Source organism: Cygnus olor, chromosome 8, assembly GCF_009769625.2.
Source record: "Cygnus olor isolate bCygOlo1 chromosome 8, bCygOlo1.pri.v2, whole genome shotgun sequence".
NCBI lineage: Eukaryota > Metazoa > Chordata > Aves > Anseriformes > Anatidae > Cygnus > Cygnus olor.
This window is the reverse complement of record NC_049176.1, coordinates 4,345,644-4,634,001: the sequence shown is the minus strand read 5'-3', so window position 1 is coordinate 4,634,001 and position 288,358 is coordinate 4,345,644. Positions and strand designations below refer to the sequence as shown.

Below are 288,358 nucleotides of genomic sequence, written 5' to 3'. Positions count from 1 at the left end.
CTCCCCACGCCTGCTACCATTCGAGGAGGAACCTCTCTAGCTGTAGGTGGGATTGCACATATGGCATGTGAATCACATTTCTTAAGGAGTTTATGGGTTCTTCTCTGCACAATTTAGATATGAGTAAATTTTAGTTGGTATTGACTCTTGACTTTACAACTGGGAGAATGTACGGAAAGGCCCTGACTAATGTAACAGAAAATGAGTAGCAAAGACTAAGATGAGAAAAACAAATGTTTCATCTGACACAAAGAATAGTGAATCACAGAATCACAGAATCGTCTAGGTTGGAAGAGACCTCCAAGATCACCTAGTCCAACCTCTGTCCTAACACTAACAAGTCCTCCACTAAACCATATCACTAAGGACTACATCTAAACGTCTTTTAAAGACCTCCAGGGATGGTGACTCAACCACTTCCCTGGGCAGCCCATTCCAATGCCTAACAACCCTTTCAGTAAAGAAGTTCTTCCTAATATCCAACCTAAACCTCCCCTGGCGCAACTTTAGCCCATTCCCCCTCGTCCTGCCACCAGGCACGTGGGAGAATAGACCAACCCCCACCTCTCTACAGCCTCCTTTAAGGTACCTATAGAGAGCGATGAGGTCGCCCCTGAGCCTCCTCTTCTCCAGGCTGAACAATCCCAGCTTCCTCAGCCGCTCCTCGTAAGACTTGTTCTCCAGACCCCTCACCAGCTTTGTCGCCCTTCTCTGGAGTCTCTCAAGCACCTCCATGTCCTTCTTGTAGCGAGGGGCCCAAAACTGAACACAGTACTCGAGGTGCGGCCTCACCAGAGCCGAGTACAGGGGGACAATCACCTCCCTAGACCTGCTGGCCATGCTGCTTCTTATACAAGCCAGGATGCTGTTGGCCTTCTTGGCCACCTGAGCACACTGCTGGCTCATATTCAGCCGACTATCAACCAGTACTCCCAGGTCCTTCTCTGCCAGGCAGCTTTCCAACCACTCATCTCCCAGCCTGTAGCGCTGCTTGGGGTTGTTGCGCCCCAGGTGCAGGACCCGGCACTTGGCCTTGTTGAACTTCATACAGTTGACCTCAGCCCATCGGTCCAGCCTATCCAGATCCTCCTGCAGAGCCTTCCTACCCTCGAGCAGATCGACACACGCACCTAACTTGGTGTCATCTGCAAACTTACTGAGGGTGCACTCGATCCCCTCATCCAGATCATCGATAAAGATATTAAAGAGGACCGGCCCCAGTACTGAGCCCTGGGGGACTCCACTAGTGACTGGCCTCCAACTGGATTTGACTCCATTCACCACAACTCTTTGGGCCCGGCCATTCAGCCAGTTTTTAACCCAACAAAGCGTACGCCAATCCAAGCCACGAGCAGCCAGTTTCTCGAGGAGAATGTTGTGGGAAACGGTGTCAAAAGCCTTACTGAAGTCAAGGTAGACCACATCCACAGCCTTTCCCTCATCCACCAAGCGCGTCACTTGGTCATAGAAGGAGATCAGGTTCGTCAAGCAGGACCTGCCTTTCATAAACCCATGCTGACTGGGCCTGATCGCCTGGTTGCCCTTCAAGTGCCGCGTGATGACATTCAAGATAATCTGCTCCATGAGCTTCCCTGGCACTGAGGTCAAACTAACAGGCCTATAGTTCCCTGGGTCTACCCTCCGGCCCTTCTTGTAGATGGGCGTCATGTTTGCTAGCCGCCAGTCGACTGGGACCTCCCCTGATAGCCAGGACTGCTGATAAATGATGGAAAGCGGCTTGGCCAGCTCCTCCGCCAGTTCTCTCAGTACCCTCGGGTGGATCCCATCCGGCCCCATTGACTTGCGTACATCCAAGTGCTGTAGCAGGTCGCCAACCATTTCCTCGTGGATAGTGAGGGCCACATCCTGCTCCCCATCCCCTTCCACCACCTCAGGGTACTGGGTATCCAGAGACCAACTGGTCTTGCCGCTAAAGACTGAGGCAAAGAAGGCATTGAGTACCTCAGCCTTTTCCTCATCTTTTGTAACTAAGTTTCCCCCCGCGTCCAGTAAAGGATGGAGATTCTCCTTAGTCCTCCTTTTTGTGTTGATGTATTTGTAAAAACTTTTTTTGTTATCTTTAACGGCAGTAGCCAGATTGAGCTCCAGATGAGCTTTGGCCTTTCTAATTTTGTCCGCGCACAGCCTTGCAACATCCTTATAGTCCTCCTGAGTGGCCCGCCCTCTTTTCCAAAGATTATCAACCCTCTTTTTTCTCCTAAGATCGAGCCACAACTCTCTGTTCAGCCAGGCCGGTCTAGTTCCGCACCGGCTCGTCTTTGGGCACGTGGGGACAGACCGCTCCTGAGCCATTAAGATTTCCTTCTTGAAGAGTGCCCAGCCTTCCTGGACTCCTCTGCCCTTCAGAACCTCCTCCCAAGGGACTCTGCCAACCAGTGTCCTGAAGAGCTCAAAGTCAGCCCTCCGGAAGTCCAAGACAGCAGTTTTACTGGTCCCCTTCCTGACTTCGCCGAGAATAGAGAGCTGAACCATTTCGTGGTCACTCTGCCCAAGACAGCTCTCGATCACCACATCTCCCACCAGTCCGTCACTGTTTGTGAACAGAAGGTCTAGCGGGGCACCTCCCCTGGTAGGCTCTCTAATGAGCTGCGTCAGGAAGCTATCTTCCACGCTCTCCAGAAACCTCTTAGACTGCTTTCTCTGGGCTGTGTTGTGCTTCCAGGATGTGTCTGGGAAGTTGAAGTCCCCCATAAGAACAAGTGCTGATGATTTCGCGGCTTCTGCCAGCTGCCTGTAGAACTCCTCATCCGTCTCCTCATCCTGGTTCGGCGGTCTATAACAGACCCCCCCACCAGGATGCTTGCCTTGTTGGCCTTCCCTCTGATCCTAACCCATAGAGCCTCAACCTTATCATTCCCAGCCTCAAGTTCCTCAACATCAAAACACTCTCTAATATAGAGAGCCACACCACCACCCCTTCTGTGCTGCCTGTCCCTTCTGAAGAGCCTATAGCCAGGCATTGCAGCACTCCAGTCATGAGAGCGGTCCCACCACGTTTCCGTGATGGCAACCAAGTCATAGCCTTCCTGCTGCACGATGGCTTCCAGCTCCTCTTGTTTGTTGCCCATGCTGCGTGCATTAGTGTAGGTGCACTTCAGTCGGGTCATTGCCTTCTCCCCCGGCCTTGCCATTGTTCCCCCTGGTACAGCTCCAACAAGACTTATTTCAGCCCCATCCCCCTTCTTTCCTAGTTTAAAGCCCTCTCAAGGAGCCCTGCCAGCTCCTGGGCTAGGATCCGTTTTCCCCTTAGAGATAGGGACCCGTCTGCAGCCATCAGGCCGGGTGCCAAGTAGAGCGCCCCATGGTCAAAAAAAACAAAATTTCTATGTTGGCACCAGCCTCTGAGCCATGTGTTAATCAGGTGGGCTTTCCGCGTCCTCTCGGTACCCCTCCCTGCCACTGCAGGGATAAACGAAAACACCACCTGTACTCCCACTCCATCCACTAACCGTCCTAGTCCCCTAAAGTCCCGTTTGATAGCCTTCAGGCTTCTCTCTTTAATATCATCACTGCCAGCCTGGACTATCAAAAGAGGATAGTAGTCAGAGGGGCGAACCAGGTTGGGAAGCTTTCTGGCAACATCCCTGACCCTGGCCCCAGGGAGGCAGCAGACTTCCCTACGGGTAGGGTCAGGCCGACAAATAGGGCCCTCTGTTCCCCTGAGAAGGGAGTTGCCTACAACGATCACCCTTCTGTCTTTCTTGGTGGAGGCTGTCTTGAGGCATGGAGTCGGCTTCCTCGCCCTAGGCATCCTCCTGGGTAGACTTTCTACCTCGTCCTCACCCACCAGCCTCTCAAGCTCCAGGGCCTCAAATCTGTTATGTAAGGGCACCTGGGAAGTAGGGGCTGGTGGGGGGGTGCGTTGCCTGCGAGGTCGAGCAGGGACCTGTCTCCATTCCTCCTCAACTCGTAGGTCTCCTCCCTCTGCCCAACAGCAATAGGGCAGGGGGTCCACCCCCATTTGGGGTGTCTCGCCCCAGTACCTCTCCTTCAAGCCCTGCAGGGAGTCGCTCCACCAGTCTATCTCCCGCTCACACTCCCTGATAGCCCTCAACCTCTCCATCTCCTCCTTGAGTTCTGCCACCAGGCGGACCAGGTCATCCACCTGCTCGCACCTCACACACACAGTCTCTCTGCCTCCCTCAGATGGCAGCAACAGGCTCAGACACTCCCTGCACCCAGAGACCTGACCTGCCGCATTTTTGAGCGGGCAGTCAGTCTGGGTGGTTACAGACTTTCTAGAGAGAGCTCTCTGCCTGGTGTAGACCATTGCAGCCTAGCTAGCAGTCGACAGCCATTAGAGGAGTTGTTCGTATGGGCGGGGGGAAACTCTGTCCTCTCCGCCCTCCCTGCGCGAACTGCCGCGCCACGCCCCGTTTGCCCGCCCTGGTCACCCACGCTCCTGGTCGCCCGCGCTACCTAGGGGCTGCTTTTGAACAGCCGGGGAGGGGACGCTGCTGGCTCCGCCTACGCCTCGTCAGCCTCCCTCGCGAGGGCTGCCGGGTCCTGGCGGCTCCCTCGAGCAGCCTCGATGTCGGAAAAAAAAAAAGCCCTGCCTGTCCCGATCCCCTGCTCCGCTGCAGAACGCGTCTGCCCCAGAGCCGATCGCCTCGGCAAGTGAAGAAGCAGGAGGTGCTGCAGTGATGAATGAGAAAAAATGTATCTTAAGATTATAATGAATTTATAATTTAGAATGAAATGATATGAAGGTGAAAGACAGTCAAAGGACAGATCTATGCATTTGGAGTATTCTTTCATTCTTTAGCAGCTAAGCTTTGTAATCTATTTAAAATCTCCTGTTCTTCATATTGTGAAGAACCTGGATATGATACCTCATCCTTCTCGTATCCTTTCTGATCTGTGATGAAGAGCAGATAGGAACTGTTAGGACAGACAGAGCATGTAACAATTATATGCAGTTTCATCCAGTGATTTGATTCAATGATTTTCTGTAGCTGTTCTTGAAGTATCTGCTGGGAGTCACTGGGTAAGCAAGCCATGAATAATTAGTGAAAACTGATGCAAGTGTTCCGCTTGGAGTGTAGTGGTATGCAACACTATGTTTTTATAAACAGAAAGTGGTTTCAGAAGTTATTTTAAGCTACACATAATTAAACAGGAACTAGCATTAAAACAGGGATTAATATTGTTTACAGTGGGGAAATTCATTGTGAAATTTGAATACCTGATGATTACATATAAGATTGAACTTCTATAGGTATATAATAAGTAAAATTGCTTTCCCGCAGGCAACTTTAGACTATTCCCTGTCTAGAGGGAAAATGACAGATCAGAGATCTCTGCCAGTAGACATTCTGGGGAAAACCCTGTAGCAGGAAAACCCTGTGAGAACACCAGTATAATGAATGTCGGTATAATATAAACAATAAACATTCAGTTTTCAATTGGCACTTCTGAAATCACCCAGAGTAAAAGCCGTACCCAGTTATGTTGCCTCTAGAAGTGCTGCTTAGACCTATAGGGGACACACAGGATTCTGCCGGTTTGAGCCATACGCTGGGAGGCTGAAATCATGACTTCAAGTGTCGCTTCTACCAACCTGTTCCCTGTGTGCACACTTTTCTGGGAGTGAGAGGATGCCATGGCACACTAGTGATGGCTCTCGCATATGAACAGGTTTTTAAAATAAAGAATGGAGGGAATTGAGATCCTCCTCAGGCCTCTGCACAGATGGGTGTTGCAAATTGTTGTGTGTTCATATCCCCTTCAGTGCCAATCAGCTACAGCTACATCGTGTTGTATTTAATGCTTTAGTGCAGCTTTTGGCTTTGTCTTCTCCGCTGTATCCCAGTCTTGGCTCAGATGGTGGTTACTGCAAGTGGGAAAGCCACTACATGCATATATTGGGTTTTGAATTAAATTAAAACTTCAAGACATTCCAGCAAGTAAAATGGTAAAAGATGGTAAATGATGATGGTTAAAAATAAATTTAAATGGATGGATTTAAATGGAGTTGAAGTTCAGAGAAGAAATAAGTTATCAGAAAAGAGCACATCTATTACAGTCAGAGAAATTTTTGTTTTCGTTTTCCTTTTCCCCACTGTTGAGTTGTGGTTCTTCCACAAGAAGAGTGGAGTTCTCCCACAACTCAACTTCCTTTTATATGTGGCCCATATAAATGTGCCAGTCAAATGCAAAGCCAATCAGAAGCCAAATTTCTGATGCCTTTCTCTGTATATATTTTATAATTTAAAATGAAAATATGTAAACTACTGCCAGGTAACTGAAATGTTTGGCTGAGGGATTTGTAATGCCTTCCTAAGCAGCAATAAATCTTTATTCTTTCATGCATACCTCACAATTATCACAAATCCATATGCAACATTTTTATACTATTCTGAAGTACTCAAGAAATTCTTGTGTACTGTTATCACATTCTGTAATTTTACACTCAGTTTTATCACATAATTTATGTTTTAACTCTGGTACCTTTTTTCACCGATAAGCTTAACATTAATTCGAGCTCATTTCTTTTTTTCTCTGACAAAGTACTACTACGTGCATCACCATTAGTCACATATATCTGAAAAATCCATTGCTCCAAACATTAATTCTTATTTCACATCTCTCTACACATTACAGAAAGAAGTGTAATCAGTTTCCTAGCAGTACTTCTGAGGCACTGTCCTGGTTTCAGTTAGGACAGAGTTAATTTTCCTCCTAGTAGCTGGCAGGGTGCTATGTTTTGGATTAGAATGAGAAGAGCGCTGATAACATGCTGATGTTTTAATTGTTGTAGAGCAGTGCTTACACCAAGCCAAGGACTTTTCAGCTTCTCGCTCTGTCCTGCTAGCGAGCAGGCTAGGGATGCAGCAGGAGCTGGGAGGGGACAGACCCAGGACAGCTGACCCAAACTGGCCAAAGGAGTATTCCATACCATCTGACGTCATGCTGAACAATATATAGGGGTGGCTAGCCGGGGTGGAGGGGGGGCCGGCTGCTCGGGGATAGACTGGGCATCGGTCAACGGGTGGTGAGCAATTGCATTGTGCATCACTTATTTCGTACACATTATTACTATTAATACTATTATTATTATTATTATTGTTATTATTTTTCCTGTCTTAATAAACTGTCTTTATCTCAACTCACAGGCTTCACTTTCCCGTTTCTCTCCCCCATCCCGGAGAGGGAGGGGGGAGGGTGAGCGAACGGCTGTGTGGTGTTTAGCTGCCAGCCGGGCTAAACCACAACAGTCCATTTGGCGCCCAAAGTGGGGCACGAAGGGTTGAGATATCGACAGATTTGACCAGAGTGTGTTAAACTAAAATTGGTATAAGTATTCGACCTGCTTAATAGTTGCTAGTCACAATGTTGATTGCCTTAATCTCAAGTCTGCTGTGCCTGTTTCCCAAATTGAGTTTTATAGCAAGTTACTTTCTGTATGTGCTCCCTGTCGTGCTGTTTATCCTTTCCGGGCCCTGGTTTAAGATTGTTATGGTACTGTGTGGTGCAACGATGGCTTATGAAATGATGAGATTTCTGGTCATGACTCTAACCTGGTATTTGTACTCAGCACTGTCGTCGACTCTATACTTCAGAAACCATATCTCAGAAACTATTAGCAATTACACCTATTGCCTTTTTTCATCAGGGAGTCAATCTGTGGAGGGGACGGGGAAGATATTTTTTCCTACCTGTTCACTCTTCCTTCCTCCTTCACCACCCTCTTATCCCCGAGCTAGTTACGGTAGCTCTCCAAGATGTTGAATATCCTTGGGATACTCAGACCAGCATGTTCTTGTTGTTATGTCTCCTGAATGCGCTTCAGGTTTTGTTTAAGGTTAAACAACTACTTAGGAATCTCATCCGGAGATCTGTCTTGAGGCGGGATAGTTGCGAGTGGCAGGGAGTGTGGGAGGATATGGGCAGGTTTCTAGGGCAGTGGGCACCTCCAGTGTTTTGGACATTCACCCCTGAACAACTGCAAAATCCTAAAAAACTGGTAAAATGCTTGAAAAAAAAGGTGTCATGACTCTGGCAGTTCCAAAGTGACACAAATCACTGTGGCGTGCTGGGGTCTGGCTTGTGCCTATCGAGCTGCAATTGATGCTACTATCAACCTAGTGACAGACCCTGCGGCCGTTCCAGTCCCGGCTCCTGCAGCCACTCCAGCTCCAGCTCCCGCAGCTGTTCCAGCTCCAGCTCCTGCAGCCGCTCCAGTTCCAGCTCCTGTAGCCGTTCCAGCTCCAGCTTCCGCAGCCATTCCAGCTCCAGCTCCTGCAGCTGTTCCAGTTCCAGCTCCCGTAGCCATTCCAGCTCCAACTCCCGCAGCCGTTCCAGTTCCAGCTCCCGCAGCCGTTCCAGTTCCAGCTCCCACAGCCGTTCCAGCCCCTGCAGCTGCTCCAGCTCCTGCAGCCGCTCCCACTCCTGTGGCTGTGTCAGAGAAACGAACTGTAGCAGTGCAAGTTGTCCCTGCAGAGGGTATTCCAACCCCTGTGGCAGACCCTGTAGCTGGGTCAGAGAAGCGAGCTGTAGCAGTGCAAGTTGCCCCTGTAGAAAAGGTGAAAAAATGGTATAGAAACTCAGGTCGTTTAGAACGCAGACAGTCTTCTGCTAAGTCTGGGTATGGAGAAGACAGGGCTGGGCCATCAAATGTGCAGGAGGATGAAGATGAGGATGAGGATATCGAAAAATCAGCGGTAACTACCCGAACCCTATACCAACATGAGCTACGAGATGTGCGAAAAGATTTTGGTCGCTGTATAGGTGAACAGCTTGTCACCTGGCTGCTCCAGTGCTGGGACACTGGAGCCAATGGTGTGGAATTAGAGGGCAGGGAAGCCAGGCGGTTGGGATCCCTTGCTAGAGATGCAAGCACTGACAAAGCAATTGGAGATGGAGCACGATCTCACAGCCTCTGGAGGCGTCTCCTGTTAGCTGTGAAGGGAAGGTATCCCTACAAGGAAGAACTTGTATGTCTACCAGTCAAGTGGACCACCATGGAGAAGGGAATTCAGTACCTGAGGGAATTAGCCGTACGGGAAGTAATTTATAAGGACCTAGATGACGCACAAATATCCACAGATCCAGATGAAGTCCAGTGTACTCGACCCATGTGGCGGAAGTTTGTACGGAATGCACCATCATCATGGGCCAGCTCATTGTCAATAATAACCTGGAAAGACGGTGAAGACCCCACAGGGGTGAAATGGCTAAACAACTCCGGGAGTACGAAGGAAATCTCTCCTCTTCCCTACAGGCCTGCGTCTCGGCTGTGGAGAAACTCTCTGAAGAGTTCCACCAACTTAAAGAGAATTTATCTTCCCCCCCACCTGAACAAACCAGTGGCCACCAACTAAAAGAGAATACTTGGAAAAACTTTTTGAAGAGGTCCACCAACTTAAAGAGAATTTATCTTCCCCCCCACCTGAACAAACCAGTGGCCACCAACTAAAGGAGAATACTTTGGAAAAACTTTTGAAGAGGTCCACCAACTTAAAGAGAGTTTATTTTCTTCCCCACCTGTACAAACCAGTGTCTCGGCTATTAGCGGTAAACGTGCATCCGTGCAAAGAAGACAATATGGTGGGTACACACCCCGCGCCACCCTGTGGTTTTACCTACGTGACCATGGAGAGGACATGAGAAAATGGGATGGAAAATCTACTGAGACCCTAGAGGCATGGGTACGTGAGTTGCAAAAGAAAACAATCGGGAGAAAGGGGTTCTCTGAAAAGTTTGCTGCTCCAACTTCCAGCAGGCAGTCCTTTAAACACAGAAACGAAGATTCTGACCAGGACTAGAGGGGCCCTGCCTCCAGCCAGGGGGAGGAAAGGGACAATCGAGTTTATTGGACTGTGTGGATTCGATGGCCTGGCACGTCTGACGCACAGAAGTATAAGGCTTTAGTAGACACCGGTGCACAATGTACTCTAATGCCATCAAGCTGTAAAGGGCCAGAGCCCATCTGTATTATGGCGTGACAGGGGGATCCCAGCAGTTAACTGTATTGGAAGCTGAAGTGAGTCTAACCGGAAATGAGTGGCAAAAGCACCGTATTGTGACTGGCCCGGATGCTCCGTGCATCCTTGGCATAGACTATCTTAGAAGAGGATATTTCAAGGACCCAAAAGGGTTCCGCTGGGCTTTTGGCATAGCTGCCTTAGAGACAGAGGACATTAAACAGTTGTCTACCTTGCCCGGTCTCTCAGAGGACCCTTCTGTTGTGGGGTTGCTGAGGGTTGAAGAACAGCAAGTGCCAATCGCTACCACAACTGTGCACCGGCGGCAATATCGCACCAACCGAGACTCCCTGATTCCCATCCACGAGCTAATTCGTCAACTGGAGAGCCAAGGAGTGATCAGCAAGACCCATTCACCTTTTAATAGTCCCATATGGCCAGTGCGAAAGTCTAATGGTGAGTGGAGACTAACAGTGGACTATCGTGGCCTGAACGAAGTCACGCCAAACTGAGTGCTGCAGTGCCGGACATGCTAGAACTCCAGTACGAACTGGAATCAAAGGCAGCCAAGTGTATGCCACAATTGATATTGCTAATGCATTTTTTCTCCATCCCTCTAGCAGCAGAGTGCAGGCCACAGTTTGCTTTCACTTGGAGGGGAGTCCAATATACTTGGAATCGGCTGCCCCAGGGGTGGAAACATAGCCCCTACCATTTGCCATGGTCTGATCCAGTCTGCGCTGGAGCAGGGGGAGGCTCCTGAACACCTGCAGTACATCGATGACATCATTGTGTGGGGTGACACTGCAGAGGAAGTTTTCGAGAAAGGGGAAGAAAATAGTCCAAATCCTTCTGTAAGGCCGGTTTTGCCATAAAACAAAATAAAGTTAAAGGACCTGAAACGAGAGATCCAGTTTTTAGGAATAAAATGGCAAGATGGACGTCGTCAAATCCCAATGGATGTGATCAACAAAATAACAGCTATGTCTCCACCAACTAGCAAGAAGGAAACACAAACTTTCCTAGGTGTCGTGGGGTTTTGGAGAATGCATATTCCAAATTACAGTCTGATTGTAAACCCGCTCTACCAAGTAACTCGTAAGAAGAATGCTTTTGAATGGGGGCCCTGAGCAACGACAGCCTTTGAACAAATTAAGCAGGAAATAGTTCATGCAGTAGCCCTTGGGCCAGTCCGAACAGGACCAGATGTAAGAATGTGCTCTACACCGCAGCTGGGGAGAATGGTCCCACCTGGAGCCTCTGGCAGAAAGAACCTGGGGAAACTCGAGGTCGACCCCTGGGGTTTTGGAGTCGGGGATACGGAGGATCTGAGGCCCGCTATACTCCAACCGAAAAGGAGATATTGGCAGCATATGAAGGAGTTCGATCTGCTTCGGAAGTGGTCCGGTACCGAAGCGCAGCTCCTCTGGCACCCCGACTGCCGGTACTGGGTTGGATGTTCAAAGGAAGGGTCCCCTCTACACATCATGCAACTGATTGCTACATGGAGCCAGTGGGTTGCACTGATTACTCAGCGGGCTCGAATAGGAAACCCCAGTCGCCCAGGAATCTTGGAAGTGATTATGGACTGCCAGAAGGCAAGTACTTTGGGATATCATCAGAGGAGGAGGTGGTCCGTGCTGAAGAAGCCCCACTGTACAACAAGCTACCAGAAAATGAGAAGAAATATGCCCTGTTCACTGATGGGTCCTGTCGTATTGTGGGAAAGCATCGGAGATGGAAAGCTGCTGTATGGAGTCCTACACAACGAGTTGCAGAAGCTGCTGAGGGAGAAGGTGAATCGAGTCAGTTTGCAGAAGTGAAAGCCATTCAGCTGGCCTTAGATATTGCTGAACGAGAAAAGTGGCCAGTTCTCTATCTCTATACTGATTCATGGATGGTAGCAAATGCCCTGTGGGGGGTGGTTACAGCAATGGAAGCAGACACAACTGGGAACGCCGGGGCAAACCCATCTGGGCTGCTGCATTGTGGCAAGATATTGCTGCCCGGGTAGAGAACCTGGTTGTAAAGGTACGCCATGTAGATGCTCATGTGCCCAAGAATCGGGCTACTGAAGAACATCAAAACAACCAGCAGGTGGATCAGGCTGCTAAGATTGAAGTGGCTCAGGTGGACCTGGACTGGCAACATAAAGGTGATTATTTATAGCCCGATGGGCCCATGACACCTCAGGCCATCAAGGTAGAGATGCAACATACAGATGGGCTCGTGACCGAGGGGTGGGACCTGACCATGGACACTATAGCACAGGTTATTCATGATTGTGAAACGTGCTGCAATTAAGCAAGCCAAACGGTCAAAGCCTCTTTGGTATGGAGGACGATGGCTGAAATACAATATGGAGAGGCTGGCAGATTGATTACATCACACTCCCTCAAACCGCAACGGCAAGCGCCACGTACTTACAATGGTGGAAAGCAACCACCAGATGGCTGGACAATATCCTGTGCCCATGCCACCGCCCGGAACACTATCCTGGCCTTGAAAAGCAAGTCCTATGGCGACATGGCACCCCAGAAAGAATTGAGTCAGACAATGGGACTCATTTCCGAAACAACCTTATCGACACTTGGGCCAAAGCACATGTTATTGAGTGGGTGTATCACTCCTTATCATGCACCCAGCTCCGGGAAAGTTGAACGTACAATGGACTGTTAAAGGCTACACTGAAGCAATGGGTGCCTGGGACATTCAAAAAATTGGGATACACATTTGGCAAAGGCCACCTGGTTAGTCAATACTAGAGGATCTGCAACCGAGCTGGACTCTGCCCAATCAACCTGTTACGCACTGTAGAAGGGGATAAACTTCCTGTAGTGCACGTAAGAAACATGTTGGGTAAGACAGTCTGGGCTACTCCTGCCTCAGGAAAAGGCAAACCCATTCGTGGGATTGCTTTTGCTCAGGGACCTGGATGCACTTGGTGGGTAATGCAAAAGAATGGGGAGGTCCGGTGTGTACCTCAAGGGGACCTAATACTGGGTGAGAATAGCCCATGAGTTGAATTGTAGTATGTTAATTATCATATAATACTGTATGTCATCGCTACCATGATTGCTATATATCATAGATGAAAATGGTGATTAATTAGAAGGTATTGGAAAGAGTGTAACCTGAGCATGACATAAATGGTATGGAATAAGGGGTGGATATCTGTCCTGGTTTCAGTTAGGATACAGTTAATTTTCCTCCTAGTAGCTGGCAGGGTGCTATGTTTGGATTAGGATGAGAAGAGCACTGATAACATGCTGATGTTTTAATTGTTGTAGAGCAGTGCTTACACCAAGCAAGGACTTTTCAGCTTCTCGCTCTGTCCTGCTAGCAAGCAGGCTAGGGATGCAGCAGGAGCTGGGAGGGGACAGACCCAGGACAGCTGACCCAACAGTGGCCAAAGGGGTATTCCCTACCATCTGACGTCATGCTGAACAATATATAGGGGGTGCTAGCGGGGTGGAGGGGGGGCCGGACTGCTCGGGGTATAGACCTGGGCATCGGTCAACGGGTGGTGAGCAATTGCATGGTGCATCCTTATTTCGTTACACATTATCTTACTATTATACTATTATTATTATTCTTTATTAATTATTATATTATTATTATTATTATTATTATTATTGTTATTATTTTTCCTGTCTTAATAAACTGTCTTTATCTCAACTCACAGGCTTCACTCTTCCCGTTTCTCTCCCCCATCCCGGAGAGGGAGGGGGGAGGGTGAGCGAACGGCTGTTGTGTGTTTAGCTGCCAGCCGGGCTAACCACAACAGGCCCTCACAGAGTTCCCCAAATTATTTTTAGTATCAATAGTATTAAAAAAAAAAATGCAGATTTCTGAGTGGTATAAACTTTGAACAGTATATAACATAGTGTACTTTCCCCCATGAGCTTTTGTATGTATTCAGTCTGGATACTGGCTTTTGCAAGTCTGTTTTAAACAGATCAGAATTGAAAACCCTCCATGTGGCATTCTAGGTTCCCTTTTTTGGTGGAACTTGTAGCATGTCATATGGCAGAATTTGACTGTAACTAAATATCAGTAGGGCCTGTTACTGACAACACAGTTTTGAGTGGGATTCCACCTAGAAATGACAAGCTAGGATATCTATTTATCTACTCTGCTGTAACAATTATTACATTGGACTCTTCTTTCTTCTGAAGAGAGAAAGGTGATCTGAAATAGAGCAAATAGAATTGATAATAAGGCTTCTTACCTTGGTTATATTTGTGAGTATATGCTTAAAGGCAAAGAACTGGCCAAAGTGAAGTAATCCTTCATTGCTGCATGATAGACCCTTGCTCACTGATTTAAGAGTGGTGGGTTTGGGGTTCTCAGTAATTCCTTCATCTTGACTACACCTTACAAATATCTGGTAGATGTCTCCCTAAATAATTTTGAAGACTGTACTTTGCACATTTTTAGTACCCAATTCCTCTTATCATAATGCTGACATGACTTTTCAGAAGTTCTAGTGACATTTTGGTTTTCCTTTCTGCAAAAAGAAGTAGAAAGTGTAAACACAATAATGGCACAATAATGAATAGAAATGTGACAAGAGTGTTAATACACTTAGACTAGTATTCCAACACAGCTCAGGGCCAATCCTTTATTGTCTATAATGTATTGACATATCTTTCATGGGCTCAGAGACTGCAGCAGGCTTTTGGTGGGGTGCTTACTACTTCTCAGAGCAATGTAATCATTTCTTTTTCTCTTGCCAGTTCCTTGCTTTTATTTGGTGCTAAAGAAGCTTTGTTACCAGAGCAAGAGATCAGACTGTTTTAAAAAATATTTCAAGTAGATCTGTATTTGTCAATTATGCTAATGGGAAAGGCAGAACTCGCCACAGACATCTTTAAGTCAATGAGTTGGATGAACAAAATAATGGGAGAAATAAATGAAATTTGGAGCTGTGAACACCTTCTATAATTTTCAGGTAGTTCAGTTATATTCATAGTCTTTGCTGCAGTCCATTTTGGATGATACATTTTAGGAGGGCAATGAGGGGGAAACAAACAAAACCCCCTAATTATGTTGTCAGACAATCCAGAGGGGGGAAGAAAAGTGTGGTTAGAAGTTTAAAAACAACAACAAACCTTCAAACTCCTCCTCTGTGTCTTCAGGGTTCTTTCAGAAAAAGATTTTCTTTTATTCTAATGGTCCCTTGGGAGCTTATAGCCTTGCAGAAAGTAGTAAATGCCAGAGGTGTCAGCAGCCAGCAAGGCTGTCAGATATATTTTACTCATGTTCCAACCTGTAAAATGTCTAATATGACACATCCCTTGACAGTTCTGAATGTCCAGACTTTTCCCACCCTGTGATTCTGCTTGCTAGGCTTGCTGTACATGCTATTAACACATGCAGCAAAAATGAAATGGCTTTTGTGGAGTGATGAAAGCAGCTGCCTGTGATAACATGGGAATGAAATTGATGATCCAAGAGATCCCTTTCATTTCCTGTGTTTTCTCTGTGGGTGGGATTCTGATTTCAGTTAGTACATTCTGAATACTGAACTAACAACTTAGAAGATAAAATACAGACCGGTTAAATTAGAGTCTGTGCAAAGACTAGCCAACCCAGAAACCACATTTCAGATGACCAAAAACCGAATCCTCCCTTTCTCTACTACATTGCTCCTCCCTACATGAATGGAGTCAGTGACCCTGTACCCATATCTACCCCACTTTAGTGTTTTCTTCTTTCTTCCACCACCTAAGCTTGTCCTCCCTTGACCCTGACCACACAACCTGCAACCATTTCTAGAATTGCAGCTCTTTGGTTCTTGTAGTCCTACATCTGTTAGCAGAACTGGCAAGCACGTATGGCAGCCCTTGCAGCTGCCTCTCCTCTCCCCGTTTAATGAGTCTTTGTCCTCTCAGTACTTTCAGAGCGTGAGTGTCTCAAATGCCATAGCTTCTGGTTCTCAACAGGAGGGACCAGACCCTTCTTTCTATGGGCAGCATCACTTCTTGCACATTTGAAATAATTTCTTTCTCTGTTTTTAAACTCTATGTCCTGGATTTAAGAATTTGTCCTAATCTGTGGTAGAGATACCACAGAACATGAGGGAAGCTTTGGTACTGCAGTGCAATTGCAAGTCAGCCTCCATATTCAGAGAGAGTTTGTTGAAAGGCACATGCCACGGTCTGGTTGTCAGTACTCTTTCTCAAAGTGGTAAGTATTTTGGTCTCTTCAGACAGATGCATAAAAATCAGGCACAAAACAGATGACAGTGCTGCTGGTCCTCTAAGTACCCTTCCCTTCATCTGCTTTAGAGCTGCTGTTTTTCACTCCAACTTTTTTTGTTTTGAGCTTTGGCAAATTGTACTCCTGTTCCTTTTGTCTTTGTGCACTGCTCTCTTGCACTTGCCTTAGGCTTGTCTTAGATGCTGCTGCATACATCAAAACTGTTCTTAAGTTTTGCCAAGACAGCATTCTCTTTTCTAAGTTTCTCTTCAAAATATTCCTCTTCCAGGAGATGTATAGAAAATGCTTTGTTGCACTGAGCTGGCAATCACTTGGACAACTGCAAGGTACAAATACAGAAGCTCTGTGGTGGTTTGACCCCAGCCAACAGCTAAGCCCCCTCCCTGTCACTCACTGACCTCCACCCCCCAAAAGGGTAGGAGGGAGGATCAGTAGGGTGAATATGGACAAGGTAAAGACAAGCTCATAAGTGAAGGGAAAAAAAAAACAAAAAAAAACACCACCAAAACCAAGCAAAGGCAATCACTCACCACCTTGCACCAGCAGACATGTTGACACATCATACAATGCATAAACATAAAAATTACAAAAATGGCATTCCCAGCTCCAGACTCACTGATCTCTATTGCTTGTGTGTTTATAGAATACCTCTTAGGCAGAATAGAGTTTTCTGTACCATGCTAATCCTGATATGTGAGCTATTGTTCACAGAAAATGTGAACCTGCACCATTAGTCCTATCTCATTCTCTATCGATGTAACTGCTTGGTAATGGGGCAGCTAGTGGCTGAACTTTCAGGGAAACTTGTTTAAATATTGTGACTTGGCCATGTATGAGTCCAAGAACATAGGTGTGATTCCACACGTCCCTGAGGTTACTGCTTTGTAATACTAGGCTATTACAAGACTTCTAAGGGGCTTCAGCACTGCTTACCACCAAGTTTCATCAATGGGACTTAGGTAACAATTTATTTGTGTTTTACATGATATATAGGGATACACTGAAAACTGAAAACATTTCAATCCATTATCTTATAATTAATTATTTAAAAGTCAATTAAATAGACTTAAAAAAAAAATCTTCTGAAATCAAGCTTCTTCTATTAGGTAGTTAACTTTGGGCATTAATATTTGCATAATTTGGCCTAATGACTTGGTCACAGTTAAACAGTAATCACCCCAAAATTAAATTTAGGGTCTCTGCCCATGAGAAGTCAGTCTTTTTTTTTTTTTTTAAATCTAATTCTAATAAAACTCTAGTAGAGAGGATTAGTTTCAGCAAGTGTTAATGTCTATGCACTTCAGTTTGCTTTGAGGTATTGTTCAGAACTCTACAGTTTTCAATTAATATAGATTGCCTTTGCTGTGGTAGCTTGGAGATCTTTGGAGAATACAGATTCTTTTTTTCCCTTCAAAATAATAATAAAGATCTTCAGCTGTGTGGTTCTTCAGTTACTTTTGTGGAGAGGGAAATGGTATATCTGATAACCAATAATATTGGCTTCCTAGGGCAGGTGATTAATTAATGCTTTTTTAAAGCTCAGATTTAATAGTAATTTTTATTTTGCCTCACAACACCATTGTAAAATCCCCAAAGCCCTTTACTGAAACAGGAATGAAACAAGTTAACAGGTGTTATTAAGAGAACATGTCTGTTGCTTTTGCAAAATGCCAGAAATTGATTGCAGACCAACTGGGGAAGACCTATGAGATTCTTCCAGTGTACAAAAGGAATGAACCTATAATTAAATTACAGTTAAACACAGATGGTTATTTTACAGCAGGTGCTCAACTTTGAAAGTGTATCTCTGGACTATTTTTGTTCCAACATGGTGTTCAGTCCCTGTTGGGCTTCTGGCATCATTTTACGGTTAAATAAACAATATTTCTTTGTATACATTTAGGATTGGTGTGTGTGTGTACGTGTGTGGTTTGGGCTTTTGTTTGTCTGGTTTTGTTTTATTTTTTGCCAGGACACAAAGCTATGAGGCATTGCTATGTTTTAAAGGATAGTTAGAAGGAAAACATGAAGCAGAGATTAAGCACAGCACAGAGGAAAATAAACATAAGAGTATAAATAGAAGGATATCTGCATACCATTTATGGGAGCTAGTTAAATAATGTGTACAATTAAACCTAGATCTCAGGATATGTAGTTATTCAAGAAGAAATAATCGCTATGCAAATGTTATCGCTAAATGTATCTTTTACTTGATAGAAAAGATTACACGAGTTTTATACCATTCCAAGGTCAGTGTTATATGATTTATTTAAGTGTAATATAAATATTTCAAGGACTACATAGTCTTTGTATGTGATCTAAGTCAGCAGTATGTGAAAAATGCTACTTAGACGTACCTCAGTACTTATTAGAACTACTTCTTTAAGTACCACATACTGAGAAAGGTAAACATAATTTACATGAAAGTCAAATTTGATTGTATATCTGATTCTAAATGTCACTCAGATTTATCTCAGATAGCGATGTGTTGTACAATCATTGGAAAATATAAAAGCTAGCATTGCAGTAATCTTGCCTTTCCACAAGTGTTCAGTGTGGATGTATGTTGACGCTGAGTGAAGTTTTAGTGAAATTTGTGGATCAATTATTACTATAACACTGTATATTGGACAAACTTTAGAAGTTTGGTTTGTCAAGAGATTGTCAAATAACTCAGGTTAATAGTTCAGCTTGAGCATATTGATGAATGTCCAGAGGGTATTTGACTTGCTGTAACCAGTCAGGTCAGCTCGTATAAAACCAATAACAGAGTTGCAGAGTTACAGAATAGTTTTAATAGCAGCTTAGGTAAGCTTTCCATTTCTCTTACTGTTCATCTCATGTTTTTAATGTGCACCACCACCTTCAGGCACAGAGTTAGTTTCTGCAGCCCTGAGGCTGGCGAAACCTCATGAGATGGCCATAGAGTGAGAGGAATTTTGATGCCTTTACCAGCTCCAGTGCTGCTGAATGAAAGGAGTCCTTGTTTATGCTTATTTGGACAATAAAGATGCTCCTTTCTATAGCTGGTTGCTATTTCTGGATCTTTAAGTATCTCTTTTGTAGGAGGAGCCTGTCTAAATATCTTATTTTCTAAGCTATTGAAATTCACAAAGGGTGTTTTCTGATAATATCTCTCTTGACTTATTTGTTTAGCTAGGTAATGAAGATGCTTGTATAAGAAAAAGCAATTTGTTTATAGGGGACAGCTCATCATTTATAAATAGCCAACCTGTCTCTTCTTTCAAGAAAAATAAAAGGGGGGAGGGGGGATTTTTAGTATGATCAGTTGTGCAAGATGAGGAAAAGCATTCTACTCTGAATCACTGTAATAATTGCCTGAATGTGTCCCAGTAATATCTTCTGGAATTGCTCTTCCTTTACCTTGTTGATAACAGTCCTATCTCCATTTACTACTCTCACTATTTTTCCTCTCTCCCTTCCTTCACATCTCTGATATGAGTGCAAACCACTCTGCTCTCTAGCGGTGCAGACATGTCCTTTTTTGTACAGACATGTCGATTAGTCCCATTCATTGTTTGCTGTTGTGTTTGTTTGTTTGTTTGTCTGACATCCACCATTCTTTTTCTTACTCTTGCCCTCTCTTCTGCAATGACATTCCCAGTATGTCTGAAACATATCTGACATCATTTCTGGAATATTCTCCACAGACTTTGATGCTTTGCAGCTGTGTTGCCTTCCTTTTTCTGCTACTTCTTTTGAAGTAACGTTTGCAGTATCCTAACATACAGTTATTGGTTTGAACAAGTCCGTTCCAGGATGAGTACTGCATATACATGGTAAGAAATCTGGAGACTCTGAAATGGAGACTCACTGCAGTGCTGGCACTGGCTTTGCTCAAACCCCAGTCTGAGTTTTAGGCAAGAGTTTTAGGCAAGGCACCACTGCTCTTTCCTAGACCAAACATTGCTCAGTGGGGACCATCCTTAGCCCCCTTTAGGCCCCATACTAACTGCAGGTCTGGGCTTTCAACCCTAATCATCTAAGATATGCCTTTAAATTTCTGAAAATATAGAAGTTATCTACATCTTTTACATGCAACTGCAGTGTTTAAAAAATCTTATTTTGCAATATCAGAAGAAATTCTGAAAGAAGTTTTGAATATTTGTCATTGCAGTTTCTCCCTTTAATCAGTTTCTTCAGTGACTCGTCATGTTCTTTTAGTTATAACTTGGAATGCTTTCTCTTTTCCCCACTATCAGAAGATGATGTTACTAATAAAACCAAATATGTTTCCAATTTGAAGTAGGAACATTAAAAGACCCTCCTTACTGAGGTTTAAAACCCATAAGGGACTTCTTATAATTTTGAAAAATATCAACAACCCAGAAATATCAACTGCATTTTTATGCATCTGTGTTCAGGGAAGATTTTTTTTAATTGTTTATCAACATTTCCTAGTTGCTATATCCAGTTTGTCCTTAAAAACTTTTTTGTTTCATTGAACCATAATATCGAGACAATGAGATAGAGCGAGATTTCAGTGTTACACTTGAAAAATGACCATTTTGCCTGAACATAAATCACATGAAATTCAGCGCTTATTTTTGGTATTTAGGATGTATTGCAGGGTTTATTCTGTTCCATTTATGTGAAAAGACTATAGTATTTTGAATTAGTATTACACAGTGTTGGCTAGCTGTGCATTGTTTCTTCTTGAGATTCACCTTTATGGATTTTAAATTAAAATTTGCTTAACCTTATTGAGGCAAACATTTTAGTTTTATCATAGGTCAATACAATAAAAAGGAAAATGTAATGGTAGCACGGCAGGAAATATATAGCATAATAAAATACAAGCTTATTTTTTCCTCTTTTAAGATCAATTCACATTCTTTGCTAATATTAATCAGTCATACTGACACAGTGATTTACTTGGTGTTACCTCTGATGCATTCCACTGAGGCTCGGATTCTTAAATTATTTGTCTTTGAACTCACCATGACCTATATTCAGTCTTCTGTGGCTGACGAAAATTACTCCTTTACCTTTCAGTACTGGTGACTGAATGACGAAGAAAGGAAATTTGCATTGATATTCTTAAAAGCCACATTAAGTAGTCTTAAAGTATTAGTATATGAGAACGTCTTCATCTTGTATACATAATGTTGCTGTCTTGTTGTGAAAAGCAGCAATCCAAGTCACACAGATATATATGACTTCTGAATGTTGTTGCGAGTGTAGCCTCCTGTATGTGTTTCAGCTATGGTAGCAAGCAGAAGAGAGATGCTGGAGTTTGAAAAAGTGATCTCCGTCTAACAGTGGTCTCTGTGGGAAACTGTCAGGAGCAAAGAGAGCAAACCAACTGTGTCACAACAGCAGCATGATAGACACAATCCAATTACTGTAATATTATGCAAGATAAATTGAACCGTTAACACTAATTTGGATTCTTGAACTTTCTAGTCTGTTATTTCCCCTTTGTCATCTTGTTTTTCCCTTTATCTAATGGACATTCTTCCTATTACTCAGGAGGGCTTTTTGCCTTTCTCTATTTTCATTTGCTGCCAACTGCTGCATCTCACAGCTGGAAGAGAACAGGTGTGTGAAAAATTCTGAATTTGGCAAATACTTATTTTAATATATAATCATAATTTTTAATTAATTACCGTATTTATGGAATCTCAGACAATTCCCACAGATTATAAAAAAAAAAAATAAATCAGAAAGGAAGGCACAATTTATATCCTGAAGCTGCTTTCCTCTAATGTTGTTATCATGGTGATCAGTGGCATAGTGGTAGTGATTGAGGTAATGTCTGATGAACTTTTGGTGTGAGAGTGCATCTTATACAGAAAAAGGCAGCAACCTGTAATGAGAAATAAAAGGCAGGGAAATACAGTAACTTTTTTGTCATCTTACTATTAACAGTGTAAAACATAGCTGTTGTAGAAATGCTCAGTCTTGAAATGGATGTCTTGTCTCCAAATCTTGGCTCTGCAAATCCCATGGATGTGTGCCTCCAAATCCACACAGTCAAGTTTAGGACTGGGTTTCCTGTCGGAGTTTGGGTCTGGGCAGTCCTGTGTCCTGTTTGCTACCTCCCATGCAGCACCACGTAGCTCAGCAATGGCAGCAAGTGTGTCAGAGGGGCTTCTCACAAAAGCATCTGGTAAACAGTAGGGCAGAAACAAGCCTCCAGCAGCCCAGGGAACTGGTTCTTAACGACAGGAAGTGGAGGGCCCCACTCTGTCTTCACTCACCTGTCGGGAAGAGCTGTATAGTAAGATCATCCAGATTGGAAGGAGACTTTGAACTTCTTCCCTCTAAAAGGAGAAAAAAAAAAAAGTTTTTTTTGTTTTGGTTTGCTTTTGTGTTTGTTTGTTGTTGTTACAATTTATTTTGTCTCCAAGACCAACAGATTTATATAAAGATTTGGCTCAAAGGTAGCAATAGATCATCAGGAGATAGAAGAGGAATAACTGAAAATCAGCCAGCCTTTTACGGATTAAATTTATTGTGCTAGAGTTCTCAATCAAGTTGTGGCTGTTGGGTCTGTACCTGTGTGGACAAGGAACTAGGAAAGGTAACTGCCTGGGAAATGAGCACACCACCTGCTTACCTTTCAGAAAGCCCACAGTACAGCCTCCTCCTCTACCCTGCACTCATTTGTTTTATTTAAAATGCCTTTACTGTGATAACTGTGTTTCAGGACAGAGCTACCTTCACCTGTAAAATGCCTTAGCCTAAATTGTCGATTATCCTTAAAGTCTGTTCTTTCTTTTTGTGTATTGTTGCTGAGCCTTGCACTTAGAGATTGGACCTGTCTCAGAGAAATGGTTTCCTGAGTTATTTTTAAAAGAACAGTAGGCATATGCTTGTGTCTCTCAGCTGTAGTTAAGCAGAAAGCATATAAATGTTAAAGACCAAGCACCTCTTGTTATCACCAAAATTTTGTCTTTTGGCTGGCATTGCAGCCAAAATTCAAAAATCCTCAGCAGATATAAGTTCTCGAAACTTCTTATATTAAGTTTTTGTCATATCACTAATGCTTATCTACCAACAGAACGAATGTTATGCACCTTTTTAGATGTAAAGGCATTATGTTTGTCTCCTTTTCCTCTATATATACAGTACAAAAGTGTGAAGACACCCACATGGCCTCCAAGCTTAGCATTTCAGCATGAACCTCTGGCAATGCTGCTCTAGAGTATTTTGTGTCCAAAATGTATAAAATTGTTTCAGTGCATTATCAATGAGATGCTCAATAATCTCTACCTTTGTGTCTGACTCTCGTGAAATCTTAAACTCACTTTATTATATTTTCTCTGTTGTTGCCTTTAATTAAATTGTAAAGCCGTTTTCTTTGTGTACTTGGCTCCCAAAGGGGGAATTATAGCTAGACAAACTATTACTGACAATATTGTCAGAAGAGAGATGTGGAGATATTATGTTCATGGTAATAATAGAAAAGGAATTCCCTAAGCTCACTTTTAATGTGTATGCCATTCCCATTCAGACTGCAGGCCCCATAGCTCTGTTCTTCTTTCGGGTAAAGAGAAAGACAAGTTAATTTTGTCTGATGTCTTAGCAGCACCAAGCCTTCTCTCTAAGCTGTATGGAAAACACAGGTTGTCTGCAACCTTCAGTTCAGGAGCAATACTGTGTGCTAGGCAGGCACATCTACAACCGCTTCTGGTAACCACTTGTTACCAGAAGCAATGTACATTTTTTTCATAAAAGAAGAAAGAAAAGTTAGTTATTGATGTGAGCCTTTCCATGGAAAAACTTTCTTTTTTTTTTTTTTTTTTTTTATATTACCTTGGTTGTTGTATTCCTTATTTTGGGAAAATCAGACTAAGCTTTAATAGAGGTTTTCTTGCTTACTGGAGATACTGTTATTTCCAGGTGCATTTGGGAACTGGATGACCACTGCCTGATTAAGATGCTTGTAGCAAATAGTTTGAGTGTAACAAGCTGTTAAGGAAGCAGTAATCTTCAAATGAATTCTGGGCACATAAAAAATTGTTTAAAATAAAGACTAAACACAAGCCAATATATCTTTTAGTATACTACCTGATACCCTATCAAATAAGAAATTTGTGAGTTATCCACGTGTAATTCAGTTAGTGGCTTTTTCAGCAAAAGAAGTATTGTATTGTATATATTGCATATATTTATAATTGAGTAGTTTTATGAATAGAAAGAAAATGCATTAATTTTCTTCTTTTAAGATGTATTTCTGAAGGACATTTGCTAACAGATTTTTTTTCTTCAAGTGAATTTCTGCAGAGTTAGTTAAAGTTTTTGTTGTGTGAAAATGTAATTACCTTTAATCAAGACTTTTCATATATAAGAAAAATAAGGCACAGATAAGAGCCAATATACTGGATTTCCAAATCATTTCCTCTTAATCTAAATTAAGTACCTAAATGAATGCCTGAATAGTTACTTAGAAGCCAGTTTCTAGTTGTATTTCATCACTTGATGCACAACTGCATAATAAGCATAGGTTATGAAAAGTGTGATTTTGTAGAATATAGTATATCAATTTCAATTTGCTTTAATTCAGTATTGTAAATCGCTCCTCTTATGTAGCTTAAGTAACAAGGTTAATACTAGAGACTTTTTAAAATATGTTTACAACAATAGTAATATTTTAGTAATATTATAATTTACAGCAGCTTTTAATTATTGTGCTTAGGGATGTGTTTGCCTGAATAAAATAGAAACCTGTAATATCCATAGTAAGTTGTTTAATACTTGGACTGTTGGTTGAATCACTGATGAGGGGCATAGCATGTTCACTAAGGTAATTGGCTGATGAATCTGCAGTCTAAATTTATTCAATTTGATTAGTTCCACTGGCAGATAATTAGTAATTAGATGGTACACAAAATGTCATTTTCTTCCATGCTTCATCTTTCAATCTTATTTCCCAAATAGCATTTGTTGGAATATAAAATCACAGGCTAACATGAAAACAGCTTTATATCCTAGATAATGCCATGGAATAGAGAATCTGGATTGATTGATACAATTTTTTATACTGATGGTAACAATTAATTTATTCCTTTAAAAGAAAATGTGATTTAGGTTTATTTTTCACCATAACATTTTAAAGACAAATCATCTAAATTGCAAACCTTTTATCTTGCAAGAATAAAGCATGCAATTATATTGCCTGTGTTGTTTGTCATGTTCAATTTTTTATTTATTTTTTATTAAAAAACATTCTCTTTTAAAGGTTTTCACATTGGATTATTTTGATATATATGAAGATCTCACTGAAAGTTTGAGATATCCATTGCTGGTTATTTATAGGACAAATGACTGTAAAATTTGCTTATTAGCATAGCAGAGCACTGGTGCATATCCTATTATTTCAAAAGGATAAGGCAGCAGTTTCCTTAATTTGGAGACTAACAGTAACTAGGCAATCCAAAAGTTGTCTTTAGTCTGTTTAACAGCTTTATTTCTTACCGAATTCTATTATAAGCTATGTTATCCATTCAAGGGTGAAAAACAAGAAAGGGAAATATTGCTTACACTAAGGGAGACTGCATAATCCTACACTGTGAACCTGGCTTCAGAAGGCATTCAGCAAGCATTTCCTTCGTAGGAAGAAAAAAAAAAAAGGCAAAATTACAATATTGAAAGGAAATGATCTAATAATGAAAAGAGTAGAGTTAAAATGACTGTCTACAAGGTTACATGATTTGGGATGTACTCAAATTTAAAAAGTAACAAAGCCCAAGTACAGGGAAAGTTTTACTAAGTTCTTGAATTCCCTAGTGCTCTTTGGCAATGTATACTTGATTAGGTTTATTTAAACTCTTTGCCTCCACTTCACTCATAATTGAATAGTAGCAAAGGGAAAGAAAGGGTCTAAATCTGCAACTTCTTGCAGTACATATATTCGCCTGTGTGCTAACGCTTCATAAATCAGTACCCCATGAGGACGGTATATTCTGAACCCATTTGGAGCAGGCATAAATTACTTCACAAAATTAGTCAGTGGAGAAGCAGTCTATATTAAACTTATATAATTTTTCTAGTTCAATTATTGTTTGTAAAGTACAAATTCTGTAGAGCTAAGGAAAAGCTCCAGTGAGGATCTGCAGTTCTTTATATTGATTGTATTTAAACCCATTTGTGAAGCATAGTTACTGCCATGAAGCACTCAAGGCATCCTGTTCTTCTGTGGCTTTTGCAGGGACAGATCAGAAGTAGCTCTCAGTTACTCCAAGTAATTCTGTGTAAAAGAAATAGAAAGCTGGGTAAAGTGAGAAGCAAGTCTGCAGCCTAACCTGAAGTCATAAACGAGTGCAAAAATAAACCAAAAGCAGGTTCTGTTAGCTCTGAAATGAGTATGTGATTCAAAGCAATACCATTTAGATTTAAATCTTTGCACTTTAATGCATAACCTCAATGGATTTTAAATAGCACTAGTCCCTGTTGGGTGCTTGACTAAGCAGAGAGGCTTTCAGCCTCAGGGTGTATCCCCTCCTCCCATAGGCATCCTCTTCTTTGCACCATTTCTGGCGCACATCAGGCCTCTTGTTGAGTCCATTTAGTTCACTAACCTGTCAAGTGGTTTTCTGCGTGCTCACTGACGCAAAGAGAGGTAAAATGAGTGTCAACACAGGGAAGGGGGCAGGAATACACAGCCAGGAGCAGGAGATAGAAGAAAGGAGAATAATACAGCCATTTTAATTGACAGGCTTCTGTTAGACCAGCATAGTTCTCACATCATTGCATTTAGGCAGCATGAGGTGAAAGCGTTGCTGCAGAACACCTCATGCTGCCTCTTTGCCCAAAGGGAAGCTGTTGCACACAGAATGAAGGAGAGGGTCCTCAACAGGGAATGGATCTCTTAGGGAAGCAGAGAGAGGGAAACAAAGAATAAACTCTTCCGAGCCTTTCTTTGAGTGGAAAACTGTGGAAAGATCTTGGCTTGCTGCTTGGTGCTGCCTGCTGTCTGAATACAAGTGAAAGCTGACTCCATTGCTACCTCTCCAAAACAAGCTTTACGACCTGACCTGGCAGACTTGCTCCAAAGGGTTGGTATACGCCCTCCTGTGTGTTTGCAAGGAGCTACTGCATTGCAGCTCAGAGCACAACCAGAGGCACCTACCGTGTGGTTTCCTGCTTTACACTGTCTTAAATCTGTTTGGGGAGTTAAAGTGCTTTAGGAGCAGGAAACTTGTGCAGAACATACAGATGGAGCTTGTGCCATCTTTGTGTATAGGGATACAAAAGCCAGGCAATATCAGGTATGAATGGTTAGACGCTGGCACAGGCTGCCCAGAGAAGCTGTTAATGTCCCATCCCTGGAAGTGTTCAAGGCCAGGTTGGACGGCGCTGTGAGCAACCTGGTCTGGTGGGAGGGGTAGGGACACAACCCCTGTCCATGGCAGGGGTTTGGAGTTAGATGGGCTTTAAGGCCACTTCCAACCCAAACCATTCTATGATCTTGTTGAATACCCTAAAAATCTTTAGAAAATGTCGGTGATTTCAACTTTTTAATAGTGGTTGTATTTTGTAGTATTCTAATTAAAACCGTCAATTCTGGTGATAGTGTTCACAATCCGCACAAAATTTGGCAGTCTTCTGAGCTTTGTCAGTCTGTCTTGCATGAGCTTGGGGCTGAAATGAATGGTGTCTACATGATAGCCACATACCTAGCAAACAACTTTGTTAAATTTAAATGCAATATATATCAGTTTGGGTTATCTTTGTCATCAGAGTTGGAAGGTTTCTTGAGTTCTTGTAGTGAACTGCAAAATGGTGGAGTTTGTCTAGTGGGCCTTTGAATGTGCTTTCTTATCTGTCTTTTAAAATTGTTTGTGGGCATAATTACATTGTGTTCATGGTTAGTAGCTGTTTTTACAAGATGTTCAGCAACATACACCCACGTATTTGAAAAAGAGAATCAAGCCTTAAGCCACTTTTCGCTAACCTAATTGCTGTGATGTCAGGGCATTGTTTAAATGGATAGAATCTTTTATATCCTATGTCTAGCTACTGATCTAATAATTACTGAGATTTGTCAATGCTTCATGCATAAGCATTGACCATGAATTATACTTAGACCGAGTATCTTTGGAAGATAGAAGCAGGGCGTCTGACAGTTTTAATCTGCCGCACCGCAGCCTTTCGGTGTGAGTGACACCTGCCGGCACCACAAGCAGCCGCTGATGCTGTGGTGCTTGCTGGTTTCCAACAGCTGAGCTCACCTTGCTCTACAGCTGCTGAAGCAAGTGGGTGATGAATTAAGAGTCACCGCACAAAGCAGCACAGGAGATGCTGCTTAACGCTTTTTCTGTCATTATCAAACTGCAATGTGCCTCTGTATGTGTGGACTGCTCTCATGGTGAGAGGGCTCTGTGACAAAGTAGTAGGAGCATGCAGATGTCTGACCTGTGCAGGTCAGCCCAGCTTCTTTCATCTTAATCTCTTCTTTTGAGTACTCAGCACCTTAAAAATCTGTCTATTGCTATGTTTGGCTTCATTTAGTAGTCTAAATTAAGGCACTAATTTTTGTTTTAAAAATTGTCTTTATAGCAAAGATTAAAAATAAGTTGCTGCTAAGTGGTATGAGAGTGTATCCATGAGCTCAAATATGCTGTCTATGGAGTTGAAGATGCCCTGATTTTATAAGGTGGGATTTTCACTTGAAAGAAAATAAAGGGTTATTTCTGCTCCTTCGAGGAAATAACTGTTTTCATACAGTTCAAGGGTATTATAATCTCTGTTGTACTGCATCAGTACTTTCAACATAATGCATTCAGTCTTCACGTCATTGTCTTGCTTTGGGGAATTAAAGTTTAAATATTGTGTTACAGCATTCACGCATTGTCTTTTCTTATATTACAGAAGCTTGTATTAATTTTTGAGCCTGCACAATTGTCTGCTAATTGTCTATTAAAAGCAGCTTTATATATAAAGCTGTTTAAGGGAGGACTTGTTCAAATCAACAAATCCACTCATGTTTTACAGCAGTAATGTTGTATTTGTTTGATTTTTAACCAGTGTGTTGACCTTTGTCTTGAACTATTCCTTTTTCTGTAGTAATTTTTGGTTTTCATGGTTAAAACCTCCCAAATACATAAATTTACAATTGATTGTTATATTTAAATGACACAGCTTTTTTTTTTTGCCTTTTTTTTTCCTTGCATAAAAGACTGCACTACTTCTGTTTTCATTCCTTAAGCAATTCTGCCTTTATGTATGTGTTTTTAATTTTTCTGCAGTTCTGCAGTTTGCTGTTGGTGAAAGTCTTCTGTAATTACCTTTTTACTGGAATTTGAAAGAAAATTAAGATGGACTGAAGGAATTACTTTGTGCTTTGTTTCATAGTTACAAAAGTTTACATACATACCATACATACATAGAATTAAATATAATAAAACTTAACCAAATTTCTGCAAGACTGATTTGCTGTGCAGGAGTTATATTACACAGTTAAAATGCTGAATTGTTCATGTCTGGGCTAGCAGATCTGATCCTCTGTACCTATTTTTTTTCAATTGAATGATTAGAAATTAGAAAAACAACTTGTCAGACTTGTTCTTTGACTCGCTTTTTTTCCCATTTGAATAAACTATTAATTGAGTCAGCTAAACCTTCTGTACCTTCCGGAGGGACAGTGATTTTGATTCAAAACTTCCAGGTGTTAAGTTGTTTGCAAGTTTCCTGTTCTCACGTAATGTTGCTGAATTTAGATGTTTTTGAATGCTAGAACATGATTGTAAAAGTACATCAGTTTTCTGGTGTATGATGAATACATTTCTGTATAAATATTTTGGGTAGAAAAAAAAAAGGAAAAAGAGAGAATTCCATATATTCTCAGAAACCAAAAGTTTCTTGTTATGCATAGAAACAAAAAGAAACCTAGATACCTAGAGGGTAGACATAGATACCTAGATACCTAGAGGGTATTGTCTGATTTGTATTGTTCTTATAGGTTTTTGTTGCTGTTGTGTTTTTATTTTTGCATGCTTGGCAGAACCACGCTGTAACAAAAGTCTGGAAAGAAGCACTCATAATATGCTCAGGGTTTTGGCAACAAACTACCATATCTGTACTGACCAAAGCCTAAGAAAGAAATGTCTCACAGAGGAGCAGATCTTCTAACACAGATTTAGTCCCTGCTCCTGCTTTTCATTTCTCTGTCCTGCCTCCTATACTAAGCAAACCCATTACTAATCATAAAAACTCCAGAGGTATGAGGTGTTGCCTCTTTATAAAACATGATAGAGTTCTCACAATGGAGAATAAGAACAATATGATAGATGGAAGGTGGACGTTCAGTTTCAGTAGATGATGTGCTTTTTTCCTTTTTATTGTTATATGAAGTTATATAAAATGCAAACAATGTGTTTATGTATGTTATCTTTCTTACATTTGGGTATGTTGTTTGTAATAAGTTCATGGTTTAGGAAGGGTCAATTTATTTTTGCAAAATAGAATTTTTTTATCTAATATTCATTAGACTTGCTGATAGTATTGGTAGAAAGACTAAAGTTTTGAATTCTTGGTGTAGCAGCTCCGAATTTGCTTCTTTTCATTGTTGACGTTATCACTGTCAGGTTGACCTTATCAACCCAGTCTTGTTGGGCTGGGTGAGTTTGTCTCAATGGTTAATGGGATATGCTTCAGAATGATTTCAAAATGCTTGGGGTTGCACATTCCTATTCAGGGAAAAGTTGTTGACCTTGTTACTTCTATAATTGTACATTCTGCCTAGTGTCTGCTTCCTGGATGGTGTGTATCTGGTAATTGATTTCCAGTGTGCCACTACCACTCTTCACTTAAAAGAGCATTATATATTTTTATGTTTTTTGCTCTAAGCAACAAAAAGCATACTCTTCTATAAGAAGATGGGGAACAACTTAAATATGGAAATTAATAGTAACACGTATTTGGTCTAAACATGCACGCTAGACATCACAAGGAAAATATATTTAACAAAAGCCAGTTCTCTTTGGAAATTAAGGAATTTTCTTGGCTTCTTTGTTAGGGATGGATGCACAACATGGATAAGGTTCAGTGTCAGAAAGTTAGATCCTATTGCATTTGGCTATTCAGATCCTCCTTCAAGCGTACGCCAATGTGAGTGTGGTACAATGAGTGAAAATTGAAGAAGGGAACGTGCCTCTTTTGCTTGGTTCTCAGCCAGAGCATGGAGTCATCTTGTGCACAAGTGAAGCAAGGAACCACAAGAAAAGGATGAACTATGGGATTCTGGTAGGGCCAATTAATTCTTAGGACACCTTTATTTCCTTCTTTTCTAATGAGAAACTTTGGTCATGGAGCCTGAAACATTTTGCATGAATAGCTTTGCCAAGAGCCTTCCCCTGTTATTCATTTGTGGGTATGTTAATCTTGTTCTGCTGTACCCTGGTCCCTGGTTTTCATTCTAGCAGTTGACCTGATATTGTTATTGTCTTAGACTTAAAAGTTTCAAATAAATCAATAGGTTATGGAAAGCTGATACAATGTGAAATGTTAATTTTGCATGTAGTTTGTCATACTTTAAAGATCTTCTGGTTACTCTCACTCAAATTTTGGGACAAACTTCATTTGTACTGAGTTTAGTTTTTCAGCATGTGAGTTCTTCAGCTGCAGTCTTCAGAGCTGCTTATTAGTGTAAGGTAGCAGTCTTAGTAATTCACTGATTACGGTGTCAATATTACTAGAGACAAATTTAGGTCTGAACCACAGAAACAGACATATTTAATATTTCTAGAATTTTAGTTGTCACTTTTATAATTTGTTGTGGGTACACCAGAAATAGTAGGCTGAAATATCTGGGGTGTGTCTTGTGATGAAACAGATAATGGCTACTATGAGTACCTTACTGAAATCCTGTAAGGAATATTTCAGTATAGTAGCATGAATTTGGAATGAGAAGATCATGAAGTAATGCAGGTATCATATGTCTAAAGATGAGAACATATTTGTCTCTGAGATAGTAAGTATCTGTGCATAGTTTGCTTGTATCTGGAACCATATGAAACAATACATTGAATCTGTATCAAGAAAGTACATAGAATGTGCCTGTATAAATTATCTGAAGGGACTTTGTCATGATATCTGTAGCATAATGTGTTTTTCCACCTATTAAGAAAAGCAATTTTTTCTTGAGGAGGTTAGACTTCTGATTTTCCCATACAGTCAGCATGGTGAGGGACCCTCATGTTCACTGTGCAAATCCTGGCTATTCAGTGATATGCCTACACTTTCTAGCATGATACCAGGGTCATTCAGAGTCCTAATAGGTCTGAATTCAAGAATGTTCCCAGGATTCTTCCACGAATTATCCATATGATGTTTGACCAGTCTCTGAATGACCTGGTGACACTGCAGAGATGGCTTTTACCAGTGTAGCGTAATCTGTAAAAAATAGATGGGCCAACTGAAGGTCAGGGACCAGTCACCTGTGAACAGTGTGTCCTGAAAAACATTTGAAACCCACGAGATGTACCAGAGATTTTCTTCTGAAGATGCCGGCAGGATTCATCCCGAGGCTGGAGGATTTTCTTTCAATGCAGAATTGAATGCTCTGGTCCAAGTGCACCCAGGGCATTCATAGCAACATAAAAGCAGCAGTTTTGCCCATATCATAGGTCAGAGTTCTTGTCTGTACTTCAAGTCTAGTCTTCTAAGTATTGACGTTCCTGAGATGGAGAGTTTTATGTTTGAATACACAGAAAAGGAATATTTGGGGAATGTTTAAAGATGTCTGTACGTTCATAGTCACTGGCATTTCCCAACCCTTTGGACCTCACAAGCTACCTCTCTCCAAACTGTAGAAGGGAATCTATTTCTAAGTAAGCGGATATTGTTGGAAAGCCACTAACTCGAGTTTCCAAAATTTTAGGCTGGAATCATGATAATATGTTTGTATATATATTTATCCAGTTCTTTATCATCAAGCAATTTTCTGTGGCACAGCCCAGTCAGTGGAATGTAGTTTTTAAAATAGCTGCACTGCTTGTCTCAGTCGCTGCAATAGCATCTCTCATTCCCAAGATTGCACAGGGCACAATAAGTAATCATTGCAGGATTTATGTAACTTAGAAGTTTAACATCTAGATAAACAAACATGGCAGAGTTCTCTATTTTAAGAAAAGCTTACAGAAGCTTATGAAATAGCTTACGATGATGTAGCATAAGTGAGAACTGGGACAGGAGTGACTTGGGAGATTCAGTTTGATGTAAATGTATATCAGATTTTAATTTTTAGGATAGGGATGTCTGTCTCTAATACAGTGAATGCCCTATTACCTTTTCATTCTCTCAGTTGTACAACTGGCTACTTTCATTCTGCCTTGCCTATGGTCCAGCTAAAGGAGGAGGAGAGCGTGGCTTGTCACTTCTCTGCTCATGGATTAAATAAACCAAGCCGGCAACCTGGCCAGGCTCTTACATTTATGGTGCTCACAGTTTTTATATGCAACTCCCTCATATGTGAAAATATCTTAGCATCTCACAGAAAATGAGAACTACAGAGCAGTCAGAGATTTGTATTGCTCTCCTTGGATTCATGGGTTAATATATCTACTTTGCAAGATAAAGAGTAGGCAGCCCTATGTTTAGAATTTTATCCCATTTCTAATCTACTTCAGCATGATCTATAAAGCTTAGGAACATCTTTCCTGTTCAATTCATGTAAGAACATAACCACTCTGTCCTGTTTGCCAGTAATCTTTATTGGCAAGCTCTTCTCCCATGATTATCATAGTAGTCCTCCTCATCTTCATAAACCTGTTTGTTTCCTGGGTAATGCATTTTCTTGTAATCTATATAAAGATTTTTTTTCTCCTCCACTGAAATTTTTATTACCTAATAAATGTATGCTTAAAGGTTGCCTTCAATAGATCTCTGGCTTAGCTCACTACAAACACACTTTTGCCTACTCTTCTCAGGCTCTGGTTAAAATCCCGAATGAAACCATGCATCATGAATGCACTGTGGAAATAAGGCAATAAGCCATATTTGGAAAACACCCTTGTCTAAGTGCCTGAATTTGAAATCTTTAAATGAAACAGAGCCTACCTGGTTCCTTCCTTCCTAAGCATAATGAGTTTGGTTATGCAAAATAGTTTTTGTCTTTATGGTCACTATTGCAAATAAAAAGGTAAGAGGAGATGCTGGGCTGTCTGACTTTTGCTCTTCTTCATGTAGGCAAATATAGTATTTTAATTCACGCAGACAGAAGTATCCTCTAAGAGACAGCACAAACCAATGTTCTAACAGAATCTGATGTTTCAGGTGACAAAGTCAATGTGAAGTACACCACATGGAACAACTGAAAAATGCAGGTTATGCTTTCTTCTGTTTGGGAGGATGGAAGAGAGTGAATGGGGGGGGGGGGGCGGGGGGGGGTGCGGTGAGGAGATGGTGCCTAATTCTAGTTCGGCGTCTGAAAACCAGGCCAACTTCTGAAGACTCAAGCCTGCTTGCAGTCAATGACTTGTGGTGCGTATCAGGGCTGGCTTGATTTTATTGTCCCCTCAGAGCCACGTGGAAACGTTTACTTTGCATTGCATAAAAATGTTTGAAATAACACTGAAACACAGATAAAGTACAACAGCCATTACAAAGTGCGACCAATGTATTAACATACTAATGTAGAGCGCCAGAATCAGGAAACTGTTAGGCAGAATATTAAGGGAAAATGTCAGTGAAAGACTTTTTTTAATCATACTGTATTTTTGTAATAGATAATTAGAGTTTATCTCATTTTTGTATTTTTTTTCCACTTTTGTCTCTTAGCTCTTTGAGTTTTTATCCTTTAAATTATTCTTTAATTTTGTGCATGTAAAAGTTTGTGTGTCCTTAAGCCAAACAGTAATGGTTTTTGTTGGAATGAATCATGGATCCTTTAGATTTCAGGAAGGTCAGTAATTATAAATGGTTTTGCTTAGCCTGGCCTGTCAGGAGTCACATCAAAAGCATGTGACTTGTGTTTCAGTATGCACTTCATATCCACATTGCCTGCTACTCTGATTGCAATAGCATGTCCATCCATAGTAGTTTACTATGATGCATCATATGGTTTGTAGTCACCCTTACTGTCACTTCCATTGCCTTAAGCATTTGGAAGCAGTCAAATTTGTGGCAGCACACAGATGTTACTCAGTAACAGTATCTTGCTTGTAAAATGAGTTGACTTTTTTTTTTGTGTATTCTCTTTGAATGCATAAAATGCAATAGCATGTGATACAGACCTCCCTTTAGTTTAGATATCCTACTGAATGTTTTACTATTTTATGTTGGCAGTTTTCTTATTCAGTCAGTTGTAACATCAGGAAAAGAAATGGTGTGTCATTTGGACAAATGGGTACAGCTCGTGTGACATCAACTGTATTTCATTGTAACATATTCCTTATTAGGAGTTTAGAATATCTCATCTATATAATACCTCGTAGGTCTACTAGGCTTTGCCCAAATACATCCTCCATTGAGCGGAGGGTGTGCTAATGTCCTGGGTCAGTAGGGAGCTGCACTCACCATTAATGTTCTTCAGACAGCTTGAGTCAATTCGGTATACTGTACTGGTAGGAGATTTTAATTTTTTTTTCTAAATGCTTCTGCATATTCCACCAAGTAAAAATATTTATTTATTGTTTGTTTGTGTGTTTTTTTAAAGACCCCTTCTATTCAACTATTTTTAGAGCATGAGAAGATTGCTAGTTTTCTGTCTTGACCCAAAAGAGTTATTTTAAACAACTGAGCTGAACCTTACATACCTTCTCTTCAAATCAAAATTAGGTAGGGAGTCACTCCTCAGGGTCCTCAATGTTTGTGCTTCTGATTCTTTGAGTATCTTATGCTCAGGACTTTCCTAGAAAAACTGTTCCTGTGCTGAGTAGCATCAAAACCAATACTGCAAAATGTAATTGGTGTATGGTGGCTGGAGACTGTGGGGCAAAAAAATGAAATCTTCTGTTCCAGAACTACCAACCTGTATTTCTTAAGCCAAATGAAATTAGCTCTCAGTAGGATTTTTCTTCCCAGCAGTTTGAGAAGTCTGGTTTCAGAAAACCTCTTAGCAATTATCTGTCCTGATGTAGTGTTAAGCTTTTTAAAGTCATTTTATAATAATTCTAATGTATAGTAGAGATTTTCATTCCCTATGTTTCCCTCTTCTGAGTGCAGAAAATGAGGAATGTAATTCTCAGGTGTGGTCACGGCCCTGAAGTCATATGAAGATTATAACAGGGAAATCCGAGACCCACAACTAGTTATCCTTTGTTACAGATCTTTCCTAACTTCCTCATGAGTTCTCTCTCTATGTCCTGCCTCATCTTATCTTTCGTCTGATGAAAAAAATATATATATAAAAATGCTGGCAGACCACTGGTTTTGCAGATGTAGTACCTGCATCCATGAGGAGCTCTTGAATGGCAAGAGCGTGCTGTCTGTTTTTTTTGAGGGGAGACCTGTCTGTGTGTTGTGTTGCTGAACCTGGTTAGAGCCACAACTCCAATAACTGATGAATCTGTAACTTGAAAAAAATACAGGGCTTTTATTTCACTGTTTTCTACTAGGAAGCATACACCAGGTGAGGCTCACCTTGAGTTATATACTTGCTGCATGCGTCTACCTCTCTATCCCTTCTTTTTGAAGGTATAATTTGTGCCATCCTATTCTTTAAATTAGGCTTCATTGTAAAATGAAAGCATCTGCTTGGTCTCAAGTGCAGAATGTTCAGGTGACTTGTTTCAACACGCGTAGAGGGGTAAGATGATGCAGGGTAAATACTTTCTATGGTAAAGGTGCTACAGCACTGTTACCTTGTGAAAATTTTAGCAGCCAGTATTGACTGCATTTCTTGTATTTTTATAAAAGACTGCCAGATAGCAAATGACGTGATAAAGTCACGTCTCTGCTATCTGACTCTGCTGTTTCAGCAGTTCAGGCTGCTGGGATTAGTTTTCTAGGGCAGCTTTCAGAGGGACGTCCCAGGATATTGTCTCTGTAACAGCTTCTCTTATTAATTTAGTGCTTTAGAAGTGAGGAAGTGATAGGATTTCTTCCCTCAGCCCAGAGTAAACCTCATATAAACAAGCTCACAAGTGTCCCTTCTCAGGGATGTCTTTGGTATGCCACCGTTGCTTGCATTTCTTATGGTGACTCTTGATTTAAACAGACTGCTTGTAGAGCTGTGGCATAGTGGACAGTGAGGATCATCAGTACACAAATGCGAAAATGGAATTCTGCAAACCAGAAAAAAAAAAAAAAGAGAAAAAAAAAATCACCTTCTGGTAAGGTTATGTTAAAATAGGTTATGTTCTCCTGTCACTGTTTTCAGATGTTTGAGTTGTCCCATCAGTTAAGACTGTAGTGGCAAATGACAGGAGGACACGCTGTATGGAAAAGACCAGTTCTATGGAGCCAGGTGATAGAGAAAAAGACCCATTCTTCCATTGCTAATATCAGTTTCATCCGGATGGAGTTCACAGTGTTTCTTTCTTACAGAGTATACAATCAGATCTCAGTGAAGAAAATGATGCAGCTGGCCCTTACATGCATACTCAGAACAGGGCCTGGCCTAAGGAGTAAGAGTATACCATCTCTAAGACATGGATTTTGTCTAACACCCTTTGGAACTTCTGTTGTCAGATTTTTAAGATAGTGTGTCTTTTATTTTGCTAGATAGAAGTGGCATAAAACTGAAGAAAGATATTTCTGGGAATCTAATTCATTTACTTTTTTTGTCTTTCCATCTTTCTATTCTCATGACTAGAATCCAAAGGATGTAGGAAATGGTTCAGCTTGAGATAAAATTGGAATGTGAGGCAGAATAAATACTTAAATGTGAGTGTATTTGTATTTTGTTCTTTAGAGTATCATTATAAAAGGAGATGGTGATAGTCAAGTTCATAGAGGAAAATCTATTGAGAGACAAAAAGAGACCACCTCTGCCTCAAGATTTTCCTGAGAACTGTATTGCTAAAGGATTAAATAATTTGAACAAAATATCACTACATACTTTCCTGTCCTGATAATCCATTTTTGGCTACTGTCAGAAAAAGAATATAGGCTATATGGAGCTTTGTTCTGACCCAGCACAGCTGGTCTTATGTTCTTATTTTATTTCATTTCATTTCATTCCATATGCTGTCAGTAAGATTGTGGACCTTTTTGGAATATTATCTTTGAAGAGCTCCTCACAAGTAGGTTTTTGTGTTTAAAAGCTATTATTATATACAGATAGAATACTGTATTCATTTCCAAGCCTTTGAAAATGTTAGTTTTTAAGAATTTTAATCAGAGTAGCTTATGATGACTTTTTTAAAATTCCTGAATAATGTTAATGTATCTTTGTAATGGACTGTATTAGTTAATTGCATAGAGGAAGAATCAGATCATGCTGTATATAGGAGCTAATTGGCTGTGTAATTCCATAGTCTACTGTTACAGGTGGGATTTGGGATTAGCACTGTGTCTAAGGCAGTTTACGTAATAAAAGTTGGAGGAAGTAATATGGTGCACGATAGAAGACATTTATTCTCAGATGGATGAACCAGAACCTGAATTAGGTGTTACATAGCTCACTGTGATGGCATTTTCAAACAGTACTATGTGATTTGCCATACCTTTAGATTTTTTCTCACATAATAATTGCATCAATAAGGAAACATCAAAATACCATCACACAAATTTAGAGTTTAGGATGAACTTGTCTCATCATTTTTATTACCACCCTGAAAGTAAGTCATTCTTACTGAATATGTGAAGTATCTTCTTAAACCTGACTGAATTTGATCAGAGCTCTTCCTTTCAAATATAGCCTGTCTTTGTGGGGGAAAAAAAATATTATATATATATTATATATATATATATATATATATAAAGAATTTGCATCACACAGATATTTTAAGTGCTCAATATTATTATTAACATCTTTGAAGGCATAGAGAATTGCTTACTGAATTTTCAGACAGTACCAGAATGGCAGGGGAACCCAAGCACTTTGTAGGACAGGATTACAATGCAAAGCATTCTTGACAAATTGAAGAAATGCTCTAATATGAAAAGCTACAGTTGATTAAGGACTATTCAAAGTATTACTCTCAGGGGAAAAAAATAATGTATAAAAGAGAATGACCTGCTAGGTAGCAGTATTGCTGTCATAAATCTGAAGGTTTACAAATTCCCCTTTGTGAGTCACGAACTGAACATGAATCAGTTACGTTCTGGCTTTGTGCAAACAGGCGTCCTCGTCCTGATAAGAAAGCAGTAGTTTATTCAGAAATAGGAAATAATCCTTCTGCTCCACTCAGCACTAATAAGGCCTCTGTTGGAGTCCTTTTGCCACTTTTGGACATATACTTCAAGAAATGTAGGCACCAACTGCAGAGAATCAAGTGACATACAGAAGGAAGGATCCAAAGTCTGGAAAATATAACTTGCAAAAAAAAAAAAAAATCTGAAGATTATTGTGAGTGTTAAGAATAGAGAAGGGAGGACTTTGAGACATGATAGGTCTTCAAAGCTTAAAAGAAGCTGTGAAGATAAAGGCAAGAAACTTCTACCCACTCCAAGGACAGTTGTACTTCTGTTGTAGAATGTGAGGTCTATATAAAGCATTTAATAAAAACTTCCCAAAGGTGAGGACAGTGAGAGATACTGTCTAGTATAAGTTGCATAGAATTCAGCAAAATCTCCATCACTGGGAGCTTTTATGAACAAGATATACAATCATCTTTCAAAAACAGGTTAGATATTTTTAATCCTTTCTTGTGATAGAGTCTGAGAGTAGAGGACTGCTTGAAGTCTCTTTCAACTACGTTTTCTATTATTTTCTATGACTATTACACCTACAATAAAAAAATGCTTAGGGCTAAACATTTTTCATTTCTCTGAAAACATATGGATTTCCTTTTATAAACTTTTTAGGCAATCTTCAAAACAAAAAAAAAAACTAACAACAACAACAAACACATGGGTTCAACTATCAGGTTTGACGTATAGTTTGCAAAAGTGCATGTACCTTGTTGAATTACAGCACAGTTTAGGCTTCTGTCATGAATGGGTTTTTGGGAATTCTCCTCTTAATGATATATATTAAAAACTATGCAAAGTTAATATGTTTAAACGGTATTCATAGAATCTTTCCACAAGGGATTGGTACTATTAGGTGCTACAAGTGCTAACTATGAGTTGGATGAAGATCAATAAAACACGTTTAAAAGTTTTATAAAGCAAGTGGAAGGAATGCATTAGCATTTGAACTGACGTAAGTATTCTTGAAGCTAGGAACTTTGGTGCTTAAAAAATATGCCCCTGTAAATCCACAGCAACTGTTAAGACAGCAAATTCTTGAACATCTGAGTTAGCAGCATGATCTGCATCTTCACATATAACGGATGGGGGGGACATAGCACTGCTCAAGGGCTGAAATTCAGTGCGAGTGTAGACTTAGGCAATATTGCAACATATGCTCTACAAGAACTAGAGACAGTATTAAAATGGCAATTACAAATGTTAACATTCTTGTCATGGAATGATTGTGTGGAAGGTCAGTTTGTCTGACATTCTTGCAAATGACTCACTGGGTATAAATATGAGAGATTACGGTCATGGTACACCATTGCAAGCCATTTAGAAGTTTGTTGAAAGGAGAAGAAAAGCCAAGTAGAAAATATTACCAAATACTTTATGCATCCCCTCCAGCTGTTTACTAGGGTCCAAAGGAAGCTATCCAGTTGGAAAATATGCTTACCAAATTACTGAGTATAAGATTGTCTGTTCAATCATTGTTTTAATGTGTATCACAAAGGCCATGGAAAACATGGTCCCTCTTTTTGACATCTGTCATTTTTTGTGGCTTTCAAGTTGGCATAAAGGTTGTGATATATTTGCATACTAGTCTGTGTGTGTCTATATGCACATACAGAGGGGTAAGAGCCTGTTGGTACAATGTTTGCTACAGAGCATTCACCTGAATCTTCAATAGTTAAAGCATTTTGTTCATTGAGCTGTTGCCAGTGTTGGCAGAAGTTATTCTTGAGGGAAAAATCTAAGCATCAACAAAATGTGTTTCTGGTTAGATAATAAAACCTTGGTGGAGTTGATCAGCTGGCAGTCTTCCAAATGAGAATCTGACATGCACCTGCTTCATTTATTTGTTTTATGCAGCTTCTCATTTAACATACTGTAATATTCAGGGAAAGCAATCAGGTTCTACTAATCAAATTGCTAATGCTTTCTTTATTTAGTTCAAGAAGCCCCAGACAGTAATGCCAGTCTGCAGTTACAATACAGGGATTCTCTCCATAGGATTGAAATATAATTAGAAATATGCCAAATTTTTCAACAGAACTTCTCTAAAAGAGAAGCCTGTAGGCATTTATGCTTGCAGTGGCTAAAATTGATCTGTGGGGATGGACAAATATTAAAATGCAGCAGAGTTGAGATAGTAAAAGACAAACAGACCCAGTACAACTTCAGTTTGATCTATCTTATTATTCACATGGATAAATATTAAAAATATAAAAATAAAACAAAGCATTTGGAAAGAGAATTCAGGCTTAAAAAAGAAATGTATTGTTTACAGCAGCTTAAAAGACAGTCAAAAATTTTAATGAAATCTTATATCACAAAATCTTCTCTGCCTACAGGGAAAGTTCTGTTTTTTTTTTTTTTGAAATACAGAAGTCCTTCTAGTCCTTCCGTTCATACCCATTGTGTGTGTTATTTGGAATGACTAGAATCAACAGAATTTTATTAAAGGGAAAATACAAAATCTAAGAAATAATAAAACTGTGATTGTACTCAGTGAAATAATGTAAGGTATTCAAAATAATCACGGAACAGAACTTGATAGGATGACTGATGAATCTATGCAGCATTTATTTCTACTTTTTTGACTCTTCTCAGACTTCTCAGATTATCTGCCTAGTGTAATGACGATGAAAATCATGGTTGAAATTCAGTTTGTTAACAGGGCTTTGAGGTAATAATTTTTATGTATGTAGGCAGGTATGGATAACATATATGCAAGTACTTCTTTATCTATTATATTTCTAACTGTTGTGATAATCTGGGTATACTGCTGAAGATATTCCTTGCTTAAACTTGTGATTTTTACATTTGATTTAATTATCTTTGAAGGTAGCTGAAAAAGTACTCTGTCCTGCTTCAAAATGCAGTTGATTTTCTTGTTCTAATTAACCTTTGTTCACTGCTTAATAGCCATAACTTTTAATTGATTAATTGCTTGTAAGAAGTGACATTTTTGACTTAGCATTCAACTGTGTCCCAAAGTACATTGTTGAGTTTTTTGCTCAGGGTGGGAATTAGGAAGTGCTTTTCTCTGCAGCACTGTTTGAACTGCAGCTGACTGCCCACTGACAGGTATGGAAGTCACTGTCAACAAGATTTAAAGTTGCCGTCATGTTTACACAGCCACGTAGAAAAGGTTGAGAGAGGATTGTGATTTTGTTGAAATTAAGTACCAACAGTTACTCGACCATAGCAGTATGTATTGGTTATGATTAATGTTTGACATCTGCATCTTTCTGAGATATTTTAACCACTTTTCTTGTCAGATGAAAAGTGCACCACAATATGTTTCTAATCATTTTTTTCTTCCAGTATGCTGAAGTTTGTAGTTTTGAGACTGAGCTATTAAAGCTGTCCAAGTATTTAGTTCTGGACCCGTGGAAGGATTTTCAAATGCATTTGGACAACTGGGAATTATATGTTTCAGTGTTGAAAAATCCCACTAGACTAAATACAATTTTAAAGTATTCAATACTTTTAAAAGTCTACCCTTTGTTCTCTCTATGGTTCAGAAGCATTTATTTCTATTTTGTCCCCCTGGCAACTGGTGTTGAATACTACCAATAAGGATATGTTAAAGAATCTTTCAAAATGTAACCCTACCATTGCCATCGATTTTTTTTTCACATTTTTTTTTCTGGTACATCTCTCCAGTAATGCCAACTTACATATGAAAATTAATGAGAATATTATTTTTTCAATGAAGCTAAACGGGAAGTATAAAAACACTCAAAAAACACTTTGCAAGCCACCTCAAAAAAGTAAGAGAAATGGGACTGAGAGCTCAGATTCAAAGCTATGGCTGTGTATCTGGGCTCTTTCACACCATAATGTGAGTCAGAGTAGCATGTCCAGAGGGAGGACCAACAGTGCTGTCCTGTGCTCCACCATGCTGTGTAGGTATAGCTATTGCTAAGAAACCAACTTAAGCAATACTTCTTTATAAATAATAATAATTATTGTTGTTATTATTGTTATTATTATGGAGAAGGGTTGATGGATGTTGTGAATGCTTTTCCCATGGTAATTAGTGAGCAGGAGAATAAGGTTAGGTGGAGGCATGTAAGTGGGTCAAAATCTTTAACTGAAAGTTCCAACAGTCTTTACCCCAAAAAAAGAATTTGAAAGTTCATCATATCAAGTTTTCTGTAATAATGTATACACTGCAATGACCATAGTGGTAAGACGTATTTTCACTGTTTTGTTAGGGAAGCAAAACAACACCAACCCAAACTTATCACAACTCTCAAGTGCATCTCTACTTTTGAGACTAGCAACAATGATGTACATGATGTACTAATTATATGAACATCGAACTTGCAACATTTTGTTTCTGGACACCTCACCAGATACCAAGAAAAATGAAAAAAGCATACAAAATTAAAGAAAATGTAATCCGCACAAAATACCATTTTTTAACTTCCTGTAAACGGCTTAGGATATAAAACAGGAGAATTCACGTACAGCAAGTATATATGAAAGTAAGAAAATGCAATTACCAGTGCCTAATGAAAGAAGTAATTGCTCAATACTTTTGGTTAAATCATCTTTTTAAGGACTGCCTGAAGCCTGTAAAAGGTTAAGATTCTGTCATGTAGAACTATAAGCACAGAGTTTAGAATAGAATGAAATAGATTAGTCCAATTGGAAGAGACCTACAAAGATTGAGTCCGACTGCCTGACTACTTCAGGGCTAACCAAAATTTAAAGCATGTTATTGAGGGCATTATCTAAATGCCTCTTGAATGTTCACAGGCATGGGTTATCAAACACCTCACTATGAAATTCGTTAAATTTAAATTTAAACAAATATATCACAGGCCGATCTTAAATTGCATGGAATGACTAATTTACCACCATTAATTTAATTGTTTTAATGCCTATTAGCAAATAGCAGACATTCCTTAAAGTATTTGCCAAAAATCTTCCTTTGGTGCTATTTAAATCTTCCTCCTTCAGCTAAGCTATTAATAACAGTATGAAATTAGGACCTCAACCCTTCGTTATAAATCATTGGGAACCAGGTAAGTTTTACACTCTACTTTAGAGATTTCTTATACAAACAAAGAACACTGGACCTCCATGAGATGATGATTATACTCTTTTGCCAAGATTTTACAAATATCTAAAAATGTAAGTCAGAATTTGCATAAGAATCCACCCAAATATGCTCTAGAAGGTTCATAGCACAGTCTGTTCAGGTAGAGTTTATTATATTGTCCAATTTGAAGACATTAATAGAAGGAGTTTTGGTTTTTTCTCAGATTCTTCAGGAAGATGGATGGGGCCATCAGAAGGCAAGCAGAGGCTTGACAGTCACCATCATTCTGACTTTTTTTGTACTGAAAATTTGAGACTTGTCTGTTGTTATTTATGTCTTTTTAGCTCCTTGATTATACCCCCTTCTCTCAAGAAAAGAACATGAGCAGGGGAGTTCACTAAGCTGCATGTGAATTGCATGGAATATTTTAAAATCTGTCCCTTTCAAACAACAATGAAAATCTTTCTTCTGAGGAGGAGAAACTACAATGTGGTAGTGACCGTCACTCCCGATGTAGTAGTGCCAGTACCTAGCTTTCATGGTAAAAAGAGATTAAGAAAAAGACATTTTACGTATACATTTGTGACTTTCTTTTTTTGTGGTCAATTTTGTTTTTCTTTCACTCGTAGAGAAAAATATCTAGAAATCTGTGCATAGGTCCTATGTAGGCGGCCCTATGTTACAGAGCCAGAGTCCAATGTGATCAATTGCTGCTGTGACACCTTCTGCTTTTGTTATTGTGTTTTAAACAGTGCTGCCATTGTAACAGCTTTGTGTTGTTTCCTGCTTTTAAGAAGTTTATTTGCTATTTACATAATTATGTAATGCTAATTGTGTTTGATGATTGCTGTCACATTCACTAAGGGGGGTTGAACTTGCCTCACAACGGTAGCAAGAATACACATACTCATTTTGCTGTCCTTTGACTTTGTCAGAAATTTGTAGAATGTCTTATAGCTCTTTTGAAATTACCGTGATTTTTTTTGACTTTGACACCTAATCCTGCCTTGAGTTATGATCCTGTATACATGGACACTGCCGTACTGATGGCCATTTCAAAATACGACCAGGTGTTGTAAGTTGTGTACAGCAAGTCACAACACCTCACAGCTCTGTATGCACCAGACCACACACTTTAAACATCATGTTTTGTTCCCCGGGTTTTCAATCTGCACTGAGATGACTGTTACTGCTAAACCCCTCTGATATTTTGACTACTTTGAATCCAGGTCCAGATTTTGGAGTTATTGACTGAACGTGAGATTTTGATCCTGAGCCCTGAGAGATATCAATTTGCATATAATTTGAATGTACCTCTCTGCCAGGACTATCCTGTTACTTTCTTGAGGGTTTTCTACTATGGTAAAAATAGGACAAAATTAATAGTAAGCCAGAAAGTGCTCTCTATATACATTCTACTGTTCTCATTTTAGTGAAGCATCCTGATGTATACTGTTTTCTACTGTGTTTTTGAACAGCATCCATAAATATTCTATTTTAGTCACCTAGTAAATTTGAAATTTACCTCTATACCTTACTAGGTGTCATAATCAGTTAGCAGGTTAATCATCTCTAGTGACATCAGTGCCAATGAATATTACTTCAAGGTTATATCTGAAGTTGATGACCTTGCAGTCAAGGCATATTCAGGAGAGGCATTCTGGCAGGGGAAAATTTGTCTCCTTTACTGTTTTGTGATTTTACTACTGCTTTGTCTACTTTGCATTCCTACTGATTTATATTCATTCCCCTATATGTTATATGATGTTGATGCTGGAAGACCAAACTTGACTGTTCTTATAGGTCATAAAGGATTGTCTCTTACATGATTAGAAAAACAGAAAATATTTACAATCCTTATTTTCACAGTGAAGTAATTATAATCCATCCTTCATTTATCTGTTAATGAAAACAGTGCACATTAGTTACAATAGCATTAACACTGCTTTGCTTACAGTTTTTTTTTTTCCTTGCAGTGTAATTTGTGTGTTTGATATGTCCAGGGAGGTGTAATCAGAAGCTATGATATTTGCATATTAAGGTTATGCAAAGCATTAAAAATTAAATTAATAATCTGTTTTAGCATTATTGTTCATAACCTCATGACTAAGATAAAAAAGTCTTAGCATGAAAAGTAGTTAGAAGGGCTATTGGATGCACAAGTAGGTAAAATGTGATAAGATAGTTGTGAACCTGCCATGTGTCTAGGGATACAGACATCAGGGAGCAATGTTAAGCACTTCATCATTCCTGCCCTCCAGTGTCCGATGTTTCTGATTTCTTCTTTATTGATTTCAACTAAAGAAAATATAGAAGAGTATAGAGGTGACCCATTTTGTGACAGATACACGTTAGTCTTGTACTTGCAGCAATAGGTTCGACATCGGGAATAATGGCTCATAGGGAAGAGAGAAATACAATTTCCTGTGATTTCTAAACATAGTGAATCAGCAGGCAGGACTTAAAGACACGGTCTGCTTTCATAGTTTCCACTGTTTATCTATTATTGAACAGAATGAAAAAATTAACAGGGCATTGGGAAATAAAAAATAAATTACCGAGTTCTCATTGCTTTGGAGCATATGTTTAGGGGATATACTGTTAACAAAATCCTATGTCAAACTACAGTCTTCACCATTGTGTGATTTCTGTAGGCCTGATCAGCTCATGGTGAGTGATGCAACTGATGTCCCGCACAATATGCGATTATTTTATAAAAAGGAAAACTGGGTATAAAACATTGCTATTTAGATGTGCTGGTGCATTACATCTACCTTTCCTTGGGCTGGATGCTTCCAGGATTATGATGAATTCAGCGTAGGGCGCTAGTAGAGGATTTTTCTATTGCATTCCTTCTGGAGTCAGTACCACGTTTTTCCAGACTGAACTTAAAAAATGTCAGTGGCAGTTACTTTGAATCTATGCATGATACCATCCATCAGGGAAATAATTCTTACATTTGTTTCACATGGTGAAAAAGAAGGCCAAAACACTGAAGTAAAAACACAGCATCTGGAAGAGTGAAGAACAGTTGCACAGTTACATTGGTATCATTCAGTCTGATTCATAAAAAAATCATGCCCTACTTTCCATGTGGCTTCCATTGTTTGCTTAGAAAAATGCTCTTTTCAGGCTGACTTACCACAGAATCACAGAATTGTCTAGGTTGGAAGAGACCTCCAAGATCACCTAGTCCAACCTCTGTCCTAACACTAACAAGTCCTCCACTAAACCATATCATTAAGCTCTACATCTAAACGTCTCTTAAAGACCTCCAGGGATGGTGACTCAACCACTTCCCTGGGCAGCCCATTCCAATGCCTAACAACCCTTTCAGTAAAAAAGTTCTTCCTAATATCCAACCTAAACCTCCCCTGGCGCAACTTTAGCCCATTCCCCCTCGTCCTGCCACCAGGCATGTGGGAGAATAGACCAACCCCCACCTCGCTACAGCCTCCTATAAGGTACCTATAGAGAGCGATGAGGTCTCCCCTGAGCCTCCTCTTCTCCAGGCTGAACAGTCCCAGCTCCCTCAGCCGCTCCTCATAAGACTTGTTCTCCAGACCCCTCACCAGCTTCGTCGCCCTTCTCTGGACTCTCTCGAGCACCTCGATGCCCTTCTTGTAGCGAGGGGCCCAAAACTGAACACAGTACTCGAGGTGCGGCCTCACCAGAGCCGAGTACAGGGGGACAATCACTTCCTAGACCTGCTGGCCATGCTGCTTCTTATACAAGCCAGGATGCTGTTGGCCTTCTTGGCCACCTGAGCACACAGCTGACTATCAACCAGTACTCCCAGGTCCTTCTCTGCCAGGCAGCTTTCCAACCACTCATTTCCCAGCCTGTAGCGCTGCTTGGGGTTGTTGCGCCCCAGGTGCAGGACCCAGCACTTGGCCTTGTTGAACTGCATACAGTTGACCTCAGCCCATCGGTCCAGCCTATCCAGATCCTCCTGCAGAGTCTTCCTACCCTCGAGCAGATCGACACACGCACCTAACTTGGTGTCATCTGCAAACTTACTGAGGGTGCACTCGATCCCCTCATCCAGATCATCGATAAAGATATTAAAGAGGACTGGCCCCAGTACTGAGCCCTGGGGGACTCCACTAGTGACCGGCCTCCAACTGGATTTGACTCCATTCACCACAACTCTTTGGGCCCAGCTATCCAGCCAGTTTTTAACCCAACAAAGCGTATGCCAGTCCAAGCCACAAGCAGCCAGTTTTTTGAGGAGAATGTTGTGGGAAACAGTGTCAAAAGCCTTACTGAAGTCGAGGTAGACCACATCCACAGCCTTTCCCTCATCCACTAAGCGTGTCACTTGGTCATAGAAGGAGATCAGGTTCGTCAAGCAGGACCTGCCCTTCATAAACCCATGCTGACTGGGCCTCATCGCCTGGTTGCCCTTCAAGTGCCGTGTGATGACATTCAAGATAATCTGCTCCATGAGCTTCCCTGGCACTGAGGTCAAACTAACAGGCCTATAGTTCCCTGGGTCTACCCTCCGGCCCTTCTTGTAGATGGGCGTCACGTTTGCTAGCCGCCAGTCGACTGGGACCTCTCCTGATAGCCAGGACTGCCGATAAATGATGGAAAGCGGCTTGGCCAGCTCCTCCGCCAGTTCTCTCAGTACCCTCGGGTGGATCCCATCCGGCCCCATCGACTTGTGTACATCCAAGTGCTGTAGCAGGTCGCCAACCATTTCCTCGTGGATAGTGAGGGCCACATCCTGCTCCCCATCCCCTTCCACCACCTCAAGGTACTGGGTATCCAGAGAACAACTGGTTTTGCCGCTAAAGACTGAGGCAAAGAAGGCATTAAGCACCTCAGCTTTTTCCTCATCCCTTGTAACTAAGTTTCCCCCCGCATCCAGTAAAGGATGGAGATTCTCCTTAGTCCTCCTTTTGGTGTCTAAGCCAATGTTACATAAAAATAAATAAATAAATAAAGGTAAAATTAAAAATGGAAAGATTAGAAATGCAAAGCTATTCAAATAACAGGGACCCCATTCCCATGTTATTCTTTGATAATTGTCACATCCTTGAGGTAAAGATTTTAAGAAACAGGGATTTGTGAGCACACGCACCTTTATTTACTTTATTTTAAATAAAAACTAAGCATTTTCCATGTTATAGTTCTCAAACTAAAAAGAAGAGAAGCTCAATTTTGTTATATATAAATAGATCTTGTAATTATTTTTAGCATGGATAAGTTATTTGATTAGTGGTATATTTTAACTATGGAACATGGACTGGAAGGCCACATTAAAGTAGGGAATAACGTAGGTTAAAATAACATCCTTTTCTGGAGGTCTTTAAATGACCCTGCAAGAAGCCAAATGCTTTTTGCTATTCAACTTCAATATGTGGGTGCAGGGTAATGACAGGATATTTTTAAATATTCTATTAGTCTTTAGTTAATTTTAGTGAACCAGTTAATGAGTGAACCACAGTGGTGTCTACACAAGGAAACTAGCCAATTAAAACTACAGAAAAAAATACATGGAGCTAAAGGAAACATCTTCTAGGACCTGAAAAGTTTTCTTTAAGCTTTCTAATCAGGGATAAAAGGTCATTTATACCTCTTGGTACCTTTTGTCCTTAGTTTTACAATTTCTGGTGTCAAATTCTCACTGAAAAACATAACTCTATTGTAGTTCTTAAGGTACTAACCCCAGGAAGATTGCTGATGGGAATATTAGTTATTTGTAGACTGTGAAGTCTAAAAGCCCTGATAAATAAGAACTAGAATGGTGTTTCAATACCTTTATATCACACTCCTACCATCAAACCCTGGTGTTATTTTTCTTTCCAGATATGATTTTTTCTCCTGAAACAGAACTGATACTACCTTTTATTATGTATTTCAGTTGCCACTAGGTTTCTGTCTACACAGAGAAGCCAGTGACACATTTTTCAGAATTCTACACTGAATCTGGTCTTGGGATTGTAGACAGCGAAACTTAAATGACGTTAGTTATTTGTTAAATAAGAGTAGCCTTTAAAGCATTTAATGTCATTTTAATTATTATCATTTGTATTACTGTAGCTTAACTAGACCTGAGAGCACAAACATAAATATGTGACACATTTTGACTCCCTAAAATGTGCTAGATCTTTCATAGTAAGTAGTAATACTTGCAATGAGAACATTAAGTGACTGGCGGTTAAATGTACTAGGCATGTTGGAGCAGTCTTAAAGACTAGGCCTTTCTTACAAGCTCAAAAGTAGTTGCTTGTGGTAATCTCATTCACGGGACTTGAGCACTTGCCCTGCCAAGTAGTGTTGAAGAATAAAAATGCATTAATTAAAAACTTGACTGAAAAGGCACTCACATGATGGTAGAGATGGAAGCGCTGTGCTGTGAAAACTATGGAGTACAGTTGTCCTGTGCTGCTGCAAGTTTACCCTTCTATTTGCATACTGGAGAAAATATGTTGACAATATAGGAATGAACACAATGCCATGGGTCCATATTCAAGCCTGGAGTTAAATTTAATTGGGGACCATGTTGCATCTAACAATAAACTGTCAGAAGTTACAAAAATAAGTACTATGTAGAATAGGGGTATCTATGTCTTAGTATGTTCAGGAAATCACCATTGGACAATCCAATTACATGCTACACTTTCAGTAGCTCTGCAAATAAAATAAAAATTCCAGATCTTAGAGAATAAAGTTGATTACTTTCTCATAATTATTTGCATTAGTGTCAGTTTCTAAATCTCTCTGATCAAGTTGTTTCTCATAATTGGTGTATGCAAAGTGTACCATGCCACTTACCCAGCAAGGTCATAGTTGTAATAGCCTTGTCTTGACTGGTGAAAATTCTACCCAGTGAATACAATATTCCAATTATTGACATGCTTTTTTTTTTTTTCCTCAGTTTGCTTCAGAAGTTATTTCTAGAATTAATATGATTGCTGTTCTTTGAGTACTATCAGTATTCTGCTGGAAAATACGTGTGTTCTCTCAATAAGTGATCATAATGCATCTCTATGTTCAGATGCTCTTTTCTATATTTTATCTACCTCTGTAATTTTATCTTTGAAGTTTGAGGAATGTCGTTCATTATATTTTGGGTGCCACTGTAGATCAAAGTAGTTTCTATATGAACAAGCTTTTAATTTGGCAGTGACTGACAGAGAACAGAAGATTGTCTGTAATTTATTTATTTATTTTTACAAAAGAGTCGTGAATAATATAATCCAGAAAATATCAACTTATCAGTTACAAAAGTATTAAAGTACTCTATGCCTATCTCCTAGATTTTAGCATATGCTTAGCTTACATTTTTAGCTAAGATTTTAGCATATGCTATTAGGTCTTGAAAGTGTGAATGAGAATTTCATGAGTACTCACCATTGCTGTCCTTGTTTCTCCTTACAAACACTTTAAGGACTCCTGTACAGTGATTTATAACAGTAAGGAGAACATTTACTTTTTATTTATTTAAGATATAGCTACTAAGTTACATCAGGTACTTCTTTGGGCTAGGTACAGACGTTATAAGGCATACCAGAAACAAGAACTTTCTCGCTTCTTTGTTAGCCTACATGTGATTAAAGTAGAACCTCACGGTTCCCTTTAAAAAAAGGGAAAAGATGAATATCTTACAGATACCTAAGCTGAGCTCTCCGTACTTGGCAACAGAGGTTAGCAAGTTGCTCTTAGTGTTTGAGCTTCATAACTCAAAATAGAACAGCAGCATACAGATGCTGCAGGTTTGAGATCATGCAAACAACACTGTCATTCAGGTAGAATGCTCCCTCACAGAATGCCAACATAAATCTGTTGTTCATGCCTACATGCCACGATCAAGGCTTCTGTGATCATAGGAAGAGCCTTCAAATACTCCTGATGTATTCATGTACTCCACTCCCGACTCACAGAAACTCAGAAAATATGACAGGTCACTTGATTCTTCACTTCGTTCTGAGGCAGGGTCAGTTATAGCTATTCTAGGGAGAACTGGATGTAATAATTGGTTGTGACCTTGGTTACAGCTGTCATGAAATAGTGGAGCTCAAGATCCTTAGTACAGACCCTGCACTTCAGGCAGGCAGGCTTTGGCTTGCTTACTCAGGGAATTAGTAAGTGGGATCTCATGAGAGGCACCTCTGAAAGGTTAAGGAGCTTACGAAAGCAGGCAGGTCTTTAAGGACAAGCTCTGCCAAACACAAGAATGATCCATCAGGATCATTCCATGATATTCAGGAGAGGCTGACCTGCCTGGAGACTGACCTAGATGCACAGGAAACCACGATTGAGCTCCAGTGCAAAAGACAGTACATAGGAAGGGAAAAAAAGTTCTAAGGCTTGGGATTGCCATTCCCTCTCCCACCCTTAACTTTCAGGGTTCCTACTTCTTTTACTATTATTTATATGTTGTGTTTTCTACTTCTTCAGTCATTTGTATTCTCATCTTTCTGCCTAGGCTTCTTTCTTGAAGGGCTGTGCTCATACTAGACTGAGAGATGTTTTTGAGACCAGAAAAGCACTTTTATGGCTTTTTTTTTTCATTCATATCAGCATGTGATAAATTCCAATTCCTCTCCTTTTTTTTTTTTTTTTTTTTTTTTTTTAGGAGAAGTGGTCTGAATAGTCACTCCTCATCTTGGATTAGTGCAGCTGATGTTCCTCTTCATATATTATATTTCACACTTATTCTATTTTTTTTTCCCCCCCAAATTTACACAAATCTTCAGTTTGTAAAGATAATTTGGAATTCTGCTGCATACCTGCAATCCTTCCCATTTCATGCCATCCTCAGCTTTGGCAAGAACACTCTTGTCTAAGTCATTATTATTATTAATGAAAATGCTGGACAAATCCAAAGCCAGGTGAATTTCTGCCAGGTCAGCCTCCTTTGTCTTTGGTTAACAAACTATGAAAAACTCGTTTCAGAGTATGGTTATTCAGCCAATTTTTGTACCTGATTTTTTGCTGTTTTACCTGTTTTACCAGTGTGCTCATAAAGTGTTTATGCTAATGTCAAGTGAGATGCTGTCAAAACTTTCATAAAATCAGGATGTAAGAAGGTTCATTTCCTATCTTTTAAATGTAGAATCTCCACAACCATGTTGCAGAAGGAAATTAAATTTGGTTTGAATTCTTAGGTGTTTACAGACCTATATGTATGTCTTTTTTTTTTTTTTTTTTGTGCTATTTTCTAAATGGTTACAAATAGGTGGATAATATTTTGCAGAAATTTTAGGAGAACTAAAGTTAGCTTTCTGGCCCATAATTTCTCTTTCTTTTTTTTTTTTTTCTTTCTCCTTCTCTGTCTTTTTTAATACAGACGCTTTGTTCACCCACTTTCCATCTTCTGGCAACTTTGCAAGTCCTCAGAGATAACTATAAACAACTCAGAAATTGCTTTGTCCAATTCTTTCAGTATCCTAGAATAAAACTGAACATATTCCAGTAATCTGGAAACATGCTACTTTTCAGACAGCCTCCCACATAGTTTGCTTTTAAGGAAGTACACCATACTTCAAATTTCATTTCAGCTAACTTTTTACTGAAGCACAACATCCAAAAAAAGCTACAGCTTTTCATATTGTGAAAATCTGACACTTTCCTTATAGATCCAGTTTTACAGCTACATTTGTATGATCATTAAAATGACCCATAAGAATGAAGGCATAAAAAAAAATCATTCAAGAACTTAGGAAAAAAAATGAGACTGAGAAGTCAGTATTGCAATTTATATGGCTGCAGGAGATTACTTAAAATAGGTAAATTTATACTCTATTTCTAGATTCTTATTGATTATTGTTTTTATTTACTATTTAAATGGAATTATTACTACTTATAAAGTTTATCCAGCCATTAATGTGTACCTCGACATCTGTGGTGCGGTTTAATGGAAAGCATCATTGATGTAACTGTTTCCTCAAGGTGTAAAATCTAGAGAAGGAAGAAAATGATTAGTCACAGTGACAGAGTGAACATTTGGGAATTACTTTTCTGTGCATATCATTAAAAGATCAATAAGATGAATATATAGAGGCCAATACTATTTACTGTAGAAGTACAAGAGAAAATAGAACAGCCATACTTGGCATGACTTAGATTTTGCTCTTTGATCTAGTGCTCTTCTGTGATGGAATTTTGAAGGGCTGTGATAAAGGTCACCTTTGCTGTTCGGCATTTGTTCTCATCATAGTCCTAGTGCACATTTGTGCCTCGTGCAGACTAAGAGTCAGATGGCTTAGTTTTAAAATGTAAAATTTACCTTCATAGATTGTATTCATAAAATGAAAATATTTTTCTGCGCACTCTATATCAACCTCCCTTCTACATCTAAAAATAAAACTGTGTTTGTTGTGCTTTACTTTGGTTGACTCTAAGAATATAATTTTTTTCTGTTTGAGGTTGATGTATGCCTTAGTGTATAGAAAAATCAGGGAAAAAAAAAAAAGGAAATAAAGAAAGAAAATTGATATGAAATCTATTGGATATGGGAGATTATGTTTCAGTGGTTCATCTGTGAAGGACTACCAGAGAATACAATATATCTATGGCTAGTGTTACACTTAATTAATACAGACACATTACAAAGATTTAATATATTTAATATGCTACATATATCCAGGTATTTCTGTTTTGACTACTGTTTCTGATGCACCCAGTTGGCCATATGCTTAAGGAAAAACCTGATACCTGCATGCTTCAAGACAGACATGTTATCTTCAGCCATGCAAACCTGCATGCACATTTGCATGTAATTTAACAAGTAGTTTTAGTAGAGTTTGATGGAACATTTGAACAGGATACCTTTAAGTCTACTAATAATAGTAACTAGGCCTGTAAACCAATTGTGCAATGCTTTAGGTTAATCTGGTAATAATAATAACCACAGATACTGCTTTTTGGAGGAAATGTCTTCATTTAACACCAGAATACAGACACTGGTATTGGCACTGCAATAGGTAGTGAAACAGCATAGCATGTTAATATCAGAAAATAGCTAATGTGCATGATAAGACCAGGATATGGTAAAGAGAGTCAGCAGTTTGGTAAAGACAGTCATTTGTTTCTTAAGTCCAATTTAAATGGTGAAGATTTTTACTGAATAATAATAATAAAGTGTTTTCACAATACGTCTCTTTAAAACTTTTCTAGTTTTTTTTACTGCTTTACAATATCTTTTATCTTTGTAGAAAAATAAGCTGGATATACCATTGTGCAGAGTGCTGAGATCTATTGATATTCTCACTACCTATGCTGTGACTTCAAAGCCAAGTCCGTAACAGTACTACAGATGTTGCAGGAATAGGCCCAAGTTAATTGGCAAATGTTATTTTTCTATCTGATTTAGCATGTATATTTACATATATATATTACATGTTACATGAATTACCTACATTGTAAATCCCATTATGCATCTCTCTTCAGAATGTTAACGTAATGTTTTCTGTTTTCTGTTTTTCCCTCCTGCAGTCTATTTCCTACTGCAATATGTGAAGAAAGCTCTGTCCAGGCCCTTCTCCATCCCTACTGAGGAGGTGAGCTACAAATGGATTCCAAAGGCATAATTTCTCATGTATCATTCTGCACTGCTGTGAGTACTGATATACACTGATAACTGCTGTTTGCCTGTCCAGCTCTAGGGTTGGGGGGGAGGCAGATGAATGTTGTGTTATGACACCTTGTTGTGGTTTAGCCCGGCTGGCAGCCAAACACCACACAGCCGTTCGCTCACCCTCCCCCCTCCCTCTCCGGGATGGGGGAGAGAAACGGGAAAGTGAAGTCTGTGAGTTGAGATAAAGACAGTTTATTAAGACAGGGAAAAGAATAACAATAACAATAACAATAACAATAACAATAATAATAATAATAATAATAATAGTATTAATAGTAACAATGTGTACGAAATAAGTGATGCACAATGCAATTGCTCACCACCCGTTGACCGATGCCCAGCCTATCCCTGAGCAGCCGGCCCCCCCCCTCCACCCCGGCTAGCCACCCCTATATATTGTTCAGCATGACGTCAGATGGTATGGAATACCCCTTTGGCCAGTTTGGGTCAGCTGTCCTGGGTCTGTCCCCTCCCAGCTCCTGCTGCATCCCTAGCCTGCTCGCTAGCAGGACAGAAGGAGAAGCTGAAAAGTCCTTGGCTTGGTGTAAGCACTGCTCTACAACAATTAAAACATCAGCATGTTATCAGTGCTCTTCTCATTCTAATCCAAAACATAGCACCCTGCCAGCTACTAGGAGGAAAATTAACTCTGTCCTACCTGAAACCAGGACACACCTTCTATGCATAGTGCTAGTCTTTGGCCACCCACTTTCAGCACAGTCATATTCTGACCACCAAGATTTTATGTTGCTTGCTCCTTTCTCACTATAGTAATGGTTATTGCCTTGTCTAAATTTGAGAGTATGTAGCAGGATTTTTTTTTTTGTCAATAATCTCTTTTATTCCTTGGGTTGTGTTTGTTTGTTCTGCTTCTGATTTTCTTGTATATTTCTTACTTGTTTGTTGGAGGATGCATAATGGGAACTAATGTTTTGTTGATGAGGTCTTCAGCTTCCAGAATGGGAAGCTATAGCTTTTTTTTGTTTTCATATTTGACATATTTCCTAAAAAAATGACTAGGAGGAGTTACCGTTTCTCATCCACATCCAGTTACGTCACTTTGGCTGAGCCACAATAACTGACTGTATGTGTGCATTACGAATTGAAGGATTAAGTAAAAAAAGCTGGGAACAGGAAAACGTGCTTACAGTTTACTGAAGCTCAGCTCCATCTTAACTTCTTCAGCTATAGCAATTTTATTGAACATGTGTACTCTTATTTGCCATAGTTCTGTATGCAGAGGAGAGATTCAGACTCTTTTGGTAGGTACGAGCACTGACTGTGGTGGTAGGTTAATAGTACTGGAAATGACAGTTTCCAGCTCTGTGATGGATCATGCAGCATTTTTGAAGCGGCTTGCAGACCATTGCCTGGCACAGGACACTCTTCTGTAATAAAGAAACGGTGCCAACAAGATTGTACTTAAATTCCTATTCCTCACAGACTCAGAGGCCTGAGTCTAGGCATCAGGAAGGTGTATACAGTAGATTTGCATTTCGCAACATTGAATACCCTCTTGAAAGAGATGCCTTTCAGACACGGAGCAGTGAACACTGTTTTTGGTTGTTTGCTTTTTAAAATGCTCAAATTCCTTGTGGATCTGGGTCAGCAAAATAGCGGCATTGTTGTAGATGTCTGAAAACTTTTACTGTCCAAATAAATTATACAGAAATAAGTATCTACATCTTTAAGAAGTAAAATTCTCTTCATGCAGGCATCAGTGATTAACAGAAGTCAAGAGGGAATGTCTTACCTTTTGTTGACTATTTTGCAAACTTACAGAGCCTGCAGACCTCCTTAAAATTACAAAAAAAAAAAAAAAAGGTTTTATAAAAGTGACACAGGTACAGACCAAATTCTGAAACCTTCATAAATGAAATGTAAAACTTTAAAAGTCTGGATTTCTTTTCAGTCTCTAATGAGAGCTCATCTCATTAAAAATTAACACCTTTTTATGATACCTAATTTACTTATAAATCTTATTGCCACTCATTATCAACTTTCACGGACATCTCAATCAACCTTATGATTAAATCTATTTTATTCAGGCTATTCTTTTCCCACTGATTTTAATTCTACCTTAATGACTTTCTTTTTCTCTCTGAAAATTATTTCAATATATTTTAATATTTTCTCACTGTTCAATATTTTCATACCTTTAAACTTGACTTTTTTTTTTTACAAGTATGCTGTGTTTGTTTATAACTGTATGAACTCCTAACTGTATAAACACATTAGCATCCAGGAATATTTTTTGTTAGAGGTTTCTTCTTACTTCCCAAAAGAGTTTAAATGCAAATAACAGGTGCCGCATTTTGCATTTCACTTTAATGTATTTGTGAGCAAAGGCAGCCTTAACTGTGACTGAGTAACCACTGAAGGTCAACCCTGCCATGTGACAAGGTATTAAATTCGATAATCCTGACCAGGTGAAATGACCACAGGCAAGCAATAAAGTCTATCTATTCCCTAGAGTTCTGGTATGCCAGAAAATTATTAGACATACATTCTAGGAAGGTTTCCTATAGAATCTGAAAATGAACTCATTATTTTACCTGATTATCTACTGCTTGAAGGGATGATGTTACTCTCTGACACATCATGCACTAATAACTAAGAGTATATAAAAAATAAAAAGACAGGTCTTTTAATAAATGTTAAGTCATCTTGCAGATAGTATTCATCTTTATTCTCCACTGGTTCATGTGGCGTACTATGTTTCAGAACCTCCTAAGATAAGTTGTTTCTTACCATGAGACAAATAAATGGACAGGGGCTTCCCTTTTGTCCTCTTTATACATTACACTCTATTTTGTCAGGTTCTTAAAAGTGCAAATTAGTCTGTTTAAACTGAGTCAAGCACCATTTCTTACAACATTTCATAACAACAACATATTTCAAAAGATTGTGATGATTCTTTCTCTTTGTTGCAGTGATAGAAAACAAAAGCATTTCAGTGCATTTTCTCTTAGCGAATGAGGGTTCAATGAGGAATTTGCCCCCAGTGAATTTATTGGTAGGAATATGGAGCAATACTTCTATTTGCAAGACAAAATCTCAGTATAAGAAAACAACTTGTTTTTTTCCAATGATGTGTGTTCTAAGAAAGTAATGACAATTGTTCCACTAAACTTCAAGAAAAATAAAGCATATTTGGGATTGTGTTTGTGAATGGGTTGAGGAAACAGTATCAAAACGTGCTCTTCTTAATTTATTTCAACAAATGCGTGCTTAATGATATTTTTGTCTTAATTTGCCATGGGTTAGTTTAGTCTTAGGAGCACTTTAGGTAAATACTTTTAAGAATAGGTAGGCATTTAACATATATATTTGTTTAAGTACTCTCCAGAATACTGGAACATTGAAGTGTAGCCAGCATCTTTTATCCAGTAATGGTTTGTTTTAGCATCTGGGTACTCCAAACTCCTGTCAGTCATGACAAATGGTAGTTTCTTGTTTGTTTAATTTTGTACTGTTTTTGTCTGTACGGTAGAGAACTAGCTATAAAGAACTGTTTTAAGGGAATATTATGCAGTCAGTCAGTCATTCACACTGCTCCCATGGCATAATATTGTTCCTTTATGCTCTGTTGTTGATATTGTTCCAACTTGGATGGCTTAATAATCAGATAATAATCATAATACAAGCTTTCTTTAAAAAGCCTTCAAACCTTAAAGTCCCCATTGTATGTTATTTGGAGAAATAGTTTTAATATTTGCGTCTCAGCTTGCACAGGCAATATCATATTATTTGAAATTGTGTTCTCCTATGATGATTCCCTCAGGTAAGGACTCCACAGCTTCAAAATGTTTTTGTCCCATTTGGCACAGGTAGATTTTTCTGCAGGAGCTAGTCAAACATGAAATAATGGAAAGTTTTGTTTGGTCTTATCTCCAAAATTTTCCTCAGTTCTGTCTCTCTAGCTCCTGCTTCTGACTTCTTTTCAGACAGCAGGTGGCAGAGTCCTGAGCCTATGGATTCCCCTGATTAAATAAAAGAGAGATGTCTAGATATATTTCCTACCTAAGTGACATGAAAGGATGTATTTCTATTACCATTTTTACTTGGAAGTGAAGTAAAATTCAAATGCTTTGAATTTAACAAATATCCCTGCTTAAAATACTTACCATTTGCATTGGTCATTGCTGTCTATACTGCTTCAGGCACCATGCTCTCTGAAGGCATCCCTGGTGGCTGCTGACATTTAAACTGTAGACTTTTTAAAGCGTTGCCTCATTTTTTTCTAATAAAGGAATTTTGTTATTTTTAGGGAGGAACTGAAATAGTTCTATCCCCTGTTTTTAGATAAATGCTTTCTATTTAATTATCCCATTTCTCTTTAGCTGAGTCTTTCATTCAGAGGAAGTTTAAAAAATTTCCAGTAGCTTTCTTGAGCATTATTTTTTTATCAATGTGAATAAAATAAAATACAGTAGAACATCCACTTTTTTTTTTCCTAGGAGGCTAATCTCTTTTGTAGTGTATTTTGAGAGTTATGCAAGAGAAAACCTGAACAGGACAATGCCAAAATACTGCACGTTTAGAAACATTATAAAGTTATACCTGTGATAGCTTGTTGCAGTCAAATGCACTTGAATATTAGTGATCTCAGATTGAGAGCTCTGGTTGCCAACAAAACAAACTATTAGGCCACTGTGTCAGGATGCATTGATTGATTGGATACAATGCCACCAGTCTGCATTTAAAAGCCACACAAGCTCAGCAATAGCAAACTGAAGCCCTTAGAAATCGTTTCTAATTGCCTAACAAAGCAAGCACTGCAGTATTTGCAAATTATATTCTATTGAGACTGCACATTACGAAACATTTAAAATACTGTTCAAATATATAAAGTTTTTTAAGCAAAATGAGGTGTCATAATTTAAGTATCTTATCCCGAGGAAATTATTTGATTCTTAATTTGATAGTGGCATACTGTCTGTAAAGTATGTGTAGCAGTTACATAAAAAGTAATGAAAACTTAGTTGTATTCATAATAAAGTAGTGACATTGACATTAAATAAGTAAGTTCACCATGATGTTCTAATCATGTAATTGGCATTTATTCAGAAACATAATTCTCTGAGATAGCTTGATTGCATTCGTTATTACCAGTTGGAGCCTCCTTAATGTTTTTATCAGCCTGATTCAGAATGCTAAATCAGAGTACTGATGCTGGAATTTACTCCTAACTCAGGCTGCAGGTTAATGTTTTCGTATTTTAAATATTTCTGAACATAAGTCCTCTCTTGAGTGTCAGCAAAACTAGACAAGCTTATTCATTACAATTAAAATAAACTAATCTGAAGCTAGTTTATTTAAAGTAAGTTTGTTCTCAAGTCATCTCAGGTTGGTTTGACTATGAATGTCTTTACTGCCCTGCATACTCAGCCAGAGACAGCACCTACCTCTTGACTTCAGGTATTGGCCCATAAAAAAAAAAAAAAAAAAAAAAAAGGCAGAATTTAAAATTAACTGTTATTAAGTAACAGAAAATCAGCAGTAAATGATGCCTTCTGGTGGTCATACAAAGGACAATGAAAATAAACGCTTTACTGTGGATGAAAAAAAGCTGACTGAAAAGTTCTTGCTGTTCTTCCAATCAGAGCATCTCTGTACTGCTAGATAAATATCCATTTACTTTTTGAACTGATAAGGACGTGCATGCTGATAGTGTTTATTTTCATGAGTGAAGCACATAAATTCCTATACCTTAGAAAATGAATAAATTTCATCTGTGAATAGGAAACACTAATATTGCAAAATAATAACAATATATATATATTTATATACATATACATCTATACACACAAACAAGGTACCTTTAAAGTTAAGTGCTTGGGCAGAAGGTGTCCCCAGCATTATTGATCTCATTCCTCTGCTGAGTTTTTTCTTCTCTGCTTATAAAAGAAAAATCTAGTAGTGAAATTCCCCAGTGGTAACTTCATTTAATGTGTTCTCATGCATTTATTTCTCCCCAGTTGAACTCAAGTAGAGTTAAACAGGAAAGGGTGGTTAATTTGCTTGCATTCATTTTGAAAGAGGATGCTTTTGCTGCACTCTGCTGAGTCTTTGTATGAGTCTCTTTGGCAGATATTAGTGTTTCTGTTACTAAACTGAACAGAATGTTGGTAATAAGCTGTATTGCAACCCATTGAGGTTCTGTGGAAATGTAAAACAGATAGTAAATCATATAATTTAAGAAAAATTTCCTAAGTGTAATATAGGTGGGATAGCAGTTCTGTGTCTTATTAAGATGTCAGAATGGAGCCATTATCTGAGACAGCACAGTATGCCAAACTGTTGTTATTTGTAGGGACATTTGCTGGTAGACTGATTTATTTATTTATTTATTTTTAAGGAAACAAGTAAAGCTATCACATTAACCTTCTTAAGGCATTTTGGTGAAGTATTCTTTGAGGAGTCCTAAATATGGAGACTTAAAATTCATCCTATGTGCCTGTGATATGTGCCTTTCACCATTTCTCTAAAAGAATATCTGAATTTTGCCAGGCTTGGAGTGTTTGAAAATATGTGAGTACTCTAAGACTAGGAGGAATAATCAGATTTGGAAACTGAGTTCCTTGAATATTCTCTGCATTGAGCATGTTCCAGCTTTGAGAAGTACTTTCCCTCCCATTAGACCCTTTACTTATGGAGGTCTGAACCTCCAGATCCGTGAACACAGGGATTTACTTTCCTCGGTACCGTATGATGGTGGTGTCAGTTTCCAGATACCAGAGGAAGAACTTGTATGATACAATTACTGTGGAAACAAGGCTTGATGTCTGTGAGAAGGAGAGCTGTAGGATAGAGTGGGATTACATTTGCCCAGAGAGCAGACTGCAATATTGGATTGGCAAGGAATGGGGAGCTGGGGAGAAGGAGAAAGTGAAGACTAAGTCAACAGTGAAGGGGAGATTGCAACTGGATGTTACAAGTGGCAGGTTTGCCCTGTTCTTGTTGCTGAAAACTGATTCATAATACGTTTGTGCAATGAAGCTGAGCAAGGTCTCATTCTCAGCTTTAATGTGCCTAATTTCTCACAGTTTAGCACTGTAACCTTAATAATCATCTTTTAATTACAAATCAGTGTAATGTGTGCCAATATGTATATGGGTGCTAAATACGAATTTCTGGAAGTAATGTTGTAAAGCAAATGAACTGCTATACACTGATGTTGTTCTTTTGAAAGTTAATTTATGTATCTAGTGATTCCCTTATAGAGTCCCTGTCTGGAGATTAAACCCAAGGGTTTAAGGTATTAATTAATTTTAAGTATTTGACCTCATCTGTTTAATTAGAGGGTAATCTGGTACCTGCCTGCTTTTCTTGCTAGAGCTTGGGTATTATTCTTGATTAAAGTCTGTCAAAGGTAAATCATTTCTATGCACAGAGATGCTCTGTCAGGGCTGTGGGTGTTTTGAGACTCAATGCATCCAGAGCAGATATGTCTCGATGTACCCCAATCTTGTTTCACCTTCTTGTTAGGAGTATTGCCTCTCTAAATCAGTATTCTAAGAAACATAGCAACATAGTTTTAATAAATCGCTTTAATAATTTTAATAATACTTTTTACAAACAATTTTGATGGCTGTAATTCACTAATGGAGCTGCAGCACCAGCATACGGTCCTTTTTCAGAATTGCTAGCTGAAGTATTATGATGAAATTGTTGGGTGAAATCATGTCTGTATTGACATTGATAAGAATTTTAGAATTCACTTAAGCAGGAACTGAATCTCACCCAGTAGCAAAAGCGCCAGGGCCAGGACCTTTGAGCTTTCCCTGCAAAGGACAGAAATAAGCAACTGACTTTCTTATCTGTTGGGAGGAGGGGAGGCCAGGACAAACATTCAGAGGCTACACACAGCCACCTGTAACCATACGCCATGAGCCTGCTTGCTATTGCTTTTTGATGCACTTTTTCAATCCATGGGTTATTATCTTAGGAAATAATTGAATTGCAGAGAATTTGGGGCTGGTTTCTTGAGAGTTACACTTGTCTTTACCGGCATGCCCATATTAAACTTGATTCTAAATAAAACATTACAGATAAAAACTTTGTTGTATCACTGTTCAAAATAAATTGAATAATTTCCTAAAACATAGAAAGAAAATTCCCAAACTATGCAGGCAGGGAGCAAGAACATTACTGATTTTGTCTACATCTGCGAGTAACTTGGACCAGTATCTGCACAGTGAAACTAGTTTCCATACTGTACCCGTTTCAAGGAAGATTATGTCAGACTCCATCTAGTGCTGTCCTGTAATTTGAATGCTGATCAGTGTTTGGGGAGAATCAAATGTTCTCTGGTCCACATCTTCTGGCTTAGTTTCAAGTGAAAGGCAGTGATTCATTTCCTTTCTGCTTCCTCTAAGAGCACTTTGTGATGCAAAAGCATGTGCTTAAAAGAGCTACTGCTATTTTTCCCTCAGGAAGAATGTTGCTGTTTTCTATACACTATGTGTTACTTTTGCTCTGCTTCCAGCTTTGTCTTTTTTTTTTCTTTCATTTGTTTGTTTGTTTGTTTTTGTTTTAATGGAAATAGCTTATTGAGGTAAAATATTTAGGTTGATTCCTCCCATTTTTTTTCCGGGAGAGAGGGTAGTATGGACAGATGACAAGTCACTGAACTGCAACTACTGATGTCATACAATAATATCAAATGTTTTTTGATCTTTCTTTCCATTCTCTTTTCTTGATTACAAATTTTCAAGGGGTGAGCATTGATTCACATGTGGTTGCTATAGTATAGTTTATGACAGTCAAAGACAGAAAGATCCACAAGTCCAACTTTACAATTTATAAAAGCATGGGGTTTGTGGTTTGGATTTTATGTTATTAGGGAACATTCTGCTTCACTTTTTAAAAAATAAATATGTGCCCTTCTAGTAAAATATGGTAGAATATAAAAGAGCATTCAGTTAAAAAGAATATAAATATCCAAAATAAGCATAAGAATTTACCCTTTTATTTTTGGAATAGTGATTATATGCTCACTGGGGGCTTATTCATTAAAATAGTAATAGCCATCACTTACTCTCTTTGCACAGTGAGAGCAAAGTGACTGTGCAAAAAGGAACTGCCAAAGTGATAATCCAGCTGTTTCTTTCTGCTTTTACCTTCAACATTGCAGAATTCATAGCTACATTAAAGAGTTGGAAAATATTTAGAAAGATGGGATTGTTTCTTGGGGGATAGAGAGAAGCATGGGTAAAGCCATAAATGAGTAACTTTGTGAGGCCAGGGAAAACGAAACAGTCCTAATAAAGCAGAATGTCATTTGAGAAGGTCCTAGCATGGTTCAGAAATGTGATTTTCACCACTGATGGTGAATACCGGGCTTTCTTTTACTCTGGCAGAGCAGGGGCCTGGGAGCTGGCTGGGCTGGTGCGGGCCTGCACTGCCTGGGCCTGGTTTCCCCATGTCCAGCGGCCTCGTGCCTGTGGGCTCCCCAGATGCAGCTTCAGCTCGGTGACTGCCGGGCATGGGAAAGGGCTGGTGGCCCTTGGGGTAGGGGCATCGCAGCCCATGGCTGGGAGCCACCGTGCACAGCCCTGGGCCCCAGCAGAAGAGAGCGGGCAGGGCCCTGTGCAGCTACGTGGGTGAGGGCCCATCCCCACCTCTGCCCCAGCAGGCTGGCCTCCTGCAGGACCCAGGGGACACTGGGGGGCAAGCGTAGCACCAGAGAAGGGTGTAGATACTAGGAAGATTTCATAAAGCTGTTTTATCTGTTTTATGAATGAGAGTTTTCCATATTAAATAGTTTTGACTCTTAGGCTGTTAAAATGAAACAAACAAACAGAGAGAAATAAAAAAGATTGGATTAACAGTAAATTCTTGGTTCCATATATACATAGTGTTTTCTTTTGACTATGGCAAGCTGTTGAATGCAACATTGCATGGGGCAAAAGGAGATGGAAATTAGATATGTCAAACACATGTGAATTGCTAACTCTAATGGTCAGATTTAAAAACTAGAATAAAAGGGTTGAACAGTTGAGGTAGAGGATTGACAGTAGGTAGCGTATTGGATTAAATGGGTGTGGAATAGAAGCAACATTACAATGTGAAATGGAACTCAGACTTTTTGTTTTCTAGTTAGGAGATTGAAGTTCTTCCTGGGATATTAGAAGTTAGGAAATGATGCAGGACCTGAAAGTTAAGAAAGTAAATGGGAATCAACTGAACTTCCTGGTTACAACACATGACTGTGCCCAAGGTAGCACAGGGTTGCAACTACGGGTTAGTCATAAGAGGAGAGAAGAGAGGTGAGAAAAATGGAGCAGATCCTAGCCCGCAGAATACAGCGTAGCTCCAAGTAGCTGCCTTTTTCATTGACAAGAAATGGAGCCTATCAATATAAAACAGATATAGGGAAGGACCTTCTGCAGAATCCTTATTTCTGAAAATTAGTTTCTTTTAGAAAAAATAACATCTGTGCTGAGTCTATCCCCCATGTGTCACTGTAGGAGCACCTTTTATTCCTGAGTTAACATTACCATTCACAAGCAGGAAAAGAGGCTGGGCTACATGCAGAGTTTCTGGGCTTTTTGAAAATCAACTTCATGGTATATACTGTGTGCTGTACGTTAAAAGTTGATCTTTTTAAATGTAAGCTGTTATTTTTCTAACTATCTGACAACCCACATAAATTCACAACTGCTTTTATGGTGCTTTTCCATTATTTTTTGTTGCTTGCTAATTACTTTTCTTGCCCAATTTCATTTGCAGTTTGAATAAATAAACTGTTTGGTTCTGCCTTCAGGTTATTGTAGGAATAGTCAATATGCAGCTATAATAAAATCATAAATTTCTTTGAACAGGCAATTTCAAACATATCCTTCCACAGGGTTTTAAAGTTCTATTATTGTGGAAGTAACTTGCTTAGGAGCTAGAAAGTTTTAGTGCTAATTTCTGAAGTTTGGAAGAAATTGAAATAGAATCATACATAGCTCTACGTACTGCACAGGTTGTTGAAATATTTGCCTGGTAAGTTAGGTAAATATATGTATATTGGAATGCAGAACACTGAACAATTTTATTCCTTTTTATCTAAATTCAGGGAAGTTTTGGGCTGCAATCAATAAGCTGGGAGGAATCATTAGTAACAGAATTACAGCAAAACTACATATTTGCTGCATTTCGCCATTCTTAACCTGGGTAAAATTTTGTAAACTAAATACGCACATCCTTTTCTATGATCCTACCTTTGGTAGCTGATCATATGAAATGCCATCATTCCTTTTTATCCTTCTCACCTTCATACTACATGGGATTATCTTTATTACTTGGATGGAATTTTGTCCTGAGGCATGCTTAAAATTTTTTAAAGAAAATGAGATCCACTAACTTCCAGTAAAGTGTCACAGAAGTTGCATGTTAACATTAAGGACAGGAGGGTTCTTAAGAAGCAGGACTCATTTTCCCACTTCTGTCAGTGTGGTAGCAAAGTTAGGTCCTGCTGGGTGTGGAGACAGCAAAGGGAGTGCAGTGGTGGCACATTGATTTCACTTTCATGGTTATTCTGTTAACATGCATAAAATAACCTTGTTTCCTACACAGGTTCAGTTACATGGCATTTACAGTGGTCTCCTGGGTCGTTTTTCCATTTGTAGTTAGATGTTTATTGTTCTTGCTGTGCTCTCTAGTGATTGTTAACCCGAGTGTTGTAGGCTTGGTGAGCTTTGCTGTTGCAGCCAGGTAAAATCATGACTAACCTAAGAGCATGTATATCCCATTTTCTCAAATACTTAGCTCACTTGTCATATCCCTCAAGGCTTTGTAATTAGATAATAGAAAAGAAAATGCCAGCTCCAAGTAGCTTTGCATGTATAAGCTTGAAAATAATAAGGTATTAATTTCATTTTGTCTAGTATTTATATCAACACAAACACACTTGCATTTGTAACACAGAGCAGTGGGCATAGATTAACCGTGATTTGGTATATCAAAGCAACAAGAGGGATCATTAACAGCACCATAAATGGTAAAAAATTACTTAGGTATATCTAAATAGTCACAGAGATAATTGCTTTTTAGCTGCCACACAGCTATTTAATATTCTTTAGAGGTCAGTTGCTTAAGCTGTACGTATTACTGCATTGTGCAAAGGCAGTTTGTAGGAGCTGTGAATAACAGAAATGTATGAAAGACCTTATGGTATATAATTGCTAATAGGCCACTAGTGGCTACTGCCTCAAGAATAAAAATTAGGTTGTTTCATGAAGAGTAATACACATCTGGTCGGTGTTCTGCTGATGTAATATGACCTTGATCTCTGGACTAGAAAAAGAGATCATGGTGGCAAAGAAATTAATTCAGCTTGGTTAGCCTACATTAGCGGCAATGGATGAAGTAATTTGTCAGGCCACAGCTAAGTTTGCTGACTAAAATTTCCTTTCTTCCTTCTCTTTCCTCCAAATAACGGACGGCCAGGAGGATCTTTAGCTGTTGCATCTAGAGGAGATTTATAATCATTGTTGTGTGCTGCTTGCATAATATATAAGCCTTGGGAATAGTCCAGTTACGTACTTTCATACCTGCCATAAGTACAATATTTTAGCAAACACTGAATTAATTGATGTTTAATCAGCTTGGAAGGGGTTTTTGAGGTCAGGGTCACATCTAAACCTTGTATCAACCAGAAATTTATTTATTTTTGCTCTTTATTTTAAAGCCAACACTTAACTGTGTGTTTCTGTTAGATCAACAGAAGGTGTGTAACCAGCCCCGTACAATATGTCGGGCCAAAACTCTTGAAGGTTGAAAGCTTGAACTCGTTGTGAACCCAATGACTGGTTCTACAGTGCTACAGTCTGCAATATTTTACAAGTCCTAAAAATCAGAATGCTGCTGCTTTCTGTGCTGCAAGGATGTAAAATGTATACCAGCCTTTTAAGCCTCTGTAATGTTAAGGAGAGAAGCTATCAGATGCCTTACAGCATGCTTGTAAGTTTTATACAGAAATGGCTTCTCTGATGCTGTTACGTGCATCTGAGACTGCAAATCCTTGTGCTTGTCCGTGTGATTGCAAAACATAGTATTTATCCCAAATAATGTGTGTCAATGTGTTTCATGGCTAGTTTTCCATGAAGGGATTATCTAGGCACTGAAGGATGCAGCCAGATTTCTGACCTCATTTACTCTGTTACAACATGTAATTGTTTTTGACGGCAAATCTGCAGTACTTGGCTTAAGCATTGTCACATACAGGATATTCTCCAAAGAGTGCTTTCCTTCCCTTCTTTTCAGATAACATTTTTTTTTTTAAAGACTAGGTAAAAATGAGATAACAAACGAAGAAGTGGTGATACTTTGTTTCCATCCTAAGGTGTATTGTACAGTTGGTCCACCAATGTATTATAACATGTGCAAAGGATGCAGAACACATAGAATATGGAAGAAGGGATGAATTACTGGAATAAAATGAATCAGGATAAGGAGGTCACTCATATAACTAATGGCTCTAGCAAACAAGCTCTGGTATATCTGGTTGGAGCAGATAGAAAAAGTACAGCCTTCACCAGTCTGTCCTTGTCCTCTTGTATCCCCTGTAGCAAAACCGGCAGAAATAAATACTTGTTTCCATGCTAGCTGCTGCAGTGCGGCCCTAAACATTATTGCAAAACTTTTTTAGTTGTACTTTTAAGCTAATAAACTAAAGGTGTAAGCATTGGTGGCTAAAGGGCGGGGATATTTTTTTTGAGTGGTGGGACCTTCAGCAAAAGTAAATCAGATAGTTGAGGGCACTAACAACTGAAACTACTGGTGCTGTGCAGTGCTTACAATGAGTCACGTCAATACATAGCCATCTAGATATTATGTGTTATGACTGCTAGAAGGGGGAATTAACCTGTAAAGAAATTAGGACAAGGGGAAAATTATGTGAAATCAGTTTGAATTTTATGGAAAACAGGCTTTATCATGCATCATTCTGGAGAAAAAAAAAAAAGAGAAAAAAAAAAAAAAAAAAAAAGGTGAAACTAGCCATTTGTGAAAACTGTGTGAATAGTTATTGGTCTGCTTCAGTTTGTGCTGAACTAAAGAACAGTAAATTTTGGATAATGATGGGAGAACAAATTTTAATCAATTCTAGAAACTATACTCAGTACTCTAGTACTACCACAATACTTCAGTGACATTGTACCTTTTAACTTGAATATTCTTCCTTAAAAGCCTCTCTTCATAGCTACATCCATCCTTGAGAAACAGTGAGTGTCTTTTTAGCATATTAAACCATTTAAACAACAAACAAGCAACGGAAGTTGTAAGAACAATATTCCTTATATTTAAAAAAATCTTAATTTCACCCTGTATGATGATACTTGGTTGGTTTATTAATTATCACTATTTTTTGTTGTCGTTATTTAAAGTCAGCCTGCGTTATTAACCTTGCTGTTTGCTTTTAATAGCCCATCTAAATATTTTCTTCCTGCTCTTGTCTTTGCTTGTATGATCAGTCCTGTTATGTACTGCTACAACTTAAAGTAAACATTGGAACTCAGCATTTATTTTATCGATAGCCATAGATTTAGTTTTCTTTAAATATGAAGGTTTTCCTTATGTCATACTTTCTTTAGTGATTAATACATGAGTTGATTCACCTTCCCACAGGAACATTTTCATTCCTGATAGACTTTGACATTTAAAGTGTAAGTCTTCTAGCAACAACATAGTACAAAAAACTCTAGGAGCCAGGTTAAAAAAAAAAAAATTAAAAGAGGATGTCACTGAAAGTTTAAAATTGCAAAATTGCTCCTACTTGTGAACTGTGACTAACCCAAGTGGAGACAGTTTTTTTCAGTAGTTGGACTTGAAAATTATTTTGTAATTTATCACTCTCAGGTGTCACTGTTAGATAAAGAATTCCATTCAGCATGCTGTAGCATGTCACTTGCCAGTGTGAAAACCTGAGCCTGATGTAATTCTGATAGGTTAAAGTCCAAGTGCTGAAGTCCAATTCTAATTTTTTTTCCCTTTGGCTACAGGTTTTAATAATAATTTAAGATTTTACGTCTTCTACCTTAGAGGCATATACATTTAAAAATAGTGAAGTCAGGTATAAACTCATTTACAGGTAAAAGTTTTCTATCAGAACCAAGCAGTTCTGATAGAAGTTATTTTCTCCAAAACAACGTAGCTGCCAATATAAAAAATTAGAACGTTTTAGAGATTTCTGAAATTACATGTTTCCTTTACTGTCTACTTCTAAAGTGAGGAAACGAAGCCTGAGTATATCCATTTACTTCCTGGGGAAGCCCATTATACCTTCTGTGACTGACAGAAGATCCTGGAAAACGTTGACAGGTATAAGCTTCTTTTGCACCACCCTGACAGGAGTAGGCATATGTTCTAGGAGGCTATGAAAAAGTTTAGCATAATTAAGAATCAGCATGTTTGCACCTTCCTCTTTTGTTGAGGTAACTCCAGCAGTACCTGTTCACTCTCCCTGTTTAGTGTGTGTGGGGAGAGGGAGGGGGGAACATAGAAGAAAAAAAAAATGAGAAAATTGCTGTAAATCAAAGAGAGCATGGCAATTTCCACAATTACAGGTTTCTACCTAAGAGCTGATGGTTAAAATGGTGAAGCCTCCCAGCAGTCACCTCTATAGGCAGGGAAATGTTGGTACCTAGAAAGGAGCAGTGCTCACAACCTCAATATATCAGCACTTTCCGTTTGCAGGGGCACAAGTACCAATGCCACAGCTGCCTCTGGTCAGGGGCCAGAAAAACAGTCTCATGTTTTATTGAAATTGGCTAAATCCAACATAAAAATGAGAGATGGCAAACTGTGGAATAAAGCTAAACTTACCATAAAACAAGAGAGCTATAACAAGCTCATTGTTTCTATATATATTTTTCTTTTTCTCTGATTTCTTTTCCCTTCCTCTTTCATGTCTTTTAGTCAATCTTTTATAGCAGTTATGTTTTCCTCCTGGCTGTTTCCTTCTGTAATTTTTAATCTTCTTTAATTGTTTTCAAATTTTTCCTCTAGAGCACTCTCCTAATCTTTAAGGCATTTTCTTTTTTGCTTATTCAGCTTTTCTTTATCAATCCATCTATTTAGCTTTTTGTAATGATACCCCTCTCTTTGGCATTCAAGTACCATTCCCCCGGATCAAGCATAATATCCCCTCCTAACAAGAAAATTTTAAAATTATTGCTAACTTTCTTATAACTGTTATTTAGGCAAATATATAAAATGAGAGTGCTGCTCTGATCATAATGGTTATTTCAGGAAATCTAAATTAGTCTTAGGTTTTGAATTAGCTTCCTAGCCCTGCACTTAGCCTTCTGTATTTAGCCAGTAGACAAACTTCTGTCTTTCTCTGGGATTCAATGGAAAAGAACATCTTTACCCATCCATCAGAGACTTCTCAGTATGGCAGATCAAGAGGTAATTCTTGCCTCTAATTCCATCATCAGTATGTGTTTGTTCAATACTTTTACATTCTCTTCTGCCTTTTTTTGTTTGTTTGTTTGTTTCTTTTTCTCATGTCCTCTTTATATTTTATGGGGATGGTATCTCTGGTTAGCAAGACAAAAATAAAAAGTATTTCTAGATTTATACCATAACACCTGTGAGTGGGCTTGGTCCTCTGTCCTTGGTGTCTGTCTAAAAGGAAAATTGCTAGGGAACAGTAGTAAATGAAAAAAAAGTTTTCTGTAGTTATTTATGTCGATAATAATTACTAGCTAAATGATAAGAAGAAGTACTTATGAAATTTAAAAATATAAAAATAACATTTTTTTCATATACAAAGCTCTCATCTATCTAGGGTATGAAAAAGCAAAACAAAATCCTACCAACAATATAGATAGTTACACTATAACTGAAAGCCAGCCAGGGCGCATACCAGGTAGTGTTATGTGCTGTATACATACATTATAAATGACATCTCTGCATTGATTTGCAAGCTAAAATCTGGCATAAAATCTGCTGAGACAGATGAGAAGCCAGCTGGGATAGAAAGACATATTAATGGTGGAAACTGGATGTGTTCAGTTCTTGGCTATCCAGTAGCAGCAGTCATAATTCTCTCATTGGTGAATCAGATTTCTGTTGGTATTACGGAAGAGGTAAGTTTTGTGAAGTGACATAAAAAAAAAAAAAAAAGATGAAGTGAATAAAGACTCCTCCTTTGTAAAGCTATTAACTATTAGGCACAACAGAATATTGAAGATATTTCTTAGAGAAGATGAAAACCACAGATCATGCATCTTTAGTATCACTACATTCAGAATTCTCTAGAAAAAAACACAATAAGCTGCAAGGAGATCAGCTTTGAGAGGCATTGTAATAAGGACCAGAAACATTTATTTCATGCAGTGGTAAACAAAGATTGAAGAGGATATAAACTGTGTTATCTAGTTCAATAAGCAAGCAAGATTATGATCTTCAGAATAGTGTTTAGAGTAGGCTTTAAAGGATGAGGTTGCAGATGTCATGACCACAGATGAGGAGATAACAATGATTCTGGTTTGAGAGGAGAAGGGATGTTTATGTTAGTTTGTGGAGGGTAGGAAGGTTAATTCCAGAGGACTTTGCAGGAAGAAGCCTCATGACTTCTATTCAGTCTATGTAGATGAGTGAAAAGCAACAAAATGTTAAAGTTGAAGCTAAAATTAGAAATAGAAGCAGCAGAAAGCCATTGGTGATGTTGACTATAATAATTCGTGGGGGAGCTAGCTGCAAGGACATAGAGTAGTATTTGACAGCAAAAAGTCGATGAACATAAGGCGAGAGTATTCTAAATGCCAGGCAACAGCTATATTTATGTATATAACTGTAATTGAGCCATAGTCTGATGATACAGTAGCATTCAAATAAAATTAGCCAGCAGTTGTAGCGATAGACTGGTATAAACTAGAATCTGCAATATTGATATATTCCTTGGCATAATATTTATTCAAAAAAAGTAGAGGTAACATAGATATACAGACATAAATATTTCATTTTATTTTATACCAAAATTTTAAGTAAAATATATATATATATATATTTATATATTTATGCTTCTGACATCTCCTTCTGCTGTGGGCAAATTAAATTTCTTTCTTCTTCATCTGTAACATATGTAAGTAATATTAAGAATGTCTGTGCATGATAAAATTTTCAATATGAATTGCTAATGGCTCTATGTGTATAAGCTCAGAAATCAGCATATAGATTTTTCTCATTTTAGCTGTTTTTCCTCTTTGCTGCTTGTCAGCTGTTTTCTAGATTGATATCACTGTGAACAGATAGAAGTTCTAACGTAATATTCAGCCACTGCTCCAGGGCTAATTACTAGAAAACAAAGTCACAGTCCAAGCTCCTGACAGCGCAAGCCTCTCCCTCTCCTTATGTCTTTGTTGCCATACATTCACTCGCTGGGATTTAAATCAAACTCTAAAGTCCAGCCAAAAAAAAAAAGTATCAAATCAAAAAAATTTATGAAATATTTTTAAAATGACATAAACATAATTGAACATGACACACATTATTTTTTAGCAGAATATATAACCAAGCAGAATTTATTCTGCTGTAGCATAAATATTTTGGTGTAGCATTGCTCAAGAATTGTGCTGCTCTTTGGGTGGAACAACTGTTATGTAATAAAAGCCTAAAGCATAATGTCTAACATGATGCAGTCCATCACTAAACACAGCAAATTTTGTGATCAAAATCACAAAGCATCATTGAAAAAAAAGGATTTAAAGAACTGACAAAAGCCAAAAGGTTACAGTATCCCCATTTTCCTTTTAAGGATGGTGATTTTGCATTTCAGTTCCAGATAGCTGACTTGTCTTAAGAATGGAACCAGACGAACCAGACAAATGAAATATCATTCTCATGAATGAAAGTACACATAAAATTTGTAAATGCTTAATTCCTGTTAACAAAAAAAAAAAAGGGGGGGTGGGGGGGGGTGGAATTGTCAGCTGTCTAAAACTGTATATAGGCACTGTAACAGGCTTCCCAGAGAATCTGTGGATTCCCCATCCCTGGTAGCGTTCAAGGCCAGGTTGGACGGGGCTTTGGGCAACCTGGTCTGGTGGGAGGTGTCCCTGTCCATGGCAGGGTGGGTTGGAACTAGATGATCTTTAAGGTTCCTTCCAATACAAGCCATTCTATGATATCGAGCTTGCATGCATTGCTGGACTGAAGCACGAATGAAAGGGAAATCAAACTGATAATTCTTTCTTGAAAGTCTACCATTTCAGTGCAGAAAAGGGATGATAAGGAGCCTATGCACAGTGAAATTTGCTTTGTTTTTGAGTTAACATTCCACAAAGCTTCCACTTCTATTATAAAAAGCACCTGATGTTTCGTGCTAGAGCCTCTTTGCAGGGAAAAGATAAGTATTGCTGGCAATCTGCTCCTTCACTGTTGTTTTCACTCTTCTCTTTCTATCCTTTTTTTGTGGGCCCAGGTGTTTCCTTTTCTGACATAGCTCAACTTTACCAATGCATGTGAGTCTCATAATATTCAAAAAAGTAAGTAATGCTGTTTTGTGCAGAATATCTATAGCCTCTGATACTTCTGATGACTCAGGTTCTTCACCAATGCACGAAAAAGTGGGAGATGAGAAAACAGAAAGAAAGTGGAAATTGGTGAAAATAGAAAAGAAAGTGAATATCAGGAACAGAAGTTTTGCACAGTTGTGCAATTGTGAGTAGGAAAGAAAAGAAAAAAGATTGCCAAGCAGAAAGCATGACACAGAGAGAATCTTCCATGGGAAAGTCACTGTTGTGGTTTAGCCCGGCTGGCAGTCAAACACCACACAGCCGTTCGCTCACCCTCCCCCCTCCCTCTCCGGGATGGGGGAGAGAAACGGGAAAGTGAAGCCTGTGAGTTGAGATAAAGACAGTTTATTAAGACAGGGAAAAGAATAACAACAACAACAATAATAATAATAGTATTAATAGTAATAATGTGTACGAAATAAGTGATGCACAATGCAATTGCTCACCACCCGTTGACCGATGCCCAGCCTATCCCCGAGCAGCCGGCCACCCCTCCACCCCGGCTAGCCACCCCTATATATTGTTCAGCATGACGTCAGATGGTATGGAATACCCCTTTGGCCAGTTTGGGTCAGCTGTCCTGGGTCTGTCCCCTCCCAGCTTCTGCTGCATCCCTAGCCTGCTCGCTAGCAGGACAGAGAGAGGCTGAAAAGTCCTTGGCTTGGTGTAAGCACTGCTCTACAACAATTAAAACATCAGCATGTTATCAGCGCTCTTCTCATTCTAATCCAAAACATAGCACCCTGCCAGCTACTAGGAGGAAAATTAACTCTGTCCTAACTGAAACCAGGACAGATATCCACCCCTTATTCCATACCATTTATGTCATGCTCAGGTTACACTCTTTCCAATACCTTCTAATTAATCACCATTTTCATCTATGATATATAGCAACCATGGTAGCGATGACATACAGTGTTATATGATAATTAACATATTATAATTCAACTCATGGGCTATTCTCACCCAGTATTAGGTCCCCTTGAGGTACACACCGGACCTCCCCAGTCTCTTGCATTACCCACCAAGTGCATCCAGGTCCCCGAGCAAAAGCAATCCCACGAATGGGCTTGCCTTTTCCTGAGGCGGGAGTAGCCCAGACTGTCTTACCCAGCATGTTTCTTACGTGCACTACAGGAACTTTATCCCCTTCTACAGTGCGTAACAGGTTTGATTGGGCAGGTCCAGCTCGGTTGGCAGATCCTCTAGTATTGACTAACCAGGTGGCCTTTGCCAGATGTGTTTCCCAATTTTTGAATGTCCCAGCACCCATTGCTTTCAGTGTAGTCTTTAACAGTCCATTGTATCGTTCAACTTTCCCGGAGGCTGGTGCATGATAAGGGATGTGATACACCCACTCAATACCATGTTCTTTGGCCCAAGTGTCTATAAGGTTGTTTCGGAAATGAGTCCCATTGTCTGACTCAATTCTTTCTGGGGTGCCATGTCGCCATAGGACTTGCTTTCAAGGCCCAGGATAGTGTTCCAGGCGGTGGCATGGGGCACAGGATATGTTTCCAGCCATCCGGTGGTTGCTTCCACCATTGTAAGTACGTGGCGCTTGCCGTTGCGGGTTTGGGGGAGTGTGATGTAATCAATCTGCCAGGCCTCTCCATATTTGTATTTCAGCCATCGTCCTCCATACCAGAGAGGCTTTGACCGTTTGGCTTGTTTAATTGCAGCACATGTTTCACAATCATGAATAACCTGTGCTATAGTGTCCATGGTCAGGTCCACCCCTCGGTCACGAGCCCATCTGTATGTTGCATCTCTACCTTGATGGCCTGAGGTGTCATGGGCCCATCGGGCTATAAATAATTCACCTTTATGTTGCCAGTCCAGGTCCACCTGAGCCACTTCAATCTTAGCAGCCTGATCCACCTGCTGGTTGTTTTGATGTTCTTCAGTAGCCCAATTCTTGGGCACATGAGCATCTACATGGCGTACCTTTACAACCAGGTTCTCTACCCGGGCAGCAATATCTTGCCACAATGCAGCAGCCCAGATGGGTTTGCCCCGGCGTTCCCAGTTGTTCTGCTTCCATTGTTGTAGCCACCCCCACAGGGCATTTGCTACCATCCATGAATCAGTATAGAGATAGAGAACTGGCCACTTTTCTCGTTCAGCAATATCTAAGGCCAGCTGAATGGCTTTCACTTCTGCAAACTGACTCGATTCACCTTCTCCCTCAGCAGCTTCTGCAACTCGTCGTGTAGGACTCCATACAGCAGCTTTCCATCTCCGATGCTTTCCCACAATACGACAGGACCCATCAGTGAACAGGGCATATTTCTTCTCATTTTCTGGTAGCTTGTTGTACAGTGGGGCTTCTTCAGCACGGACCACCTCCTCCTCTGACGATATCCCAAAGTACTTGCCTTCTGGCCAGTCCATAATCACTTCCAGGATTCCTGGGCGACTGGGGTTTCCTATTCGAGCCCGCTGAGTAATCAGTGCAACCCACTTGCTCCATGTAGCATCAGTTGCATGATGTGTAGAGGGGACCCTTCCTCTGAACATCCAACCCAGTACCGGCAGTCGGGGTGCCAGGAGGAGCTGCGCTTCAGTACCGACCACTTCCGAAGCAGATCGAACTCCCTCATATGCTGCCAATATCTCCTTTTCGGTTGGAGTATAGCGGGCCTCAGATCCTCCGTATCCCCGACTCCAAAACCCCAGGGGTCGACCTCGAGTTTCCCCAGGTTCTTTCTGCCAGAGGCTCCAGGTGGGGCCATTCTCCCCGGCTGCGGTGTAGAGCACATTCTTTACATCTGGTCCTGTTCGGACTGGCCCAAGGGCTACTGCATGAACTATTTCCTGTTTAATTTGTTCAAAGGCTTGTCGTTGCTCAGGGCCCCATTCAAAAGCATTCTTCTTACGAGTTACTTGGTAGAGCGGGTTTACAATCAGACTGTAATTTGGAATATGCATTCTCCAAAACCCCACGACACCTAGGAAAGTTTGTGTTTCCTTCTTGCTAGTTGGTGGAGACATAGCTGTTATTTTGTTGATCACATCCATTGGGATTTGACGACGTCCATCTTGCCATTTTATTCCTAAAAACTGGATCTCTCGTGCAGGTCCTTTAACTTTATTTTGTTTTATGGCAAAACCGGCCTTCAGAAGGATTTGGACTATTTTCTTCCCTTTCTCGAAAACTTCCTCTGCAGTGTCACCCCACACAATGATGTCATCGATGTACTGCAGGTGTTCAGGAGCCTCCCCCTGCTCCAGCGCAGACTGGATCAGACCATGGCAAATGGTAGGGCTATGTTTCCACCCCTGGGGCAGCCGATTCCAAGTATATTGGACTCCCCTCCAAGTGAAAGCAAACTGTGGCCTGCACTCTGCTGCTAGAGGGATGGAGAAAAATGCATTAGCAATATCAATTGTGGCATACCACTTGGCTGCCTTTGATTCCAGTTCGTACTGGAGTTCTAGCATGTCCGGCACTGCAGCACTCAGTGGTGGCGTGACTTCGTTCAGGCCACGATAGTCCACTGTTAGTCTCCACTCACCATTAGACTTTCGCACTGGCCATATGGGACTATTAAAAGGTGAATGGGTCTTGCTGATCACTCCTTGGCTCTCCAGTTGACGAATTAGCTCGTGGATGGGAATCAGGGAGTCTCGGTTGGTGCGATATTGCCGCCGGTGCACAGTTGTGGTAGCGATTGGCACTTGCTGTTCTTCAACCCTCAGCAACCCCACAACAGAAGGGTCCTCTGAGAGACCGGGCAAGGTAGACAACTGTTTAATGTCCTCTGTCTCTAAGGCAGCTATGCCAAAAGCCCAGCGGAACCCTTTTGGGTCCTTGAAATATCCTCTTCTAAGATAGTCTATGCCAAGGATGCACGGAGCATCCGGGCCAGTCACAATACGGTGCTTTTGCCACTCATTTCCGGTTAGACTCACTTCAGCTTCCAATACAGTTAACTGCTGGGATCCCCCTGTCACGCCATAAATACAGATGGGCTCTGGCCCTTTACAGCTTGATGGCATTAGAGTACATTGTGCACCGGTGTCTACTAAAGCCTTATACTTCTGTGCGTCAGACGTGCCAGGCCATCGAATCCACACAGTCCAATAAACTCGGTTGTCCCTTTCCTCCCCCTGGCTGGAGGCAGGGCCCCTCTAGTCCTGGTCAGAATCTTCATTTCTGTGTTTAAAAGACTGCCTGCTAGAAGTTGGAGCAGCAAACTTTTCAGAGAACCCCTTTCTCCCGATTGTTTTCTTTTGCAACTCACGTACCCGTGCCTCTAGGGTCTCAGTAGATTTTCCATCCCATTTTCTCATGTCCTCTCCATGGTCACGTAGGTAAAACCACAGGGTGGTGCGGGGTGTGTACCCACCATATTGTCTTCTTTGCATGGATGCACGTTTACCGCTAATAGCTGAGACGCTGGTTTGTACAGGTGGGGAAGAAAATACACTCTCTTTAAGTTGCTGGACCTCTTCAAAAAGTTTCTACAAAGTATTCTCTTTTAGTTGGTGGCCACTGGTTCGTTCAGGTGGGGGGGAACATAAATTCTCTTTAAGTTGGTGGACCTCTTCAATAAGTTTCTCCAAAGTATTCTCTTTTAGTTGGTGGCCACTGGTTTGTTCAGGTGGGGGGGAAGATAAATTCTCTTTAAGTTGGTGGAACTCTTCAGAGAGTTTCTCCACAGCCGAGACGCAGGCCTGTAGGGAAGAGGAGAGATTTCCTTCGTACTCCCGGAGTTGTTTAGCCATGTCACCCACTGTGGGATCTTCACCGTTTTTCCAGGTTATTATTGCCAATGTGCTGGCCCATGTTGATGGTGCATTCCGTACAAACTTCCGCCATATGGGTCGAGTACACTGGACTTCATCTGGATCTGTGGATGTTTGTGCATCGTCTAAGTCCTTATAAATTACTTCCCGTACGGCTAATTCCCTCAGGTACTGAATTCCCTTCTCCATGGTGGTCCACTTGACTGGTACACATACAAGTTCTTCCTTGTAGGGATACCTTCCCTTCACAGCTAACAGGAGACGCCTCCAGAGGCTGTGAGATCGTGCTCCATCTCCAATTGCTTTGTCAATGCTTGCATCTCTAGCAAGGGATCCCAACTGCTTGGCTTCCCTGCCCTCTAATTTCACACCATTGGCTCCAGTGTCCCAGCACCGGAGCAGCCAGGTGACAAGCTGTTCACCTATACAGCGACCAAAATCTTTTCGCACATCTCGTAGCTCACGCTGGTATAGGGTTCGGGTAGTTGCTGTTGACTTACTGACATCCTCATCCTCATCTTCATCCTCCTGCACACTTGATGGCCCAGCCTCGTCTTCTCCAGACCCAGACTTAGCAGAAGACTTTCTGCGTTCTAAACGACCTGCGTCTCTATACCACTTTTTCACCTTTTCTACAGGGGCAACTTGCACTGCTACAACTCGCCTCTCCGACCCAGCCACAGGGTCTGCCACAGGGATTGGAATACCCTCTGCAGGGTCAACTTGCACTGCTACAGTTCGTTTCTCCGACCCAGCCACAGGGTCTGCCACAGGGGTTGGAGTACCCTCTGCAGGGGCAACTTGCACTGCTACAGTTCGTTTCTCTGACCCAGCCACAGGGTCTGCCACAGGGGTTGGAGTACCCTCTGCAGGGGCAACTTGCACTGCTACAGTTCGTTTCTCTGACCCAGCCACAGGAGTGGGAATGGCTGCGGGAGCTGGAGCCGGGACGGCTGCGGGAGCTGGAGCCGGAATGGCTGCGGGAGCTGGAGCCGGGACGGCTGCGGGAGCTGGAACGGCTGCGGGAGCTGGAGCCGGGACAGCTGCGGGAGCTGGAGCCGGAACGGCTGCGGGAGCTGGAACGGCTGCGGGAGCTGGAACGGCTGCGGGAGCTGGAGCCGGGACAGCTGCGGGAGCTGGAGCCGGAACGGCTGCGGGAGCTGGAGCCGGGACGGCTGCGGGAGCTGGAACGGCTGCGGGAGCTGGAGCCGGGACAGCTGCGGGAGCTGGAGCTGGGACGGCTGCGGGAGCTGGAGCTGGAGTGGCTGCAGGAGCCGGGACTGGAACGGCCACAGGGTCTGTCACTAGGTTGATAGTAGCATCAATTGCAGCTCGATAGGCACAAGCCAGACCCCAGCACGCCACAGTGATTTGTGTCACTTTGGAACTGCCAGAGTCATGACACCTTTTTTTCAAGCATTCTACCAGTTTTTTAGGATTTTGCAGTTGTTCAGGGGTGAATGTCCAAAACACTGGAGGTGCCCACTGCCCTAGAAACCTGCCCATATCCTCCCACACTCCCTGCCACTCGCAAATATCCCGCCTCAAGACAGATCTCCGGATGAGATTCCTAAGTAGTTGTTTAACCTTAAACAAAACCTGAAGCGCATTCAGGAGACATAACAACAAGAACATGCTGGTCTGAGTATCCCAAGGATATTCAACATCTTGGAGAGCTACCGTAACTAGCTCGGGGGATAAGAGGGTGGTGAAGGAGGAAGGGAGAGTGAACAGGTAGGAAAAAATATCTTCCCCTGTCCCCTCCAGAGACTGACTCCCTGATGGAAAAAGGCAATAGGTGTAATTGCTAATAGTTTCTGAGATATGGTTTCCGAAGTATAGAGTCGACGACAGTGCTGAGTACAAATACCAGGTTAGAGTCATAACCAGATACTTCATCATTTCATAAGCCATCGTTACACCACACAGTACCATAACAATCTTAAACCAGGGCCCGGAAAGGGTAAACAGCACGACAGGGAGCACATACAGAAAGTAACTTGCTATAAAACTCAATTTGGGAAACAGGCACAGCAGACTTGAGATTAAGGCAATCAACATTGTGACTAGCAACTATTAAGCAGGTCGAATACTTATACCAATTTTAGTTTAACACACTCTGGTCAAATCTGTCGATATCTCAACCCTTCGAGCCCCACGTTGGGCGCCAAATGGGCTGTTGTGGTTTAGCCCGGCTGGCAGTCAAACACCACACAGCCGTTCGCTCACCCTCCCCCCTCCCTCTCCGGGATGGGGGAGAGAAACGGGAAAGTGAAGCCTGTGAGTTGAGATAAAGACAGTTTATTAAGACAGGGAAAAGAATAACAACAACAACAATAATAATAATAGTATTAATAGTAATAATGTGTACGAAATAAGTGATGCACAATGCAATTGCTCACCACCCGTTGACCGATGCCCAGCCTATCCCCGAGCAGCCGGCCACCCCTCCACCCCGGCTAGCCACCCCTATATATTGTTCAGCATGACGTCAGATGGTATGGAATACCCCTTTGGCCAGTTTGGGTCAGCTGTCCTGGGTCTGTCCCCTCCCAGCTTCTGCTGCATCCCTAGCCTGCTCGCTAGCAGGACAGAGAGAGGCTGAAAAGTCCTTGGCTTGGTGTAAGCACTGCTCTACAACAATTAAAACATCAGCATGTTATCAGTGCTCTTCTCATTCTAATCCAAAACATAGCACCCTGCCAGCTACTAGGAGGAAAATTAACTCTGTCCTAACTGAAACCAGGACAGTCGCATAGCAGAATGCACAGTATTTTGACTCATGGAGGCTCATTTGTTAACTTAGATTCAAAATTTGTATTTGTTGTTTAAGTAGAAGAGAAGAGAAAGTAGAGGCAAACCATTACTCTCAGCACCTAGGGTTGATTCCACTCCACCATTTCTATATGGGCTTAAAGAAGGCAGTATCAATTCTTTCACTTAGTAATCTGGCAGTAAGGCTCCATAATGAGACTCGTTGACTGCTGACAGTCTGCTGAATCATGATCTACTACATGCAGAGGTGCATATTCCCTCTTTTCAATGACCTTGCCACTCTTTTATCTGCTGCCTTTTCTAAGTCTCCTTTGCCAGTAGGGTGGATCCTATCACTAGCAGAGCAAACTTCTTTCAGTCCAAAGGCTTTTGTTTGTTTCAGGGATTGGTATATCCTTCTCAGGTTGTCTTCTATCAAAATACACATTGGAAGTGTTCTGTGTTCTTTTCATTTCCAAACTCTTTCAGCAAAAAACTTTTTTTCTTTTCTAGCAATTCTTGTCGTCTTGCCCTTTTTGAGCTAACCCTTTCATTAGCTACTCACGATAACATTGAGATTTCTTTTCTGAGTACTGGCTAATTTAGAAGACATCAGTCTACGCATATGATTAAAATTCTTTTTCCTCTATGTACATTTTTTAGAATCATAGAGTCATAGGATATCCCAAGTTTGAAGGGATCCACAAGGATCAAGGAGTCCAACTCCTAGCTCCACACAGAACCACCCCAAAATCAAAGCATCTGTCTGATAGCATTGTGCAAATGCTTCTTGAATTCCAGAAGGTTTGGGGGCTGTGACCATTTCTTGGGGAGCTTGTTCCAGTCCCTAACTACCCACTCAGTGAAAAACCTTTTCCTAATATCCAGCCTGAACCTTCCCTGATGCAGCACCATGCCATTCCCTCAGGTCTTATCTCATAGAAAGAAGAGATCTGTGCCCGCCCCTCTGCTCCCCTCATGAGGACGCTGCAGGCTGCCGTGAGGCCTCCCCTCAGTCTTCTCTAAGCTGAACAATCCAAGTGACCTCAGCCACTCCTCTGGACCTTTCACCATTTTGTTACCCTCTTTTGGACCCTCCCTAATAGTTTTATGTCCTTCTTATATTGTGGTTTCCAGAACTGCACACAATACTCAAGGTGAGGCCGCACCAGAGCAGAGCAGGACAGTCACTTCCCTTGACTGTCTAGCAGTGCCATGATTGATGCATCCCAGGATACAGTTGGCCCTCCCGGCTGCCAGGGCACACTGCTGGCTCATGTTCAACCTGCCATTGGCCAGAACCCCCAGATCCCTTTCTGTGAGGCTGCTCTCCAGCCTCTCGTCCCCCAGCCTGTACATACATCCAGGGTTGGCCTGTCCCAGAAGCAGAATCCAGCACTTGCTTTTGTTAATTTTTATGTGGTTGGTGATTGCCCAGCACTCCAATCTGTCCAGATCTCTCTGCAAGGAAGGCCTCTGTATCCTCCAGGGAGTCAACAGCTCCTTCTAATTTAGTGATGTTTGAAAACTTATTTAGTGTACATTTAAGTCCTACATGCAAATCATTTGTAAAAATATTAAAGAGAACTGGCCCTAACATGGAGTCCTGGGAACCTCACTAATGACTTGCTGCCAGCATGATGTAACCCCATTTATAATAACCCTTTGAGTTCAACCCATCAGCCAGTTGTTCACCCACTGTACTATGTATTTAATCTATCTGTGTACCAGACATCTTGTCCGGCATGATACTGTGAGAAACAGTATCAAAAGCTTTGCTGAATCCGTAAAGATTATATCAAATGGCTTCCCTTGGTCAACCAGGTGGGTAACCTTGTCATAAAGGAAATTAATTACATTAAACAGGACTTTCCCCTCATGAACCTGTGTTGACTGTGACCAATGAATGTTTTGGCTTTGGATGTATCTTTGGATTTATGAAAGCTGAATTTTATCTGCCACTTTATCTTTCAGTCACTCTATTATATAAGATGCTTTGTAGCTCTTTACACATATTGTCTTTAGTACCCTCAATAAAGTTTCCTATCAGAAAACTTTATCGTTCCACTGCTTAGGCCCTTCCTGAATCATTAATAAATATATTGAAGGAAACCGATTCTCTTAAACATATTTGTAGATATCCCTTGCTAACACCCTCCCACATGGTATGGAAAGTGATCTTTTGTTATCACTTAGATATTAATTTGTGGATTTCTCCTCTCACCCTAGAATTTACTTGCTCTTAAATCTTCAGTGGTCAACATTGATAAAACAGCTTTTCAAAATCCCTTTAGATTAGATCAACAAGTTTTTCCTTCACATGCTTGTGGATTCCTTAAAAAAATTGTAATTCACTGGTATAATACAATTTTTCACTAAAAAAAAAAATACATAAATACCATCTCTTCTGCATTGTATCGTATATATCAAGGCATCTTCTAACTCAACATTTTAGTAAAATTTCTGCCTGTCATTACACTAAGGGTGCTGGTATTGATGCTACTGAGAGCACAGCTGAGCCATAAATGTATATTTAGGATTCTGCTGTCAGTTTGTTCTACACTGCCTTGAGGTATGTTGGTGTTCACATGCTCAGCACCTGAAAGTTGTTATGTGAGAAATTTAAATATTTTACCATAGATTGCGGAGAACAGGTCCATTAGTTTTAAAAGATAGCTTATATTTAAACCTGACATTGATTACACTAGAAAGGTATCTCTGCCCTTAAAATATCTAATTAAGATTAGTGAAGTAGAGATTAGAGATTATTTTGCAGATGATAAAGATAAATCAAAAAGTAGGCAAGTCAGAAAATGAAAATCACTCCCCACTTTCTAGCATTATTTTTAATTTGATCTAAATGTAGTATATCCAGTCAAGTTTTGTTGATCCAGCCTAGTTGAAAAATTAAGGAACTTGAGTTATCAGTAACTTTTCCTCAGTTGATTTCAGACATAACAGGATAATCCCAAAAACTAGCAATAAGCAAGAACAGAGAACACCACTGAGCTCAGGAAACATGTTAACTCATTCATGGTCCAAAGGCTATGCCTAATACTATCTAAGACTTTTTATAGTTATTTTATTTAAAATTACTTCATCTGTCAGTGATAGCCGTTGCTTTGAGGTGATTCTCATTCCATGGACAAGAAAGGTTGCAGTTTATAGGAATGCATAGAAGAAATTGAAATAAGACGTGTTTATTCAGAATATACATACGCGTGCACACTCAGATACAGAATATATGTTTATGCTAGCAAAAACATATGAACTACAAATGTCTCCAAAGCAGAAATAAAGTTGAAATGATGAAAGGCAATGTGACTGTAATTTGGCAATACATAACTCTATAATCACTATAAAATGTAAGAAGTAAAACTATCAAATATTCTCTAGAGTTTATCTAAAAAACAGAAAGTTGAGTTTATTGTCTTATTTATTTTCATCTTCTAACCTGTCAGGATAGCATGATGGCCTTTTGAAGATGTAGTTATTGAGTAAGAGTCAATATAAACAAAACTGTGTAGGATTATATATCTTTAGCTAAATGGGTGCAATATGATACAGATCATTAACTCTAAGCACCTCAACCATTCATCTTTACAATATACATATAGAGGTTGCTGGATGAGAAATGTTATTGAGTGTATAGACCATTTTTAACAATGATAGAAGAGTGAAATAAGTATGAAAAAAATGAAGTTCCTGTGAATTCTCTGTGAATAATAGTTTAAATAACATTTGCTACATACCCCTTCCCATAAATAGTATGGACCACCCTGAAATATGGAATGGGGTACATTTATTTTGAAGTGCTGAAAAAATTAGAATGTTGTAGGTTTCTTTTTTTCCGATATGTTATATATAATATGTATATGTATATTATTATTATCTTTCCACAAAGAGGACTCATGTAATACAAGGAAGCAGTTCTTTGGCATATTGCAAACTTCACCTAATCGTGGTAAGTTACAGTATGTCATTGCTGCTAACCTACAATTCATATTAAGATAAATCTCATAACCTTCCAAGGCAAGGAAAGCCCATATTTATAGGCTTCTAAAGCAGTATTTCTATTTCACAGATAAAAATTTATTTGGTAGCAGAAAACATCCCAGAACTTTAAAATATAGATTTGCAACTGTGTAGTACTGTTAAAATTTAGTACAGCTTTTACGTGTAAGTACTTCATAGTTGTATTTTATAATAGAAAGCATAATCTACACTTACAGATTACCCTGTGGACTTTATACTTGCTGTACCAATTTATTCAGACTTCTTGTCTGGACTGTAAAAGCATTTCTTTCTCTCAAGCTAAGGTTAAATAAATGCAGCATTAAATAAATGAAGGGGAAAAGGCTGCTATTAAGGTCAATAGATACAAAATATTAGATGAAAACAAGAAGGAAAGAAGCTGTAAGATGTGTTCTTTCTAATAATAATAAAAAAATAACCATAAGATGCAGCCACAAAAAAAAAAAAAAAAAAAAAAAAAAAGAGATCATGGTCAAAATATGTTTCATGGAGGAAAATTAGCAGCTGCTGTGTTAGGAGTTCATTGGAAAACTAACAACTGGATTTGAAATCAATGTTATTATTGTATCTTTTGATCGAGATTACATTCTAGGGAACACGGAACTGACAGTTTCTCAGCAGTACTGGAGAGAACAATGATTGATACAAAATATATACAATTACTGGTTTTACAATTGTTCCCAGTAAAATACTAGCCATAATCATGTGGAGATTTCTTTTGAAACTCTGAATACTAACAGTTATTGCATACAGTTATTTTGAGGTACTTTGTAGTGCAAACATTAGCAGAACCATTTCAAACGTCAATGATACTTAATCTATAAATTTACCTGCTAATGATAGTTGAATGATAATATTTCATAATAAAGATTTTACTGTAGCTCAATTATAAGATTAATTTTTTTGTCAAGACAAATACTGAAAATCTAGCTCCTCTTGGTATGAAACTTAAGGTAGCTTGAAAAATTTGCCCCATACAATTCGCACCTGCCAAATCTTGACCTGTGTGTTTCTGTTTGGCCTCTGTTCCTCTCCTCTTCCTTTGGCATGACACCAGCATTTTATGTTTGGTGAGAAGCATTCCTTCTTTTATTGTTGTTTCTACAAAAGATTCATAGGAATATATTTCCTGTATGTATTTCTTATACATTTATTCACAGATAACATTTAACTACCTGAATATTAGGAGAGAGTTTGTTAATAGACTTAACAGCCTTGGCCCAGCCCCATCTGCAGATTTTGACAACAGTGTGTTTGGGACTGGACAGTGTGTTTGGGACATTCATACAAAACTTCTAAAAGTTGCTTGCAATTTACATCCAGGAGAGCAATAATTAGAATAATGACATGAGATATTTTTTTCAGTGTTGATTTGTATTTTACTCTATTACTTACCTTTTGTCACTCATGTTACAGGCTGTACTTTTGCAAAGTGAAATCCCTCTTTAATATAGCCTTTGCTTTTCAAAGACCTAATCGGATTTCCCTTGTGCGAGGGTTTAATAATAACAATAAGAGTTATGGTTAGGATTACAAAAATGCCTTTTCTTCCCTCAAAGCATCTCTTCCCAATGTCAGATAGCGGGAAATAATCATTGCACCTAATGGCAGAGAGCAGGTAAAACTTCAACCTTTGTAGCTTTATTGCACTCCTTCATATCATCCCTTACTAATTCTTTCAAAATTCTTTAATTCTTTCAAAAATCTTTTGACTGCCTCTTTTTTTCTTTTCTGAGTTTCATTTTCCTTCCTTTTGATACAGTTAAGAAGCTTAAACAGACTTAGAAGCAAAATTTCTTTTTTTTTTTTTTTCATTTTAAACACAGGAAGCTCTGTAGTCTTCAAAGTGTCTGTTATTTTCTGAAATTATTGTGTAGACAGTCTATATGCCATGTGGCACTTAGCACCTAATGCAAAGCCCATCTTACTGGGTGTCATTCCATTGACTTCACTGGGCTTGGGACCGGGACCTTTCTATCACTCCCCACGTTTCAGCATTTCTTAATTAAATGTAAGAGAAGTGGTCTGAGTACCAGTGCCATGAAATATTGACTTTCTAGCAAAGATACATAAAAGGAACATCTGTTCAATCCTTCATTATATCTGAGGCTCCCACCAGTGGTATTGTACCACACTAGCACATCAAAAGTACATGCTGTCTTTTTTACTGAGGGTGAGCATGCAAGGCTTTTGAGCTGGCCTAGGTGTGTGACACGCAGAAGAGCTGCTCATAAGGGAATCACTGGCTCCCTCTTCATCATGTGCTGAAAGCTGCCTGGGCAACAGCTACAAGATTGTTTTTTCTTCCCAAACCTAGTTCCTTGCCTTTTTGGCTTCAGAGAAGAATCACAGAGGTAATCTGCAGATAAAATCTATTAATGAGTACAAGACATTCTTATTGTGCAATTAAAAGCCGTAAGAGTGTTTAGATAGTTGAAATGATTTGGTATGCTTCCAATAAATATTAATCAAAATAATTTATTTTTTTACTCTTATTTTTATTTTTTTTATTATGGTTTATTCATAATCAGACTCAAAAGTGTAGAGAAGGCAACTGCCTGCCTGATCAAAAATCTTTGTTCTTGTCACCTATTATGGCTTCAGAGGCTCCACAGAAGGTCTGAGATAAGGTTTATGTGTAAGTGGTTCTGTAGGATAGTGATGCTTACCAAATTGTTTTGCATTAACAGATTAATCCTGATAGTACAACTGTGAGCCTACTGCTTGGAATTTCTAAGTGGTGCAGGGGATGTAACCACCTGACATTAGGTGATTTAAACCATAATTGGGCTCCCTATGAAAAATGGTTGGATTTGCAGTATGTTTAGCACCCACAGCTCCTACTAAATTAAACTTCATTAACTTATCAAAAGACACAGTGGGAACATCAGTACCAGTAATAGAACTAAGGGATTCCTGCCAGCCAATCTTGCGTTCACACCACTGATCTCTATTATAGTGAAGACTGTGTAAGCAGGGAAAAGTTCAGCAGACATAATAAAGATCTTAAGCATAAATAATGGAGAGAAAATGAAATTTTTGTTTGATTGAAGTCAATGGTTATATTGATGCTAAATTCTGCTGGGGCTTAAATTAACCCTATGGACTTGATTTCCATATTCAGTAAGCATTTGCATCTCTTTCACAGCAAATAATGGTGGCAAAGTATAAAAACAGTCTATTCTTGAAGTTGCTAAAATGATGTGAAGTAACCACAGAAAAGAGAATCGTGCCCCTGTAATGAAGATTAGATAGGATAAAGCAAAGACAATGTCGGTCCCTGTGGAAGGTGCTGGTTAACGTAATTATATGTCTACTACAGGAGAGTATTCCTGCACCAAAACCAAAATGTAGTAGCAGTAAAATGAGAGAAAAGGAGGGATACTGGGTAATAATGTACAGTAGCAATTGGAAAAGAAATCTGAAATATCCCACTGGAGGATGGTAATCAAAGACAGTTTAAAAGATCAACTTGAAGTATTTTTATTTTCACAGCACACAAAAAGTGAGAAATTAAATTAGGATGACCTGAGCACATTTTGCAAAGGGCAATGCTACTGGAGTGGAATACTGATGACTCACAAATGCTACTCTTATTTATAATACTCAAACTGATGAGAAGTTGTCTGCTGTATACATATGTTATTGGAATATCATTACTTTGGAGGGTAGAACATTCTAAGATTAAATTTATAGAATGTTCAGACATTGTGATTTTGTTTTAATATTGCTAATCATAGATCTTTCAAACAAATGTGATTAGTTAGACTATATGTTACATATTTAAATCACCACAACTCCTCTATTTCACAGTAACTAAGAGCTCTGGGCAATAATAAAATGTGAGTAATGACCCTTTTCATTTCAACACTGTAAGCAAGAGGTAGAAATGCTCACTGTTTATGAGAAAATTGTGATTGGTGGAATTAATAACCAGTAATTGTTCTGCATTAGGTAAACAAAGGAAACTATCATAGATTAATGCACTCTCAGTTTTATTACAGCTCAGATATTGTAATCAACTGCGACAGGAACTGAATGAATTGGCTGCACCCAAAGGTGCTGTTTATTAATTTATCTTAACAAATAATGATGGTGTGTCAAAGTAAATTATGTTGCCTCATATGTTGCATGTCTTTGTATTGAAACACCAACAGTGAAAGAGATTTGTTCACCTGCCCTTTTCAAAATCAGAAGTGTTAAGCTATCCATGTGTTGTCAGGTTTTGTTTCATTCCCTTTTTCCCTGGAATTCAGATTAATCATAGGTATGTGTAGGCATACAAAAATAGATACCCACGCAAGTGCAGGTGTTTTCTCATACACTCTGCCAGACTCCTGTTTCCATATCCCTTTGGTCCTGCACAGGGATAGTTAAATTCTGTGATTATTTATTGTCTGTTTTGTAAAATGTTAGGGCTTAGAATCCACGCCACAGGTGGCATTTCATGTGGAGATTACCTATATGTTTACATGCCTAGATAAGCATTTATATATGCATTTTATAAGGAATCATAGAATAACCGAGTTGGAATGGGCCCACAAGGATCATTGAGTCCAACTCCTGAGTCCCCAAAGGACCACACAAAAAATCAGACCACATGTCTACCCTTGTGTATGTACACATGCAAACGTAAATTCATAAGGTAAGAAATTGTACTTGAAGGTGAGAGATGGCCATCTGATCTGTAAGGGTAGAAAGAAAGTTTCACTTTCTTTTCATTGATGATGATTGAAACATGAGACCTTAAGTGATGTGCCCAGTGCCTGAAAGTAAATTAGTGTCAGAGATAGGAATGTATCCTATATCTCCTCCGCTCCAGGCCTCAACCATTTCAGCCTTTTTTTACTCTATGGTAATATTTCTGATAGGTGCCTCCAGCCCCATGTGCCAGTGGCACCTTAACTTTTATAAAAAGTCCCTTTGAAGTCAAATAGCCAAATTCAGAGTTGATGGAAGGAAAAGCAATTTTACTGCATTTGACTGTATTGAACTGATACCAGTTCCCTGATTAAAAGTTACACAATTGAATGACCACTTTAGTGCCTATTTTTTCACATTTTTCAAGAGTAAAGTTCGAATTACTGTGTTTGTATCAAATAGGAAAGAGATTTGATCCTGAATAGATAAGATCTTCCTGGCAGAGATAAAATAAGGGGAAAAATATGTGCATGTGTGTAATGTGAATATTATTGCTTTGAATTTTCCAAAAAAAAATCCAATTTGCTGTCACATACAAAAATTGGTTTGTAACACTGGCCTTATAGTGAGTCAGAAAAATTGTTATATTAACAAGTTTGCAATTCACAGAGATTGTTACAGAATGTTTCTGTAATGAACACAATTTAAAAACTAGTTGGGAAAAGATACCTCTGAATATACACTTTTTTCAGTATGTAAATTTATGAATATTACTCCATGGTGTTAAATGTTCATTGTAATAGTAATATTTAAAATAAAATTTAAATATGGATTTAAAAATAAGCAGGCTACTCAACAATATCTGCAAACAACATACCCCAAATCCTGCCACAGATCCTGAATTCCCCCTGCCTAGCAATCACAGTAACTGCTTGTCTTCAAACATGTCTGCAGGATCTTGTTTGGAGTCAAGACCTGTTTCTTGGGGTCACTGCCATTACAGACCTCATCACTGGAGCTCACTGTTTTCCTAAACTAAGCTTCTGCTTTCTTCTGTATTAGCAGTAGAAAGCAGTGGTATCCCTGGGCAGATGATGCCTAGTCAGACATCTTTTCAGATAAGGGTTACTTCTGTTGAAAATGAATAATATAAATCCAAAAGAAACATGTTTTCCACTCAAATTATACAAAAGAGAGAAACCGTATATTTTCAAGTTATATGAGTATCTATGTACAACTATACAAATTGGCAAAGGAAAACAAATTGCAAGGAAAAATATGTTCCCAGAACAGCTGGCTACTTCGGAGAATTCCAAGATTAACATGTAAACTCCTACATCTATATTAGAAAATATCATCAGTACACCCTTAACATAATCTTAAAACTAGCACAAAACAACCCATTTTAGAGTAACTTTGCATTTTCCACCTAATTTATGTATTTCTTTATTAGAATTTATCACACAGTAGAACGGAACATGAATGCTTAAAAATAAAGTGGAACACATGTTTATTTACCATAGCCTTGTTTACCAGGATTATTTTGATATTTTTAAACCCACAATAGCATGGGGAAAACTGTTAAATTGTTTTGTTTGGATAATCCACTGCTGGGTGGCTACACAGAGAGGAAAGCAGTGGAGAATAATAATCCAATTGTTTGAGCTACTTAATAGGTTTGGATTATTTCTGCTCCTTGTTCAATATTTCACAGGTTTTGTCTTTCAGTTGGTGGTTATAGTAAAAGAATTTCCCTATTGTAGAATGAATATAATCTCCATATATGAGGCCAAAGGTCTCAGTGAAATTAGTTTTTTTTTAGATGTTAAGTGAAATGTAGCTACAGGACTGGGCTGTGAAAACAGGCAGTTGCAACCACTAGGTAAATCAGCAGTGCTGATGAAGAGTGACTCAAATAGGCCTATTCACTGTACTCCAAATTCCATCTCTCTATTGACCCACTTAAAAGGATGTCTGCTCCAAAGAGCACTGCATGTCCAGAGCCACCCAGTTTGAAAGTTCCCATTCTCTTCTTTACAGTTTAGAATTAGGGTTAGAACACAATCTGCCTGAGGTGAGCTGATCTTGAGTGATCAGAGAGAACATTAGTTAATTATGGTTTAATTAATTGCATTTATGCTTTAGACGTGGAAATTATTGATGCTTAAAATGAAATCCAAGAATTAATAGGACCTGAAGTATTTTGCTTTATCTGTTAGTTCTGAAAATTTATCACTTCTTCAGCTATGACAAGTTACATTTACTGCCATGAATCCTCATCTATCTAACTAGACCATAAATATTTCAGGGATTATAAACTTGAGTTATAGATCTTGGTCACCATGACAATATATTTTATTTCTGTGGATCTTTTATATTCATAAAAATTCACCATATCTTATAGGATTTTATGTAAATGAAATCAAGGGCTTTGCATCTGCAAAATAGAGGGGGATTTTTATTTTTTTTTTATGTTTATTTTTCTCCTCAGGAAGTTTATTAAAATTATTCAGGTTTTCTCAAAGTCCATGAGAAAATTTCTTTCTTTTGTAGCAAACATAAATTGATGAAGAGAAATCATACAGCATTTGATTCTGGTTTAGATGTTAAAATCATCTTCAGATTTCATAATCCTTCAGCTGTTGAAGTCACCTTATCAGTATTAGCTTGTTTTTCACAACAATTTTAAAAGAATATTTATAAAGTTTTGAACCAAATGAACCACTCTCAATATCCCACATTCAAAAGTTGTAGCCTAGAACCCATGACAAGTGAACTAAAAAGATTCATCAGTAGTATGTTGTCAAATTCATATGCTCTAGGAGACACATACAAGATTAGACTTAATGTTAAAAAAAAATAGCTGAAACTTAAAGTATTTTAGCTTGAATTTAGAATCTACATTGTCTGATATTTAGATATAATCAAGGCCTTGTGTGAATTTACAAATTGGCACAATTAACATCCATTATTTATATTAACATGTATATGTATGAGTGTGTTCAGAGCTTTTTTTGTAGTGCTTCAGTCTTCAGATCTTTTGTCTTCAAATCTGTTGCTAGGCCAAAGTACTGAGCACAATTTTTCCAAGAAACCTGGATTAGGGTTCTCAAAGATTGCAGGAAAGATAGGGGTAAGCAAAAAAAAAGAGGTAACCAAAACTACCTGCAGATACTTACCAATTTACTGGCATGTTTCGAGTCACCTGTGTGTTTATTTTTAATATGTTCATACACATATGTATACGCATACACAGAGGTTTGCAGCTTTTATGAAATTACTGTTGCTAATACAGCAGGTGTTCAGAAATTGACCAAAAAAAATGGATAGCTGAAATGGCAATTATTCAAACAAGAAAGAAAAATTTAAGAATAACAAGGTGAGTTTTTCAGCATCTGATATGCACATTGTTATGTTCTTACTATCATGAGCCAGCATGACCTATTATGACTTGAAGACTGATTTTGTATTTCAGTTTTAATTGAGCTTTCAATGTAAAAATTCTGTGGACATGTGTCCGAGTTTAATAACTTTGAAATACATGTTCAGATTGAATGACCAAGTCAATTATTTCATCGAAAGTACTTATTGAGATTGTGTTGAAGGCATACAAATAGAAAAGGAAACATACTCATTAATATGCCACTTGTTTCCAAATTAATTTCTCTCAACCTTGGCAGCATGCTTTTTGATAAATAATTATTCCTATATTTGAGGTGTTCTTGTAGTGCTACAGCAAATAAAAGTTAAAGCGTTCAATGTATTTGCCGAATAAATGAGCTTACAATTACAATGCCATCTGAGTCAGTGCTGTATTCTCAAACATGGTGAACATGGCTTAATTGGGTAGTGAACAATGAAACCTTCCTGTAATACGTGGTTCAGTGACTCAGTACATTGTGTTTTGTCCTAGAGAGTATTTACCAGTACTACTCAGGTAAGTCTGGCCTATAGTTTTATGTATGGCATTTATATATTGCAGGCCAACTGCTGTCATAACACTAAGGTTTTATTTTGCAGGAACACCTTGCAAAAACAAATAGCATATCTATCATTTTTCAAAAGTATTAAGCAGGTATGGTTCCCTTTGCTACTGCTTAAATGATTTACTTTGTTATCACTCACCTTTTTAATGAGAAACTAAGGCTCTTTGTGGGGAAAAAATAAAAAAAAAAATCCTTATTATTGCATGTTCCAATGTCAGTTACATGAAAGCAAACTATGCTATGTTCAGAAACACTATCTTTTTGCACTGGCTAATTTAGCAAATTTTGGTTTTGAGAAGACATATTTTGATGATAATATGTCTGCTTAATGTACTTAATCTGCATGTTTTCAGAGCACTTGGCCTTCACTCCTTCCTTCCAATCTATTAATCTTCTAGCCATTTTATCTCAGCCCTTGAACTGAATAATGCCATAAACTAGAAAACCAAAGGATGACACCAAAAAGAAACAAAGAACTATTACTGAAAAAGATAAATGTAGTGGCACTTCTGCTAATCCTAATTTATTTAGAATTTAGAGAGGATTCTTCTGTCACATCATCTATCACAGACAAGACACTAGGGTGGGAGAGAAGTAAGCAATTAAAAACTTGTTCTTCATCCCAGGTATTTTCTGATTTCTTATTCAGTTAGGTTCCATTAACTGTTTCACTCTTCCTGCCAAGTATAAAATCATTTGTCAACTTCTGAGGTTAAAATTAGTGTCGCTGAAAGAACTGGCATTGACAGCCACTGAGGATAGAGTATAAATGTATTTTACTTCTAGAACAGGTGCTGCATTAACAATGACAGTTGAAGCTTCCCCTGGCTGTCCTGTTATCATGTGCTTCCACCTTGACCTGTGGTGTAAACTCTTCTTGATGAAATCTGATGTTTTGCCATTCAGGTCACTGGACTTTCAGGTAGCATGACCCACCTGTAGGATTCCTGCCCGAGAAAGCTATTGAGTCAAATGCTGCACAGGATCTCTAACAAGATTGAAATATTTTATATGCACAAAGGACAGTCAGAGGTTTATGCAAGCTAAGATAATAAGTGTAATCATATTTCATACTCCAAGGAATACACTGATTGCCTCACGGTTGAGGAAAAATTTAACTCCATATATTCACCTTTCATTCTGTTTCAGGGAAACAGAACAGATGTAACAGGGCAGAGAGACCTCTAATGCAATGGTTTTTGTCCACCTTTTCTGGCAGGATACCAAGTTATTTAGAGTAAATTATATTGTAGTTCAGCATACCAGAACCTACAGAGGAGAGAAAAATTTTGGTACTGTTCAAAAAATGGCAATTTGGGGTGTGAGAGAAATATTTTCTACACTAGAGCAGTTTAAATTAGAAAATGGTTTACTTTAGACTCGTATTTGTCTTTGATTTGTTTCACATCACATTCCTAAATATTGCAAGTCCAATCTTCTAGTTAATATAAATATGAATGTAAAACTGTTGACATCAACCAAATATTCACTGAGCTAAATCATGGCTAATCCAAACTGGCATCACACCACTGAAGTTGAGCTAAAGTACTTTACATCGCCTTAACATCTTGCTCTTAATTACTGTATTCTTTTGTTTCTTGATTCACATGATTGAAAAACTCTGGGTACTTTTGAGCAGGCTGCTGACTTGTTTGTGAACCAAAGTTAAACTCATCCATGTATGCTTCTGTTCCCATTAGCATCCCTGTTGTGCTCAGCAGGGCAGAGGGGAGGCCTGCTTACCCCACCACAGCAAAGCTGCTTCAGCCGTAGTGGTACAGAAAGTTAATTCAGAACATGCAATTTGTAAGTAAGGTGTTCAGTGAGAATTTTGGACTTAGATTAGGGTTTACTTTAAAGGGTACACAAGTTCTGACTTTTTTTTTTTTTAACTATAAATAAAAACAAAGTTGCAAGGTAAAAACAAGCTCCTTGGTTGAGAATGCTAGGGAGTCGGGGTTAATGCAAAATTTTGTACTTTGAAATATTCTTGAAATCAGGGGCTGCAGTTTGTAACAGGTGCAACCGTACCTCAGGAAATAAGCTGTGTTTTGTGAGGGCGAGGTGGGCCTGGGCAAGGTCGTTAGGGCCTGCCCGGGCCCATCTCAGGCTGGGGCCCTCTCACTTTTCCTGGTCGGGCTGCAGGTGGCCCCTCTCTAGGGCTGTTTCCTGGACTTTCCTCCAAGTTTCTAAGGTTATTCTGGGACCTGATCCAGTGTGAGGACTGCTGAGCTTCAAGGGAGACTCTTGCTACTGCCAGTCCTGCAGGTACATGGTTTGTGGCCCATTGGTGAGGTCCCTGCCCTGCCAGTGCCACCTGGGGTGTCTGCTCACCCTTCCTCATGCCACAGCCCAGCTCCCAGGTGCCTCTCGCATGGTAACTCAGAGGCTGGGTGGTGAACCTGCACAGTAAGCAGGTCCCTGACTGGTTTGATAACCCTTTAAAAGTCTTGTGTTCATGATGTTATCTTTTGCCTTATTTCCCTCACTGAAAGGTGGCTTGAGGCTTGAAGCTAGTGGAGAAACAACCTCACTGAGGGGGAATGGGTGCAGAAGCTTGCATTTGTTTTGCCTTGTGGAACTTTGTTGGTCTGTATTAAGTTGATGTCCAGAGGAATGACATTTTCTGAATTGCCTTGTGGTTCCTCCTGAGTCTGCCTGCATCAGGCTGTGGATATCCACCGTCCTTCATTGCTCTGATGTATTGCTTTGTTTCTATTGCTCTTTTCCCAGATAGTGAATACGCATGTATCTTCATTTTGTGCCTCTTTCTGCAGAACTTTATCCAAGAATGAGTCAAAGATAGGGCATAAATTTGAACAAAAACATCTACTGGTATGGAGTTGTTCCGTGCCTTCCTTAACTCTTTAGCTGCACAGGTGGCTTTTTGGGGAGCTGGGCATGGAAATCAACTGGGTTACAAAACACTCCTGCCTCAGCTGGGTTCCTCTTTCAGTCAAGCCAGTCCCTAGCTTAGTGCCAGGGTAGCTGCACAAATGACCACACTAGGGCTGCTTGGGGAGGAGAAGGGTTGGAGAGGTTGGTGACGCTTAGACTTGGGTTGATGGAGCTGCTTCTCTGAGCAGCTCTGGTCCTGGGTTGCACAAGGGGGATGTTGGCATCATTGCAGTTTATTTTGTGACTTGGTGACTTCTGAAAATAGCTAAAAGCCTTCTGACCATAATGTTCGTGTTGGCTGCTAGTTTGCAGGGCTTTGGATGCTAGCATCTCAGGAGAGTCTGGAGGAAGATGAGAAAAGGAGTAGCTTTTCTCTCTCTGGAGCAGATGGAAGAGATATATGAACAGGGTATGTTAATTGGGAGACATGGAATGTGGTTACAGTGATGTTATGGGCCTCAAATTCATATAAAATTGGACTTTCCAGGCTAAGATGCATAAATTCATGGATAAAACTAACACTTCATATAACTGTATGGTAGAAGCTTAGCTATTTTTTTCCATTTGTTAGTCTCTAACCATTTTGTTTTTCTTTTTTCCTTAGGTGGTATCCTGTAGAAAGGAGGTGTTATATTAACTAGTACTGTGGACCTTGCTTACTTGCTCTTAAGTCAAGGATAACGTTTAAGTCAATGAGGCTGTACAGGTATAAAAATAGATTTTAATCAGGAAACTGTCCAATAACTGTTCCATTTTTACACATGTCCTCTTGTATTTGCTAAATCATCTTTTTAAGTTTGGGTCTTTTAGTTAATTCTAAAAGAAGATGCATATACTAGTAAGGGTATTTTGCAGAGGTTCAGGAAAAGTCCTTGAAAAATGAAGTGTTTGAACACCAAGTGGACAACAGTGGTGGAAAGCTCAAACTGGCAGATGATATTGCTCAGAGGAAACTGGAGCAATCTGTGGGCAGAAGGGGAAGGAAAGGGGCTGAAGCTGGGAGGACAGTCATTGCCTCCAGTGGAGAGGCTGGAATGGAAGTAGAAGTGCTGTAACTATGTAGTCAGTGTGAATGCCACAGCAACTTAAGTCAAGGAAGGTGTCCTGGTAATGGAAATAAACTGTGTGGTGTTTATTTGCAGAGGAAAATGCAGTGGTGGAAAAGCAAAAAATAAGATGTTAACTGCATTGGATTTGGGACTGTAACTTGGATATTCAGCTGAAGTGAAAAAGGCAGAAGTAAAATTAGCTGACTTAAGAAAGGGGACATGTAATGCTGAAAGTATAAAACAAGGAGACTGCTTGTCTATAGAATATGGTAGCTTAAAGGAACTGCAGCTTTCCTGGCCATGACCCTGTAGCCAGCCATCTGAGTACCTGAAGAGCAATATATCATCAATACAATGCAGCTCGTCCCTAGTCTTTACTAGGGGAGGTATGAAAGCTTTATCTAAAGATACTTCAAATTGGTTCAATCTTATTTATTAATATTTATAATACTGTTGTGTATTTCAGTGGTAGTTTTGTCGCTGGTTTCATCATAGTACTAAATGGCAACATATGGAACACTTGCTCCCAGCACTTTTTATAAGGGCTACCTGTGTCTCTCATGAATTACCTGGTAGCTCTGGGATGTTATCTACTGCAATTATATTTGTCATTTACATGTAAAAACAAGTTTTCTGCTGCAGGTTCTTTCAGAGTGGTTGCAGCCTGTACCGGCTGGGCTGCCTTAGGTCTATTACAGTCATTCTCTTCTTATTCTTTGTACTACACAACTTCTGTACAGATAATCAAATCACCTGTGAGGTTGCTGCCAGTTTAATAGTGTAATTGAGTAGTCTAAGCAGCATCTTAACAGCTGCTCCAAGAGGCTTTAACCTCAGTGTATACACGTTTTGTAGGATTTTGTTTTACAAAGAGGGGGATTATTGTAATATTCATTGTAATCACTCTAAGCACTGTAGGCCTGATTCCTGACTGCCATGTACCTTCTGCAATCATTTACAACTGTCTAAAAGGACTATAAAATGTGAAGACACTAGAATGGCTGCAATCTTTTTGCATTTGCAGAGAGATAAATGATTGTATGTTGTATATTGCAGTGGAGAACCAGGCCACGTGTAGAATGAGTAGAAAGTAAATACAAGCGTTAAGTCAGTGTTGAGGTGTGAGTACATGGTAGAAAACAGCAGTAGAAGGGGAAAAAAAATGCAGCAGAGGCTTTAAGTGTAATTCTGATAGATTTGAATTAAAACTCAATCTTCACATCTGTGCTGCTTACGCTTGCTGGGAGTTGAATCAATCCTCTATGCACCAAACTCAATGCAGCTGTTACTCTTAGGCAATGGTGAGGACTTGTTAGTGTTAGGTCAGAGGTTGGACTAGATGATCTTGGAGGTCTCTTCCAATCTAGATGATTCTATGATTCTGTCTGTGCTGTTTGTTTTTTGTTGTTGTTGTTTGTGTGTTTTGTTTTTTTTTTTCTAGACAGCATTCAGCAGACATCTTCAGTTGTCTGCAGTCTGTCATGGCAGGAGTAGGTCATCTTGGGAACCAGTTGTGGGCAGTAATGATTTTAGGTAAGTGTAAAGGAGAAACTGAGGCTGGAGCTCACAACTAAAATGCATCTTGAGTATAAATAAATAAAGATGGCCAACAGTAAAGGAAAAAAGAAAAAGGGAAGACTGTCTCAGATCAGCAGATAGTCATTTGGTAGTTGCCTAGAAGTTTGGATTGAGCTTGCAGAAGGACAAAGTTTGAACTAGTTACGTCTATACTGCTTCAGAGACAAAGTTTGGCAGAATTTTTCTGCTCTGAGAACCAGTTCTCTCCAGGCAGTAGAGCAGAACGCAGAGACAACAGAATCCTGGAGGTTCATGCTGGTAACCAAACCAGAGCTTACAGCTTTCCTCTTGTAATTAAGACTGATCTCCCTTTGCCCATGTATAGCTGGCTCAACCTGAATGTTCTTGTTGCATTTCCCCTTGCACCATAAGTAGCTAGATAGCCTTGTAAGTGTGAAGGAGAGGGGGGGAGGAATGTTGTCACCTCTTAAGAGCAACTTATATGTCACTGTCCATGAACCCAGTAGCACAAAATGTCTCAGTCATAAAATGCTAAATCTTAAAGTATGACAAATAACCCAGAATTGTATTAACATTTGTTAAGGGGAAGGGGGAGAATACATTTCAAAGATATAGTAGGAGATTTAGTAAATTTCCATATGAGGAAATCACTCCATTATTATTGTTTGGAAGTGCCATACTTCCAAGGTTATGCTGTTGTCAAGGCAAAAGGTTCCATATTGCATTTCCAACCAAGCCTGACTGATTAAGGGTGTTGGAAGGAATATGTTTCCTTCCAGAATCTTAATTAGGTTGACTTTAACTCACGACAGGAGATTCTGCCAGCTGTCAGCTACTGCTTGGATCTCTTACTAATTAAAACTCCGAGGAAGCCTATTAAAGGTGTTCAAAAAGCCAAATCTCCCTTTAAAACATCTCTGGCACCGCAACAAAGAGTGTGTGACAGTGATATTGCAGCTTAGATAACTTGTCTTTTGCCTTTCTACTTGGCAATGTGCCAGGTATGATACCTGAATGTGTAGGCTCTTCATTCAGAGACCTTACCTGTCATCTTCCTGTGAGTGAACTAAAAGGAATCTGAGGTGAAATCTTGCTGGTATTCAGTTTCAGTCCATCTGACATTCAGACTTTATAAAGGAACAAATATAGCTCATACTGAAATACTTGAGGTTTAGTTTCTGAGGTAGCAACATTATGCTGTTGGTAAATATTTTGAGCATTGTAACAGATGACAATATAACTCATAACTAACAGCATTATTGTGCCACTTCATGTTAATTAAATGGTGCAGCTGGGGTACTGTACTTTAAAGCTTTCCCAGTGTACCTGCTTCAGTCAGGCTAAAAAAATCCTCCTTATATACCTAGTTAATTTTCTAGGCCAACGGAAATCCTAGGCAAGGTACAGGTATACTGCCAAAAAAGGATTTTTTTTTTGGCAGTATCTCTTTCTTTACTGGGGACCTGGCAAAATAGCTCTTTAGCTTTTGTAGGCTGTCTGCAAAAGGAAAAAAAAAAAAAAAAGCTATTATAGCTGTATTTTATCTTCTCAAGTGTAGACAGATAACAATCTAAGAAGATTTTACGGAAAGAAAAGAGTTGGAGTAGAAGGAGGTTTCAGATGGCAAGGATATTAAATAGATAGGAAACAACATTTAGTTTTCCAGAAGGTCACCAAGTTTGGAAATTCACTCAAAGCAGGTTGCTGTCTTCTTGCTAAGGAAGTGAGGGGCTGTGGGAAGCACTTTTGAGAAAAATGAGAGAGCTTCTAGGTAAAACTGTTCTCAATACTTGTCTGCTAAGAAAATTAACTAGCCTTAGTAAGTTCTCCCTACATGTTCTGGAAGGAGATATGTGGCAGGGTTTCTGATTTGTGGAAGATAAAGCTTAGAGCGGTTGACAAGATTTAAGGTAACCTGGGATTATCCAGAAATGAGATGTGGTATTTCTTTGGAAGAGGCATGAAGAGTCCCTCTGACTTCATGTATGACCTTCCTCTGCTGCCTCAGTATGAAGACAGGTGCTGCTGCTGCTTCTGTTGTCATGGCACCTCACAAGGGCTTAAGAAAGCCCCCTACATTCCTTCTAGGAATTTAGTCCAACTGCCATGCCCCGTGTAACTTTATTGATGTACCTGTACGGTGCTGCTGCTTTCAGCCACGTGAGTGTCTAGCAGCACCTGTCCAGACTGATGGAGGTGTGGTGGGTGCATCTGGCCTAAGCATGAAAGCAGCACAACGCTCATAGCCATAATGGAGCAAAAGATTGATTTCTCATTTCTTCTTACAAGCAATCTGTTCCTGTTGCTGTATCTCCCTTGAAATATATGCATTTTTGCAAATTGTTGAGTAGTGTTCATGCTGTGATCCTTTATAGTCTCTGGATACTTATTCACAGAATTGCTGTATCTCTGTTTTCCTGGTGTGTTTGTTCATTTACTTATTCCTATCCTGTGATATGCTTGTTTCAGTTAGTGTTGTGTTGGTCTTATTTTTTTCTCCGCTTTTTCTTCAGTTGTCAATCATACATATTCTATATTATTCAGTCCCAGTTTTTACAAGGTGCTTACGCAATTCTTTAAATGTTTAAGGACTTAGGTTAATTAAGGAGTAGGGTTTTATTAATTAAATTTCAGGTAGTGACTTCCATCAAATACTTGGATTAGGAAACGATAACGTGATTATCAAACCCTCAATATTTAATTTGCTTCGATGTGCCATCAGCTTTAACAAAAATAAAAATGCATTGACAGACTTATTTGAGCACTCCTAAGTGGGTAACTTAAGTCATGCTTTTCTGTGCAGTACTTGTTAAATGTGATTCTAATATTTGATTCATTCTTCAAGTTGTTTATATTACTGAGACTATACATTTTTGAAACAAAAAACTGCTTTGTATACATTTCTGTATTAGTACAAAACAAAATACTTGTGTTTTAAAGTATTTTGAACCTCTTCCATTTCCTCCTTTAAAGAAAACATCTTAGCTTCTCCTTGCTATTATAATGGATTACCCAGTTTTTCTGGAGTAAAGATGCACATTTATTCCATAGGCAACTGGTTCATCTACACATGTGTATCTCAGTTGTTTTTGTGTTAGACTTAATTTCAAAAGTCTTTCTTAATTAAACTGCGTAGAAAGGAAGAGTGATTCTTTTTTTTATTGGTAAAAACATCACTTGAAATGCACAAAGTTGTCATCCATATATTCATTGCTTTTTTGTCACCTGAGTTTACTAAACTATTGTAACATTAATAATATAGCTTTCTCAGTGTCTTACTTAGAGTTATTTTCAATAATTATCACGTAGGAATCTGTGTCTGGTAAAAATTGTGTAAGAAGCAAAATGGATCATAATTATCAGTGCAGCCATACAGATTTCACATGGCAAGTGCTCATGTTTACAATGCTGAGGGAGTCAGTTGGTAGCTCGAGAAATGCAAGCTTGCCTTGTATGGTTTTCATCTAATTAAACCTCATGGTTAGAACTTCATTTTGTGGTTCTAAGCACTAGAACTGCATTCTAACTCCTCATCGTGTTATCATTAAATGTCTTACATTTGCCAGGAAGAAGTTTGCAATTGTGTGTTTATGTATGTAACTGTATGCGCACATGTGAGACTTGTGTTCTTTCATGGGCTGATGAAATCTGAAGTTGTTAACAGATTTCCTTCCACATCCAGCTAGAGCTATGTGCTGTTCTAGCCTCTTTTGGCAGCATATTTCCCAGTTTTCACATCCACGTAGGTACTGATTTATTTCACAAAAAGATAAGTTACAGCAAGGAAACTTTACCTTTTGACCTGTGATGGCAACACAGAGTGTTGAAATAAATAAATAAAAAGCTGTAAAATTCACCAAGGTGCTCTCAACAGACATTTTTTCCTGAGTAATGTGAAGAAAAATAAAAGCAAAATACAGAAGGTATAGATGTCTTTTACAGGTAAACTACTTTAAATAGTTTAAGCTCTAGACTTGTGTCGCTCTGTTTTATATGTTTGATCTGAGGCGTTACCACTTTGAACTAACGGCAGGCTAAGAATGTTAACAGGGTGTCGGCACACAGCTCTACTCCAAAATGCAGAATCTGTGCTTTGGATGAGAAACCTGCAGCCCAACAGGAGAGTGGCTCTGCTTTACCTGCCAGCATGGAAGCCCTGGCAGTGTGGGAGTGGGCCAGGAGTGTATGGGGCAGCAAGTGTGGCAGCAGGGAGACTCCCCCTGTCCCTGGCCTGTCCCTCCTGGGTGTCTTCCCCCTTTGTTTGCACTGCTGTCTTGGCCCCTCATCTGACGCCCTCCGTTTGCCCACTGCTAGTTGAGGACACCTTCTGATGTTCTTGTCAAGGATTTTCTCTCCAGTTGTCCTGCAAGGGAAGGGTATTTTCTTTAACAGCAAGTATCAAGGAATAAATTGTCAGGAGATGGGGTTTATTTGCTTGTTCTGGGTGTCTCACTCACGTGTTGCTGAACAGTGAGTATACAAGCATGCAGAGGTCTGAATGCATCCTCAGACACAAGACCTTTTTTCCTACCTGTTCTGTACTGAAAACACCTTATCTTGAGAGTAGCACTTCAAAACTCAGTTAAGTCAGTCCTGATAGGCAGCCTTTTCTCCTTCCAACATCAGGTACGTTAAGAAAAATAAACAAACAGAAAGAAAACCTTTATGAGAGTAAGACCGGTCTCATCGTGAACAAGCAATATCATCCCAATGTTGAGTTGCATCCACTTGGACTTAGAATTCATTTTTCTATTTTATGGTGTCTTATGAGAAATGATTATCCCTTCTATTTTGTACTATTTGGCAGGTGAGTGTTTATAGATTCTGTTCAAGGATGCTGCTAAACTCATTAGCTTTATTGTGCATGTCAGACACACTGAGATGCCAGCAAAGGGAACTATGGTAACATTTAGACAAAGATTTATTTGTTAAACAACATTTTAATACTTCAAATATTGAAACACTAAGTATATAATTCATCTTGATTCAGCTCGTCAGGTACAATTCAGCACTTTAGGTAGAGCACCATATTGCATAAGAAAAATAAATCTAATAGTAGTCATCTTGCATTCTTGGAAAAAAAAATATACTTGTAAGCAAAAAAGATGATGAAAACCAGGAAGTGTCATATAGTATTTGTGTATTGGATAGTCTTGTGCTCTAATAATGACTACCATAAGAGCCCTGTGCCAGTTTTATAGGAATGCCTGTGGAGAATTTACTACTTAGACACTTTCGGTCACACTTTAATTGAAGTACAAAAAAAAAAAAGAGTGGAAGTCTTTTGTTCTCTTTATAATGCCCTCCTTTGCTTTTTTTCTTTTTTTCTTGTTCCCACGTTATTGTTCAGACACCTTACAAAATGTTGAGGGATGAATAATTTGTATTAATAGGTATTCCCTTTTTCACACTATCTTCTGTCCGTTGTCCAGTGGCTGGACAGAGATGACTATTCTCTGAAGCTTGCAGCATTTTTGAAACATTTTACCACTAAAACTAGTCATCGTAAGCATATCTGAGTTGGGCTACCACGGGGCTACCAGGATGCATAAACAAGTTTCTGGAGCCCAAGGGATGGGTATTTTTGTTTTATATTAGTAGAAACTTTTTTTTTTTTTTGCACAGAGTACAACAGGAAAACAAATTGCATAAATAGCTTATGCAGTAGTTGATGGTACATTCCTAATTAAGCTCCACAGTTAATGTGATTCTGTTAGCCTAATTGTTTGTTATTGAAGAGATAACAAAGTCCTTTGATTTTTATAAAAGCTGTAATAAACACTGTTGAAATGAATTATTGCCCAGATGCATCTTCTTTCTGTTTTCATTTTGGAATAATTGTGCTAAAAGAAGAAACAAGGTTAATGTAGACTAAAATCCTGAAGTGTAAACTTAATTTGATTTTTTCTAATGTGACTACATTTTTTTTTTTCTGGCTAGTTCTTGCTGTGATATTACCTCGTATTTAGCAGGACAGCAGGACTTTTTTTTTCTTTCTTGCAAGAACTTTGATTTATGGGAAAAATTAAAAATAAAAAAAAAAAAGAAAAGAAAGAAAAAAAAAAGTGAGAATTAGCTTCTTTCCTGGCAGCTAAGATGAAAAATGATATTGACTGTAAATTGACAAAGGGCAGGTTGCCATTTTAACCTTGCTGCATAGAGAAGCAAGGTACATATTTGCTACCATCAGTTCTCATTGTGAAGGCATATTTAAGTTGCAAAGTGTGAAAGACAAAGTAGTTTGTGCTCTGCGTAGATGTTACATACATCTTCAGATGATGCTCCCAATGCTGCTTCCGTTTTGGCAAGCCTCCCATGCTAGTTTACATTGGAACCTGCTTCTTTTAAATGGTGGAGATCACGATATGAATGTCAAAATCTTTTCATGTTTCGGTTTTAAACCTTTGTTTAGCCAAAGCACTGTTAAGCTCTCATTTGCTTTAAATTACTTTCACTGTTCTATAGAAAAACAAAGCGAAATATTCTGGTAGATCAAAAATACCTTTGAGAAAATCTCAAATGTAAAAAATGAAAAAATATATTGCAAGGGAATGCTACTTTGATGTTAAAATCCCCTATGCCATTGAACTAGAAAGCACTGGAAATACAGGGTGAGCTTCCATGTCTGTTGTCACAGGATCACCCGCTAGTACCCATTTCATCCAAATGAGGTATTTGAACATGAGGATACTTCTGTTGAAGTAGCCAGAGGTTAGGCTGGTTTAATGCTTTCTTAACAGGTTTATGCTGACAGAGAACATACATAGCACATAATAAATTTGTGATAGAAATCTGATTCTAAAATTTGAGACTATTTTAATGGGGAATTACTATAACAGTATACTTACCTGTATTTACTATAAACACAGACCCTGTCTACATTGGCATGAACAGTATTCTGAGAAGAGAACGTGGATGTTGTGTTCTGGCATGTATCAGTAGCTTTGGGATTATTATATGTGCTAAAGAAAAAATGGTATAGGAAAGTAAAAAGGATGACAGCTCAAAAAAATGATATTTTCAAGGGAAAAGATCAAAGTCTTGTTCTTTAAAAACAAAGACAAACAAAAATGTTGAGCATTCCTGTATTTCTGCAGACACAACTTTCCAGTACATGAAATCCCAGGTATTAGTCAGTGTTATTCAACAGCTGCAGTCTGAGGAGCCTAATAATAACGTGTGATTGAACGTGTGTAGAAGTACCCTAAGGCTTTAGATTGCTCCAGTCACACCTCCATCTGGTACCCTGTTGTTGCTTCGCACCCTTCATTGCATCTGTATATTCTGCGTGGTATCTCCTTCTGGAGGATAGTGTTTGAGGGATATTTGTTGATTTTTCAGAAAGAAGGATCCTAATCAAGATCCTGTACTACTGCCACAATAGAAGTAAAGTGAATGTAATGGTAGCATCTTAGGCCACGAGAAGCTAATCTGTATCAAATAACACATAGTTTTTAGATAGCAGTCTGCTAAAACTCAGATTTCTTCTTCATATGGGTCTAGAAGAAGAAATGGTTTCATATTTGAACCACTGAGTGGAAGAACGTTGTGTTTCAAGTGGTTCTATTTATCTGTATAATTGGCATATGTCTAATATTGCAGATATGGTTTTGGGGGGGACAAATGGTAGCATAAATGAGGCATTCATGAAGAATATGGCCAACAGTACATGTTCTTAATCTAAGCATAATACAGGGTACTCTTCAGATGTGCTGAAGGGATGAGAGAAAAGAATGCTTTTGTATTATGAGTACTATAAGGTGAAATGTTACTTAATGCAATATGAGCTCAGTATTGTATTAGACCCTCTCAATGGGAAATGAAAATCACATCTTATTAGTGTGAAATAGGATCATCTTTTACTTTCTTTTAGCTGGTTAAACCTTCTCTTTAGCAAGATATGTTACGCTGATGTAAACCTCATGTTTCCCCCTGGAATTCTTGAACATTATGTAGCATTAAGGTCTAATAGCATACACTGCCACTTTGCTCTTACTGAGCACAAGACAATGTTTTTACTATGTTAACATCTATTTGACTTGCAGAGACTTTTTGCTGCTTTAGTACAAGTGAACAGTGACAATCCTATTATTCTCAATGTAACGCCTGTTACAGGACTCTTGTGATTGGGCATAGGTCACATTTACCTCTGGCGCAACTCTGCAGCTGTATCTGGGATGAATTTGGATCTTAATGGGCATGTAGAAGTATGTTGTCAGCATTCACAATGGGCGTTTAGGACTCAGAAATGTTCCATGTTATTCCAAGCTGCGAAAAACTAACGTGGAGTGAGGGGGGAGTGTTTAGTTTCTCGTTGTCCAAGAAACAGCTTTTTTCCCATTTTTTTTCTTCCCATACCAGTTAACGTGAAACACTAATCATGATTTGTAAATTGCTGTCTACACTTAAAGCATCTAAAATGTCTATTTCAAGCTCTGGCTGCTGCTGCTGTAAAAGTTAATACTGCACACATTTCCCTTCCAAAGAATCCTTTCCTAAGAGCTCTCATTTTTACTTAGGTAATGAACCTGGAAAATCACACCTTCCCTACCAGATTCCTGTACTGTTTGTCCTAACATTTTTTGCTGTGTGTCCTAAATGAAATTAAATGCAATCTATCTATTCAAGGGTGTTTTTTGGCTTACCTGTGTCACCAGTGAAATAAACACAGAACAAGAAATCTGCTTAAATGATTCCACAGGGCCACCATGTTTATTTGTGTTTTAAAAGCCCATTGCAACATCTTTCTCTGGGGTAAATGGCTGTCCTGAGATTTGATGAAATTTTGTTCATGATGCTTTGTATATTTAAACCAGCAACTTAAATGTTTATCTGGTGAATGAATTCAAGATAACTTTTTATTGCCCTATTTTTGCTGTGGATTTAAACTGTGCACCTAGATAATTATCACAACTCAGCTGATGTGTATACTATAAAACCGTAGGTAAAATAATAATGTATCTGAGCTTGTTAGAGCCAAGGTAATTTAAATTGTCTATATAATATTTGCTTTGTCTGAAGTTCTTTTTGTGCAGAGAAATGTCATAAAGACTGAACACTCAAGTTTCTTATTAGTAGCAGCTGAACAAGCCTTATGTTGTCCCTTTGCACAGGGATGAACTTTGCCTAAGGAAAAAAGGTAGTAAAATGTCATGGAAGTGTCACATATTCTGCCTGTATTAACTTCACATGGAATGTAGAATAAGAATGTTCAATCTGTTTTCGGTGGAGGAGAAAAGGAAAAGGTGGTGAAAGTGAAATGAAATTATAAAATAGGTTATCAGTGCTAAAATGGGAATGTGACCCTTTTTTCTAAATGTGTGTGCAAACGTTAAGCAGCAAACAGGTTTAAAATGCTCACTTCTGTCATGTGCAAGTGCAATATTTGATAATTAAAAAGTGCAATGAGAGCAAAATTGCTGTCAGTGTTTTCTTTAAAAAAAAATAAAATACAAAAGAAGTGCTCATTCCCAGTGACATGAGGCTGAGATATGCAGTTGCTTAAGACAGTGAATAGAATTTATGATTATCTTCTGTACATTGGTATTGCCCTGAATTTCTGTAGTGGATTTGGTACTTGCATATTGGTTTGTCTTAACCTGATGTCTTTTCCTGCAACATCTATCTTATCCTTGCTATCCTTATAAAACATACCCATATCAGAAAAAGAAAAAAAAATCCTAAACCAGTCTTATTTTCTGTGGATTACCATAATTTGTTTTAATTGTATTGTTGGCCTGAAAAGATCCGTTCAACCAGGAATACCTACCTTGGCATAAAATCTACATGAACTCATTAATCCTTTCAGTTATTTTTAAAGCTAGCACCAGAAGGAACTTCAATCGATACCAAAGGTCACTTCACATTAAAAATATTCCAATGAGTTTAAAAATTCAGACATTTATCTATTATGCAGTTATTGCTGATGAAACATAAGACAGAAGTCCATACATAAATTTGCATGAGCAGTTTGCTGTGCTTCTCTGATGTTGATAGGATGTTCAATGTGCACAAATTATTAGACAGATACCAACAGAATGTAACAAATAGGGAGATAGCAGTGCTCATTAATACACTTCTAATGTATAGCACTGTTGAAATAAACCTCTGCAGATCAATACTATTACTGTTCAGTACAGACATCTTTGTGAAGCAAGTAATTAAGCAATGTCACTGGCATAAATAATAATGTTCAGACAGATAGAAGGATTGGGTAAGGGAAAGCACTGTGAGGTGCTACTGGGCTGCAGCAGAATGAAACTTCTGTTTTCTCTTAGGTAATCTATACTAAGAGCACCCTGTAACATCCTGTTTTTTTTGTTTTTGTTTTTTTTGTTAGTTAGTTTGTTTTTTGTTTTTTGTTTTTGGTGCCCTTTCCCCAGATGTGCAATGCAAATGGAATGCTTTTTTTACAGCTAGGGCTAAAATGGAACAGGAGCTTTCAGGAAGGTGGAGAGAGCAAACAAAAACCACGATTTAATCATCTATTTAAAAAACTGGGCCCGATCTTGCACTACGTTTCATGTTACGGTTGTGCTGAACTGCACTCTAGTTATGCATTGCAGGTGTAGGTCTCAAGCTTATCCATTGCCATGCATACAGGCAACGGATATTACAGCTTAAGCTCATAAATTTGGGGTAATAGTAATATAAACTTCTGTCACTTAAAAGAGGTTTTTCACCAGTAACAGTCCCAATGGTAGCGTGACTTAATTTTCCAAACCTATGGGTGGGAAGAATAGTTAATAACTGGATGTGGGATTAGTATAAAAGGAAATTTTATCCAGCAGAAGAATATAGCCACTTAATAGGAAAACCTTTTTTTTCTTCTTTTTTTTTTTTTTTCCAACTGTTTATGTTTATGACTGTGTAACCTATGCCTTTCTCTGGAGATGTATTTCAGAAAATGACTGGCTGGGATGGTGAGTTGTTGAGCAACAAGAAATTGTGGGAGCATTAGCATTTTTTCTTCTACTAATACGTAGTACATATCAAATGCAGTTTTCTTCAGAATAATTATTTTTTTCACTATCAAAACTTCCATACACTTGGTGGTGTCCAATAACTGAGGATTAGGCTCCTTAAAAGTAACTGAAAGGTAAAAATGGGAGTTCCAGGTAGGCTTTCAGGGAAGTAGACTTTGCCATTTTGTATTTTAATCTTTGGTTAGGTGGTGAAAAGAATTTGGTATGTTTTATCATATGCATGTGGGCACTCAGTGATTTTGGTGCTAGAGTTTGAGCTGTCATTCAGTTGGCTAAAATATTTAAGACAAATTTTCCTCGTCTCAAGAAATAACATCTTGGTTACACAATTGGTTCGAAGATATTTGTTGAGGTTTTACCTCAGGATAGCCGTCATGTATTAACTGTTCTGAAGGTCAGACAGGATATAGCATGCTACTTGCACCACAATATAAATAGATATGGTCATCAAAAGGTGTGGAGCAGAGTGAAGATAGAGGTCTGTAATGCTTGTCCAGAGGGCAGTGAGACATGCACGGTAAAGACAATACACCGTAACTCAGGGAGCAAAAGGAGGAGAAACAAAGCAAGGACAGCGAGTCCTAATACACTTCAGGGGATCGGATAACAGTGAGAATGATAAAAGGGATGCCTTCAATCCAAATTAATTAGCCATGAATATGAATAAAAAGGTCATCAAGCATTCCCCCTCTTTCAAAAGATATGTAGAAATATAAACCATGAGAATAAGGGAAATTATCATGAGTCTTATAAGAAAAATGATTTTCATTTCACTTTCTCTTCCTTCACGGAATCAAAAAAGATTTACATTGGCTAATAGGTGGCCTGACTCCATAATTTCTTTGGATGTATTTTACTCCTGCGATCAACAACAAGAACTTTTTTGAAAACGCCGTTTGGCATTTAGACTTGAACCAGGAAAATGCTTTTGTTTCTGCTGGTGTCTGGACATTTGGAACAGCGGAGTAAGTCCGTTTGCTCTCCAATCCAGAGTGCTGCTAAATGTTGTTGAGCAACTGAGCAAGCCCTAGCACTTGTAGCTTGAAGAGGAAAGAACTACCAATTTAGCCAGAAGTGCATGGACTCAAAGCAGCCAAAACTAAGTAAGAGGTTTTTCCTGTCTAGTGTGCCTCCAGCTGCTGTGTCCATGCTCTCACATATTCTGACAAAGGGTCTTACTCTGATCCTCTCCTGAACAAGGCCAGCTGACTACCCACAAAAACTGGGCCAGTTTGCCACTCTTCTAGAGCCCTGGACTAGGACAGCAAGTATTTAGATGAGCACTCCAGCTGCTTCCAAGGAGCTGTGAGAAAATGTGGCTTGGAGGGTGGAGCTCCAGCAGTGCTGTTTTTTAAGATGAGCTTAAATAGCTAGGAGGAAAGCCTCTAAGGTGATTTGCATCTTAGCAAAGGAAATGGAAAATGCAAGTGATACATGGCAACTTAAAATAGCTTTTCTCACCCAAGTTTTTGTATTGCTTGTGCACTGGTTTGCTCCAAGACACAACCAAAAGGAAGCGTCAGCCACACATTCAAACCTGCAAATTAACAGCCTCTTAGTGTTTTATAGGATGGCAAAAGAATGATGCAGCCATCAAAGTAATGTTGCTGGGCCATGCACTTGCTTCACTAGGAGGGAACAAATAGGGCAGCTCTCTGGAGGGTAACTTGTTACTTTCTGGCGTGGCCTTTAAATACGAAGGGTCACAGTCTCACCTGAAATAGAAGAGATGGAGCCTTGCAGACAGGGAAGAGTACTAAGGATGCAGACTTCAAGCCTTGTGCAAGAACTACTTTCTGGAAAAACCTATCAAATACCTACAGGTAAACAGTTAAATTGTTATTTTAACACACTTAGCTAAATCTGCGTATAATATGTTTACAGGAGTCCTAATATTAGGGGCTTGCTGTAAAATGTTCTAGTGGGTGCTTTCTGTGGAAAAAAATAAATAAACCACTTCCTTTTACAGAAATTCCTAAGATTCCTGACAGCAGAGTACAGCTTGAAAGTAGGACCTGGATACATCCCAAAAGTGGAGTCTTTTTTGTCAATTGACAAATGATAGGATTTAACTTTTTGTTTGTTTTTTTTTTTTGGGGGGGGTGGGGGGGGGGCAACACAACTTCATGAACTGTAAATTGATTCTAAGACTGTGGAACTCTGAGGACTATAATTAACAGTCTTGATGTACCTACTGCTGACTGTTGTGTTCTTGCACAAAAGAAGATACTAAGTAATTTTATTAAAGCTTATAGTGGCAATTCAGTTGTGGAAATGTTCAGCTGAGCCTATATGCTTGAGCGTATCTTTTTGGTCTTTGTATCTGCAAGCAGGTTTTACTCTGTTTCTAACAGAGTAAAGCAGTGGTGTGAATGCTATGCTGTATGGAAGCATCAGATTTCTTAAACTCAGTTCATTCAGGTTTTCTGAGTCCCTGCTGTGTATTACTGTCCATGTTTTTACATAATCTCAAGAGAGAAAGCCAACCATGCATTCACACATTTACTTCAGCAGCAGCCTTTAAAAATCATGCTTTTCTTCTTTGGCAGAGGTTTTCAAACAAAGCTCACAGCTTCTCCTAATTTTTCCTTTCAGAGCATTGCTTTTTCTTTTTTTCCTAATTTCCACACAGTCAGCACTTGAAAACATAGCATTACTCATTGACTCTTGTCACTAAAGAAAAAATGACTATGTAAGCTTGATTAGAGGTTTAATTAGAAGAGCAGGCTTTTGCAGCCCTGAAAGGTTTGGAAGCTGTCCTGAAGCCAATTCAAGGCTTAGACCAGACAACCTCCAACCACTAGGTACACTGAATTGTTTTTAAATCTTAGTTTTACTTTAGTATTAAAACAAAAACAACAACAACAACAACAAAAAACCTGTCTTGTTATTCCTGGTTGTTGAAGAAACCTTCAGAAATATCACTTAACTGTGCAGAGGGGAAATCCTTTCGGGTCTTTAAGGCAGCATGAACACAAAAAAGAGGCTGAGGGGGTCTGAATTGCCTCGTGTGACTGATTGCAGGCCACCCAGCCCTTGATATTGGCTAAGATATCAATATAAGATTAATGAGATATTGATATATCTTATGCTCAGCTGAATTTTTACAGCAATGAGAAACTGCATGTGTATTAGTTTTTGCTTCAGTTAAATGAGCTGCTCCAAGAGATGCATGCAAGGAACGTATGGTTTGACGTTCTTAGGGTTTCACATTGCGTTCATACTGAGCTGGCTGTTTGGTTTCTGACTTGAAACACAAGCCATGGTGTAGACTAGAACTGCACCCACTGAAAAGCAGACAACAGCATGGTTCTCTTGTCCTACGAAGGCTCACATATTCTGCTAGGTTTTCCTCAGCCTTTCAAGAGCATAATATGTTAACTTGAAATGGGGGTGAGCAAGACAACAGTCTAACACAGTTATATCTTCTGGTATTAATTATGGTTTGCTCGGGTATCTCTTCATGCTATCCTGAGATAGGACAGTGTCTTACAATATTGTACCTATTTGACATGATCAAGTGGAAGATGTTTTACTTTCCAGCCTGTTCTCCTGTCCAAGATATTGTGAGGTACATATGTAGGTCTTCCATATAAGCTTATGTTCCTTACCACATGCTAAGTACAGGTGGACGATTGGACTTGCCCATCTCAGAATGGTATTTCTTTATTTTGAAAGCAGACGACTACAGTCCAAGAGGCGTGTATTCAGTTTTGCCAGACCTTCAGGGCAGCTTTGGTGATGTTTAATAGTAGGAAATGAGTGTTTTACCTAACTTGGATGGGCACGTTATGAGAACTAGAGAGAAGTCACTAACGGAAGAAGTTTGTTTATTCTTCCTATCATAGACAATGAATTTGAGACCAGAAGTGCCTTTATAGACAACAAAGAAAACAACTGGGTTAGATTAAACCTCTCACTTTTATATGGCTAAAGTTTAAATGATCGGTCTCTCACCCTAGGTGCACAACTTAGGGCAGCTCTGGATAGGTACTTTTTTAAATGCTAGATTTGGAAATGAAGATTTGGACTTCCATGGGGTACTCTTCAAAGCATTTTTCTCTGTAGTTAATATTAAACACATCATCCTAAACTAGCCTTTTGAGCCTGTTCCCACAGAGTACTTTAGACCTACTTCTTATTTTTTGTTCCTACAGCATGTTTTTTTCCCCCTCGCAAGCCATACATTGTGTAAGACTTTTGTCACATATTATATTGGGTTTAGAAAGAAAGAGGATTTACATGACTGCTAATTAGTGCCTGGTAGAGTGTGTGTATACACATATTTCAAGTATATATATATATTTGAAAACTAATATCCAGAGTTTCTGTGCTGAGGTGCGTATGATCTTATGATTTCTTGGAAAACAGTTGCATAGGTAGGTTAGACATGATTGGATTTCTTCTTTCACAACTCCTGTTCTGTGTAGTGTATCTTAACTGATAAGCGTTTAACCAGGATAGCCGCTTTACTGGGACATCTCCCAGGAAACCAATTTAGCCTAATGATAGTGAATGACAATGACTGCTGTTTAATTGGGACATTATTAGCCAAAATTCAGCTTATATGAGAAGTAGTTGGCCAGCGCAGTGAGGTTAAGCAGTGTTTAACCAGGTGTTAAATAGGCCTACAGGCCTAAGCTCTCCTCTCTGAAGAGGAAGTAGCTGGATTTATTTAATATATTAAAAAATCTGAAGTAGATATTATTCCTCCTTGTTATGCTGTTAATATATGACAGCAATATGCACATGTTCATGTTTTTTAAAAGCAGATCTTCTGCGGGGTAGCTGTACTTCTGCAGGGCAGCCTTACAGCACAAAAATGGCCTGCTCTGACAGGGCCTCTGAGAGCTAGTCACTTTCTGGCTGTTAGTCCCTCAGCAACTCGTGGTATGCTGTTAGGAAAGACAAATTCTAACGTGTTCTTTGCACCTTAGGGAAGATGCAACGGAGAACCGGTAGCAAGTAGTGTTATCCCAGCATGGCTGAATAGAGAGCCAGGCTGGTTCTGTATTTGATAGTGAAATACACAGATTAAGAGTTACAGGCTGAAATCAGAAGATTCAGCTGGTGGTACTGTTTTCAACAGCTGTGCCTGGTGTGGCTAGAGGCATGGCAGGAATAGAGCACAGTCCCTGAGAAAGGGTACAAACTTATATTTTGGTGTCAATGTATTTAGTAGCTATTAATTACAAGTGCAGAAGATCTCGATGAAATGTGCTGTTTTCTGGTTGAATATATTCCACTTCAGTTTAAAATAGATTGGAGTCCGCTACTTTACCTCCAATGGCTGTACTGTTGAAGGCTAGGCTCGTTGGAGCTGGCTGGTGCATGGAGGTCCTTGATGCCTACCACCATTATTCTCTGCTGAATCATTCTTTGTTCTAATTTTCCAGCCATCATTTTCTACCACCACACTGACCTTTCAGTTTCTTTCCCACTTAATTCCTACATTATCTCCACAACAGGGGTGCGTTCCTTTGTTTCTTTTGAATGTTGGCCCTGAGATCTTTCTTTCTTAAATTCAGTTTCTGAAACAATTTTTATTTAAATATTAGCATTGGATCATAGTAACGTTGCCACCCCTTTAAATTGAGTGCTCTTGCTAATGAAATTGTATCATTAATTGGTAGGGTGTTTGCTTCCTCTGCTGGTGCCCAGAATACAGGGACCCTTTCCAGTACTTTTTTGCTGTGTTTTAGGTGCGTGGTCCCTTTCTGTCCCTTGAGTCTGTTCCCCTGTGGGGAAGCTGCCTGGCCCTCTCTGCTGTCAGAGGGCTCCCCAGGGCAAAGAACAGCCCTCAACATTAGAGCAATAGCCTGGGGGGCTACTCACCATGGCAGTTGTGCTGCAGCACATGTCCATGATGCATTACTATCAGACTATAGGGTGTCCTGCATGGCCAGGTGTTCTGCAGAGCCCTCTGAAATGGGCACCTATTTCAGGATTATCCACAATTACAAAGGATTCAACTGTAAAGCAGTGGGTCTTTTCCAGTCCTATATTCTATGAAAATTCAGCCAAGTTATAAAGTAGCTAAGAAAAGATGGGGTACCCATAGGCTCAATTCACCTTGTTTCCCCTCTAGAAAATCTTGGATACAATTCTTCCCAATCAACAAGTCACCTATTTCTGCTGGGAACTGTTATTTCTGACACCTTCAGAAACTGAATCTTGGAGACAGGTAGGATATATTAAACTTCATCCACGCAGCTTGAAAATAGGAAATATAAATAAAATATAAATATATGATAGGATTAACAGTGAAACATATTCTAATACCTAGTTCTGTTGAAGAAAAATTTCCTGTTGTAATGCTTACTTTTGAGGTCTGTCTCCCTAGAAAAATGAAACGGCGGCATAAATTTCTTTAAAGCCAAAACACAAACTTAAAGCTTTCAAGCTATTCTGTTGTTGTTGTTCTTGCATTGCGTTTTGTTAAAAACAAACTTTTAAAGTCCAGAAGGTAGAAAAACTAAATTTGTGCAAAATTTCGTACCAACCAACCACTTAATTTTAAGTTAACTTTTAAAAGTTGAAGTCACATTTTTCCATTTATTTCAGAAAAGAACACTAATTAACACTTTGTAATTTCTGTATAGGACTATTTGTTTAGCTGTGTGTTTTTTTCTTTTTTTAAAAGGCTATCCAAGTCCTAAAATTCTGATCGTGCCTCTCTACTGTTCTAATTCTTCCATTTTCATAAAGGAATTAAAGATTTATTGGACTAGCTGCAGACTGAACAATTTAGTTATCAGTGCCTTCCCCTGAGTGGAAAGTGAGGTGAGTATTGCTTATGTAGATGTGTCCCAGTGCGAAGATGGATGAAAATACTACAAAAGAACAACTAGATGAACTTGAGTACTGTAATAATAGCTATGAGATTGTAATTCAGTTGTATAAAATGCAAATTCATGCCCTTTGAAAGTAACAATAGGGATTTCTGCTCTAAGTGTGAAGCTCATCATCTGGAAGCAACTGAGGGAGGGGAGGACTTTGTAAATGACTCTGAGGCACTAATGAGACAGAGCCATAAGAGAGATAAATGTGATCCTTCAGGATGCATCAAAAGATGTTTTTGTTTTTCTTTTTTTCTCAACTGAGAAAAGGAAATATTAATGCTATTGTGCCAAGTACTGTAGTGACTCTCCTCAAAAAGGCTGTCTGCAATTCTACTTACCCAGAATTGTTTCAGAAGATGAGTTAAAATGGGAACAGATAAAGAAAAGGTCTAGTACTATGAATGGGGTCTTGTCATGGAAGAGAGACTATAAATGTGTAACTGTTAGACCTCTGATGTACTTGTAGTAAATGATTGCTCTTTCAGCTTTTGTTTTTCTGTGCTGGGAAGGAAAAAAGCTATTTAAATTTAAACAAATTGGTGTTCTGGAATGTTTGGCTGAGAAGTAACTTAATTAAGAGGTTCTCCAGCAGCTTTCCAGTAGGTGCAATGGGAACCTAAGGAATCAAATTGGTTTTAAAAACAGAGGATGATCAGTTAGTGTAATCATGTGAGATGGCTGTGGCAGTGGAGACAAGATGATACCAGAGCCAGGGGATGCTTCAACAGTTGTGAGTATTTGGCAGGCCCTAATGCCCTCAAGGGTGGTAACTTGGTGACTCCACTGGGAAAGGGACCTGAGTGCCCACAGATCAGGGTGCTACCAGCCACTGAGAAAGCAGTCCCACTCCTGTCCTCTGGCTGGTTCAGTTATGCTAGTATAGATGCTTGTGTAGTTCCACAATAAGCACAATTCAAGGTGATAAACTGGAAGGCAGTTGAGCCTTTAAAAAAGTGTGTTTGGGGGAGAGTGTTTTTACAGGTGACTTACACCTGTGAACCCTTTCATAGTGAAGCAAAGTGTTGTTGATGCAGAAAGTGCATGTTAGAGTACATAGTGAAGAGGGAGGCAGACCTGAGCCATCAGGCCATCTTACGTTGAGGTTTCCAGTTAAACAGTTGTTATTAATTCTATTTGTACAAAATTCCTAGAAAAACAGTGAGCTGAGGTACCTCTCCCCCCCCCACACACACGCACCAACCCTCACACACCTCCTTAACACATTTTTCTTCTAATAGTAACTATGGAAGCTTAAAATTCAAGGATAGAACTCAAAGCTGTTAACACTAGCCCTGGAGAGGGGCATGGTTTAATAAATGCTCCTGCCATTAGTACTTCCAAGTAGCTGGTGTACTCACTCACAGCAGTTGACTAAGCTGGATGTGACTTTACAAAAATGTTCTGTGTATAGATTCATTTTTAATCAATTCTGGTTCTTTTCAAATTACTGTTGAGAGATTTTTTTCATAATCTAAACTATTACATTAAATGTAATTTATCTGCAACTGTGATTGCACAAGTGAGGTACTATGTATTCTGATGCACAGCTTGTACTGGTTGAACAGAAGTGCCAGTCATGTAACTTTCAAGAACAACAATAAAGAAATCTTTCAAAACATCCCCATGTATTAGGAAATGTGTGCAAGTTTCTCAGCAAAAGTAATAATAAGTGCAAGCAGTGGACTTCACTTTAAAAGGTACCGAATTCCTCCTAGAGGCAATCATTTAGCAGTTCTCAAGAGCTTATTGGCAACTTATGGGACTGCAGTTAGAGACAAGGAGAGAAATTGAAGCATTATTTGGTGGTCAGTAATGGTGTGTTTATTCATAATTACAAGAAGATCTAGAAATGGGCTAAATTAGAAAGTGCATGAATGAACAGGCTAAACAGAAGGAACTAATCTAGTAACTATTTGAGCTATGAGCGTAACAAATTAAGGGCTTGGAGAAGCTCAAATTAATTTGGCCACGGTGGTCAGTGTTAGGCAATGTTTCAGGTTTAACTTAAAAACTAATCTCATACTTTTTTAAATCTTGCTTATCTCTTGGAAAGTGCTTTTTCTTCCAAGTATGTTTAGGTGTGTGATAAATATATTCTATTTATACAATTAATGTATGTATAAAATCTATACATACACATATGCTTCACATATAAAATATGTAATAACAAGAGACCTGCATACTTATAGGCATCATTACATATATGGGTGTGTGCTTCAGAGGAGAGGTCATTTACTCTGTTCTCCTTAGAGCTACTTCTGTGCCTGCAGATTGCCTGTGCTCAGGTAGCACACATACTGCACTCTTGCCATGCCTCCAGACTTTCGCTGTTGTAAGACCCACAACCTATAGCTAGTACAGGTTCCACTGGTACCTTCTCCCCAACCCTCAGCTACCTTTTAGCAAGGCCCCCAGCTGCCAAGCTGGAATCTGAGTAATGAAATGCATCAGGGAGCATGGATGTGGGTCTGCAGGAAAAACCCTGCTGCAGGTGGAGGCTGGTGCCACTGCAAGCAGTGCTTGCCACATGGCAGAGGAGTCCATTTCCCATGCTCTTGCCTCTGTTCACTGGACAGCAGAGACTCGGGAGGAATTAACAGGGATTTGCAGCATTGAAGTATCTATCTATCTGGATCACTTCAAGTGAAGCCCTTTAGGAGACCAGTTATGCACTGGGACTCTCCACTAGATGGAGACATGCACATATAGACTGCACAGGTGTATTATACTTCCAAACTGTTCCAGTAAGACTGGTATGTAATGTTGTCCTGGTTATAGCAAAGAAGAAGAGAAAATCCACAAAATTGGGTGCTCAGATGACCTTGTTGTTTCCTTTTGAATGATAAAGCTCAGTAATTTAGTGTTACGGTGGCGTGTGTTGTGCAGTAACAGGAGTTGGTGCAGTGGTAAGCACTCTATTAAGTCAACTATAATGAAAAGCCTAAGGCAGGTAACTAATGCAGTGTCATTTTGGTAAATGGTCTTATTTCCTTTTAATAACAAAAGAAAGAGCTGGTGTGGGTGGCTTTTTAGAGATGGCAACGTGGTCAGCTTTATTTACTATACAATTAACAGTATGGCATACCATTGTAACACAACAGAGACTTTATAGACTTTATAAACAAAATGGTTACAAAAACACTTAAATAGCGAAGTCAAGCAACCAAAAGTTGGGAAATGCAAGAATTAAGGCTTGCATTTTAAGAATAAGGAATGAGTTGCAGACACGTTTGTTGTTGTGCTGTGGCATGGTCTGTAATTGCAGTTAGCCATTAATCTTCAGCATGTCTGCCTTATTCAGTGGGATACTGAGAAATGCTTGGAAGTAGCAAGTCTTCGACATTTTCTCACACTAACTGTACACTGTGTGCCCTCAACCTTCTTTACTGCACAGCAGTCATGAAAGTTTCAGAAATCTTTCTGCGTTTATGCAACCTCTGTGAAATGAATGGATAGCATTAGCACTACGCTATGGACAGCAGAAACACGAGGAAAAGTATCTGCTGAACATAGATACCCACTGTGTTTCTTTCTCAGACTAAAATGAATAGTCTGAGCCATGGAGGTGCTCTTACCTATAACTGCATTCACATAGTTCAGTTGTGAGTCAGCCCTCCAATACTCTTGTCTCCTTTCTCACAAGAATTTCAAGCACTGCATTGGATAAGGCAGAGATCTTGTAAAATACATCTTCTTGCATTGTACAATACTGACTTATCCTACCTGCTGGTCAGGTTAACTTCCTGCTTTTACCATTGCATTTGACAGCTTGATTTTGTGAAAACTATGCCACTTTTTCTATCAAAGGATTTTTCTTCAAGTTGGCTAACTCAGTTTAGGAGGTATCTTTTCCTAGAAGACAAGTCACTATTGAAATGAGAGTTGTATCTGCTTGCCAGCTACCTGATATGTCCCAAACATTACCAGATCTGAAGTAAGAAATGTTATAATGTCCAGTGTTGCTCTTTAAAATGCAGCTATAGGCAGTTCTAGAGGGAGGCAAATTAGGGGACATAGCTGCCTGCCCTAAGGATAAATTAGGAGAGAGCAAAAGAAGTTTCTCAAATGTATCCATCATCTAATAGCAATAAGTGTTACTTGAAGAAAAGAAAAAAAAAAAAAGGAAATTGCCAATGCAGAGTAATTTAACTGAATACATTTATTAGGAAGCTTGGAAAGTAATAGTGGAAAGAGGCAAAAGAAAAATCCTGAATTACCCTTAAAAATAGGGTAAAAGTGGCTAATTTAAGGCTTTGAGTTGAAAGTGAAGTACTGAAAGTGAGCTACTGAATCTAACGTGGGCTTAGTGTCTCATTTTATAAAAATAATGGAAATAGAATTACAAAGGTACTCTGCAAATTCTCATAGCAGGCATAGGCTTCTATCTCCTTCAACAGTACATTTTGCACATAACATGATCACCTGTTTTAGAGAGCTCACGGAAACACCTTACATCTTTATTTCATTTTCTGCTCTCTGATTTTGTGGTGAAAGAACTAGATGCTTACTGATTCTTCTAAAAGTCTTTCTCGTTAGAGATTGCTCTGATGTTCTCTTGTTGTGCAAACTGTGTCAAACTGGAGGTGTTACTGGTGAAAGGAGGTGTAAAATTCTGAGTAGCTTTTGTGTTCCTGGCTTTCTCTTTATGAAGGTTTTGCATTACTAGAGCTGCTTCTAACATGCGTTTTCTTTCCATCAGTGTGACAAGTGTATTGTGATAGTTCTTGGCTTGTTTTATACAACTATCATTCTTCACTTATTTGAGGGAGGAGCTTCTCTCTTGAAGGGGTAACACTTTTTGAAAAGATGTTTCTTCTCATCGTAGTTCAGCACATTGACTTTTTTCATGTTGCTTGCAATTCAGCTGATTGCAGAATTTTGCAATTACAAACTATTTTATAGGGCTTCTTCCTATAGTATTTTGTGGGATGTTTTAATATTATTTATACAAACAGATTGTGTACCTGCCCTTGAATTCATAATTTATGCAAAGCAGTTAAATACTTTGAAATGGAGCACCTGAATGCTTCAAAATGAACAAGTTTGACGGAATTTGTGGTAGACTGAGTTTGAAGGAGTTCATACTGCTAGCGGGTCAAATTTCAGAGTGTAGCTTAAAGTTCAATGCAACTGAAGCTTGTTATGTGTTTAGTTATGGAAGTGCTTAAAAATTGTATATAAAATTAAGATTTCTGACCTTTCCCTCTTCCGTGTGTGCACCTTATATCTATGGATCTCAACCCGCTTGCAAAGGAGATTGAGTTAAAGTATACTGCTCACCAGCTGTACAAAATTTTTGTGTGCATTCAGCATGTCCTAACATGAATCTCTGTCTTCTAGGAAACAGCTTTATTATCACCCCTAAACATTAGAACATTTTTTTCAAGGAAAACCAAGTGTACAGTAAGTGTACAGTACTTATATTGCTGGGAAATAATTTGCTTATGATGCTTGCTGTTGCTTGCAGGCAGAATAGCCAAGTATGGTGCCCCTGTTGCAAGAATGAGTAATCAGGTTAAACAATATAATGACATAGAAATGCAGAAATTTAGACATGTATGTGTGTGTATATATATAATTTTAAAATGAAAAACAACAACAAAAAATGCACATTTTTCTGCTAACAAGCAAACTTTGAAAGATTCTAAATTTTGGCTTTCCTGTGTTATAAATAAGGCTTTTGGTTCCCCTGGCCCTCCCCAAATCTCTTTACTATCAAGCATAAAAACCCAGGGAATTAATTTCCCATTAGGACAATGTGATAAGATACTGCCATCTGCAGGTGATGCACCTTGTCTTGAATTTTTACTGCGCACCAAAACATCGTTGGAATGCCTGCTATGTATATCCACAGTATTTCAGAGTTTTTCTTTTGAACTCTCAGAATTTATACTTGTTAAAGTCCATGGGGAATGCATGCAGCTGCAGGGTATGTAGTGAAATTCCTGTTCTGTTTGCATGGTGTGTGGGTGCAGGTATTTTGAAAGGCACTGAGAATTCAAGCTTCTATCTGAAAATATATGTATGTGAAAATCTTCACACCCTGAAAAGTCCCTCTAGAAGTCAAGAGGGCTGTTTACATGAAAAGAAAAAAAAAAAAAACTAATCATGTATTCAGTGTCTTCATCAAGGCCTTAGGTTGTTACGGACTTTTCCAATCCATTGCTACTTTTAATTTTTCTCCTTATGTTAGGGTCATATAATAGGAATGCAAAATTCTGGTGCTTTTTTTTATTATTATTATTGAGCCTTGCATGAAAGGTATGCTTTAAGAATAGCTTAATATAAGTTATATTGAATGCTTCTATGATTTTTATTAATTCATTTAATGAACAAAAATAGGAATGCTAGAAGAGCAATACTGCTTAAGTTAGCATTAGCCTGAAGATTTTTTAAACTATTTTAGTATTACCATTTCCATGGCTTTTCAAATGTCCTCAGCCTATAAACTAGTTTTAAGGTACTTGTTCACTCAAAGGATTTGAGGAAAGATTTGAAGCATTTAACTGTATATCAGACTTTGTTTCAGGCTTAATTGATTGTTAAGGGATATTACAGAGTAGTCATGCTCTAGGAAGTAATGTGCTAGAAATAATCCTCTCTGAAGAATTGTGCAGTTTGATGTACGCTGCTGAAGCAGGAAATGGTGACCCTTATTAAACAGATAAAAAGCCTGAAAAAGAAGTTTATCTTGTATAGATTTATTTTGGAAGTGGGATCAAATATCAGCACAGAAACTGCTTTTGGTCTTATATCTCAAGCACAGAAAAACTTCATTTGTTATTGTTAATGCTGTTACAATAAATCGGAAGAGGAGATGTGAACTGTTGAGTCATGAAAGGGATACAGCATGTTGAGGGTATTGGGGTCCCAGTTCAAGAAAGCATTTACATTTTTACCTTTAAGTAAGTCCTTAAGTTTGACCTTTGACCAAAATGCTTTTCTGAATTTTGGCAAGCATAGAAAATAAATTTCACTCCTTATGTAAAGCTGCTGGAGTGGTATGCAGGTCATCCTAAATATATGGCAATTAATGTACTACTAAAGTATACCAGCATAACTTTGAACACTGTGTTTCACAGAAATGCCACTGTTTTAAAAATAGTAAGAAACAAACATTTCTTAACTTCTGATTTGCACATTTTTATCTGAAAAACTATGCTACCTTGTGCCTTTAAATGCAGCTATGTGAGGAAAGGCAGCTAAATTGAGGGTAAAAACATTTAAAACTGAAGGAGTCATTCTTTGTATCTTTGCATGTTGACCAGTTGTAGAATTTTGTTACCCGGTCATCTGTCTTGAAGAGACTTACTTCTTTTTAGTGCTATCAAACAGCTGTTTCTAGCCCTAGTTGCTTGCGATACGTTGTTTTCGGACATTCACTACTCAAAGGGAGCCTCCCCCTCCTGATAAAGGCTACTTCACTGAAATTGCACTATTGAGAAGAAAGATGAGGGGGGTATTTTTCTTTCCAGTTCTTTACAAATAAGTGGTATGCTTGCTGGGAGCTGATCAGGGTGTATTAATGTAATATTGGAGAAGGCAACAGCACAATGAGAATGCTAATCAGGGAGCCGATAGTCTGTCACACCTTCCCTATGGCACCTTCACTCAGTCTGTTCCCTTTTGACTACACTCCTATCTGTGGAAGCTTTCCCCTTCTCTTTTTATGACACTCATCTTTCTTCTTAGTTTGCACTACATTTAATCACCACTTTCCTGTCTCTAATGCTCTTTCTCTTGGTCTCAGTTTTTGTTCATTACAATGTTTGGTCTTTGCCTTTTCATTCTGAGTTGCTCAGGTTTTCTTGGAAGCATTAACTTAATGTCAAGGGTTTGCTTGACTAGACACCTTGAAATGCTATTGTCTTTTGCCTCGTTAGATTTTTATATTATTTCTTCACCAGTTACTTGTATCCTGGACCTTGCTAGATGTGGAGCTGTGGGAAAAAGCTTATTACTTGTGATTTCAGCATTCTTCATACCCAGTGGAAATACAGAATCTTCTTCGGGTAACTCCAGGTTATGTTCAGATAATGACTTTGCTTTCATCTTTTAGAAGTTTTATGCTCTTTCAGGTCTAGTAAATTGACTGAAGTAATTGCTGAGACAAGTCCATAACATTTGGGTCAATGTTTCTTGTCAGTGTGAAACTGGAGAAATTCGGAGCTCCTGAACTCTGATCAAACACACTCGTCCCCAGGCAGTGAGAGGCATGTGGCTAACAAGGCACACCAAGGCAAGGGGAGGGTGAGGCCCTAGAGGGGTACAGGAAAAAGTGTGAAAGCTGTGTATGGGGAAGGAGAGACCAGGAGAGGAGAAAGGTCCACGTATCTCTAACTTCTCTATTTGCAGACATGGGAGAAGAGGGAGGTTGACGAAATGAGGGTTTGGGAATGGTACAAGGAGAGGCTGGCATTTCAGAGGGAGGAGTAGGTATCTGTGAGGCACCATTAAAATGGATTACCAACTGCTGATCCAGCATGTTATACATGCTCTTAACTTCAAACATAAGTCAATGCACTTAGAGTAAGTGCATTTTAAGTACCCTATTGAATCAGAGGTAAAGTGCACAACTCCATGTTTAATTTAGCCCTTACATTTAACTCTTCAGGTAGGACCTCTGAATTATATGCAGCTTAGAAGTAGGTCCATGGCTGTCTTCTAATAAAAAATATAAAAAAAATATAAAAAAAATGCAGAATGCTTTCACATGAGAGAGAATTCACCCAATGTGATTTCATTGGCAGCACAAAATTATAGAATATTTGTTTGTAGAATTGTACATTTATCTCTTTGGCTCTTCCATGTAGCTTGATCATTCATTTGTTACTCTTTGTCCTGAATAACTGCTCCATTTTGCTTTGTGAAATGATAATACGCGATCTGATTCAAAGACTACTGAAGCTCATGGAAAGACTCATTACTTCAGTGGCTTTCAGATCAGACCTGTAAGATACACAGAGGCACAGATGAAAAAGGGATTGCTTTTGAATGTCTGCAGCAAGAGAGGCACATTATGCAGCTTTAATACTGGAGTCTCATAAAACTTCAAGAACCTGCTTTTTGCCTTTTTGTAAATTAGAGCTATTTTTATTGCACCTATAGGTTTGTAAAAATCCAATTATTCTTTGCACTCTTAAAGAAAGAGGTTAGCGTGCTCTGAAGTTAACAAGATCACTATGCTAATTATTCCTTCTGTTATTTCCATTTATAAAGGTCTACATCTTTTTATTGCTACCACTACTGTTGCCTCCAGGGTCATTTTCAGGAACTTATTCTGATTCATTCTACAGATGTGTTATTGAAATGCATATGAAATGGGCCTGCTCTGACAATAAGTGTCATGCCAGGATGACAGAATTGGATGTGGTTAAGTTTGCTCCCCAAACTTGTGACACTTCTTAAATGACATTTCCAGATCGTTACTCTGTCAAATACGATAAGGAAACTTTTCAAGACAGAAATTGGAGCTAAATAGCCTAACCTAGGAATCTTCAAGTATTTATATCCTTTAGGCTTATTTGCACGGCTGTACCCTTTGTTGCTTGGGATAAGCAACAGTGGGCACAGAGCAGGGAGTGGGGAGTTGCACAGTTCAGGAATTCGGTCAGCCCAGCCCAGACAAACTGGGAGGCTTGTAACTGCGTGTCAGCATCAGTGTGCAGCCACAGAAATCAGCAGGTTGATTTCCAGAGTTGTTGAGTGGTGTATTTTCAATTTTCATTAAAAAAAAAAAAAAAAAGAAAAAAAAAACTTGTGAGCCAAGTACTCAAGATTTAAAGCAGGACTCAGAAGAGGTGCATGCAAAGATGCAGATGTACTCTGTTAGTCAGTTAGTGAGGTTAGGAATGGACACTGCTGTGCAGCAGAACTTGGCAGCTTGCTTGACCATGCTGACCGACTTCCCAGCTCCAGGCTCAGCTGACTCATTTGTTCCCTCTCCCCAGTTTGAGCTGCTTCAGCAGTTTCATTTTATATTTGGAAAGTCTTACTAGTACCTACTTAACCTATGCCAAGGTTAGGTCACTGCTGCAGAACCTGTGAGCAGAAGTTTGTTGGAGGCTTTTCAGTCATTTTTAGCCAGTTACTTTGCTTGTTTCCATTTCTGGCAGAATACTTTTCTAAGCACATCAGGCAAATGCAGAGTATTGTAGTGTCTTGATTGCTGCACTGGAAGGATGAAGTTCATGCTTGATCTTTGACACTGGTCAGATTGTGTAGCTGTTGTATGCATGTTTGAGGTACGGTATGGTTGCTCTATCATATTCAGGATGCATGTTCAAGAAATGCATCTCTGAAGTCGATCACTGTCACTCTCTTTTATTCCCGGCTTCTCTGTTTTTCTCTTCTGTTGTAAACATAACAGTATATCCTGTCAAAATAACAATTTACTTTGAGACAGACTGTGTTCTCACAAAAATTTGTCCTAGAGAGCTGGTGGCTACTGTGCTGACTGTTCAGTATTACCCAGTAACAGAGCTAACCTTTATTGTGGAGCCAGGATACCTATATTTGTAAACCATCTACAACAGGTAGCCGATATACTTTCTTTAATAGGATTTCACTGTGTTTCTATGAGCAGCTGAAATAAATTGCTTTTTTTAAAAAAAAGTGCCATATCACATTAAATGGGGTTATATGCAGTTATCCTCTGTCATGTGAAATAATTCACAGTCTCACAAAATGCAAGCTGGGAAGCCACCCCCAGGCATTTTAAGATTTCTGGTTTTTTTCATCCTAGCCTTGGAAATACTGGAAATAGCAGTTTAAACAGAATCCATAGCCCTGAATGACAATAGTTTGGTACAGATTTTTTCGTCTTTAAGCCTGATCCTGCCATCTTTATTAATATCAGAAAAATATGTTAACTTGGAAGAAGCTTCAGTCAATTACTTTTCAAGCTGTTTTTTATGAGGGTACTTCAATGTTTCTTGGCTCATAAAGAACTTTTTTTGTGTGTGTGGTATAAAATATATTTTGGATAAGGAGTTTAACTGAATCCCTTAGTAAATATCAGGACTGAATAGTAGAATTAATTTTATTGATAAGACTATGTTATGGGCACACAAAACTAGCATAGTAAGTCTCAATTTATTATGGACTATTAAATATTCTCTTATAAATGTCTCATTGAAGTGTCAATACTGTATTCAATGGAAGATTAAATGTAAATGTTTTATATCTTAGCTTAAAATTGACGAAATGCATGCAACTGAAAGAATCTTTGTGCATTCTTGACCTTTGAAAGCACAGAAAATATTCCTGCATGAAGAATACGCCATCTTTTCACCCATTTTCCCCCAAACCAATAGGCTTTGAACTCTAGTCATTTGACATTCTATTTGAAGTAAGAACAGTTAGTTTTTAATTTTATCTCCAAACAGGTAAGCGATTATTAGCTTTGCAGGCTGTCATCTTGTAATATTTTAAAAATGTCTGCGTTCATAAATAGCTGATTTGTGAGCCTTTTTATCTTAAGTATAAGCATGGAGTATATTTCAGCATAACTTTATTGCTTGTTTCTGGTCTCTGACAAACCCTAGTCCAGAATTGTCACTATTAATACACAAAGATACTTCTGGCTAGAAGAGCTGGTCACTGGTAGCAGCTGCTTATGCTAGAGGTATGGTCACCCGTCCCCTCCCTTGGCTGAGCCCCACTGAGGCCAGGGAGGCACAGCAAGGTTTCAGCAGACCCTAGCACTGTTGGCACTGGTGGTACCGCTGCCGTCATGCCTGTAGCCTGGGACCTGCACCCTGGTCTTTGAGATTTTGTGTTATAAACAGCAAAATGAACATAGCTCTTCAGCTGTCTGAAGCTGTTTTTCCTAAATTATTTTACAAGTGCTTAATATGCTGCAAGAAATCTAACTGGGTTTGTGAACCATTTGCAGATGATAGTGTATATCATAATGTTCTGATTAGGTCTATGCAAAAGTTTTTTCAAATATCAATAATTCAAAACATAGCTACAATAGTCTCTGGCTCACCTGAGGATAAACTGCTTGTATGTTCTGTAAAAGTAGGTGCCCTTTCACAGGTTCTCATGTTCTTTAGTTGCTCCTAGGCAGGAATTAGCGTGAGATGGGGCAGAAAACTCAGGTATGTGAAAATAAATGTGCATGCAAATGTGTGTGGTATTAAACACAAGCATAGTTTTTCTGACTCGTTATCTACATGGATATTTCTCTGTGTATACAGAGTACTTATAAGTTTGAAAATAGATATTTTAAATTTAGTAATATATACAGCTGCTATAGTTTTAAAAATGTACATGTTCATGTGTATTAATATATTTAAAAGTAATAAGAATATAGTTTTCACTGAGTTTTGACACTCAAAACACTGACTTCTTCCTACGTCTCTTGGCTTGGCGTGAATAGGTTTAAAGCCAGCTAATCCATCAATTCCAGTAACAGTGTTCAAAAGACTAAACAAGTAAGAAATGTACATGCCCAAATTAAAAGGTTCAGTGAGACAAGTACACTGTTTCTGCACTTAATTGGCCCAATATGGCTTATCAACAAAGTGCTCTGAGGAACATGGCCTAATGATTTTAATGAAAGCATAACCATGAAATGTGATTTCAAGTAAATATTTCAAATGTGAATAAACTACTCTGAAGACCTGTGGCTAAATAAAATGTAATTGTTTTAATCAGTGTGTGACATACACTGTCATTAACTATACAGCTAATTTCTACCTTGTTAAATAGGAAACTAATCCTACTCTATCCAAAGGATAGTGTCGGGTTTCTGTTTCCCAAAAAAAAACTTTCTATGGGGAGAGAATACTTGGTAGTTACTAGTTTAAGAAGTTTCTTTGATTCTGTATAGAAGTTCAAGCTGGTGTACCACAGCACTTCAGCAGTGCTTGCATTCGCAGAAGCAGGCTGTCCTTCAAACATCTGAGGCCCATTTCAGAAGCATTTTGCTTTGTCGTTTCACCAGCAGAAATTACTGAAGGACACAAATCTATCTGCTTTCCCCTGTACACAGAAAAAGCCTCCCAGGCAGAGGTTTCAGTTCAGCACATTCATTACCTTTTAATTGCTTCTAAATTGCATTGTGACCTGTCGCATCAATAGCCGAATCTAACAAACGAGCACAGTCTGAGCATATGTGTTGTTAAAAGCTTTACTGGCAGTTGTTTTTTTTTTTTGTTTTACTGGGCTGCAAAAAGGACACTGCATGAAGGACAATGTCATTTTGGGATGTTTTTCAATAACATGCCATTAATGTTGTTTGGAAGTGGCTTTAAATATCAGCTTGTTTATATGCCTGAAATGTTTCCTTTGGGCAGTGAGCAGCATGGAACCTTGTTATATCACCATCAGGTGTGTGTATATTTATTAAGTTTTACTTCTCACTGACTAAATGTAAAAGTTTCAATGTCAGCTATGGCATGCAAGAGCCTCCACAGAAGGTATACTTGCATGCAAAGTCTCAAGTGAATAGAGCATTTTATTTAAGATTCTAAGCTATGGTATCAAAATCACCTTTGAAGAAAAGATAAGCTTGAATACTTTTTAGGCTGAGCCACAGCAGGCATAATGCCGTAAAAGGTAAGATATCATACCAACTGCTGTGGAAGCTGAGGAATGCGTGTACATATATATATAATATATATATAAATCCCCTGGAAGACTTATTCAGAGCTCTTTTGCAATCACTTATAGAATGTAACCACATCATCCTACTTCCTAATAATTTCAGCCGGCTAGCATGTTTGCTATTCCTTTGTTGGCCCCCACCCCACCTCCTTCCTTCCCAAAAAATACAGCTACCATGAGCCTAAGATCCTAAGTGTTGGGTTCACTTTGTGTTGCAAGTGCCATTTCCTTCAAGCTTTATATCTAGTAATGTGTGCGAATAGGGTAAGTTCAGTTGTTGCTCCTTTACATTTCTGGAGGAAGCTTTTGATATCATTTTGCTGGGAGAGCATTTGGTTAACAGTGAAGAACAGCATTATTTTTAAGTGCCAGCTTCCTTTGAAATTTCCCTCATTTAAGATTGCATCTGATATAGTAGCTTAACACCAGCAGTGTTTTATGCACTGTGAGGTCTGCTACGGCCTCAATCTTTAGGACATTTTCTGTTTTAGAGCCTGCCACCATTTGCATTGCTCAACAGGCTGCACCAGTCTTTACAATGTGAAACTCTGGAGGGAGACTCCTAGGAAAGTGATTCAACTCAGTCCCTAGATAATTTGTCTGTTGGTTAGTATACGCTAATATTTACAAACATTTAGATCATTCTTTCGCTGTTTTCAAGTTGTAAAGATTCCTCCCAGGTACTAGGGACTCTTGGAGGCAACAAAGTGCTGGAAATGGCATTTGTAGTAAACTGACAACGTGAAAAATGAGAAATAGGAATAGCAATAAATGTCCATGCAGTGGTTCTTGATGGATGGAATGACCAGACAGTAGAGAAGCACCGTGTTAAACAGTTGCTGAAAGACAGGTGTATACCAGACCCAGATACCACATCTGGATAGCGGGTAAGTCCTCAGGTCATATTTGAATTTAGCAGCACCACCTTCCAAGTTGTATTCTTAATTGTATGTGCTCATCTGTCTGAACATAAATAGATGCCTAGGATGTTAGGATACCGAGAGGTAAGTACTAAGTGTATTGCAAGCTACAAATGACTTTTTGCTTTCTTTTTGAACTACATCTACCTCGGCTATTATTGGATGCCAAACATCTGTAAAATGTTCAGGAAATGTTGCAGACTGAAATGAAATGTTTGGCCGGAAATAGTTATAGGAGTCTATTGTTGTCTTTGTCTTGTTAAAGGTATTAATGATATTATTAAGTTAATTAGATTTCCATTACATATAAAGAAAAACACTGCCTGAAAATCTTTAGCCAGTTATATAAGTAATCAGACTAGGTGGTTATGCTCTTCAGTTCTGACCTTAAAAGCGTAACATCTACCAATTATAAAAGCATTGTATCAAAGCTACTTTCAAATTTATCATAAAGATGAGTAAATAGATTATTCACAAGGACTATCTTGGTTAAAGCATAGTATTAGAAATATTAACTATATCCATCAACTGCTTCACTTTAGAAAGCATTTTGCTTTTGTTGCATTAAAAAAAAAAAAAAAAGAAACCCATGTTTCTGCTCTGTGCCCCAGAAAGCTCTCCTAGTACAAAAGATCTTAGACTAATGCATTTCAATAGAGTTCAATGGAGTATTTCAATGAAAGGTCTATCCCTGTTTTTTTCCCTGTATGGTAGCTTTCAAATGTTGACAGATGTGATCTACTGCAATGCTCTGAAACTGTCTGATTTAAAATCAAAGATAAGAGTTTTTGCTCTCCTTCAGCTAAGCAAAAGTTGACTGACCTCACTAAATAAAAAGCTAAATTCAGAAGCATTTTTTTTTAGAAGAATACCAATGTTAATCTCAAAAGCTGGTTGAGTCACTCCAGTCTTAGCCTTTCACAGGGATTAGTCATTGCACTGTGGGTCCCCACTGTTCTCAGCAAGCACCATGTGATGATTGAAGCAACAACTCTGTTGAGCTCGTTGCGCCCCGGTTCTGCCTGCAGGAAGCCAGCTGGATGCAATGACCCCAGACTTGAAGCCATATCTCTCTGACTGCCCTTCATGGGCAGAAAGAGTATCTGATTGTCCCCACCTGCTAATTTGTACACATTTCTGGACCTATTGATTTTTCCAATTAGATATCGGTCAAGACAGGCAAAGTTTACAAAGCCTTTACAATGTTTACAACACTTGTACCTAAACACCTGATAAATTTGGGGTGTCAAAAGCACAACATATCTTATAATTCATGACTTATTAAAATAAACCCAGGAAACGAGTGCTTAGGCCTTGTCTAAATGCTTGTCCTATACAGAAGAGACTATTTCTTTTGAGTTTCCAAGTGTTACAACACCGCAGATGATTCAATCTTCCATGTAATGGAAGCTGTTCTCGGTCACCATGCGTTGTTTCCTGGGTGTCTCTGGCTTTTCATGACTGTCATTGCACAAACTGAGCAAGTGGCTCAGTATGTTAGGCATACGTGAGAATGAAGGTCCATGTGCAAAACCCTCTATATGACTCTAATGGTGTAAGGAAGTGCAAACTTGCCCAGCAGAAAGCACCACTGAAGGGATTTTCTTGATGGTGCATCTGACTGCAGCTAATCCAAGTCTGTTTTGTCCCACTTCTTGGCAAAGCAGCAGGAAGAGTGAAGCTGCCTTGCAGGAAGAGCATGTGAAGTGGTGTCAGGTGCCCTCAGGCAAGGACAGACCTCTGAGCTCTTTGGTAAGGGCTTGAAGTTGCACCAGCACCTGTGTAATAGAACTGCCTTGCTGACGCTTCAGGTTTCTTCAGACTGAGGCTCAGAGGTATTTTCACTTGAATGTGAATTAGGCTCATTTTTAACTTCTGACAATTGAAGAGGTGACCTCCTTTTTTCAAGGTCACATAAGATAAAGGGATCCTGGGAAGGGAACCCAGGTGTCCCGGCTCTCATTCTTATACACTAGTCTCAAAGCATCTTTTTTTCCTTGCCCATACACATTTATCTCTTGCTTCCACAATGCTGGTGTTTTTTGCTGCACTCTACAAACTACTAAGCTTTAAAAGGATAGTGTTGTAGGTAATGAATGGTATAAATTTTCTTCCAAGTACTGCGTACACATAGCATAACCATATTAACACTGACAAGCTAGATTTTATGATTGGCAAATAAATCCTGAAGATCATCTCCTAAGTTAGTATCTGCCACCTAGATATTAACCAAGGGAATAAACTGCTCTTACAATGTTTTTGGTCTGTGTAGAACTGTGAATATTTAATTTACCCCATAATCTATTATCAGAGAGAGTATTTATGGAAATGTTCAAGATACTAAAACATATCTCAAGTTCATATATTTTTCTTCCCTACTAAGATACTGAAATTAAATTGTTTTGGTGACTTTAAAATGAAATGGGAACAATGAGACTATGTAGACAACTTTTGCATATTGAAAGAAGCACACACCAATAAAATAAAGTAACTTCAGTATGGAATCCTTCCATCCTCCAATGTATATGAAATAATTTTGTTTATAACTTCAGCTGAAATGCTATTTAATGAAAATCTCATATATTCTGAGGACTAAGTTCTGTGGTGTCATTGCTGTTTAGTGGGGGAAGTATAAGAAATTACCCTGCACATCTCAGTAAACAAAAAACAATGCCACAACAGAGAAGAAAAAAATCTGAATTATGACCATCACTGAATCAACTCTGCTTCATAAGGTTTGCGTTACAGTTGATAATAAATACTGCAGTGTTCTGAGCCTACCTAAAAAGTGCTCTATAAAACCACCTCATGTAGCCTTCAGTCCTAGCAGTGGCAAAGGGAAGTTGAATATATGCCAGCAGCAGAATCAAGTTCCTTTAATTCTGGGGATAGGAGTGGTGAAGATGGATCCCTCACCCTCATTAGAGGAACCTCTAGGCTGCTCAAATTTATGCTCAGCTGCCTGTATTCTCAAGAGTCCACTTGGAAAGGGGATTTTTCTAGGGCCCATGGAAGGATAATCATAACTGCAAAGGTAGTAAAACCAGTATTGTATGTTACCCAGGATCCTTCTCTGTTGGGGGAAATTCTTAGGGGTTTACTAGAGTCTGTTTTAATTAGAAGGCAAGATTAATTTTTCTGTGTCAACTTTGACAATTGAAGTATCCAGTAAAAAGTTGTGTTTACCCTATACAACCCCAACATAACAAAAATGAAAGATTTGAAACTCAAATGATTTGTGACTGTGGAGGAACACTTTAATATGCTCTAAAACGTGAGTGAGGATATAAAAGTAAACCAACGTACATTTACACATTTAGGGGTGGACCAGGGATTTGCAATACTAAATATTTCTCAGTCTTTAGCTCTAGATAAGGGTTCACAAAACTGAATGAAATTTCCTGAAGTACTAAATATATAATTGTATATCACATGTATATCACATATCACTGCTGTGTATATCACATATAATTGTATATCACATATAAATGTATAATTGTATATATAATTGTATAGTTGTGTAAGTTATTCTCTCTTTGGAGTTGTCTCCCAGCTCCAAACATATTTGCTATTTCTTTCAAGTCTGTGTTGGTCCTAATTCCTCCTGTAATCGGAGCCCTTGTTTTTTTCCTTTATAGTGGGAACACAGTAAGCAAGCTCTTGCAGCTGGGAGGCCATGGCTAATAACACCGTAATACAGCCAGATACAGCTGTAGAGGTCTAACAGCTTTGTCTGCTTCTTACACTGCATGCATCCTAATGCATCATAACACGCATTTGCTAATTGGTTTCATAGCATATTTACTTACTGCACATACCAATCATTTTTCTTATGGTGCTTTAGGCTGTATTCCCTGATTTCATGTGTATGGCTGTGTAACCTTGGAAAGGGCATGTACATTGTAAATTTTGAAATTAGATTTGGAATTAGTTTTCTTTGTGGGCTTTTTTTTCCCCATCGCTATAGTCTTGCAAGAGAATCACCTTTGGGCTTTTACTTAAAATAGTTTGGCTTCTAATGTATTGGGGTAATAAATTGTATATTCCAATGTTATTTCTTTATGGTTTCAACAAAATTGTTTTAAATATAAGAACAATTTGCTTATGACCTCTTCAGTGCTAAAAGGATGAAGAACAGTTTGGCTGGCACACCAGTGCAGTTAGATTCCCTTCTATTAAAAATTTCCATGCTCCACTTGAATGCATGTTTCTAGGAAAGTAAACGGTAGTTGGAGAGTTGGAAATGACCCTGTGGGTTGTGGGAAAGTGCAGCTGGGGGAGAGACCTGGAAGGTAGCATCTGTTGTCTTATCTATTCCGCTGACTTTTAGATGACTACACTTATTTAGTCTGAGAGCTGTCTAGAATCTTTCTGTGGGCAATTGACATCCAATGTGTTAGCTGCTAGGACAGGTGAGGTTAACTGTTGTTTGTGGATGTGCTTTCTTCTGTGTATGTGCTGTTGTGAGAGCCAAAAATGCTAGCCTATATTACATGCTTACACTTAAGTAGGTACAGATAGGTGAAGTGAATTGCATTTATAGAAACAAATTTTTGGTCTAGGGAGAATTCCTAAAAGCATTTGGGAGAAATGCTGATGAAATAAAAATATGCTAATAGGTTGCTTTTTTTTTCTTTCCTTCAATATAAAGCTCTTAAAGTAACGAAGAAAAATCCTCTGTGGGAAGAGCTGTGACAATTAACTTTTAAGTAGAGTATGTGGCAATTTCATTGCTTGGGTACCTGTAGTGAGGTCGCACAAAGGGCTCAGTGCCTTCGGTGGGTTTGCAAAGTCTTTCACTGCCAGCTGGACTGGAGCTGGAGCTCCAAGCCTTGTCAGCCAGTTGGGATGTGCTGTCCTGTGTGTACAGGGAAATGAAGGACAGAATACATTCATTGGTCCTCATTGTTTTATTAATATTGTAGCTATTAAATTTTTACACAGACAAGATACTGCTTTATGTTTTAGGCTGTTAAACTTTTTAATTTTAGAATTGGTAGGGTATTTTATTGCATAATAAAACTTGGTCTAACTCCATATTTGCTGAGAGTTAGGATCCAAATAGAAAAAGGTCATCAAAACTTAAGTAATTTAAGCCTATCATCTTGTGCTTATAACCCCATAACATCTTAGAAAAGAAACTCATTGATTGCGCCTAAGGCTTAGGATAAAGTATGTCTCTATATAGCTAATTGTACCCCAAGGTACTGCATCATTTCTGCTGTGGCAAGCTCAATTTAGTCTTGTGAAAGTATTACCTGGTAAGATTTGCAGATGGGTCTAATAGATACCCATTAATTAGGTGACCACAGGAAATGTAGAGCTGTCTGGTTGGGAAATGGGACTCTGTAACAAATAATGGTTAGATGTGCGAGCATTAATGACATCTCAGTGTTTGTTGATATGTACTAGGGAAAGCAAATCAAAGAACTACCTAAATAGGTTCAGCTGAACTTGTTTTGCATTGCAGATAGATCCTGAATGAGCTACCTTTAACCTGATCCTAATCTGTTTAAAGTCATTCCAACATGAATGCTCACAGGAAGTTTGAGACTGAACTGTGTCTATTTATGTCTATGCGTGCCTATGCAGTAGTAGGGCAAAGAATAAAAACAGTGTTTGGAAATAGCAAACTTGCCAGTCTGCATCTTCCTTATTGCAACAAACTTATTACCTAGTATTACCCAGCTCTCTGGATGAGCTCTGTCCATGCTGTCTTGTAAAGAGGCAGGAAGCAGAGTGTATTGCAGGAGCATCTAAACTTCCACTTTGACAGAACTTCGAGAACGATTTTTGCAAAAAATGTGAATTTCTGCTGTTCTTCCTGCAAAGTTGCCTGAAATCAAATGCAGTGTATCATACACCGGAAATAGTGCCTAGACTTCTGAAGTATATGGTCTCCAAGGAGATGCGAAAATCTTCATATTCCTGAAGTCCTCCTAAACCGTAGTGTACCGATTGATCGCTCTGTCCCTGCACTGTGTGGCACTCTTTATAATTAATATGACTGTTCACCCAGACATGTCTGTTTTCTCCCATCTCTTTCTTGCCTATGCTTTCTATTTAAAAAAGAAAAAAAAAAAAGAGCAGAAATTGGTCACAACTAATAGTCTAGTAGTATAAAAACTTTTAACATCAGTTTCTGTAGTTGTATTTTTCTTGGTGTATGCTTTGCTGTGACGCTGTGGAAATAGTGGAAAACAGTTAAAACCTATAAGACTTATGCCCCCTAAGACAGTGTTTCTACAGTAGTTATTGACCTTATGTGATTAAAGCTTTTTTTTTTAATGGTTGTTAAAAGCAAGGACTACCTTGAGCAAAGCATTTCTGTTACTAAAATTATTTTTAAGCACAATTAGAGTCAGAAAAATTGAAACAAAAGTTTGTAGTAAGCATCCAAATTACTATTTGAAATAAGCAATCTATTTTAGCTCATTCTTTATAAAACATAGAAACTGGAAGTGTTTAACGCTTCAGAATGCCTCTTCAGACTGTATTTATCCGTCTTAGAGTTTTTCAAGAGTGTTCTGTGGAATTGTAAATTACTTTTTTTCCCCAATAACTTATATAACAAAATATTGCCAAGAAAATGGATGTACATGTAGCAAATGCTATTTGATATTACAGCTATTCTCCTTCAGCATGTTAAATTATTTTTTGGGCTCTTAGACTAGTTAATGCCATATCAAGTTATTTGGAATAAAAGTGTACTGGGCAGAATTTGCAGAACTGTGATTTTGCTCAGTGGAAGGTTTCCATAGACAGCCCACACAGCAGCAGAAGATTCTTCTGTGTGTATGTGTGGCACCATGTGAAGAAAAATAGCACTTCATGAAAACAAATTCTCAGATTTATAGTTTAAAAGGAAAAAATAAAGCCCTGCTTTGGTGTAAGCATCAGTTAAAAGGCTTCCAATTCTAATTCATATAACATGCACAGGTGGCAAAACGTTACTTTCACCAGAATCAAATATCATCTTTGTCAAAAGCAACACCTATAGCATGTATATCATTTCACTGAACAGATTTGTGGTACATGTTGTATTATTTTTCAGGATGATAAAACAATAAGAAAAGAACATGAAATAATGAATAAATTAAATGGGCAGGGTTTCTTTTAGTACAATTCTTATGACTTAATTGTTGAACAGAAGCGTAATGAGGTTTATATATTCTTAATTGGAATAAACTGTAAGCTGAAAGATAATGTAGCTCTTGCAGCTTGCTGACTAATTTCAATGGTAGTCAATGTGTACAAAATTTTAGATTAGCTTATTGATTATCTAGTTGAAATACCTACCATGTGGAAAATTAAGTTTTGTCCAAGGAAAACTTAAAGAAAACTTCAAAAGCTCTAATGATATTCCTATAATTTTTATTAAGGCAGGGCATTTATTTTTTAGTTGCACTTAGTTTAATGAGTTTGCTGTTGCCTATCTAATCTTTACCATCTCTCACTTTATAAACTCAGTATTGCAGTGTTAATTCTTCACTAATACTGCATTTAAACAAATGTATCCACATTTTCAGACAGCACAGATAACTGTTAGAAATTAGTTTTCCGATGAAGCAAGTAGCAAGCAAGTTCTTATAGATCAGAGAGGAAAAGAATGGCTTTGAACATGTTTTTGACAACTTTAAATTAACATTCTAAAAAAGAATTTGGTTTGGTTTTTAAGTAGTTGGAAAACATTTTCCTATGTAGTCTAAGAGGACAGAGATATAAGATGTGAATATTGTCTAAGTAGTCTCTAAAGCAAATTAAAGCACAGTGGTTTGCAGAATATAATGAGAGGGCAAACACAGGTTCACCTTGTCTTTCTATCCTCTCGCGGCCTGCAGTGTCTGAAGATAACCATGATATCTTATAAGCCAGGTGACACATATCTGAAACCAATTAAATGTTTGTCAACACATCACAGTGGTCCAAAATACTGTTGCACAACTAGTAGTTACTGTCCTTTCAGAGGCCAAAAGTTTGTTCTGCTTCCTGTGGTTCCTTGAGAGTGGTCATCAGTTCTTTGTTCCACCTGTTGTCATGTTTAACCTACGCAGAAAGCATAGCACCATCCATCACACTCCACATGCTATGGAGTGTAGAGCAGAGCAGCCTGTCACGTGTACTGTCAAAGCCACAACTGCAAGAGGTGCTCTAGGAAAGTGCAGACGTCAGAACAATGGAAGACTCTTTGCATAACCAAAAGCTTGTAAATGGAATCTTTAATTTCAGTGGCATAATTACAGCTAAGTTAGTGGGTTGGAGTGCAGCAGACTCCTCATTATTTAAAAGCAGAAAGTTCAAAGCAACTCAAAAGCGAACTTACTTTTATTGCTCTTAAAACCACTTGTACAAGATCTCATTCTTAGGGGAAAGAATCAAATATCAAAATACATTTAATATTAAACTTATTTACTGGAATATAGGAATTTTTATTTGAAACCGGAATCCAAATGGATTCTTAGGAACAATTAAATAAGATACCTGTCAATCACTCATGGCAGAATTGCAGAAATTCCTGTTGATTTCTGGCGACTGTTTCAGCACAGTGCTCACTGTGCCTCTGTGTCTACTTGGAACCTTCTCTACCGTTTCTTTCTAATGCATAAAATCCAGTGGGGAATGCATCTGCTTATGACAAAGTCTGATGCTCTTCCTCAGTTAGGTGATGTTGATTTGAATTTTGATCAATGGAACAGGGTTGATTGTTTAGTACCTGTGCAACTGCCGTGGTGTTTAGTGACACTCAGAAGTGTAAAATGTTCATTTAAAAGCAACTCTAACAAGAATATGATTAAGGAATTAACTACTATTTTTTTTATTAGCAGAATTATGAAATACTAATTGAATAAAATGCATCATTTACACAAACATGCTTCTGAGATTTTTCAGCAAAGAAGTCTGACTAAAGGGTTGCTATTTGTGATGGTGCTTTGGAGCATGGGAGGAGGCTTGTTTAATTTTCCATGAGAAAACAAAATTTCTGGGGGAGGAAGGAACCTTTTGCCAGCACACTCATTGATGGTGGCATGCTATGCTATCCCTTTGCTATACTTTCTGAAATATGTGAGGAAGCATTAAAAATGTGATTATATTATCAAAACTAACATTTAGCCTTCCCAGGAATTACTTATATTTGCAGGTCCTATAGCTGAAACTGTTAACTAAGATACATTAAATGGCTGAATAAAAATGTTTTCTGTTGAAAAAGCAGATCAAGTGGGATATAACTCTTGTGTGTGTGTGTGTATATGTACACACACATAAAAATGGTCAACATAACTTCATAGAACAAGTATATGCCATACTCTGAAATTTCAGAAATACACTCATGCATTCATTCGTACACTTCTATCTACACTGTACCTCATTTGCTTTGCATATTTAAGTAGGATTCATAGCTACTTACATAGGCTGTTTGAATACAAACCAGCAGAGAATAATACAATGCAGATGTGCTCAGCATCAGCAACTAGGTGACAAAATGTATGTCTTTACTACTAGTTTTGTGAATGTCTCTGAAAGAAGATTAAAATTTCAGGTGGTGCCACAGGTGGTTAGATGGTCACTCTTGCATTTCCATGGTAGCATGGGACTACTCCCTGGCATACTGTACAACCTGATTTTTCTGTCTGACCCACTTATCTTGCTTACTATTGTTTTCCTTTGTATCTCATCTAGTTATTTTAGACTGTGCTGCTTAACCAGTCCTTCTCTAGTCAGAAAAACAACCTGACATTCCCCTGTCCTCCTCTTTCTGTGCTTTCCTGTTCAGTGTGGAGTTTGAGCTGTGTGCTGCTGTGGGAGGACACAGGTGGGTAACCGTCAGAGAGAGCAGATGATTTACTTCATGAGTGTCCCATTTTTTTTTATTTTGTGTGTGTGTGTGTGTGTGTGAGAGAGAGAGAGCGAGCAGAGGTAACAGCATCACATACAGATGAGGGGCCTGCAGAGATTGTAATGAAATGCTACTGATTAAGGGTCTTATGTCTTGTATCTTTATGCAGCCATGTCTTTAAGGCAGTTCCTCTTGCCTTAAAGTCCATGTTGCATGGCAGAACACTGAAGTAGCAACATGGGAATCTTCACCTAATCTGGAACTCAGCATGTTGAAGAAACTAGGAAAGAAGGAATAATAAAGGAACAACCTCTGTCTGAAGTACCCTCCAAGTTGTTTTGGTGTCCTTTGTGGTAATGCTGCTTAATGGTACTGTGTGGTAGTCAGTATTTTATTCATAAGCATAGCACAGTTGGGAGTAGTATGTACCAACAAGCAGAATTTCTGTTGTGTGACCCTGTCCCAAATTCTAGTTGCTGGTTTTTTTGTTGTTGTTGTAGTGTGTTTTTGTTTTTTTCCTACGTGGTTGGTCTTGCTTGCCATTATACCTTTCTGGCTGATCTTGATTTTTAGTTTTTCAATGTTAGTTTTTTTAGGATTTTTTTCTAATATTTCTTTTCAGCTTTCTCACTGATGATGATTCTCTGATGATCTTTGATCATAGCTCTCAATATCAAGTTTATCTTCTGCAATCCTTGTTTGGCAATTCCTTCCATCAGCTGAAGCTTAGGTGCCCTTATTTTCTCATGTGTGCAGACTTACCTGCTTTGCTCTAACAGTCTATGATTCTGCCTTTTGACTCTTCAGTGTGGTCACTGATAACGATCCAGCAGCATTTCTGCTCATAATCAACCTCAACATAAATTGCATTTTTTTCTCCAGAAATAATGCTGATTAGTTATCAGCCGCTTTATTAGAGACCAAAGAAAATGCTCAGATTTGGGTGAGGGTGTTCTGGCAGTCCTGAAATAAGACATTCCTCTCACAAACGTTTGAGGTCACTGCCTTGAAACGTTTCTGTTGCATTCATGCTTGCACTGCATAGATAGAGATCTAGGAAATAGTAAAGAAACTCAGACTCATGCACCAGTGAGTTTGTCCGTGTCACATCATGGAGAACATGTCTCCAGTACTATCAAATAATACATTTTGTGGTGACTGCCTTCCATAAGTCCCTTTCATACATTCCTTCAGTCTTTGTATATTGGAGATTGTTTAACGTCACTTGCTGTAGCTCATAGCAAATATTCGCAGGCTTCAGAATGAATTCTGCCTCCCAACTGGGGGTTAAGTTGCTAGCTTGTTCTCAGCTTCAAATTCCACTGAGTTGTGGGTATGCCAAAACAGATAGTAGTCAGATACACTGTTTGCATATAATTGGTAAAGCACTTGCTTAAAACCACATAAGATTTTGAATTATACTTGGCAAAAACCTAGAGATATAACACAGCTGGTCTCCTTGTATCATATTAACTCAGGGCACTTGTTTTTGTAGTTTAGATATAATGCTTTCTGGCTCATAGATTCCACAAATGAAACCTGTATGACTAAGCTCTTTGGCAGCTGACAGAATTGAGGCTATGTATAATGTATGGAAAGAAACATTAATTGAAGAGAGATGATCTAATAACATTCAGTAAGCCTTAGATTAAACCCAAGGGGCATTTTAAGTATTAGGTATAATGTAACTACAGCAGGAATAACATAAGTATAGCAAAAAGTCATGTGAAAAACAATTATTTTTATAATTCTCTTATACATTCTCTTTGCTCCATAAGAAAAAAATAAATCAATAAAGCCATTCCCATCTTTCCAAGTTACTTTTTTAATTTAGTCAACAGCAGGATATATTCCAATTGTACAAAATGTATATATTTCTTTGCTTTCCATCATTCTAAATATTGTATTTTGTTTATTTCTATCCAATTAAAATCTTAACTGCCCCAGAAAGTGGATGTACATCCAATGTAGTACGTGATGGCACCAAGGTTAGGACTTTTCCCCCAGTTTTATAGGTTGCTTTTTTTCAAGTTGGTTCATAATATATGTTTTGAAATCTTTCAGCTGTCCAAAAAATTTGTTTTCTATCTTGTTGCTTACACACGCTGGTAAGAAACCATTTCCTCAGCATGTATTTCTTCACCAACCCTCAGATGTGCAACCATATTAGTAACTTACTTGTGATTACTTATACAAGTATGCCATAGTCTATTCAGATTCCTCTGCTGCCTTCGGATAAAGATGCTTAGTTCTTTTATCCAAGTGCTACTCTTGTCATAACGGCCATTTCACAGGAAAGAACAAAATTAAAGAAAGCATAAATCTACTTGATCCACTGACACGCAGCCATGTTTGTAAAGATTATTACAAGAGGCATGATAACTATGTTATTGCTAGTGGGAGTAGAACTTTTGTGGCAGATTGGATCCTATTGTAATTCTTCGTTATTTTTGGATATCCATCCAAATCATTTTCAGCAAGTGTTATGATAAGTTAGAGAAAGTAGGAAGCAATTTAAAAGCTGCTTTTTTCCTTTTCAGTTTACACTGCAATATTTTATTTTTCAGGTGGTACTTTGTTACAGAGAAATAGGATTGACTCACAGCCTCACTGATTGACCACCATCTCCTATGTTCTATCCTGGTATTAGCCAAACTGTCTATTCCATATTCTCTGTTCCCTTGGTAAGGGGGTGGTAGAATACCTGAAAATAAGAGTTTAAAACAAACAAATCCCTCAAGGGTTCTAACAGGATTAATCTCTGTAGATGTCTTTGTGAAAATTTCACAAAGTACTGAAATACTGCAGTCACAATGATGGAAAGCTTTCGAATTCTGCCACTTAGAATAAAACTTTGGAATACCGCTTTCATATAAGAGTCAGTAAACTATAATGAACTTCTGTTACTCTTTCTATAAATGAGTCTGGTTGCAGATCTGTGGTATTGTCTGTTGAGTTGTAACTTCTTTGTTTTGCAATACATTTCCTTGCTGAAGAAGTGAAATAATGTGAGTTAGCTGCGCTTGCTCAAGTGCCGTTCTTCTTGAGTATCATAAAGTCATACAGGTTTTCAGTTGGTAAGTAACAAATTCCAGAGTGGAAGACCTGCTAGATGTGCTTCACTTCTGTTGAAGTGCTCGGTTCCAGAAAGTTGCAAGAAAAGCTTCAGCATAGGCATATATAAGTAGTATGTAATTTGGCTTTAAATATCAAAATCATCAAGCTATCTAATCCCTAAATAAGATTCATTTCAAAATCAGAACCTTACTAAATTCACAGAAGTAAATTTAGGAGCTAAACCGTAATTGCATCTGAGCAGCCCACAGCCAGAAAAAGATATTTAGAAAATTGATTTCTATGAGAAGCCTATTAAAGGGAAACCTAAGCAGTTTATCTGATTATTACTAATGCAGAATAAACAACCTGTACTCGAGTGAAGGTGGTGTTGAAAGTGCCACTGTGCCTGAATATGAGGAGGAAAGGACCTTATACTGATTCATGTGCAACTAATATTGTATGCATGCTTTGTTATTCACAACTGGCTGAAAAATATAAGGAATTTGAAATAAACCTGGTACAATTTTCATGCTGCTAGCATTTGATAACTTTTAGGCAGCAGGTAGGGAAGTTGAAATGTGCTTTTCTGTTTTTGTATGCCATGACTACTGCAGACAATCAGGAGCTAGCTTCTCATTCCTATCAGAAGCTGTGCACAGAGCAAAGGCCTGTAGGTACGTCATAACCAGGGCAGTGCACACCTGGATTAGAACTGATCCCAAAGTAGGAGCACTGAGATGGAGGTAAATCATATGCTAGGAAAATGCAACAAAAAGCATTTGAGGGTCACATTGTTAAAGTCAGGTGTTGCTGGGTAATGGTCCTCTGTTAGGGACGGAGTAAGGATGTGTGTTTGGAATGTATGGGTGGAAGGGGTAGAGAAGCATACCTGATCTGTATACCCATCATCTGTTATAGGGCTGGTACCTATAGCTACCACCAGCAGACGTATGGTGAGCACCTACGCCTCTTGCCCCAGCACCACGCATGGCTGGCTATTGCCAGCACTTGAGAAAAGCAGGTTTGGGAATCTCTGAGACAACCAGTATCTGACCATTGCTATGAATGGATGCCACTAGGGGGAAAAAAAAAAAAAAAAAAAGTATTTGTCAGGTATTTTGTTTCTTTATCAAGTATGTGTATGTAATTCTGTCTTCTTGAATACAGTGGATAACTTTCTTGGTGTAGTTTCCATTCAACACAGCACTCATCAGGCAGGATTTTGTTTCTCTTCAGGTTCATGCTTTTGATTTGTTCTCACATGTTTGGAGTTTTCTCCCTGGGTTCCTGTTTTTCCCCCTGATATTTTCAGTTCCAACCTCTCTGTGTGCCCACTCCTGCGTGTAAAATTAATCGCTTGGGAAGTGCTACTTTTCTCTCCTCATTAGTTCTTGCCCTGTTGTTGCCATGCAGCTCAGTATCTTTAATGGTAGTGTGTATTATTTTTGTTATCTCACTTCATAAAGAAGCTTGTTTCGTTTCAGACTTTTTATTTAGCCTGAATGATGAGCATACTAACTACATGACAACTTCAAGGTCTGTGATTGCCTATAGATCAAAGACACTTATGATGCCAGCCTCTAACACTTTCCAGGAGAAGAGGTTGTTTAGCTAGCTGTATATTAATGCTGCTTAGCAGGTGGATGTGAAGCAAGCCAGCATGATAGCACTCTGCAGATCCCCATGGTGTGCCACAAGCCATGGTGTTTGAGAATGATTCAGTTGCATTAGCTGAGCTGATTTTCAGGGGGTAATAAAGCCGAAAACAGTCTCTCTCTTTATGTGTTTGTATTTTGTATTGCTTCTACAGATACGCAAGGATGGCTTTTGTATACTTTCAGGTGACTTGTCAGAATCATGACAGAAACAAATTTCTGGAGTTGTTATAAGTGCTTGCAAAAATAAATAAATAAATAAATGTTTGCAAATAGCTCAAATGAAAATAGGAGGCTGAGTTGGTCAAATGCTTAAAAAAAAAAAAATTCACTTGTCTTTCAATAGCTACTACTACGTACCTGAGAAACTTTAATGTGTCAACCCTCTTTTTCTTGTTCAACTGACAACGTTCAAAGTGTTTCAGTGTTTAGAACAGACTGGAGAATATACAAAACATATCAGGAAATAATCACTATGAAACACCAAAGTAATATCCCAATTATCTTGATAGAAATAAATAATCTGTACAACGGAGCCTGAAATAATAGATAAGTAATAGCAATTCTAATGATACTGGAATAAAAGCTGTATCCTAATACAGATTCCAATGTGTATATTTGGTGTTATAGTGTTACAGTTATATCAACCATTTTGAATATCTAAGTATTTCAGGGAAAGATAAGCAGATAGTAATGGTGGTTCTGGATTATTAACAGTCATCATTGGACAACTGCAGGACTAAAAACAGTGCCTAGAACTTCAGCTGAGAAATGGGTTACATAGGACAATTTATCTTAGTCTAAATATTTTTGGCTTAGCTCTTGACTCATTCATCAGAGGATTCAATCAATGCAATATTTTCTCATTTGTCTGCAGGTGTCTTTTTTGTTGTTGCTGTTGTTTGTTTGTTTGTTTTCCTAAGAAAACTGTATCAAGCCACATTTGAGTTTGAGAATGAGAAACTTGCTGTCATTTGCTCACAGTAAGCACGGCCTTTTGTTACAATGAAGGGTGCGTGCAAATATCGTAAATGGGTCTATAATGAAGAGAACATAGTAAGAAGCTGATCCCTTTCTGTTGTGAAAAGGTATGCTTTATAGTTCTGATATGTTACCTAGAAGCCTGCTAACCTGTCACCATCAGATAAATTTTAGAGAAGGGGAATGAAATAATCTGAATTTTACATGTATTGAGTTTCTTCAGCAGTACATTGTCTTACACATAGATATGCAACATATACACATATTTACCTCTACGTAAGGATGTAATTCAGACTGAAATTCCAGTACTGATTTCAAAAATGATGCTACAAAAATTTGTTGTTTTTTCTCTCTTCAATGCAATATAAATGGCTTAGATGATTCAAAACAAGTCATTAAATCTTTTCTGGTTTGCATGGCATTGGTTATTTTTGCTCTCTTCCTTCCTCTCTGCCATCTGTCTATAAACCTATTGATTTTCCCAGTATTCTTCATTTTTTTGCTGTTGATGCAGTATATCAGTTTCCTTTTTATTAAAGTTTTTTTTTTTTTTTTTTTTTTTTTTTTTTCCCACTGATCTTTGGAGGACATTTATGTGAACTGAAACAAAGATGAGTTATAATGATGATGTAAGCTTGGGGATAAAACTGCATTGATCCAACATTGATTACAGTAAGGAAAAATAAATCACACCCTAGAAGAAAAGGATGGGGTCAATAGTTTTGAACCTCTTGCATGTTTCATATAATCTTGATACGTTACTCCTTTTTTTTTTTTTTTACCATACCACTATTTTATTTACCAAAAATAATCTTGAGAAGATTAAAAGAATATTGTCAAAGGGCTGTTGTCCAGATGAATATTTTTAGAGTGTTATGTTACATATACTGGTATATGGATTCAGTTAGTTAACAGCCTTCTATGCAGCTCTCCCAAGCCACTTAAAGGTAAAGGATGGACCAGACTGCATAACTAAAATAGCATTATATAAATGCAGAAATAAAGCAGCTAGTTCTTGTAAGGCTTGCTACAAAACTGCTTTCGAAGTTACCTAGTGAGCTCTCTTCCTTGAAGTCCAAGGTAAGTAGGGGCCGATCCTAAATGTCAAGGTTCAAATTAGAATAGATGAAATAAATCATGGCTTTGAACAGAAAGTCTGTTCAAAAACCATATTCAGTATATTAATCTTTACGAAGAATACAAAGTAACCTAGTAGTATAACTCTAGAAAATTGGTTTGTAAATTGTGTTTCTTAAAAGTATCCCTGCTTAGGTGGGGTATCTCTGTGGTGTTTTATCAGATTTTCACCTATGCAAGTACTAAATAATGGGAGTGTTCTCAAATGGGTGTTCCTATTATGCTGAGGGTAAAAGCCTGGAACAGAACGCAGGGGAAGAGTTCATAATTGCATAGGGTGCAGATGACCCTATTCTGTGTCGTCAAAGGACGTTTTTCTCAGTACTTAATAACTTGGCTGCTTCTTAAAGACAGGAGTCACTAACCTTTTCTCTCTCTAGTATTTTTGATGGAATGTGGACAGAACTGTGTATTTCTAACAAAAGACATTTTCTCATCTTAATGTTTGCTATTTCACTGTAGTTTGTGACAGTCTTCCAAGGCATGTTGTTGTTGTGGAAGTCAGGGCTCCAGTGGTGGAGCCAATCCTGTGTCGCAAAGGTTAAAAAAAAAAAAAAAAAAAGTATAAATGGATTCAAAAACAGAATTTGACAAATGGTTATAGGATGGGTAGCTAATAATGCTGCGGTCTAGTTATAACCTCCAACTTTATAGGCCCTACATTGCTTATTGGAAGCTAGAAAGGTATTTTAGGCTGGGATCATTTTATACATTTTACAATCATTCCCTTAGCATCTGCTACTAGATGTCTTCTGACACAGCACTGAAAAACAACTGTCTGCTGCTGTGTGGCCAGTCACTTCTGTTCTGTATTATGATTCAAAAGTTAGCGTTTAGTAGTTTTTTAAGTTCATATAGCTACAACTGGGAAGGAAAAGGCAATCACCAGAACTAATAAAGCTACTGAAGAATTTCTTAAAGTTCAATGTTTTTTTCTCAGAAATGCTGATTTGTTGAAACAAAGTCTTTGTTGCAGAAATTTATATATTAATTCTGATAAGGACAGAGTTCTGAACCATCAATCTCCACAGAATTGCTGATGGATAGAAATAAACCTGCATCTCATACCCAAGGAGAAAGCCTCAGGGGCTTTCCTTCTTCCATGCATCAACTCTACTTAGAATGGTACTGAGTTCATTCTGGTGAAATGCGAGAATGCAAGAGAGTTGCAGGTTTTCTTTATTTGATTATAGTCATTAGATACTTGATATTTTGTTGACACCTTGCTGAACAGTTTTCCTCCATTTCCTGTAAGGAAAATTAAGTTTGCATTTTACCATCTTGGCATAAATTGGATGGATTCACCAAACAAAAATGTAACTTTGTGAATTCATTCTTAAAATAGACATGGTATTGTGACAAAGGGATGTGTATGAAAAATATTAATTAGTTCTTCTCAAACTGGATATAGATAATTTTGACAAATTGCATGTTTCTGCAGACAAACTTATTAGTATCCTTGTCCTTAAGTCCTATACTTGTGCATATTTTTGGAGAACCCAGCAGCTTAATCTAAAGCAAAGTTTTCCATGTTCTTGAACTGTGGAATTGAATATTTTGTTCCCTTTAAAACGTTTCCTAAGAGGGTGTTTAATTAGATGAGGAGAATTACCCTTCAGACTTGGATTTTCCAGATGAACGTAAGGAAAATTTAATCAGACATTTGGAAAATATTTTAGACACGGCAGGCCTGGCAGCTTGTCCCCAGGCTGGAATCCTATGCTGAGAATTTGTCTCTCACTGCAGGGATGCAGTCTGTCTCCAGAGCGCACCTTGGGGTACTTACTACACGTGCTTCTGCATTAAGCAGCTGTATCATAACTTAACACAAAACCCACAAAAAAAACTTTTCATGGCAAACCCCACTCTGATTCTTTATCTTAATGAAAGAAATAATAATTTTTGATTAAAAAAAAAAAATCACTTTAGAAGGGCTTCTTTCTGTAGCTTTATATTTCAGAAGAAGCTCAACTAAAACAGAGGGCTGTTTCAGCGAGATATTTTTGCAACTGCAGTTTAATTCTTGTAAAGAATGTTAATTCGCAAGTAGCTCTTGGAGAAACCTAGTTCCCTTTTTTATTTTTTTATTTTTAATTGGCTCAGGAAATCAGTAGCTCTTGAAGGATAGATGTTTGGAATGTTCTTCATTCTAATGTTGTTTCTTCCTCTGTTGTAAAAATGAATTCATTTCTAGAGAGGTACCAAAATCCTCTTCCAGACAGTCAGCACAAGTAGAAGTCATATTGTGGAAGATTTGGACACCTTACAGTTACTCTCTTAACAAGTGCTTTGCTTTCTCATTTAGAGGGTGGGAAGACCAGCTTTGGCATTCCTACCTGACTTTTCCTTGATAATGAATTCTCTTCAAGGGAAAGGAGGAATACAACTGTATTCCTCAGTAGTTTGTGTTACAGTAACCTCTGGAGAGGAGAAAATAGCATCTGCTATTGCCTTTGTGTGCAGGAGTAGTTTATAGGACAGCTCTTGGACCCCCAGTTGTCACCCTCAGCTCTAGTGGTGGGAAGCGTGGGGAATGGGTGAGGGAGCTCTGTGGCTTGCCTTTGCCTTTTGGGGGGCATGTAGGGGAGAGAAACCTTGAATGTTTGCATACATAAAGCAACAGTGGTGGTAAGAAGCTAAAAAACTTGAACTGGTAAGGAAAAAACAATAATATAGAAGGATTCCCTCACAGAATAGACACCAAAGTAGAATTAAGAATAAAACAAAAGGAAACAGAAAAGGAAACAACAGTGGAAATACAGAGCATAATCACTTGCAGAAAGAGTTTGATCACTTTGTTCTTATAATTTTCCTTTAGAAAAGGGAGTCAAAGGAAAAAGAGTTAAGAGAGTAGGCAAGAAGAAACATAAAAGAAGAATCTTAGATTAAATGCATAGTAAGAGAATCAATGTGGAAAATATTAAAACAAGTGACCGTATGAAATATTTCCTTTTTCAATTTAAAAAGGGTATGGATAGGGAGAAAAATTCACTTGGTGTTCAAAAAACAGTAAGGACAATCTTGGGTGCTCTTTTGATTTCTCTTTTCAGATCTTATTTCATTTTTCTGACTTATAGACCCCAACTTGGGTTTTTGCGGAACTATTTTATGAAATGCAGATAATAAAATGCACCTAATTATGCATCCCTAAGCCTGGCTCTGTGCTCAATATTTAGGAGATCAGCAAAATCAACACCAGTCCTTAGGAAATGGATTTCATTTCATTAACAAGCAGACTGTCCACTTGTATTCCAAATTTATTTTGTGGCATTTCATTCAACAAAGTTATATTTTATTGTTACAACATACCACATCACTTCTCATTCGTATCATGTCCTCAATAACTGTTTGTATTTTGAGCACATATTGTGAAATCAAACACTATATTCAGTGGATGAAAATTCCAATGGAATGTTGGCTTTGTATGTCTCTAGTCAAAACAGATTTAATGCAGGCTATTATCTACAGCCCTGGTAATTATCTGAAACCTCAGGTACAGTACAATCCTGCCAAAAGGTGAAGATAGTGAATTACTAGCCTGGTACTGTTCTCCTTATGACTTGCAGTATTTAATCTTTTAATTCTCCTCTTAAACAAAAACAAAAATCCACCACCAAGAGAGGATGAACTATTGTTGAAAGTCAGTAGCACAGTAGTTATAACGCAAAGTTATCTGCTGTAGTATGCTGAGAATGCTCTCTACAATATAACCATGGGTATGTGTAAAAGTGATGTGCCCCCATATTTTTTTCAAATTAAGATGTGAATGAGCTTGACTTTGTATACATAACTTTAAATATGGACTTTTGTTTGTTTGTAACTTACCATGAGAAACTGGTGTTCACAGCTATGAATTTTTCATAATAATCCATGCAAACTTCACCAGAATTATTTGAGAACAGTAAGCAGAAGATATTAGAGAGGTTATACGTGAAAACTTCATTGGCCATAATAAGGCTTTTAAAAATATAGGAAACCAGATCAGTTCAGTCATTCAAGCATTTTTTTTCTAGAATACTGCTTAGCAAAGTACAAAATGTAGCTCATTAAAGATCACGTCAATGGCTATGGCAATATAAATCCCCCTAGTTCTAATTCAAATAGGTAATTGTATTTTATAACCAGTTAAAAGCCAAGAATTTGTTACAGGGAGAAGAAAGAGATAAGAATTGCTACTAAACAACATTACAAACAGCTTCGTATAATCACACTTCAGTGGTTTTTGACTTGGTAAACAGCACAATGATATTAAATTGAAGTACTTAATCGTTAAATAAAAAACTGTGGCCTATACAAGGTAATTCTAATTAAATCCAGGGTCTTGTGCACTGTAATTTATTGCACTCTTAGTGAGCTTTTTGCTTTCAAAACTAATTAGTGTGATACAAAGTGAATGTGTTCTGATTTCTTTTCCTTTGTATTCATATTTTTTTTAGTACCTACTACCTGTTCCATCCTGTTATTTTGTCTAGTTTATCCTCAGAAAAGTACCTGTGCTGTGTGGCCTGCTGCCTTCCTCTTACCGTCATTTTCACTTCGCTTTCCCTTGTATACATACCATAGCTTGTTGTCCTCAGAAAATTCCATGTAAGTATGCTATTTCTTTAGCAAAAGGTGATTGCCTTTGGGGAAATTGTAAATTCTCATTTCTGGGCTGTATATGTTATGAACAATGCTTATCCAATTTGCCTGGGTAAATGTTATGCAAGGAGGCAACTAACCTGCCTGATAGTAATTTTCAACATCAGGCTGGCTTTCCCATATTTCTATGCAATCCATGGTCCTTATTATACCCAAAGGTTTTAAATGTTATTGTAAGCCCCTATTCTATAATAAGAGTGAATAAGGGCAAGGACATTATGAAGTCTTTCAAAACAGAATTTTTTTGGATGCATTTTATCTGTCTGTTGGCCCATAGTACTTAAGACTGTAGTCAGGAAGAAACATCACCTGTCACTGGTTAAGTTTGTCCACAAAAGCATTATATGTCTTATGAAGCAAAGCTCCCTGGTCCCTGTTGGAGAAGGTACACAGCACTAGATGGATTATTTGATACTGTTTGTAATGGCAACTGCCTTTTTTTTTTTTTTTTCTGTGCATGTAACTCAGCTGTAGTTCTTGAGTTAGTCGAGAGAGCAGAACTTGGGCTGGGGATGGCATGATCTGGATACCAACCTCTATTAGTTGGACTCCTAATAAATGGCATTTGAACAACCTCTAATATTTAATAGGATATCTAAGATTGCAAAAATATATTTTCAGTGAAACATTTCTTTGAATTGTCCTGTTCTGAAGTGTTTTGAGCATTAGGCATTACATTAGCCATATTTCAGCAATTTACATATTTCATATGTTACAGAAAGTGTGAAAAAATAAATCTGTTCTCATATTTCCATTATCATTTTTGGTCCTCTGAAAATATAGGTTTTTTCTGGAGATCCAGCTCTATCATAGATTTTACTAACTGCAAACATGAGTGCTAGTGGCAAATAGTGAGATTCAGCTTAGAGTTGAATTTTTAGTGCTTATTTCTCAAGTTCTTCTGTAAATAAGTCTTGAAGTATGAAGTAGTAAGATAATACCAAATTATTTCTGGTACAGTTGCGTTTATTAACATATTTCCATTCTACTGACTTTCCCTCATCCTATTTTTAATGTATTAGATCAGCATCATATTTCTTCTTCTGTCAAACAATTCTGGAATACAATTACTATTTAAAGTGTAGTCCAATTTTGCATATTTCAAAGAAACAAACAATACAGTATATTTAAGATAGGTTGAAATTAAAATTGGCTGCTTTGGGGGATTTTATCGTCATATAACGTGACTCCTGACTACTCCTCAATCATGAGGAGATGCTGCTTATTTGGATTATTGGATATAAATCCATGTAGAATGGTCCTAAGAATATGAACATAGATGTTTCCTGGTAATTTCTGAAATGATCCTCAAAAAACAGAACTCAGTACAGTGTTCTGAAACTTGGGAACAAAAGAGCAGGATATATGAATTCTAAATTCTTTCAGTGTAGTTCAGCTGATTTTTAATTCCTATTGAGTTGGTGGATTTTTTTCTCAATTTCATGACTTATGTTTTTCAGAGTTACGTGAAATTTCTGAGAGTTAATAGATTTCTGTCAGTTTGCTACTTTTGAGAATCTTAGAATAGCACTAGAAGGACCTCTTGGGTACTTAATTAAAATCTGTTGTAGCTAGCCATGCCATATCTGTTTTATAAGCCATTGGATATGCAGGCTTCTTCAGTTTTGGTGACAAACCTTGGTTAGTTTTAATTACTAAGCATTCCTTCTGTAAAGTAGCCTTACTCCGTTCCTTTTTTTCTCTTCCTCTGCTTTCAAGACAATTTATTTTTTTATACATCCCAACAAGCAATCATCTACAAGTAAATGTATTCATTTGCCTTCAAGTAAACTTCGGCCTGACATCCAAAGCCTCCCTTCAAACTGTCTGGCCACTGGTGACCCTATCTTTTGTTTGCAATGAAGTATTGACAGAAGTTGAAAGGAGCTTTGTCTTTTGCACAGATAGCCTAGAATTTCAAACCTATCCATTAATGTAGAGCTTTGGAGGAAAGGTAGGAAAGGAGTGGTTATATATTAAGAGTATAAAAGTGAAGAAAAACAGAAGCTATCTAAATTAATTCCAAACACTGATGAATAAAAAAAGCATGAAAGATAACTCTGACAACAGTAAGTATATTGAATATCATAAAACACATTAAAGGGTTTTTTTGTCAACTACAACTCAGATTTGTGTTTAATGCTCCCTGTTGAGAGAGAAATGAAAGAGGACGTTGCCTTATTGAGAAGCTTGAGGAATATAGAAGTGACACTTATGTTTCTTTAAACTTTAACATACCTCTGAAAGGAAGAGGCACAAAACATCAGTAATAAAATGAATCTTGAACTTTTCTAGCAAGGTAGATTTGATGCTTTCTATGAACAGACATCTTGTTTGACTGGAAAAGATTTTGCCTCCAATTTATTGTCAAACATGTTGGTTTCTTGCTGTCAGAGTGCTGTTCCATTTGTGGTGTTTCAGCATCAGTCTTTTGCTATTACATAGCTGGTGCCGTTGGCTGTCAGGCCTGCACAGGTTCAATTGGCAGACTTATCTGTCTTCAGCAGGATTAGACAGAAATATGTCTCATTCACATGATGCTCCAGCCTTAGGCTGCACCAGCCCCAAGAAATTTGAGTACATTAGCTTCAAAGAAACTGTCTGCAACCCCTTCTGACAGCATACTCTACAAAGTACCCTCCAATCTATTCCTCAAGCTGTTTTCTCTGTCTTTGATATTTACTCTTTGTATTGCATAAATACTTTAGCACTTGTCTTGGCTCTGTCTTGCAGTTAAGTTTTGTACTATAAAGTGTTAGACTGTTCTTTTTACCAGAAGTATACCTTAGTTTTGTGCTAGTTTATTTCAAGATACAATGAAAAAATAGCAGCTAGTCCAGTACAAAATGATCCTGGAGACAGAATATATGTACATACAGCATGACAAGACAGTACTTATTAAAGACATTCCCAAAATTGCCACTGTATGCTGACATGAATAGTTTTCTCCAGAATAGCTAATATGCTACATAGCTTTATTTGGCGGAGGAAAGAGGAAACATATCACTACTGTCTGTGAAGCTCTCATCATCACCTTATCTGTCACTGTCTTTTATTGCAATCTTACATTAAAGGAGCAAAACATAACTGGAAATCATAGGTAGCTTCATTAGTCTGGATACATGCAGTCATGCTTGTGTATTTATGTACACATACACACACAACTGAGCATACATGACCTTGAATGAACATTTTATTTTCTAGGAAATAGCATCTCACAGAACAGTCCTAGTTTGCATGAAAAATATTAGGCCATAAATAGTGTTTATTCTCTTTGTGTTAAGCTATGTCATTCTTCAGATAGTCTGCTGTTTAGTATTACAGCATTTAGTGCCTGTGTAAACCACTTGTTATCAGTGATTGCATTGCTTAAAATCTCCATTTGCCTAATAGTAACATGGTCTGCCTTGTATTCTGTCATCTCAAATTGCACAGAACTCAACAACAGTGTATCCCAGCTGAGCCATGACAACTAAATAAAATTGCAAAACTTGAAGTTAATTATATTGCCAAAATCTTGGTATTTATATACCATGCAAGGTTTCTTACTGTCCTGATGCACAGGAGAAATGAGATCTGCACTTCACTGTGAAAGCATTACTTGTTTTATTGCTCTGACTGCATAGAGCAGGCAGGGGTACAGAGAATGTGACCTTGAATGCGTCATGAGAACATGATGCCTTAATTCCCAATTCTGACTGCAACTGTGTTCACAGCGTAAAAGCCATTGGAAAGGTCCGTTTCTACTGTAAATACTTTAATAGAGGAAAAAAAAAGGGGGGGGGGGGGGGGGGGGAGGGGGGAAGCATTCTTCCAAGGCAGATATATCCAAATTGCATACAAGCTCACAAGTAAATATATAGGCCTCCCTAGACATTTTTTGAGCATACAATATAGTAATGTTTAAGAGTATAGAATTGTATATCCCCCAATGAATATATATATATGAAAAGAATATTTTTTTTTCTATCATACTTAGAACAGGTCATCAGAAAGCAAAGAAGGTGTTTCTGTTACAATAGTTACGAAGAGAGATCTATACAATTGACCGTCACAGTATTTTTGAAGCTGTTTCTATGCCAGTATACTCTACCAATGGAGGTATCCAATACTGCCTTGGACTTTCTCATGTCTCCACCAACAGTACACCTTTGAAAGGGAGCCAAGGAGTGGTTTTCAGATTTAAGCCTATACAGCATATTTTTGGACAAAAAGGGATGATCCTTCATTGTTGCAAAAAGTTTCCTTTAAAAATGAAAAGGGTCTTAAATATTTGGCTTCCCTGAAACGTTTCTTCTTGTCTGTGAAATTTCATGTTCAGTGCAGACATGAAGCTACAAGAGATCACGTAACTTCTTGCAAACATGCCATCTGAGCACTGAGATAAACCTTTCTCTAATGCAGGTGTCTTACAAACAAGCTTTTACAGATAGAATCTTTCAAATCTGATCACAAACATGAGTATTGCAGAGCTTATAGTAAAAGGAAATATTTTGGAAAACTAGCTCTTAGAGAACAATACAAGGAGACTGAGTCCAGAATGTGTTTAACTGCTCTTTCACAATGATGATTCTGATGAAAGTTTTTTTGTTGTTGTAGTTTCCTTCTGGAGTACTTACCCTTTAGGTTGGTGGTGAGTATGTTTTGTCAGGATGCATCTATGACCTTTTCTGTACAAAAACAAACAAAAAAACAAAAAAACACTACGTTTTGCCAAAGGTAAGCTTTGCAGTTCCTCTCTGCTCAACCAAGCTTTGCTGAGGCTTTGCAGCTAAAGATCTGTGCGTGGCTGATATGCAGCAGCTAGGGACTGAATATGACTCTCTGAACAACTGCAAGACTAAGCTGGTTTCAGCCATGCTGGCCTTGATCTGAGAGTGGGAAGCCTGTTTTTCTGCTGTCAGTATGAAGTGGCAAGACAAAAGGAGGATGTAGCTGACAGGTTTCAATGCAGAAAGAATATAGAAATTGGACTGGGGCTGAGAGTAGCTGCTAAATTGAAGTCTGTGGTGTCAGAAAAATAGTGAACCTAAGTGTTGGATAGGGAGAGTCTAGAAACCTGCTGAGATGAAGGGAACTAAAGATACCCAAGGTACGGAACAAATCAAATCCAGTTTAGCTTTTAGAGTACTAATTCAGAACCAGCACAGGTAAAATTTCTAGCAACGTTAGCAGAGAAAGTGTTTTGGTCTGAAAGCTGTTTATGGGCTGCGACTGGAGTATTGGATGATCTTTACATGGAGGATTTGCCACAGCAACGGGGAGCTTGGATACTGTATGTCTACGATGCATTTTTACATGAAGCTGTGGGTTTCATGATTCTTTCAGCTAGTTTTCCCCACTATTTAAATGTAAAACATGTATTTTTGCTATGTTTTACAGTGTATGAATTGGATTCTCAATTATTCTACAGCGTACCACTAATCAAGGGACATGATTTTCAGGCAAGTTTTCTTCTGTTCAATAATTAAACTAGTTTTCCGTCTGATACCTATCCTTTATTCTTAAACTCTTACACCTATAAATAACCATGTTTTTTCCTAGGAAAAGGATCTAGCATTGCTAGTCTGGACTTATCTGTGTGCTAGATATGCCATTCCCAGGGTGTAGATTGGTCTGTTGGTAGCTGCAACAAGGAGCTTTCCCATCCACTGGAGTGCTAATTTGAGGGTGATTTTTTTTTTCTGTTTAGCCGCCATTTTTCATGAAACTTTTAGGAACTTGATTATCTTTGAGAATTGTGTTGTTCCCCACCTTGTATCCATTGGATTTTGATGGAATTAAACAGCAGAGTTTCTCAGTTATTGAGCTAAAAACTGAAACTGGCAGTGCGGCCATACAATTTTCATTGCCATAGGAGTCAGGTCAACACTTCTCTAATACAGATACACTAGTATTTACCATAGGTCTTGGTTGTGTGCTAACGTTTTCTTCTGTCAGATGTGTGTTTTCACAAGTACAAAAAACAGATTCTTCACATAATCAACAGCAATGATGCAACTGCTTGAGTTGGCAAAGATAGATAAGATAGAATACAGATATTGCCTATTCATTCTCCCTGGTTATTGAGTTACTTTTAAAATATCATTTAAGTTAATACTGTATATTATTATATATACTGTATATAATTATATATTATAGAAACAGTTTTGAACTATTTCTTCTTTTACTTAATCTTCATGAAGGTTCTCAGCAACAAGGGGATTTGACTAAATGTCTGATCTGTGCTGTTCTGAAAAGAAGCTATTACATTGTTAACTAGACCTTCATTTGTCCTTTGTCATATGTTAACATCGGTAATGTTCTGATTTTGCGACTACAATATAGTTCTCTAGGGAGTAATTTACCCCAGCTAGACCATCTGAAAACAGGCTCTTCATGCTCATTCTCCCTTGGTAATTCAGCTATTCCTTCAGTAATTAATGCTATTTTCATTAAAATTTTATATATACCTCTCTTGTATATACCTGGGCATAACCTAAAGTTGTCTGAAAATGTTTATATCTGCTCTTTCTTACTCCAACTTTCCCCAGAACTGTCCCTGATTATTAAAATAGTAAAATAATGAAACTAGAGTTGTACAAGTGAAGGGCTCATTCCTGTTTATTGCACGGGTTACAGTATGTGCCTGGGACCACTCTGAACCAGACCATACATTCATCTCTTTAGCTGAATCTCTAAACTGCAGTTAATATCAAATTCTGTACATCTGTGTTTTTTTTTTTTGTTTGTTTTTTTAAATCAGCCAGCACTTGTTACAAAAATCGTTCTGATCGTACAAACACCCAGGAAAACCTTGCAGGAAGAAGTATGCAATGCAATAAAATATATCATTTTTCTGAACTGGAAGTTGAAGCCACCCTTTCAGGTTGCAGTTAAATAAGCATGTAACTGTCCTTAAGCATTTCAATCACATGTATAGCTATGGCTAGGCCTTTGTTTTACATCTAAATGAATAAGGAAAGTTAGATTTTGTTTCTACTTATAGTACTTACAGAAGTGTATTATTTTTATGACAGCTTCAAATTTCTGCTTGGGGAAAAATTAACTTAATTCAAAATAAATTACCATCAGGGTCAGAATCTTTGAATCCCTTCCATACGCAAACATAGGCAATCATCTTCTAAATTCTAGTGTTACTCCTGATGCAAGGAGGTTGTTGAGTATGTTTTCTTTATTCTTGTTAGGACACTAAGATTAATAGCGCACAGGAGAAAAAGTATGCTATCTATTGCAAAATGTTGTCTATTGCTGCTATTGTAGGCTGATATCATTAAAGACAGCTTGGATCATTGCTGTGTCATTAAACTTAAAGTAATTCTGCTGTACAAGCCATACCTGTGCTTTAGAGGGAGACAGCACTTTTTGGTACTAGTGAAAAACTTTTAAGAATTCTTCGTGTTTTTAACCTTCTCTCCACCCCAAAAATCTCTCTCAATATCAACGTAGAGTATCAAGATCAAGGTGGGTTCTTCCTGGCACATACTTCACCAGTGGTGAACTTTCTCTAACCAGACTTCAGAAGTGAAAGCATGAAGAGACAGTGTTTCAAATGCAGTGTCTTTGGGGAAAACAAAAAGCAATTGATGGTTGAAGGTCTGAACCAGCTGCTTTCTGGAGTCCAGGGTGCTATAGGATTTGCTGATGCTTCTGTACTTTGATGGTTTTGTCATTTAAATGCCTGTTCAAGACTGTAAATACTTGTAACTGACAGAAATGCTATTCTCTCTGCCTCCACTTTCTTTCTTCCTAAAGGAAGCAGGACTCAGCACTGGGATTTGCCCTTTGCCTTTCCCTTCCCTCTGCCTTGGCAGCTGTGACAACTTTCTCACCTCTTTCAACTGTCTAACACTCAAATTGTTTTCAGAAAACACAGGCGCTCTACAGGAGAACAGCAATGCATAAGACACAGGGCTATGGATGGTTGTGATACAAGAGGGAACCAAGAGGGAAGCTGAGCAGCCTGCCCTGGCCTCTAAAGCACCACATTATCATTCTCTTTCTCCAACGGCTGCTGCTCTGGCTAAAGCATGCCCAAGCACAGTCTGTCTAGATTTGTCCTCCTTTCAACCCTGCCCCCAAATCAAGAATGCCTCTGGCTGCCTTCAGGTGTTCCTGCTGCTCAGCAGTGGGGCTAGCTCAGGTTAAGCAGTACAAGTATTGCTGGCAGCCTGGGGGGGCGATGGGCTTGAGGAGGGTGGTCATGCTGGATCAGAAAAGGATCTGTTTAGCCCAGCATTGTTTGGCAGTGTGCAGCTGGCAGTGAGGAGGTGGGAGGATGGGGGACACCCATGAAGGATGTACAACACCTGAGCTAATGGCGGGGGGGGGGGGGGGCGGGCAGGGGTAGAAGGTCATAACAGGAAGGAGCACCATCTGGAGAGAAGTACCTGGACCAGCAGATATTCTACTCCCTTCCGATTTTTCCTCCCACCAAGAGTCCTTGGAACAGCCCCTGCCTTCCTCAAATCTCTTTTAACGCATTTCTTTGCTTAATAATTTATTTGGACATGCTACTTTATCTCATCACCCCTGCAAAACTCCACCTTATCTACAGGGCAACAAGCTGTGAGTTGTCTGCTGAGCAGTGTTGTGGTACCCTACCCCACAAATACACCATGCCTAGGTGGCAGCCAGTGCTGGCAATGTCAGCCCTCCTATATCCCAGTCACCTCGCCAAATGGAATAGACTTATTTTACTGTGCTCACAATAAAGAAAAAACTTGCATTACCCTAGTTATAGTGTCTTTAAGAATTACAGTCCAGAAATAACGCTTGTTATTTGAGCCTGCCTGAACACTGCAAGTCAGTTGGGAGTTAGGACTACCAAGATATGGGTGTCTTAATCTTCCTGCTGAAAAATAAATGGGGAAGTACAGAGTGCAAGACTAAAAGGAGCACCTGGTCGTTCTCCCTGCCAAGTAGTCCTGTGTCCCTGCCATTTCTCCACAGGATGCTTTGCAAGGCTGCACAGATACGAAGGCAGCTGCAATGTCTGACAGTCACGCTCAGTCTGTCAGGTTGCTCCCTCTCTACCGTTTTGGACGTGCTTCCTCTATGGTTTCTTTTTAAACCACTGTCTCCTGCTCCTAACTTGCTTTGATACCACTGTTTGTCCAAATGACAGGTCGCTTGTTAAGTTATTGCCATGCTCTAATTTTTCTTATTCTACTTCTCAGCCAAGAGGAGAAGAAACATCTGCATGTCCACACTGAAGTCTGGGGGGGAAGCTGCTCAGTCATTCCTGCCGACCAGACTGTGTTCTTTACAAAAGATCTTATTTGCTATATACTACTGAAGTATGGAAACTGTAGGTAATGAATAGGCAGTGTCCCACTATGGCTCCTGCAAGCAGTGCAAGCCATCAGTATTGCTAAGCATACAGTGGTTTGCCACTAGGTGAGGACTGAAAGCAAGCAAACACAAATTACTTTATTTCGGCTGTGTCTGTTATTTTGCATACTGTTGGGGCATAGATTTTTCCATCCCCAGTCTCATAATGCTTCTTCAGGAATTAGATGGTAACTAAATTTCCAAGAAAGATAGTCCTTTACAATAGCACCTGAAGGGAAAATAAATAAAGTGTTTTGTTTGGTTTTTAATGTAGTATTTTTAAATATTTCTATGAAAACTACAGCATCAAATCCCATACTAAACAAAGGATTATGGTATAGATTTTTTGTCATTTTTCTTAACCTTGTAGGTATCTGCGCTAGTATGTGTTTGAGGTACTAATTTATTTTATACGTGCCCTTTTCTCACTCTAGTTAGATAAGCAAGGAAATGGTTAATTTCTGATATTTTAGTGATATTAGGTAGAAAAGCCAAATAGAAATATTACATCTGTCTTGGGGAGGTTGGTTGTTAAACTGTGAGCTGAAAATGAGATTTTGTTCTGCAGTCAGACCGTCACAGAACCTTTTTACAAGGGGGAGTGGAGTCTTGCAGTTTAACCACACAAGACTACTTAGAGGCAGATTTCCCTTGTTTAGCACCTGTAGAAGGTCTAAAATATGAATGTTTGTCTCCAAGTTTGAGCATTTGTGAGGGTAAAATGTATTAACTTTTAAAGCTACTGAGAAATAAATAAATAAATAAATAAATAAATAAATAAAACCTCTCAAATGTAAGCAACTTCAACATTTGCAGTCCAAGTTTTTATGCTTATTTATCCTAGTTAAACCTGGAGTGGTGGTTGAGCTCACCCTAGATGATCTATCATTTTACAGCTGTTTCGTACACCTGGAGTAAGACAGCTTGGTGTTCAGTGAAGGAATCTGACATTGTCTGCTTTAGATTCACTTAGGTTTTTGTTAATTCTTATAATTCCCAATTCTCAGCTCCCAAATCTTTCTTTCATCTGTTTTCATTGCACTCTTGCTTGGGAAGAATCACCACATATTTCTGTAAAAGTAATTAAAAAGTCAAAATATCCTGAAGAGATCACTTTCAGAATTACCCTTCTTTCAAAATTTCAGAATTGCTTTCTGGCCAATTCTGTTTATCACTGCAAATGCCTCATCTCACACTTTTGATGAATGCTTCACATTTTGTGTGAACAACAGAATAGCTCTGTACCTGGTTGTGCATGACTGCCAGTACTGTGGGGAAAAAGATTCCTTCCTGATCTCCTCATAAATCCTCAGATATCTTGAAATGCCCCTCGTTTTATCACCAATACGACAATTCTAATAGTGATTGATATGACTTATCTTTTCAAAGCCAGATTTTGAAACCTTCTCAAGATTCTCCCCAAATGGGATAAGTCCTGCACTTCTCAGTCTGCTTCCTCTTTGTATAGATTTCAAGTCTTATACAGTTATTACTTAACTGTTTCTTCACTCACTTCTTTGGTGATAGAACAGCACGTGCTTGAATGGTGACTGTTTGGTTCTTGCAGCAAGGCTAGTTTAGCACTTGTGCTCTTGTTCATGCAATGGCAAAGTAGTCGGTGTGTAACTAAGAATGAAGCAATACAGAGAGAGCAGTACTGTTCTAATGCTCTTCTTGTTGACATTTAATTCCCTTGATACTCTTTGAAATAGTTATTTTTTCTTTAAAAGCAACACTGCTGTTGCCATTAACAGGCTTCTTGATATCTCATGCTCTAAGGGAATTTTTAGTAGCCATACATTATGTACCACATGCATACCTGTGCATGGAAATAGAGTCACTGAATTGATGTAACATTATTACTGCCTACCTTTTTAAGCACTCACAAACGTGGCTATGAAAAATTAAAGGTAGCTACAGTGAAACTGTTGATCCACTAAAGTAGAATTACTCAATCTGTATCTAATCGGCTTGATCCATCCTATCAATACCAAGATGAAAGAATAGTTTCCACCCTTCTAGTAACTAGCCTTGCAAATGCCTTCTTAAAATTGTCATGCTGAATTACATGGTTCTTATCATTTGCAGATCTTTTTTTGAAAGCAGCCCCAGGTTACATGCATATTGGATTACCACACATCAAAGAGATTAAAATAGGTGTGTTATAAAGATAAGGGCTTTTTCTTATTCTACTTTCAAGAAATTGCATTAGAAAGACCCTTCAGAGAAAACAAAAAAAAAGGGCTCAGAGGAACCAAGCTGGTAGCAGCAGCACGCAGAAAATTGCAGAATGGCTGACAGGTTCCTGACAATATACACTGTGCTTTGTTTCTTGCTTTAATGTGTGTTTTATATCCTCATGAAGAAGCATAAAGTTAGGCATTAACATCTGAGGATAGAAACTACTTACACATTATCTGCTCATTTTATAGTCTTGAGAAATTATAAAGAAAATCACAGTTGCTTTCAGATGCTAATTTTCTCAGGTACTCCTCACTGACAGACCAGATATTTATAGATATTTATATATAGATTATAGGTGACCAAAAATCTTTCAAAATGCACCCCTTGAGTTTATTCAGCAGTCGTAGAGGAAGGAGTGAGGTGGGGCATCTATTTTTAGAATTTATTTTATCGTGGGGTCTGGAAATTTAAAAGTTACATCTGATCCTATTCCCACAACATATTAGCAATAAAAAGCCCACAACATGAAATTGTGAAGAATTCATATGTAGCCAGTCATAAAACTATTTCAGAGTGGTAAATATGCACATAAGGATCAAAACCAATTATGAGATCATTGAAATAACAGTTAAAGTGTAGAAGAAAAACAAATTCTACTTGGGAGGGGAAAAAATTGCTGTTGAGAATGGTGTAGATGTCTGCCTTGTACTTTTGCTGACTGAGGCAGAATCCAAGCTCTGAGAGGTCCTTGCCCAAGTCAGTAATCCAGTTATTGAAAGCTGACAGTTTATCTGATGATGATTTCAAGAGCCTTGGAGATATGATGATGAGAAGGTCTAAGATACTCAGTAACTCAACTTGAGAGATAAACAAAAGCATGAAACTTCAAGTGAACTGTATCAAGTATAACCGAATAGAGGTTATTTGTCATTCAGTAAGTTCTCTAAAAAGGACTGGTTTGGAGGCTTTATGACTTACATAGTCTGTTTTTACTGAGCTTTAGTTGATTAGCAGTTAACTTTTAAAGTACACACGCCTCAAGGTATCTGAATATTCTGCTTAGAGCATTATAAGGAGTCCAATGAGTTGGTCTATTTTACCAATATCATAAACTCTTAAAACTAAATAAGCTGTATTAGGAGGGAATAGAATGTAGTTAAGATCCTAGAATGTGAAGTGGGAAAACAAAAAACTGTGGGGGGGGGAAGCAGGTGAAGAAGATGACTTGGAGAAGACTGCAGATGTTATTCAACACATCTCAGGAAAAAAGTAATTATATATATATATTCAATGGAAGATTTAATGCTAAAAACAAAACAGAGTAGGAAGCATGTAACCTGTGGTGGTCCGATCTCACTAGTTTGCCCTGGAGTGCCTGTGATGAGAGGGGGGCACCCTCCTTGTTACCCCCTGCAAGGGCAGCAGGGTAAGGAGGAGCCCCCAGCCCAATTCCTCTTAGTATAACACATCAGGGGAAGAGAGGAAGATGTCCTTCATCTGTTTGTAATTAGAATGTTGTTCAAATTGCATTTCAGGACTAAGCACCGTATCACACTAGTGGTGATTAATTTCTAAGAATGCCCAGTACCTATCACTAAATTAATGAGTTTGGGCATGTTGCCTGAAGACTAACTTATTGGCTGCTCAGCTTTCTTAAAGTGCAATATAATCATAACAATGGTCTCCGCCTCCTGCATGCACCACCCTAGATCATAAAACAGCGAAGGGAAAATGTATCACTTGACTTTCTTAAGCATGCTATCATATTATGAGCTTGGAGTCACTCTGGACCCGTCTCATGTGGTCTCTTATTCCAGTCAGCTTTTCTAAAATGGTTTCTGGCAAATGTAACCCTTCTCAGGGAAATAGCCTGCCTTGGGGCACAATTGGTGCTGGCATTTTTTTATTTTTATTTTTTTTAACCGTTCTTCAGCTTTGGGATGGATGTGAGATGGTGAAACTTACAGGGGAATAACTTCCTGTGTTATTTCCCCTGTGTTTATATCGGGCAATATTTGAATATGCTGTGTGAATTGTGCAGCTGCAAGCTGATGGTTAATAAAACAACTCTAACACAGAGTTCTTGAGTATCTTTGCATATAACTCTTTCTTGTAACCTCATCACCTGCAGTGTTCATATGATTATTATTTTTAGACTATTACTAGCAGTACTGACCTGCTTGCTAGATCTGTCAAATTAATCTTTCCAACAAATATTGACATTAATTGTAACTTCATTTTTTTTGTGAAATAAAAACATAAAATTAATTTCATCAGGAGATGAGAAAAAATCTCAAATTTGCAGGGCTGCATTAATATTAGAAAACATTAAGTAATATGTGCCAACTGATAGTTTTGTTTTTCACACAGACAGAAAGAAATCTCAGCTGTTATTTGTGGATATTCATTTAAGAAAGTCCGTGAAACATTGAATGTGCTGATTCAAAGCTAAAAATATTGTTAGATTTCATGTGATACAATTATATTAGTGAGCTTTTTGAAGTCTTCAGTCCTATTACTTTAGAATTAGTTACAGCACTGTGGTTATTTCAAGGGAAGGGAAAAAGAAGCTGGGTAGTTTGCTTTTCTTCCTTATTTTTTGATTAATTTATTAGGAGTGAGGTGGGGAAGCTTCCTCGTTGCTACTGGTTCCTACCACATTGTCTCTGCACTGACAAAATGCTTTATGATAACTTCTTTATGTGGCTTTTTTCTTAGAAACTTTGTCTAAAATGGAGATTACAGAGTGAATGAAACATTTTAAATGCATTACTAGTTTTGAATAGGAAATATCCTGCTAGACACTTGTGAGCCTTTTAGTGTGGACTAAGATGACAACAGACACTTTAGGGTCATTAGCAAACAGTGGGCCTCATCTGGAGCTTCATTAAGATTTGCCACCCAGCAAACTTATGTACATTTCCCTTATAGATAATGCTTGATGTTTCCTTATTTTGCAGGCATATCTTTAATTATGTGATTTTATTCTCCTTCCATCGCTTCCACAGAAGCTCCTGATACTTAAGCCTTCCAGTTCTCTGCTTGGTGCTACTGATTCTTAGCCCAAATAATCTGAGTCCAGATGATTATAATGTCTTAATTAAAGAATTTTCATTTCCTGTAAGGAATAAGAATGTAGATCAGATGAATTAATAAAAGCTGAAGATCTTTTTTTATGCTAATAATTTTCCAAATAAAAGAAGGAGAATCACATAGTATATGTCAGCAGTTTAGTATCCTTAGTATCCTTTAGTATCCTCATCAATAAGTTTTTAAGATCTCGTGGCTCTTCCATTTCAAATTTAATTAGGCTGTATCATTCTCATAGTAATTTCTTTGAAATAAATACATCAATGCATTCAAATATTGGATTTCAGCACTTGGAGTGGAATGCTGGTCTCTTCTGTGATATCACAAAAATCTTATGGCAGTATGAGAACTAAATTCATGCTTCAGATCAAACATTGCTACCTAGTTCTTCACAGCTGCCAGCACCTAGCTAAGCTAAAGATGTCTGATTGCTCAAATTTCTGAATTTTGCTAGCTTACCTCTTACGCATGTCACTTATCTCCAATTCTTTGTGTGTTAGTGTGTAAGTATCATGGGTACACAATTCCTGAATTGTGACCTTTGAAATTATTACATGGCTAAGAGCTGCTGGGTGTGTAGCAGATGTGCTGGAGCACTGAAGTGGGGGAAGACTTGCAGTTCTGCTGTGTACTGAAATGTCTCTCCTGATGGAGTGCTTGTCCATCATGGGAAGGGCAGGGAAAAGACAATCACTGGGTATGAGGACCAGATTCAATGTCCTGCAGCCAAGGACTTGGATTAGGAGTAGCTCTCCAGTAGCTCTTCAGTAGCTCGCCCAGTCCCATTGTTAGACAACAAATCCCGTGCATTGCATGCAACCATGCCCGACCGATAGGCTAAGAAGACACGTGCAGCTCAAAAGGCAGAGTTTGTCCTTCCTGGCTTTAGCATCTCTACACCATTCTCTCTGGAGACTCAAGTCATGCAGTAACAGGCCCTATGTGTGATCTTAAGAATGTCACATTGCTTTTGATTATGTTGTCCTACTGATCAAATACCAGTGACGCTATCTGCATAAATAAAATTGCTGAGGGAAATATTGCTATGTAATAACTGACAACAAACATGTTTGTTACTGCATCAAAATTTTGCTTGGTCCAAGAGTTTCCAAATAACTTTTGAAAGCTGAACTTCTTGCAAGTATTCCATCATTTTTCAGCTTGTCCAGCTAGTTCTGTTATTTAGTTTAGCTATGTACTATGCTTAAATAGTTCCAAAATCTGCAGAAAAAAACAAACACGTGTCTCTTTTAGCCATAGTGTTAGGCTCTATTGTCTCTTTAGTCTTGTGAGAGTTCTGAAAATGATGGGAAGAACTTGCCATCATTGGTTTTGATACATTGCTAGATTTTTATTTCATTTTTGCTTTACCAGGCACATGTAAATGGAGGATATTCTTGTTTTCTGTAAAAAGCAGAATAGTTATGGAGGAAAAAAAAAAAAAAAAGAGAGAGAGAAAGAAAAGCAGATGTTGCAGTTTTACGTATTGTCTAAAGAGCTACAGGTCTGGCAGCAAAGCAGAGGACCTTTGGTTCAATACTGAGCACGCCTGACAGTTACGCTCAGCTTTGATAAATGATTAAGTATGCTGAAATATACATTGCTTAAAGCATCTGTGGCTGAGTAGCATTTTTTAGGGCAGTATATCAAGGGATTAAAGTAAAAGAAAGGAGTTCTTATATTAAAATAACTCTTTAGAAGGAGGCTTTCATTCCTGCTGCATTCAGGAAAACAACAATGCTCTGATTCTTCATCTTCACTCTTCCCAGATAACTTTTGTCTTTGTCTTTATACAACTGGGTTATACATTCTTCTGAATAAATAAGTGGCTGGTTACCAGAAACATAAAAGAAACCCTGAACTTTTTAGAGCATTAAATTACAGATAAATGACAAGGATTTCTTCATGTGAATACTATTTGTGGTAGACTTCAGTAAAACCAATCTCATGGTATAAGTGTGGAAACTTTGGTATGTAACTTAAGAATTAATCTTTTGTAGTTAAGATGGCATTAGGTTATAAGCTTTAAGTGGAGAAACTGGTTTAATCTAATTTTCAGAATGGTGATGATTTTCCTCTCAACCAAGACAAAATCCCAGTAGATAATTAACTGTCTGTGGGTTTTGAGCTTCTCGTTCCGGAAGAGCAAGGCTAAAAGTTTTTTCAGAACAAAAAATAGTGGACGAAAAAAGTTTTACATTTAGATGTGTCTGTAATAGAATTAATTTTCATTTTCATACTGTAGGAAGTTGCTACGGAAGAAAAGAATGTCTAAACAGGTGTACAAAGGTAGGTTTTGATTAGCAAGCAGCAGCTTTCTTTCAAATTTCAGGTCAGTGCTACAATTACTGAATTAAAATCCAAATATATTTTATATTTTGTTAAATATAAAGCTAGAGTTCTGGTCACTAATCAGGTGCTATAAACTAAAATATTTGCTTTTTTGTTTTATTGAAAGGATTAATAAGGGACTTCGGGTCTGTGTAGCATTCAGTCATAAGTAATGTGTAGGTTCCTTGGTGTCTCAGAAACCTTGCTATGTTTGCTGCAACACACAAGTTCTGTCAGAAAATGTGTTAGGATTCTCAGTCCTTCTTAAGATTTTGTGACCAGACTCAAAATGTCCCCTGAGTTTTATGGCATAAAGTGACTGTGAAGCCACACACTTTCATTCAAAGGTAATGAATTTTACGCTTCAGTACTGCTAAAATATTGTCAATCATGTAAAACTTGATCTAATGTACACTGAGGACAATGAGTGTCCTTGCTTCAGTGGGCATCAGATCAGCCCTTACTCTTCAATCTTCACTTTTATTAGTGTGATATCTTGAAGTCTTTCCAGATACTGTGTATGTTCCCACTTAAGGTAAATAATGGATCAGAAGCTTTTTCCCTTTATCACCTTCTTAAGACAGGCATAGATGATGAAAGTGATAAGTTTTTGGGAAAAAAAAAAAAAGTGTTAGAGGTATTAAAAGTAAATTTAAAGTCCAGTAAGTAACAGCCACTATAGAGTTACCTGGAATGATAGGGAGAAGAGGAGCAGAAGAGCAGACAGACAAAGTAAAACAGATTTGAAATGACCTGAGGAACTGTTAGTTGCTGTTCTAGTTGTTCCAGAAGACAAAGATGGGAGATCAGTGAAGGGGGAAACAAATTTACCTCTACAGCTCATGAGCAGCTTTTTCTCAGGACATACATTTTTTTCTGAATATTTTGATGAGAATAAGTAAAACTTCTTTTGTTAAAAAACAATTTCCAAGAAAGTCAGACAGTCATCAGAATAAAATGGAGTTAGGGTGCCAAATTTCCATTCCTTTAGAGAGATTTCAGATGAACAGTATCTACACTGTGTTTAACAGTGACTGTGGGAAGCTGGTACGTGCTGAATCCTGTTATGCCCCGTAGTGGCCCCTTTCTGCTCCTTGATTACACCTTGTGATTTAATGTAGTATCACCAAATTAATACAGTAGCAACACTGTTGTAATTACATCAAGAAAGTGCAGTGCCTGTTGTTCATAAGCATGCACACAGCAAGCGGAGGAAGGAAGGAACTGGAGGAAGTTTCCCTCAAGGCTGCATTGCCAGAGTCTTCCTGGGCACACTTCTTCATACTCATGTAAATTAGGTATGCATTTGTTCTGCTATAACATAAGGGGTCCAGTATCTGTAATGTATAAAAACAAAAACTGTAATGCCAGTTGAAAAATGTCTGCTGCATCTTTTTTAGATGGTGAAATTATCTGCGCACTCTTATGAAGAAGAGTTAAAAACTCTAACACTTGTTGAGTACTGTTTACATATTCACAGTATGGACCAGTTGAAAAGTCATATTCAGTTGAAGAGTCATATTTTCAAGGGCTTTTAACTTTGCATGAACAACAACATTGAAGTGTTGTGGGATATTTTTTCTTGGTCAAAGAGAATTAATCCCGCCTCACAAATTCTGAAGCTTCCATTTCCAGACTATGAGCCAGTGTCTCTTTGTGAAATAAAAAAAAAAAAAAAAAAAAAGAGAGAGAGACTGAATCCAGTAGCATTATCTTTCTGCATTTGGCCTCCAGAGTCAGGGAAAAGCACACTCAAACATCAAGTCTCTCTTCCCTGTCATGTGTTGCTGAAGGCTGTTGGAGTGTGTGTCAGTGTCTCAGAGGACAGGGCATAACTTTCCTTTCAGTGGCTGAATTGGGATGATACCCTCTACTTAGGAAGCTGTGTAATATTTGCAAAAATTAAAAAAATATATCTACCACCAAAAAAAATTGTGATAGGAGATGGTCTTGGTCTTGCAACTACGTATAGCTTGGTCTAAACAAAACGAAGTGATGGTGTCCTTATAAAATATATTGATGACACAATTCCTTAGGCCTGGAATGCAACAAATGAGCTATAATGTACAAAGTGCAACATTTTGCATTTAAAAAGCAAAAACCAGTAATTTCATCAATAAGACAAACTCTTCAGCTGAGGGGGGCAGAGGAGCAGAAGGGCCTTGCAGCATTAATTAGTTAGATATTGGCTAGAGGCCAGTTGCAAGATGCAGCTGTTTTTCACAGCTGAACTTTTCAGCTGAGGTAAAGTCAAATCTCATCTGCAATACCATGCACTGCTCTAGTTAAACAATTTGAAAGATGTTGGAATACCTGAAGCAGAAATGTTTTAAGATGGATGCAGCTGAGGGTCTTGACAACCCCTTTTGGACTCTGGAAAGGAAAGAGATGAAATGGTTAAAAATCATCCCTTGAGGATTTGCTCAAGTAGCAGCATAGTACCTTGTGGCAGGAGCACCATTGCTGGGATTGTGGTGTGGAGTGTGCTGAGTAGTTCTGCTACTGCTTGGTCTGGGTTTAAGAGACTGCACCTTTTCCCACCATATGAATTTTGCCACCAAGGAGAGGAGAGAAACTTCAGCCTCCACATTCATATCTGTGCAATATCTGCCTTTTGGTGGAATCCTTTTAGGAATATTCCAACAAAGTAAGGGCTAGGAGTAGATCCCTGTCTAGGAATCAAGTAAGTGCAGGGAGAAGAAATTACTTCAGGAAAAAAAAAGGGTGCAAAATCAGCACTGTTGCAAGTTCAACTCATTATACATCTCTACGTATATAAAAGTATATATTTATAATTGTATATAAGCACGCACATGGTATGAATAAATGCTTTCTAGAGATCTGAGAGTTTCTGGAGTGCAAAGACTAGTGCTTATGAGGGAGATTATATAAAATGATATGCTATAGTAGGCGTTTGCACTGAATGGTACCGAAAAGTCCTTTTAGCCATGTATGCTGAGTTCAGAGCTGGGAATGTATGTTTCCAGATACTCATCCAGTGACATAAATTAATGGGATTTAGAAGTCTGTATGTCATACGAACAATATTTTCTAATCATAGAATCACTTATGTTGGAAAAGCCCTCCAAGATCATCTGGTCCAACCTTTAACCTAGCACTGACAAGTCCACCATTAAACCATTTCACTAAGCACTACATCAACACGATTTTTGAAGACCTCCAGGTATGGTGACTCAATTACTTCCCTGGGCAGCCTGTTCCAATAGTTGACAATGCTTTCAGTGAAGAAATTTTTCCTAATATCCAACCTAAACCTCCCCTGGTGCAACTTAAGGCCATTTCCTCCTGTCTTATCACTTAGTGCTTGGGAGAAGAGACTGATCCCTACCTCTCTATAGCCTCCTTTAAGGTAATGTCTAATGTTCTAATGTGATGGAAAAGTAGACTTAATCCTTCCTATAAACAGCACATGAAATATCCTGTGACACACACTGTTCAGTTCTATAACAGCATTCCTATAAACCATACACAAAATGGTAATTTCATGCAGCCTCAAACTCATAGATTGAATGAGGTTTGGTAATTAACTGTTATTTTTCATAGGCTATCTTTAGATATATTTGTCAGAATGAGTCAAAAAGCTAGAAATGCCATATTACGTGGTTGTCTTTGGTAAGATATCAAAGCTGTTAATGGATCAGTAGAGCAAAATAGATTATTGATTTTCTCAGCTATTAAATGAACAGATTATGCACTATAGCAGGGATAAAGATTTGCAAAGTATAGATCCCTAAAGGTGTCCATTGCCTTCAGGATTGAATGCAGACAAAAATGCATGGAAATGCTCTTCAGTGGAACCAATAAATTCAACGATGTTGAAAGCCTGTATTTCTGTAACATACGAAGCATTTAGGTTATGGATCTTTTTTTCTTCCATCCTTTCCTTCCATGCTTTGAACAACAAAGTTCTGAAATTTTAATTTTTAGAGCAGTGGAATTCTAGCTGCAGACATCAAGCCCTATGGATGTTTAATCAGATAATGTTTGCAATCCTATTACAAGCCAACCTATGTTACAGGCTTGTATTTTTTCGATGAGTGAGAAAGAGAAAATGTCCATGGAAGATAATATATTCAAGGAGAGTTTCAGAGCTTAAGCCTGCCTTCCTTCCCCCCGCCACCCTCCCCCTCCAGTTTTATGGCACTGTCTGCAAGACTCAGACATCTTGTACTTTAACACTTAATTGTGGAAAGCAATGATAGCACCATCAGATACTGCCAGGTCAGCTTTCGGATGTGTTCTGCATTGGTTCCTGTGGCACACTCATTTTATTTATATTTGAACATATCTGAATTTAAATGTATCATCTGGCTTCATAGAAAAAAAATAGTGTATGCTATGTTTGAAAACTGAAGTAAAATAAGTTTATTTACAGCAGGTGATTCTTGTTCACAAGAAAGAGACTTCTGTTAAATACAGGAGCCCCCCAGGATTTATCTGTGAATTAGGAGTAAATTTCTATGTCGAGGCCCTCTGCGGCAGAAGCAGCAGGGGGTATTTCTCCTACCTGCCTAGGGCCCAGGTCACCTGTGTGTCTGCAGATTCAGACATGTTTTTGGAAAATGATTGCTGATAACAGCAGGAGTTTGATGGTGATCTTATCCATTTGGATTTTGTTTCATTTGGGATATCCAAGGGGCTTGCTCTATGTATTTGTCTTATCATGGAACCATAGAGTGGTTTGGGTTATAACAGGCCTTAAAGATCATCTAATTCCAGTCTCTCTGCCATGGACAGGGTCACCTCTCACTAGACCAGGTTACTCAAATCCAGAGGTCTTCCTAGAAGCTTTATTCGTTCAGGATGTTGTTGCTCCATTTTAGCGCATAGAGAGAGCCCTGGGAAAGGTAGATGTTAAGGACAGAGGTGTTGCCAGTGCTTTCAAGAAGCTGCCCTGAGCTTTTTCCTAAAACCTAGGTATGCAGCTATGTATTGCCCTCTCCATGACTAGTTGTGTGCAGTGTGAATAAGATTTAAAGTATCATCTTGGTATGCAGAAAGAAATGATGGTAACACAGTGGATAGTTCTTATCCTTTTTTCTTTCTTTTTTTTTTTTTTTTTTTAGATAAGGTTTTGTTCCTCTTGTTCAAGAGATTTGATATATCTGGGGGTTACTTTTTGAAACGTGCACTAAAATTATGACTAGGTAACCTATGTCACTATTCACATTTCTGTTGTAACAGCTTTTCTGTTATAAGTAACAGTTTTCTTTCATATGAAATAACATGTTGAGTGGTAGGGGACTTAGGCTGTCTCATGTTTCATGTAGGAAAGATGTTGTTCCCAGCTAGTTGCTGTGAAGCAAACATCTTTCTTCAAGTTTGTTCTGTATGAGTATCCCTCAAAGAGGAAGCCCAAAAGTGGACGTTCTTTCTGTTTTCCTTTAAATTAAATTTTAGTTACTTATCCTTCAAGTATCTGATTTTATTCACTCCTTCATTTTGTGAAATGCAAAACACAATCTTATCTATGAACCTCTGTGCTTTGGGGATTCAGGTTGTCTTGATGTCTCTCCTTCTCTGTCTTCCTGGTTTTTAAAGAGCTTTTGTTTTATTTATGTGCATGACCTTGGAGGCATTTTCAAAGTGACATGGCATAGATAAAATTATAACCATTTTAAAAATTGACATATTAGGGTACAATATGTGTTAAGTGGTGTGTAAATTTAAGCTTGTTTCTTATTTTCATAATCAATCTTGACGTCTTTTCCACTAGCCCTCATTTTCTCTGAGTAATGTTGCAAGAAGTGACAGCAAATTTTTTTTAAACCATACATTTCCTGAAAAGAATTGTATGTCAAAATTACTAAATATAAAGCAAATATGTAGCTGATTGTAAAATGCTCAGTAATGCTGAGTATAGCAGTGTTGTCATTTCCGTTCATCTTACTTCTATTACTTCAGTATCTTCTTATTATTGGCATTCTTTATCTACACACTCTATTTTTATACCCTACTTGTAGCTAAGTTAGAATATTCTATCAGTGAGTGCCAAATTACTCTGAGATTATAGTCTCTGTCAGAGGTGGCTTTTTATTTCTTCCATCGTATTTTCCTAGATTTTTTTGAACAGTTCACTTGAAGTTACCCTCTCTAGTTTTGGCAAAATAAATCATGAGAGTTCAAATTACCTAAGGTCAAAAACCTTTTTCCAGAAGGACTTACATACTAAATGTATTAAGAAATGCGTTGTAACTCTTAAAAGGCAAAGTGATGAATAAGTTATCAAAGGAACTTTTAACAAGAGTGGAAGTAAAATATATCCCACAGGAAGCTATTATGAGACCATTAATACCACAAGCCAAAGTTTTACTTATTGAATATAATCTAAATTGCATTGAACTCACCAACTATCAAGGGAAATAACTCAGTTGCTGTGGCCTTGTGGTTGATCCACTCATTTTATTTTTCAAAATACCTTTCTTTCTCCACTCTTTATTTACATTAACAGTTCAAATAAAATTATATGAGCTACAGCGATTTGGAAATCTGTTGTTCATAACAGGGTGGTGTTCTTTGCCTATGCATAATAGAGAAATTTTCCCTGATTGTCTACATGTGATGCCTCCAAACCCTAAGGTTTTACTTGTGTACCTTACTACACAAAAGGAGGCATGCAGTAAAATATTACAAATGGCAGCACTTGAGCCATACAGTGCTCCACGTGCAGTGCTCTTTTAGACCCTCTGAGCACGTTACATTTTGGTTGCACCCTTCTTGAAAGACTGTGAGCGTGGCCAGCACAGTGCTGGAGCAGCTGGTTGGATTTGCTGGAGTTCTTCATGCCTTCCAAGCTGAAGGTGTGCTTGGGTGTTCTGGGAAATGATGGCCAAAATGACTTTGCAACTTGCCTCACTTATAGACAAGTAAGAAGTGGTGGTTAAGGGAGCAGCTTCTCTGTTGTGCAAACTATCTGTAAATCACGAATGCTAAGTTGCTGCGGGTGCTACAGCAAACGCTGGTGTGCAGGGAGAAGAGGAAACCTATTTAGGGTGCGCAGGGGACTGATGTATCTCTGTGCCATGTGCATCTATAAGTGCCTCTGCCTCATGAGGAGCACTTGCCCATGACCATGTTCTGGGGTGAGGCCTGGCCCTGGCTGCAGATGCTGTTGGAATCAGTGGTGGCTCTTTCCTGGCCAGGACCCTAGCAGCAGCTGCAGTCTGCTGAACATGCTTGCACAGGTCCCAGCTTGAGGACTTGCAAGTGCCCAGTCCTCTAGCAAGGCAGCTTCCTGGTAGCTCTGGCCTTCATATCTGCAAATCAGAGCTGTCCAAGCAAAGCTGGTCATCGTGCTCATCCCACCAGTGCTGTCTTATCTGTCACCGAGCCATCAGTAATGCGGTCTCGTTGCTGCTCCTGCACTGACACCTCATCTGTCAGCCCCTGGGCCATCTCCTGTCTGGTGCTGGCTGCTGCCTGACATCCCCTTCTGCAGCTAGATGATGTGACTGCGTATGATTTCATTGCTGCTCTTTCCTTTCCCTTTGCCCTCATGTGCTGTGGGATGATGGCAAACAGCTGTTTCCTTGTGAATCTCCTCATGTGAATCCCTGAGCACCACTCCGGGCAGTTTTATTGAACACGGCTTTCCCTTCTCACCCCTTTTGGTAGCAAGGTTAGCTTATCCTCATGAGTTAAATAAATACATCCTCACAACTGTTACTGACTGTACTGACTGTGCTACAATTAAGTATTACCAGCACTGTTTTAACCTGAAAACAGTTAACCCCATTTGTTCTTGAGAACCAAAAGGCACATTGCGTAAAGACAGAATTTTGCAGTTTTTGCTGTCTGGCAGAGTGAGATCTCATTTTGATATATTTACAGAAAATGGCTAGGTCAAAGAAAAAATAATTTTCTCCTTGGACTCTGGGTTGTTTCCAGAAGAGAGGAAAACCGAGGCAGGGCTGGATGCCTGCATTTTCCAACCCAGATGGTTAAAGTTTCCAGCACTCTGCGCAGCATTGGTTTTAAACCAGGTCTCTTGCAGTGTCCTTGCACTAGAAGTTTTTGTAGGTAACTTGAGCAGATTAAAATTCCACCTATTGCATAAATATATTATTTCAAATATTTCTCATTTGTATATTGCATGTGTGTGTGCTTACTATTGGTAAGCTGTGAGAAGAGATTGATCATGAAGCCCACCATGCACTGGCTATAGCCAGAGCCTTCATTTCCCCACTGCTGTCAGCTGAGCCAGACATGGGGCTAGCTGAAGAAATATCACTGAGTTTGAAAGTCCCACATTGATCACAGCCAAATACACTTCACTCGTATATTTTCTTCAAAAAAAAAAAAAGATGAACATGGACAAAATATGAAGCAAAGAAACTTTGCACCTTGAAGGTATCACAAGGCTGTACAGAAGGATCCCTACACTGTGGCACTCTCTCATGGTGAGTCAAGGTTATGCTGTTTTTGGAGTCAGTGAGGGAAGCCTTTGCAGTTACATATTTCATCATACAGGTGCTAAATATAGGCCATATATTTTATGTTACTAGTTCCTTAACCAACCCCATCTAAAATATTTATTAGTGTCTCCATTATATTTTGGTAGGCCATTAACCTCACTTTCCCTTTCAAGCTCATCAAATTAAAACATTATCTTAAGATACATAAGAAAAAAATCAATTAAATAGGATAAACTATCAGACAATCCCCCCCTGTAATGGAGAGAACAAAGCAGAGCATCATGTCGTTTTTGTAACAATTAGCTTCAGTGGAACAAAAGCTTTTGAGAGGATTCTACTTCTTTATTTATCCTTTCTGTTCTGCATTTTTAGAGTGGTGCATTCAACTATCAATCATACAGCACGTACCAAATAGCCAAGCAGTCTTAGTTGATGCTTATTATGTATGCCCTTCACATTTTTTGGCAGCTTCGCTTCTATGACTCATTTTATCATGAGCTTCCACTTTGATGGCCTTTAAACTATCTATCCATAGCTGTTAAAATGACTGCAAAGCTTGAAATTCTTTCTTGGCACGACTTAATTCTATAACCCAATTAAATCAGATGGTGTGAGCTGCTTCTTGAGCATTCTTGCATGTATCCCTTATTGCTCCATTTTCACTTTTTCAAATGTTGAAGTTTGAGGAAGCCTAAGTTTCTCACCTTTGTTTTCATGTAATACGACTAGGACTTCTTTGTCATGAAAGTGGATTTGATAAGGACTTAAGGGTTGAAAGATTTAAAATAGATTTTTTAATTTGTCCATGACAAAATTGAAATGTATTTTTACATCACCTTATTCTTAGAATTATGGCTAGATTAGATTAGCATACCCTGCTGGGACAGATATGGGTTCTCAAATGTCTGTTTGTACTTGTTGCTTTTCCTTTCCTGAGAGAACCCTTTACATGCACACCGAATATCCTTTTCAGTTGCAGAGTGTGTAGAATGAGGAAGTGTTCTGCGTGAGCCTCTCTGTATTGTTACAGTACAAGATGGCATACGTCTCTTCAGATTGCATTAAAATGGTCGTGCTAAATAGAATTACCATCTGTCTACACTTTAAGTACATGCTAATCCCACTTCTTATCTGAGTCCTATGTAGGAATCTGCTGCTGCCCACTGTTGGAAACAGAGCAGCAGGTTTGCCACATATGGCAGTTCTGCATTTTGATTTCACATAGCAAGCTCTTACGATCCTGAGGAGGCAGGAGGAGGTGTAGTTATTTATTAGTAGTAAAATCTGTGCAAGTATGAGAGCAGGTTCACTTTGGCCATTCACTTGAGGGCAAGGAGCAATGTTTATGCCTGCCTTTTTTCTGCCAGTCTGTCTCCTGTCACTGTTTAAAACACCTCCAAGCTGACTGGTGTTTGGGAAGTTCTTGATAGTTAACATGAAGATATTAGGATATTAGAATGTCAGAGGCTAGGGGACTCTGGGACCATGTAACATTACTTTTTTTCTTTGGTGTATTGCACATAATAATTAGAATTTTATCATCATGAATTTTACTCCTTTTCATTAAAAAATTTGTGTGTGATGTTATGTGATGATACTGTAAGAAGACTTAGCTGTGGGATACCACTGAGGTGTGTCACCAGCAAGAGTACTAAAAATGGTATTTAATTGTGCTAGAAAAACTGTGTTAGCAGCAAATCACAACATTGTAGAATAAACCAGTTATAATTTGGTACAAAGAAGAATGCTGTACTAATCTGCATTGGTAGCTGTATGGTGTTGGTTTTACAACTTGCAGCTCTTCTTCTTCACGGAATGAGTTTATTTGGTGTTTGATCTAGACAAATTTTGACCTAATTTTGAGAACTTTTCTTTAATATATTTAGTTAACTTGTACAATGTATATTTCAATACTAAGGAGGGAATGCTGCATATATTTGTGATAGCTATGAGCAGATATCAGTTAATTTTTATAAAATAATGACCCAAAATTGATGCCTTTTTTTTTCCAAGTAAGAAATGAGCAGTGACATTGGGTGACTTACACCAGGTTAAAAAAAAAAAAAAAAAAGCAGCTAGTGTCAGAGTCAAAGTGTAATTATTAGTAATCCCAGTTTCTCACAAATTTAATTGGAGCACAGCTTTCTCTTGTTCAGTATTTATTGCTAGGGAAAGTGACTTAGGGAATAGATTGTCTTCCTTGACTGTATTTGCATATCATGTCAGATTATAAAAATTTAAACTCTTATTCAGGAATTATTATGTACTTTTCTGTTCAGCAGCAGCATGTGAACTGGGGAGTGTTAAATTGACAACACTGGACAGAATCACTGTGCTAAAGAGAGATATAAGGGATGTCACCCTTCACTAGTGTTTTCTGTTTATTCGGTTTTACATGCATAACATTAATTTGAAGAGTTACTAATGAAATGCAAGTGTGGAGGCCAGATTGTGACCTTACTCACTCACTGAATTCATGGCATTCAGAAGAATCACGATGGATTTGTATTGCTTAGTTTTCACTTTTGAGCTTTTATCAGACAAGCTATTTATGTCAACCCCCTTTCTGTAACAAAACAAAACTTTTTCTGAAACAAAAACTGCTTTATGCTAAAAATTGTTATCAAGGGGTGGCAATGCAAAGAACAGAGAATTTGGAATTGCAGATGTTCCTGTACCTGTATTTTTAAATGCATATTTATAATTAGAAACAGAGAAACTTGGAGGAGGTAAAATAATGGTTATTTAAAATTAAGCATATATTCATGCTTTGAATCTTGTGCATACTTAAGATGTTTAAATAGAAAGGGTTTGTGGATTTTTATTTTCTCGTTAATGCACAATTTACGTGTATTTTGCCACTTAGCATTAACAGGGGATGCCCAAATAAATCCATTGCACTGAGGGGATCTCATAGAGTGTGAACAACTAATGACTTCTTTATACCTGTGGAAATGCAAAAATGTCTCTTTAGAGCTCTGAACATTTAAAGTGAGAATGCTGCATTAGGTGTTTATGGTACGTAGCCAATAATGCAATTTAAAGTATAGTTCTCTCATGATTCAAAAAAGTGATGACATGTAGCCATTTTTACTGTTGTTATTCCAAATATTGGTAAATATGATATTAAATATGTAAGAAAACAACACCGGTAACTAATGAAATTATCTCGATGCGAATTAGGTTATTATGTACTTACTAAATTTTAAGGACAGGTACAAAAATTATCTGAGTAAATTAAATGGAACACTTTTACTTTCTCCTTAAGTCTGATACAAGCCATTGGAACCAGAGAAATCTTGTCCATGGTTATACTTTAGGCAAATAAATTTATAACATATCACCTCCTAAATATGTATGAGTAACATAGTGCAGTGCTTGATGTGATGGGGAACACAAAGAACAGTTAAGCCTAACTGGAAAAAAAAAAAAAAAAAAGAAAGAAAGAAAGAAAGAAAGAAAAGAATCCTATCTTTTGTTACGCTTGTTTTCTAGTCTGTAGCGTGCCTTCCTTTCTAGTCTGTAACATGCCTTCCACTCCCCAGTGCTGTAACCTTTGAAATAAACTGTTGTAGCAGTCTTTTTCCAGGGCCTCTGCACCGGTATCCTCCGCCTTGTTTCATGCTGTTGTTGTCTTGCTGTGATTCTTCTGGCCTTGCACCTAGAGGAGAGCCAAAACAAGTATTCCACACAGAATGTTATTCCCAAGCAGACATATGGCAAAGCAAAGAACCTCTCTCTCTCAAATCCTATACCTGTGTTCAACATACTGGTCTACACTGCTGCAATTTACTTGTGCTATAATACTTTGCATCCAGCCAGAGATTTACATAGTGTTCAGCTCTGTGCTTGGGAACTTTCCATCCTGTTTCATCTTTATGAGACCTGTTCATAAAGAAGTTGTTTCTATATAAGCACTGGTACAGTTAATAAATCTGTTAGACATCAGGTTGGAGTGAAACTACTAGTTCAGATAAAAAGAATTTTTTTTCCCCGAGTTAATTAAAAGCACACAACATAGGGTCACTACTTACCCTACAATGAAATTCCTCTGTTTGATTTCTCTGATTTGGGGACTTCATATCCTAATTCCAGATTTCTGTATGTCTTCAAAATACGTTTAGAGATAAATATAGAACAAGGTCATGATCAGGCTTGGGTAGTATTTCTTTAGCAACATTTTCAAAAAGGTTTTTCAGAAGGCTGGAATGGTCAGACAAAGCTTTTTATTCTGCTTTTTCTCTGAGATGAATAAAGCTAACTCTTAAAAATCTGACGCAATCTGATCTTTTGATGTCCCTTAACTCCAAAGAAAATGGAATCGTTCCGGAGGGAGGTCCAAAGAAACTCCAGAAAGAATTTGGGAGAGCTTTGAAACTGATAACCAGCTGGTAGTAAAGCAGCAGGCTGCTACAGAAAGTGCTGAAAATCTAATAATAGCCTTGGAAAGAATGGCTAGCTAGCTTATGCTTTCAGAATATCTGGCTGAGTATATCCCCTTTATCCAATACCTAAGTATTTCAGCTCAAAGACCACCTGTGTAAATGATCCCTTTTAAGAATGTGAGGTATAGAGGTGTACTATGTAATGTGTGTTCTTTGCACTATATAATCCTAATCACCATATCTTTAGTTGACTGGCTTCTGATACATGACATCTAAGATTGTATTATTCTTGTTTAAAAAAGAATGAATGTATATACACAGAGAAAATTACTTCTCTCTTTTCTCCAAAAGATGGAAAGCTATATAGGCTTATAAAATGACATCATAACTGAGTGTGCTTAGAAAATTACATTATGTGCTTTTCTTTGAATTTCTCTACTCTGGTGGTATGGAAAGATTTCTTTAAGACCTCAAAGCTTTACATTGATGCTGAATAATTCAATCTTCGATGCATTACCCATGTGAAATAGGTTACTGCTAAATGTTATTCCATAGACTGACTCTTCCAGCCATAGGGAGACTGAGGGTATACATAGACAACATAACGTAACACTGTGGAGACAGATCTGTCCTGAATTAGGTCAGAAGTCTGTATGATACAAACATTATTAGGTTTTATCTATACAGTAAGGATGTTCACAGATATTCTGAAAGGGCAAAGCTAATTTTTAATTAGTCATATTTCCATAAAACTAGCTTAGTTTCGTTGCACAGTAATAAGCTGTATTACAAAGCACAACATACCTGTACTAGCCATGCATGTTAATTTGCCACAGGGGTAAGACAGTAAATATAAAGGAAAACCTAGAGTAGTGGATTCAAATGGAGTTGACTTTACTGTGCGTCTTTATAATGCATGGTGTCTCCTGATTATCTGAGTGCACTAACAGCTCCAGTTCTGTACTGACACGCACACAACCTGGCCTGTCACTCTGCTGAAAAGGGTGTGTTTGTCAGGTAACAAAAATAGTTGGAAAGTGATCTGAGAATCTCAGGGCATGTTTTTGCTCACAGACCACCCATTCTATCCACAGGGTTTATGCGGGTATATTTTTGGAGTGGATCCACCACACCTAGCATGTTTTTCAGGCTGTCCTCTAAAGAGGATGTCTCAGTTTAGGAACTGCTGATATCAGGTGATGAATTAACAGAAATGAACGTCCTTTGCCAGATGCTAACCAAGGTTCCATCCCATTTCCGTTCTCAGACAACAGGAGGGGGCGAAAGAACAGTTTATTACAGTTTACAACTGTACACCATTACGATGTTATGCTATACTGTGCAGACTGGCACTTTGAATGACAGGCAATGGGCTCATAAACAGAGGCCAGAAGTTTTGGCTTCAACATCTTAGTTCTTCTAGTATATAAATAGTGCCACAAATCATACTCCAGGGAAGAAATCTAAAATTTTCTGTTCATTGTTGGAATATAAATTGGAAGAAGTCAAACGCTTGAAAACTAAGCAAGTATTTTGATAAGTTTGAGCCATGAGGAGAAAAGGTTTCCTGATGTGACTGCTCAACACTGAGAAAATGTGAGCAGACTAGCAGAGACTGCAAAATGCTTTGAAATAAGCAACTGAATAATAAGCGGATAAGGAACTAAGGAGACGAAAGAGAAGAAAAAATGAGAATGAGCAGCTGAATAATAAGTGAGGTAGGAATTGAAGAGACCTAAAAGAGAGAGAGAGAGAGAACATACAAATAGAGAGGCGTTTGTGAACTAGAGAGCACAGGAGGAGGAGTGAGATGTGTTTTCTCAGTGTTAAGAGTCCACCAGACTGAAAAAAATGCACTGCCAAAATTTCAAGCCAGGGTACCCAGAATTTATTATCTAAATTTAAATGCCAACTCTAGAGCCACTGGCCTGATTTCAAAAGTAGTTCAAGCCTTACTGACCCATGTTGATTCATAACTGCAGACACCCACCAGCATAGTCTTAGAGGCTGGAACTTGGGCTGGGATAGTCACGTTATTTTTTGCAGTGCTTAAACTTACAGCTTTATTCATCCAGCTGCTGTGTCCTCTGTTGCAGTACAGTAGCAGTAAAAATTCCGTAATCTGTGCCATTGATTTTATAAGTAATTAACATCCTGGTTTTAAGAATATTAACAACTTGGTGTATTTATTTCTTCATATTTTGCTTCTTCTATAAGTAAGCTATATTTTATTTTTTTCTATTAAAGAAAATAAGGTGACAAATCTAAATTCTTTTCCAGGATACAAAAAGGCAAGTAATGTCTGAGGTGAGGCAGACTTCATGCTTATTAGTACATTGTTTGTACTTCCTTATGAACTCTAGAACTCTCAATTTCATATTTTGCTATCTTTTCCAAACTGCTTCAAGATGGATACATTTAATCCTTGTATCAGGCACTATTGTGTCATAACCAACACATTGGCAGTCTTTAAAACAAGAAATAAGCTTTGAGATCTTCAGTCAATTATTTGTAGTTTCTAAAGCTTTAAATCTCATCAGTGAAAATCATCTTTTCTTGCACAAAAGTTATCTTTTGCATAAAAGGTAGAGATTTACTAGACTTACATGGTCATGTGGCATCTTCACACTTGGTATGAAGTCAGCTGTTCATCATCCTCCAGGTAGATTCACATGTGAGAGAAGTACATACACTTCCGGAACTAGTACGCTGGGTGAATTTAGCAAACAAATAGATACGTACATTTGAAAGGTAATAAAATTATATAATGCAATTTGACCACTCAAATAAAAGCCAACTACTTGGAATTTGAACACAAAGATTGGTTAGTGAATTTTAAAAGGCTTCCTGCTTTAAATGATTTATCCTTTCTTATGACAGAAAACAATCAGACCTCACTTTACAGTATGATATCAGATTAACAGATTTTTTATTCTAATTTTTTTACCCATGATATTCATCACTACTGATTTAGAACAGTTGAAAGTAACCAGTGCAAGGATCACTAATATTCCTTTCCAGAATAGTAACAGGAAGTGCTTTTGCATATGCCTACTATTTGGAGTTGTTGGTTGTACTCAGGTAGCTAAACCACAAAGAAATACATTTAGTCACTGTACAAATGTTCCTACAGGAGGAAGACAAAATTATTTCAGGTTATTTTTATTCAATTCTTCAGTCAGAAATATAAGACAGTATTGACAGAGCTTTTGCCAGACAATTTTGGTTTCCCACATGTGTACTTTCTACAGTTACAAACATGCCAGAAGAAATAAAAGACAGATATAAGTGGCAGGAAGCCACACAGAATTGAAGCTACAAAAAGTTGTAGGAAGAAGTGCCAGGATGAAGCAGCTGTAATGATAGTACTAGTTGCCTTGGTCCATGAGGATCCTTAGTCATTCAAAACCAACCATTGTTTTCCCTTGGTTCTTCCTTATTATTGCATGCATAAATGCAAATGCAACAGTTAGTGCAAAACTAGTGCAGAGCCCATTTCCTCCCAGTCTAATCTTTAATTGCAAGTAATGAGGAATATAGAATAATGTGTAGGAAAAAGTAGGAAACATCTTTATCTTCTCATTTTTCAGTTCTCATTGAAAACAAGATTGAAGTTGTGTGTGCCTTACAGCACATCTTCATCTTCAGTGCCTTCTCTTTCTTTGAGGAGCAGCTTCTATGTAGCAAAGTTTTTTGCTAGCCTGGAATGTACTCAGGCAACAAAAGCTTGAAAGAAACACTTCTTTACTTCAGTGAAGCTTTTGATATGCTGTCACCTGGGAAAGTAGATGGACTGAAATGAGGACCAGACAGGGGAATATAATGTAACTGAAGAACTGCTTCAAGAGCATATGACAAGATGCATATGGTGAATAGAAGTTAGCAAACTGGAGGAGTTCCATAAGCATCTGTGTTGTAGTGCTCCAAAGAAGTGAAAAATAATAATATTTGGTGATGAAATTCCCAGGGAGGGGATAAATAAATAAAACAAGTTGAAATGCCTGATTAGGACATTGCATATGAAAAAATAAATTATTTTGTTTAGTGAAATTATAGAAATACAATGAAATTTAATAGCACTTCTTAAAAAAAAAGATATTTAAGGTTTAATCAAGCTCTTCAACTGTACAACAAAGAGTTCTACAAACTGGAGGTTCATCATTTGTTGATGGATAGACTGTCTGAATGTATATCTAGGCATCACAGATGACTGGAGCTATCAGTGTGCCAAGACCATGAATAAGCTCACTGTGACTTTATTTTCTGTCAGACAATCCGTTTCTAGTGGATGTATGGAACCAATGCTGTCAGTGTTCAAAGCACTGTTAAGTTCTTACCTGAAATACTGTGTTGAAATCTGAAAAACTGAATTCAGACTGGATTGGAGAGGAAGCTGTGGTGGTATCTAACAGCATAGCGGATTAGGTCAAAGGTTACAGGTCCTTTCCTAGTCTTGTTGTAGTGAAGTTTATTTTATATTTCCTAGGTACTGATATTATGATTCCACTATGTTGTTGATGGTGATGGTTTTAATCAAACTAACAAGAGTTGTTTTTATCACTTTTGATTGAACTAGCACCAGATTTTCTTTCTGTCTACGCACACTGTAGTATCCACACAATGGGGCTATTGACACAGTGTGCCTAAGTAGATACAGCACAATACTTGCCTTCTTGCACATCTCCCTGCTGTTTGCTTTCAATGAGATGCTAAAGTGATGCCTGCTCTCTTCTGCTTTCCTCTGGGCAACAAGTAATTTTTTTATTATTTTTTTTTTTTCTAACGAGGAAGAAAATTTACTCTGAATGTACATTTTTATGTGTAAAACTAGAAACATGCTACATAAAAGGCCTCACATTCCAGTGTTTCTAGCTGAGTTTTAGTTCTCAAGTAACATTTGACAGTGTGAAATACTCTAAAATCCAATTAAAGTATATGTGTCTGACCAGATTAAACAGTCCTAAATGTAATTCTCTATCTTACTCTTAAATTGTAGTTGAAAGTCAAGATGCTGTTAAGTAGTGACTAGCTGGATTTGTTTCAAAAATTATCTTCTTATAGGTTCCAGTACGAGGCTTAATGTTCTGGTGTAGAGGTTCTTCAAGGTTTTCCCACTTCTTGATTTATTCCAGAAGGGGTTCTCCTACTCCCAGATCCATCCCATTCCGTCTGCTGAATGGAACAGCTTTTGCAGTTCTGGTGTCTGTGCAGAGGGGTCAGCAAGCGAACAGCCTGTCCTGTCAGACGGCATCTCTGCTCTGCTGCTGCTAGAAGACATTCAGCTCAAGTCAATGTTTTACCTAAAGAGGCCTAAATAAAAAGAACTATTATCTGTTGCATTAATATTAATGAGTGGTTATTAAGCAGTGACTGCTTGGGCAACACATCTTTGTTTCAGTTGTTTTCCATTGTAGTTGCGGTTAACATTGCTTATCTGCTAGTGCAGTGCTCTCTCACCTTTCAGGATTGAATTTGTTGTGCCTATTAAGCATCCCTTGATACAGTTTTGTGTGTCATAAAGGCCCTTAAAACTGAATTTGATGTACTTGAGAATAATCTTGATTCTTTCAACCCCCTTGTGTGCAATTTGAGGAAACAATGGTATCTGTTAGAAATTTAGAGGAGAAAAGCAGTGGATTTACAATCCCTGGGAGAAGGTTGTAAACTCTTACTGGGGTGCTTATAAAAGGACATTATCACATTTGAAAAGAAGAGGCAGTGTAAAACAACCTTCAGAGCTGTAACCTTCAGAGTTTTTTTTTTCTCCTTGAGGAAACCAGTTTTTTGCAACCCTCATATATTTATGAAAGAAAATGTTTTTTTTTTTCTCGTTTTGTTTTATAAATGATTATTTCAGATACAGTGGTGATGAAGAAAAGCAATCACCAGTAGCTTTGCAAATAGTAATTCTTACCCTGAACTGATTGAAATTCAGTGATATCAAAAGTTTTTGATAGATAGAACTAAAAAGACTTAACGGTGTATGAATGCTTTATAGCTTTAGGCTAGGCTAGTTCAATGTGTGTGAGCCTCAGTTAAGTGTGCTGTGCCTGAAAGACAGCATAATTGCACTGCATAGCCTGCTGTAAGGGAAATTTCCAGTCTCAAGCTAGGTTTTGCTGGACTTGCTTCCACGTTACAAAAAAATGAAATCACCGTACTTCCCGCTTTCTTTGTGTGATATTAGAAGAAAAAGTAAAGAGTAAAACATGAAGACTGAGCCATCCAGTGATGTGGATTGATTGAGCTGTCAGTTCTGGCAGTGAGGCACAGAGCAGGTAGGAGGAGGGAGAAGGGGGGGCAGTTGTGGTATATTGCTGCTCTAGCAATAGAGGGATCTGCAAATAATGGTGAGAATCTGGAACTATTCATATGAATGAAAGAAACATTAGTCATCTGTGTACATATCTTTTTCTGAATATCAGTAGCAATTGCTCTCCCTCTAGTTTGGGTGCCTTAAGCACCCACTTTTAGCATTCATCTCATCATTGCTATGAAGTAGTTTATGCTCCATTCCTGAAAGATATCAGAAAGATGGTATTTGAAGATAATGCTCTGGATAGTCAGGAGATTCCTCCCTGTGATAAAAGTAAGGAAGAGAGGAAAACAGTTTTAGCTTCAAAAACAGTAGCAACTTGTGCAGCTGCCTGTGGTTACAGTTTAGAATTCAAAAAGTATTCTATGAAAAAGTTAAATTTAAAAAAAAAAAAAGTGTTTTCCCTTACCTATGCTGTCACACAGTTGTAAATAACCTAAAATGCATATAGAATCATTAATAGAATGAATGCCAACATTTGCTAGTAAAAAGTTAAGCTCCATTTTGTTCACTGTTATACAGACAATTAAGAAAGGGATCTCTCCAGACAATTCACTGTTTGCATGTTATGGCATCATTAATTTATTTGACTAAATCAGTTAACATGAAAACAGATAATTCTCATTACTATCTGTCTGTCATGTTTAGGAAGAATCCTAAGATGTGAAAATTTTATGTATAAGCCCAAAAGGGTTGTCTTCAGACCAGTAGTTAAAATATCTCATCAGTTCTAATGGTCTAATGCTGAAATTCCAGCTGTGTAAAAGGCTTGTATCACTGTATCTGTGGCTTGAAGGAGCTGAAAAAAAAAATTATGTATATATATATATATATTCAAAAATAATAGACTTTCCCTGAGGAAGCCATTAGGTATCTTTCTTCTGTATGGTTTTCCCCAAGTGCTTCATTTCTTTATAATCTTCAGTTCTGTAAAAATTAACATTGTCTGTTAGTTTAATTTTCAGCAGATAAGAGGTGGTTCTTTTATAAACCACTTAAATGAAACCCATCCAAATGTAACTGAAGATATTATGTCTTGGAAACACCTGATGTTAACTTGTTCTTTACCTGAAATGAAATGTCCTTTATAGACTCACCACTCTGTATATTCTTCAGTCAAATCTGATTGCAAATATAGTCTTAGGAGCAAAGAAGATATAAATATTTGAATATTAGTAAATGTGTTGAAATTAATATTGATATTAACCCTTTGATAGAGGAATGGTTTACTGTGTTAGATTTATGAAATAACAATTCTTTTTCAAGAAAATTGGCCCCTTTTCACTTTGAATTGTTTGTGTATTTTTTTTTTATTTGTCATATAACTCTACCAGTTTTTTGCTGCTTTCTAATGATATATGACCATGTCTGCATATTTCATTTTACTCACAAATGAAGAACTTCTTTGACACTTACAAAAACAAGACAACTGTGAGATGTCCTGTAGAAATTTATTTAAGGTACTTTAGCTAGTTCTTTTTCTTTCAGCCCGTGCATGTTGAGAACTTTAGGGGGACTTATAATAAATATAAGTAAATGTTGGGAGAACTCTTGCATGTGTTGACATTTTTTCAATCTTCAACCTTCCAAAAATGTATTAACTGCTATTTGTAGATGCTATTGCTTGGGTGTGTACAGGAGAGTTTCTGACAGAAGTACGTCTTGGTCTCATCAGTCAAAAAAATTTTTTTTGAATCTTCCAGGTACTATGCTTCCAAATAGAAACACATTTAGAGCAAAAAGGTCCATCCTGAAATCAGGTAGATGCAAATTTATGCAGCAGCTTTTGTATTGTCAGGCTTGTGTGGCACTGCCTGAAGAATAATACGGGTAACCCAGATCAGACTTCTGCTTTTTACCAAGTAGAAGTATCAGTCTGAATGAACGGTTTCTGTAAACATCAGGTTTTATTTGATTCTGGCGATGAACTAAACTGAGGACTGGTTGATACCACTTCTGCAGTAAAAGAGGTTTTCATGTACTGTGTTCTTGTTCAGAGGAAGAAAGAATCCACTTCCAGACAGCCATGGACATTATTAGGGCAAGTGAGAGTTTAGAGATAGTATCACATCTCTACTTGTGATATGGTGATATAGCTTAGGTCACGTTAGTTGCTGCTCTAAGACCAGGGCTGGCCTTGCCTTTTCCTGTATGCACACAAAGCTAGCTCAGGAGAAAATGTTTACTCTTCTTTCTCCATCTGTGACATCTTCTGTAGCAAGGAGTCTGTAATATTGTCCATAGTATTTTTATCAGCCCAGAGCTTTTCAAACTGTAGGACTCTGTAGACTGAGTCCTTTAGATTTCATGTTTACAAAAGCTACTCAAAATAAAAGCAGGTTATGTAATCTTCCTATCCTTAAGCAGTAGAAGCTGCAACATAGTTTAAGGGAAGATCCTACTGATTTTGAGATCGCTTTTACCTAGGATACTAGCTACACAATAATTTTCTTTAATGTGTTAGCATGAGCAATTCCATAAGAACTGGATCTGAGCTCATTGTAATTTTCAAATACTTGAAATTAAGAAGGTTTATTTTGTGCCTTTAATTTATGACTCTTGTTCTTTTATTTCTGCACTGTTCTTTTAATTAAAGATCTGGATCTTTTATAGAAGTGGTGTGTAGCCTGTATATGAAAAAACTACATGAGTGTCTTTTGGTGGTAAGACTGATCTGGAAATAGGCACCTTGACCCATTCCCCTAACCTGCAGTATTTCCCACATTCAAAGGAGATGTTTGAATATAGCTCTTTGTCACAGTTGAAAACAGAAACACAGGTAGGTACAGTATAGAGGAAAACAGTCAAAATGCTCCCATGTGTTTTAATGTATGGCTTTTTTATTTCAAAAGCTAAACTAATTATAACCTATGCTGCTTTTGTATGCATTTCTCATACATGTGATAAGTATTGGTATGCTAATTTTCTCTGGAGAAATGTGGCTAGCCTGGAATAATGGCTCTTTCTTAACATTCTGGCAAAAGGGTACGGTTTTGCTCAGCTGCTCTTTTCATCTTGTGGTTTTGCAGCGGTTTGAAGGTACAGTCCGTACCTTTAGCTGGTATGGCCAAGGCAAACACACTAGGTCCTCAATACCAAGGTGTCCATGCAGTGACAGGCCTTTCTCATATCACCTCATCAGCTAGGTGAGCCTCCTTGCATCTGAGTGCAGCTACCATTGTCAGGACCTTTCCTACCAAACATTGCGTAGGTTGTAAAACATATCTTCTATGTTTTTAACCTTTGAGTGTATTTTTCTTGACACGTATAGACCCATAAAAAAGTGAACAACAACTGAAGTGGCCCTCTCCTGGGAAAAAAATGAGGTTCTATCCACAATCTCCAAAATTGTGCTCTTGTTTTCATAATCTGAAGAAAATGTAGGATATTTCTTCCTTACTGCTCAATTCCTTGATATACTTCACATATATCTTAATATACCTCATGACATATCTTGACTCCCCTGGGATATTCTGGTTCAGACTGAACTTCTTTGATACTTTCAGCTGTCCAAAATGCGTCTTTTCTACCACCTTGTCTGTAGCTTCTTCCAGTGTGAAGTGTCAGTTTTTCTGACTTCTGGATGATTAGTTTAAATGTTTTTTCTTCTTTTCTTCAGTTACTCACATCACCACTATATTATATCCCTCCAGGGAACACCACACTTTGGGCACAGTGCTTCGCATGTGAATTAGACTATTCTGTTCAGTATGAATTTTTGTAATGTGTTTATTACCTCAGGATCTGGGCATTGCCCATTAGTATATGAAGTAACCAAATCTATCACAGTTTGTGTTTTTTTTTTTTTGTTTTGTTTTTTTTTTAATCTTCTCCTTAGACTTGCAGTGAAGTATTTTCTTTTGGTATGGTTCTCTGTTGTTATTTTTTACATGTGAGATCTGTATTTGTGCTAGTGTGTTTTGCACTTGTAGCAGAAGTGTTAAGTTCTTGGTTCCCAGGGATATTTATCCCAAAGTCAATCTCCAGACAAATAGGTGTTGTCTAGTTTTCACAAAGGCAGAATTGTAATTTATTTTTTTAGTAAAAATCTAATAATACTGCTGTAGATATAGAAATACATCATTTGGCTTCTCAGTGTTTTAACCATGAAATTCATGGTATTTTACTGATGAACCTTAGGGGGGAACTCTAGCTTGCAATCTGACAGTACATCTAAAACATTTCATGGAATGTCAAATTTAATTTTTATATTAGATAATGCAGTAAACAATATTACTCAGAAAGAGGGGGGTAAGCTTTATTTCTTAATAAATATTTCTAATTTCTTGACTTCTGTAAGAAACTGTTAGTAATGGTTATCTTTTGCAAATGCAGTTATGTATGTAGCTCACCATTTCTTTGCTTTTGTGTTATCTTCAGATGTACAGTATTGGCATCATCACTGTCATATATATATTTATGTGCAGTTATTGTCAAATATGACATACTTAATGAAATACCAATAATGAAAACAGATGAAAACTAGAAACTAAAATGAATATATATTTTTTCATGGAGACGATACATTATTTGTTTTACAGAATTTTCAGATGAAATGTTATGGGGAACTAATCCATTCATAGCTCTCAGAGAATTGAGTCAGAACAGTGTGCATTTATATCTGATAAGGAATGTTGATGGTATCGTCTCTCTCCATCTCCTGAATAGTGAACGCTGAGGCTCTTCCTGCTCAGAAAGGCTTATTACAGTTAGATTGGCTTCTAAACCAAGCTAATGCAGGTCACAAAGTGTGGTAAATTGGTAGTTGCTCTAACTGATGAAAAAAATAATTGCAGTGCAAGGCAGAAGAATTTCTAAACTAATTTGTCCTTAGCAGAAAATAGGTATTATCAAATACAGAGAAACCTGTTAGAGTAACCTTGAATTTTTGCCTTGAAGCCAAAAATCCCTGGAATTTTCAGTCATGGTAATGGCTGCATCAGAACAGCTGCATAATGAAACTTCAACATCTAAAAAAGTTTCTTCTGTATCCCCCACTTAATTCAGATGTGTTACTTTTCCAAGAAGAAAGCCCATATAGCTAGGGCTTGCTTTTGCACCCTTTAGAACAGTGCTCTCAAGACCTTTTTAATGCTCTGTTGGGCAGATTTAGCACAGTATATCTGAAATTGGGTCAGAACATTTAACTTTAGGAACTCAGAATCAGGCCACTTTAATTTTGTAAGAGCTAATATTGACATCTCAGCATTAATTATGAGTATATTCAATCAATTAAAATAATCAGGTCATTTTGAATATGTTTCTCAAGTTGTCACATGTAGTCAAGGAAATATGCTAATTGCTAATTGGACGAAATATAAAAGCAGTAGTAAGAAATAGTGATAGGAGATAGTGAATTAATTCCTACTGCTTCACACCATGAAGACCAGAGACTGTTGATGGGAAAGTAAATGTGAACAGAGTCAGAAAGGGTTAAACAAATATATTGCCACCAGGTAGAAGTAATGTAATCTGAGGAGCAAACTTCTTTGGTTTCTTTCATCCTTGTAATTTTCAGTAACCCAATAGGAATTGTAAATAGGTAGACAACTGCTAGGCAGCAAAATCTTATTGAGTATTCTTCACCAATTATAGCAATAATGCCTTTTAAAATGCCTGCAGATTGTTTCATCACAAACTTCACTATAATTTCCTTTCTACGAGACACAGCATTTTGCTCTAGGAGAAGAAATACTTTCAAAAACTGAGGTAAATATCTGATGCAGCTTACAGATACACCCTGAAGCAGAACATAATATTTGCATAAGAAATGACTGACTTATCACACAAATTTTCCTGTGTAATTTGCTAGCTTGCCTCCAAGGGGCATGTAAACCTGAAAGAAAGAGAAGTCAAATGTAAAAGAGGCATTTCTGCTTCAAAAGAACAGTCTTATCTGAGGGGTGAGTATGTTGTATTCTGATAGGAAGGGGAATGTCTCTCTGAGATACATGGAGAATTTTGCAGGCAACTTGTGAGACTTAGTTGAGATATTAAAGATGTATTCCCTGCATGTTATGCTGAAAAAGTAGGGTATCTTTATATGCACTTATGCTTCTCAGAAATGGAATTACAATATCAAAGATATTAAGGAAGACAAAAGTATTTCTGTAAAGCTGAATTGCTGAGAACATAATGGTTTATCAGAATAATGTATCACATTTTAACATAGTGTAAAAAGCTATTTTTAAAGCAGGAAGAGCTGATATACATGAAGTAAAAATATGGATTAACTACCCAGTCATCCAAATCATTCAAGATGCAAACAGTAAAAGATTAAAGAAAAAATGGTGACTGGCTGATGTTGAGCATGCACACAAATGGATTACTTGAAGCTGAAAATACAACTCTAAATTAATGCCAGCAATGAAAGAAAAGTGTAAAAGGGATGGGCTGGTAGAGCATGATACCAAACATCATTGCTTTAAATGTGTATTTTTTAAACGCTGCTGGTTGGTGACCAGGAAAATTGGAAAATATCTTTCCACTCAGTATATTTTATTAATCACAGTGGTTTTTCTGAGAGGAATATAGCTGTGTGCCATTGGTGAATGGTAAATGTGATGGCTCTCCTGCTTTTTACTGTCAGGGGTTTTGGTGTGTGTAAGTTGCTGTCCATTTAAAATCACTGAAAAAGGACATTAAATTCAATGGGAAGCAGATCAGATTTTTGTCCATTTGCTATCAGAGACATTTTTATCATTGATTCTCATCTGCTTCTTTCACTCAATAAACTAACACACAGTGCTATCTGAAATATCCCTCTGCTGAGGTCAGGCATCTTCAACATGTCATCAAGTTCAAGACATGAATGGCTCAGAGATGTTTTCTGGAGATGGGCAATGATCAGCTGGCAAGTGATTGAACATTGAGGTTACAAAACACAAAGGGTGTTTTTTTAGGAATTAATTTTACAATTGTAACTTATTAAATTCAGTGAAGCAAAACCAGGCTGCATCATTGATCAATTTCTCATGTGCAGTGTGCTTATTTGAACCATTGAAAACAAGGAAGATGCTATTTCTATAGGATTGCCTGTAGTCATGCACTGGAGAAATTTATTCAACTATCAGTATCAATCTTGTGGCTATGATCTATTTGTAAAAGGCAGATTGTGTTTTATACTTTTTAGGTATTTGTGCAGAATGTGTGAAAGTTCAGACTCTGAATGCTCTCAGTGGTCCCAGTGGGTCTACCACAACAACAAAGAAAGAAAATGTAGCTGTTGAAGTATCTTCAAATTGGTATTGTCTTTGTGACTTATTAAAGTCTGGGTTTGTGCAGTTGTGCTGAAACCACAGTGCTCAGTAAAGAGAGGTTCTGTTGAAAAACTGGAGAGTCTTTCTAGCCAGGCTTTTAAGAACCATGCTGTGCTGGTCTCTGCTGGAAGCTGTATTTTGCACATCTTACAATAGCAGCATTTTCTGTCAATGCCAGAATTGTTGTAGTCAGTCATCATTCACAGAACATACATTTTTTGTAATGCCAAGTGGTAGAAAGACAATAACACCTGATTCTCTGCAACACAGGACACATGCGTATCCTAAGCATATGGAAATATCTATGACTGCAGATGGCCATCTCCAGCTCCTTTTAAAGTAAGCATTTGATCCTTCACACATCAGAAGGCATCCTGCTAGTCTGTAATGCTGCAGTACGGTACAATATAATATTCTTTGTCATTAAGTTGGACATGAAATCTCAGTACTACCAATATGTTAAGAGACAAAATGACCTACCAAAGGACTAAGAGTAGACTCCACCTTATTAAGAATAGGGATTAAATGATAAACAATAGCATTATTAAAATAAACATGAGGGAATCAGCTGAAGGTTAAGAAATACTTCACTGATTTAGCAATCACAGTTACATAAGTCACAAATTCAGCTCTTGGAAACGTTTAAGTGAAATAAGAGCACAGTATTGCAGATGACAGCTATCATGTCCTGCTCTGGGGATGAAGAAGAATGTCTAAAAACTCTGAAGCAGCGGTGCTATTCATATTAAGGTTAAGACTATGGTTCCAATGCAGCCAAAATGGACTCAGTCTGAAAAAGCGTTGTTTTTCCAAGCAGAATACAAGAGCAGAGATTACAAAGTCAGAGCTGCAAAGATCACAGTGGTGTTGCTGCCATGTATACTTTCTAGTATCAAAGCAGGCCTCACATCTGGCTGCTGTGCCAAAAGTTTTTTTGCCTTTTTTTTTCCTTTGCTGCAGAAAGAGGAAGCATTGCTCATGTAGGAGAGAGATCTAACAGCTTTGTAGAGTACAGTACTTTCACACATTAGGACAATCCTCTGTGTGACTGTTGTGGACAGTTTGCTTTACAGTGTTCAGGCAGTGCAAAGAAACCAGATCATGGGAGGGGAGGAAAAAAAAAAAAAAAAAAAAAATCTGGCTTTCTGAATGTCTGCCTGCTCTCTCCCAGTAGTTTTTTCCTCCAAAACTCCATCTGTACCGACAACTGGTAACATAAAGCCAGGTTTTGAAAAGTATTCTGTTGGCTAACATGCAGATAAATAGGCAGAGGCGCCTCCTGGTATGCCTAGGCACAAACTCTCATGGAAGCTTTGTCAGAAATAAGCTTTTGATTGTGTTCTGTCAAGAATTCCTTCAAAGTAAGAAATAAAGCTTGAGAGGGTCTGTAAATAATGTCATAAAGAAAAGAGATCAGCTGGTTTTCTCACAGAGCAGTGCTGTTAGCCAAGCCGTCATTGTCAAGCTATGGGCTGTATCCATCAGCTGCTTTATCCTGGAAGATTGCTTTAGTATTGACTGTTCATCTTTTCAACATCTGCTTCTTTCCGTCTTGTCTCATCACCTCTTCTGCTCTCATAACTTCACCATGAAAGGATTATTGTAGGTGAAAATCTTTTAAACATATCCCATTCAGATTCAGTTGAAACTCACGATTTAAGCCTTTACTTAAAGCCTTTATATTATTATCACCTCTATACTGATCACTGCCAGGACTAGGTATGCAATAAAAACTATGCACTAGCAGAATAATTCATAATGTTGCAGTCCCAGTGAAGGCAGCAGGGATGGTGCAGATCATAAACCAGTTCCCCTTCTGTAAGCGTAGTGATTGAACTACCAGTCCCTTCCATTCGAAGTAGCTGAATCGGAGCTTTTTTTTTTTTTTCCTCTCAGAATTATATTGAGCACCCAGAATTTGTGCTGACTTTACATGGAGCTATGGTACTCAGCAACCTTGGAAGTCTAGTCCCTGTACCTTGCTATAAAGAGCCATTCAGGAAGAGTAATTTTGGGTTCAGATGTGTTACTTAGTCCAGTAAAGATTTGTTCATGTTGATGAAGTATCCTGAAAAGAAATGTCGTTTGCTCACAGACACTCAGCATCCAAATGTTCACTCAAAACTACTGAAAATTTCGAATTGTGGAAGTCAGTCTGGATATGTTACAAGGTCGTGTGTGTATGAGTTCTCCTGTGGATACAAGAAGTTTCCCAAAGAGATGTTTCTGTATTTCTGTAGCAAATGGAAGAACACCAGTAGTAAGCAAACTAAAACTGCAACAATCTTTCATCCTTTGTGTTTCAGTACCAGATGCCTATGAGTTTGACACAGATTTCCAGATTTAGCTGGTATACAGATTATTTTTTTACTGTGTCCCCTTAAGTAAATTGATTAATAAAGTCTTGGACATTAGTATACTGTTTTTCTGCCTTTAGGGATTTAATGATTTATCATTTGATGGCAAGAAATTGCTGTGAATATTTGGTATGTGATGTTTGACACAAGAATAGAGCTCAGATTGTAACTCTTCGCTTAAATGAAATGGTTTTGTTTGTTTGTTTGTTTGTTTGCTTCCTGGCTGGGTTTACTCAGACTGTGCTAGTTGGGCTGAAAAAGCAAGGACATTAGTGGGCCCTTCTGTGCCCATTAAGGAGAGGTGGCAGAAAAAAAAAAAATAAATAAATAAAGATTACTTTTTTGTTGTTGTATGTTTTTTTTAATTGTAGAATTTCTAGTTTGTAGCTCTTAAAGTCAGTGTTGTCTAAAACACTGGTCAAAGTAGAGAATCAGTGAGATTCAGCAGGAAGACTTACTGGTTTTGTGCAAAGCTAAATTTTATTGCTTTCATCTAGGAAGAGAACTGTTCTTCCTGACATGTTCAGAGCCTTGTACGTCATCTTCTGTGCCAGAGCTGCAAAAAAGAGTGTGGGTACCACACTCGATCTGTCTGTATAGCATCATGCTTCATATTTCCTGACTTTATTTATCTGTACTTTCCTTTAGTTTACGTCCTGGCTACAAATTATCACGACACAGAGGAAATCTAGAAATAGACTTTTTCTGGTCCAATTAATATCCTTTGCAGATTATTCAAATGCATTTTGCGCACTCTTGCAAAGCTTTTTAATATATATTTTTCTTCATTAAAATATTTATTTCTTTCCCCATCTAAGAAAAAAAAATCTATCCAAGGTCTTTTCTGTCAGTATTTTTTTTCTTTTGGAAATGTGTTTATTCGAAAGGACTTGCATTATTTCAAGTCATCTCAGCATTCTCCACAGATTATTAACAGCAAATTCTTTCCTAGCTAGATAACAATAATTTGGCGATACTTGTTAGTGCAGAAGTATGCTTCTTTGTACTAAAAAAAATAAGCCAGAAAAGCTTTCTTGCTTGGGCTCACTGGAAGATCATGTTGATTAATTGAAATGTGCTTATCAGAACATCTGCCCTTGACAACTGGGCTGCAAAGTGATGCCATCTTCATGCAGAGATTACAGCTGGATATGCTACTGCCAGCTACTCCACTCCCCAATAACATTTTTTTTGTAATCTAACCACATTATTCTTGGATTATTTCTAACTGCATTATGGTCACTGCTTTGCCTACATAGGTTGAGAGGTCATTGTCTACTTGAAACATTACAAAGTATTGGCTTTCTCGCCTTTATGAAGAGTTGTCACAGATATTTGCTAATGATATAAGGTAGTAAAGCTTTCTAATACTCGTGATGGCCTAACACAAGACAGATATTTTTCCTCCCAGTTTTTGTGTATCTGACCATTATTTAAAGTAGTGGAGTCTTGTTGCATACCTGGTGTTCAAAATTTTGCTCAGAACAGTTAAAATAAGTCTATTACGTGAAGCTAATGTGAAGTGAATCAGATCTGAAGTTACAACTGGAAGTTACAGTTACAGAATTACACCTTTCAAATAGACAGGAGATAAATATTCTAAAGAATTCAGAACTATTTTCTCTGAAAAACTAATTTTTTCAATACTTCAGTGCATAACAGTAAACAAATAAATATACAAAGTAGGACCAGGAGAAGCTGTTCTTTACAAAAAAAATAAAACTAACTACAGTGTAAAAGAGATTTGGATTGACAAGTTAAGTGTTGCCATGTAAAAGCTGGATTTAGCATAGATTCACAGCACATATTCCAGTAATATAATGAAATGAATGTATTTTTAGCCAACTTTCATCACCTCTTGAATCTTTCTTTTTGACCTAATACTGAGATAGAGAGCTTTAATTAAAATGGTTTATTGTAAGTGAGTCCAAGCACAGGGACTGAAAGATTAGGAAGCAGCAGGCAATCAAAGAAGATCATAATAACCAGAGAGAGCTGCTCCGGCTTCTGAGAGAAAAAAAGTGTTGTGGCTACCCAGCTCAATTCTCCTGTAGCAACTTTCCACTGAGTAAGTGACCCTGTGTGTAACAGGAGTTACACTGTAAAAGGGTACTCACCTGAAACATGAGTTTGCTCTTAATTGGAAGATGGATAGCAGAGACAATCTTTGGCAAAGATTTAATTACTTGGACGTTTTCTGGTTTAAGAACTGTAATAAAAGGAGGGAAAGAAAAAGAAAGGATTGTCTGAAAGTAAAAAAAACATGCATATGGATTTTAAGAAAGGGCTTTCCCATTTTTGAAAGTGGAGTGGGATGATAAAACAAAGCAGATTTATAAATTCAGATCTGAATTTGTAATTTTGTACTGTGAAAACCAAGCTAGAATTCAGAACACAAAAATAAACCATGCCCATCTGTGGAATAAGCACTAATAAAAGAAAGGTTCAGTGTTTTAAGAAAGATAGAATTTTTAATTCTTGTTTATATGCTCTAAAATCTCAAGTACATTAAGAATTTTGCAGTAGTCATGGGAAATAGTGGTCTTCGCCCTCCCCAAGCATGTAAGGAAGAATGGTAATCAGAATATGACAGTTCTGCTCTCTGTTTGTCCCAGAGCTTATCCAGAAATGTTAGACAAATCCCATCTAAAAAAGGATAAAAATCCTACTTTTTTTTTAACCTGATGAGTGCAAACAATATGGCTTGGATATCTACTTTGAATATATTAAGACGTATAATATACAGAAATAATGGGTTAGTCTGCATTCATTTTATGACTGTTGTTACTATTTTTCGGTATTTTTTTCTAAAAGTCTCAAAGTACACACTCTACAGCCTTTTCACCTTTCTCACCGATGCAATGGTCTCTTGCTAACCTAAGCAGAGACTGTTAGGGAGAGTCTGTCCCTTGCAGAAAATCCTGGAGGAAATCTGAGTCATCTGAGTCAACACATAGGCAGAAACCTCTGTGTTTACAGTTTAAAATCTCCAGACAAATTTAGAGATAACTGATGATTTTTCTGAAGAAAATACACAGAACCATTACTTGCTGTTTTTTGAAGGAATCAAGTGTCATTTTTGTCCATGTCTGAGTCCTATACCGTTTTCCATTTCTGGATATTTGTATCAGAGTATTTGTATACTCTCTTCACTTTTTGTGGGTCCTAGATAAAATGATTTTGTCTGCCAAAGCTACTAATTTAACCTCATTCTTAACTGTAGTTTATTCTCTTTGAAATCAATGCAAGCTTCCTATTAATGTCTTTATGAAGCAAAATCAGAGAGTATTTTGTATAATTTGAAGTGAGGACTCAAAGTTGTCTCTCTTTGCTGTTAGAGCTCTATTTGTTCCACTTGCCGATGGTAAATCAGAAAGTAGGAGACTGCGTACCTTCAGGAGAAGCTAAATCAACAGAAAAAATATCCAGAAGTTTGCAGTCATGTCTGAAAGGCTTACTTTATGTAATTTCCCTTTTTATTGTTTCCTTTTCACATGTGTTGGTGATTTGCAATGAGAGAAAGAGGCATAGATTCTGAAATCCTCAAGTACTGTGGATCCAGAAGGAAATGCCAGACATGAGCAAGGAGCCAGGCTGTTTATCAGGGACGGACTTTGTAGGATATTTGCTGAAGATACATCTTTATCTGGTATGGCAAAGCCATTATGTAATGAAAACACTTTATCTGCAATTTGAGCTAGATTTGCCCTTGGGAACATCTTGGATGCAGAGCAGGAATATGGGCACGATTAGCACGCCTTCCCAGGGCTATTGCCCTGAGGGAGGGTGCTGCACAGAGAGGTTATCCAACAGCAATTCCGATCCCCACCTGGACAGTCCCTTCTCAAGCTTGCTGAACTGTCAACAGGGCAAGGAGCTTTGTAGGTCAAGGGGCAAATGTTGCTTCGAAGCAGCCCTCTGCTGCCCAAGAGATGGGCAGCTGTTCGAGAAAGTGTTCTCACTGTTTCTTCTCTTGAGCAGGATTAGTTTCAAACTGAAAAAGTTTCTTAGCTGCAGGTGATGAGGCTGCTCATAATGTGACACTGCAAACATACTGCTACATTACATAAGCAATGCAGGTGCATAAAATAATAGTGTGTCAGTAAAGCCTTTATGCTTTTAAACAACCTTGAATTCAAAAGGATCTAAACCTTGCCAGTATCCTAGCACTTATATAGGTACAGACTCTATAAATTAGCTTTTGTTGCATTATAATGATATTCTGTTGCTTTTCTTCTGTATATTATACACAGTTATGGCACATTAATTCTGGATTAGACTGGTAGTGAATGTTAGCTGTTCTAACTTTTTTGAAAATACTGTTTTCTGGCATCTTCAGGAAGAGTAACATCACATTATTACGATGATCCAGAGGGACGGGAGTCAAGCTCTACATATTAATACAGTGTATAAACATTGTCATTTATCCATGCAAACGTAGTCGTTACAGGACTCCTCAGCAGCAGAATTTCATTTTTATTTGAAAATAGCTTCCCAAACTTCAACAGTAATTTCTTTTTCACATAAGACAAGATGTGCAGAGGCACCTTAGCTCATGTCTGCTATTATGTACTCAGTGCAAAAGCATACAATTTTCTTGTCAATGTGACTACTTGAAATGGTTAATGAGGTTGTGAATGCAGTCACAGGCTAGGCTGGTGTTCTACAGTTCCACTAGAAATCCCACTAGTTATTTCCTTCTACTGTTTTTTTGCACGTTATTTTAAGAAATAAGTGCAAAACATTGCTAACTAACAAAGCTACTGTTGAGAGCTCTCTGAAATGTAACTGTAGCTCACAGTAGCCCATACTTGCCATAATCTGTGATTAAAACCAGGTGTCATGTAAATCCATGTCCTGCTTTACAACATATTCCCATTTCATATAATATGTCTTCAAGCCTAGACTGAAACCCAAAATGTGACTATAATTTACTGGATTTATAAAATTGGTGGAGAGCTTGCAACAGTCACAGAGCCGACATAACTGCTGTATGAAATCCTGAGATTAAAATATGTTGGTTCAAATGCACACAAAGTAATTCAAAGAAATCCTACAGCACTGCACAAATTACAGTCTGAATGAGCCAAAAATTTCCTTGCATTGGCATGTCAGAAATGTGATTTATGAAATGTGGTTTATGATCAGGCTATTGAACATGGGGAAGGAGAAATCTTTTGGTGTTTTCATTGGTGAGCCTTCAGTAACACACAGCATTGAGTAAACTGTTTCAAGGAACTGCTTGCAGCTCAAAGGCTTTGAAAAGTCAGTCCATTTTGCCACATAACCCACAGTGAAGATCAGAGTTAACATTCAATCTTTGTGACACCAGAGCTGCTACTTCACATAGAAAGCTAAATTCAGTTATGAGTTTATTACACTAAAGACTGCTTTAGATCTATACTTACTTTCTTAGCTGGGGTGGCTATATATTGATTAATATTTCAGAAGTCTTATTTTATAAAAAGATTTCTTAGGAAAGTATGTTCAATGTCATATTTAGAAATGTCACTGGGGTTGCAAATCCAAATTAAAGATGTGATGGGATTTACTTCTCATAATAAAAAGCAGGTGTTCATAAATATTCATGGTCTCTGTAGCTCTACCTCCAGCCTTCAGGTGTGTCAACACACGTCAGTGAAACATTTGAACTCTGTAGAATAGGCATCTTAAATATTTTGCATCTGTATTTGATACATATCTTAATATTTATGATTATCATATTACAACAGAGTGGCTAAAAACAGGTGCTGACAGCATTTCTGGCTTGTCTGCTCATAAATTTCGCTGCCCTGCTTTGGCCTGGAAAGAGCAACCAGTTACTTCATATAGTATGATCTCACAAATTCCTGGAGCTAGCAGCACATGTTACACGCTGCTGGGAAGTGTGAAATCCACACTTTCCAGTGCTAATAACTGTTTGTTTATTTTTAATTTCCTAGTTCATGAAATGCAGCTCCCATTATTGTATAATTTAGACAGTACTTCTGCCTGCTCGCTGTTGCCCATGGTCATCCAGATTTCTAGCCATCTGGTCTTGTATCAAATGAAAACTCAGGGGGAAATACTTGAGAAGTACCAATGCAGTTAGATGATTCTGCTATTCCTATCTTTGAATTTTTCTTTTCTTTGGACTCATAACTTGCCAGCTAGAAAAATGAGAGGATATCACATTATTAAAAAATGCAATAGATTGATTCCCTAAAAGTGTCTGCCGTTCTTCTTTGCTGTTCAGGTTAAGACTCATCATGTATTCACACTGAACATGATCTGATCATTTTCTTTTTCAGTTAATCTCTTATTCTGTCTTTCCATTAGCTCCTGAGAATAAAGCAGTAACATACCAATATTCTTTTGGCTTCATGGCAAAATACAGGTATTTTTCCAGGCTTATTCCTTATTATTCATCTAATGGCTGCTTTAAGGTTTATGAGAAAAAGTAATATCTACCACAGGGATAATCTCAATGATGGTGAGCAGCTTTTGCCAAATGGTTCACTGCAGCCCTGCAATTACCTTATTGCTTTATTTCTCAGAAGGGAAACACTCTTTCCTCAAGCTTTTGCTGTAAAAATTGTGAAACTCTTAAAGAAAAAAAAATCTATTTTGAAGGTCTGATTTAACATGAAAATTATATGCATTGTAAATGTTTCCTCAGCAATTTACTTGTCATAAATGTCTATTGTACTCAAAACCTCTACAGGGAGTTAGAGGTATTTATTCTGTGTGTACTTGGGAATTTGTAAAAAGATACAATGACAGTAAAAATAGAAATATTTTGACTAGCAGCAAACCCCCAGATACAGAGATTGGTTTCAGCTCAAATGCAGCTTTGCAAGGCCTGAGTTTAAACCAGACGTTATAGCAGGAATTAGGTACGTACTATTGTACTTAAAATGAGGAGAGCACCAAACTGAATGTGGATATTGTGCGGTATTGATAGAAGACATCTAAAGCTATTGTAAATAAAATAATGCAACAAATAACACACAAGGCTCAAATCACTGCTGTGTTTGTACCAACATTATTCTGATGCAAAGCTCAGCTTTTTGCTGAAATAGTAGTCCAAAGAGAGCTGCTATGCCCCAAGCTCTGCTCCAGTTTGAAGCCTGCAGGCATTGAAAGCTCCTTGGAAAGCCATTGCCAGCTTCTGTGGGGAAACATGCCTGGGCTCTTCAGAAAAAAGTGAAATAACTCGATTTTCACATTTTTGCCAAAGTGAGCCTGACTCAGGCCCTCAGCCCCCATTAGCACTTAGTATTTATAGTTGTTTAGTGGGAAATGCAACAAGCTTTGAGGTAGAATCGAGTTGTTCCAAGCACTAACAAGACTGAGATATGAACATTTTAATTCATACTGGGGAAAACTCTTCCAATGGAAGTCTTGTGGTAATGTGTATTTCAGACTCTTCATTTTTCATTTAAAAATTATTGGTTGGATGATTTTTTTTAATCAACTGTGTTCCTGTGTGTTCAGACAGTGTGTGTGTGGCGGGGGGGGTATTTGTATGCGTACGCACGAGAACGCACCGTTATCTCCACAGCATGCATTTTTTTTCAAATGCTGAAAATTGGCTTTCTGTTCTTTCTATAATCTTGGGAGCATTCACAGATGTGGGAGAAAGCAAAGACACACAAATGGAGTTCAGAATTGTTATTGCTATTACTGGATTATAATTGTTTTGGAATATTTCAGAAAAAAAAAAATGCCAGAAGCTGCCAATTCACTAAAACTCATCCTTTTTCTTCAGATAACAGTCTACTTGGAATTGTTATAAGAAGTTATTTTTAATCATTTATATATATATAATTCTGTTATTTTTTAAATGAAACTGTATGAAGAGGTTTAATTTTAGAGTACCTTTCATTGAAAAATATAAACTAATGGCACTATTAACATTTTAAATGCTGAATATTAAGCACTATTTTGAAACAATCAACAAAATCCATATAAATTTTCCAAGCAGTTATTCCTGATTTTTCAGTTAGGAAGTACTTTGAGATCTTAGTCTGTTCAGGCTTTTTGGAACTGGGGATTTCCTCTGTATGTGTGACAACATCTAGAGAAGCAAAACCTTTTCCTGTCAGGCCTCATTTACTGTGTGGTATGGGATAGAACGAGAATTTAGCATTGAGATTTTGGCCCCCACTGGCAGGCACTAAATGTTGTGAGGTGGTCTTCTCCCAAGAATTTTATGCCACACAGAGTGGAAGAAAGCTGTTGCTGTTAAAGGTTCAGCAATCTGCCGAGCCAGGTGGGTGAGAGCAGAGGTCCCAAAGTGGTGCTCTGAGAGACAGGCATGTTTACCAAGCTTAGTGTCTTCACGTGGAACAAATGCTTTTCCTATGGGGAAAAAATACCAGAGAGGATGAGGGGGAGAAAGATATTTTAGGCATTTTTTACAGATGCACTTAGAGATCCTATGGGGGGAGTCATCCTAGGTATTGTGCAACATCGTACCGAAGGTATATTGTGCCCCACACAGACTGCAGCTTGGTTAGGAGTGGGAGAGGGAGAGGAAACAAACCACCAGTGGGCGATGCCTCACCCAGGAGCCCGCAGCAAGGCAATGGCATGGGTCAGAACAGCACCACGTCTCTACTCTCCTAAACCTGTGCTGAGTCTGTTGTACTACAGCTGTACTTACACAGCGCTAAGTATTTAAAAGTGTTTCTTCTTTATGCAGATAACTCCATTAATTGCTGTCTTTTACTTGTGGATTAAAATAGAGCTCCAGATGAGACTTTTCCTGTCAGAACGTTTAGCCTCAGGACCATGCTTTGGAAAGCTGTGGGCATCTTCCATTCTTAGGGTGACAAGGTTATGTCACTGTCACCCTTCTGATAGCTTATAAGTGGGCAGCATATGGCTGGATGTATCCTACAGTAACTTTCTCTGTTGAATTTTGTGTGTGTGTTTGTTTTTTTTTTAATATACCTAGAAATCAAGATATTAAAAATGAACATTTATATTTATCTGGAATATGTAAGAAAAGGAGTTTGGGGCCTGTGAAGCATTGACAGAAAAAGGGAACATTGTCAAACTGAAGTGACTTGGCTGGCATGGCCTTCTGGGCACGAGGTGTCAGCAGCTCCCAGGGCCACATCCACTCGGCCTGGCACTCAGCAGTTGGTTCGGGTCTGGGTTTGTGTGTGCCCAGCGGAGCTGATGAACATTAGGAAGAATTTCCTCAGGCTCCTGACAGCACCTGGAGTCAGGCAAGAGCGGCTCTGCCCTGGGTGCTGGAAAGCCCCCAGCCTACCCCAGGCTGACAGGCTGGCTAAACGTGTGCTGAGTGCAGGGGTCATGCCCAGCCACAAGCCTGAGTTTGGCCGCCTGAAGGTGAGGGCAAAATGAGTTGTTTTATCTTCTCCAGGGCGCGGTCAGAGTAAAAGCAGTAAATCAACAGACTTGTGCTTGTCCACGGTGATATGGGATCATACCTGTGCTTTTTCAGGTTAGGAGGGAAAACCCAAATGTAGGAGGGAGTCTGTTATTAACAAAATGGCCATAAAAAGCCTTTAGCTAACTTGATGATACTGGGGAACTTCATCGAAGCTCCTGCAGGCATCAGGAACTGCTTTTTCCCTGTTGAAACAAGCACTGGTGGCACAGGATCAGGCTCTAACTTTACCTCTTGGCAGCTGAAGCTGCTGCTCACCCACTTCTTTGCAGAGTTCTGGTGTTGTACCAAGAGCCCTGCAACAAAGGCACAGAAGGGAAAACACTTGCTATGTGAGATAGCACCAGAGAGACTTTTTAGCACCTGTACATTTGGCAGCAGTGAAACAACTGAGCTGGCGGTGGTCCAACTCTGCATTCCTATCTGCTGGAACAATCCACAGATCTAACAAACTGCAGAAACATCACTCCTGTGAAGATTTTTTGCAATAAAATCAGGACGTGAAGTGCCATGTGGCGGGCTCTTGCCTGAGTGTCACTGAGGAGCCCAAATTAAATCATACCTCCAGAAGTTGCTGTTCCCCAGATACCAATATGAAAATAATCCAGTTCCAAAGATAGATTTTACCCCACACCTCAAAAGCAGAGTACATCAAATTTTGCAAGAAGGGAAAAACAGTAGCCGTGGGGATGGTTTCAGCAATTTCAGTGTGTGTAGAGGAAACCCGGGGCTGTTAGCATATTTTTTACCTTTCTGACAGCAAGTGAATGTTCTGTGGCAGACAAATCTACAGGAAATAAAACTTTATGATGTGCTGTAGCCATACTGGTTATATATCTATACACTAATGGCAGACTATCAAAAGATGCACACTTTCAACATTTTTGAATGTGACTTGAAAGCAGCTTAACTTCTGTAATCATAAACACTGACAAGTGTGTGCTCTGTGTACTTGCACCAGATGACGTCTCTTTTCATGTTAGCGTGGTGGTGTACAACTAGTCTAGTGAGTTCAAAGTGAACTGAGAGGCAAAGGGAACTGTTTCTGTCTTGCCTAAATGTTTATTACAAACTAGTTAGACTAAAAAAGGTAAGTCAAGCATAGTACTGTAATTCCTGGTTTCTATCCTGTTAGGTTACTTTTTAAAAAAAGCAATAAGCATAGCCAATTTTTTTCTTTTCCTTTCTGTGTGTTTTAGCAATCTGGAGCCAAAGTCTCTTTCCATCTGTCCTAGGATAATCACTAATGTATCTGTACTACTGAATATGAAAGCAATGATGGCTAATTGCAGATATCTATATATCTTTCCTCATGTGTGTACATATATATATACAAGAAGAATTCTGAACAATCTCTACTGTATGTATGTTTGAATTTCTTTTCTCCTTCTCCCCAGGCCAGTACTGCTACATTAAAATACATAAACCAGGTGTAAGCGTATGCTTCAAAAACACCTCTCTCTATCAGCTGCTGTTGTTACCTACTAAAAATGATGCAGGTGATTTCTGTCTGCATTGAAAATCAGAGTCATTCATGATGTCATTCATTTTCTTTGTTTAAAGGTAGTAAAAGCAGGTAGAAATTACCTTTCAAAAATAAGCATATGAGGAAAAATCATAACCAAGCGTGCTTACTTAAGGAAATACAGTTGTGTTGTTGACCACTTTTATTTCTCAAAGACCATGCATTAGTATACATATCATACATAACTGCCATGCTAAAGTGTGAAAATGTAAGCAGGTAAAAGTCAGTGCAAACAATCTGGCTCTACGCTTCTTGTCAAGGCCTTCATCAGTAGCGTACATGTCCTTGTTCTGACTACTATTGCCTGGTTTGATGAAAAGTCTTTTTGTCACTGTCATACATAAAATTTTCTTTGTTTGTCTAATGTTATGGGTCATTGCTAAAAGAAGAGGGGAACAGCAATACAGTGCTGGAAGATGAATAATGACACTGAAAACATGCTTACTACTATACAAAGTCCAGTTACAGCAAACTGATGTCCCCAGGGAAAAGCCACAACTTAGAGTAGTAAGAGGATAAACTGAAGTAAAATCATTGTTTACACAACTGCGCACAACTCCATGGACATGACTGCTTGTTTACAAGATTTGATAGTAGTCCTGGGGTCTGGTATCTTAGCTTCAGCCATTTGGACTTCTACAGTTTAGTCTACATTTTTTAGTCTGCTCTTAAAGTAAAAGTATGTTAGGTAGTCTTATCTAGTGCTTGCAAATCAAGCAAAGTTTCAAAGATGAAAGTACAGTTCTTTCAGGATTGCTGTTGTCTAAATGTTCTCAGCTGTAATATATTGACCATGAATCAAAGAGAATAATTTCACCAGAAGCAGGGGAAAGACTCGGGGAAATATATATCTGTTACTTAAGAGGCAGCAAATAATGGATGATATGGAAAATATTGAATGTTTAATGCACTTTTGCTGCTGACTTCCAAAATGCTTTAGTGTAGCTAGATGTTTAGTAGTATTAAAACTAACAAAAAAGGATTATGAGGATATTCCAAGGTAAGGAAAGAACAGGTCACAGGATAATTTAAGGGAAATCACGGGTATCAAGGTCAAGAAAGAAAAGAAAACTTGTTGTGGAACTCCCAAGGTACTAGCTGAAGCAGTCTTGAGGGACAAAAAAGACAAAGCAGGGAAAAGCAATTCTAACATCTATATTTAAATGAAGGAGCTAATGTACTGTAGAGTCACCTGACTTGCATATCAATATATATATATATATTATATGGGAAATAATATTATATATATATGTATATATACATGGGAAAGAGCTAGCATGATACCAAATGGGATTTGCCTAGTCTAACATGCAAGCAAACTAGTTGAACGGGTGCAGGGTGGTTAGCCATAGATGAGATATGTTTTGTTACTGCCCCAAGCTTATCAGAAGCAATCTAACAAATCAACAGTTCCTTACAAAACAAACTAAGGTAGATGTGTTCGTCTGTCATCCCCAGATGTTTCCCTTTTTGTCATCATTGTACTATAGCCCAGATGCCTGTATGATTGGAAAGTAACAGGCATTTTGAGAGTTCCTTTTCTCGTGCTAGCAAGTGGTAAAACTTGGGGCAGTAGCACCAAGCTGAAGTTCAGCAGCACTCACTACCAGGATGCAGAAAAGCTGTTGACCGGTTTGCAGGTTCATCCATAATTCGCTCACTCAGATTTCACTCCGGTTCTGTGATCGGGGTATCTCAGCCATGTCTGAGGTACTGCTGACTGTGTGCGTGTGTGTGTGTGTGTGTGAAGTGAAAGAAATACAATGCTTTTTAGAGAGAGAAATATAGAGTGCACCAAGACATTCAGCATACCAATTTTCAGCATAATTAGCATGCTATTAAAGAAAATAAACAGAGGCTCCTTTAGAAACCTTTTTTTTTGCTTAGGGCTTTTTCAGTTTACAAAGCTGATACTGCCATGGCAGATTTTAAACAACAACTGCTATTTATGCTGGCTGGTACTAAATAAACCTCCTGAAGCGAACTTTTCTTTAAGCTTCTGAGCTTAAACCTCAGCTATACACTGGGGCTGTGATTTACCTGTGGATGCCTAGCATTAGCTTGGTCAGGAATTCTGTGTTTAGCCTTTGCTCAAAGTCAAGTCAAAATCTACCATGGAAAATTCTGTATGGCTAAATGCATTAGCATTCCATGGGAGAAGTCAGAATATACCTGTACACTGACCTCTATTTTGAATCAATTTTATAGCCTTAAATGATTAAGGCTTGAAATCAATGATTGAATATGCCTTGTGAAAAAATGTGTGATGAATAAAAAGATGACAGATACTTCATTTTCTGCTGAGACCTGGTGCAGATTTATCTTGTTAAAAAAAATAACTAGAGTGATGATGAGGTAATAATCTGAATTTTCATTTTCAATTAACAGAGAGATTTGCTAAGCCAGGGTTTTCCTGGGACATTTAAAATCTTTCCTAGCACAGTACTGCATTTTGAGCTCTGCTGTCCTTTCTTTTTATCTGTATGAAGCTGCACATGTACACTGGAGCTGTTCACTGTTAGCAAAAAGTTATGACAAATGTTCCGTGCTGAAAAAGGGCTGCATTGATTTCCCTATGGCTGGCTCTTAAACTGTAAAATCATTCCACTCACTTGACCTGTGATTTGAGAAGACTCAGGAATGGATCTGAAATCCTTAGGAGTGCTATTAGATAATATATATGTGGCAAAAAAAAAAGATGGCAGCATCCACTTAGACCAAGCACTCAGACCCAATATTTAAGGATGTATTTCTTGAGAGGCCGCAGCATACTCTATAATTAATGCATACAGTAATTTATCTCCTAACTCTGTGGGAAATAGTTCCCTTTAACTGAAAATAGAAGGATCACCTTTTCAAACTTGCTGAGCAGAACCTGTGGAGACCAGTATCTCCTGCCTTCTTATGGACTGGAAAGTATTTCCACATTTTGTTTTTTATACTTCTTTGTCTGGACATTCATATAATTAAGAATGTTGCTGAAAAAACATGAGACTGATTCTGCACTTCTGCCAGAGCTGCTTTAAAGTGTTCAGCCACCCTACGCTGCTTCTTTGCAGCTGCAATAGCATTGGGCAGCTTTCATACCACTGGAAAGCTGACCCAGTGATGCCAATCTTTTGTGTATTAATTTTCTGGGCAGATTGCAAAGGCAATTTCAAACAAAATAGGCAGGCAAAAAATTCCATTTTGCAAAGGCTTCTTAAAGAGTTACTTGATTAACAGCAGAAAACTTTGTTAACACTTTCTACATAATTAGTGTGCTATTAAGGAAAATAGCCAGAAGTCATCTTCATAAACCTTGGGTTGCTTGAGGAGTGGACCTTTCTGTGATTTTGCCTGCTAGGGATTCAGACCAGTGTAGTACATTAAAGATTGCTCCAACAGAAAGTGGATCCCATGAGGTTTAGCACCATGCCTGCGAAAAGGTAACATGTCCACAGGCCTTTGTTACCAGTGTCTACCCCAGCTGTGCCATGCTTCCCATCCTGCAGCAGGGCAGCTGGGACAACAGCAGGTTTGGTGTTTTCATCTAAAAAGTGTTATGCACAAATTTTGGAGGTATGTATGCAGAGGCCTACTGAAGTAGGGTCACCAGCAAAAGGAAGCATAAGTGTCTGATGCATGGACCAAGATGTAGTCTTGAATGCAACACTAAAACTCACAACTATTATTGTCATCAAAAATTACACAGCTGAAATACATTGTCTCTTCTGTACTATAGTAGATATTTTGTGCAAAGAACTGTCAGTACAAACAAAGAAAAACGAAATAAGTGAAATCGCTTCATATTAGTAATTTTCAAAAGACTTTGTTCCTGTAAAATCAAATCCTATACCTTATCCACCTAGACTGCTGTGGTACTTAGTCTTTCCTATATACTGATAGCTGCTCATTTATCTAGCACAAGCGATAGTCTTTTTTAGCTGACCTGTGGTGTGACTTTAGCTGAATAGAATGCAAAACAGGAGCTGATGAAGAGCATTTTTACATCTGAAGGTCATAAATATTGAACAGACTCCCTGTCAGGCTTGTAAAGAAGCATCACGCCTCTTTTGGTTTTGCAGTCAGTCTTTGAAAAGCAAAGGCCTAGCAGGAGTATTGGGGTATATATAGAATACTTCTTCACACTTCTAAAGGAGTACAGACCCGCTTCTAGAAATTTAATAATAAATACAAACAGTATGGGCTTCAAAATGCTACATTAATGCAGTGCTAGCACTGTAATATCAAGCACTCAAAAATCAGAATATTTTAGAAGGTTAGGCTGTTCTAAATGTAATGTGGCTAAGCTGCATATCCCACATTACATATGGCATATTTTAATAGTAAAAATGTATTAAAACTTACATTAAAAAAAACACTTTCTTGTTCGATATGTGAAGCTTATGGTAATGAGGAGTGAGAGACAAAGTCAGATTTGAAGGTGATCTACTCAGTGGTTAGGAATTTCTGAACTTAGAAGTTTCATATGTCCTTTTTGGTTGTCATTTTTTTTATTATATATTCTATTTATAGAATATATAATAAAATATATAAATATATAATAAAATATAATATATATTCTATTTATTATATATTCTATTTAAATGCACATTAAGTATGCTGGCTGAAATAAACAGTGCTTTACTGGTAGTTAATCAGTTTGCTGTTTAAATAATGCCAGAAGCTCTGTACTGTAGTTTGTTGTTGTTTTTGATTTTTGAAAGTATCAGCTACCTTTGAGATGTGCATCCATAACCTTCCTAGTCAAAGTATATGGCTGTGGGGTGCTTCACACTTTTTGTTTGAGACCAACATTGAAAATTCTTTGTCAAATTGATTTTATGAGAGGCTGGGAGTGGAAGTTATTTTGATGTCAGACTTTGTTTCACGGGTGCTTCAATATCATGAGTGTCTAATGTGTTATCTGTCACTATTAAAATTTCTCAGGTATTCTCCCTGTTTAGATAGACATAAAGCAGCATCAGCTGATGTTTCAGTTTAATCCCTACATTTTGAAAAGGTATGCATCAGAGATATCATAATCTTCCCATGGTCTTCAAAAGAAAAAATGTGCTATGGTGGGTGACATTGACACCTACTTTTGGGAATCTCACATCAGCTGGAGACTTGAGCCTGAACCTGTCATCCCCACTCTGATGCAGTGTGGGCTCGCACTCTGGCTCCAGTTGTAAGAAGTCAGCTGGAAAATTACAGACATGGAAGAGACCTGACTGAGTATGGGTGTTTCATCCCCTTGTATCCCATGTGCCACCATCAGGCCCAGAGTACAAAGACTGCAGTGGGGAAGAGGACACCCCTGCCCCATGTCTTGCCCTCAGGCTTTATGATTTGTGATCTTCACACTTAAGGTCACTTAAACCTTTCTTTTGATCTGTAAATATAACCATTATCCCTGTGAGAGGCTGAATTCAACCTGATTTTAAAGACACAATATGTCTTTACTTACTAATTACTGGATTGTCTAGGTAAGGACAGCACGGTTAGGTTTTACTTTCTTGGACACCTGAACTTTGTTGTTATAGAATGAAAAGTGGGAACGTTGGGGCCTATTGATTTCCTATCTGTTTCATCTACTAAAGAGCTTTTCATTGCTTGTTTGTTTGTTTGTCTTCCTTTAAACTGGAGATTTCATTAGCAGAGACATTAATTTATAATTTATTATTTGAGTGTCTCTCTTAAATGGTTCTTACAACATAATAAACTATCATATAACATGCTGATGTCCAAACATAGTTTCTAAGAATGATTTGTATCCTAACACAGGTTGAGGTTTTTAAATGGAGTTATAAAAAGTCCTTGACATTTAAAAAAAAATTCTGTGCATTGGAAATTGTAACATTCTTCCCCATTACAGTGACTTTTTCATCAGTGGCAGCAGTTGCAGACAGAGAACCTATCCCAGATAGAAAATAATCCCATTTGTATCCTGAATCTAAATAAGATATGGGAGTCTTAGTTGTGCATATGTATGTCTTTCACCATTCTGTACAGATAAACCAAAATGATACTCCTCAGTCATGAGTGTTTGCTTGCTCTGCCTGTCAGATTTGTAGCACGCTGTCTGCATCAATCTACAATTTGTATTCTTGAAATTAGGTAGCCACTTCGCAGTTTGCGTTGCAACGGAGTAGCCATATGAATCTAAGAGCCTCAAAAAGCAATTCCCCTATCTTTAAAATGGTGTGCTACCTGTCGGCCTCAGCCTGCTCGTCACTCCCTCCTACTGAGGATGTCTGTTGTTCCCGTCCCAGAAGTGCCAACCTTCCAAACAAAATTTGGCTTTCTCATTGTTGAAGCTTCCACAAAAAAAAAAAAAAAAAAAAAAAAAAAAAAAAAAAAGATGGAAATAGAACTGTAAAAAAGGGCTTTTATTTATTTATTTCCCGCCCCCCCATCAGAAGCAAGTTCAACAAGATAAACAGGTTATAAATTAAGACATATTTTGCTAAACAGTGAGCAGCATACTTTTGGATTTCATTTTCCACAGCAGTGTGTTCTCAGTTAAGTTTTTTCCTTCGTTGCACATCTTCTCAAAGGTTGTGTAAGCCTCAGTGAGCTGAAGAGCTGTGGTCAAGGAGGGCTGTTCATCCTTCTATCTGCTGTTAGGTGGTGGTGTTACATGTCACCAAGGAAAGCCATGAGCGGTGCTGTTGCATGCCTCTGAGGTGAATGGGTGGGAGCATTTGAGGCTTCCGAGGCAAAAGGGGAGTTGGAGCCCCAGAAATGCAGTTGGTCTTGGGCAGTCGTGGTGCCCTGGTGAGGGCTGGGCGCTGCTAGGGACCCGGCTTTAGGAAGGCCCCTCCTCAGCTGGCAAGATCCACAGGGCAGGTCAGGACTCCAGGGCAAGTTTCCAGAAGCACAGTTTAAAATATTTAAAATATTAAGGAGATATTACCAGAGTCACAGGAGGTTTCTTGTCAGAAACGCCTGAACCAAGCTCTGCAAAGCAACTCACCAGCTCTTCAAGTTCTGTGCCTACGACTGACTCCTTGAGGGCACTTCATTGTCCGCTGCAGGCAGAGGAAGCTGGTCCTCCTGCGGTGTGTGTGTGTCGGTGAGTGCCAGCCATGAAAGATCCATTCAGCAGGTGCTGCAGGAACAGAACTGGGCCTTCATATTTACTAGGGGTGTTATGACAAGGTGAAACTTAATCTTCCTGTTAGGTGAAATGGCTGAATGGTTTTGGCTGAAGCTTGCTAAAAACAATTTGCCTTTGGGCTGACACAAAGTAGGAAAATATCACCAGAGAGGGAGAATGTTTCAGAAAGTTATCTGCATGAAAGAAACTGGAAGTTACAATGACATTCCTGACATAACCTTAACAGCTAGTGCTACCTGGAGCTTACTATAATAATGTATCTTATCTGACCCAAATCCAACAACAAATAGTTTGGTTGTCTGTGGCTGTGTACTTTGCTGCTGGCTACAGATAAAATTGAGTATGTTTCATTCAAAGAATACTAGTATCTAGACAACAATTATTCCTCTGCATGTAGGTACAGAAGAAATAATAAAGGATATTTGCTTCAACATAATGACTTCATTAAGTGAACTGGAACACAAATACGTCAGTATTGTAGAGACTAAGTTTTGTAAGTTGAAGAACAGCAGAGGGGTGACTGTTCCACTTTCATGGAACAAAACTGGTGACTCCTTTGATAAGCATCATCACAAAACCAAGCTGGGTATAATTAAAATGTGGCTTGATTCTATGTAATTGTGGAGATGGTGTAAAACCTTGGAGCTATTTTGCTCACATCTATCAAAATAAAAGGACTCTTAATTCATAATTTATAAGCATAGCCACTCCAGTGAGTGTGGCTGCAGGCTACTGTGACTACCTTTGCAACCATTGGAGAATGCTAAGTAGAAACAGCAGTATCCCATCTGGCCATAAGTATTTTTCCCTGCCATCATTTTATAATTTTTATTTATTTAATTTATTTTTAAATCTTTGGATTTTTAAGTCCTTTGCCCTTTGCTGCACAGGGTATTAGCTGGCCATCTCCACACAGTTGTACAGATGAAAAGACTGGAAATAACACCTACGTGTCTTCACTGCTCCATGCTGACAGGGCAGAGGCAGCCTGTATCGATCGGCATGTCTAACAGTGGTAATAAGAATGTAAACTCAACCTTGTCCTGCTTTCCATCAAAGCAATGCAAGTCAAGCTTTCCTTTTGCACAGGCCTGCATTCATCTCTCAAGTTGTCAATATGTCCTGACAGAGCTTTTAGGTGCTTATCAATATTTAACTATACTCCTATTGACTCAGCAATTGCACAATAATTGATTTAAGATTGATTATCGTCATGTTAACATTTTAATGGTCAAAGACTAATATAACTAACTGAATGTGAAATTATTTTAGGTTTATATTACTTTTGTGCATGCATGCTACTGTTTCTTTTCATCAGATTTTAATTTTTACTTATGTTGTATTGTTCACTAAAAATAGTTGAAGCTATTGTTTATAGCCTTGTCCTTTGCCAGAATTAAGCTATATATTCATAGCACAAAATGATTTTATAGCTAAGACATTCAAATGGATCCCTTCAGAATATCTTGTTACAGGTCAAAACATATGAAAATGGTGGGTGCTGGCAAATAACGCAAGAGGCAGTTAGCTAGTGGATAAGACAACAAAGTTATTTTGTCAGTTGTGGTGTTGTATGTGTGTGAGGGCTAGGTTTGATGAACAATGCTTTTCATGAATCCATTATATTGATTTCTTGCATGGAGAGGTCTGAGGTGTAGTCAAGGCTCTGACAGGTTTGAGCTCTGCCAGTTGCAGTGGATATAAATATTATCCAAGAAAAATACCCAGTAAATAAAGCCGAGTGTGGAAACATGGAGTCTTTTTCCAGTATGACAGTGGTTAACTCAGTCCTATTGATTTTGTTAACTCTTCAGTGCTCATGGTGTGTGAGGTGGAGTCAGAGGCTGTGGAGTCCCAATCAGTTGTGTGTGAAAGCAGTGGAACAGGAGGGCAGGATGATCTGTGGCCAGCACCAGCTCAGGATTTTACATGTTAGACGGGAGATTAAATCTCAAATAAATGGCTACCTTTTGGAATAAAAAGTAACTAAACGAATAGAAGTCCAGCTGAACTTTGGAAAGAGGAAGGAATGGATTACAGGCATTTTAAAACTGTCACTGTTCACCATTTCCTACCCAATCTTCCTGAAATTGTCAGAGATTAATTTAAGAAAATCTAACAATATTTTTTCTTGCTGATTTTTGTTAGGGCAATGAAAATAGTTAATTCAGTATGTAAAGAGAAAAATAGATCAGCAAGGGTTTTACTAAATCATAAGATTGCTTCCTTTCTGTAAAAATATTCCTTGTAGTGCGATTTCAACACTAGAGCTCAAACTAGGAAATTATATTTAACGTGCAGTAATAGACAGTGATGCGGTACATGTGGTTTCAGGATTTCTACTACCTTATACAGCGTCTCAGCAACATGACACAAACATTTGATTTGTTAACTTTTCATCAGTCAATATAGTACTAGGTCATGCATCCTCTGCCCCTTGCAGTTGGTGTAAAATGTGAAGTTGTCATAAAATGCAAGTTTTGGCTAATTTAATAAGATTAGGATCTGATCCAAGTCATTTTGGGTGATCTTTGTGATCTTGTCTACCTTAATATTAAGTACTAGAGCATCTCAATTTTAGCACCTTAACCTGGGCTAAATGAAGTGTCATTGTTATTAAATAATCTGAGAGACTGCACAGGTACAGGAAAATTTTTCAGAGAGTCCAGCAGAGTTATTCCTGAAGATTTGATAAATCTGTTGTCTACTAAGATTGTTGAATCTCTCCAGAAAATGCCTTATGTGGAGGCTGTTTTGTCAATAAATAATGTAATTAATTAATTAAAAATTACATCAATTTAATCTCCTGTAAGAGCAGAAAATATTTCAAACATACAGTTGACTTAAGCATCCAAGTTTTTGCAAATACAGTAATTCAGATCAATTATTTTTCTCCTATGGAAACCCTTCTATGGAAAAAAAATAAAAAAATAGATCCTTCTCCATCAGTATAATCACTATGAAGAAGTTGTTTTTGAAGTGAAGCTCTTTTCTGCCTTGCATCTGTGACATATTAGATGTGCATAAAACGTCCAGAAAGCACTTTTGTTCTGATGTTACAGTGTTCAAGTATTTTGCACTGTTTGTACATGACTAAACCAGGTCTGGGGCCCAGGATGAACCATTTGACTCATTCACTGAAACCAAACTAGGACAGTAAGGAAAATCAGTCTGCTAAAAAAAAAAAAAGAAAAAAAAAAAAAAGTCCTGCCTTTCAAAGAGTAGAGTTTTCTGTGTTAAGGCTTCCGATACATTTAGTCAGTTTGGATAAGGATTTATACTTTTGGATAGTTATCAGCATTAAGCTGATAGAGGTTGGACCATTGCTAATTCTTAGTTGGATTTTTCCAGTTTTCAGATGAGGTGTGCAGTAGGCAACAGAACATATCAGTATATCAGCTGAAAAACTTGATTTCTACTCAGTGGGACTACTGATGGTAAAATGAATAAAACATTTAAAAATGACAAACTAGTCTATGTGCATATAGTTCATTTAATTTCAGCATTTCATATTTTATTTAAAACTCTTATCTATAGGTAGAAATTACTGATTTTTATATTAAATATTTTATCATAATTAAAGCTCAATAGAAGCCAAAATGAAAAAAAAATAAAAAACTAAAAAAGTCATACCACTGAATTGTAACACAATGCTAGGAGCCTCTTTTTCTAGCTGTCCTATTTGAAACTCTGAGGAGCTGAATTTTTAGAGCCATTGAGTGTCACAGTTTTATTTGAAGTAGTAGAGGCTGCAGCTGCCTCATATTTCTCAAAACAATGTCCAAGATAGCTCAAACTGGGTTTCTGAAAACACGTTATCTGTGATAACTTGCCCCTGAGAAAAAATGATGCTTACATGCTGGATCGCTGAGTGTTCTGTGCATCCATAGGCAGTTTACTTTTAACAAGCAGAGCAAGCATTGAAGAAGGCATTTTATTTGTTTGGGTTTTTTGTTTGTTTGTTTATTTCTAATGGAGCTTAGAGTGAAATTTAGATATGGACGTGCTCTCCCTGGTTGCTGGTCAGAGCTAAAACAAAGTATGCTGAGCTACCAGAATTCTCATAGTCTTTAAGGTGTGTCCTGTAGCATTTCCCTCTGACTTCTACAAAACTCAGGCAGGGATGCTGTCCAGCTTCTGGCCCAGCTCCTCTTCTCATGCTCCTGCTTCCCATCATTATGTGTCCAGTGGAGTTCCAAAAGGACTCGGTGATGATTAACTGCTGCCTGAAATGGTGATAATACTCATGTTTCTCAGAGGGATTTTAATGAGGGTTAGTTGGTGAAAGTTCTGATATATGATGTGTCTCTTACTATTGCTGTAATCCTACATGTTATATATATATTTTAAAATGATCAGTGGTCTGTTTCTATTTAGCTTTCTTACAAGATCTTTTTAAATTAGTAGGTAAATTAATAGGACAAATTTAACATTGCAACAAAGTTATCTGTTCAAACTAGCCAGAAGAAACTTGAACCTGCAGCTAAGAGAACAGCAAAGTAAAGCTGAGTTTCATATATGACACTGTCATTGTTATATGGCTCTGCAGATTCATCGGTATTCAGAAAGCCAGAGAGAGGAGGCAGGAAGGGTAGTATGTAAAAGAACTTTTACAATGACTCTTCTACTCTGGCTTCATCTCTTTAGACCCATATTAAAATAAAATAATAAAATACTATTAAAATAAATTTAAAATAAAATAATTAAAAAAAACCACACTTAGATTGCAATTTATTATAAGTCAATATTTCCTGGCTCAAAATGCATACCCACCTCAGTTTCTTTACTTTGGTGTAACAGAAGATCCAGAAACAGCTGTTTTACATGACAAATTAGACTGTTAAAGCCAGTCTTGTAATTAGGATGGAAGGTAGATATGTTAGATCCGCATTTAAGAAAAGAGTGACAAAAGATTAATTGCAGTCTCTTAAAATTCTGAACTGATCCTCACTGGAAATTTTCTACACATTATGCCAGAGTGGAAAAAGTCCAATGCATTTGTGAAATGAGTCCAGCATGCACTAATCTGTCATACCGACCTCATTCAAACTTGAGGGCCCAAATGTGTTATAAAGCATAATTACTCTAGAGCTAAAATCTTAAGCAAGGCTTTGAGGGACATGTCTGTGAAACAAACTGAAATTGCCACAGTTCATGTATAAACAGAACATAGACAAGTAGAATCCATATAAGCAAGGTCTTCTTAGGTTGCCCCAGGTATCAATACACAAGAAGGATTATTAGAATATCCACATTTTATTATGCTTTTGAGCACTGCTCCTTTTACAATAGATTTAAAGATCTCCAATATAGTGAAGATTTCAATACATTCTAATTTTTGCATTTTTAGTTCCTTTTGTATTGGCTCGTGGTTGTTGCAGTATACACGTATATATATATATTTAAGTTATGCATGCAAGGAGGCAGTATTTGGATAGATAATTATGAATCTTTTTTTTTTTTTTTTCCCCCGTTAGGGCTATTAATCTACCTTAAGTTTAATTGTATCACAGAGTATCATATGAATTTTAATAATATGTTGTCAGTCACTGAAGTGTCATGGAAGGGGAGATGGTCTTGCTTCATTAGTCTTTTTTCAGGATAGCAGTGTGACTTCTGAGAATGCCATTCAGGGCCATTTAAATCAGTACATCATTTTTTTGTTGAAAGTAATCATAGAAATCTTCTTTCAAAAAGTAACCTGATGAAGACAAGTGGGGTCAAAGCTGACAAAGACAAATGATTCTTCACTACTGGGAAACCTATTTAGAAATGAAATGTTCAGTTTAAACCAGAATTTTTGTTCTGAGCTTTGGGATATTTGTATTTATAAGTGAGCAGAGGTTAAGGGCAAACCAAATCTCTTCTGCCCTTCTCGTCTGACTGCACCACATTAAAAAAAAAAAAAAAAAAAAAAGGCAACCAGCAACAGAAAATCCCTGGCACTAACACTTCATTACTTTTCTATAATATCCATAGCTTAATTTATCCTGAAATGATTATAGCTTGATGATCGGCTAATTAGGAACACTCATCTTAATTTTCATTGGCTGTTTGCAAAATATTATGTTTGGGTAATTTAATGCAAGTTACTTCATGAATGCCTGCTTAAAATAACACACACACAAACAATATAAGCACAAGAGACATCTCATTTCATGATGGCATTAGTAGCAACATTTTGTAACAGTCCATGAAACTGCTTAAAGAAACAAACTAAAATCACAGAAAGTGTATAATGGGGAGTCCCAATCTGCAAAAACATGTTATCTCTGTTTCTGTATAAATTTTTCTCCCTCTCAATAGCTTTTTGCTCCACATTTTTCCCTGTTGGAACGGATGACAGTTGAAATATTTCCTTTTATTTTGTATGCATAAAATTACACAATTAGTCATTTTTACAAACTTAGTTTATGGGTTGTGTCCTCCGTATGTGACTCCTGACCAAAAAGGACTTACATGCACTTAAGAAATGAATGCAAAGTATTAGGTATCCTGAAATCATTATAATGGCTTTGCTATTAGTTTCAGTGAAGATCCTGTCCAGTCATTATGGCATTCTTTTTAGCCATAAAATGGTGAAAAAATATATGGCCCTTTGCTACTGCTCAGGGAGTGACTCATGTCTGTGTTCGGTATTTATTTTTTATAGCTTGCCACATTCATTAGGGCACAACATTTGTTTCCTTCCTTTCCTTCCAACTCAGTTCTGAAATGGATTTTGTTTCTCCTGCTCCATCTTCTCTGATGTCCTGAACCCCTTCTCGTATTCATAATTGACAGTGTTTCTGTTCTAGAAGAGGAAACAAACAAACAAACAAGCAAAGTCAGTAATTTTGCTTTAATATTAAAGACAGTCATTGCTCGTATTCCCCTTCCATCAGTTCCTGCAAACACCTGCGTTCCCATTGCAATGCTATGGATGCCCAACGGGTGGCCTCTGGATGTAAAGCTCCTCATTACACTGGTGATAACTGGACACGGACAGAAAAACAAAGGAGGGGAAAATGGAATAAAGAAGTAAGGGGAGGCTGAGGGAAGGAAGAGGAAGGAGGGATGAAAGAGGAGAGAGAAAGATTAGTGGGCAGAATCTGATAAAGAAGAGAGGATCAAGATGGTGAGAGAAATCGCAGGGAGATGAGAGAACTAAAGAGAAAAGAAAAGCAGAAGGACAAGACAAATGGCTCATCTGTAAAACAAAAAGCATGGGAACATCGTAAAGGGCTGGTATTAATCTTCTAAGACACCATAATGTTAACCAAGAGTTAACAGGAGAATTATACAACTGGATGTAGGTTGAAGACAAGGCTTCCATTTCCTGCCTGGACTTTTATTTGAGCACCAGGCAGGTGAATTTTGTACATTTACTAAAATAATCCCCCAAATTGTTTTTAAAATTGCTCATTTTGGGTCTCCCGCCCCAACAGCTTAACTACTTCTGTTAGCAACAGTTGTTCTACTATTGCTTTAGAAAGTGGTGTTGTTGGACATTGGATTTCTTTCCTGTATGCTCATGTAAACTTGGAACAATATCATTGAACTCATTGCAGTTCCACATGTGTGAAATTTGTTGAAGTGACCCTATTTATGGCTGTGGGAAATGTTTTGTACTATGTCAATAGCTCAGGTCATTATTATAAATAGAGCAACTTTGCAGCAAGTAGCAAAATTCAGAAGGTACTAAATTTTCTGATTAAGGAGGTACCCTCACTTATAATTTGACATGTTAATTAAAGGGAATGGAAGATAATGTTAGACTCAAATCTTTTCTAAAGACAACAGAGTTAAAATAAGGAAAAAATGTAAAATACCTTAAGGAAAGCAGAAGGTAAAATCTGTTGCATTGGATAAGGCAATCTGAAATGTGACGTATTTGCAACCCTGAAGCTGTACTAAGAGGATATAATAAGGCAAAAGGAATACTTTCTATGCTTTTGATCTGTGGAGTATTTTCAGTTTATATGGCAGACATTGTCATTTCAGGATTCATTAAAAAGGGGTTCAGTGGAAAAACAAGTGAGGTTCACCATAAAGTACTGTAGTTACTGCAGTTACTGTTATGCTTTCTGTTTACAGTGAAAAGGATTATATACTTGTAAAGAACATGCTTTTTCATGTGTCTTATTTATATAGAATAGTTATAGCAATTAGAAAATATTAGAAAGAGGATGAATAATAATTCTTTTTTCTAAGATTTTACAGAATCAAAATATGCATTCTATTAACAAACCAAAAATCTTACATAAATTTAAGCTGAATTGCAGTTATTTTATACAGTCATTGCCACATGGTCCATACTGAAAATATAAGAAGCAAGTTTAATTGTTTTTTAATTTAAAAAAATAAAAAATAAAAGCATGTTGAGACACAACTTTAAAATAAGTAACATTCGCTTTTTATTTGCAGTATTTATACAAATATGCCTGCAAATAAAAGACAATTTCTTTGCAACAGGGACTTTCTTTTTGTGCTATAGAGCCCTTAAGCATGCTGGATACACTAAGATATTAAACACAATAAAATCAGAACATTTGCTGCATGTAAAACAATGTGATTCGATATAAGGGCATGCTGAATATGCATCTTTTCCACACTCAGTTTATTGTTATGTAAACTTGGTTTGTATATATCAAATTTATTTCATGAATAAAAAATATTCATGAAATTTTAGGTTTGAAAAAAAAGACAATTTGCTCTTTAGTCACTCCAGGAGATAAGGAAGAGAATGTATGGAAAACTAAGCTGGTAAACACAGATTTAAAGGATTTGTGAAAGTTCTAACTGGCAACGTATTTTGGTCCTTGATGTTTTGTGGCTCTGTCAACCTCATTTATAACTTTGGCTATCTCATCTATTTCAAAATAGCTGGCTAAACCATAAAAATAATAGTAAATATACCCTCAAAAGATTATGTTAATCATAGATCTGGACCAAACCTTAACATGAGGATGGGAAAGTTTGTTAGGAGTAGATTATCTCACGGTTCTCCGTCTCACAGCAGCCATGGGATATGCTACTGGGAAGAATATTCCACAGAGCACACTGCTCTGGAAAGGCCCTAACCACACCAGGCAAGAGATGTGCTGATTTACTGCACTCTTCTGGCTACCCTGTAGGAATGGGCGTAGATTTATTTTGTATGAATGTCTGACACTGTAGTGTAGAAAACAGACACTGTTCTCCTTCAAAGCCAGTAAGAAAAAATATTTTTGCAAGCAAATTTGAAAGGCTTATTCTGTTATTACTGTTCACTGACCCATCTGTGCAAAGGCCTCCATACTTGCACTCCATTCTGGCATTGTCTGAATGCATCCTGGTGAAGTGAGACAGGTTCAAGGGCACTAAAAGTAATGTACTGTTTGCTGTAGCTGAACAGCATTTTTATTGCATGAGAAAGTATTGGCCAGCATATTTCAAAATGGCCATATGGTTCTTCACATTTAAATAGAAAAAGAAAAAAAAAAGATGGAAAATATTTTTCTTCGACCAATATAAACTTAGTCTTGGAAAAGACACAAAGACACTTGATTCAAAACCTCAAAAATTATTTAATGTCTGAGTGTTTATCTGTTAAAATCACTCAGACTACCTCCCTAAAATTATGCTTTATTGTTGATGCTTTAATGTTTATACAGGAGCTGACTCCACAAGCTAATAGAACTCAGTGTCCAGATATTATTTTAATGTTCACATTACTATACTATTCATAATAAATAGTTCTTTTCCTAATGCAGTGTTTATTCCCTTCAAGTATTTGTAGGGTGTTGTCATGGTCCCACTTAGTTTCTGCTTAGTTAATCTCCTGTGAATACGTATTATTCTTCTAAATATTCCTCAAAAGTCAAGCACACTGGTTCCCTTTTCTGCTGTGTTTGGCAGTGTCTTCGGGTGCCTGGCAGTGAATGGAATATTCTCAGTGTAACCGTAAGAATAATATAAATACATTAAAAGCATTACGATGTTATTAAAAATACATCGAAAGACAATGAGAGATGAAAGACAACCTTTGGGCTAGTTCCACCGAAGTTTTAAGCTGCTTGTTGTAGTGCCTAGTGTTTGGGTGACTTGTAACTTGGCCAGGCTCCGAGGCAGAGAGAGGTACCCCTCGCACGGGCAGGCAGCTCAGGGAGGGACGCCTCCAGCCAGCACTCCAACAAGGGAGTAGCCAGTACGGAGTAGGGAGTAGGGAGGACTAAAGAAACTGGCATGATGTTGTTTCTACTCAAAAAAGAGAATTAGTGCCTCAAGCCTGCAATTGACAATTATGAAGCTTTTTGTGGAACTGGTGAACAAATTAAGTTTTGATGTTTGTGGACAAGGCAGGTAACAATTGTTCTGCTCTTTTAGTCATTAATCCTAGAGGTCAGAGCACGCAGTGGTCCTCCCTGCAAATCAGTGGGCTTTGTGTTTCCCACCTGACCACACAGGTATAGGCAGAAGCACTGTTTCTAAAACCTTACAGAATCTAACACGTGGATTCAAGTGCAACTGAAGCTTGAGTATAGAAATCTTGTAAGAATAGACTTTTTACTTGTCTGGACTTAAAAATAGATGTTCTTTAATTACTTTTACTTCCTTTTCTTTATTTTAAGTTTCCAACAAATGGTGAATTGTAGATATGATAATATTATTCTCCTTAGAAAATGATTGTTATAATCATAGAAATAGGGATGTGGCTATTCTTATGAAACTGTCTCCTTAGGATAGAGGGGTAAAAAAAGATGGGCTGACTCAGAACTTGTCATCAGTTTTAGTGTGTTCCATTTTTATCTCAAAGAGGAACTCTTGTTAAATTGTAGGGTTAAATACAATAACCGGAAAACTGTGACTGCAATTTGAAACCCAAAAGGAGAAGCTGGAAGTCTGAAAAGAGAAAGAAAAAGACAGAGAGGTCTTAAATTGAGGAAAAAAAATGCTAAAAATTCATAGACATCATTCAAACAGTGAGTCAAAAAATATCTTATTCAAGTGTGCATGTGTGTATCTGTGTATCTGTGTTTATTTATACAATTAGTGTTATTACTACTAAACTTGTTATAATGGCTGAGTTAAGTAAGTGAAAGGTTAATGTTACATATATTGAACATGGTGTACAAACACGCCTGCCTATCTGAGACACAAAGTACAAGCTGTTCAGAATAGTAAATGTCCTTTGTACACGTCCTTTATTCATGATCTGACTGGAGGCTCCTTGCATTGGGCTTAGTTAAGTCAAATGAACAGAAAATAAGATGCAACAAAAAAGTTAGTTAAACAATCAGAAACAATCAGAACAAAACAAAAGTAGCGGGGGGGGGGGGGGGGGGAGGAGTGACTGTGATAAGTAATGGAAACATTACCATTATGAAAGAAAACTATAACAGAGTTACACTGAGCATCTTGTCAGAAGCTATTGTGGGATAATACCATGCAATGCAGCTCTGACAGTAAACGCTGGTTTGCCTGTTGGGCTGTCCCCGAGCCTGTCTGCATGGGGTGTCCAGGTGCCCACTGGCAGCCACGGAATCTCTCACTCCAGCTGCATCATGATGCATGGCTCCAAAATATTTTTTCCAGAAATTTGCTTTTGTGCAAAGATGACAGAAATATTCAGATATGGAGTTGTACTTGGAGAATTGCTTGCTCACGGTTAGGTGTTTCTAAAATGATTTTCTTAATGCAAATCTAGGACTTAGCTTTTAAAAAAGAAGCAGAGTTTGTAACTTTATTTAAAATATTTTTAAATTGCTTTCTGTAGCTGCCTTCATTTTAGTTTTGATTCATTCACTAAATGCTATGATATATTTCAATGTAATTTTTTTCAGATACAATATTTTTAACACACAAAAAATTCCATTTTTGTGGTCAGGGCAGAATGCACATGAGTAAGAATGCCAATTTCCTTCATGTTTGATCTTTGCGTCCTTGATCATTTCTGTAATCTCTATCAATTTACCTCTCTGTGCCTCCACTTGTAGTGTTGACCTTGATGTTTTGTAATAGATGTCTCATATGGCCTTTGCTCTTTCCTGTTCTCTCCCTTAATTTCCATGGTTATACACATTGGTGGTTTTCTTCTTTTATAGCCTATTTATTTCCCTGTGATATGTTCTTTCCTTGGACTCCCATCTAATTAGAGTTGCACTGTCAACTTGAAAATCACATTTCCATCTGAAAATGTTGTGTCTTCTCTTGTTACAAGAAGCTCTTGAGATGACTCTAGCTAAAAGGGAGAGCAGATTTTTATTTTTTTTTCTCATTCTGCTTAACTTGTGTAACATCCCAGCATTATCTGTGTGTCTGGTATTTCTGTCACCTAAGAAGGTCCTGCCACTATCTGTTTGGGAAGGAGGAGAGGAATGACCCCTTTGTCCTCCTTTCATTTCCCCTGTGGCCTTTCAGGAACACGTGATTCAGGAGCTAGTCAGGACTGAATGAAAGAAGCTGTATTACAAGGCTACATTAAAGGGAAATTTAACTCAAGACCTCTTGCTGCCCCAGTTGTTAGGACCAGGATGTGTGTGGGCAATTTTGAGAAGTTTCTATTAAAGCTGTCATGGCTTCTGAAAATGTATCTACCTTTGTTCTTTATTTTTTCCTGCTCTGCAATTCAATACTAATCACAGAACAAATGCAACCCTTTCAAATAAAACAGGTATTTAATACAGAAAAGTTCTTTTTGATTCTGAGTATCCTCCATTAAAAGAGAAATTACTCCTGATACACTGAAGCTGTGTATTGTGGAATAGTGCTTGTTTGTTGGTTTGTGTTTAAATTCAGATTTTGAAACCTTATCCAAGACAATTTTATATTAGTATAGTCATCTTTTATTGAGTTCAGCGGATAACATTATGTGTGAGATACTTGAAACCTATTTGAAAAAAGACACTGAAAACTGTAGCAATAGTACTGTCTCTCTCTTATTATGAATATGGAGATATTTATGTGTGACTACAAGACAGAGAGAGAAAATACAGAACAGATCTAGGAAATGTGGAGGTGATTTATATTTGGTAGTAAGTTATGGCACTTATAAATTAGGAGGCTGGAAAGATGGATCACAGTAACACCACGGTTGATAAAAGCATATAAGTGATCTACCCAAGTTCACAATGCTGTCTCTTTTCTCTCTTTTCTCTTTTCCCTTTTCCCTCTTCCCTTTTCCCTTTTCTCTTTTCTCTTCTTTTTTTTTTTTTTTTTCCCTAGTAATTTTTTACAGTATTGCTGGTGGTGAATACAGATTTAATTGTTGTAACACTTAACATCACTTTGCAAGGTAAGACAGGGAAGAAGTACAGATTTAGGGGGTCATCTGTGTGTGAAAGGAAGAATAAATCTTCCTTAATGAACTTCTAGGTTTTCTTCACATTATTTTTTTAACCATTTGTGACTGTCTTGCCAAGAGGCTCAGACATGCCTTTTCTTTTTTTTACTTAAATCTAGTGAATTTTTTGAATTTTACATGATGGGGCAAAGGGGTTTCTGAAATCCTAGTACACTAGAAAACCTGCAGTGCACAGACATCTTATACACTGGGTTATGGCACAAAAGGGGAAATTCTCCACACTAGTATTATGAATTAAATTGCCTACATTTTCAGTCGTCATTTAGTGAAGTTAGGCCATGTTTATTAATATTTTCTGATTAACTGCAGCTACTGTTTTTGGCAAAAGACCCTTTACCAAAGTAACTTGCAACCTTGCCCCCAGTATATATAGATTGTTCTGTGCCTTATGGTGAAAGAATAAATGCTGTCTGGCCACATGTCAGTGCTTTCTAGGTGTATTAAACTCTGTATTGAAAAATATGATAACAAATGGACATAAATTTACTAAGATCTGGAAAGCAATGTCTTCCTCAGCATGGGGGTGAATTCCTTATTAAAGGTACTTCGTCAGGGTTAGATGTATGTTTACCAGAGAGGGTTATCAGTGCTTCTCCTCATGCGTTGTCACAGCCCTTGGGCATTAGGTCAGGCTGGTATTGCCTAGCATTATTTTGGTTCCTATTCTGGAAGAACTGTGTCATTATATTTTTATTTAAAAAAAAAATCTTTCATTTTTCATTTAAACACATTAAACCTGAAATCTAGCATCCAGCTCAAAATAATAATTTGGTAAAATTTTTATCCTGCATCCAACTCTTTTTTGAGTTGGGAACCACCTGTAGTTCCCTTTTGCTTAGAGTTCTAGTTTCAGTTGTGCTGTTGAGGAATCTGTATTAGTGCAATGAGCAAGAGCCTCTCAGGCTAGGAAGCATTTCTGCTGCTGCAGTTAGCACTTCTGTAGCATCACCTGTGACAATATGCTGCTGCTGCCCTGAAGGGATGCCAGTTTCAGGTGAGTAACTTTCTTACACACACAAAAAAAAAAAAAGTCTTTCAGTGAAGAATATGTGATCATTTCCATTGAGGAATACTAACTATAGTTTTATTTTGCAAATTCAGTAATATGTATTACCAGACATACTGCTTAGGGCATAGAGTAATCCCTCTAATATCTTCCACAACGTACTATATCTAGTAATAAATGTTTATGACACAACACTAATCGAGCACAAGTTTCACTGCAATGAAGGGGGTTATGGACGCTACGAAGAAGAGAAAAGATTTTAGTTTTTTCATCCTTAAGATGAATGGAAAGACCGGGTACCCTTATGACTAGGAAACGGAGACATTTTATAGTACTTTATAGAAGAATTTATACAAACATCATATTTTAATACATTAATTTTTTCCACATAAATATTTCAGCTGTTCCTCTCTGAATAAACTTGAATAAAAGATATTCAGTTAGCTTAGATTAGCTACTGGGAAAAATAGACTTGGATTTTTAACTCCTAGAAATTGCAATGGTAGCTGAAGAGCTTATGTAAAATGTCAAAATTAGGAAATACATCTTTCTACATTCTAAAAGTTCCTAAAATTTTGTTCTAGAGATCAAAAGAAAAGAATTTTATTCCTGACAAATTTTCAGTGAGAGCACACTGTTGTTCTCCACAATCCTGATGGTACTTGACTTTCTGCAACTTCTTGGAAAGGATTTAAAAAAGCAAATATTTTGCTACCTGTCTGAAAATGTCTCTGGGACAGATCTTTGGTATAACTCCAGAACCACTACTTCCTGCTGCTAATGGGAAATGATATTTTGAGGATGTTAAGGATACCTATTATTTAAGATTCCAATGAAACACCATTGAACACTAGTGTTAAAATCTGATTTTCTTTGGCTCACTGATAAGATGTATGCACGAGAATTCAGGCATGTGATAGCTATGAAATAAAACAACTGGGTATATGATGAATAAGTTATTTGTGCCTTTAATGGAAAGACTGTCTGAACAAACAGCATACCATTTTCTTAATGAAGCTCACAATCAAAGTGTCTTAGTGGATATTCACCTGCTTTTAGATGTCCAGGGAGCAGCAAAAATCACTTATTCCATCTTCAGTTGCCAAAGAGCTCATGCCCTTTCTGTCTGAGTCCTTCACAATAGTTATCCGTGGCTTGTTGTTTCCAAGTTAAATTGCACTGAGCATCTTTTAAAGTTCATTTTCACTTTTCAGTTCAGCAGCATTGTAGGCACAGAGCATATTATCACGTTAGATTTTATGTACTGTTTCCATTTTCAATGTAGGTTCCTTGTTCCAGTCTCTTCTTGGATCTTTCAGATCTGCCTCTATTGTCATGCTCTGCCGTTTTAAGTGAGGCATTTGAGATAACCCCCTGTATGTATTTTGGCAGTTGGAAGCAAGACAGTTTCAATGGCAGGGTATAATTCCGTATTTTCTTCCAGTTTTGATCGATGAAGATTATTGTCCTGCAGAACTCAGCCTTTTAAAAGTATTTTGAAGTTACTTTCAGGGTGCACTTGAAGAGATAGTGAGGTATGAAGGCAGTACTGTGATTTTGTCCTTCAGACCAATTAAGTGAAATTTAAATCAGTGGAAATCACTAGCATTTAGTTTCTCCCTACCGGGGGAACTTCAGAATTAAGAAGACTTGCATAAGGGTCAATTTTGTCCGTATGAGTATAAAGCAACTTCAGTGAACTCATTGATTCTTCTTATTGAAGAAGAAGAAAAAAAAAAAAAAAAAAAGGTCATTTTCTGACTATGCATCTTAGCATTTTTAATATGAGCCACCGGGCATGTATTCAGTGGAAAACAGATGCATATGCACATACTCAGTGGCATGCATTCAGTCTTTCCATTTCTCACACTAATGTAGGAAGAAATAATGTGCTAGCTATTTCTAGAATGCCTGTTACCTTAATGGGTAAGATATAACAGAGTCTTCTTTCTCTTCCATTTTGCAAGAAAATTAGTTTTGACTATTGCGTTATATGAACCTGCATGATGAAAAATTAGGTTAAAAAGACTTCACAGCTTTTCCACCCCATGTTATGACAGGAACAATTCCTTGTAAATCTCATTATGATAATCAAATCCTATTACCTTATACTGGGAAAAAAAAAAAAAAGAAGCATTTACATGCAAGTCAACTTTAGTGATTGGCATCTTTATGATACCTAGCTGCTCTTCATGCTTCTCTTATGAGAATTGAATTAGGTGACCTGGAAGTTCAGAGTAAATGTTTAAGCTTTACTAGTCCTTGAAAAGTGGAAAGATGGAGAAGATGTTGCTATACTTGTTAGTGAAACTACTCAGAAATTGAATTACAGATGCTTTCAGGGTCACACCCCATCTTTATGTAATTTGCAGAAGCAAGTTATCTCACTGACCCTCAAGCCTTCTATACAACTACTTCCTTGCTTAATAAAAACAACTGGATCATCTACTCTGACAAGCCAAAACTGGGAGTCAATTTTTAAAGCCCAAATCCAACAAGCTATTAAATATCACTTGCTCAGTATTGCACTCTCTCACCTCCTTCTGCAGCTGAAGGCACTCAGTACCACACTGGATGATGCTCTGTAGCTTGTATGCAATGTGTGCAGTGACTTCATGTTTTTGTTCTATTTTAAAGTCATCAACTGTCTCTGAAATCTTCAAAATGCAAAAATCACTTTTAAAGGCTTTATTTATTTCCCAGTTTCTTTGTTACCCTTTCCTTACTCCCTGGCTTTGAAGAGGTTTTAGCTAACATTCTGGAAGAGATGGATAACATGGATGCTACAGCCTGCATTTGAACTCTGTTACTAGGCTGTAAATGTTGTCTACGCTACAGGTTCATACTGATACAGCTGTGCTACCAATGCACACATAGTGGATGTAAAGTGTGCTGATAAAAGCATTTTCCTGTTGATGTAGATACACTATTTCCTTGAAAGGCATGAAGTAAATAGGTAAAAACATTCTTTTTCAGGATATTTCCTTACCAACACACAGAAACTTACAAGTGGTCTTCTGTCTGTTTAGCTGTAGCTTTACAGAGTTGTGCTCGTTGGTTTGTTACTTCATTCAACAAATTGTTTAAGCAAACTGTTTAGCTGAACTTCTAGGTATTTAATGTTACTGAAAGTGTTGTTAAGAAAATGGGAAACATGAAGGGTAATATTAATAAGGTGTGCAGAGAAAATGTCAAAACAAGTATTACACTGGTTACAATAAGGCTTTTAATAGAAGAATCCCTTAATAACTTAAATTTAGAATAGTTATATATCAGAAAGTTAAATAGTGTTAGTGATGTCTGGGTTACCTGGGTCCTTCACTTCCAACACTTGCAAGATAGAAGTAATCTATCTTGTTCAGGGAGGTGGTGGAGTCACTGTCCCTGGGGAAGGAAAGATTGGACATGGTGCTTAGGGGCATGGTTTAGTGGGTGTTGGTGGTGGTAGGGGGATGTTTGGACCAGATGATCCTGGAGGTCTTTTCCAACCGTTATGATTCTATGATAATCTCTTAATCTTCTGTGTGAGTCTGAAGACTCTCATTTTAATGCTGTACTACATTTTCACCTACATTTTCTTAACTTTCTGAATCTCCTCACTAATCTATTCTGTGTTTCTTAGGTGGCAAAGATGTCCCTTGAACCTTATGTACAGCAAATGCTTTGATAAAGCATTTTTTTTGTATATAAAGAACACGATTTCCCAGGGTATGCAATGTTAATTGTGAATAACTACTGTAGCAGTAAAATTGCTAAATCAGTGGAAAGCTTAAACTAGATAATATCTCTTATCACTATGTAATGTTAGGAGGAAAATGGTAGCAGAAATAAGTAATACGACTTAGTACAAATTGTAAAAATTAGGATTCTTTGCTTAAATTTAAAAGTTTCAAAAACAAAGTGTTCTATACAGATCTATTCTTTACAAAATGTTCATAGAAACACATCAAGTGGACATTTTTGAAATAAGAGGCAAATAAAATCAAACTTTTATCTGAATATTTTTTTTTTGTGGAAGCTTCTGTACAACTTTCTATTTGCAGATAATTGAAAAATCACACTTGGTATGTGGGATTGAAATATAGTCTCGTTATCTTCAGTGCTGAAGTTCAGCATAGCAATTTTGTGCCTTTGGTGTGGTTCTGACTGTAATATGTTCCTATCAGTCTCTTGATCCTCTCCTGTGTTCTAAAATACTAGTTATTCTGAAATTTACAGACTTGTGTTTGTAGGATTTTTTCAGCTACATATATTTTTAGAAGGTAGTTTACATCTTCACGATACTTATCTAGAAAATTTCTGTCATCATTGAAAATGCAGGGGAAATGAAAAACTGTCTTGTAGGTGAGAAGCAAACTGCATGGACCTTTCTAGATCTGTGTCATGGTTTCAGCTGGGATATAATTAATTTCCTTCATAGAGGCTGGTATGTGCTGTATTTTGGATTTAGGAGAAAAATAATGCTGATAGCACACTGACGTTTTAGTTGTTGCAGAGTAGTGCTTACAGAGATATAATAATATAGATGGTGAGATATGATAATATATATACGTTATATGATATAATAATAATAACAAATAATAATATTCCATCTTTTTTTCTGTCCTATTAAACTGTCATCATCTCAACTCACAAGTTCTACCTTTTTTTTTTCCGATTCTCTCCCCCCATCGCACTTGAGGGGGAGGCGTGAGCAAACAGCTGTGTGGTGCTTAGCTGCCTGTCGGGTTAAAGCACAGTTCTCTGACTGCAATTTCTAGTGCCATCACCAGTGTCTCGTGTCATTCTGAACGTAGGCCTAGACTTTTATTTAGGCGATTATATATATGAATAACTCTGGGGGATCTGGGTCTCAGAACCTACATTCCTCATTTCCCTTATCTGTAAATGGGTGGTGTTGCTCATCAGGGTCTTTTTTCAGTAAGTACAAGTCTCCATCATGGAGGGAAAAAACAGTTGCAAATTGATTTACCTGTATCATATAGGGCATAGGAGACAGGATCTTCCTCCCTTCTCAAACTCTATGATGAAGTGTAAGTTTAACTGCTTTGAAACTCAGGGACTGTTTTTCATAGCAATTGCAAAGGTTTATACCGATGCAAATCCATTTGGCCTGATTCCATTCGTATATTGACCTGAAAGAAAGTATGCTGCAGTGAAGTAACTTACCTCAGGATACAGAATTAGAGTTAGATCATAGTCAGGTCCCTGGTCTGCTATTACTGCTCTTTTTTCTCTCTCTCTTTTGATTTGAAAAAGAGAGGAAATTGGCCTGCTTTCCCACTGTGTTGCATCTTACACAGTGAAGTGGACCTGTGCAAAAGTAATGCACAAACTTCCAACAAACGATCATTTTTTACTTGGAAAATGTATTCTTGTGGGCATCTCAAGACTTACACTTAACTGGCAAAGTAGTATTTTCTTCTCATTGGCAGTAGAAACTCTGTGGTGCAGCCCTTTAGCCTAGAATTAAAATCTCCTGTACAGGAAGGAAATGAGACAAGATTTTCTTCCCCCAGTTTCACCTGATGAAGCCTCAGTACACCAGAGCACATCAGGACTGTTGGCACACTCTCAGGGTCCCCAAGGTCTTTTTATATTACTTCCCACAAAGACTCAGGTCCATCCAGATGGTGCTGCATCTCATCCTAGGTGATGCAGTGTTTCGCCTTCTTTGCTCTGTGGCTAATTTTATAGCAAGGATTATAAAAAATATGTTTTTGTTTGTTTGTTTGTTTGTTTTGAGGTAACCATATTGCCTATGGCTACCTCAAATATCATCTGCTTTATTCATGAGACTTTGTGCCCTAAGTAGGATCCTAAACCAGAAATAAAATGGTGGAAGATCAGGTAGGAAAATGGAGTTATTCCTGTATTATTCTGAAGGAATAACAAAATAGAGAAAAAAAACAAAAGTCAAGCCAGTGTTTTTCATTTGAAGCTACTTGTGTATGGTGTCTTTTAAACAAAATGCATATTTCTGTTCAGCAGGGTTGCCAGGTTGAATATTTCTGTTTGCATACTTAACCGTAGCAGTTCTGCTCAACTCTTATCCATACGTTGTCCGTTAGAGAAGGAAATGTATCTGGAGGCAGTCTTTTTTAACAACAAAAATCTCCTTGATCTGTCATTGCAGGTGGGGTTGAAGGAAAGTTCAGCTTTTTAAGTGTAGTGAGAAAGCCTTTATGTTCTTCACAAGATTTAGACAGTGCTTGCACAATTCCTTTGCATGTTTCGAAAAGGTATTAAGCAAGCAATAAATGAAGAACTTTAATGCTAGCCATCAGATCATTTTTCACAAGACAAAAAAAAAAAAGAAGCAGGTAAAATTAATATGATGTTTTCTTTGTTGGTGAGACTTCATTAAAAATATTGATATAATATAGATCATACTTTTTCACTGAAATATTGTGAAAGATGGAAGTGTGTGTGAGATAGCTCTCTATTAATAGACAATTTAAGCTGACTCCAGGAAACACTCAGATTCTGAATTCTATTGATATCTGCTTTTGCTGTCAGTTTTGCAGGCATTTTTGTTGCTACCAATGGCCATTTAAGTGGAGAAATGCATGAAAGCATGAAAAGATTATTTTGCTAATCTCCCTTAAAGCTTCCCCCCAGGTATTCTATCAATATGAGGTTGTTGGTAGGAGACAACTTAAACTTAATCCTGGTTTTTTTGGAGCTGTGATTTGAAGTTGTGTGGCATTCCAGTCATATAGAAGGGTATTTACTAGAACTGTGTGTATTCATTCTTTCATTGTGCTGTCCCCTAAATCTAAGACCCAGTAGGAATAATTTTTCCTGTAGCTGCCCTGGCAAATATGCCTTTTATTACAGGAGAATCACACTGCTTTCAAATCCAATTAGACTCATGCTATCCTGCTGTGACATACATTAAAAATTAGTAAATGAATCTTACAGAATGACCTGCTGCTTCTGCCATAGTGTTCCTTCATTTTATTAAAGGTTTCTTCAAGCTGAATTTTATTTTTTCTGCTTTCCTACAGTGGGTTCTTTTAGGAAATGAGAAAATAAGGAAACACAGAAAATGTATTCAGAGGCAGTGCTGCAAATGGTACAATAAGTTCCATCAGAGATAACTGAGATGACCCACAACTTAAAAAAAAAAAAAATCAAAAAAAAAAAATCATTTCCAGGGCCCAGGACTAACTGTCAAGAGAACCCACAAGCAAATCATTTTCTTTGTGTAGGCTTTAAAACTCACACAAAAACATCCACGTTTTAGCTACAAGTGCTTTAGAAATACATCTCATGAAGCAGATGAAGCAAAGGTACATTGCAAAGTGATTTCACCAAGAAACCTAAGATTTACTAGGATTCTCCTCAGTAAAAGAGATGCCAGCAAAATCATAGATCATTGCAGCCAGTGTTGGACCTGGCTGGTTCTTGCTGATTGACTGAGTCTTCTTTTTGTTACATGTGAGAACTTCTGGTCTAGCACATCGGAATACGAACTAACACACTAAATATTTCATTCTGTGCAAAATTAAGTATCCCAGACTTTAATTCAGCTTCATCAAAAGAGTCTTTATTGCAAATAAAATAGCCACAGTTCAGGAGAGTAAGAGAGGAGAGGCATAATAATTAAAGCACAAATAATCAGAGCATTCGACTCAATTAAAATTTATTATTAAAGTATGCTCTTTAAAATCTTTCATACATGAAAAGGTGCTTTACCTTGATGAGGTATTCTAGCTTGAGGCACTGGGTTTTTGGGACTGTGAACCTTGCAAAGACTATCCTGGCAAATGGAATGGGCCATGTATATAGCACCATAAAGCCCTGTCATGCTCTAGCAAGTCCTATCTATCAAGTGATCTTCAGACTGTTCCAGTGGATAGCCACAACAGGGAAAGTCCGCGCCCAGCAGTGATACCTATGTAGGTCCATCCTTCATGAACCAGAGGGTGCCTTTACAGTTGCCTTAGGGAAAGACCAGACCATCTGGAAAACAAGAGAGCACTGGAGATAATGTGCTCAGTGATTCCTTGAGGGTTGGCATGAGGTATGATCCCTGTGACTGCACAGTAGCGTGCCTGGGACTGGTCCATTCATATGCCAGCTCTGGGATGAGGGAGCCTAGCACAAACTGCCTCTGTTCTCCAGTGTGCCAAGCATAAACGCAGTGTATCTGAGGTGTGTACCTAGCTGCTTTGTTTTTCAGATCTAGGCCTGCAAAATGAAATCACAGCAGTACTGAGAAGGCCCAAAGGCTGTGTTGGCTTTAACACTTTGATAACAACCTTTTTCTATTTGAAACAAAGCTTTCCATAGTGGTTTAGTTTTGTTTATCTATTATATGTTATTTTCAGTCATGTGTTTTAATTGCTTAATTCATTTTAACTTGTGTTGTTATGAGATTTTTGTACTGAGACTATCCTGTTTACTCATGCGCTTGATTTGTCCCCACAGCTGCAATCCGAAAACCTTTCCTAGCTATGGTGGTCTTGCAGAAGCAGGCTGCATGCACCATTGTGCATGAACGTTTAGTCATGGTAGCTTCAGTGAATGATCAGGTATCAAAATGTACTGGAACTCTTTCTATCATTTTTGTTATGATTTTTTGTCAGAACATGGAGTCTGAACTGAATATATAGGGTTGGGATCATGTTAGTTTTTCTCTTCTGCCTTGTCACCTTGTAATGCTGTGGTTTGTATTACAACTTTGGCGATTATTCACCCAGTCTATTCAATTTCCAAGACAATGTGCCTGGAAATAACCATCATCTTTTCCCTCTGTGATACCTATGCTTTCTTGTCAGTGACTCACTCAGCCCCCGTTCTTTTTCTGAATATGTAGTTTTAATAGAAATGCTAAAGGTAGTAAGTCTACTTTAATGACTAAGTGCGTGGAAAAGCACAGAGCAGATGCATTAAAAAGGAGTTTAGAACTTGTCCTCAAAAAGCATATGAAACCCCACCAGAAAGATGGCTAATCTTTAAGACTAAGACTGCAACTGCGGTGTCACGTAGGAGGAACCCCTTTTATATCCCGAGGGGGCTGGTTTGCATCTCTTTTCCAGAGGTACAACAATATCAGAGAATTTGCCTGCTTATGCGTTCTATTAGGTAAGCAGGTGGGGGGATAAGAAGAGGCAGGAAAAGACTGGAGTCTTATGTTCCTCTCCGTCCCTCCTCAAGGGTCTTTTTGCTGGTTTGAGTGGGTAATAATTTACTGTTCTGTTTTGTTCAGAGATGGATACACAGTCAAAATCTAACCTTCTGTCAGAAATGATGGCAAATAGTTGTTTTTATAGGTCATTGATTCATCAATAGCACTTTTTGCAGCTGAACTAATGGTACTCCATCTAGCAGTTCTTGTTTATGCTTTATTTACATCAGCTCGTCTCTAGAGCCAATAGAAGCCATCGTTAGCAAGGGATTCTTGTGCTCTTTCAGGCTGGAAAAGCCTGTGTAAAACCTGGAGGCTGTTACAAAGGAGTGAGAACAAGCAGGGTGTAAACATCCAAGCTCCTGGCTTGCTTTGCACCAGGCAGTCCCCTGGCAGCAGGGTTCTCTGTGTAAAACTCTCCTCCTCGAGTTATTGCCACAAGGAGGAGTGATCTGACCCATATGTATTAGACTTATGAAAAAAATAATATATATATAAAAAAAAAATCTGGAGTCACCTACTCCAGTCTCTGCAAACATGATCCTCGGGGATGAACATTTGCATTGAAATCAGTGACACTCTGCCATATTACTTCCCTGTTCACTCATTTTATACTATTTAATCTACATTTTCCCCTTCAGTAATTTTGAGCTATTACTGTACTTCTACCTGCTTTCCATATGCTGCCAACAGTCCTCCCACAGCAGCCTCCAACTTCTTTTTATTAATTCCTCTTAAGCACTCAAAGCCTGTTACCGTGTCATCTTTTCTCTAGACAGGGCAAATTCAGCAGTCGGTTTTCTTTCCTAACCACTCATAATACAATAGTTACTGTCTTCTGAACTTTGAGGATTTATTTTTTGTTGTTTGCTGGCTGCCCTAGTTAGGTCTCTTTTTTAAGCTACTGCTATTTACCACTAGGGAACGTTCACAGCGGTGCTGATGTAGCCTTACTAGTGAGGACTATGTAAAATATTTCAATTCCATGTATAATACCTTTTTATCATGTAGCCAAAAGGACAGTAATCTGGGATATCAGAAAACACTAAATTTTACAGAAGTCGAAGTCACTGGGTACTGTGGAAATTGGTGAAAAATGACAAATGAGAGTTTAAGGAGAATGAAGTATCTTAATAATCTTGTTAATAATACCGACTTGTAGATTTTTTTTCTTTTTAAGAAAAAAAAGTTAAATTTTATTTTTTTTAAAGAAGAACTTAGAAATAATATTTAAAATCCTTCTGTCCTTGTGTTCTCCACAAAACATTCTGGGCCAAGCTCCTTCAGTGATGAGCTGCCAGTCTTGAGTCAACCAAAGCCACAGTGCTTCACATGGTCTGCAGGGCACCTAGCTGGTGCCACTGTGCAGTGCACTGCCCAAATGGCACCTCCTATTGTCTGGTTAATGCATCACCTCCTAAAGCACAATATTTACTGAGCGTAGGTGAAATATCTTAGCATGAAGACAAGGTCCAGTTTGAAAGAACCTGCACTAATTTTGATTCAGAGTTAGGAGCATCTGTTTATAGTGATACCATGAAAAGGAACATGCAGCATATATTTTTCAAAATTCTTTTTAAATTGAAGGGATGAAGGGTTGCCTTATGCATAAATTATGTGTTTGTTTGCTTTATTTTTAATTTGCAAATAATTGTGTATAATGTGCACTTAAGATTATTTGAAACAAATGTACAATACCCCATCTTCTTTCTCTCTCAACACAGTGCCAAAAACTAATGGGGGAGAAGGATAAATCGCTTAAAAATATAAACCTTTAATTAAAGGTATCTGTATGCGAAGGTTTTTTTCCTCAGAATATTATTCAATGTTGCCACCTTCAGGCCAAAGTTTGTCAAAGCATTTAAGGAGATTTGACCAACCCAGAATCTTACAAATCTGTATTTTTACAGGTTTAAAAACCAAGGTAGTGCTTTCTCTTCTGCGTGTTGGGAGGGCGAGGGCAGGCAGGGGTAGCAATGTGAATTTGGGAAATTAAATTCCTTGCACTTAAGGAAGGGAAAGCCAAGGGGAGAAAAATACTACAGTTAATACATTAAACCCATAAAATGTATGGTGTCCTTTAATAAATCATCTCAGAGAATTAGAATGATGCTTGTTGGTCTGCTGCAGTTTACTTTTTGTTGCATTGCCTTTTGCATATCTTTCCCCAGACTTTCACCTTTTCTTTCCAATTCTGCCCTGGCAGGATAAAGGTGAATTGTAAAGTGAATATATTTGGCTTGGTTGAAATTCAGATCAAAGTTAAACCTGAACTTATAGGAGATATTCACTTAATTACAGAGAGAGTAAATTCTGCCAGAAAAGAAGCAAGTTCCTGTTATAGTAATTAAACTTTGATCTCAGTATGTAGCAAAATTGCTAAAGCTATTTGGTTGTACCAAATACTTGAGACTCTCTTTATGGGTTCAGTGATAAAATTGATAAATATAACTAACACTTCTAGATAGACACTCACATTAAGTAACATTCACTGTGTCCACATTCTTGCCTCTGCTGGTTTCTTCCAGTACTAAGTAGGGAGACCAGTCCATCGAGCTGAGTTATTGATTAACTGATGACACGGTCCCATTTCCTGTGTATCCAAACCCAAATCCTTTTGAAATACAGCATTACACAGACAGTGCCTTCCACCCAGAGAAAAATGTCGTGCTGTTCAGTAACAACAATGGCAAACACTCCCTTTGGACTGAGGCATAACGCTTCACTTCCCTCTTAAATGGTTTTGCACTGTTGCACTAAAGAGCTGGCACATTACTCCCCACAGGTGGCTGCATTTTAGCGGCTGGGTGAAGTGAGTCTATTTCATCTTTCAGCCGAAGTGAGTACTAAACATAACATAGGGCTCCTCTATTTCCACAGGCTATTAACCTTCCAAAACATTCACCTCGGAGGCTAAACTTCGCAGTACTTCAACTTCGATTCTGAGAAATGCCTCTATTCCAGAATGACACATTAAGTGAGAGTGAATTAAGTCCCCGTGCAACAAATGGTAAGCATGTGCCAGAGCTAAGCAGGGGCTTAAACAGCTTTCTGAACTTAGTTCTTATCAAAAGTAGTATTTTTATTTTAAGAGATTTGAGCAAAACCTCTTCATCTGTCTTTAAGTAACAAGAGAATGTGAATAGGACACATGACCTGAATGAACTTCTTTCTTTCTGTAAAAGCATTTTAAAATATGGCACATTACCAATAGTATTTTCATAGGATGTGCAAAACAGAGCAGAAGTTCAGAAGAACTGAAAACTGACATCTCCAAAAGAAAGCAGTAGGTCTGCAAAGAGACTGGTCAGTATCCTTGACATTAAAAACAAACAAAACAAACAAACAAAAACCACCTAGCTTTCTTTCAGGGAAATAAAATCCTCAATCCTCATCCAACTGACAACAGGACCGCCTAAACAAATAGTTTAAATTCTCTTAGTTGATGGTAATATTTGCCTAATAGGACAGATGGAAAGGGTTATTCACAGTAAGTAGCAGGGCTTGTTTTTAAACCACTGGCACTTCAAGAGCTTAAAGTGTGAGTACAATCCCAAGTGAACTTTGAGGGAGGAGCTTTAAGAAGTAAAGGGGGACATGTATATATGTTACAGCTGGGTTAAACAAGATGCTGTATATGCCATACCTATAAAGTATTGCACAAAACCATAGTAGAGAAAGGCAATAGCTAAGTTCAATACCTTATTTTCATTCCCACTGTCATTTAGAAAATATGTCTGGAAATTAAATATCTGCATTTATAAAATGGACAATTATAACAAAAAATGAAGGGTTGTAGAAGTGGGTGGTTAGTCAGAAATACTATCTAATATGGAAGGAGGAAATAAAAGTGAATTTAGCTGTTGAAGGGAGGAAAGTGCATCCAACAATAATTCATCATTCAGTCACTGGAAAAGAGAGCTTAGCAATCCAAACAACAGATTTTGAAGTATTTAATCTTCAGGATTTGTGGATTTATGTATAGGAATAGGTGTCTTGACTGTTTTCTCAAATTAAATTGATTCAGCTCTGTGCATTATACTACATGGATTTATTCTGAGTAGATCTAAAGCTAAATGTCTTTCTACCCAAGGGAGATTCTGAGGCTCAAGAACCTTTTTTTTTTTTTTTTTTTTTTTTTTTTTTTTTTTAAATAATGTCATGGATTTGTGTCAGGGACACTGCAGCGTTGTTTCTTCATCTGTGGTAGCTCAGATACCAGCATGCCAACTGACTGCTCCCATGCACTTGAAAAGCTGCTATAGCTCAGTGTGGCTACACGGGGGCACTTATAATACACTTGTCACAGTGGTATCTAAGCACTGTATAATCTCTAAAGTGCTTGAGGATGAATGGTGTATATAAATGTAGAATATTATTACTGTATACTCTACTTAATTGGGACATGCTGAATAGGGATAGCTGCTTTACTGGGTCTATCTCCGTGGAAACTGATGACAGTGTATAGTAATGACTGTTAGTTAATCAAGGTAGTATTGGCATATGTTCTGCTTAAGAGGTCTGATTTAGTTTCTTCCAAATCAAGTGGTGTTTAGCCAGGTGACAAATGAGTGTGAAATACTGAATTGTTTTTTTAAATATGTAAGTTGCCAGATAAAGATGATGAGGTATATTTTCCTACATGCTTGGGTGCTTCAGTCCAGCATGGCTGAGTTCAGTGCCACTGGCTGAGGGTAGGAGCAGCCCACCAGTATAGCACCAGATTGCTTTGGATCATGGCACTGACGAGCCTGCTGGCAGTGCTAATTCTCACTTGGCATTTCTGCAGCTTGGAACAGGTGAGTGAGAATGTGCATTGCCCCACACACAGATATGCACCAAATACCATGTCACACCATCCGGTTATGGGTCTGATCATTCCAAAACAGCCCAGGGTGTGTGGTGTTCCTTCTTTCTGGTTTTCCCCTCTGGAAGGTATCAGAGCTTAGGGATTGTGTGCGAGCATGTCGCTCTCTTCAGCAAGTTGCCTTGTTATTACTTCTTTGTCAGAGCCTTGAAAACCCAGTTTCAAGCACAGATGGGCCCAAGTAGATATTTTCATTTGAATTCAGTAAGTCTCCTTGGACTGTGGTTAAGTCAAGAGCAAAGCAGGACTTCTGCTAAATTTAGCTGCCATCTGTAGAAGGACTAGTTCGATTTTTAGGGTTGAGAAACACTGGCTTGATGGACTTGGCACATAGATGGAATTGCTACCACTTTATCATCTCAGATAGCCTTAATCCATTTGCTTAGCTGTAATATATGAGTGTATGAGTACGTGCCTTATTCCGTAAGAATGTTGATCTTCTCTCACCTGACAAATCATATATTCTTTTCATAGGAAAGAAACACAGTCTTCTCTGTTAGAAAGGTAATCACATTAGTAAATGTTGCAAATCATTGTATTCTTTGTAGCAGGGTACTAAAATGAAAAGCCCACAGACGCTCATTAATAATTTACAGCCTCACTATACAGATGGTAAACACCATGGATTGTTTTATTTTACCATGGAACCAAAGAGAATTTACCCTTTCTCCCATATGAAGAAACCCTAGAGATACTGATAACTCATTTCTGATTAAAAATAAAAATGTAAAGTCACCATGAAAGCACTAGCTGATCTAAGAAATTATTTGAGCATTCTTTTCAAAATTATTATTTCTTTTGATACAAGAAGTACTGTCTTCCATATGAGAAAACACTCTGTGCAATGGATCTGGTAACTGCTAGAAGCCATCTTGCTAGAGCTGCTTGAAATACACATTGTAAAATTAAAATCATTCAAAGTTCATTCTTCTTCTGAATTCACAGAATTTCCATAAAAGTTTGGAGTTTCCATAAAAGTTCCGTAACAAAAAAAAAAATAGTGTTTCTGTGATTTTTCTTTTCACACGGTCAGTTATTTCTGCACTATAAAAACTTTGGATTTGCTTCTTGTCCTTAGCTGAAAGGCATCAAAAAAGCTGAATGAAACCCTATGATGTTAATCTTCGGTTCTAACCTCAACAGCAAAATTGTTGTTTGCCCGTGTACCTTGTACCCTACATTTGATATGTTTCTCAAAACTTCAGCTGCTGAAATCACATGCAGAACTAATCTTATCAGACTTATACTGTCTAAAAATGAAAGCGTCTGTTTTAAACTGGTTTCCTAAGTACTCATGCTTCATACACACCTGTGTAAATAGCCTGTTTGGTGGAGTTCCAAGACAAGGTCAGGTGAGCCTCTTTCTGGAGATGCTTTTCTGGCCTTCTCCACTAACAGAAAGGGACTCTGGCTGACATGGATAGCCAAAACAGTACCTCTTTACTTTCTGAAACTCATTGTCTGGGATCTTTATGTTAAACTACTGTAACTCTTCACATACTTTTGATTCTCTACCTTCAAGAAGAATAGTGCACTGCATATTGTTTTTCTTTGCAGTTTCTTTTCAGAATAACGTACTGTCTAATATGGCTTCTATACTTCCTGCCTATTTCACATTCGACTGAAGATGGGGCTGGAAAGGTCTTTCTACTGCTCTGTACCGCAGGTACTGGAGCTCTTATCTGCCTCCCTGGTGAGGAAGGTTCTCGGTTTCCTCAGTGCAGAGGAGCCACCTAACCACTTTTTGTGGGACCAAAAAAGAATCGGGGTACCTCCTTGATGAAGCTCTCAGCAGAGCTCTTGGGACAGGCCATAAAAGCATTTCACATGCAAACATTCTACTCACATTTGTAGTTGTACAATCTAGATAAGTACCTCCTGATTTAGAGATTTGAGAACAAAATGTAGCCCTATTAACTTAGCTGTTCCTAGGCTGTCAGAATGTCAATTATGACTAGTTGGACCCTGGAAAATTAGACAACAAATTTCTTGTTAACTGCCAGTAGGAATCAATTTTTTGTATGGTCTTAATTTATTGTATTTCACAGAGTAGGTGTATTTCACAGACTAATGATTAGTTTTATTCTGTGTAAGCCCTTTCAAGTCACAGGATGAAATAAAATTATGACCAAGTCTAACAATGTCCATGGATCAAGATGTTTTTTCTCTGTGTCATCAAATGCAGTGTTATGAAAAGGTTTCCTTCCATTATTAGTTTAGGAAAGAAGGCTAAAGTTGAAAAATAGAACAGAAAATAAAGGGAAGGCTATAGTCTGCAGTAGGCAGAGAGACACTATTTCAACTCTTACCAATTTGCTAGAAAATATCTTTGCGTATCTCATCACTACTTTTGATTTTCCCCATTTTCAGCTTCTGTTAAAATAGTCACTGAGGCTGTTGCCTTAAACTACAGTGGCTAAACAGCTTTAGTATGGGGTGAATTTGCAACAGGATTGTTATAATTTGTGTCCAGGGACTGGAAAGAACTGTACATCATTATGCAAGTGGCATATGCAATAATCTAAATGGTGAAACAAAAAGGAAAAGAAAGGAAATCACTCATGGACATGCCTGGGAATTGACAAAAGAGTTTCCTCAGAAGCAATTCTTTCATATTATGAAAATATATGCTTGGACCATTTTAAAACTTTTTATTATTTACTCAATAGACTGTAACAGCTCTGAAGCTTACTGCAGTGTTTATTCAGTAGATCAGCTCTGTATTTCTGGTCTATCATGTAAATATATATTGGAACAATTCTAAACGGGTGTATTTCACTCAACAGACCATAGTGGCCCCTCTGGTACCTGTTACGTTGTACAGTATTTTGTAGTATGTTGCAGCTCCAATGTTAATACAGATATACTGATCTCCATGGCGTGCTCTTTTCTGTGCTCTAAGGACTGCTTTCCCAAACCACTCAGGTGCCTGAATGGAAAGTAAGATTGCTCCAAGCGGTATTATGTTGTGCCATGCTCCTGTCTCTCTCTTTAAAAATGAGGACCTTCTGGAGATGAGCAGTTGGGAATTGCCACTGTCCAAATTTTCCTAGAGGAACCTACAGTTAAACTAACGTGAAACAAACACAACTTCCTCCAATCTCCAGTAGTCTCTAAATGCATATTTGAATATTTTGGTTTGCTGGTTTATCTGTGAATGTCTCAGTAATGTTATCTTAAACACACAGGATTTGATGTCTTTTTGAGATAGATATTCAGCTTTGCCCAGTTCTTGTCAGGACTCCCCACTGAGGATTTGCATGCTTCTAGTGACCCAAAAGCAAAGCTGGAGCAGCAAGCTGGAACATTTTAATAATGTCCAAGATGCAAAGGTTTACTTCTGAAGCCCTTAGCATCTACAGGTTGTGGGAGAGAAGCACTTCTACCAACAGCTGTTACTCAAGACTACAAGGCTTTTCACCTGTGCCTGGCTTTCCCACACGGTGACAAAACCTGAGTTTGAGTCATTTACCTCAAATGCTCTGACAGGACTAGGATCCCGCATTAGCCAGGGAAACACTTAAAGGCTGGACCAGAGTCTCAGTGCATGTTGGCTGTATCACTGGAAATATTTTGTATTGTTCTCTCTGTTCTTTCCCTTATGTTGGTTAAACAAAGTTGATTAGTTACTGGGGTTTGTTTTCTTCTTTTTTTTTTTTTTTTTTTTTTTTTTTGATTTTTGCCTTTTCTTGTTTTCTTAGTTCTTTCAATGCTGCTGGCATTGCTGAGGCATTAACACCAATAAGAGGGGAGTTTGCATATGCAAATTTTACTCCCTTAATTAAAATTGGGAGCACTTGATTATGCTGCTAAGCCCCACAGCTGCAAATATGTAAACAAAGGTTACATGCTTAGAAAGGAAAATTGAGCCTTAAGTCATGTTTTTGTGATAGACTTTTGTTGGTTCTTAGTCTACTGTTAACATGAAGCCCAGTGCCAAATTAAATTCCTTATTCCTAGATTGGAGTGCATGCTGTTCCAGGAACTCACTTTGTGGTTATTTTGTTTAGGTCTGGGATTGCTTCATTTTCATTTTGTATTTGCTCATCTGACTTGGAACCCCTTGCTTTCTGTTTGGTAGGAATAAATCAGATCAGGTGTAGCTTGTATAATGTGATGGGGACATCTACAAAAAGTGATTAACAGGAAAAAGAAACCATGGGGGGTTGTTGGTTTAAATTATATTCCAATGTGTGGCCTTAGGCCTTGGAAACCCAGAGAATGCTGTGTTTTTGCTATCTCCAGAAGTTATGTCTGATTTTCATTGGTGGACCTGGGACCTGAGAATGCAGGTTGGTGAGATATTTTCTCTTGCGGTAGACACCTTTCTCAAAATGCTTGTTCCCACCCTTGCACAGTAGTCTTTAGCAAGTTTCAGTTATGTCAATACAGCTCTCCTTGGTAATTGGATCATTCAAAAGATCCAATAAAAAGCAAAGCAATAAACCCAGCAGAACACTCTAGTTCTGTGTGCTTCCTCTAAAAGAGCTCACTTCAGTTATATAATTCAGAGCACAGTTCTATGCTATGCTGGTACCACCAAGAGCTGTAGTGTGAGCCAGGGAATAAATGGCTGGGGAGGTGTAAATTGAGGAGCAAGAATTTCTTAGACTAGATAGAATATACCATTGTCATGACTGTACTGTGCAGATGGACTCTCTCTGATACAGACAATGCCATCGCATTTCAGTTTTCCTTATTTTTTCTAAGGATAAAACAACGTTGTGGTGCAGATTTGTTTTTCTTACAAACATATGGCTTATTGAGTTGTTAACTTCTCTTTTTCTGACCAGTTGTCTTCTAGTCTTAACACGTAACTTCAGTCTCAGAACAAATGGGAATTAAAAGGACAATAGATGCTTATTCCCACACACCCACACCTTCCCTAGGTGTTTCCTTAAGAATCCATGTATATGGTGCAAAGTAGGTGTGATATTCTGCCTTGCTGTTTTGTTATACTTGTTTTGTAAGGCAAAAGTGACTGTACGAGTCACTTGTCAGTAGAGAATAAGACTGTTGTTATAGGCAAGAAGCTCTGAGGTTTCCTAAGGCTTGATGTGATGTGCCCTGTTAAATTTTTAAGAAGGAATATAGTTGAAACTTATTTTTTTCAACATTGTTCTTAACTTTAACACTTTGAGGTCTTCTGTTATTACTGTCTGACTATCTATTGTTTTTTGTGTAGTGTGAAATATATGCATCAAAATTCAGTATCTGCACAGACAATTTTTCCATAAATAGGCAGGCTTGGGAAATGGCACTGTCCCTCAGAAACAGCAAAGGACAATGCCAATGCATCACATTTCCAGTTTGCAAGTTCCACCAACTCATTTCACTGAAGGATACAATTCAAGTCCACTCATCACCCTCCACATGCAGTCTCTAATTGATTGGGGATGACAGCTGTAACAGAAGTTGCCACAAACTTCACGGGCCCCTGGAGAAACTCCAGCGAGAATATAGCTGTCGGGACCTAAGTTCGAGGCAGATCACAGCTACCTAATCACCTATCAGAGTACAGCCTTAGGTGAGATTTAGTGCAATTAAGAAACACAATTTTGATCAAATCCCATAGAAGTAAAATATGTATTCACCTACTCTACATACTGACCCTGACATAAACATGCAAATTGCTGTGCTTTCATCTGTGATATAGAGAGAGACTTCACATCATCTGAAAAATGGATCTCTGCAGTTTGTCTTAATTTTGCAGAGTATTTAGATGCATGGCCACAGCAATACCCAAACTAGATTATTAATAGAAAGCAATGCATTTTCTAAAGATGAACTGGAACCCAAACACAAAGGGCAAGTTTCAGTTATCAAGATAAAGTATCTTCTTTTGTCAGTTCCTGCACACATCGCATTAACATTAATGACGGTTTCAGCCACATGCATGTGTATCTCTCATTAACACTAATGGGCAATACATGCACATAGATCTCTGGTTAATACTGGTGGGAATTACATATACGTGCAACACTCATTAGCATTAATGAGGGTTCTCCTGTGGATATCTAATGATCATTAATGGGAGTTACACGCATGTATATTCCCCATTAACATTAGTGGCACGTGCATCTCTCATTAATATTGATGGGAAGTACAGGAAGCCATATCTCATTAATATTAGTAGGAACGATACACACACTGCAAGGAGACAGCTATTTCTGCTATATCCTCCGTGAAGGAAGTTTGAGCTGTTATTAATTGTGTTCGATGGAATCTTTAGTTTGTGCTGTATTTTCTTGGTGAATTTTCCAAGGTCTCCATGACCTTGGCCACAATGCACAGGTTTCCTTCCCACATGAATGACCTGTTTCTGAAAGAGCCCAAACGTTCTTTTCTTTGATACCAGGTAGCATGTCATCTCTGCAATTTTTCTAAGCAAGCATATTTCTGAACTGCTGTTATTTCAAAGGAAATCCGTATGTGCTTTTCACAGCATAGGGTGGCACACACCAGCTGCTGAGTTATTACAAATTCTTGTGATCATAACTCCATTTTACATCATGCAATAATGTGGTATTGTGTTAAATTCTGATATGGTTCCTGATGAATGTAGTAAAGACTAAAGGCCATAGTTTCCCTTTAGAGTTTTAGGGGAGGAAAAAAAAAAAGTGCAGAGAACAGCTACAAAGCTGGCAAAGGGACTAGAAAGCAAAACACATGGGAAGTGGCCGAGGGAGTTGGGGTTGTTTAGTCTGGAGAAGAGGAGACTGGGGGAAACCTCATTGTTCTCTACAACTGCCTGAATGGAGTTTGCAGTGATGTGTTGTGTCAACTTCTTTTCTCAGGTGACAAGTGACAGGACACAAGGAAATGGTCTCAAGTTGCTCCTGGGTAGGTTTAGATTGGACATGAGGAAGTATTTATTTATGGGGAGGGTGGTCAAGCACTGGAACGGGCTGTCTGGGGAGGTGGTAGAGTCCCCATCCCTGGAGGTGTTTACGAGACTTGTGGACATGGCACTAAGGGAGACATGGTTTATTGATGGGACTTGGTAGGTCGGATTGATGGTTAGAATTGGTGATCTTGAAGGTCTTTTCCTGTATGACTCTATGATTCTCTTCTGTGATTCAGTGTTGCATTCAAAAATGTGTTCTCACACCTGCCAGACGGCTTCTGCGGGACTGCCTATAGGACTGTATGTTAAATCTCCTTTTTGAACATCTGTCTTTGCTGGTGCACAGTGTCAGTGTAGAGATCCATGTTTCATGTGGTGGGGCAGACCTGTCCTGCTGGGCTGCTCCTGGGCTGCTCTCTCCTCCTTGAGGCAGCCACACCTGGGCAGGAGCTGAAGAGCAAGGGAGAAAGTGCACGTGGTGTCCTTGTGGTGTGAACAGGCAGAGCTGAGGAAGGCTGATCTCTCTGCCAAGTTACGTACATGGAGAGAGGGGAAGGTGGTCATGTAAAGTTCTGGTCTGGGAATCAAGTGATCTGCAGTCAGTTCTCACCTTCATATCCCATTGTAAAATAAATTATTTTTCTGTTGTTTCATATACCTACCACCTTGTACACAGGAATTATAACCTTAAATAAGATAGCCAGATGCCACCGTAATGGCTTAGCTACAGTTAATGCTAACAGTAACAGCCATATCAGATATATGTTGTTTAAAACAGAAAGTAATATATCTAGTTTTAAAAGTGCCCTTTGGTAAGATAGTCGTATTGCTTTTCTCATTACTGTACAGAACTAGAATATTCATTGCCCATGCAAATTAGTTACAAAAAACAATGTTTGCAAATAACAAATGAAAATTAAAGGATTATGCTTGGCAAACACAAGTGTACTAAATCAGATTCCCTAAGGCTGGGGGAGGTATAGTGCACCTCCCTGTGCCAGTAAGCCCCCTGCTGTACAAGAAAGCTCCACCACAGGCAGAGGCAGGCTGTACCAGGGCGGCTGCTGCTCCATTTCAGGAGCCTTCTGGAGAGAGGGAGTGGAATGAGAGTGTGAGAGCAGTTTTAACTCCCGCAGGAACTGCGCAGAAAAACTGCCTTGCACAATCCTTTTCCACCTGCCTTAGCTCTATACTTTCGCTAGCTTGCACAGAGTATTCTTTTGTTACATATTGGTTCCTTATCATTACTGTGGTGCAAAAGTTGTTGGTTTGTTTACCAGCAGATGCTTCATTGCTGGGCTCCCTGACCTTGGTGGGGTCCATATGTGTCCTGTACGTAATCTGTTTCAATTCACATGAAAATCAATAACGAATTTAGATACAGCAGGCATATATGCCTAAAACTCTTTGTAAGAGCACACATACGGACTCAAACATATGCTTGCGTAAGACATGTGCATCCACATTCATCCGTCCTGGAAAGTCTAATGCAGGAAAGGTGATTCAAGTGCTAAAGGATGACAGATGTCAGAAGACATCAAGGAATATCATAACAATAATATTCTGTTTGGCTACAGCAGCATTAAAGATTCTAAACTGTAACTACAGCTTTCACTTATAATTCAGAATTCAGCTGCTAAACAAACTAAATAATTTATCAAGTACAATATGTTCTAACTCTGCAGCTTGCAAAAGCTGCAGCCATACCTTTGTTTCAAAAAGTCACCGAATGGTGGAAATGTCAAGCTCTTCCTTAAAGTGCATCTTCCTCAATTCCCTTGGTAGATACAACTGATTTTTTTTTCCTAAAGATGTTTTATTGTTTTTCTACTTTTCATCAGGGTGGGGTTGCCATGGCAATAAAGTAGGATGTCTTGCTGGATTTCACCTTTGCTGTCTTGCTTCATATGGTTCTCTCTCCTCAGAGCAAACATGGTGGATGCAGTGCACATACAGATGTCTGATTTCAGATTTGTTTCTCGAGTGTGCTTGGCAGCTGCTCTCCTGAGACAGGCAAAGCAGCACTTCACAAGCAGCAATTTGCATTCATCCTCCCACTCTCTAATGGCCACCATCACGTCTCACTTGCTTTGTGAGCTCTCTTTCAAGACGGACAAAGTTTTTCATGAAAGACTTACTCCCAATGTGAACAGAAACTTTTGTTTAAGCATTTCAGTTAACTAAACGACCAAATCAATTCTGTCTGTTGAAGTTGGTCAGGGTTAAATGCTGAAATATGCCACAACAGATGGATGATTAGAAACATCCATCTCACATCCGAGCAAAATGCCCAGAATTAAGCTGGTTACTGGATTTATAAGGCTGGTTTTAGGCTGTGGCAGTGCCACCATGACTGAGCCTCTGGATTGGTCTCTCTTTTTTCTTTCTCTGTTGATTTTCACCTCAGTTTTCTTGGTTAAACCTCTAGAACTTCTCCTAGGAAAAAAAAAGTTCAAAATTTAAATCACTCAGATTAATGTTTTTCATTTTATATTATCTCTCCTCACATCTTTCAAATACTTGATTGTAAATCTGTTATCTATATCTAAATTTCACAGTATTAGAATCTCAAAAACCCAGATTAAAAAAAAGGGATAATAAATGCAAACTTAAGTGACAGTCCTTCAGTTTGAACCTTGCTGATGAGCTCTCCTCTGCTCGTGGATTACTGTTAGTGGAAACAGCTGATATTTTATATCCCAGTAGCTTTATGTCACCAATAACATAAAATAATAATGTGATGTCAAACTTTTCATTTCAGTATTTTGATTTCTCTTTGCAATTCAGCCAAATTAAAATTATGGTGATGTTTCACACAAACACCTGTGGATTAGTAGTGATGTCTGCCTTTGCCATTTCTCAATACTCTACTTGAAATGGCCAAGCTGAGAAAAAAATTCCCAGTTTCCAGTTCAAAGTCTTATTCTCTGATTTCCTTCTGTCTTACTCAGTAGAGTTGCATTAAATTTCCTGAGTCCTCTGACTTCACTAACATTGCCCTGGCAGAACTTCAGTGTCATTTTAAAGTATCCCTATATTTGCTCATCTGACTACATTGGTCTCTGACTGCTGGTCCCGCTTTTTCTCTTGAACAGATAGTGTTAGTATAATTATTATTCATGCATTATAGCACCCAGGAGATAACAGGCATTGCCTAGCTCTCAGTTAATGCCTTAGAAATCTTACAATCTGGGTAGAAGACAAAAAGCAGCACATGGATAGCAAGACAGAGGGGAACAAAGGTGCACAGAGACTACATGACTTCGCATACTAAACAGCAGTATCAGCACTGTGATATTACCTCCTACTTTTTGGGTATCGTGATAAAAGTGATTGAAGGGGAACCTCTGGAGCTGTCAGGTGGTTGTGCAGCTGTTCCTTCAGGAGCTTTTTCATGGGATGATGGGCCAAAGAGCATGAAGATATTTGTCTGAAAATCTTGCAGTTAGCATAAGAGGTTGGCTTGACAGATGAATGGGTGATAGGAGTTGATTTCTTAATAAAGAAGTCACTCCAAAGATTGAACAAACTTTTCTGTGATGTGAGAAAACTTAGTGTACTTTATTTTGATGAACTGAGACTTCAGTTTTGAGCGTGGTAATAATGGCCTGCAAATACAGATTCACTCCTGTCATCATGACAAGAACGGTATGTACTTTACAAGACAGACTGTGTTTACCATTTCTACCTCAGACTAACACTTCCAAGCATGGTATGTCACAGTTACAGTGATAATCATGGTTGTAGAGCAAGCTGTGCTTTGGCTTCTCCTCCAGATTGCTTCTCAGAGCAGAGGCCAAACTTCCTGCAAGTCATTCACACAGGACCAGGAAATCCTGCAGTTTTAATACAGACCTCAGCCCAGTTTGCTCACACGTAATGTCCAGCTTCGCCTGGCACCAGAAACCTTTCCTCAGAGCCGTTGACAGTGCCTAGTTATACTGACTCAAAAGCAGCCTCTGCACAAAAAGTGTTCATTCGCTCACTTGATACACACAGTGTGTATAGGTCCCTTGTCCTGGAAAAATTAAACTGTGGCTGCTGACATGCAGCTATTTTAGGAATGCACCAAACTGCGCACAACAAGAAGAAAATTAAAGGTTTTTAAAGGTAGTTACATTGCTTAGCATCTTTAACAGGAAGATTTCAAAAGATTTTGTGTGAGTATTACTATTATACCCAGATTATACTTGTTGAGACTGAGATAAAGTGCTGATCAACTACTTCTTCAAATACATGAGAGAGTTAAGTGATTAAATCAGGAATGGGACCCACCACCTTGGCTTCCCATTGCATGTTGTAACTATCACATAGCCCCATGTCATGTACATTTGTGGTATTTATGATTCTAACTCAGCTGCACTCTGTGCCATTTAATTCAATGAAAATATGCGCAGTTTGGGTGGAAAAAAAAAATAAATATTTTCGGGGCAAGCCATGTGTGCTGATTACAGTCTAAAATTCATTTAGTGTGAAAATCTGATGGCTCTTGAAAATATCTTCCTGGACTTTTTTTTGCTGAGCCTGCCAAAAATACTGATAATTAACAGAAGTCATTTTTGTGACAGAAGCAAAAAGACCGACCATATGTTTTGTTTATAGTCCTATACCATTTCACTGAAAGAAAAATGGAACTTCAAATTAAGAAATATCGGAACTGAAAACTTGGTTTATTACTTCTCATGTTTACACTAAATAAAACCAGAATTTAGTTTTTACATTTAGTTGTGTTATTAGAAACATCTAATACTATATGATTAATAATTTCTTTATAGGCTCAAGGACACAGTTATCTGAGCTGAGGTGCTGAACCATATTCCAGTGTGGTATTGCCTATGTTCTAGCATGTGAGCTGTGTCCATAGGTGACTGAAATGGTAAAGTTCATGAGCTACATATCAGCTTTGTGATGTGTATAGTAACCATGATGTCTGCGTTACAGCAAAGGTTCAGTCAGGTCCTGTTATTTTCCCCTAGCTCTGTAAAACGTTTCCATTAAAATAAATAAATAAAATATAAAAAAGCTATCTCAGATTACCTTATTCTGGGGGAAGAAAAGAAAATCAATGTCTGTAGCTGGAGATGATTCTCTCCTCAGTTCTGCTGAATGAATAAAGTTTCCAGTGGCTTCATTGCTGTAGAATAAAGCCAATAAAATGTAGCACTGTGACTACAATAATGATGGACAACATAGGAGTGTTTAATATGTATACATGTTAATATGTGAAATACATTTTATTGTAGTCCTTCAGAAAGTTTTGCAAACCAGATAGTGAAATGCCTTAGATTTATCATATCATGTTTCAACAATAACAGTGGTAATGGGTAAATTCTACATATAGTAACTTCTTTGTGCTGAAGTAGTAAAGTTATCTGTGATTGTCATCTAAACAGCAGATTCTCCTAAGCAATACCTGTCCCCATTTCAAGTAATATTTCATATATGCATGCATCAGGTATTTATTTGGCAACTATGTAAGTTGTAGTGTTAACAAATCTTTTTTAGGGTATCGGAATGAGTCTTCCTAAGATGACAAATACTCAGTCACCCTTTTACTCGCTTTCTAATCTTTCTGTTGAGATGCCCAGTGAGTCTGTTAATTGCTGCTGGTCTCATGACAGGAACAGCAGTAGAGAGACCTGTGACCCTCTCCTTCTGTTTAGGAGGTTAATTTCAGCTCCTTTCTGCTGACCTGTACTGAATTCAAATTGCTATCCTAAAAGGAAAAGCCTGTGCAAGGGCCAAGACAAACTTTAAATGCAGGTATATTTTAGGACACTTTAGCAGGGGGCAAGTGAAGATGAGTAAGATCCTGAACCCAGGAGACTGCTGCACCTCAAACAAATAGTGAATATCTGACCTATAATTGAATAGAGGTCATAGTGTCTTATTTTTTGTGTGTATTATAGTACCCCCAAGTAGTCCAAGAGGCAGAGGATTTGTGATATTAACACAGTTCATATGCTGACGAGCCAGAGTTCTGTCATGTCAGAACTCAGGTACAGTTTGTCCATGCAACTGGATGAGAGCCATTTCAGTTTGCTATCCTGGTACTCTTTCTTCAGTTCTGTGATGCTTTAAATATTACCCATTGTTTTTATTCCTGTATATGAGCAGTTCCCTGAAAAGGGGTACGACATTTATAATCTTAAATAGGTTAGAAATTTGTTGATATATACTGGTGAATGCTTTAATCACCTTGCCAAACAAAATCAATAAGCAAATATCTGTTGCCTGGAAAATGCTTCAGATAAATTAAGCAGTGTATCTGTATGCATTTCTTACTGCAGCAGTAGTAAACAAACCAGGTCTGAATATTCTCGTTACCAGAAATTTGATGCAATGTTGATTACAACAAGCAAGAGGAAAGAAAAAAAAAAAAAACTTTCTGATTAAAGAGGACAGGGAAGAGCAGGTCAGCAATTGATTTGGTTGCTCATTTTAGACACACGATGTGAATACATCACTGATATAAATCTGAAGGACTTAAATTTGTCAGTTTTATAGTGGACCAAAACTAAAATTCTTGACAATCACACTACTCAGCCTGAGAGAGCAGGACATTTTCCCCACTTCCAGAAACCTGGAGGCGCTCTCTGAAAACAAGACCCAGTTTGTATCAACACAACATACAGAGAGGTGTCAGTGAGGGCTGTAACTTCAGTCAGGCATCTCAGAGAAAAATTGGATAAACTCTTTAGTAACAACAATTCATCGTTAGTGCAGATGCCACTAGTTTTAAAATAGAAAGGAGGAAAATGACATGCTGTATAGGTGAAATCTCAGTAGACTGATTCAATTTTTTTTCCATGAAGCATTAACAAGGTTTTAAATAGCTGCAAACTGCATATTAAAATGCCCATGTGTATAATACATGAATAAGAGCACCTTTACTGAATATATTTTGGAACTGAGCTGTTTTTACCCCCTTCACAGTCTTTCTTTCACTTGATTATGTTAATACACAGGAATAGTGAGGAGCCCTTATCAACACTTAAATTTGACAGTGAATCAATGGATTAAGATGCTATATTAAAAAAAAAAAAAAATCACTCCATGCATTCCTTTCTTTCCACTGCATTCTCAAATCAGGCCATTTCTCTGCAGCTCTTTATTTAGACACAAAGCCTGGTTAATGATCATGTTTTATCCACATACTGACTGGGTTGTTTTTTTGGCTTTTTGTTGTTGTTCGTTCACCTGCTACTCCAGCAAAGAAACAAATAATCCTATCTTCATTTATATACCTAAGAGATGATTCAGATACAGGAAAGAATGTATGCTACTGAAAGGAGGCTGTTACATCTGCTGTTCTTGATGTATGTGTACTGTGGCAAAAATCTCTCTACAGTTGTGTTTAGGATGAGAGTATGTAATAATGCACTTGCAAGGCAGGAATGACTCACTGAGTATTTCAACAAGATAAGTAGATCTTATGCTGTGCTATTCAATAAAATATATTTATTTAGATAAACAATATATTTCTGGCACATGAGCCTATTTCAAGAAACAGATGCAGAATTTTTGGATCAAAGTAACTTGATTTTTTCCCCTTAAGTAGTGATTCCCTGTGTAACCATTATTTTTCAGCTCTGTAGAAAGGCTAGCAATTCAGCTTTTTAATGATGCACTCTCTCTAATGATAGAAAGAAAAAAGAGTGGAAAGTTTTGTGGTAGAGATGGCTCTTGTCTATGACACTGGTTTTTTAGTTCTCAAGTCAGTGGAACAACGTATAGCTCCAAGTGACAAAGCTTATGAATCGCTGTTATCACTGAGAGCTTGCTGAGAAAATGAAGTGCACACTTCTATTTTATATTTCATGGAAATTAAAACAATTTTAGGCCCTGCATGCAGGCCTATACATATACCCGAACCATGTTTTTTCCATCTGACTCATGCCTTTGTGAATCATTCACAGCACTTTCATAGGCAGAGAGATTTTCTAAGCTATTTATGATCCTTCTTTGAGTATACTTAAGCCCTCCTTTTTAATGGGGGCTAGGGGTGCACGGAAATAAAGTTAATTCTGGACAATGCTTTACGATGAAATAAGTTACAATCGTGTTTAGAAAATGAAAAATCCCTTCCTATTGTGACCACAAACAATTTCTAAGTAGGAGCAAGCTCTAACCTGTACTTCCTAAATCTCATCATAAGTAAGGAAACCTCTTTTGCCCCTTCTTGTGTGACCCTGACAGATCACATAATCTCAGCAAACTAAGATTTCACATGGCTTCAGAGTTCTTCAAGTCCTAGGCTTCACAGAGTGGCAGGGCACACCCAGCCCTGTGTGGATGCTACTGAGATTGTGCTGGAGCAGTTGTTGGCAGGGGGGCACTAAACTGGCAGAGCTACTGTGTTTGCTTAAATTAAAAATAAAATCAGCAAACAAAGGCATTGGAAAGTAAAGGACTCAGGGTTTATTGTTACTTCCAGTGTAGGTTTCACTGTCCTTGTGTTGTGCAGCATCCTATTACACTATGGGTATGGAATTAAATTTTCTTTCTTCTCCAGGACTATTTGCAAGCTGCTACTGAGTCCCGCATCAACACACACTTCTTTCTTGGAAATGGCTGCCAAATTGTGAAGATAAGAAAACAAATAAATCAATTCCTGTTTAAAATGATCAGATAGTAGTTAGCAAAAAAAATAAAATGTTTTTTTTCTGGCTGCGTTTTCAAACCCCTAGTGAGATAAAAGGGGGGGGGGGGGGGGGGGGGGGGTGTGAACAAATCTGAAACCTCTAAGACACAGCCCTTTCCTCACAAGGTTGGAATGGTCTTTTCATGGCTTTCTTTTTATTTTGATAATTTTCAGAAATACAGATTAGAACAGACTAAAGAAAAGGATTAGACAGCCTAAAAGGAAAACATGAAACAATATTTAAATGATGTGTGACTTCATTCTTGCCTGAAGGCATTCTGAGTTCGTGAAGAAAGTCCCCCAGGACATTTCACAGTGTGGTGGTACACAGGCTGCTTCCCTGACAGGTCATTATTGCACATCACGCTGGGATCTGGTACATGGCACACTGGTGGCTGCTCAATCTGCCTTGGTCTCAGGGTAGCCCCTGTAAATATAAGTCAAGGTCTCTGTCTTTGGAATCCCAAAAGTCCAGGCAGGCTCCAAAGACAACAGGTGATTGATTTGCACAACAGGATAGTGCTGTCAGAATAATTTCTCTCAAATTCAGAAGGCTTGCAGATGAGCTTCTTGCAAAATCTGGACAGCAACATGGACATCTGTGTGAGGCTGACTTACTGAAGTATGCCTTTCTGACTTTATGAAAAGTAGCAGACTAATTGAGTGACTGAAAGAAATCCATTAAAAAAGGGGAAGGAGCAGAACAGCAAGGAGAGAAGAATAGGAGGAATGAATGTAAAATACATAATAACAATGTGTTAGGATGGATGAAACTGCAAGGAAAAAATACTTCATTAGTGAGCTGTGGTGAAGGTACAGCTCACAGCTGGCAGAAAACCTGCCTTTCTGTGTTGCATGGTGTTTCTCAGATAAGAAAATCTGTGGTTGGTATGAGGGTTTTGCACAGCCATTTCAAAACCTGGGCTGGCTCCTTCTGACTCACAGGAGGTGTCAGTGGCACTGATGGCTCTGAAGAGCAAAGAATTCCCACATAGGCTGTGTCCCTCTGGTAAGAAAACACCATCCAGCCCTGGCCCGTGTTGTGCCCAGTCAAGTAGCACAGCAGCAATAGAGTAAATAACGTGTATTCGGAGACTGGACTGTTTCACAACCAACTTGAGGCCATTGCACTTGCATTGCTTGTACAAACTATTGGTGAATAAAAGCTTCTCAGTAGTGGCTGGTGTTTATACATGACTTTGAGAGGAAAAACAGTCCAATTTCCTCTCTGAAAATGAGTGCAGCTGTGAAAGTTTTAAGAATACATGGATAATGGGAAATGTAATTTTCTTTCTCTCCAGTAAAATACCTAGCCTTCTGGAAGCAGACAAAATTTGAAGGCTTTTGGGGTATGTTTGTTATTTAAATCTCTTTGCATTTGGATTCAGAACTCGAAAAATGAGTCTTCTGGCAGTATTCGTATACTCTTAAAGCTAAAATACCAGTTAGTAATAATAACATAGACTTTCAAGTTATGCGCATACAGTGTGAAAAACAAACAAACAGAAACAACACAAAATGTCCAGCTTTCATGCTAGATATACCAAATTTGACATTTGGCCAGTTAGAGTAATTCTTTGAATCTACTGTTGTCTTTTTGTAACTTTTCTGACTGATTAGATTTTGGAATTGTTTATTTTTTGAAATGTAGTAAGAAAAAGTAATCTGGTTAGTATTAGAGGGGAATTGTAACCTGTGATCCTGTTGTTCTGATTTCAAGTCTGAGTGATTTTTTTCTTATTATTGTGGAATAAAAAAAATGTGAGAATCAATAAAGGGTGCTTTAGTATTACCTAGCAGAATTCAGGAAGTGCAGCTGAGGATAAAAAATAGCTATAGGCTGCTTTGTAGTGGTTACTAATCTACCTTGTGAAATCTTCACCTTTGTACTTTTTCTTTCTTCCTTTCTTTCTTCTTTCTGAGAAGTAGCTTCAGTCAGTTTATTGATTTGTTTTTACCACAGCTTTTTAAATTGTAAAAGTAGTTGTGACTCCTAGATACCATCACCTTGACAGCACTTGTAAGCTTGAATCACAGCTACCTGCTATGTTTGGGAAAGTCCTTAGGTTAAGAAGGCCCTGCTAGATCGTAACTGAAGTTATCTTACTGCACTTGTTTGCAACACAGCAGAATACGTCAATGGAGTATGCATCAAATATGATCTTTAATAATAGTAGTTTCTTATTTCAGCACTAGTGTTTTTAAGCTGGCAACACAATAATATGATGACCGGAAGACAGGGTGTGAAGGGCAGTTATTTATCAATGTGGATTAAGGAATAAGTGAAAGGGTCAATGCGCTTATTATGTGATGACATGGCTAATCAATGCACGCTCATTCTCTGTTTGATCTGCTTTCCTGAGTTAAATCCTGTTGCTGTCCTTTGTGGGTACAGAGGGCTCCTTTGCACTACAGTTTTTTCTATGGAAAGATAGAAAATGGTGGATGGCCACATGGGTATACATGGCCAGTAGACTGCACAAAGCTTAATTTCTTCACTTATTCACATAGTAGTAACAGCCAGTAGCAGAGCTGAAGTAGAAGAACTACTAATTCTAGAATAGAGATAAATTTAATGCCTAGTCTCTTTCTGTGTGTGTAGCATTAGTGTGGTCATACCATGCCATATCAGGAAATGAAGCTTCTCTGTCTCAGCTTCCCCATCTTTAGAAGAGATTTAGAATCATAGAACAGTTTGGATTGGAAGGGACCTTAAAGACCATCTGGTTCCAACCCCCCTGCCATGGGCAGGGACACCCCCCAGTAGACCAGGTTGCTCACAGCCCCATCTAGCCTGGCCTTGAACATCTCCAGGGATGGGTCATCCACAACTTCTCTGGGCAACCTGCTCCATTGCTTCATGACCCTCAAAGTAAAGAATTTTTTCCTCATATCTAAATCTACACTGTTTAAGTTTAAAGCCATTCCCCCTTGTCCTATCACTCCACCCCCTGACAAAGAGTCCTTCCCCACCTTTCCTGCAGCCCCCTTTAGGTATTGGAAGGCTGCTGTAAGGTCTCCCCAGAGCCTTCTCTTCTCTGGGCTGAACAATCCCAACTCCCTCAGCCTGTCTTCATAGAAGAGATGCTCAAGCCCTCTGATCATCTTCATGGCCTCCTCTGGACTTGCTCTAACAGGTCCATGTCCTTCTTGTGCTGGGGGCCCCAGAGCTGAACACAGCACTCCAGGTGGTGTCTCAGAAGAGCAAAGGGGAAAATCACCTCCCTCACCCTGCTAATCACGTTTCTTTGGATGCAGCCCAGGATACGGTTGGCTTTCTGGGCTGCAAGTGCACATTGTCAGCTCATGTTGAGCTTCTCATCAACCAATGCCCCCAGATCCTTCTCACCAGGGCTGCTCTCAGTCTATTCACCACTCAGCCTGGATTCGTGCTTAGGATTGCCCCAGCAAATATGAATTTGGTCTGTATAGTTCCTTGGCATCATTTTTTTTTTTTTAACTACTCTATTGATCATGCAAGTTTTCTTCCAGGATACTGTTCATAATTTAAAGTGGTTCCTAGTTAGGACACTTTTCTTCATGCATATTTGCTTTTCTAATAACCCAGTATTTCTAATTTTTAATATCTATATCCCATTATTCTCTCAGCCCACTCTCCTAAGTTCTTCTCCCAGCATGGTGACAGTTACCATACAACCCTTGGTCAATGTTCAGTTACATTACATAATTCTCATAAATGTTTCTCATCATTCAAAATGTTCTGGTGCTTAAACATTTGCATTGCTTTTTTTTTTTTTCCTAAGCTCAGTATCTCACCATCTATCATTACCCTTCATTTATAGCTTGTCAGCCAATTTTAAATCCATGAGACAGTGCTCATTTCCAACCCAGCTGAGATTAATTTTTCAAGTATGATTTCTGAGGTATTGTATATGATGTCTACTAACACTGGGTATGTGATCCAAAATTGTTCGTTCTTATAAATTTGCAACCCCCACTGTAGTCACCCTGTGTTCCACCATGTATATGCAGGGTCATAATTTCACTCATTGCTGTTTTTTGCTCATGTTTCTGCTGTCAGGTGCTCATTTTCCTTTTTTTTTTTTTAAAAAAAAAAAAAAAACTCCCATTATTTTCCTAGGAATTGTAATGTGATTTACCAGATGATAATTTCCACGATTACTCTTTATTCATCTTCTAAAGTTCAGTGCCATCCAGCCATCTGGTGTCTCATTAGTTCTGCAAAAGCCTAGCCTACAAAGAAGAAAAAATTACTCACATGGCTAATTTTATGTATGTGAATCCTAATGATGCAAAGGAGACTGCTCATATTTTTTAAGCCAGGCGTATAGATAACTCTTGCAGGACCAGGCCATAAAATAAATTCAAAGGATTTCTTTAGGTTAATTGCATAAAGTAATTAGTATGAACACTGCAATGTACTTCACACAGAAGTGCTAATAGGCCCGTATTAAGGTTTTCCATGCATTTCTTTACTAGCCTTTTATCAATTACCTAGGCATTAGGTTTTTGACAATATGAAGAGCAGTGTAAATCAGGGTTAGTATGAAGCTTGTTGATGAATGTATGCTCTAACGAGAATTGACATTGGATGCAAAGTCTTCATTTCTTATCTAGCCATTTTTCTTTCTCTCTCCATTGTAGTGCTAGAGACCGACATATAAACATGCTGAGTTTACTGTAATCCTTTCTTGGTCTTCTTCTTTAAATAGCAGATTTTCTGTCTCAAACTACTTGTTCTTACTGATGTACATATAAAGCCTCATCTTATTTGTCTTGTATTCTGCAACCAGAATTCACTTTTTCTGTCTTTGAAAGATGTTACTGCAAAGGAGCAGCCCTTTTCCATACCCCCTTTCCTTACTTCATCTGGGAAATACCTTTCAAATCGTTAATGCACTGCTCAGTAAACACATCCACCCTATATGAATTTAGAGTGGTATTATTAAGGTTTGAAGCATTTTGTGAAAGGCAGCTTGTTATTGCTATATATTGCAAATATCTGTCAAACACCCACTCTTTGAACTTGTGACTCATCAGTCTGGCATCTCAAATTCCCTTCTGCTAATTACAAAAAACACTGATTTTTCTCATTACCATCATAACAATAACACCTAGTTAGGAAGAGAATGCTACTTCTTCTGGCAAACTGCAATGTCTCGTGTTTCATTGCTTTCTGCCACTTAGCTTATTAAATCAGCTAGCGCACAGCCAGTTTTTCACACGCCTCTGCAAAATCCTGAATGTTCTCTTGTAGGCTTCTGAATTCAGCCTGGTTGACCTGGAGGACGTGTCACCCTGTCCTGAGCAACATGTTCCCAAAATACAGAAATCATAGATTCAACCATGGATGATACTAAAAGGCCTCCCTTTGATGCTCTGTTGTAGGAAGTAGGGGCAGGAAAACTTGGGTTTTCAGGGAGATATTGCAGAGGGAAAGAAATCCAAGGCTTTATCATGTTACATGATTTATCAGAAGGGAGGTGCAATGAGGTGTTTACTAGTAGTATTTTATTCAACCATTATTTTTTCTTTTTTAAGATCTTTATAAAGTTCAAGTCTCAAGGGAAAGAAGTCAAACTGGAAATCAGAAGGCCTGATTATTTGTTTGCAATACTTAGAACACTTTCATCAATAAATGTTTCCTATTTGAGGAAAAAAAAAAAAGTGACTTTCACCTTACATGAGAAGATTGTAAAGCAGAGTTGTCTAGAAAGGCTTTCACTGGTGTGTTTTGACATTGATATATGCCACTTCCTCAGAACATCTCTAGAAGCATGTTTAGTTTACTGATTTTCTACTTTAAATGTGCTCTCTGTCCTGCCATTTGGCTTGCCACACTATTCCATGTCTGCTCTTACGGGCCTGAGCTTTCCACAAAGCCCTTGGAGCTGCTCCATAGCAGGACAGCTCATAGGAAACCACGCTCCAGGTAAACCTGCAACCCCAGAGCAGGTAAATTCTCCTGCAGCCGGCCAGCCAGCTGATTTGCCTCTCAGTGCGTCTGCCTTTGTTTGGCTGCCTTTCCATGGGCTCCATTGCCCTGGAAGATGGGCAGGACCTGGAGAAGGGAGGATCTCTGTTACCTTTTTCTTTTTTTTTCCTTCAGGATGAAAACTCAGTGCTTTTTGTTTGGTTTTCCTACTGTGGAATGTTCCGTGACTGATCCACTCTTTATTTGAGTCACCGACTGATGAATACTTAAGAGTCTGAGGAGTGACCCGTAAGAACCTGTTGTGGTTTGATCCGGCTGGCAGCTAAACACCACGCAGCCGTTCGCTCACCCTCCCCCCTCCCTCTCTGGGATGGGGGAGAGGAATGGGAAAGTGAAGCCTGTGAGTTGAGATAAAGACAGTTTATTAAGACAGGAAAATAATAATAACAATAATAATAATAATAATAATAATGATAATAGTATTACTAATAATAATGTGTACAAACAAGTGATACACAATGCAATTGCTCACCACCTGCTGACCGATGCCCAGCCTATCCCTGATTAGCCGGCCCCCCAACCCCGGCTAGCTGCCCCTGTATATTGTTTAGCATGATGTCAGATGGTATGGAATACCCCTTTGGCCAGTTTGGGTCAGCTGTCCTGGGTCTGTCCCCTCCCAGCTCCTGCTGCACCCCTAGCCTGCTCGCTGGCAGGACAGAGCGAGAAGCTGAAAAGTCCTTGGCTTGGTGTAAGCACTGCTCTGCAACACTTAAAACGTCAGCATGTTATCAGAAAACATAGCACCCTACCAGCTACTAGGAGGAAAATTAACTCTGTCCTAACTGAAACCAGGACAGAACCAAAGCCAGACACCTTGGTTAGTTGGTGGCAAGGAAAATTAGGGCACCTCAGAACATCGCACTAGCAGTATTTGACACAGTTACTGCCTATCAGAGTCAAAAGAAACCAATAGCAGAACGTCAAAGATCCTGAATGGACCATTCAAGGTGTATAAAGGTATCCTTTTAATCACAAGTAAACATCGGATAAACATCCTGACAAAAGAAAAAAATCGCTTTTTTTGGACAGCCTCCAAATTAAAAGCACTGTGAATTGATTTCAGGCTTAGCATAACGGTCCTGGTGGACCAGTGTGCTCTGTGGGATAAGAAAACAGAACATCTCCAGAAGGAGGAGGCTTCAGTGGAGCCAAGTCAGTTCAGGATCATTTAATTCAAAATCTCCACATAATTTCCTTTTATTTAAGCCATTATTAAGAAATATCCTTCAGCTTATCACATGTGAAGCATAAGCTTCCTTTGGTATTAACTTTGACACATACAGAGCACTTGGGGGATTATATTAATTTAGGTGATAGTACCTGTTAGTGAGCATTTGATTTTCCTCAGTGCAGAAGGATTTACTCTTGTTATTGATTTGTTGGCAAATATATTGGGTGGAAATCCCCCGATATTGCTGGTAGCTGCAGATTCCAAATTTTATTGGATTTGTGAGCAATTTTCCTCTGTGTTTAAACTTGTGATCGCTTTATAAAAAGAAGAGCCCAAGAGTAAGGTGAAAAATGAATGCTAGTTTTTATTTTGCTGAAAAGGAAAGCTGCCTTGTTTTGCTTCTTTCCTGGTTGTTGATTGCATGAGTCTGGCTTTTGTCATGGTTACTCTTGCAAGAGGCAAGGAACCGAGAATACTTTGCTACAGGAGACAGCAAGAAAGAAGCCATTACCGCTAATGGGCAAGGGGTCATCAGGGCAAATTTGTCCTGTGCAGAGGGTAGAAATCAGACCCATCCACCCTTTTAAGTGCCACAAATAAACGTACGGGCTGGTGTGACTTCCTTTATAGCACTGTTTTCCTCCTAAATAATTTTCCTTGTCCCTTTAGGCAGCAGTTAATGAAAGCCGAGAAAAAGTCAGGTTGAACCCTTGCCATCCTGACCCCAGAGGCCAGGGCCACGTGTGTCCAGGCAGCTCTGTCCCACTAATGCACACTGAGGCAGGCCAGCCCTGGGGCCAAGCAGGCGTGCGTGGGCTGCCCCAGGGCTGCAGGCAGGACAGAGCCAGGGACAGGTCCAGGCACCACTGGGAGCATCTGCTGATGGCAGCAAGAGCACCAGCATCCCCATTCCCATGCTGTGCCTTGGTTTGTGCTCCAACAGTCATTATGTTCTTAATCCTTGTTACCGCATCCCCAGAAAAGGCAAATTGTTTTGTCTTTATCTGTTCTTTGCAATGCCTGGTCCGTCTGTGCCTACACACTGAAAATTCTGGTAGAATACCAGAGAAGTGTCAAATAATGAATGCAGAATTGGGCCTCTAGGACAGAGAAATGTCTCCTCTTCAGATTTTCTTAAGACTGAATCATACAACTTGATCAGAGTTAACAACAACAAAAAAAGGGAGTTTAATTAAACCCATATTGGAAAATATCTAAAGAAATAGTGTTTCATTATATTCTCTTATTATATCCTACAATATTCATCCAATTAAGGTTAGCACTCAAGTTATTTTTAGTATATGGCATGAATAAGGTAACCTAAGATATCGTATGTTTGCTCTAGCTGAGACATAATAGTTGAAAGTCAATTTTTCCAATAAAAATAACAGTGAACAGTGCTATTAATTCATGGTGATGATGCCACTGGGAGAAGTATATGATTTCTACTGCTGAATAATCAACAATAGTAAATTAGCTTTAAGCAGCAGAATGTGTGTGTATATCTGTCTGAGTCTAAATGACCTTGAGAATAAAGAACTGAGAAAAGAGAATTAAATAGTTTTAAGCAACACAATAATATATTTTTAAACTATATATTTTGAAAAGTAGTCCATGTGAATTCAAGAGTCTGCAAAGCATAGTGAATTGTCTTTCTCTTCTTAAGTATCTTAACTGAAATGCACAGATACATACATCTACCTGAAACCTTTCCAAATTTCAGCTTTATCACATGAAGAAATATGGTTCCTGGTACATTTTATTTTTACTTCTAACTCAAAATCAGAAGCAAAACATTGGTTGTAATAAATCTGTAGTTTCTTATCCTTTGTCTCTCAGTCCTCACCGTCTCTTTCAAGTTGGCTGCTACTTAAAGAGAAAGCATTTATCTCCATTGTAGACACTTTTGATCAGCCTTTTAAAGCTAACTTAAAACATTCAACATCTTAACTTTGTAAAATCATTTTTTGTTATGCATATCTATTAACTTTTTTTCTCTTCCTTTCTAACTCTTCCTGCCTCCCAGAAGGGTACATATTTTTCTAAAACTGCCTGTTTTTCACTTTAAGTACATTTTTAAAATTTAATCACGTGCTCCAATTGCACTTTTACCTCTCCAAATGTAATTGGATAGCTCAAATACACTCTTCTCAGCTTTGAAATAAAATAATTTTTCTTCTTTTTGCAATCCATTTCTTACATTTTTTTAACATATGTAGATAATCTACTCACCTCTACTCACTCATTGCGTCTTTGCATTTCTTCAGATCACTTTCCTTACAGTTCTTTGTATAGCTTCCACATTTTAAGAAACTGAAATCTTACAGATATGGTAGCATAAAAGATACTAATGTACAAAACCTCATAGTATTTCAGAAAATCTTGAAAATTAAAGAATTATTATGACAAGCTACTGTGTTATAAGATTTTGAAAGAGTTAATGTGCTCTTGTTTTGTTTTGGAGTCAGTTTCCTCCTGTAAGAACCACCATGGGAAAAAACACACAATCATAGTACTTCCCAGAAAATTTCGGCCAACTCTGCTGCACTGTCCTTCCACATACTCATCTGGGGTCCCATCTTCCTACAAGGAGTTGATTGTTCTGGAGAAGGACTCAGAGTGAATCAAACACTTCTTGTTAATGAAGACATTATTAAAAGCTTAATTTGGTTCATGGAAACTTCCTAATAGTAATCAGTCTTACTTTTTTTTTTCAGTCATGCTTCAAATAAAATTGGCACATTAACTTGGAAGAGGAGAGAAAAGGACAGTGGAGGAAGGAAGCTGAGCAGAGAGATGAAGCTAAGCAACATCTGAAAGGTAAGCACTTTCTCCGCATGAGGCAATGTGTGTTGATACATCCTATGTGTGCACATATAGGCGCACTCATTTTATACCTTCTAACAATAGCTTGGTGAAGAATCAACACTCAGTATACCAGTTGTAAGATTCAGACTCTTCTTGGCAATGAATTATCTGAAATAAATGGTGCAATGTTCACATTTATCCATTATATGGTATTATTCATTGAAAAATATATAAATAATTTTGATTGTGTATCGTAAGTTCATTGTAACTATGCTGGGTGTCACTGGATAAGTAGACAAATATGTCTTTCATTGTTTAGAATTTATGCCTTAGATTTTTGTTCTCTGGAAATATCTAAAACTGAAACATTGCAGCTAATATAAAGTTTATATTTTCTTTTATGTCTCTTAATGTTAAATCTCTTTTATGGCATTTCCAGAAGACAAAAACATCAACAAGCCACTAAAAAATAAAGAGCTGTTGGAAAAGTTTGTAATGTTTTCGCAAGTTGACACAGAACATAACATCTGCAGGTATTGTCCCAGCTGAAATTTGGTTATCCCAAATGTATTCCTACTGAAGACATGGGAAGTAAAGAGAGAAGTATTGACTTTCGCTAAGTCTGAATTTGATACAATACATATATTAAACAACATCTAAGAAGGCTGAGTTAAAACTGAGAATCCAAGAGCGCCATCTGGGAAAGGGCACTCAGTAGCTGATTGGCAACTGAGATGGTGATGAAGTCACTTAGGTCCAAAAGTTTTCCTTTTTTTTTTTTTTTTTCATTTTCACATATCTATAGGCTAGGCAATTGACAAATTTCTACTAGCAGAAAGCGATAAGACAGATTTTTATCTTTGCAAGTTGGGATTTGCTCAGTGAAAGTTTTCTGCAATATGACAAATGTAATTATTTCAAACTCTTGCAGGTAGCTGGACAGTGCAATGGATGTTTTAGACTCAACAAATACCCTGTTAAGCTAGATTCCTAACATAGCCATGGATTTTCATTTCTGTTCTGAAAGAATTTGGATCTGATGTAACCCAGGTGTTTTAAGTGTGTGGTTTTCAGAGCTTTCTGCATACAGAAAACATATTTGGTAGAAAATTAATTTACCTATATCTGAAAATGTACCTTAGATTCATGAAGAATATATGCATAAAAGTATTAGTCCTGCCAGAAATATTCCAGCCCATCAAAAGAGAATAGAGAAACTTGCTGAACTCTGGAAGACAGTGGTTATATGGAGAAGAAAAGGTAAGAGTAATTTCTATGCATTTCTTAAGGTATATTTATTTGAAGCCTGGCATAATTTTTTTAATGATAGAGGTTTTTAGGTACATAGTCTAGATGCATAGGTTTTTTTACAGATCATATCAATGATATAGGGAAGAACACTGGACGTGTTAGGAAATGAAATATTTTATGTATTTCAGAATGAAAATGCAAAAAGAAAAGCTTCTGATCTATTTAAGTTTTGGGAAAGAAATACATATTTTGAAAAATATATTACAATGTAAAATGTTAATAACAGAGAGACTTGCCTTTTATTAAAATCTTTGTAACTTTTTCACAATTCATTTTGTGGTTTTAACTCAGTTTTGGAACAAAAAAGTCTCTGAAAGCATAAATTCCCTAGCAGAATATATATATATACTGGTTCAACTGTAACTTTCTGCTTGTGAACATAACCATATTCTCCAACTGATTTTGCAATGGAATTTTTAAAATAATTAAACTTATTAAATTACTAAAGGTCAAGGTTTATTTAAAAGCTGGGTATTAAAAACTAGGCCCCAGTAACTAAGAAAGGATTTTCAGTGTAAAAAGTATTGGCAGTATCTAAGACCAAATATCTAAAAGACTGAAGTAGTACTCCTGACTTTTTGGGAGATGGCTAAGATGCATTGTTTAGATACAGTTTAGAAAATCGTACTATCTAAATTTATCTTTGTATTTTGAAATATGTTAGGTATCTAGATATCGTTACTAACTTCACTGTTGCTGGTATTTATTTTTTCTCACCTGTTATACAACCAGATAAAAGAATCCCTTTCAAGTTAACAAGCTGAAGCAGGTGCATTTGAGGCCATATTTGGTGTTTTGAGCAAATTTGGTGTTTTGAGCACAGACTTTTTTTTTTTTTTTCAGAACTGCCATTCTATCAGGTAGTGCTCCTGCTACTTTTGCAATAATAATAATAATAATTACGCAAGTTAGGAAGACAAACCATGTCATCCTTTGGCACAGATGATAATTTATAAGGAAATCAGAAATAATCTAGACTACCCCCAAAATCCATAAAGAGATTATTTTGTAAGTTGCAAACTTCTGATTTACTTTGCTTGTCATATTTGATACGTATCCTATAGGGGACAACATCAACCAGTGTATTGAACACCAAGTGATCTTAGCTTGTAATTTCTTCATTTGTTTCAGGCTGCATTTCAGTACATCAGAGTTCAGATGTTGTATCTGATGATGCAAGCAGGAATTTCATGTGCTTTCCATGCAACAGAAATAATAGATGAATGAAAATGTCTGCCATGCAAATTCTTTACTGGAATGGTAAATGAGTTTGTGACCTAGTTACTGAGTAGAGGTGATCGCTACAGTATTGATTCATACTGTTCTGAAGCCATGGTAATTAAGGAGAATAATGCTTTGGGCATACAGGTAAAATTTCAGGGAATTATTTAAATATATGGATTTTGTACTATTTCTTAAATTCCTTTTCAATATATGTACTGCATGTTGTTTCCTTTATAAAAAAAAAAAAAGTCAGAATGCTTTGCTTATGTTTGTTAGTAGGTTAGTCTAATTCATTTGTTTTAATTACCTCTATCTGTAAAAAGTCAGGACCAAAAAGGCCAGAGTTCTGTTGGCTCTCATCCAATAAATCATCCAGCTCTCGTTAGCTCTCATCCAGCTAAATATTAAGCTAAAAACTATCCATGTCTTAAAATGTGTTTGTCTTTGAGTTTTCTGTTTCCATTATCAGTTTAAAATGAATGTCATTTTACTAGGATAGTAATTTAAGCATAAGAACAGCTTTACATACTTCTGTGTGTTGATCTGATTCTAGTTAGATGTCTCAGAGAAGACAGATGCTAGGGAAAATGCATAAATGCAGTAAGTTACCTATGATAAGCTTGAAGAGGAAGTTCCTTTCCTTTTCCTTGTGAGCAGATAATTCATGAATAACATTTTGTTCGATTCATGCAGCCTATTTCTGCTCAAGAAATATTCATATAGAAATAGCGATTTTTCTCAGATTTTTTCAATATTCAAAAGTATTATCCAAATAACTTTTAAAATTGTTTTATCTTTGGTGTGATCTCCAGTTCATGTTGTTTTGTTTAGCTGTGAGCTGCCAAAAGAGTGGTTTGCGTGTTTTTTTGTCTGTTTGTTTTTGTTGTGTTTTTTTTTTCCCCACACACTCGCTCATTAGGTGATCATCCACAAATTTCAGTTTACAGCACTGAAATGGGCTATCTGCACAAGTACCAGGAAAGGGCATCAGCCAACTGTCAGTTAGAAACAAGGACAGAATGACTGCAAACTTAAGGTAAAGAAAATTCATTCACAAACACTTGTGAATAATTATACCGTTAGCCAACTTGTTCTAATCTTACCCAGTTATACCATACATTAGCATAAGGCTTAAGCTATTTGCAGACTATGCTCAACACTTAATGTTGTGTGTGAAAACAAACGCGCAACTTCCAGCTCTGTAAACAAATGAGGAATATCAAGAAATATTTTGTCTTGTCCTTATAAAGAAAGAGGAGGTAAGACAAGATGGCAACATCACCGGAACAGTACTTTGCGCAGTGGGAGTCTGTAGGCAGTACGGTGCTGAACTGCAAAACAGATTTCTAGGACACTTTGCACTAAAGTGAGAAGAATGGATTTCTGGTAAGGGTATATTGTCTGCAAAGATCTAGGGAGTATTTTTGCTGAGTTCTTTATAATTTTTCAGTTAAAGAGTCTGATGGAAATACCAGCTAACGGCCGATTGCAGTGAGTAAGGAAAGGCATATGTATGTGTTATCTTTTCAGTCCCACGTGGGGGTTGCATTAATGCTGCTTTTAGCAAGCTGGAGGCAGAAGATTTTAGGTCTGCAAGGATGTGCCCCGGTGGGAAATTTTGGCCATTTAGATCTTGTGGTCTTTCTTCCAAATGTTTTTGAAACATGACTTTTTGCATATTGCCAGATTTTGCAATATTTGCAATAATGGGAAATGTTCGGTCTTTCTGTAGTATATGCATTAGAGTTGTTCAGCGTATTACATGATTTATCACCAGACTGTCCTTCCCAGAGAGACTTGTGTACTGCATCTTGAGGAAAAAATGAAGTAAAAACTGACATGAAATTGTTTATCACAGGACCATGTTAATTGCTGACTGTGCAGGGTATGAAATTTGTCCTGTTTTTCTGGTTTCTGGGAGTTGGTGGGCAGGCAGGGCAATGATGATATTTCTTTTGGGGTTTTGTCATTTACTTTTCTGTTAAAGATAAGATGATCTATGTTCAAATGCCCATGACATCTGTTACCAGAGCAGGACGATGTCTCGAGCATCACTGGAAAGAAAGATGCTGTTGAAAGAACGAACAAGCACACCCCATGCCTCCCCCTTACCACACACACACTGTATAGAGTCTGACGGGCTTCAGCGACCTTCAGAGTTTTGGAGAACATTAGACATATTAGTGTCAATAACAGAAAAGGAAAGATAGAGCATTTATATGACAGGAACTCTTCTTAAGCTACTCTGCCATCCTCCTCCTTCTCCACTTTCCATATTATGGCCATGGGGCTCCCTCCCACACTCCTCCTCCCCACGCCCCCCACCCCACCCATAAGCACAGGGTATGGGAATGCTCTCAATTCAGAACTGAAAAGGAATTGTGACTTTGCTTGAATCACATCTTATTTTCAGGTTTTGTCAATATCTAAAATATTTTTTATTTGACCTGTTAATTTGTCAGGTTAGAGGAAACGTTAACCTATGTGGTAGGTGTTAGTGTGCATAGCTCTGTATGCTAGTCAGAAGGACAAATTCCAGCTGCTACAGCTGTGAAAGGCAGAACAGTGATCACTTAGTGTGATCAGTATCCTTCAGAGGACAATTGGTTTCATGCAGCGTGTGTGTGCTCGCATGTGTACATGCGTAAAGCAGTCACAGACTACCTGGACTTTCCAAGCCCTATGTTTAAGTGGTGTTTCTAGTATTAATGCCTGAAAGCTTCAGCACTGGTTAGATTTTATTATTATTATTATGCCTTGAAAGTACCCCTATACTGACAACCTGAGAAGCAGCAGAAATAGTAATGTACTTGGGGTCCACTGTTTCTCTGCTTTGTTGGGTTTTGTGTGTGTGTGTGTGTTTTGGTTTTTTGGTTTTTTTTTTTTTTAGTAGCACTTTGTAAAGTAAAATACTTGAAGAAATTTCATATAGACTAAAAAGATGAAGTTTTAAGGATCTTTAAAGATTGGTTAAAAAAAAACCAAAGTCCTTTACAAGGTTTTATCCAAAGTGTATCGATGTTGAGCGTTGCATGGTAACAGTGAGGAACTGCATTGTGTCTCAGCTGTATCCCAAGAAGACCCGTGGCTGAAGTAGTGTTTCAGAGATTTTCAATGGACTACCAGTATGATGCAAATATGTGTCAAAGTGTGAGTCAGACATGAGAGCCCTGAAGATCAAAAGAGCCAAACAGAAAATCACGTTTTCTCTAAATTCAGGCCACCTAGAAATTTTAAACAGTGATTTGAAACTTACTGGCTAAATCTAGATATGAAAACCCAGATTTAGGGGATCAGTTTTGGCACCTAAAATGATATTTTGCAATTTGATTTATCCTGAATCCTGACTGCTTTGTGAACAGGCTTAAAGCTTTTTCTCCTCTATGATTTATGACATAAATCATATATTGTTTGCTGACAAAATAGCGGTTGGCTTAACATTTTTGTAGTTTAACACAAATTGCACAAGCAAATCCATAAGAACAGCTAAGGTGCACGTTAATGGTAATTAATTCTAAATGGTAATTCTAAATTCTAAATGGTAAAGGAAGAGCTTGTTTTTCATTTTTTTTCCCCCCTGTGAAACAGCAGTTAAAAACTCACTCACAGATTTATTTTTTTTTAGTAAAGCTGAAGAATCTTTAAAACAAATGGCCCTTATCTAATGCCACGCTAACCTATTATTATTTTTTTAAATATAATCTGACTCCAGTGATTTGTACTTTGGCCTTTGAAACAGGAGTATACTACAGAAGAACCTAGAAGAAGCAGGTATTAATAATGGATGTTTTTGTTATTCTATGGCACTACCAATCTCATTTTCAGTTGGGCAAGTACTTACATGCAGCTGAAAGTGCTTTTATAGAGAGAGATGCTACACAGTTTGTTTTGCATGCTCATTTGGAGTTCTAAGAGAAACTTTTCAGGACCTGAGGTGAAAAGTCCTCCTAAGCAAACAAAACTGTAATAGTGATCTAACATATGCCTTCAGCCATCTGTGCTTTGCTGGCTTATAAAATTTTTATGAGAGTTTGTTTTGATGATGTATGCAGCATTTTCTCATGCTTTCTATGCATGAGACCACAGACAAATGCAAGTATATTACATTGCCATTCCGTAAATGAAATATTCTCAATAATCTGTTTTCTGTGGGAGGCAATACTATACTGGCACTCTGTATCTTCTCCACTATTTATTAAAGCTGTAGGCCCAAGCCTTAGGAAAAAAATAAGAAAGAGAATAGCTGTCTTATTCATGTGGATTGTCTTCTTCCTCCCCTTTCTTCTAGTAAAGCAAATATTACCAAAAAGCATTGTATAAATCTGATGTAAGGATTCCTCTGTTCATATTTAACAAAAGCAGGAAGGGTTTAGAGAGATCATCTGACACAGAACAGGAACAAAGCAGTAATATATGATTAATGTGAATTTCTAAACTAAAACTCCTGAAAAGAGATAACATTTTTCTTTTAAAAAATGAAGAGCAAGACGGCTTTAATATCAGATCTCTTTGATGCTTTAAATTTTCCAAATAGATTTTGATCTATTTCCCCTAGCATAAATCTGAAGCAATGAAATTTTTGTTTTATTAAACTGGGTGGTAAAGCCACCATAGCAGGTTTCTCCATTTCTGCACAGTTTCTAGGAGCAATTGTTAAGATTGAGCTTAAGTGTCCATGCTCTTGAGAACCTTTCTGTTAAATGTAATCTTCCACTCTTCTGACTTAGAAATTCAGCTGAAAGCTTATAAACACAAAAATAGCCCCTAGAGAGCTTTGTCTGAAGTGTTCTCTGGACTACGCATTTTGCAAATGTGCATTACACTTTTGAAGCTGTCTTCTCTTTGTAGGGCTGTTCAGTGTAAGTACTAGGTGTTCAAAGAGCTGGGAAATCTGCTCACTTTACCAATCTGTCTTTTACTCTTCTGGTCAGTACTTCAATAACATGTTGAGAAACTAAATTTATAATTAATGCTTTGTTTTCTTTTGTAAAATTAGAATGTTTGCTTACTAAATAATTTACCTTGCAAAGGTGTTCAAATTACAAGACAACTGTCTATTGAATTTTTAATAAGAATGACAAAACTCAGACTATTTTCGCTTTCATCAAGCTTGCTGATGTTAGAGCTTTGCCTGAACCCCTTTTTGCTTATTTTTATATCTTTACTGGGAGTTTCAAAAATGCATTTCTTACACAGATGGACTCCCAGTTTTCTGAAAAGGAGAGCAAGAGAACCAGAGAAAGATACACAAGCATAATGCCAAATGAGAGGCAAAATTGTAATGGAGTCCCTATAGGGGACTTTATCCCCAGAATGGATTTAGTTCGGGTAATACGGGAGAACAGGAATGATGAGGAAGAAGAATAAAAACTGAAAACTGTTCTCATCTATATGTTTTATTTTCGTAGGTTAAAGTTAGATGTGCTAGTAGTTTATATCATTCTGATTTGGGGGGTGATGCCAAGGGGAGGGAGGTAGAAATTAAAACGCTTGTGTTAAAACTGTTTTAAATACTCTGCAGCAGAAGCATATAGGCTGGAGAGAGATTCCAAATACTGCAATGCCAGCAAAGTTAAATAGAGAGTGACTAACAGGGCATTGATACAAGCATTGGAAGGGGATGGTTTTATTCTGAGGGGAATGGTAACCACACCAGCTATGCTGAAAGCAGCCAGAAGAGCATGTTTGACTACATTGTGCACAGGGCTGCCTTTCTTTTGCTAGAAAAACTTTCAAAAACAGAATAATCTTTGAAAAGCAGAACATAGACTTGAGTAGCAGAGGAAAGAGTTTGACAACTTGCAGACTTCTTGCAGTCTCATAAAAAGCTGAAAAAAAAATTCTACAAGAGAACCGTAGAAATGTAGATGAGTTCAGCCATATGTTGCTAAAATGATTAGGGTAAATAAATCTATAGAAACATGTTCAGAAGGCGTGATTTAACAGATAATATTTCAGCTGTAAAACCACTTATTGTGAACAGCTTAGATTCTTGTTGCTAGTTGGTTGATTTCACAAGCCTTCAATGTGTTAGCAGTATTAGTTTTGGATAGTAAGGGCTTGTCTACAGAGGAAGTGACTGCAAGGTAAGCATAAAGATATGATACTGTAGTATGCTGGGCTTTTCTGCATTAATTACTTTGTAGGCTAACTATGGGCAAAAAGGAAAAACGAACCAATTCCACTTTCAGTAGTTTTTCAGACAGTGTGTTGGGACCTCCAGAGGATGAAAGACATTCAGAAACAAAGACAATCTGATCCTTCTCCTGGTCTCCATCCACTCTCTGCAGACTGTCTTCGTCAAGGTCGTGTGTCTTCAGCCACCTCTCAAAAAACAAAACAAACAAACAAACAAAAAAAAACAATACATGCTTCTCATCTCTGTGACAGCACTATTGCTTTTAAATGGCAAATAAAAACTGTAAGAGAGAGTTTTTGCTGTAGGAAGGAGTCTTTAACCTGAAAATATTGGGAAGAAATAATCTGTGTTATATTTAAAGGAGGCTAAAGAATGAAAAGGCAAGAAACCCTCACGCTTAGAGGCATAAATGAGCCACTCTTTGAGCTAAGTAAGCAATCAATCACATCTAAAGAAGTCATCCCAGAATTTTCCCTTACGTCTTTTTCTTGCACTTTCTATAGAAGCTGTCCACTTTCAAAGGCAGAACATTAGGCAAAATGGGCCATGCTTCTTCGCTGGAACAGCAGATCCTGTGCTCATAGTCAAGGCAATTTACAGCACAGCTGTTGTCTTTTGGTCCTGTGGCATGTTCCCTATGTCATCCTCTGATAAGGTATGGCAGAGTGACAAGTCACCTAGATGCATTTAATGTGAAATGAAGTATGTTGCTTTTTGTTGCTTCTGTTTATTAAATTTTTATTTTAATGGCATGCCATCTTAAAATATATACTTGAATATACTTTGGAACTTGGGAGCATATTAGTCTACAGGTCACTTTGTTATTTATTCGTGCTTTCTTCCCACACTGATATGCTACCAAAATTGCAGCAAAGAGATTCTGATCTTTAGGAGAGCTGGACAATGTCACAGTGCAGAGTTACAAAATAATAATCCATAGTATCACACATTACTACATTGTTTTAGTGTGTTTACTCGTGATTTTTGAAGACTACTATACACAGTCTGGCCCATAGTCTTTGCAGAAGAAAATACTGCAAATTATCTGGTAAATTCTTTCCTGTTCTGAGCTTCCAAATCTCCCCTTAGTCATTGGACTTTTTTACATGCTGACCTGTAGCAGTTATGGCTTATTAAGATAAATCATGAAATGATGTTTTTAAGTACAAAGGCCATACAGTTTTCCATGTACTGGATACTACGGGCTTGATGTTTTCAGCTGACTGCATACATAACCTTCGTTGTATTTCATTGAATACAAATTGAAAATCTGAGTTGGAAAGTAGCTAAGATGCTCTTTGCCTAATCAGCTATAAAGGTAGAAGTCCCCATATGACAAGCAAACTTGCAGTTATGTGAGAACGCCTAACCTAAATTATAGACATATAGGAGAAAAATCTATTTCTAATACTTCAGTGGGGAAATGTTACTTCTTTCTCAGGAAAACTTGAATTGAGACAGAGAAGTTACATTGAGGTCAATGTGAAGTTTTTGCTGTCATAGAGAGTAGATGTTAATATCTGCTGATGATAACCACTCATAACAATCTAGCCTAAAAGTCATGCCTGAGCTGTACATCCATAATGCCTAAATGTTTAGGTGAGCAGCGGGTAGAAACCATGGATCCATCTGCCACTTTATGTCAACACGTTGAAAAGATTTCCAGTTGCAAGAGACTGTGCAATTCAAGATATGAGATGGATGAGACCTATAGAAATAAACAGATACTTGCTGTTGGTTATTTTTAAATTACTTATGTATTATACAGTATGTATCTCATTGTCTAATAAGTTTTTGGTTTGAAATAGTTTGGTTTAAAACATTTTCTTAGGAGTTACTATTTCCTAGAAATTCTGTAAGACTTTTCCATGAGAACTGGGCTCAGCATCTCAGTTCCAGTAGAAATGGCCGTATGTGGAGATAAGAACTGCATTCTTACATTAATATAAACAGTAGCTGTTCATAAGCATCCAAAGACACTGTTTTCTTTTTTCTCAGGGTATGTTCTACTTCATTGTTTCTGAAGTCTATACCCCTTTAGAGTTTATGGGAGTTACATGCTATAGTATGTATGTATCAAGGAAAAAGATATACCCCGTAGTTAAATATAACAACATTTCTCTTCGTAGGCGGAATCACTGTATTCATGTTACTGAAAAAAAGTATTTTGAAAGAGGTTCTGAACTAGCAATTTGTGTAGTTATTTGCATCTGTGAGTGTAAATAGATATACTGAATTTGTCATGGCAGTTCGTAAACTAACACAAACTTCTTACAGTTCCATGACAAACCTTTAGCATGCAAATCATTTCTGCAGCCTGCAACTGCCATCCTCCAGCAAAGTCCTGTATGAGACAGGGACGTAAACAGTGAAGTGCTTGCCTGCTAAAAGGGATTTCCCTCATAATTTCAGAGGCGCGCGTGTGTGTAGGACTCCTCTGGCCATTATACAGTGCGCAGACAACACTAGATTCTTTTCATCGGTATGTATCTTCCTGGAATTGAGTTTCCTGATAATTTTTCCAACATTCCTTTTAGTGCTGTGTGATCATGCATATGTGTATTTATGTGCATTTCTCAATGAGCTCGTATATTTTTGGAAAGTCTTTTTGCCTGGCTATGGGACCATTTAGCTCTCACTCATTACTGGTAAGGCTCACCACCTACCTTTTATGAGCTGCTGCTGCATAAGTAGTTTGTTTTGGTGTAATTCTTCTCTTTTTTTTAATTTTTTTTTTATCCCAACAGATAATATCATTAAGTAATTAATAACATAGCTAGGCAGTGCCCTAGAAATGAGAATACAATGTGTACCCTATATAGTATTCTTTGATCTGCTTGCTCTGACTGGCACCTTTTGTATGCCACACATTTTGTATTGATGAAGCAATGCTGCAGCAGCTTCCTGCATCTGCTCTCTTTCTGCTGCCTGAAAGTGGCCGTAATTATTAACGTGAGAGCTGATCAACAAAAATAGCTGCCAGACACTGTTTAACGGCCTCAAACTTCTCATCTCCCGCAACTGGGGACATGAAAGAGAAAATGAGTCTGCAATATGTTCACCGATTGCAGTTTGTTCATTCTTATCTTTTATAGGTTTTGTGTTGAAATCCAGCAGCACAGTTCCACTGGAGTTTGAGCCAAGATATTGAACAAGAACCTGTTCTACAGTACTTGTTAAAAGAGAATCAAAACAAAGCCTGTGGACACCACCAACTTGTGATTATCTTCCTTGAAAACACCCATGTTGCACTGTAGTTGTAAAAAAGCGTTACGCATTCTATCTGTTATGAATGGTCATAACACTATTGTTTTAGTTCAGTAAGCTTTATATTTAAAACAGTATTGCCATCTTGTGGTTCTGACAAGTTTCATCAATCTGTTTCTTTCTGCAGCCATTTTTTTCTTTATTGTGTTGCCAAGAATTTCTGAAATGCCATGGTACGTAACGTGGAACTGGTATTGTACTCTTGCAAAATGTGCATAGAACAATAAAATTAAAGTAAAATAAAGTAAAATAAGGTAAAGTAAAATAAAATAAAGCCTGTATCTGAACGTCAACAACTATTTTATCAATCTTTCAACAATATGTTTTTTATTACCTTGCCCTGAAAGAAAGGGATCACCCACAGTCTAAATAGATCTGAACAGTCTTAAGAATACTTTTATTTCAGAGATTACATTTTTCTGAGCCTTTATTATTACTGAATTCAAGGTAGAAGAAATCCAAAATGTTTTTTGTCTGTTTTCTGTGTTTACACACTGCTAGTGTAATGGGATCTTGCTTTGACTCACTTGTTAATAACATACTAGACTTAGAGGATGTCCTGTCAGAGTGCAAGGTGTGCAGACCATTTGGCAATGGATAGGACTGCTCAGTACTTCAGATATTGAATGCAACAAGCCTCTCAGTCCAGAAGACTGAAGATACAATGACTTTGTCACCTTCAGTGACAAATCAAGCCTTTTCACTGCACAAGTCATTTGTCAGATAACTAGAGAGCTCTGCCTCATCAGGTGAGTTGTTGAGCACCTGATGTTACTCAGTCCCACTGAAAGAAAGAGGTCATGACTTCTGGCACAGCTTTAGAGATGGGCAAGTTTATTTCTTTTATTTCTTTCTATGAAAAATGCCAAGCTGCATATTTTCTGCTCAGTTTTTTTATTTTATATTTTATTTTATTATTTTTAGTTTTATTTTTTTTAACAGAGAATAGCAAGTCTCATACCAGACAAACTCTCATATTCTTCTGGTGACCCCAAGAGAGTGGCACCCATCCAGCCTAGCATCAGGGCTTTCCACATCTGAAGAACCTGTAAACAAGCAATGGTTTCCCTGGGGCTTTGCTCTTTTCTACTCATACTGGAAGTGTTCTACTTGGTATAAAATCAGTTGCTGTCACTATTCTGAGTCTGAGGTCCTGTAGAAATCTGTACATGTTAAAATCTCATCAACATCAAACACTGTATTCAGTACATGAACTCATTAACTTCCTGTTTTTCTTTCAGTATAGTTTCATGCTAAGCCCAAGGACGTGCCACATGGTCAGAGAGGAAGTTTTATTGACAAAGAGTTTTTCTTGACAGACCAAAAATTCCTGACGAATTTTCTTCCTATTAAAGCTTATCAAGGCTATATATGTCTGAGAAATATTTTGCTTTTGATCATAGAATCATAGAATCATCTAGGTTGGAAAAAACCTTCGATGAATACCTTCTCATGAAAAAAAGCCATAACCTCAGAAATGAGACAATCCTTGATTTACAGTATTGCATGTGAAGAGATAAGTATATTTGACATCTATACGCTTCATAACATTGTGCTCTAAAAGTCTATTCTGAATGTTTTTTATTGCTATTCAAAGACCCCGTACACTAAGAGTCTGCGTTGCGTGCTGCCCTATAGGGGTGAGTAAGGGGTAGGTTCCCAGGCTGTTCTTCACCATACTGATAGTGACTTTACTCTCACCAGGTTGATTTTTTGTCAAATTGTTCCAAGTTGAAGTATTCTGTTATAAGTTTCCTCATGATAAATACATAAAGATAAGTTTCTGGAAGTATCATCTACAGTCTGGAAAGTCTAAAGATGAGTAGCCTTCTAATGGAAGTAAGCTAAACACAAACAGAATCTGTATTTACAAATGAACTTCAGGGCTGTTATATGCATATATACTTTTATATATATATGTACACACACACATACTGCCATCAAGTTTTTGGTGCTTGAGCAGCGAGCACTGCTAGAGAGGACCTGTGCTAAGTAGTTCCTATTTTTACTCCTAAGTTGAACAGCCTATTTTGAAAATAGTATTTTTTATGGGTAAGAAAATGTTTATCTGTAAAAATGATGAAACTATAAAGCAAAGTTATGAAAATAAATTGAGATTTTAAAATTATTTTATCCTCTGATAGATCTGTAGCAAAAAACAAGGGACATCATTCTTTCACTGTAGTGATACCAGAAAATGAAGAGCTATCATGGTTCAGTTTTCAAAATACACTACACGTGACATAGCACATTCTTTACACCTAGAATCCAGATTTAGGAGATAAAAGAGGAGGATTATGTTTGTCTATGCATGAATGTAGGGAACATCTGCCAAAATCTATCTAGTTATTTTCATTCTCTTTTTCAAGAAAGTTGACCATCTGCTCTGTCATCAGCAAAGATCTTGTTATAAAAGCTAAATCAAAAGATCACCCATCTTGTGCACCTTGTTTTCGCTTAACATAAACAAAGTTTTAATGGTATCCATCTGTAAGTGCGATTAGTGACCTGAAGCAGGTACATACTCACTGAGTCAAAATTAGCAGCTGGAGACAGAATGATGATTAAAATATGTATACTCTGTTGGTAAATAAAAGGCATGCAATTAGGCGTACTGCTTAAAACAGTCCTTTTGTATAATTATACTATAGAATCTTTAGACGCTTCTAAAAGCCAGTGACACAGAAATTAAAATATACAAACTCTCCTCCACGTGATGCTAAAGCCTGCAATGAACCTGTTGTGTCTGTATTTTCCTCATATTTCTGAGTACATATATAATAACACGGAAAGATTCTATCGCTGCATAAATATAAAATGTAATACAATAACAGATTGAAAGTTTAGTGTTTGATATGAGAAACTGAGTTTTGTAATGTTTTGTTTTACTACAGAATAATAACATATATTCTGCCAAGTTTTTAAACTTTTTTTGTTTCCTTCCCTGCCAAAATGAGGGAAAATAAGAGGCAGGTGTTAGAAGCTTTACATGACTTCAATGCTTAAAAAAAGAGGGAGGAAGGGAGGGAGGGAGAGGAGAAGAGAAGAGAAGAGAGGGGAGGGGAGGAGAGGAGAGGAGAGGAGAGGAGAGGAGAGGAGAGGAGAGGAGAGGAGAGGAGAGGAGAGGAGAGGAGAGGAGAGGAGAGGAGAGGAGAGGAGAGGAGAGGAGAGGAGAGGAGAGGAGAGGAGAGGAGAGGAGAGGAGAGGAGAGGAGAGGAGAGGAGAGGAGGATATTATTGTATCATTGGAGTTAGTTAATGGGCTTCTATGTTGCTTGCTTTGCCATTGCTGGCCTTGCAGTTTTCTATTGCATTAGTTTTATCAAGAGGGTGGAAGCTTCGCAGGACCACAAAGTCTTCAATAAAGTATTAGTTTCTCATAGGAAGAAGACAGCCAGAGCTAGTAATCACAGGGACTGACCCCCCCCGCCCCCGGCTCAGACTGCTGGAGCAGCTGCACTAGCAGGAACCTCAAAGATGCATGTTACTGCAGCTCAGGCCAGCTGAACCAGGGCCTGCAGTCTGCTGCAAGGCCTTGCAATGTTTTGACTTCAAGACCTGAAGTTTCCTCTAATTAAGGCTGCAGATAACAATATATTAACAAAAGGCAGCCTTTATACTAGGTGCATATTTGCAATTCACTAGAACTATGTCATTTAGTATTGGAGTGAACTTGTATCTGTTCTCTACGTATAGTACTATCAGCAAAAATTACATGACTTCATCAATCTTTCTTAATACCAATTAGTAGTTATTTTCCAGTACCGTACAATTTAGATTAAACTATAATTAGTACTTATATTATCCTAATGATCGTGATCCAGCTCCTTTAATTAAGGACATCAGCACATCTATGTAAGATTGCTCTTAGGTAGACAGTCTTCACTTTTTTTTTTCTTAGAGGCTCATTAACCTCACTGACACATCACGTTTTATTCCAAGAAAGACATAGCAATCTGGCCTTATCTCTGAATTACGTGTGATCTTTTTGAAAGATTATTTAATT

The 288,358-nt window shown here is 38.2% G+C and overlaps 1 long non-coding RNA gene across 1 annotated transcript; it reads right to left on the bottom strand.

Moving 5' to 3' along the window:
* Positions 1-55,932: 55,932 nt before the first annotated feature.
* On the bottom strand, positions 55,933-229,613 carry LOC121074069. Its single transcript, XR_005822083.1, has 3 exons — positions 229,439-229,613; positions 71,513-71,519; positions 55,933-56,048 (listed from the first exon to the last, which is right to left on the bottom strand). It is a non-coding gene; the product is annotated as an uncharacterized LOC121074069 (long non-coding RNA).
* Positions 229,614-288,358: the final 58,745 nt, after the last annotated feature.